Source organism: Spermophilus citellus (assembly GCF_964194105.1).
Source record: "Spermophilus citellus genome assembly, chromosome: 6".
NCBI classification, from domain to species: Eukaryota; Metazoa; Chordata; class Mammalia; order Rodentia; family Sciuridae; genus Spermophilus; species Spermophilus citellus.
This window is the reverse complement of record NC_138187.1, coordinates 87,911,610-88,199,967: the sequence shown is the minus strand read 5'-3', so window position 1 is coordinate 88,199,967 and position 288,358 is coordinate 87,911,610. Positions and strand designations below refer to the sequence as shown.

Below are 288,358 nucleotides of genomic sequence, written 5' to 3'. Positions count from 1 at the left end.
ACACAATTCCTTTATTTTATTTATGTGTTGTTGAAGATCGAACCTAGTTCCCTAGGCATGTGAGGCAAGCACTCCACCGCTGAGCACAACCCCAGCCTTTAATTACCTCTTTACTCCAAATATAACCACACTGGGAGTTATGGCCTCAGCAAAAAAGTTTGGGAAGGGAACAATTCAGTCCACAGCAATGGGAGATCATTCTCATTGCACAAATAAGGCTCTCAGAGATGAAGGAGACCACGTGGATTCTTACAACTAGTAAGCAGAAGGAGCAGGACCATGAACCTCTGATGACCGACTCCTAAACCCAGTGGCCTTAGCCACCACCTTGAAGAAGAAGGCACAAAGTGCCCATGAGCCCACCATCCGGACAGCATCTTCATCACCACGAGTTCTTGGTTATTTATCAATCTGCATATTTTTCTTACAGCTGTAAACGTCTGCCCTCATTAATCTGCACGCTGCTATCATTACTTAGCAACAGTCTGCACCTACACATCTATATATCAAAAGTAAGTACTTGCTTTTTCCACTAACACCTGGTATTTGATGTGAACACCACGTGAACGCATCATCTCAAGCCATCCTCACTCCACGGCCTTCGTCTAGGGCCTTATGCTATCTCAACAGGACTGTCAGTGTCTCTTAAATAGTTCCTTGGCTTCTTCTCCTGCCTCTTCCATCACCTGAGCTGAATCCACTGTGATCTGTATACAATATGAGTGCTTGTCTGTCAGGCTTCTCCCCTTCCAATCCTGAGTCCCCACTGCCTAGAGTGCAGAGTTCAGGTCGCCCTGGACTGCTGTATTCCGTGCTCTGTGGCCCTCTACCCCTCTGCCAGCTCCCTTTGCCCTCCCTCCAACTCCTGCCATACCAACCTACCTCTGTTTCCCTGGGTGTCCCGCCAGCCCTGCACTCTCATCTCACACCCTGAGTGAGAGCCTCTGCCATCAGCCTGGAGAAACCCCACCCATCTTTCCAGACCTGACAGATGACACCCTGTCTGCCCTGTGAACATGCCTACATCTCTCCGAGTGAGTGTAGCCCACTTTCCTTGTGGCAACTGTACACCGGACATGGCTCTCATTATCCCTCATCCTGGTGAACTGTCCATCTTTCTCCACTACTATATGGGGACACTGGCAGGTCACTCCTTGTGAATCACTTTTATGTATTCAGCTCCTAGTGCATGTAATAAGTCTCCATCGATGTTTATGGCACACGAACTGATTCATAAACTAACTCAATTATTTGCTTAGCCATTTGTCAATGTGCTTGTGTCTATCTTTCATGGATATAAACTTTTCCATACATTTTTTTCTTTTTGTATTATTTCCTGGGCATTCGTTTCCCATATTAAAATAATGTGGTGATAATTTTAAAGTTCCTAGTTGATATTTTTACTGTATGACTCACCAGAATGAAGGCACCAACTCCTAGTGCCACCTGGAAAATCATGATCAGGGGCAGGAAGAATGGACACTTAGCTTTATGGAAGACACTTACCCTGAAGAGTGAGTCTTAATATCTGTATCACCTTGCTCAGTTTTTTATATATAATAGGTATTCAGTATCAGAGAGGGGGAAAACATTAACTATGAATTCTCTGCCCAGAAAACCATTGTGTTTCTCCCATAGCCTTTTTTTTTCTTCTTCTCCTGCATTAATCTAAGTGAAAGAATTTTGTTTTCAGAAACTTTTCACTTTTACTTTTCTCTCTGGATCTATCTCTTGGTATAGTTCCTAATTGGGTCCCTTAAATAAGATGGAAATTATCTTTAGGTTTCTCTGACTTTATCAATAGAAGTCAGCAAAAGGAAAAAAAAAAAAGTCTGACCCCGAGCCTGACCCTGACTTGTCCCATGGCCCAGCAACTGCTTCTGGCTTTGCTGTTTGGATAACCTCTGCGTGTCTTTCCACCCCCACAGATCAAGTTGGAGCTCCCAAACAAATATTTGTCCCGATTTTGAGCACAGTTAGAGAGCTTCCTTCTCTTTCTCCTTTTATTTTTGACAGGAACTGTGAGCCTCTGTTGTTCCTTTGAACTTGATTCAGGACGAAGGAGTGGAATTCTCTCCAGGCCATCTGCTCTGGAGAGCTTGGCAAAGCAGTCCGGCAAAATGAAAGGACTCACGTGCTTTCTCATCTGGTTATTTCTTTTGGAAACACAAGCCTTTGAGATCCCCATAAATGGACTTCCTGAAGTAAGTACATCTAGAGGGCTCCTTGCTGCTGTTCTGAACATAAATAGTGGATTGCAATTGCTATTCAATGATCTTGCTCTGTGTAGAAAGGAAATTTATAGAACAATCATCAGAGTACAAACGTTTACCATTATAATTACTGGAATATGTATTTACCTCTTAAAGCATTAGTGGGTTTTGCATGAGAAATAAGTCAAGTTCAGTGGTCAGGCATCATTGTGTAGCAGTTATGGAGCAGAGCCTGTAGTTCCCTATCTAAAAAGGCCAAAAGATTGGTATAAAATTCATTGCCGTGTGTAAGCTACCTGCCACAGTGCATGGACTAGCAAGTGTTAACAATTTTTAGCTATTACTATTAAGAAATGTCATTATCACTGTTTTCCCTAGGAGTCATTATCAAAGCACCATTGCTTTTTGTACTAAGTGAACTATGATTTTTGTGTAAGGACTCTTTAAGCTTTCCTATTAAAAGGGAATATGGAAAGTGAGCTGGCAAAGTGCAGGAATAATTCCCATGGATTCAAGGTCTTTACTCGGGATCCTTGGTCATCTCATGTAAGGAAAGTCTTGAACTGAATCTTTCTGAAATTCATGTAGGAGTTACTGTTATGCCAGAAAAGCAAAATGTGTTATGGGACTATCCTAGCAAATGCAGAGGTCTTGCTTGAAGAATACGATGGCGTATTTGCAGGGGGAGATTGCTCTGCTTAGAAATCATTGCATTTTCTAACACTTTGAAAACCATCAAATGTGTTAGAAATCTTTAACTGAAGTCAAGACACCCAAATGCGTTTGTGATTTTTCAGTCATTTCTAAAACTGGCTTTCCTTTCCTACCTACATTTTTAACTCAGGAAGATGAATTGATCATATCTGTCTAGCCCACCATGCTAAGGCCCCCAGGTCTACCCAAATTCTTCCCCGAGTACCCACCTAATCACTGGGTCACTTTGGCCATTACATGTCTGTCCCATCATCTCCACACAAACTAAAAAATGAAGTCCCACCTCCAACAAATTTATAGATGTTAATTTCCTTTTACTCACCTCTGAGACCAAACAAGAAAACAAAATAGATTGAAAAAAAATCATGGTATAAAATAATGAGATGGTCCAGAGGCAGAGGAAAAGGAATATGAAATAATATTATGACTGCTCCAGCTTCCTCTATTGTTCTAGATATTTTTAATAGATACAAACATCCTAAATTCTTTTTTTAAGTTTGCAGAATATGGTGATCTGGTGGAACTGGCCCCAGGAAAATTTCAATTTGTGCCAGAGAACCGGAGGTATCAGGTACAGTAAGCTTTACTTCCAAAGGGAAAATAGGAGAAAGAGCTCATGGGTGGAGAGGTGAAACAGGTACGATGGTGCCTCTTGCTAGATTTTCTCAAGATCTCACTTCTTAGTCAGTTTAGTGGTTTTGCACCTAGGTGGAAACACTGTCAAGGTTAAATAAAGTGAGACCTCCATATAGCTCTCCAGGGGCCGTCAGTCATAACGATCCCCTTAGTTCCCTAAAGAATACATGGCTGTGAGTTTTCTTCAAAATTAAAGATTCTGGAAAGATCTTATTGCCTTATAAGAAGTGCCTCTTAGGAAGGATTTTCTTAATCCAGTGGTGACACTTCTCATTGTGACCACACATTCTCCTTCCTCTGGTCACTCTGCCATGGGAAACTGCTCAGAGAGTACCATGGAAGGAGAAATATCATGCTGGAGGCCACAGAGGCAGCCTAGATAAAATCCTCTAATTAATGGGGGTGAGCTCGGCAATGCTAGGAAGGATTTGGCTTTTCCCACACAGAGCCCACTGCTAAGAAAGAAGGTCTTTATGGAAGCAACACTAAGCTGACTGATGACTTAGTTTGTGTGGGTATCAATGTTTGACGTTTCTAAAGTCCAGGTTTTTTTGTAGATCAATAATATTAAAACCCAACCAGCGAGACTTCATTTAGCCATGGGGGAGAAAACGTAATCATCAAACTTTCCATTCAAAAAGTCTGAAAGAAAGCAACTGTTGACCTCACCGTGTCATATGGCACCTGCTAAAGCCTGGGTTCAACCCAAATCAGGCAAGCTGAGCTTACATCCAAAACTTGTCTTATTTTACAACCCATCAGGTATTCAATTTCCACCCATCAATCCTAAGCCATTCGCCTTTCAAAGGCAAGGTGATTTCCATGATGTGGGATGGTTACTCATGGGGAGAACCCCATAGCATGATGTTGAGAGCACAGAAGTTTCCAGGTGCCATTCACTGTGTTTGGTTCCAGGGCTAATCATGGAGGAAGTACATCAAAGTCCCTGCTGGCATGTAGCTTAGTTTAAAAGGAGACAGAGTCCAGGAAACTGACCCCTCAAGTGAAATGGATAAGAGGTAGATGTTGTGAGTGTAGGAAAGCGCTCCTTGGAAAATACTTATCTGACTCATTGAGGGGGGGGGGGGCATGGTCAGAGAATTTCAAAGAAAATTCTGCCAAAGCTGAGATGGGAAGGATGGCTAGGACGTCATTATGGTGGGCTGGGGGCATTGCAGATGGAGGGGTACTGGCAGCAAGAGTGTTTTTGACAGTGGGAACAGAGTGTCCAAAGTCCCAAGGCAGAATGGAGCACCCCAATCACCACTCAATTGAAGAAAAAGCAAACCAGACAGAGTGAAGGAAATCTATGCTGCTCAGGATAAGTCTGGCTGGACATTTTCACTTAAAAATATTCATTTTAGCATTATGTCACAGAGGGGTGTGCCCGCAACCAAAAATGGCTGAGAAACTTGTTCAGAGAAACTCACCAGTGGGAAAAGAGTTTCCGAGAATATTTGAGATTCATGTCTCAGCTCTAATGAAGGAACTACAGCTTAGTACTGAAGGGGAAAAAAATGTTTTTGATGGAGAGACCCGTTTTGCCCTTGAGATAATAAATGCCATGCAGTTGAAGGATGATTGTCTAACTTCCTTCCACAGAGAAGCCTTTCTGGAGAATCCGGAGAAGTGATGGTAAGTTTGCTTTGATTTTGTTATGAGTTGATGTGTGAATGATTTTCCCGTTAAACCATTATCTGGAAATCAAGCCAGGTGTCTCCTTGGTCTTTGTCACTGAGAGTATTGACCTGAATTTTGAAATACCCCTTTGCCCAATTCTGTTTGTAAATCTTTCCAAAATTCTGCACTAGAGAGTCCAGTATTTGTAGACAGGACAGTTGCCACCAAGGAATGAAAGTGTTCTTTATTTTCTAAAGTTTCACCAAAAATATAAGTTTCATCTAACCATATGCATTTATTGCTACTTAACAGTTTTGATTTAAACATGACATATGACAGCTTTGGAGAATAAAAGAGTGGCCATGGGAAGGAACTCTTAGACATGAAATGGCCCAGTTCCCTGAGATGGTCAAAGTAGACCTCTGTGTGGCCAGAAAATGCCCAAAGTTTACATTGTGCTTCCTGCTCTGAGCTCACAGAAACTGTGGGAAGATCACGTTGAAGGGGGAAGAAAAGCAAGGAAATCAGTCTGGATTTTTATCTTAGCTTGAGATGAACTGGGTGTTAACTAATTACAGGTTTAATCTTTAATAAAGGTTGGGTGTCGAAACCTAGGTTTGAAATAAATAACTCGTCTTAGAGTTAAAAGCAAAATCTAATGTGTCGCATACTGGCTGTGTCTTTGCCAAGGTTTGCACACTGATATACAGTGATTTTTACATCAGGGCTACCACAGATATATCCATTTATGGGTAGAAGGATGGGTTTTGGACCAATAATTGCATCAAAATTCCCTATCTGTGATATTCTACTCGCCACCCACACCCGACATTGTTCTCAACGATTTATTGTTCTCAAAGTTTTATTTTGAGGGAAAATATGAGAACTGACTAGGAAATCATAATAGATGATACCAAAAAAGACATGTAGCAGCATTGGAGGCTGCTGCATGCCCTTCAGCCCATACCACCCTGATTATATCCCATTCTGAAGGCACAGCCAGGACCCCCTTCCAACCTTGGGATCCTGCCTCCTTTCACTAACTATATTCTTTGAAGTTATTTCCTGGACTTTTTCAATCCAATTTTGCTCCCACAACCATTTTCTACTTGGATTTAAAAAAATTCATAAACTCAGAGAGCTAAACAGCATGGGAAAATATCTCAAAACAAAGGCCAACTTCTTCTTGTGGAATGCTCTGAGAAGTTAGGAGACTGCTTAACAGTTGCGAAGTTATATATTTACGAATGCTTTAGAACTGGTCATAACAAATAAAATATACTGCTGGTCATGGCATATACATAGTTCCATTCAGAATGATTTTACTATGACGCCTTCTTGACCATTTCAGGAGAATGTTGATCAAGTAACTCTTTATAGCTATAAAGTCCAGTCCACCATTACTTCTCGTATGGCCAATACCATCATCCAGAGCAAGCTGGTGAACAACTCCCCACAGCCTCAGAATGTCGTGTTTGATGTTCAGATTCCCAAAGGAGCCTTTATCTCCAACTTTACCATGTGAGTACTTCTGGGAAGAGCCAGATATTGCATGGTTCAAAAGCCCTCCTAGTTAAAATGTAACTCTTCTGGAGGTTTCCGCTTTCTGAGCTGTGGATCTGCTGGATGTTTAGAGTCCTTGTGGGATGGATCTCAACAATTCATTCCTGTCCAAAGTATCGGAATTTGTGAAGGATTTGCTTTTCTTTCTAATGAATTAAAGCAAACTTCAGGTTATCTCTACGGCAACGACATCCACTTACTTGCATTTTAATATGCTTTCTTTGGAGAAGAAACACATATGGAGTTGTCCTTACTTGTAGGAAACCACATATGAGTATGTGAGCCATAAATCAGTGTCATCTGCCATATGTGTCTCTATGAGGAAAAAAAATAGTTGAGAACTGCTGATTAAATCCAATCATTTATTCGGTGCTAGAATTCCTCCATTATATCACTGACAAGTGGGTTATCTGGGCTTGACTTGACTCTTTCCTTAATGATAAACTCACCACTTCCCAAGGCAATCAACTCAATGGTTGACAGCTCTGTTATAATGATTTCTTATACTTAATTTAAATATTTTCCATTTTCTACCCAATGACTCTAGGGCTACACACATAGAATTTTTAAAAAATTCTCTACAAAATATATTTTGAAGTGCTCATGGGTGAAATGATATGCTGTCTGAGATTGGCTTCAAAATAATTGAGGTGGAAAGTGTGGGAGTATAGATGAATTAAGATTGGCAGGGTATTGATATTGGTGTAGCTGGGTGATGGTTTCATGGAGATGGATCATATTTTTTCCTCTCAATTTTTCATATATTTGAAAATTTCCATAATTAAAACAATTTAAACTACACCAATATCTTTTAAAAAGTTAAGGCCAGTTACCCCCTTGGATATGACTTTCTAACCCCTCCCTGCACATTCAGATGACCATCCCCAGAGAATGCTCCCCCTGGTCAGCTCCCCCTGTTCCCTCTGGAACAGACCTGCGTGTGGTCTATTTTCTCATTAAGGCATTAGGTCACTTCTCATTTGCTTTGTCTTTCATAACCCAAGATTTAATCATTGATAATTGTGAATGAACAAAGGGTTCAATTAGCAAGTATTGTGGCTGTCAAAAACTGCAGATTCGTGTTAATTGTATTTTCAAGAAAAAGAAAGTAGGAGGGGAAAAAAAGAATTATGTGAATTGGTGCCCTTTGATGGCTGGCTTAAAAATTTACAACTTTTTTTTTAAGTCAGCCATCCCTAGAAGGCAAAGGGAAGGAGGAAGCTTTTGGTAGTGGTATTATATGACACCATGTCTAGAAATCACATTTAAAACTATTTAAATACATTCCTATGTTTAAACCACATAATTGGAACTCATTCTAGTTATCTCTTCTCTTTCACTTCATTCTTTTTTTTCTTCTTCCTCTTCTCATCCCATAAAATATTTGAAGTGACAAGACAGAATTGTGAAATGTACATTTATTTTAATCCCCTCTGTTCAAAGCTGAATTTATAAGACCTGGGAAGATAGCTGTTTCGCCATCACTGTTTAAAATGAGTTAATACCAGCCAAAACATGTCTTCTACTCTTTTATCAAAGGCCCGAATAGTCTGCTCTGGAAGAGAGGTCTCTTTGTCTTGAAGACCTCTCAGGGTTTTGAGCTTCACTGCAATGTGGTGGGAGAGCATTGGCCTAGACTTGTGGATTCTCATCTCACTTTGGTTCTGACTGGCTGTGGGACCTTGAGTATGCTCCTTGTCACCTTGGATCTGATTTCTCCCATCTAAAGGGGAAGACCTAGAAATGTAGGGCAGAAAGTTCTTTAGCTGTGTCACACATCATGGGCTGTCTGGTGTTCTTGGTCTCCTCCAATAAATGCCAGAGCACATTCCAGTCAGAATGTTTCCAATCAGAAACTTTTCCACACATTTCGAAATGCCTCCTTGGGAAAGAACTGACCATTTAAGTGCTCTAAAGTTCCCATTTGCTCTTAAAATTCTGTAATTCTACTCCTCTAACCAACCATTACTTGGCAAGAATTAGGTACTAGCCAGCTAAAAGATGGGTAGAGACAGGGATGCAAATAGAAGGCAGAGATCCCTAAGGGAGATGTTAGAGAGACAAACACAAACTTTGTGAAGGATTTGCCTGCACCTTCCTCCATCTTTTTGTAATCTTTTCCACCGTTTGCAAGAAAGCAGCTAGCATTGCTTTAACAAAGTACCATAGACTTGGTGGACTTAAACAACAAAAACTTACTTCTCATAGTTTTAGAGACAGCAAAATCTAAGATTCAAGACAATGGCAGATTACATGCCTAGAGAAGATTCACTTCCTGATTCATAGATTGCCGCAGCCCAGCTGGCTGGGCAAACTAACAGGGGTGTGTGTGTGGGGGGGTGACGAGAAACTTGTGAAGGTTGATGCAGCAGGAGTGGGAGCCGTTTATTGTAGGACAGGAGGGGTATATATACATTACACACAGCTTATCTTAATTAACGTAAACTAGATACAGCAGTCAACCAATAAGGAATCTCCACACTTAATGGCTCGATGGCATTACTTCACAAACCACTCCCTCTGCAAAATGCCAGGCGCCATCTTGAATTGTTTACAGACTCTAACAATAGATGGCCATCTCTTTGCTGTTCTCACATGGTAGAAGAGGGCAAGACAACTCTTGAGGTTCTCTTTTATGAGGGCCCTAATCCTATTCATGAGGGCTTCACTCTTAGGATCTAATGATCTCTTAAAGGACCCACTGTTTAGCATCATCTTATTGAGAGGTGGGATCAACCTGTGAGTTTTGGTGGGACATAAATATTCCAGTTCATTGCAAACCCCCAGGATTTCCTAATTCTTAACTCCCAGAAGAATGATCTGATGAACCAAATGTATGTCGGATAATTAGCGATTTATCAGTCATCTCTCCTAGTCACATTTGTCACTCATTTGGAAGACACTTCCAAAGAGAGCAATGCTTCATCTGGAGGATAAAATGTGGCTATGAAAAAGTTCATACCCAAACAACAGTACATGAAGGAAAAGCTTTAGGGTGAGTGTTAGCTAGCCCCTCACAAGATAAAGGGAGTGACTCAAATCTCTCTCTTCTTGTTTCTTATAGATACAAAATGATCATTTCCCACATTCACTAAATCAACATTAATAAATGGGTTGCTTGTTGTTTGTTAGTTTTGCTAAGACTACTACACTGATCAACCCATTGCCTCCTGTCATTTTCTAGGACTGTAGATGGCACGACATTCACCAGTTCCATTAAGGAGAAAACTGTGGGCCGAGCTCTCTACTCACAGGCGAGAGCAAAAGGCAAGACGGCTGGACTGGTGAGGTGAGGACTGTGCCACGGTGCTTCCTCTCCCATCCCATTTCCCCAAGGCCAACCATCCTCCAGAAAGGCACCAAATTAAACAGATGAAACTCTAAAAGTTAGATGGTAAAATTAGACAGCACAATTTCTATTTCCCTGCAGGCCTCTCTTCCACCTATAAGATTTGGGAGATCTCACTTAGGTTGTGCTTATATTGATTGTCTTATATAGATACTCTATAAATCAACACTATTTTTTAAAATAAATTTATTTTTTAATTTTAATTAGGTATATATGACAGCAGAGTGCAGTAATGTCTTTTTTTCTTTGCTAAATAGTGCAGAAAGGAACTATATGTATTGATGATTTCATTAACAAAACTTACTGTATGTACAAAAGGAAAATTTTAGAATTGGTTTTAATGATTTTTCTGCCTTATGTTTACAGCATAGAGCCTTTTAGAGCATCAAGAACTAAGCTTAGATTCTGGGGATATTTTTTTTCCCTCTGTAGTCTTACATAAGACACTGGTTATGCCAAATCACCTCAAAAAAGCAACCTTTCAAGCAAACAGCTCCAAAGGAATCTTCAACGTATCACTCTTTACACTGCATACCTCTCTGCCACATTGTTTTCATCTTCATTTACTCTTCTTCGTTCCTAAATGTACCTCTAGTTGAAATTCTTTCATGTCACTCATGCATTTCTTTATTCAGAAAAAAAAAAAAGCATCCAGTGTCAACTCTGTACCCAGCTCTGTTAGAAGCAGCAGTAACACAAAAACAAACACTGTCAGGCTTGTGGAAGAGACAGACAAGGAGAGTGGCTATCCTGTGGATAATGGGCAATGCTGATGTAGGGGGGATCCTGAGTACCAAGCATGCAATTCTGTTTGGAGGGTCCAGAAAATATTCAAAGACTGATGTTACAGCCGAGCCCAAACAGATACATGCAATTCAGCCAGGAAGAGAAAGGAGAGAAGAAATTTGAAGACAGGGAACATATCCAGCTTCCCTGCGGGTTAATTAGTTCTTTGACTTCATGAATCACTTTGCCAGCTTTGCACATAGACTACATCATCCATTCATTTATTCATCCCACATACTCGAGATTCAGCGGAGAACATAGAGCTCTCCTTCTAATCCATTTCTCAGATAAATATGGCCTCTTCCAACATATTCTGCCTCAAAGCTTTGCACTGGACCATGTTTGCCTTTTTCTTCCACTACCCAGTATCCCAAGCTGACTGCCTTCAGTACTTCCCTGAAACTAAATGTGCTGATTATGCATAAGTTCACCTTGTTTAAAAGCCATTCATTGTTACAGGGAATGGTGGTCCACTCCTGTAATCCTGGTGATTCAGGAGGCTGAGGCAGGAGGATTGTAAGTTTGAGGCTGGCTCAGCAATTTAGCACAAGCCTGACTCAAAATAAAATGGGTTGGCATAGCTCAATGGTAGAGCACTCCCCAGTTACAGAGAGAGAGAGAGAGAAAGAGAGAGAGAGAGAGAGAGAGAGAGAGAGAGAGAGTCATTTGTTGTTAATTCTGATATTGGAATCATCCTCGCTGGATAATTCTGATGTTTATTCCTTAAAACCATAAACACTTCAAGATCAATGATCACATAGAACTCAATATGTTCGGTGACTAAATACACAGCACACCTTATACCAAAAGTGTGTATTCAATTTGATAAAATAATTTTCCTTAAATACCTTCAAAAATATAAAGAATTCCTAGAATAGGTCTTGAAATGCATTGTAGGAAATATTCGCTATCTCTGAGGCAACTAAACTTAGGTTTGAGTCTTGGAGCTACAGTTGACCAGCTGTGGGATCCTGAGTAGATTACCTATCTACATGAGCCTCACTTTTTATCATCTAAAAAATGAGGGTAAGTTGCAGAACTGCTGTGTCAGAGATGAAATTCGTCAAGTTCCTGGCACAGGCGAGGGTTACTTGGCAAACAAATTCACATCAGAAGTTCTAGAAGCCACAGATCAGGGAGGAGAGGAGAGGAAACGGAAATGCTTGGTAGGATTAAATTTATCCAGAAGTTGCACTTTTCTCTTTCATACCTATTTCATAAGCAACTGAGCAGGTCTGATCTCCCAGGACAAGACTAGATGCAGGCTGGCTAGATTCTGGGCCTCACAGTTCAATCATGTGCGTGATGACTTATGTTTGGGGGCTCCTGCATTTAGGAGCAGAGCTGTTGATATGGAGAACTTCAAAACGGAAGTAAACGTCCTCCCTGGAGTCAAGGTGCAGTTTGAACTTCATTACCAAGAAGTGAATTGGAGGAAGCTGGGATCCTATGAGCACAGGCTTTATCTGCAGCCTGGACGACTGGCCAAACACCTGGAGGTGAGCGGGGCTGGTGGCAAGTGCCTTCTCTTATGACTTAAACTTTCGTCACTACTCTTGTATTTGGTGCATTTGGCTCTGCAGTACACTGTGGTGTGCCAAAAAGATTTGAGCTTGGAATCAGCCACACCAATGCCTGATAGATTTTGAAAGCAGTTCAGCTGCTTTGTAGCTGTATTAGTTTTTTAGGGTGCTGTAACAAATCACCACAAATTGTGTGGCCTGAAATAACAGAAGTGTACTCTCTCCACTCCTGGAGGACAGGAGTCTGAGATGAAGGTGTCAGCAGAGTTACACTCCCTCTGGAGGCTCTGGGGAAATTCTACTCCTTGCTTCTTCTGGTGTTTGCAGCTGCTAACATTTCTTGACTTGTGACCTGTGGCCATGACACTCTGAATTTCTTCCCCAAGGTCATATTCACTTTCTCCTCTGGGCATCTCAAGTCTTCCTCTACCTTTTTCTTATAAGAACACTTGTCATTGGATTTAGGGCTCATCAGGTAGAACAAAATCATCTCACCTCAAGATCCTTAATTTAACAGCATCCGTAAAAACCATTTTGCAAATAAGCCACATTCACAGGTTTCGGGGGTTTGAGGTAGCATATCTTTCATGGAGGCTGCCCTGAAACCCATACCATGATCTTCATGGTCAAGTTATCCTGAGTCTCCACTCTTTCATATTTAAAAAGGCTGATAGAACATACTTGCATTCTTAGTTACAAGTGAGATAAACTTACAAAAGTAGGTGGAAATAATTGTAAGTTAGATGAATTCATGGAAATAGTAGCTCCCCCCAACGCCATCATCTCAAGAGAGCTAGGCCTTTGGCATTGAATAATCCACTTGAACTTGACTTTGCTTTAAAAATGGAAATGCTCTTTTCTTTGCTTAATTCTCTGTGACATCATATGAAAATTTTATGTGAGAGGCAGTGACATAAGAGGAGACCTAGAAGAGTGCACAACACGTGTTTCCCCTCGACAGATGGGAAAATGAAGCCAACAGGTTGCAAATTGCCCATACACATAGGAGATAAAAGGTGAAGAATTCATTGTGGTGAAATTTTGATCTTAATTTGGAAATCTGCATATCTGATAAACAATATTCACAGTTTGCTCTCAGCTCCCTATCAGGGCGTGTGACAATGATTTGGGGAAAATTAGAAGAAGATGCCTGTTCCTCCAGGCAAAAGCAGCAGTATGCCAGGGCATGTGACTTGGCAAGTAGGTGCCAGGATGGCCTACTCAACTAATGTGTGATCCTGATTATTTTTCCAGTAGGGACATAGATGTGAGCCCATCACCTACATTCTTTTACTCAATACTAAGAATCTCATAGAAATACTATCAGGCAGCACTTAACGTCTGATAAGCACTAAGCCACTAATGAGGCCATTGTTGAGGTTGTTGGGTTTTTGTTTTTTGTTTTTTGGGTTTTTTTTTTTTTTTTTTTTTTTTGGTACTGGGGATTGAACTCAGGGACCCTCAACCACTGAGTCATATCCCCAACCCTATTTTGTATTCTATTTAGAGACAGAGTCTCACTGAGTTGTTTAGTGCCTTGCCATTGCTGCGGCTGGCTTTAAACTCTCGATCCTCCTGCCTCAGCCTCACGAGCCGCTGGGAATAACAGGCCTGTGCCACCACGCCTGGAGATTGTTAATAATAAAAATTATATTAACAAACAACTATGTAAATGATATGAAAACACATGTCTTCTGTAATATTTGGGGGAAGGTATTTAGACCTCTGCTGTCATTAAATCCTCACCACAATTTATGAGAGAAATGTGGTTACCCTTCATTTACAGATAAGGAAACGAAGTTTCAGATGAATAACTTGCCTAAGGTCACAGAGCTAAGAAAAAGTTAACTGCATTCTATGCTATAAATCCCAAAATTTAAGATTTTAAGTTTTGTTCCATGCAGATAATGATTCTTAAAGCATATATCAAGTAGCACATAAAAATTTCTTACATTTTTGGAATTTTTATTCACTCTTAAATTTTCTATGCTCTGAGGAATTCCTCCCTTTTAAGATGAGACAGAGAGGGTTTGCTATATTAGAAAGAGTTATACAGAGGCAAGTTGACTGATTTCTGGCCCCAAATAGGCAGGCACTAACTAGATGTGGGATCTGGGCTTTAAGTTAATTTAACTTAAAATTCTCTGGCCTTTATTTTGTCATCTGTGACACGAGAGGGTTAGACTAGACAATATTTAAGGTACTTTCCAGCTCTAACATTCTATGACCTTGTCCATTTCCCAAGAGATTTAATCTTATCCAGAGATAAGATAAGGAGAAAACAAAGATGACAGACCTTCTCCTAGTCTTGATTCCAGAAGAGCTGTTCCCATCACCATCAGAAGGGCCACTGAACTGGAAATGCATTTCCCCACAGAAATCAAAGAGGATAAGATTTCTCTTTAAAAAAAAACAAAAAAACAAAAAACAAACAAAAAACAACTCTATTGGTGTATCAAATTTGGGGAATGGTTTTATTCTAACACTTGGTTCCTTAGAGTGAGACTAATAAATATGATGCGTGATTCAGGATCACCATGGGCTGGTCCTGACCTCTCAGCAGAACCAGTCATAGGGCCTCAGACACATACCCCCCAATGCTCAGTGGCCTAGTGGTCCTATTAGATTTTAGAGCTGTGTCTACATCAAGTGGGACACAGGCTTGCTGAGCATTTCTGCAATCCTAGGAAAAAGTCCTCCTTCCATTTCCCCTCCTCTCATGGAGAGAGCTAGCCTTGTCCTGAGGGCCCCAGGTTCTATTATAGATAGGAACTTATAGAAGAATAAAGCAGAGGCCCCAGTTCTCTGCAACTTCCCTGGACTTTTCCCCCTTTTCCCCAAGAGCTTCTCCATTATCTACCAGTGATGGCTACTCAGACTGTCCTGAGCCATCTGGTCCCCCTGAGTCTGCTAGATGGCTCATGCCAACATGGAGAACCAGTTGATTTTTTTGGAGGCAATAAGCTAAGTTCACACCTTATTTGTAATAAGCAAGCAAGAAAATATTGAAATTGCTCACACTGGTTTCCATGACTTTAGGAAAGCAATTTTTCCCATATTTTTATTGGTACATTATAGTTATACATAATGCTATGGTTTGTTGTTACATGCTCTTGCATGCACACAATATAACAAAATAATTTGGTCAATGTCACTCACCAGTATTTCCCCTCTCCCTCCTCTTTGTTCATTTCCTCTACAGATCTCCCCTGGGGTTTCATCACACAACTTTTTCCTTTTTCCTCTCTAATTTCCACACATGAGAGAAATCATATGACTCTTGACCTTCTGAGCTTGACTTATTTTGCTTAATATCATGGTCTTTAGTTCCATCCATTTTCCTGCAATTGACATAATTTCATTTTTTTATGACCAAATAAAACTCCATTGTGTATATATACACCACATTTTCTTTATCCATTCAGCCATTGTTGGAAACCTAGACAGGTTCCATAGTTTGGCTATTGTGAATTGTGCTGTTATTAACATGGGTATGCATGTATCTCTTAGTATGATGACTTTGATTCTTCAGGATAAATACCAAGGGGTGTTATAACTGAGTCATCTGATGGTTTCAATCCTAGTCTTTTTAGCAGAACCTCTATATTGATTTCCATATGGTTGTACTAATTTACAATCCCCCAACAGTGTTCCTTTTTCTTCATATCCTCTCTCACATATATTATTATTTTTTAAATTTTTTAAAATTTACAATTTAAAATAGATACAATACCTTTAATTAGTTAATCAATTTATTTATTTAGTTATTTTTATGCAGTGCTTAGGATTGAACCTAGGGCCTCACATGTGCTAGACAAATGCTCAAACACAGAGCCAAAACCCCAGGCCCCAGCATTTATTATTGTTCATATTCTTGATGGTTGCCACTCTGACGGGAGTGAGAGGAAATCTCAATGTAGTTTTGATTTGCATTTCCCTGAGTAGGAAAGCACATTTTAGAAAACAATTCTTTTTTGAGAGAAAAAAAGCAGACATGGTTCCAAAGTAAGGACTTCCAAAGGGAAGTAGTTCATTGCTTTTGCAAATGATCCCAAATGAGAAAGAGGTAGTAAGTAAAACAATGTGCGTACCAGGCACTGCCTGATGACTTCATATCTCAATGAGTGAATGTATATAAAAGATGGAGGCTACTCATGAAAAAAAAAAAAAAAGAAAAAGAAGAAGAAGAAATAGAATGGTGTAACACAGGGGCCTAAAGAATAATGCAGCAATGTTGATTGAAAGGTGGACTTGGGGCCAGCTGCAGTGAACACAGGTGTAATGCCAGCAACTGGGAGGCTGGGGCAGGAGCATTGCAAGTTCAAGGTCAGCCTCAGAAACTTTGCTAGATCCTGTCACAAAATAAAAAATAAGAACTGAGGACTGAGGATGTAACCTAGGTGGTAAGGCAACTCAGTATGCTTTCAATTACCTCATTCCCCTAGGACTGATTCCTCATTGCTACAGTCAGATGTGGTTTGAGTGTGTCCCCAAGTACTAGGTTTAATCCCCAGTACTAAAAAAAAAAAAAAAAAAAAAATAGATGGAGCTGGGGCTGTTAGAAGTTAAGAAGTTGTATACAATGTGTTAAGAGCTCAGGCCCAGGGTTGGAAGCCTGGTTCTGCACTTATCAGCTGCATCAAATAAAAAATAATAATAACAATAATAATATTGATGAGAGTGCAATAAATCAACACATGTGAAGTGACTTGCACTATGCTTAAAATATAATAATCATTCTGGAAATACAGCTTTGGCTATGGTTTCGTCAAGAATCACCAAAAGTATTTCTCCCTGCTGAGCTCTTTCAAAGAAGAAGACAGAAAAGAAATAAAAAGGCCCAAGATACAGGGAAAATTGTCTTTTTTAGACAAATCTATGGAGTAAGTGCAGACTAATTTAATAATAACTTTCCTTTTTCTCTGACAAAGTGAAGGTGTTATAAATAACAATAGTAGAATAGAATGAATAAAGGTAGATTTCTACATTTTGTGTGAGTAAACCCAATACCTGAGGTTGGATACTTTATAAGCAAAGAGGGTTATTTGGGTGCTGCTGGTGTCTGGAGGCTCCAAACAACCAGAATCCCAGCAAGGGCCCCTGGTTGCATCAGGACATGTCAGGGAAACAGAAAGACAACCAGCTGTGTGCAGACAGACAAAGCACAGGTGTGACCTTGCTTCCTAACAACTCCTCCCAGCAACACCACAGACCAGTCCCTTCTGAGACTCCCATCACCTAATCACCTCGAAGGAGGCCCCACCTCTTAAAGGTCCCACCACTTCAACACTGTCACACTTGGGACCAAGTTTCCAGCGTGTGAATCTTGGGGGACACACTCAAACCACATCTGACTGTAGCAATGGGAAATCAGTCCTAGGGGAGTGAGGCAAGTGAAAGCATACTGAGTTGCTAAAAAGGGGCAAAGCCTCCATGTAAGATGAATCCCATCCCAGGAAACTGGAAGAACTTTCAGAAATGATAATAGAACCAGCTTGGAAAACTTGCAGATTGCAAAAGAATCGTCGCATTCATTGGAAATTTTACTTCTTGCTTAAAAATTTTTTAAGAACTTTTAATGCTGCAATTTCTTTCTCTTCTTTAGGTGGACGTGTGGATTATTGAGCCTCAGGGACTTAAATTTCTTCATGTTCCTGATACATTTGAAGGCCACTTCGATGGTGTTCCAGTCTTATCTAAAGGACCCCAGAAGGTAACATAACCACTGCCTGTCACCAGCCATCTAAGTGGCCACTAGTTCCTGGGTTCTATCCTCTTCCTGTGCTCTGGAGAACGAAAAGTGGTCTGGTGTTGGGCTTCGGGCACTACGTGAAGGAACAATGAGTCTAGGTGTTTCTTTCAAGTACATCAAGCAAAACTTCCAATTGTTTCATTCCATTTTGACCAGTGACGGTCCCTTTCTAGGTCTCATTTCTCACAGTTTTGACATAATATATTTTGGATTTTCATGATCAGAGCCAGAAATCCCCAGCTTAATTCTGTCTCAATGGCCAATGATAAGCAACTACGAAGAGGTCAAACTCTTCTTCTAAGAACCTTCACAAACTTTCCCGAGCTGGTAGCCATCTTCTCCATGGTGGGTGAGGGAAATTCCGTGAAGGTCTTTTTAAAAGGCCAGAAACCTGGCAAACAGAACTCTAGTTGGCAGACACTCCCCCCCAAAGCCCTGGCTCTGTCCCTTCCACCTGTCGCAGGCCTGCCGATGCTGGGTGCACTGTGGCCACTGGGCAACGCCCCTCATCTGTGTGCACAAGCAGGTGCAGCTGTCAAGCCCTCCCCTTGAAGGGGCTGGAGAAGAAACCCGGTTCTGATGTCACTGTTCCTTCCAGGCACATGTTTCCTTCAAGCCCACAGTAGCACAGCAAAGAAAATGCTCCAACTGTTCTGAGACCGCCATGGATGGAGAGCTGGTGGTGATGTATGATGTGAACCGAGAAGAGAAGGCTGGCGAGCTTGAGGTGAGTGCAGACAGACTCCATGGGACTGCCAATCTCCAGTCAAGGAGCTCCTCGGCCTGTGGGTATTTTCTAGCTATGAAGGCGAGTGTTGAGGCTGCAGAGAAGGGACTAAAATCTTATTTCTCCAAAATGCCATAAGCATTATCTTTTACTTAGTTTTTATTTGTTTCTTTAATCATTTAGTTATTTATTATTTGTCTTATTTTGCTTTTATGTCATTAGACTAAAGGTTCACTGGGCCTTTATTAGCCTGCTTTCTACTACTATAACAAAATACCTGAGATAATTAACTTTTAAAGAGCAAAGCGTTGTTTTGGCTCATGATTTTGGAGGGTCTAGTCCATGATCGAGTAGACTCATTGCTTTTAGACCTCTGATGGAGGTGTGTACACAAACAGCAGTGTACACAGTGGAGCAAACTGTTCACCTCATGGCCAGAAAACAAAAGAGTGGGAGAGGAAGGGACCAGGTTCTCACAGTCCTCCTGGAGATTACCCTTTCCGTGACCTAAGGACCTCCCATATGACCCCCACCTCTTAAAGGTCCACAGAACCTCCCAGTAGAGCCACCTTAAGGGACAAACCTTTAACACATGGCTGTTTGGGGACACTTCACATATTCAAATCATAGCAGGTGTCATGCCCTAGTCCAGGAAGACTATGTTCAAGTCTCCTATAAAAAATAATAGAAAATTATAAAGTGGGTATTTTGAATACCTCCCAAGACTTGCAATTAGATGATCAAAGATTATAGGATGAGGAGGAAGGCATAACCAAAGCCCAGAGAAAGATCCAGAGCTAATGGTGAATTCTAGGGACCATATTTATCTTGAGATTCCTTGAAAAATTTCCCTTCCCCTTTTGACACATCTTAGATGTGTGTCTCTATATCGCTTGTGCTAAGGTAAGAACTCCTAGGGAATATAAAAAAGGTCGTGAGTCTCTCTCTAGTTGGAGGGTAGAGAAGTATATTGGCAACCACAGCTAAACACCCTGCAGCTAAGAACTGTGCAACCAGATGTCAGGGGCAAGACAGAACTGGGCAAGACAGTCATCAGAAGACAAAGAAGGTTGGCAAGAATCTCGTTGCCTCCCACTAACTTCAAGAAAAATCCAAATTCTCTGAAGTGGCACATGAAGGTGCTCCGTGACCTGTTCTGCTGACTCTCCACCTAATTTCTTGGATGCTTGCATCTATGGCCCTGTCTTGCTGGACCACTAATGGAGCCCCAAGTGCGTCATGCTCTGTCCATCACTGTCTGGAATTCTTCTCCCCACTTTCCACCCCAATCCAGCCCAACTCCCACAATGCAGGATTAATTCCAGCCTCATCCCAGCTCTCAGGGCACATGCCAGCTCTTTGGAAAAGGCTCCCCCATCTGAGTCTCAGAGCCCTTTAATTTCCTAGTCGTGGCACCTTACACCCTGCCCTGCAAATCCTCTTCACCTGTCTGCACCCTCTGGTATCTGTGAACCCCCGAGGGCAGGTGCTCCATCTGACTCACCGTTGGTTAACAGGGCTCTGGAACAGAGGCCTGAGAGTGAAGTGCTGTACAGTGGAACTCTGCCAAGAAGGTTTGGACCCTCCTGGGAGAAGAACAGCAGCAGGAGCAGGAGATGGATGTGACCTGAGTCACCTCTGCTCTGGTCTTCATGAGTGCCATGCCACCTTCTCCTGTCGCCCACCTTTCTTCTCTAGAACTCAGATCCCCCAGTGCCTACCTTCTCAGTATTGGTCATGATCTGACTCACATTTATGTTCTATTTTGCAGGTGTTTAATGGATATTTTGTCCACTTCTTTGCTCCTGAGAACCTGGACCCAATTCCCAAAAACATCCTTTTTGTTATTGACATTAGTGGCTCAATGTGGGGGATTAAGATGAAACAAGTAAGTGCCCCCTTGTTCACAGTGACAGGCAGAACTGCCTATCTTCTATGATCCCCTCTTAATGCAATAGTTCATTGGCCCCTCCACTCCTTCCTTTGGGCTAAAACTCAGAAACTCTTGTTACTGAGAGTGTGAGCTCTTCCCAAGGGTTTGAGATTATCATCTGTTCCCTGGACATGCTCCAGTCATTCCTTCCTTGTGAATTTCTCTTCCATCTCCCTGTTTTCTGCTTCCTCTTCCCTTTCTTTTTTTTTTTTTTTAATTGTCCAGTATTTCCTTGAAAAATTATCTTGAAACTCAGCTCTTTGAAAAGTTTCCCTCTTCAGGGCCTCTTCTCACTCTGGTCACTTTTCTGCATCATCTTTCAGTTCTTCTGCATATAGTTGAACAGCAGAGCATTCCAGTATCAAAGAATTGGGGAGGAAGAGGAAAAGTCAGTGATGGAGACTAATAAAAAAAATCAGTAAAGAGAGGGGGAGAAAAACCCAATGAGGTAAACAAATGAGGAGATTGTTCTAAGGAGGGAGTGAGTGGTTGGATCAAATACCAATGATAGAATGAGTATGATGAGAAATGAGGATGGTCCATTGGATTTAGCAACATCAAGGTCATTGGTGACCTTGACAAGGGGAGCTTTGGTGGAGTAATGAAGATGAACATCTGGATGGAGTGTGCTCAGGGAAAATGGGAAGATCGGGAGATAGAGTGGTTAGACATTCCTTTTGTTGAAAGGGGAGATAATGAATGGAGAAAGCAGGCGCTGATAAGGTTTTTAAAGGGGTGAGAAATACATGTTTTTATGTTTCTGGAAGTGTATCGATAGAGGGAGATTCAAGAGGCAAAGGGCAATTGCTGGAGCTGTGGTCTTCAGCAGATGAGACAGAAAGAAATCTAGTTTGCAGTAGGGGAATTTGCAGTTGGTAGAAATACTGAGGGTTGCTCCCGGCTCCGAGGCAGGAGGGAGAAGTATGAAGGTACAAATATTGCTGGTTGGGTTCAATACTCGTAGGAGTCTATAGAAATTTTATTCTGATTGCTTCAGTTATCAGTGAAGCAAGAATCAGGCTAAGACAGAGAAAGAGGCAGATGTGGTTGGTTCAAAGAGAAAGAAGATGAGAAATAGATGTTTAAAATGGAATAGATGGACATGAGAAATATATGTGATTTTGTGATCCTTAACTTCAACTAGGACTAGTCAAACTTGTTGTGCATAACAAATAAGACAGTAAAGATGCAAGTATTCACAAACTTTAATACTTAAAATTGAAAATCCATGTTATAAATACACAAGGACTAGGCCTGTGTTGACTGAGGTGGGTTAAAGAGGTTTTCTTGGAGAAGTTGAGATTGAGTGAGGACTTGAAGGTTGACGATGATTGGTCTCCTAGTTTCTTAAGCTTAGGATTTATTTAGTAACCCCCCCCCCTTTATTCTTTTCTGGAATAGACTGTGGAAGCAATGAAGACCATACTGGATGACCTAAGAGCTGAAGACCAATTCTCTGTGGTCGATTTCAATCACAACGTTCGAACCTGGAGAAATGATTTAGTTTCAGCTACTAAAGCACAGGTTGCAGATGCCAAGAGATACATTGAGAAAATCCAGCCCAATGGAGGTGAGTGGGTTTGACCTAAAGCCCTGTGTGAAACCTCCCTTTGTTGTTGTTCTTTTTAATTATACATGATAGTAGAATTTACTTTGATATAATTGTACAAGCATGAAATATATCTTATTCTAACTAGGATCTCATTCTTATGGATGTACATTATGGTGGGATTCACTATGGTGAATTCATATAGCTACATAGGAAAAATATTCTGGATTCATTTGCTTTACTTACGAATCATTATCCTCCACTGCAGTGGTCTTTACCCAATTTTCAATGGTCTGCCCTAAATTAAATTTATTTATTGGTAAATGATGAATACTATTTGTTACTAAAGTATAAGACATAATCCAGCCTGATGAGTTTTTTAAAATTCCAACCTTTCACAAAAAAAGGTTCAATAAGTGATGCTAGCTTTCGTTTGCATATGGTAAAATGTAAGTCTCCAGCGCAGCTGATTCACATGCCTTAAATTGGGTGTTTTACAAAAATAATAGACTGGTGCTTTGAAGGGCTTATTTATCTCTAGGGGGATAGTTTAAGTTTTTTTCTATATTTTTATTGACACATTATAGTTGTACGTAATGGTGGGATTTGTATGTGCACACACAAAAATATAACAATATAATTTGGCCAATATCATTGCCCAATACTTTCCCTTTCTTTCTTCCCCTCCCTCCCCCTCTTCTCTTTTCTCTACTTTTACTGATCTCCCTTCAGGGAACAGTTTATTTTAAAGTAAATAATTTACTGCACTATGGGACCTTGACCAGGCAGAGCTAAATTTGTGTCACTTGGAAAGCAATCAAGTTATTATTTAATTTTGAATAATTAGCAAATAATTATTCAAATATTATATTAATATTATTAATTATTATTAAAGAATTGTTGCTTAGTTAATGGCTATTAATAATTTTTTAAATAATTATTTAATATCAAATACATGATGCATAAGAAATCACTAGACAGATGAACCTGAATCCAAGGTGTGATTTTAGTGTGTGTGAAAAGAAAGTGCTTACAACAGCATAATCCCATTACTTTACCAGGCACAAACATCAATGAAGCACTCCTGCGGGCGATCTTTATTTTGAATGAAGCCAATAATTTGGGATTGTTGGACCCCAACTCGGTCTCTCTGATCATTCTGGTTTCTGATGGAGACCCAACAGTAGGCAAGTATCGCTTCAATTTTCTCATGACAAACATTTTCACTGCTGTTGCTTGAGAATGTGATTTGCCCTGCATGGGAAGTCTAATTACATGGGCCTGAGTTTCTAAAACACTTCTAATCCTTGCTTCCTAAAGGCACCCACCCTGAAGTCTTCCACCCTGAAGCACTCATCCCATCAGCCAGTCCTCAGATATGTTTAGTGGTGCTCTTGAATGCCTCAGTTTCCCTTCCATGCTAGGGAGAGAGTTGATTTTGAATCCTAATAGTATATTGTGAAGATTTGCTGGTGCATTCTAGTGAAATGCATTTATTTCCTCCATTTTTAGACATTGAAAGATGGTGTGTGAGTTGTAACTGGTGAATACTGACCCCGGCTCTTGAAATAGTACCTCCAAAGGCCACAGTAACATATTCTCTATTTTCCACACTCCTCCCAGTTGCAACTGGAGAAAAGACGGCTCTGTTACAATCTTTAAATTAATCATTTTTCTTATCCACAAGATGGCTCCAACATCTCCCAACTTCTATGGCCTATTTTTATTTCATTTTTTTTAACCTGTGTATCTACACTAACAAACATAAAAAATAGTGAATGCCAGATTGTGTTGCTTAGGTGTGTTGCCATGTGAACAAGCACCCTTTCCAACCTGTGCCTGACACAGCTAAGCAGAATGAAAATACATGAAGCAATAATGACAGTGGCAACCAGAGTGTTGGAAAGATGAAGAGAGGCCATTTTATCAGTAGTGAGACTAACGTGACTAGTTGTTATGTCTTTGTTGTAGATTCAATGTTTCCCCTCACCTCAAATTTTAAAATTCAAGTTTTGGATAAACCCATAAGAGAGGAGAGGAAATCCAATTAAAAAAAAAGACTATTTCTTACTCCTATCCCTTAACCATCTAGTCAGTCACTGGCTACCAGTTCCCAGAGATATTTCATGCAAATCATATTACTCTAAGTACATATTTGGAAACATAGATGTATATGTTCGTGTAGGTATACAAGTGCATCCTACATACTGCCTTATTTACCTTAATTTTTTTCCCTATTTAAAAAGTTTGTCTGTTTAATAGCTGCATGGTTTTTCACTGTTTAAATGTACCATAATTTAACCACTCACCCTTATTGGTGTACATTTAATTTGTTTCCAATATGTTTGCTATTCCTCAATAATGTTGCCATGTACCATTACCCATACTTCATTTTGACACATATGGGTGCATCTGTAAGAAAATTTTCTACAAGTTTGAATTACTAGTTCAAAGAGTAAGTGCATTTTTTAGTTTTGATAAATCTCACTAAATTACCTTGCCTGGATTTTCCAAAAACTTTTTAACATTGATTCCTTCTTCTTTTCTTTCTTGTCATCACCAACTTCAGGTGAGGTAAAACTGTCAAAAATCCAGAAAAACGTGAAGCAGAACATTCAAGACAATGTCTCCTTGTTCAGTTTGGGGATAGGATTTGATGTTGACTATGATTTTTTGAAAAGACTATCCAATGAAAATCGTGGAATTGCTCAAAGGATTTATGGAAACCAGGACACATCCTCCCAGCTCAAGGTAACGCTGTTTTCTGTCCCCCATCCCCTGGGAATCATCCAACTACCCATATCTGATGCCTAAACAAAGATAGTTGCACTTAATTTAAAATTGTCATTATTTGGTTGCAAGAATCAGAGAAGAACCCCTTCAGGAACTAAACACTTCGTTCAATTTCCTCCTTACAGTCCCCTCCACCCATGTACTTAATGGTGAGATAGGAGCACACACTTCCCTACCCCCTGAATGGGAAAGATCTCCTGAGGCCAAGAGCTTTTGCTGGCCCTTGAGGCCCATTGAGCAATGGCCCTTCCTATCATGGGGGCCACTGTTTTTCCTTTGAAGTGCTTTGACACCTCGAATATCAGTTCTTTAATATGTAAAACAGGTCCAACTGAGGCCTCAAAGTTTCCTTAAATACAAAAGATAAAAATTACTTGTTTATTTTACTAAATGGCCAAGAAAATATGTCAGTGCCAGGCACTGAAAATAGGAAAGGTTTAGGGTTCTAATTTGGGAGAATTGGCTCAGCTGACATTTGTTATTATGAGAATACATGAGGTTTTTTTTTTTAATGCTGATCATACCAGAAAATGGGAGAAATCTGGGTTCTTAAATATTGATAGTGCTTCTAACAAATCTTATTGTCTCCACATCTCAGTTTTTTTTTTTTTCACCAAATAATCCTGCCAAGCGAGGTGGCACACACCTGTAATCCCTGAGGCTAGGGAGGTTGAGGCAGGAGGATCAAGAGTTCAAAGCCAGCCTCAGCAAAACCAAGGCTTTAAGCAACTCAGTGAGACCCTGTCTCTAAATAAAATACATAATAGGGCTGAGGATGTGGCTCAGTGGTAGAAGTGCCTCTGAATTGAATCCTGGGGTACCAAAAAAAGAAAAAAATCATGAGTATGTTTACTTGTCCCAGAGATACATGAGATAACTTAAGAAGTATCTACTAAGCATGAGAAAAACCTCAGAGAAAAATGCTTTAAATAATTATTTATCTGGTCTTTTTTTTCTCCTTCTTCTTTCTCTTTTTACAAACTGTAGAAATTCTACAATCAGGTCTCAACTCCATTGCTCCGGAATGTTCAGTTCAACTATCCTCACCCGTCAGTAACAGATGTCACTCAGAACAGTTTCCACAACTATTTTGGAGGTTCAGAGATTGTTGTGGCAGGAAAATTTGACCCTGATAAGTTGGAGCAAGTACAGAGCATCATCACTGCGACTTCGGTACATCTGCTTTTCCGCTTATTCGAAGATACTAACTGGTCCCCTGGAGACAATCAATCCTGTGTGTGAAAAAGCTAATATTCTGCATTCCCAGAATCCTGTGTGTAGAACAGCAGTAGTAACTAAAGAGAGGATATGAGAAAAGCTCTGCCACCTTCCCGACTATTCAGTAAATCTTCATGTTTTCATCCAAGTCCACGCCCAGCCCCTGGAAGGGTGCACTTACTACCCAACAGAGGCATCTTCCATTTCTTTTATATACCCTCCAAATGTCTAGTGCCCTGATTCACTCAAGGTGATTTAATTAACTCTAATTCTGCTCCCTTCAATTGAACCCTCTGTCCTCTAGGCTAACACAGAGTTGGTCTTGGAAACCCTGGCCCAGATGGATGACCTGGAGGATTTTCTATCAAAAGACAAGCACGCAGATCCTGATTTCACCAAGAAATTGTGGGCCTATTTAACAATCAATCAACTGCTAGTGGAGCGGTAAGGAGGGAAGAGTCCACACTAGAGTGATTTGTAAAAGTGAAACGTTCACCCACAATGTTTGAGTTCATGCACAAAAGGTTTGCAACCAAGAAAGGCAGCAAATTAATATAGGGTTGTGTTATTAACTTCCATGGGTTCCCAGTACTACAACTAAAGCTGGATTAACTTTCTTTTCTTCTTCTTCTTCTTTTTTTTTTTTTTTTTTTTTTTTTTTTTTTTTTTTTTTTGGTACCAGGGGTTGAACTCAGGGGCATTCAACCACTGAGCCTCATCCCCAGCCTTATTTTGTATTTTATTTAGAGACAGGGTCTCACTGAGTTGCTTAGTGCCTCCCTGTTGCTGGCTGGCTTTGAACTCATGATGCTCCCACCTCAGCCTCCTGAGCCGCTGGGATTACAGACGTGTGCCACCACACCTGTATAACTTTCTTTTTTATTAAGGTATAATATACATAGAGTATGTGAAGTGCATTCATTTTAAGTGTGCAGTTTAATGAATTTTTATATATATCACCCATGTAATCACCACCCAGATCCAGAAATAGAATCAGTGAGGGTTCCTTTATTCTTTCTTCCACCTCCAGTGGAAACCACTTAGTCTGATTTCTGTCACCATCAATTAGTTTTGCCTGTTGTGTCACATAACCATGCAATCTGTTTCTAGCTTCTTTCACTCAGTATGATATCTATGAGATTCATCTGTGTTGCTGTGTATATGAGTAGTTAATTTACATTTGCTCTTGAAAACAGGTTATTGTCTAAAGAGAAATATATGATTATAAGATTACTATGTCCCCCAGGAAGGGCTCCCTGATACTCATCTACGTCACCCCTGGCTTCTCAGTCGAGCTGCATCATAACCCTCCAACATAAAAACTTATCTATCACTAGGGTAGTGTACAGTCCTTTGACCACCTGCATCAGAATTACATGGGATGTTTGATAAAAATTACCGTTCCCAAGCCCACTCCACCTGTTAGATCAGATTCCCAAGAAGATGAAATAGGGTGATCTAAACTAGGCTGAGAAAATGAAATACTATTATATAGCTGGATTTGCAGAGAAAATCCCTGATGTCGATAAGATTATAAAAAAAAAAAAAAAAAACAGGCTGTAAGCTATTTGAGAAACATCCCTGCCCCTTGGGTAGAAGCACACTGAATATGTTTAAAGGTATAGAGCAAATTGCTGCTGAGGTTAAATATCAATTAAAAACAAAAAAACAATCTCAAATCAGCGGTTGCCACTGATCTGGTTCAGGGAAGCAAAGAATATATGGAGCGCAAAACATTTTTAGGACAGTGAAAATTATTCTGTATGATATTACAGTGGAGGATACATATTGTTCATTTGTTCAAACCATAGCATAAAACAACATCCAGAGTAAATCCTAATGTAAACTATTGACCTATGACTTAAGTTACAATTGATGGATGTCTATTCATCAATTGTAACAAATGTACAACTCTGGTGGGGGATGTCCAGAGCAGGACAGGGGGCCCACAGGTAATATCTCAGTACTTTCTGCTTGATTTCACTGTGAACCTAAAGCTTCTCTGAAAAATAGCCTATGTAAACAATCCCTTGGACTACATAGCTAGATAAAATACATAGTAGCTTCATGAAGCCATTTAGTTCTCTTTCCCTCTGCCTTGTGCACCGTGGCCCCCTGCCCAGGCCCTGGCTGGACATCAGTAGCGGAGGTGGGTGGGAATGGGATCTGAGTTCCCCCTTCAATTACCTGTAATGCCTCTATTTCCTGGATGCAGAAGCCTGGCTCCTACAGCTGCAGCCAAACGGAAGATTACAAAAACAATCCTGCAGATGTCTCTAGAACATCATATCGTGACCCCACTGACTGCGATGGTGATTGAGAGTGAAGCTGGGGACGAGCGCATGCTGGCCGACTCCCCTCCACATGATCACTCTTGCTGTTCAGGTCAGTGTTTTTATCTGGTGAAGTAATGTCAGGGCAGCTTTCTTGTCCTATGCCGAGGTCCTAGGGCCTCTGCTCTGTCCTGTCCCTAACCCACCTCTTGCTCCCAGCTCATGTCCCTGCCTGCCTGAGATTGCATATTAAACTTACTTTAATATGGATGGTTTATCACTATGGTCTTTGAACATTTTTACCCATATTCTCCCAAAGGAATTATGAAGACCACTGAACCCCCACACTCATTTTTTTAAATTTTAAATTTATTTATTTATTCTAATTTGTTATACATGACAGCAAAATGCATTTCAATTCATAGTATACATATAGAGCACAATTCCCACACTTATTTTTTAAATCAACATTTAATTTTTTTCATCCTATTTAAATCATGGAGACAAATATATTTCTGGCATATCGTAAACATTGACTCTGTGAAATAAAACGATGTCACTGTTTTGAACGTATCTAATGAGACAGAACACTTATTGTGATACTCACCATCATCCATCTAAAACATGCATGAATAAATTCTATTTTAATTACTAAAATGTTTATATTGTTCTTTTTTTTTCTAGTTGGACTTGTGTTTATTTCCATTCCACTTTCTCCTCACAAAATATGCTAATGTAATCTATTTTTACGCATCAAAGTCTTATTAATCACCTTGCTTCCCTGCAAGAAAAATGTTTGCTTATTTTGCGCGCTCTCTCTCTCTCTCTCTCTTGCTTATATTTGTTTAACTTTCAAATTTAAGAGTTGTACCATTGTTGTAGGGACAGATGAAGCAAGGCACCAAAGATAGCAGGAAATAGTTTTATTTAGTTGCAGCCAGGTTCAGAGGGCACAGCTTTTGCTGTAATCAATCAATCCCCTGAACCCCGAGTTCAGGTAGTTTCAGAGTTTTATACCCAGCATGTAAGGGGAAGGGCTCAGAAGTTCACAGTCTGCAGAAGTTCACATAAAAGCAGCTTTTTCTTTCATTGTTTTGGGCAAGTTAACTCTTCAAGGACAACTCCTGAGAAGGGGAGAGCTTCTTTTCCCCTTTCTTTCCTCCCCCTGCCAGCTGTTACCATGGAGACCAATTGATAACTTATCTTAAAAATGAAAACATCTCTGTGAAGCCCAGCTCAAAGCCTTGTTTGCACATTTCTATAAACTACTATACTGGATATATTTGTGAAAAACTAGTAAGGGGGTGTCCAGCACCTGGAGTGCTGGTATCTTCCTGGCCAGTGACCAAGTAAATCAGGGCAACTCGAAAATAGGAAGTTTATCTACATTGAACTCTTTTGCAGAGACTCTTTTGCTGACAGTCCTAAAATCAGCCATGGTGAAGATTTCTAGAGAAGCCCAGTTAAGACTTTTCTGTGAAGAAAGGGAGTGCCACTTCACCATAAGATTCTAACCATTCAAATTTTTCTTCTGGATTATATTTTATTAAAATTACTACAGTGTTAGTAGACATTGATCAAAATAACATTAATATGATATAAATTTTGAAATACATAAGAAGTAAAATTTGATTGAAGTAAAATCATCTCCTAATGAGAAAAAATGTGGCCGAGTTTTCCTTCAAGTATTCATGGTAAGTACTGTTTATGGATAGACTGAAAGATACAGGATTCAGCTTCAATTCTGTTTAAAAAATAAAAATAAAAAAACAGCTTTACAGGCTTAAGTACTGATAAACATTGTTGACACAGATAAGTTAGATAGGAATGAAAGAGAAAGAGCTTGTTAATAGAAATGTCACTCGCTTGTCTGAATTCCACCACAGTTATATGCCCAAACTCTCAAATTCAAGCATTCAAAACTTCAATGATTTGTCAGCTGACAATGTGAACCCTTCTCAATTTTACTGAAAGTAAAGAATGAGTAACCATCTGACTTGTCACCAGTCATTGGAGTCACTGAATTTTAAGCGCTGTACCTACATTCAAATGGATGCTTTGATTCCTGGGGACTTTAGATGAGGGAGGGCAGGAGAATCAACTGCCTTCCATTTATACTCTAGGAGAAAGGGGTCTTAGGAAAAGTATATGTGGAAGCTCTGAATCTACAAATGGCCTTAAATGGTCTCCTTGCCCTCTGTGTCCTGTAAAAAGTCTCCAGGTAGCCCCTGGGGTACATAACCGAGGCTAGAAGGGCTTCCAGTTTACTAGATCCTTTCCCTCTTTCTGAAAGACCTTGTCTTGAGAATGAGCTGCATCCATTGGAGGGATTGCTTTCTGCATTTTTAATTGTGCTCAAGTGGGACGCCAAGTTTATTGCACTGGTCCAGGGTTTGTGGAACTGACTTCTGACATCCCTGATTACAACAGATTGAGGCCCTCACACCTAAACTGATCTAGGGAAAAACTAAGGCTGGGAAATTGCCTGTGTTTCTCAAAGCAGGGAGAATGACTGAATATCAGAATCTTTCTTGTGTAACATAGTCTCTCTCTTGGATAGGGACCTCTTCAGAAAGTGAAATGGATTGAGCTTGTTGTTTGGCGAGTTCTAGAAAGATCTGTAGTCATCAGTTCCTCCTACTGCAGATCCTTCCTTAGCTTCTGGACCCTGGGAGAACCCTATCACAGCCTCTCCTCCTGGGATGCCAGTGGGAGAGCAGAGATCTATGGAATAAAAAGGGGGAAAGAGGGCCAGGCATGGTGGCACATATCTGTAATCCCAGTGGCTCAGGAGGCTGAGGCAGGAGGATTGTGAGTTCAAAGCCAGCCTCAGCAAAAGTGAGGCACTAAGCAACTCAGGGAGACCCTGTCTCTAATTAAAATACAAAATAGGGCTGGGGATGTGGCTCAGTGGTTAAGTAAGTGCTCCTGAGTTCAAACTCTGATAGTTATCACCTCGCAAAAAAAAAAAAAAAAAAAAAAAATGGGGGAAGGGGCTGAAGGTGTTTTTCAGTGGTACAGCACTAGCCTAGCATGTATTAGGCCCTGGATTCAATCCCTAGAACTGGAAAAAAAAATGGGGAGATAAAACTTCCACCAAGAGCCTCTGGAGGCTGCCAAAAGAGAAAGAAAGAATGAATGAAAAAGGATTCTTGAAATTTCTATGGAAACTAACGGATACAGTTTTTTCCTGCACAGGTGCCTTGCATAATGGCCCCAAAGTTGCTCCAGGTTCCATCCCATCTTGGGCCAAGCCTTCCCCAACACCAGTGACGGCCATGCCTGTGAAAGGGGGACGGCTGCTTGAGTCCACGCCCCCTCCACATGTGATAAGAGGTAACAGAACTTCAATGCACACGCTTCCACCTTCTCAACCTGTGGTGCACTTCTGTGCCTGAATAAAATCACTGTGTGCTGGGGAAGTAGGCGTCTTTGACTTCTGTTGAAAGAAGACAGTCCCAAGCTGCTGGAACAAAATATCAGACTGGGGCATCTAAATCACAGACATTCATTTATCTCAATTCTGGTGGCTGGAAGTCCAAGATCAAAGGGCCAGAAAGGTGGATTGCATTCTGAGGACTCTTCCTTATCTTGTGTGCGGCTGTCATGTAGCTGGGTGCTCCTGGGTTCTGTTCTCTAGACGAAGGTCCCAAGTACCTGCCTAACGTGGTTTTTTTGAATTGTTCATGGAAGGGTCTTTCCTATTGTTCCTAGAAAGAGCAGCTGTCTAGATTCCCTAGAATGTAGACTCTTCTATCAATCAAGAGATCCTCAGAAGGAACTTCTCAAGAAACACATCAGACATTGTTCTGCGACAGAGGAAGCTTAGCCAGGGCTTTGGTGGATATTTCAAGTGACCTCATTTCACTTCTGGGACTTATCTATTTTATGTCTCCTTTATTTTTCTTTACTGTATATGAATACATCTCTATTTTACTTAAAAAATGTCTATAGAGTATGTGTTTCTTACCTGTATGTGTTATATATATGGGTTTCTCATACATGTATGTTTCTTATTCCTTTTATCTTTTGATTTAATTTTATCTCCAGTATTTAGCCTAGTACATATGTAAGAGGTACAAAATAAATATCCACTATATTTATTAAAAAACATAAATACTGATAGATGATCCAAGACAAAGGGTCAAGAGGGTATGGACCACTGGATCCCCATGCCTAAAACAGAACCTGATCAATAATGGAAGCACAGTAGATACTTTTTCTGATTAAATTAAAGGTGTTCAGCAATAAAATACTGTTCAAAATAATTTCTTTTAATGATCTTGTTTTCATTTTCCTTGTATGTTTTCCAGTTGAAAATGACCCCCATTTCATCATTTACCTGCCAAAAAGCCAAAAGAATATTTGCTTTAATATTGACTCAGAACCTGGAAAAATCCTCAATCTGGTTTCTGATCCAGAATCAGGTAAAATAAAAAGTACTTATTTTTGAATTAGAAAATTAGATAATTGCCATGCTTCCCTGTCACTACCTGGGATTTCTCTGTGTCTCTTCTAAATAGAAATTCTATACTTTTAGAAATCTGATAATTAGCGAAAAATTAAAATATAAAAAATATATTCTGAAGAGTCTGGAACAATCATAATTCAAAACCTATATTGTAAGGATAAACTAGCTTATCTTATTATGATATAATTACTTCATAATAAAACATATCAGTTATAAAATGAGATTTTTTTTATAATATTTTATTGAAAATGAGATTTTTTTAAAAAAAACAAATTCTGAAGCAAAATAATATTATTCTCAAATTGTCAAGTTCTATAAAATTTGAATTATGGTGCCCAGACATACATTAAAAAAAAAAGGGCCCACAAGAAAAAAAAATGATTTTTTCTTCTACAGGGATTTTAGTGAATGGTCAGCTTATTGGTGCAAAGAAGCCTCAGAATGGAAAACTAAGAACCTATTTTGGAAAACTGGGATTTTATTTCCAAAATGAAGACCTGAAAATAGAAATCAGCACTGAGACCATCACCCTGAGTCGTGGTTCTCATACATCCATCTTGTCCTGGTCTGACACAGCTCACATCATTAATCAGAGGCAAGTATTACTCCATCTAAATGGATTCCTGTCTTTCAGGCATGGCTGCACAAATAAATCCAAACATCAACATCAACACAGAATTTAAAATAATCATTTTAAGCATAAGGAAGTCAAGGCTCAAGAAAGTTGTTCTTACCTACCATACTCTTCCAGGTAGCTTTTTGGTCACTACTATGTCACAGTGCCTGGCCTAATGTGTGGCATACAGAAAGTACACAATATATGCGTTGGATCAGTGAACAAACTCATCAACCGAAATCCCCAGCTGACTCTGTCAGGGAGCCTGCTCCAAGCCTCATGTGTCTTACCAATTAGTATCTGTTAATTGATGGTTTACCTATAAACATGCAAATTGACAGAATTTTAGAGCTGGGAGTAAAAAGAACAGCATTCTGAGGGCTGGGAATATAGTTCAGTTGGTAGAGTGCTTGACTCACATGCACAAGACCCTGGGTTCAATCCCCAGCACCAAAAAAACAAACAAACAACAACAACAAAACCTCCAGCATTCTGTAGCAAAAACATGGGAAAGCTCTTAAAACACAACGGGAATTGTACTGGGAGGAATGGAGAGTATATATTGGGGGTGAGAATGACTTGCTAATGAAGTCTCTTCTGGAATCCTTTCCTTCCTTGTTGACTTTCACACTAGGGTGCTTGTCTCTATGAAGAAAGAAAAAACTGTGACTGTGACCCTGGATAAGGAGATATCCTTTTCTGTTCTACTGCATCGTGTTTGGAAGAAGCATCCAATCAACGTAGACTTTCTGGGGATCTACATTCCTCCCACAAACAAGTTTTCCCCTAATGTGCATGGACTTTTAGGTAAATTGTCTCTCAACCATCGGGCATATGCAGGGCCACTCTGTCTTTAGTGACTTGGATGAGGGCCGTTAGAAGTTTCGGGAAGACAGCACAATTCACAATAGCTAGACCGTGGAACCAACCTAGATGCCCTTCAATAGATGAATGGATAAAAAAAATGTGGCATTTATACACAATGGAATATTACTCAGCACTAAAAAATAACAAGATCATGGCATTTGCAGGGAAATGGATGGCATTAGAGCAGATTGTGCTAAGTGAAGTTAGCCAATCCCTAAAAAACAAATGCTGAATGTCTTCTCTGATATAAGAGGGGTGACTCAAAATGGGATAGGGAGGAAGAGCATGAGAAGAAGATTACCACTAAATAGGGAAGACAGGTGGGAGGGAATGGGAGGGAGAAGGGGAATTGCATGGAAGATGGAAGGAGACCCTCATCGTTATACAGAATACATGTATGATGTTGTGAGGAGAAAAAAAAAAAAGAAGTGTGTCACATTAGATTGGGTAGAGAAATGTGATGGGAGGGGAGAGGAGGGGAAGGGGGGATAGGAAGGGCAGCAGAATAAAATAGACATTATTATTGCTGTATGTATACAGGTGACTGTATGACCAATGTGATTCTGCAACTTGTACAATCAGAAAAATGAGAAATTATACCCCATTTGACTCAAATGTATGAATTGTCAAGATCATTGTACTGTCATGTGTAACTAATAATAAAAAAAAAGAAGTTGGGAAGAGAGCAGATGTGGACTCAGGGATAGAGGACCCATAGAATGTGGTGACTCAGGAATAAGATGGCCAGGACCATTCATCTTTCCAGACAGGGGCATCTAGGGCCAGGGTTTCAGCATCACAAATGGGGCAAGTTAAGAGAAGACTGTTTTGTAGTGGAAGGGAGGTGAACTGGTTTAGGAAGTCTTTGATAACAAGTAGAACATCCAGGGACTACATTCCCTGGTATTTTAAGAGTTCAAATGTACATCACAGACATGTTCCTATGGTTTGACCCATGCTCTCCAATGCCGACCTCACCCCTGTCCTCGCCATCACTTGGGTGGTTTTACTAATAGTCCAGTGGGTCAGCCTCATGTATAAAAAATGATCATGGGAAATCATTTTCAGGAAGAACCCTTCCCTCCCTTTGCTGCTCCTTTTAGCTCTCAATATGTCTTTCTACCCTAGAAATTCTGGAAGGAGGACCAAAATGTCACTTGGATCCAATGAAACTTTGGATTACATGTAAATAAATGTCTGGACTTTGTTTTGCTAGGCCAGTTCATGCACGAGCCAAAGATACACATCTTCAATGAGAGACCAGGAAAGGACCCTGAGAAACCAGAGGCAAGCATGCAAGTGAAAGGACAGAAGCTGACTGTCACCAGGTAGGCCTTGGATGCTTATGCAGTGATGAAAAGGGTTCCCTGTTGGATTGGACTTATGCAGCAAAAGAAAGAGCAAGAAAAGCTGTCAAACTCAACAATGCATCAGGAATAGACACATACATATCATTTCCATAAGGACACTTCGATGGCCTACCTTAAGTGTCAATAATGACTATAAGTGTGCATTAGGAAATGCCAAGATTAATGAATCTATTGTTCTCATCTTCATACATTGGAAGCCCCCTGCTCACAAGTTGGATAACTGAAAAAGTTAACCAAAGGAAGAAATCATAAAAATACCCATGAGCCACAGTGTAGAGAACGAAAGTATATTTTTATGTGAGCCTTCTTTTTGAGTATGGATTTACTGAATTCATTTTTGTGTAGCTATTCTTACATAAATCATATCCATATGCTTCAATTTGAAGTGAGAACTTATAAAACATTCTGAGTGTTACAAGTTATAAAACTTGTAAAATCTTTATAAATTTTCCCCAGTCTTCTCATTCATGCCTAATTTGATACCATTTTAAAGCAGTTTTTGTCTTTTTAGAGTTATTATAAAGCAGCCAACTTTGCTTTATTAAAAATGACTCTTCCTAGCTGGGTGCTGTGTACATGCCTATAATCCCAGTTACTTGGGAGACTGAGGCAGGAAGATGGCAAGTTCGCTGCCAACCTGGGCAACTTAGCCAGATTCTGTCTCGAAATAAAAAAAATAAATAAAAAGCTGGAGATGCAGATCAGTGGTAGAGCACCATTGGGTCCAATCCTCAGTAGGAGAGAAAAAAAAAAAAAAAGACTATTCCTGCACACAAATGTTATTGGCTTTCACATACTCAATCAAATCATAACATTGCAATAATTAGGCCATAAAATTATAAGTGCCACCACAAAACTAAATTTGTGGACCAAACAGGGATTCTTGGTTTGAACTACTCAACTTGTTTTGGTTCATTAGATAGAGAACAGTGAGTTCCCAGTGGGCAGCAGCAAGCGTGATGGCCAAAGGGTAAGCACCACAGCAATCAATCACATGAAGCTCGGTAAAAGAGCATCTATTCTACAAGAGGCTGGTGCTGGGCCTCAGCTTCCCCTACTGAAAGTATCTCATGATTCAGAATTGAAGTAGAGTTGACCTGTGGGCTGCAGCTCTATACTTTTAAGGCTCATTAATAGCAATGTGCTGTATACCTTTCCAAATCATTGGCTTTTTTTTGTCCTTCAAGTGAAGGACACGAATTTACTCAAACAGCAGGTATCACTCTCAAATAAAACATTTATCCTTAAGTCCGAGGTCCCTCAGATGCATTCTTGAGTTAATGTGAGGTTAGTCTACAACTTTTTGGGATTGTATTCCTGTCTTTCCACTTGCATTAAATGACTGCTCTCTACTTTGCCTGAAGGGTTCACAGGGGTCAACCTGTGTAAGGATTCCTTGAATAGTAAAGACACACTGCTTAATCTCTGTCCTTCTAACAGCCATGTCCAGACTTGACATGTCATACAACTCGGGGAGCAGGGATACTGTAGGGGTGGGCAAGATAATGGTAATAAAAAAGCACAACAAACAGCATGGAAAAGAGGGTGTCTTGTTTCTTGCTATGCCTGACTGGAGTGCCTGGTCTGTTCCCTAATCGTGTGTACCATTTTCCTTACAGAGGATTCCAGAAAGACTACAGAACAGATATAGTGTTTGGAACAGATGTTCCCTGTTGGTTTGTGCACAACAGTGGCAAAGGTTTCATCGATGGACATTACAAGGACTACTTTGTGCCTCATCTCTATAGCATTCTTAAATGGCCTTAAAGGTTTATAGTTTTGAAAATTCTACATATAAATATACATTTTTTCCCTGCCACTTTTGCAGTCATTCCTCAGTTGAATAGTTAAAAAACCCCAGGTGTCATGGAGGTTTATAAAGCCTGTTCAACACATCTGAAGAAAATAAACATTTTGCAATGAAGCCTTATGATTCTGTTGCATTTTTCAGATGCTAAGGTGTATTAATTGAGTGATGCAAAGTACTGTGCTTTGGCAAGTCAGGGTGGCATCTAGACAGAGCCCTAGATGTGGCATTTGCTGTGATAATTTCACTAGTCAGGTGAATGTCAGGTCCTTGACCTTGCAGATGGAGAATATTTTTTACACTGTTAATCACATAGGAAGTTCAATTACGAAGTTATTTGTGAACATGGAAAATGAATATGGGAAGTTGCTTGATCTTAGTTGCTTTGTGGAGATTTATACTAAAAACCTGTCACTCTTGGTAGGGACAATTTTATCAAGGGAGCTGAGATGACCTGATGTACTTTGTTAGGATTCCCTTCATGGTGTTGGCCCTTAAGATCCTTTCCAGTTCATGATGACTGGATATCTCGGCATTTTAGAGAAAAATAAAACCTATAGAAATTTATTTTTAAAAACTGGCTTAACCATCTTTAGGACTTATGTAACCTATAGTCAAAGCTTTTCCTAAATATCAATCACACAGTCACCATAAAAATAATTAAATATATGTCTTACTGTCAGGAAAATGCAAGCCTTATGTTTAAGAAAAAACAGAGTAATGGTTCAGATCATAACCTTGGTCACAGTTTGTTTGCTTGTTGTTTTACACAATATCTTTATTTTATTTATCTATTTTTATGCAGTGCTGAGGATCGAACCTGCACCTCGCATGTGCTAGGCTAGTGCTCTACCGCTAAGCCACAGTCCCAGTCCCAAGTTTGTTTGTTTTTAAATTAGCTTTAAATTACTGTGCTTTTTAATTACTGAAAATTAAACAATTTTTTCTTAGGGTTGGAAACAGTCCATTCAAAGAAATGAATAAATTAACACAATTCAAAAGCATCACAGTCAACATGTAGAAAAATGAACTAAGAATCAGGAGTGATTTTGCCGTCTGCTGGTTTATGTGAGTCACACTACATACTCTTAAGGATCACTTAATACATGAAGTGGCATCTTTTAGCTAGCCTTATCCTATGGAAGGAGATACAAGTAACTCCAAAGATCCAGTAAAAATCAAGGAAAAAATTTCCCGGTTGCCTAGAAACATGCAGATGCTTATGTGCTATTAAGAACTTCATATTTTTCCATATTTTTATTTGTGCATTATAGTTGTAATAATGGTGGGATTTACTGTTATATATTTATACATGCACACAATATGACATTATGATTTGGCCAATATCCATTCTCCATTCCCCAAGTATTTTTTTTTCTTAAAACTTCTTTTTTGCTGGCCAAATTTATTTGGTAACTTTTTCTGAAATATCCACATAAGAGAAAGAAAAAACAAAGATGCTTCTCTTTAATGCCATAATGACTTAATTATACAGCTAATATTTCTGGGGTCACTTTGGTCAACCTAATGACTAATTTAGAGTATGACTGATTCATACTCTAACCCTGTGCTTCCATTTTACTGGTATCAGTGAATAGTCTCTTAGGGCCTAGCAAAGTCATGGCAGATTTTTAACCAAGTACTTCACATTATGGAGTTGCTTACTATGGGCTTATTATTACTTCATTTGAGTACCAATGAACACTCTGAATTTCTATACAACATGCACCTTGGGTTGATACCTGCTTCTCATTCTTACATATCATTCTTACAGACTAGAGGTACTCAGTAAATGTTTACTTAATGAATATGACTCTGTTCTGTCAGCAAAATCTGATAGGTGGTTGGGGCTGGAAGAGGACACCAGAAGACAAAGGGGAAATCAGCAAATAAGATAATGGAATTTAATGGTATTCTAGTAAAGAAAATTCTGGCATGATATCTCCCAGGGTAGCAATGCTAAAACTTTCATATAATCTCAGGAACACTGATGAGAAAGAGAGAAAGAGAGAGAGAGAGAGAGAGAGAGAGAGAGAGAGAGAGAGAGAGAGAGAGAGAGAGAGAGAGAGAGAGAGAAACAAAGCCACTGTTTGGAGAAAATATTTACAAAAGACATATATGATAAAAAACCCTTATTAAAAAAATTCTTAAAACACAACAGGAGAATGAATGGTCCAGTTTACAAATGAGCAAAGGCCTGAAAAAAGATATTTCACCAAAGATAAACAGATGGCAAATAAGGAGATGAAAAGATGCTCAGCATCATGTCATTAAGGGATTGCAAATTAACACAATGAGATACCACTACATATACATTAGGAGAGCCCAAACCCAGAACATGGATGGACATGGCCAAATGTTGGTAAAGATGTGAAGTGGTGGAAATGCAAAATAGTAAAACCGCTTTGGAAGAGAGTTTGGTAGTCTCTTACAAACAAAACATACTCTTATTTCAAACAAAGGAAACAAATTAATGGGAACAGTTGGAAAGAAACAACTACCACACTAGCTGCCTATTGATTAGCTTTCAAAAATATTTGCTTCTCAGAAATATAGAAAAATGAGCTGTATCTGCACAAAAACCTGCACCCAGGATGTTGACAGCAGCTTTATTCATAACTGTCAAAACTTGGAAGCAACCAAGGTATCCTTCAGTAGTTGAATGGGTAAATTATGGAAAATCCAGACAATCAAGATTATTATTCAGCCTTAAAAAGAAATGAGGGGGCTGGGGTTGTGGCTCAGTGGTAAAGCATTTGCCTAGCACATATGAGGCACTGGGTTCAATCCTCAGCACCACATAAAAATAAATAAATAAAGACATTGTGTTCATCTACAACTTTAAAAAATTAAAAAAAAAAAAAAAAGAAATGAGATATCAAGCCATGAAAAGACACAGGGGAATCTTAAATGTGTATTATGTGAAAGAAAAAGGCTACAGCCTATGATTCCAACTATGACATTCTGGAAAAGGCAAAACTGTGGAGACAGTGAAAAGAACAGGAATTTGAGGGATGAAGAGGGATGAATAGGCAGAGCACAGAGGCTTCCTAGGACAGTGAAAGTACTATGTATGACACCGTAACAGTGGACAGACAGTATACATTTGTCAAAACCTATAGAAATGCTTTAAAGTCTTTTTTTTTTTTTAAAGGAAAAGAATAGCTTATGATCTTTTATAAAGAAAAGCCAATGTAAGACCTGATTTGGGGTGTCTGCTGTCCTACTGCTTAATGTAACCACTATTGGCCTAAGACCTTAGAGGATAAAAATATTTCTGTACTTTAGGATCACATTTTTGTGCTTCAGATATTTTTTAATGAATTTAACTTGAAGTACACTACTTTATTTCATTCCAAGATAAGTTCAGGAAGATGTTGAGAGGAAAAAAATGACAGAGGTAAGAAAGAATCATTTCTCTCTGAAGAAAATCACTGAGTTTATTCCAATAAGGATTTCAAGGAGGTAGATCTAATTTGGCACATTTTTCAGTTACACTATTATTAAGAACTCCTTACTGAAATTCTTTGGATCATATTCATGCTGGGGCTGGCTTCAAATGCTTGATTACATTTACTGACACTACTACTCACTGACATTTCCAAACAGCTACTATGTGCCAAGCTTTATGTCTGACACTTTATATGTATTTTCTGTCTCTTTTAAGATATCTGTTTAAGTTGTAGATGGACACAACATGTTTATTTTATTTATTCATTTGTATGTGGTGCTGAGATTTGAACCCAGTGCCCCACACATGCTAGCCAAGGGCTCTACCATTGAGCTACAACCCTGGCCCCTCTTTTTCTTTTAATCTTAATTCTCTGCAGTTCTAACATCAGCTCTGCATGGACACATTATTTTTGAAAACTTACACATTGAAATTATTATGATTCACAAACATTAACTTTCTAAGATTATATAGGCAGAGAATAGATTAGCTAACATTTTCAACCTTACATCTGTCCAGCCCCAAGACCCAGTTGTTTTCCATGATACCACACTGTCAAGTTATTTTGGAAAGATTTTTAACCCATCCCTAAATACTTTCTGTAAAGGTACTAATATCTTCCTGTCACTATTTCTTATCTTGCCTCTTATGTTTCTACTTTTAGCATATATTCTCCCATCATCTGGTAACAGAAATTCTCAGCCCTCCTCTACTTTCATTCCAAGCAAGATGGCCCAGAGGTTGGCATACAACGCTGGTCTGGACAGTCAGCATATTCCATCCTTTTCTTTGGAATGACTTTACCAGGTATGGTCTAATAAGACTATTGCAGGCCTTCCATATGAATCAATATAGAGGATAGTCTTTTTTTTTCTTTCTTTCTTTTTTAACTGGTGCTACTGAAAGTAAGATGTAAACTGGAGACACTGGGAATCATCTTGTTCTTTTAAGAATGCCTGAGAATGGAACCAACGAAGAGAACAAGCCCCAATAAGACCATTCATACTTGGATTTCACTGCATCTGCTCATGCTCAATGATGTGAACCATACATTTCCTGTTTTGGTGGGGAGGTGAGCATAGGCAAGTATGAGGTGGGTTTCCAGTCTTCTGCATTCCCAAATAATATGATGCTCTATTTATTTAAAAATGGGTAGTTCACCATTGCTGGTGTGATGCAGTTGCTTTGTAAAACTGTTCAGTTCCTCAAAAATATTAAACGGGATATAAACTCTAATGTGACTATGCAAGTCTACTCCTAGGAATTGAAAACACTCATCTACACAAGTGTCACAGTAGCGTTATCCATAATAACTGAAAAACAGAGATAGCTAAATGCCTATCAGCTGATGAATGGATGAACAAATGTAGTCTATCCACGCAGTGAATATTATTTGGCAATAAAAAGAAATGAAACACTGCAACATTTATAAATCTTGAAATTATTTAGCAAAGTATTAAGAAGCCAGTCTTAAAAGACCACATATTAGGTTACTCCATTTATTTAAAATGTCTAGACTAGGCAAATCCATAAAGACAGAAAGTAGATTAATGGTTGCCAGAAACTGGGAGTGACTGGGAGGAATAAAGATTGTGTACAGGCTTTCCTTCCAAGGTGATAAAAATATCCTAAAAAAATTAGATATGGAAATGGTTGCACAACTCTATAAAACCATTGAACTGTACATTTTAAATGTGTAAATTATATCACAATAAAGCTACTATTATATTTGTAGCTTTGCTTTTTAAAATTTATACTTAGAGTTCAGTTTTACTATTCTACTATGGAAAATATAAATTTAGAGTACATGAAAGATTTTCTCTGATTATATGATTCTAAATTATCCAATATAAAACACTCTCCAATAACGTTCTTTAATGAAAATAAAAAATCAAGGAAATATTACAAAAAAAAAAGAAAAAACAAGGTAAAATTACATAGTCTTGATACTTCAGTAGACATAATTAGATTTTTCTATAAGTTTCACAACAACTATACAGTAATATTTAAATAAATCCATTTGTTTCATATAAAAGAAATACCCTAACACAGTAGAGTCTCATAATGCCTTGGCAAACACCAATTTGATGCTTTAGAATTTTAATGTATTATTAACAAATTTTCAAACTCAGGCAAGTTTAGAAATGTCTTCATATTGAATTCCTTCAACTCTGCGTCCTTTTAAAGGGCCCTACAAATTAAAATAATTTAGAAAAGGTTAAAAACACATGTATTTAAAAGGGAAAAAAAATGACACCACACTTATGGACAAAATTTACCTTTTCCATATCCCTAGAATATATTGAGGTAGCTAATATTTCTGTACATCTGTGCATTTAAAAAATAATCTATGGCATTCTAATTAATGTAATCAGTAGACATAGTGACAGAGACTTCCCAGCTGTGCAGCGTCTTCTCAGTTTCCCTAATAAGCAGCTGTACTTCCTGATTCCCTTGGTGGGTTGATGTGGCCATAAATGGAGCTCCAGCCCATAGGCATGAAAAGAGGCTATGATCCAGCCACACCAGCTGCCTACCTGCAATCTGTCATGCTCCTCTGTGTTCTGCCTGACATGGCACCTGCAGGTGCCACTTCTTAAAATGGTAGAGCCACTAATAGGAATGACCTGGCTCTACAAATTACAACTCAGAAAAGAACTCTTCCGTGATGAAGAATACCCCTTTTAAACTTCATACATATCTATCTTGTTTGTGCCATTATCCATTGAGGTTTCTTTTTCCTTTTTCAAATATTATTAAAAGCAATATAACAACTCTCATGTATCAAGTGAGTTGTGATAGTTCGGGCTGGTCTTATTACAGAATATGGGTCCATCTTTAAACATATTTTCTTCCTTTCTTCATATCAACAAAAAGGAAAAGGGGAAAACTTCAAAGGTAGATATAATCTGGGAATAAAGGAGCTAAGAATATGGGCTCCTAGGGCTGGGGATGTGGCTAAAGTGGTACCGCACTTGCCTAGCGTGCGTGAAGCACTGGGTTCGATCCTCAGCACCACATAAAAATAAAAATAAAGATATTGTGTCCCCCCGAAACTAAAAAATAAATATTAAAAGAAAAAAAAAAGAATATGGACTCCTATCCTAGACTGCCAAGTTCAACTCCCACCTAGAGCAAGCAATTTAACCTCTGCTCTTCAGTTTCCCACTCTTGTCTCTGTTCTGGTATCCCCAGGTGGTATAACAGCAGTGCCTCTACTTTTGAGTTGTTGGAAAACATATATTATTAAATGCCCAGAATAATACTTAGAACTTTAAATGGATATATGCACAATACTTATCAATACTTATTATTAAAACCCTCTCCTTTACAAAGTATAGCACTAACATGATGATGATAACAATGACAATCACAACTCTAACCATGGACTGAGACTTTTGGGGCAGGGGATGGGGAGGTACTGGGAATTGAACCCAGGGGTGCTTAACCACTGGGCCATATCCCCAGCCCTTCTTAATATTTTATTTAGAGACAAGGTCATGCTAAGTTGCTTAGGGCCTCACTAAGTTGCTGGGGCTGCCTTTGAACTCACGATCCTCCTGCCCCAAGTTGCTGGAATTACAGGTGAGTGCCATCACACTCAGTGAGACTTTAATATTTTTCAACAAAGAACCATAACTTGTGTTAAAAATGCTTTTCAAAATGTCAGTTTTTAAAAATTTAATAATGATTATATTTAAAGGAAATAAGTTTCCAAATGAAGCATGACCCAGATCGAATCTTTCATTACTGCATTTAAGGGTCTATGGTCAATTAAACTTGTCTGATAAGAACTGCACATCTGGAGAGTAAGAAGGGAACCAGATATTTGGGTTCATTAGACAAATAACTAAAAAAGATTAGGCTATATTTAGATATACATTATCAGCTATTAAAAATCTGTTCTCTAAAGTAATAAAAATAGCAGGAGAAACAACTTGAAAAGTGATTCAAAGAAAACATGGGGACATAAGAGACAAACATGCATATATACGTGCAGCCTTTTTTGTTGTTGTTTAAATGTGGGCATGCTGAAAAAAAAATGAGAAACAAAAACTAGAAGTGAATTTCCTCTTTTGGAAGCATGTGTTGCTTTGTAACCGACCTGAAAAGCTATACTGTGGTTTTGCTCCTAGACCCTATCTCAAAAACAACCCTGTGAACAACCAACCCACCAAAAAGAAGAGAGAAGTGTGGGTTTATGGGGAAGGAGGGAAGAAATTAGCTTTTGATGAAAATTATATCAACTGTGATCAAGATATCAGGACACAACCTAAAATATCCTCAATAGGTTGTTCTGTGTTTCCTGAGGATGGAAACATGAAGTAGGCTCTACAGTGGACAGGACTATGAAATTAAAAAGTAAAGGACAATCAATCTGTCAAGGAAATGTGGGATTTCCCATCATTTCATACTGATTGAGTAAGAAAGAAAAACTTGAATTTTAAAAAACCCAAATATGTAAATTTAGTCAGACTGATATTCCTCAATGCCAGGTAAGAGTCCCTTTTTAACTTTTATTCCCTTACATTTATGTTAGTGAATGATAGTTTCTACTTTAGTATTGTCATGACACATTTTTTCCCCCCTTAATTTACTGAAGTAAGTGTGAGTTCTCTTAAATAAGGATCTAAGTGGTTTTACCAGAATGTCTTTCTGAGACAAATATTTTCTCACAGGTTCATGGGTTTAGAAAGCCTATGACTTCCCAAAGAGAAAACATAAAATTTGGCAATTAGGTATAATTTTTTGAAAAATGAAGCCAAACTTTCATCAGATTCTCTAAGGGGTCTATCACCCCATCCCAAACTAAAACCTACTGTACTGGAGATGAAATTTCTTTTGTAGAAAGATATGGCAGTAGTTTAGAGTTCTAAGAAGAATTTTAATTTTAAGAAATCTCAGATCTCACCCAAAGACCTGTCAGTAAACTTATAGTTTAAAGTCGACAAATAATTTTATTTATATATCAGAGTTCTTGAAATAACTGGGTTGATTTCTGCTACTTTAAGTTCCTTAATAAAGGAGGGGGACATTTTGAAAATTTATTGATACCTGTGGCTCCTTTTCCATCAACTATGATTACATTTTCCAATTAATTTTAATATTATATTACATTAGATGTGTGGGAAAAAAGTTAGGATATAAAATTGTCCATCTTGTATATGATTTTACAAAATGCAAAGGCTGAAAAGGAACAGACTAAAATATTAATGGGGGTTATCTTTGGAATTATGAGTATTTTTTTTAGAATTACTTAAATTGTATTTTTCAGATTTTTATATAATGAGTACCCATTTCTTTTGTAATGAGAAAATAAAATGCTTCATAAAGGACAAAGTCACTAGAGAAAAATAAGCTTACAGATTTCTATATAGGAAGGAAGGCAAACAAAAAAAAACGCATACTCTAATTAAAACAAAGTTCAATTCAATTAAAAAGAACTAAGATACATTTTTACAGCATTTTCAAATTTTTATCTATTTGTAAACAAACTTACAGTTTCAATGACTATCGTAGCTGAGAATGTTTTCTCATTGATGGATTCTAGGGTACCTTCATTTCCTCTGTACCCTCCATTTAAAACCAGAATTCTTTTCCCTATAATAGAAATGTGTATAAAACTTAATACAAAGAAACTGTCTACTTTTTTCCTACCTTGTTACAACAAAATGTGTTACAATGAATATAATAAAAACAAAAAACTTCTCTTGGAGGTTCTTAATCATGTTAAGAACTATGTGGTGTTCTAAAGTGTAGTTTATAAATATTTTGATTACTCTAATGTTATAAAACCCCTCATTGTTTCCAATTATTTCTTAAATGGATATGTTTTAATTTTAGATCACAAGGTGTATAGGGTACATAGAGAAAATGTTCAGAGTCCAGAAGTATAAGAAAATTTACTTACATTGTCTTTTTTTTTTTAATTAATAAGATGGTTTGACAGTTTTATAAAAATTTAAAACTTATGTCTACCATGTGACAACCATTTGAAGTATTTACCTGAAAGAAATCATACACCCACACAAAGATTTGTACATGAATGTTCACAGTTTTATCTGTATCTGTAAAAAATTTTAAACAACCCATATGTCCATCCACAGGTGTTTGGATAAATTGTGGTATATCAACATACTGACATATTCCTCAGCAATACAAATAAATGGACTATAGATTCAACATGTATGAATCCAAAATAATTATGTTAACTGAAAGAAGTGAGACTCAACAACAATGTCAAAATAATCTAAATTGAACAACCACAAAACTAAGACACCAGTATGATTTCATTTATATAAAATTCTGTAAAAATATGAACCAATCTTCAATGACAGAAAGCAGGTCTGATGTTGTTTAGGAAGACAGAGGAAGCAAGAGTAGGGGATCAAGTGGAAGGATTAGAAAGGAAAATAAAGGGAAGTGTTCATTGTCTTCATTTTAGTGATGGTTTCACAGCAGTACTCACATTAAAATTGCTTATATTTTTGATAAATGTGCAATTTATTGTTCATCAATTATACATTGATAAAGCCAACCTATAAGAAGAGTTTCATTTGAGGGAGAAAAATAAAGAATATGATATGTGGAAATTCCTAAGATCAACATTATCAATGTACCCTCAGTGATATGTTCAAGAAGATTTTGAGTCAGAGACAATCTAACCCCATTGGTGTTTATAGTTAGATATGAATAAGGACCCAAAAGACAAAGATAGTTAAGGGGAAAAAAAGCAATAAGTAAAACAGACTTTTACTTGACTATTTCAGATAGCTAAACAAATATGTTAACAATAAAAGCCTAATATGATTAATTTTATTGATATATGTCTGTGTTTTGTTTCAGAAGGAAAAAAAAGTTTTCCAGAAAGGGAAAATTCATTCATGCTACAAAACAGCTTTATCAAAGAACTAGTCAAGTATTGTGACACCTGAAGTCAAATGGGGATTAGTTATACTGGCAGTTAATATTTGTGAAAATGAAACACATCTGTAACTATCAAGTAATGCAAAAAAAAAAAAAAAAAAAAAGGTTTTTAAGAATGGAATCACTTATTTTGATGGAATATATATAAGTGGTCTGAAAAAAGTTTACCTGGTGCTGGAATTACTGTCTCTAAATGAGTCTGGTCAAGTTTCAGCTTGTCTCCAGAATCAATCATCTTTACAACAGCTGTATATTTGTCAATTACCTCCTGTCATGTAAAATGAACACCTTTATCATAGAAGAATATGTGAATACTAAGTGAAAAAAACTAATATAAATAAAATAAAAAGAAATGAAATTCAATTGAAAGATACAAGTAACTCTTATAAGTAATATTATTTTCCAGATCCCATACATGATTTTTCTGTTAATGGTTCTCAGTATAGAACTCAATTCAAAGCTTAGCTAAGGTTTTCACCTGGAAAGAATATGAGACTAGTGATCTTCGAATAAGACTGAGAAATCCAGCAGGAAGGGCCATTTGCCTAGCTTAGACTACAGAAAAAAAGGCAATTTACACATGCATAAGGCTGGGTGCTAGAATGAAACTATATTTAGGAAAGGCAGAAAAGGACTGGAATTTCAAAACCCTAGAGAGCTAGTCTCCTAGGCAATACACAAGGAAAGTCCTCGTGAGACCTCTGGGGCATAATTATACTGTCCATCATTAACAAGAAGAAAACGTTTCACTGGTTAATGGGCAAGGCATGCACAACTGAGATTTTTAAGCAATAGTGATGGTATTTCTTTAATACTATTTGTTCCAGTAAGAAAACAGACCAAGGTTAAATATAAACTATGGTTGGGGTTGGAAAAAAAGTATTTCGCCAACTATTATGAATTCAGCTTTCATCTTATGGAATAATTGGAATCTTAGACACAATAATACTTCTGCTACAAGGATTTAATTTTCAAGAAATACCAAAATAGCTTCACTGGGTAACCAGTAGCTTTTTTTCACAATTTCCATGCATAACTTCATATCCTTACCTTAACAATACCCTTTTTCTTGTGATACTTCTCTCCAAGTTTTTTGGTTATAATTTTCACAATGATTTCCTGGAAAATAACAACAAAAAATAAAGATAAAGGAAAAGATAGAAATTATCTTTTCTAAGGGCTGAGGTTGTGGCTCAGCGGTAGAGTGCTCACCTAGCACGTGCAAGGCTCTGGGTTCAATCCTCAACACCACACAAAAATAAATAAATAAAATAAAGGTATTGTGTCCATCAACAACTAAAAAATAAATAAATACATAAAGAAATAAAAATAAAAACAATAACAGAAAGTAATTCTATTTTCTATTTTTCTTAGTTAAAAAAAAAAGAAGAAATTAGTGAGTTATAATCCTTCCCAGCACTGGCTGAATATTTCATTAGTAATCTTTTATTCTTATTTCTCTTTTTTGTCCAACATGGTTACCAAGAGGAAAAAGTATATACAAAATCATTGATCTCCACAGTGAAGGTTTCTTAAGATCTAGGACTTTTATTTGTAAATCTCAAATTCTATTAGTTCTTATCTTTCGTAGATCACTTTTCTTTCCAATAAAAACAGTGAAAGTGAGGATATTATATTGTTGGTATTCCCTGATGATAAAAACAGATTGCAAGAGTATTACCAGGAATTGAAAGGAACTGAGCCATTGAGATTATGCGTGAAACTTTCACAATGTTCTTTTCTCATTAGGTTGCTATGAGAATTTTGTCTTTCTCTGTCAGTCTCTCTTTTTTTTTTCCTTCTTTTTTCAGTACTAGGATAGAACCTAAGGCCTTGCACCTGCTAGGCAAGTATTGAGCTACACTATCAGCTCTTTTTATTTAATTCTGAGTCAGGATCTTGCTAAATTGCCCAGGCTGGCCTTGAACTTGTGATCTTTCTGCCTCAGCTTCTCAAGTTGCTGGATTATAGGCAGGCACCACCACATTGGCCTGCTTTGAACTTTTTGATACACATAGCATTATTCAGTTCAGCTCTAGCTAAGAGTATCTTTCTTTTAAGTATCTCATCTCAAATGGGAAAGAAATCCAAGCTCATTTCATATTAATGAATTCTGAGTTTACTGCTTTATCATTCTTCTTTTGTGCTTTGGATGAGCTGCTCAAAAGCTGATAATGAAAATTAAACTGGGCTAAGGTTGTGGCTCAGCGGTAGAGCACTCGACTAGCATGTTCACGCACGGTCTGGGTTCGATCCTCAGCACCACATAAAAATAAATAAATAAAATAAAGATATTGTGTTTAACTACAACTAAAAAATAAATATTAAAAAAGAAAATTAAACTGTCTGATTGCTATATTCACTGCAGTGATGTTACATTTGCTACTTCAAGTTAATGTAACAAATAGATGGTCATAAACACTTCATAAAGCCATAGTAAGAATTATATTGACAAAATTTTGTTAGGACTTTAGGAGGAGAATATGTAATAGTAGAAAGACATGTTTAAGAGAAAACGTGAATGGTCTTATTCTTAAGCCTCTCTTCTACTAAGGCTTTCTACATGAAGCCAATTAATGCCAAAACATCTTTTCTGATTTAGCTATAATATTTCTAAGTTAAATTTCTTAAAGGCCCTCATGGGTTCATATTCTAGTGATCTGAAGACAATTCATTAAATTATTGTCTTTTTTTACCCTTAGCTTATACCGATCTGTTCAATACATTTCTTTTTTCTTTTTTTTTTTTTTTTTTTAAAGAGAGAGGAGAGGCGGGGAGAGAGAGAGAGAGAAAGAGAGAATTTATTTATTTATTTTTTATTTTAGTTCTCGGCGGACACAACATCTTTGTATGTGGTGCTGAGGATCGAACCCGGGCCGCATGCATGCTAGGCGAGCGCGCTACCACTTGAGCCACGTCCCCAGCCCCAGTTCAATACATTTCTAAATCTAAAAAATATAGTCCTGACGGGTGTGGTGGCACACACCTGTAATCCCATTGATTTGTGAAGCTGACGCAGGAAGATCCCAAGTTCAAAGCCAGCCTCAGCAACTTAGTGAGGTCCTAAACAATTTAATGATACTGTCTCAAAATTTAAAAAGGCAGGGGAGGGTTGGAGATGGAGCTCAGTGGTAAAGTACCCCTAGGTTCAATCCTCAGTACCCAAAACAACAAAAAACAAAAACAAAACATAGAAGTTAAGTAATTTCCATGCCAGTGAGAGAATGACTATGAAGACTTGAATTAGAATTCTGAACTCAACTTTCAAGGATACTTTCTCAAATCAGAAATAATCTAAGTCATACTTTACTTTCACTACCCTATTATTGGTCAAACCAGTTTCTAAAAGAATAAATATGGTACTCTGAAACTTTTAGGAAAATTCTACATCTCAGTAAGTTCAAAATAGAGCATCAATAAATAAGAAGAAACTTTTAAAATATTTAAATTACTTTAAATTATTATTTAAAAATAATAAGCAATAATTAGTAAGCAATTAAATATAAACCTTCCTTGAGTTTGTAAAATTAAAACTTGCTTTTTTTCTACAAAGTACCTAAATGAGTATTTTCATAAGATATAAATTGAAAACCAATACTTCCATATTTACAATTCTACTAAAAGTAAACATGGAAGTTAAGAAGCTAGAGTTGATACTTACAGGCTGTAGCCAGTAATCTGTTCGGGCTGTTCGTTTCTTTTCCTCTTCAATCTACAGAACACACAAGACATCCATAAAACTATCTCTTTAAAATCATCAATTTATTTCAAAATACCATTCTAGTTAGCAAAATATCACCATAAAATCCACAGTGCACCAAAGACCAATGATACAATATGCAAGCTTTGATAAATACAAATAAAAATTATTTCTAACTAGTTTTTAATTTTAAAAAACCTTGGATTTGTGATAAAGCAAGTGAAGTGACTAAGAAACTCAGTAACAACCCCTAGTTAGTCAATACTACAAGGCCATCCTCCAGCAAGCACTACAGTACCCTCTCCAGGTGTCCTCCAATGACTGTCATGAATTGGAACAGGTGGTTTTGTCATGTGTCAAAAACAACACGTAGACCAAACCTGCACAGCATGGTTAGGGAGGCAGTCTAACAGCAAAAAGGAGGCTTCTGGTGTGAGTGATAATAAAACTCATGAATGAAAGAAAAGAAAAGTACCATCAAGAGAGATGTAAATAAAAGAAAAAGCAACCAAAAGGAAAAAGGTGATGTGTGACCTTTATGGCTACAAAGTACATCTTTTTCTTTCTCAGTGGCTTAAAGTTAACCCTATGACCAACTTTCAAAGGGATCCAAAATTGTAATTCTTTGGTTGATTCTAAACCTCATTTTAAATCTTCAATTATCAAATATGAACAAAGAACATTCTAAATTTAGTATGTATTGTATTTAAAATAGGTAGATCTGGCTTTCCATTTTCTTTTAAATTAACTAAATTCAAAAATTCCTTGTCAATGGCATGTGTGACATCTGCAGTGTTGCCCCTACTTCTCTAATCTAAAATGTACCACCCATGTTCTTGCTATGCTCCAGCCATGTGAGCTGAAATCTCTGTTGCCTTAGGAAACTTCCACAAGTGTTCTCCCCACTCCTCACCCTCATTCCTCCTCTGCACTCAGTCACTTAGTATTTATAGGTCTGTTTCTTTACTGAATGGCTCCCTCACTACAATGAAAGTCCCATGACAAATAAGGATATATTTCTGTCCCTATCATTCAGACCCAGAACTTTGTATAATGTCCAGCACATAACAGCAACTCAATATTTACTAAATGGTAGAATAACATTTCATGGTATGTTCATATTATATTTTATGCTTTTTAGATTGCCCTGTACTGTGTGAGAGCTAGTAGCAGAGAAGACTAAACAATTATCTCCTTTTCATTTGCAAATGAAAGATGGGAAGACTACAGGAAATAATATTAAAGGAAAAAAAGTGAAGCTTCTTGTATCTATTTATTATTCTTTCCTCCCATTCTTCCTCTTCTCCTCTTCCATTTGTTTTATAAATTCATTGATAAGGTAAGGTCATGAGTAAAAAAGGAAGAAGGATATTTAGGAATATATTAAGAACCTACTGCAAATTTCTTAAGATCATGATTCATCATATAAATTTATGATTTAAATGATTCATCATATAAATTTAGCCCTCATGTTAAATCAAGCATGTCAAACATATCACAGCTTTCTCCTACTATCAAGGAGGCAAAGCATGGAAGCCAGAGGCAACAGGAGAGTACAAGTTGGAGGAGGCAGAATATCCATAAAGGATCCCAGTTTTGATTATTACTAAAGCACTTGTAACTGAACTCTAGTGTGGTCACTGCATGGAGGGTTTCAAAGACTGCACTTGAGGCAAGAAAATAAACATGGTAGATGGGGTTCCAACTCTGTTCAGATGAATGGCAACTAGGATTCTTTGCCCTAACCTTGAATGGAAAGTTTTTCTAATTTTATATTATTCTAATAAATGGTGACATATTTAACTTTCCTTAGGCTTGAATTACATCTTCCTTCTGATTGCTATAGCATCCATAAGTAATTCATAAACTGTACCTCCATGATTTCATCGAGTGCAGATTTCTTCTTCTTCTTTTCTTTAGATTGAGCTGAGCTCTGGGAAGATTCTTTTCGTTTCACTGAAGCTGTACTCCCTAGTGTCTTGAGTGCACTTGGTCCTAAAGAACTGAAGAGAAGAACCATGCTTGTTCATAAAAACTATATACCAAAAAATGCTTTCTTTGTGCAGGATCAACAATACAGAATAAATGTTACATGGTTAATTTAGAGATCAGTCAAAACAATGAAGAGCCTATGTGCATCTTGTGCACAACTACTGGCATTATGACAACATTTATGCTGTCCTGTCTTAGCTCCCCCTACTATCTTCTTGCCCTTTCAGTTAGTGCTACTACAATCTGTCTAGCAAAGTGGAGCCAGTACAGGCCTCAGTGGTGGGCAGATCAGGGTTTGAGGGTATTTCTCTTAGGACCTTTAAAATTCAATAATTTAAGGCTCAGATCCACATATATACATGGGGATAATAATAGAACCCAAGTCCTTGCTCTACTGCAAAGATTAAATGAGATGTTTTTACACAATTAGCATAAGTCTAGCACATTACTGTTGAAAGCAAGGTTTTTTTTTAAGGCCAAAATTTTAACATATCACTTAAATAGTTTTTACTATTCCTAATTGCCTAAGTGTTTAAGTCTACATTTTAAATTCTTGACTGCCAATATTCACTTATCAAAAGAATACCACTTCAGTAACTATCCTTTGACTTCTTATGTGCACATCAGTCATTCTGATCAATTTGCTAGCAACTGGGCCATGCTCTGTGCTTCATGTCACTGAAAATTTGCACATGCTTCATTTTACACCTAAAATAATCTCTAAAAATTCTTCATGGGGGTTCTTGAATCTTCCAGCTTTCTCACCTGACCTAGCACTTAATGGAGCAAATCACACTCTACCCTGCATTATATATAATCAGTTGTATTCTATGATGCCACTCTTATACTGTATTTTTTCTGCTTTAAAGTAACAGAACTACCTTGTAACTCACATAAAAGATACTTAATTAATATTTGCTAACTAAATGAATCTTACCAATCTCATCATTTAATGTGTCATAATTACACAAAGCTACCATGGAAACAAAAAAGGGAAAAAGTGTGGTTGATAGAGGATACAAAAGAATTATTACTTTCCTTTATTTGGGCTTTTTAAAAAATGCTTTTAAAAACAACATTAAAATTATTAGAAAGCCAGAACACTTTAAGGACTCATATTCAGACTGAAGTCAACTAAAATTCCTACATCTTTTCTAGAAAATTATAGTGTAAGACTCCTCCACAGTCTTTATAGAAATTGTTTTCTCCTTATTTAACTGTAAGGCTTACATTTGCCTCTGTAAAATTTCACTTACTGGGTTTGTCTTGTAATTCATTCCAGTGAACATATTTTAAAATTCTGATTTCCAGGTCTGTGACAGCTGTACGTAATGTGCATTAGTTCTGAAAAGATCATGTCCATATAAAGAGAAATTACTTAACCTGTTACTTCAAACATTCTTTAGATTTAAATGTACCTTGCTTGAGCTATGAATTCAACCAGAATGAATTTAGGCTTCATTCTGATTGTAATCAACTATAATATGTCTATAAAATAGGAACTAAGAAAGCTAGCAAAGAGAAAATTGGGAATAAGTAGCTATTTTTGGCTCTGGTAGTAACAACTTTCTCCTTCAACATTCACCAACCACCTATTTCCTATTGTAACCAGTCAGAAAAGCTTGTTAGTCTATTGTTTTCTAAAGATTTTTCTCTAGTTTTTGAAAATACATTTGCTCAATTTTTCTGCCTTCTTACTCCCAGCTTCCACAATTCCTCAATAATGAGTTCGCCAGATGCATCCAGAAATTACTTCAGTATTTTGATCTCAGCTTGGAAACTTTATTTTATTTAAGGTTGTCACGTATTCTTTTTAAAACTAAACACAATTTTAATAAAAAAAATAAGCAAAAAACTTGAATAGACTTTTTCCCAAATATATACAAGTGGCAAATAAGCACATGAAAAGATGCTTAGTGTCACTAATCATTCAGGAAATAGAAATCAAAATTACAACAAAATACCACTTCACACTCATGAGGATGGCCAAAACAAAATCAGAAAACAACAAGTGTTAGCAAGGATGTGGAGAAACTGCTGGTAGAAATTTAAAATATTGTGGCTGTCGTAGGAAAACAATAGGGCAATGCCTCAAAAACAAAACAAAACAAAAAACCCTAAAACTAAATGACCATATGATCCAGCAATTTCACTTAATGTGCCTATATGTAAAACAACTGAAAGCAGGAGCTCAAAACAGGTCTGTATACACCAGTGTTCGTAGTAGTATTATGTATAATAGCCATAAGTTGGAAATAATTCAAATGTTCATCATTGGATAAACAGATAAACAAAATGTAGAATATCCTTATAACAAGATATAAGCCTTAAAAAGGAATGAAATTCTGACCTTAGCTACAATATGGACAAACTCTGAAGACACAATGCTAAGTGAAATAACCATATGCAAAAGAAAAAATATTGCATAATTCTACTCATATGGATTACCTAGAGCAGTCAAATTCATACAGAAGAAAAATGGAATGGTGGTACCAAGGGCTGCAGAGAGGTAGATTTGGGAATTGTTTAATGGGCTTCATTTGGGATGATGCAAAAGTTCTAGAGATAGATGGTGGTGATTGTTGTATAAAAGTGTGGATTTATTTAATGTGACTGAAGTGCATACTTAAAACGGTTAAAATGAGCTGGGTGTGGTGATGCATACCTATAATCCCAGTAACAAGGGAGGTTGAGGAAAGAGGATCACAGGTTAAAGGCCAGCCTCAGCAGCTAAAGGAGGCAGGCCCTAAGCAACTTAGTGTGAACCTGTACCAAGGTAAAGAGGCCTAGGGACATAGCTCAGTGGAAAGGCACCCTTGGGTTCAATCCTCACTATCTCTCTCTCTCTCTCTCTTTCTCTCTCTCTCTCTCTGTCTCACACACACGCACACACACACACACATACACGAGTAAAGGTTAAAATGACTAATTCTGTGTTATGTGTGTATTTTTTTTCTTTCCAGAGAAACAGGCATGCACCACCATGCCCAGCTCATTCTAGGTTTTACATATAACAGTTTTAAGTCAGCCAAAAAACAAATTTCTGCCCATATAAACACAAAGCATAACTTCAGAGAAAAAAAGTTTAGGTGAGTTCTTTTAATTGTACTTTCTGCAACTCTATATACATATTCATATAGATAATTCAAACAATTTACCGAACTTAATAAAACATTTTTCCTACTAATATTAAGGCTTGACATTAGGGTGCCTATAGACACCCAAAGATATCAGGTCCTTATCTCTGGAATATATAAATGTTATCTTATTTGAAAAAAGGATATTTGCAAATCAGATGAAGTAAAACATCTTATGATGTAGAGATTATCCCACCTGAGTGGGCCTAAAGTGTAATTACCCCTGTTATTTTAAGAGGGATACACAGGGAGGCTTAATCTGTAAAGGAAAAAGTGATGTTAAGAACGAGAAAAGAGATGTGTGAAGATATGGTCTTGAAGACTAGAAGGGTACAACCACAAACCAAGGAAGGCTGGCAGCCACCATAAACTAAAAGAGGCAAGGACTATGTTCTTCTCTAGAGCCTTCTCTACAATCCTCTAAGCACTGATTTCAGCACAGTGATGCAGATGCCAGAATTCTGACCTCCAAAGATGGACACACTTCTGTTGTTTCAAGTCTCCCTGTTTGTTCCAACAGCCACAGGAAACTAACAAGAGTGATGGATTTCATTGCCAGTTGAACAACCATAACATTCATCAACATCTCAGAATAACAAATAATAAAAGGAAACGTGAAGTGGAAAGTCATCAAAATCAAAATGGAGGCAATGTGTCAACCCTCACCAATAAATAAATAAATCTACGAATGAATGAATGAATGAATCTGGGAGGTTATAAAAGGTTCCTGATAATAATTACCACAAAAAAACTCTTCTAGAATCATGATCTTGCACAAAGGGTATTGCAACCTTATACAAAAAAAAAAAAAAAAAAAAAATTCCTACAAGGAACTCTGCCCAATGATTACAAATCCTTGGATTGGTGCCACCTTTGCTATTAATCCATACAATCACAGATTTCAATATATTTTATAATCACAATTTTCAATATATTTTACACAATCTGCCTCATTGTTGCCTTTAACAACTTCCCCCTGCTTCAAGCTCCTTGAATACTCTTACTGTTTACTATGGCACGTGTATGCCCATTACCCTACCACTATTTTATTCTTAAACATCATTATTCTTTAGGAACTTATACTGCACTGGGCAATAAGGAGACAGACTGAGAATTTAGTCTCTATTTTCAGAAAATCACACTATAGCAAGTAAAATAGAAAATGTACATCCCAGTCTACATTTAAACTGTGGGAAATGAGTAGGAAAATATACAGTACAACAGTAAAGCAGAAGGGCTGGGGATGTGGCTCAAGCGGCAGCGTGCTCGCCTGGCATGCGTGTGGCTCGGGTTCGATCCTCAGCACCACATAGAAACAAAGATGTTGTGTCCGCTGAAAACTAAAAAATAAACATTAAAAAAAATTCTCTCTCTCTCTTTAAAAACAAAGAACAAAAAACAAACAAACAAACAAAAACAGTAAAGCAGAAGGAACCATAAAACGGAGAAGGATTCACAGATAACCACAAATCTATCTATTGAAGCTTTTTGTCCAAATGAGCATTTCCTGGTCCAGCACAGTGGCACAGGCCTTTAGTTCCAGACTCTCAGGAAGCTGAGGCAGCAAGACCACTTGAACTGAGTGAATAACACAGCAAGACCCCATCACATTCAAAAATAAAATGAAATGAGCCTTTTCCCAAACAAAAGAATCATCTTATCACAGGGAAATGAGAAAAGAACAACTGCTGAAAAATAATAAACAAACCAAAATGAAAACTGCAATGAGAAAAAAAATGACTCACAATACTTGAAAATGTAGTAACCGACATGATATTTCATGAAACTTGTAAAGTATTCAGATCTGTAACTGTAGCTCACCCTGATTTGGAAGATGTTGCTCCTGCTGAGCTACATGCTCCTTTATTCAGGTTAAATGTGACTAGAAGAAAAAAAAAAAAGGTTATTTCATATACATACGTATGTAGAGTTCAGGAAAATTATAATACAAGTTTTCAGACAAGATTGCACAGGCGTTCACATAAGAAATCATGAACATGCTAATAAATGAAGCTAAAATGCTCCTTTCCAGAAAATGTCCTACATGATGCTTGTAGAGATGGGAAGGACCTTACATGCCACGTTGCTGTGGCAATTGACGCTGGCTGCTGTGACATTCCATCCCCCAAGCCTCCTTTTCCTTGCTCATAGCACTCCAACTTTGAGTGTCATATCTCTTGGCCATGGTTCTAGGGATAGAACACTATCTGCAGCTCTAGGGTAAATTCTGTTGGTCTAAACCAGTTAGTACAATTCCCTCTGGACTACTTTTAATTCTGGACAGCAATATTCAAAAGGAAGTTCACTGGTGGGCTTCTAGGAAGTTTCCTTACTCCTAAGGGAACTCCAGAAGAGATTCTCTGTCATCCTTTGGAAAATGCCAGGTCTGGATGTGATGACTAGAATGCTGGCAGCTACTTTGTGTGTTCGAATGGCATGCAGAATCATCATCACTGAGATTCTTATCATGGAAAGATATCTCCTTATTGTTTAAGCTTATTTTATTCAATTTTGTTACTGTTGACTGAAGGCATCCTATCCAATTCATAGCATATAACCTTTTCAATTTATAGACAAGAACAACGCAACCCTGACAAATCAAATGTCTTGTTCACAGACATGTTACTTTTTAAAAAACATGTTTTTAGCTGTAGATGGATAAAATATCTTTATTTTTATTTGTTTGTTTTTATGTGGTGCTGGGGATTGAACCCAGGGCCTCATCTGTGTGAGGCAAGTGCTCTACCACTGAGCTACAACCCCAGCCCAAGACATGTTACTTTTAGCAAAGTCAGTACAAAAGAATCCATGGTTAACAAAGAGGAAAGAAAAGTTAAAACTACCTTTCTCTTCATCATTTTCTCTGCTTAATTCTGTAAAAACAGGGACCTCCTTGAGAGAGAGAGAGAGAGAGAGAGAGAGAGAGAGAGAGAGAAATAATTTAGAGTGCATTTACTATAAATATTCAATAGCTCACACTATGACTTGCTACCTATGGTACAAACAGCTCAAAGACAAAACTCTAAGATTATAATTCTAAAAAAGTAGACTTCTGTACCAAGCTACCTATATTTTTATTTCCATAATAATCTACACAGAATATAACAGAAATGTGAGGCAATAAACTTTAGGAACATGAGCTAGAGGATTACTTTGAAAAGCAAAACCTTTCTATATTGTGGGGTAGCTTAATGTAACGATTAAGAGCCTTACATTAAACTAACAAAACTGTGTATCGAATTCTCCTCTGTAACCTATCAGCTTTGTAACCTCTTGTCAGTCTCATCACCTTTCCTAAGCCTTAGCTCTTCTATCTTTAAAACAGAGAATGCACATTAAGTGTTATCAGAAGTGTTAAATAGGATAATATGGAGAAAAAAAACAGCACAGTGCTTGCCACTGTAAGTGTGCCATAAATATTAATTATTGATTTTACTAATAAAAAGAAGACATTTTTGAGATCTAGCTAAAATATTCTTTTCTCAGGTAGTGCTCACATAAGCTTTCACATAGTGAGGCAAAAGAACATTTTTAAAATCTTCCCTATAAAATGATGGGCTTTCTTATATAATGAGGATGGGCTGATCAGTAGAATTTCTCCTGCCTTTTAAGATAAAATACTATTTGTATCTGAAAAGAACAAATAACTTGAAGGTTTTAGCAGTATTAAACCAAAATGCTAACAAACAATAATATTATTCTAAAAACTAAACTATTTTTCTTACTTTCCTCTGGACAAGAAGATGTGATTCTTATTAATTTTCACAATATGAAATTTTATTTTTTCTACTGTAAACTGAGGTTTAAATTATAAAAAGATGAAAGAAATTAAAAAATAAAGAAGTTGAGCACAGTGGCACATGCTTGTAATCCCAGAGGCTTGTAAGGCTAAGGCAGGAGTACTGCAAGTTCAAAGCCAGCTTCAGCAATTTAAGAAGGCCCTAAGCAACTTAATGAGACCCTATCTCAAAATAAAAAAGGGCTGGGGACGTAGCTCAGTGGTTAAGTGTCCCTGGGTTCAATTCCCAGTACAAAAAAGAAAAAAAAAATGCTGATCCATAATACTGGTCCTTATCAATGTCTTAAGTTCTATGGCCTACAACTTCCTGCATTACTTTTCAGGTAATGCTCATACTTTAACCACTGAGCTACTCTTCAAAATAGCCTGAAATTTAAAATATGTCAAATGTTCCTCAGCAGAATAACAGTGCTATGATTGTAAAATGGGCTACTATATCTTATTAAATAATAATAATTTAAGGACATGTTTAACCCGATTATACAATGTATCCATGTGTTAAAACATCACATGGCACCCATTAATACAATTTTGTGCTTTTATGTATAATTTTAAAAATTCATTAAAAGAATGAAACACTGATAGAAAGAACATGAAGGAAACCACAACAGTATGTTTGAATTTTAAAAGTCACACAGGAGGCACCCACAAATATTTGTTGAAGTAAGTACCTTGATCTAGTGATCCTAACACCTGGACCCCTTCCCTTTACATTCCTTGCCTGTTCACTGGCTTTCCCCACTAATTCTTTGAAATCCCTCAGCTCAGGGTTTCTATCCACCTTCAAACATTCTTTGCCCTTTTGGGAATGGAATAAGAGTCTATCCTCATGCTGTGTTTATCTCCAGCAGTGCATTAATCACACAGTTATAATTTTTAGCTGAAATGATCTATTTACATGTCTTCCCATTAGGTACTATTTCAATTTTAGACATAAGGAGACTGAGGTTTACAGATTCTATGATTATTCAAGATCATGAAGTTAGGAAGGAATACACTGAGATTTGTCTCAACTCCAAAGCCTGTGCTTTTACACCCCATCATGCTCTTTCTCCCCTAACTAAGAAACACCACCTAAAAATCTTAATTTGCTGTTTGAGAAAACAAGCCATTTTACGTTTTTAGATTTTTTACATCGCCTCTCTGGATGATACTGTTGGTCACCTGTTCTTTTCCTTCTAGACCTCTTCTCACTTGTTCTTCAATAAATTTGGCAGTTTTTTCCTCATCATCGAGGTCTTGCTTCTTCTTTTTCTCTAGTTCCAGTTGGCGGCGGATAGTTTCGGGGTCTCTATCTATATACTGAATATACCAGCCTTTTGGTGTCTCATCCACTTTGCACAAGCCTTAAAAAAAACAACCAACACCATAAATTTGCATGTAATCAAGCAAAATGTAAATATAAATGTGTTTCTTCTCTGCATATTTACTCAATCATTCAAATACAATCATACACATTAAAATACAGAAATTCATGAAGCATATGAATTTTTCATATTTTCACTTAATGAAATTCAGATAAGTGGAATCTTTTATCTCTTTAAATAGAAGAAAACTATTATTTTGATTTTTATATAGCTACAATGAAGCAAAATATGTAAACAAGGGAAACATGAAAAAAGTATTATTTTGCATGAAAATTATTCAGCAATATCTAAGTATCTAATATTCAAAAATATATGATTCTCTGTAAAAATAAAGTAACACACTGAATAAGCAATTTGATGCTATAAAATCTTTTTCTCTTTCCTTCCTAAAAAAAAAAAGCAAATTAGTCGGGTGCAGTAATGCACGCCTATAATCCCAGAGGCTCTCGAGGCTGAGGCAGGAGGATCACAAATTCAAGACCAGCCTTAGCAACTTAGTGAGGCCCTAAGCAACTTAGCTAGACCCTCTCTCAAAATTAAAAAAAAAAAAGGGGGGGTGGTGGAGGGCTGGAGATTGAGCTCAGTGTTTAAGCACCCCTGGGTTCAGGCCCCACTACCCCCATTCGCCAAAAAAAGAAAAGCAAATTTTAAAAAATCACCTTCAGTGACAAATCTTAGCACTGTCAAATGAACTTAGTCTAGATGTTAGTATTCAACTATAATAAACAAAACCTATCCTAGAATAGGATACTCCTCTCCTCCAGTTTTCAAATTGCCTCATACATCCTCTTTTCCATGAATTTGGAGAGAAAATGACAATTCTTTCTCTCTAGTCAGTGATGTCATAATAACAATGTAAATAACCTCTTCTTCTCACCTTCTCTGCCCAGCCACTTGGTAAAATCAGTCAGTGTTTCCCACTGAGTGGCATTCATGTGGATGTGCTCTCGGTGGCTGATGTATTCATTGTAGACAATGTTGTTGTGGACTCTCTTAGTGCCTGAGAACAAAAGATAACACTGTTGATCCTAAGAAGTTTATAAGATTATAAAGCTATTATTTACATAACACTTAAGATGTTTACCAAAGCGTCTTCTGAGAAGTTCTAGAAAGTCATTTCGGAATTCCCTGGTTAAGAAAGAAAGGAAAATATTAAGGTACTTTCTATAAATATACAGCATATCTTCCTGACATTTAAGCAATCATACATACACTTTTAATGTTCAGACTATCTGTTAGAATCTTTTACAAGCTGAACAAGGAAGGAACTCCAAAAGATAGAGCTTTCAAGGATCAAAGTTAAAAGTCAGTTTGGAGTTAAAATGTTGTTTTGGTAAAGCAACCATAGGAAAAGTTACCACATATCTTTGGAGAGGGTCCTTTACAAAGTCTCCTAGTGCTACTAAATGTGGTATTATATCCCCATTTTATTTATCATAACAAAAATGCCTTTATTCCAGATGAAATTGGCACTTAGCAGGTCCCATTTAAGTAGGTACACTGTATTAAGTGCTAGGAAAACACAAGTGAACAAAATACAAATTTTGATCTTTAAGGAGTTTACAATTTAGCATAACAATCATAACCAAAGTTAAACTAAAAAAATAAATGGAATGAAATATCATAAAAAAAGGGCAGGGTGTCACACCTACATATAATCCCAGAGATTTGGGAGGCTGAGGCAGAAGGATGGAGAGTTCAAAGCCAGCCACAGCAATGGCAAAGTGCTAAGCAACTCAGTGAGACTCTGTCTCTATATAAAATGAAAATAGGGCTGGGGATGTGGCTTCATGGTTGAGTGCCCTGAGTTAAATTTTACACTAAATAAAAGAACTGAAGGAGATGCCCAGAGGTGATTTTAATATGAACAGTGAAATATAAATGTATAAATGGACTTTCATAGGTAAAAAGGAGGTCATTTACAGCTAGCAGAGAGCTATAAAAACATCACGTTTGAGAGATGAAACTTATGCTACTTTAGGTAAAGTTTAAGGCAGAGAAAAATGAGGATGAGACTGGAGGTAGAATAGAATAAGGGGAGGTGAATAATAAAAATAATAAGGTTAAAATTAATTTTAAGAAAATTAGTTGTTTGGACTCATTTTTTTAAGTACCTTGAATGTCATGCTAAATAGATCAAGTTTTATGCAGGCATTAGAAAAGTTCTAAATAATTTAGTTTGGGAAGTAAATTGTTAAAATCTACAAAGATAATTGTGGTGAATAGTAGAGAACAAAAATTCTCAAATGGGGCTCCCCAAACCATCAGCATTACCATTACCATCACCTGAGAACTAGATAAAAATGCAAAATCTCTAGCCCATTCCAGATCTACTTAATCAGAAGTTGGGTGTGCCATTCTGTTAAGCCCACCAGCTGACTCTGATACACACAGTGGTCTGAGAACCACTGGTATAAAACATGTACAGGAGAGGCCATAGTTGAAGGTTAGTTAGCTGGGTGAGGTAGTGCATGTCTATAATTCCAGCTACTTGGGAGGCTGAAACAAGAGGATTGTTAAGTTTGAGCTCAGCCTGGGCAATTTAGTGAGACCTAATTTCAAAATAAAATTTGAAAAGATCTGTGGGTATAGCCCAGTGGCATTCAATCCCTAGTACCAACCTGCCCTACACACACATACACACACAAGAGCTAAAGGTTGGGAGATTAGTGAGCAAGTCACTGAAAATATTCAGGTGAGAGATGCTGAGAAATACTACTAAAATTCAAGGATATTATGTAGAAGAATTGACACGTAGGGATTCCAACAGAACTTGAGGTTTACAGTATGGAACTCTAAGCAAATAGCAACTGGTCAAAACAGATCAGAAGGCAGGTTTGATACACAGGATAGTGAGTTCAATTTTAAAAATGCTGCCTCTGAGACTGGGGGTTAGCTCCTTTGGTAGAGTGCTTGCCTTGCATGTACAAGGCCTTGGGTTCAATCTCCAGCACCACAAAAAAACAAAAACAAAAACCTGACTCTGACTGAGACAGCCTTCAGAAATAAAAATTAGAGTTATCAAGGGGGAAAAAAAATCTGTAAATTGAGACAGATGTTAGGAATGAACTTCAAGATTTGGGAGGCATCTAAATATAAAAATAACAGTTAAAAAGAATAAGGTGACTCATGGAGACTATTGACTGAATTGAGTGTGAAAGTCAAAGGGCACCTTGGAGAACTTTCCTGCATTTGCAGAGCTGGGAGGAAAACAGTAGATACTGAAGGAAAAAAGTACTAAAGGCTTTTGGTGGACACAATATCTTTATTTATTTTTATGTGGTGCTGAGGATCAAACTCAGTGCCTTGGGCATACCAGGCCAGCGTGCTACCACTTGAGCCACATCCCCAGCCCCAGAACAAAGGTTTTTAATGAAGAATTATAAGTACTGAAGAAAGATCGAGGAAGATAAAGATGAGAAAAGGCACAAGCAACTCTTCAGGAGACTCAAGAGGCACAAGTGAGCCACAGCAGACAGCAGAACAGCGAATGTAGACCGCTCTTGCCAGGAGGGCATTTCCCAAAGTGTAGCGTGTGTCCTGGCCATGTTCAAGATAGTTTTAGGTAACTCACAGAACAGCAATTTTGCCTTTGTGACTATGTTATTTGCACTGATGGCATACAAACAATGGAGGAAAAACCTGCTAGCAACTTAGCACTCAAGCCAGGCAGGGGGCAGTGATGTCAAACCACACTAGCAGCCAGTGTATGCTTCACATCATGAGCTCACAGTTAAAACCAGGGTGAGTTTCATCTACTATGTCTTGGAGGAAACAGTAAAATTTATTAGATGTATTAAATCTCAACTCTCTCATATAGTTTTAGAGCTATGAGGTGAAACACTTTTTCACAGGACATTATTTTTTCTTGAAAGAACCCTGGCATGTAAAGTATCACTATTCCAAATTGGAACTTTGGAATACATTTTCTTAAATATAAACAAAGTGAACCTGTCATGTGGAGGAAAAGAACTGACAGTATTTGTGGCCAATAATGAAATTTGACCTTTCAAGCAACAAGTAGAATTTTGGTGAATTAGTACCTGCTGCTGTGGGCTTGACATGCTTCCTGACACTTAGGGATGTTCTGGTGACATCAATGTTGATATTAACCCAAGAAGTCCCAAGTTTCCAATTCTGCAAATATTTCAACACAATTGACACAGGTGTATTAAAATAAGTTGGAAATCAGAATCGAGAACATATGTGTATATATATGCATGTGTATATGTTTTTTTCCTCAAATGTTCTAATTATTCATCTATGAATAAAACATAATAAATTATTTGAAAAATAAAAATAATTATTTGAAAGTTATCACAAGTGGTATATTTATTGACTTTAAAGTTATTACAAGTAGTATATTTATTGATCAATTTAAGTTTTGATAGGTATTCAGCATCTGGGACAATGGGACAAATGGGTTAATATGATTTGATGACATTACAGGATATAATATGCCATGATTTGGAAGATCTGTGTCATGTAGTAAACTGATACTTTTCAAATGTCTAACACGTTACAAAATCATGCACAGACATAAGATCCACACAAAAGATAAATCAATTAATTTTAATTTAACAGTACAAAAACTTCACTAATCTAATTTCAGAGTCTACATTATGACTAAGCTTTAAGAAACTGCCACATATTTTAATTGATGTAGTATCTAAGAAGAATATCTAAAATTATCTAAAAAGATTACTAAAATTTCTCCCCTTCTAATTATACATTTATGTAAATACTGGATATTCATGTGCTTCAAACAAAACATTCATGACAGACTAAATGCAGAAGGAGATGTGAGAACCCAACTGCCTTCTATTAAGTCAACATTGTTTGCAAAAACAAAACATTCATGCTTTTTATTTGGAAAATATACTTTTTCATTTTAAAATGTTATTTAATATTTAATAAGTATGTTGCTATTTTTAAATGAACTAAAAATAGTATTTTAAAATTTCTCAGTTTTAAGTTTTCTTTCTTTCCTCCTCCCCCCCCCCCCTTTTTGCAGTGCATGGACTTGAACCTCGGCCCTCACACAAGCTTGGCAAATGCTCTACCACTGAATACAGCCCCAGTCTTCACAGTTTTAATTTCTAACTGTTGATACATAAAACCCACACAAACAAAAGCTCTATGTGGCCTTCAATCATTTTTAAACATGTAAAGGGATCTTCAGGTCAAAAGGAAGTTTGGAAACAAAAATATGGAAACAAGCAAGACTAAGTATTAATAGAATAATAATAATTAACAGCAAATCCTAACTGAGTACCAAGTACTCTTGAGAGCATGTGAAATATGAACTCACTTATTTTCCTATAAGCCTTGTGAAGGGAAAACAATACTTGGAAGAGGGTGCTATTGTTAGCACCCTCTTCTTAACAGATAAGGAAACTGAAGCTAGAAAACCTTGAGAGTCATTCAGAGGCACCGCCCTCCACAGCTCCTAAGTAGAAAAGGTCTTGAGGTCAGGAAGCTGGGAGCATAGCACCATTCTAGTCAGAAATGTGTTAGAATGAAAGTAGTTTCATGTTTAAAATGGAAGGAAGGAAAGTCTAATAATTGTGAGAAAACTGTGGTAAATTTTCAAAAAAGAAAATTAAAAGCTGAGCAGAGAGAGAATACAGCTATCATGTTAACATATAAGGAATAACAGACTTCCAATATATAAAATACTAAGCACCTATTAAGTATTCAACTGAATAAGCTTATGAGGTAAGGATGTCTTTTGAGTTACTTACTCTGAAAAATAATCCATAAACTGCTGAGGATTTTCGGAAGCAAGTAATAGCTGTCTCTGATGAGATTCAGACATACAATGACACTTGAAGCCATTCTACAAAAAATGCAAAAGCAGTAGTGAACTTCTGATTTAGGTCATCGAAATAGACTCTAAATAGACATACTGCATTGAGCTCTAAAAATCTGCTTTTTAGTGGTAATCATAAAAAATAGTCTTATCACCAGTCTAAAGTTTTAAAATTAAATTTGGAGAATTAAAAATCCTAATAAGCGGGCTGGGGTTGAGGCTCAGGGGGAAAGTGCTTGCCTCACATATGTGAGGCACTGGGTTCAATCCTCAGTGCCACATAAAAATAATAAACAAAATAAAGATATTGTGCCCATGGATAACTAAAATTAAATATATTAAAAAATTCTGATAACCCACAGTACAATTTTTAGAAACTAATTTGTAAGATATTTTATTGGTGGATATGTGTCATTATGCACTTGTCAAAATCAGAATGGTGTGACTGTTGGAGGTTAAAAAAAAAACAAGCATAAAATATGCAACATCAAGAATGAACCACAGGGGCTGGGGATGTGGCTCAAGCGGTAGCATGCTCGCCTGGCATGCGTGCGGCCCGGGTTCGATCCTCAGCACCAAATACCAACAAAGATGTTGTGTCCGCCGAGAACTAAAAAATAAATATTAAAAAAAAAAAATTCTCTCTCTCGCTCTCTCTCTCTCCCCTCTCACTCTCTCTTAAAAAAAAAAAAAAAAAAAAAAGAATGAGCCACAATGTAAACTGGACTTTGGGTATTAATATGTTGAAGCAGGTTCATCTCTCATAACAAGTGCACCACTCTGCTGCAGGATGTTGGGGTCAGCTGTGCATGTGGGAGGGAGAGGTACTGGGCAATCTCTGTACTGTCCAGTTGCTTTTTCCTGTGAAGCTAAGACTGCTCTAAAAATCAAGGTCTATTAAAAAGAACAAAAAGTCCCAATAATCAAATCCTATTCATGACTTTTGGCCTTAGTTTGAAAAAATTGCTTTAAAAAACACAGGACAACTGAAAAAATATGAAATGTATTATTAGATGATATATGGGGATTCTTAATAATTTTGTCACATTAGTGACTTATTGACATATATTGTGGTTATACAGAAAATCATCCTGAAATTTTGAGATACATATTTAAGTATTAGAGGTAAAATACCCTGATGTTTATAATTTAAAATATTTCCAAAAAAAGAAAACGTGGCAAAACACTTTTGTTACATCTGTGTGTTACAGAATGTATACTTGTTGTCCCCCAGAATTTATATATTGAAACTCTAATCCCCAATAGGATGGCATTAGGAAGTGGGGCCTTAAATTTAGATTAGATAGTGAGGGTAAAGCCCCATGATGGTATTAGTTCCTTTATAAGAGCCTAGAGCTGGCCCTGTCTGCCCAAAGATACAGAGGGAAGACTGCTGTTTACTAAACAGGAACACAGCTCTTACTAGAACTGCAACCATTCCAGCCTCCTGATCTTGAACTTCCCAGCCTCCAGAACTGTGAGAAAAATATTTCTATTGTTTAAAGCACTCAGTCTATTGCATTCTATTATAATAGCCCAAGGAGACTAAGACACTGGGTATGGATATAAGGATATTCGTTGTACTAGTCCCTAGTTTTCTGTGTGAGAATTTCACCTTCACTTACATAGAAAGAAGGAAATGGAAATGAAATAACTATCAATGTCATTCTATGAGGCCTACTTAAAATATCTTATCCCTCTCAGAAGCCCTGGATCAGATTATTCCTGTTGCCTCCGTGTTCTTTCATTCCCTTCTAATCTGATCTCCAAAGAAAAATGTCACACCATTAGCTGCTCTCAATTCTTCAGTGGAGCCCCACCATCCACCTCAATATGGGGGAAAGTATAAGCTCTGTAGCACAATATACAAGACTTTTCAAGATCTCTGTGATTCTCTTTAGCCACTTTACCTACAATTCACTTATTTAAACTCAACAACAATCTTACAAGTAGGAACAGTTATTATTCCCACTTTACGGAGGAATAAACAGGTATAGAGAATGATAAATGGCTTGTCCAAGAGAATATGCTATTAAGTGGTGCTCTCTGACTTCATAATTTTGATATCTGGTCCTAGTTCATTTAGGTGTTTAATAAATGCTTGTTAGATGAATTGTGCGAAAGAGCTTTGTTTTCCTTGTTTCCTTTGAATCACAAAGAAGTGTAAATCCTAATTGTCCTGTTTGAGAGCCAAGTCAGAGATGGTTATTATTACTGTTATCGCCCGGACGTCCTGCACTGCATTCATTATCCACGCCCCTTCGAGAACCGCAAAATCAGTGGATTTAATTTCTTTTGGGGGAGGGGGAGGGTGCAGAATGAGGAGGAATGAGGTGTCAAAGACCACTGGTGCCCCGCTAGGTCTGGAGACTGCAGGGAAGAGCAGCTCTCCTGGGCTGAGTTGACTAGCCCAGTGCAGACCCCAAAAGCCTCGCAGCCGGGAACCCGAGCCTTGTGCTCTCATCGGCGTCTGAACTTGAACCTGGATATTCAGCGGGGCCCTCTGGGGAATATGGAGCCATCCCAGGCCCACTTACCTCGTCCCGGCACTGCTTCTGGCACATCTGGCAATACCAACGCAGCTTCTGAAGTCCTTTGGATTTGATCCGGTTGGCGATGGCTTTGGGGGTAAGAAAATCTGACTTCCCCATCGTGACCACCGCAGCAACCACTTTTTGGAGCACAGAATCCGTCCAACCGGAAGCGGAACTGGGCTGGATGGAGTAGGCGGGGCAAAGCTGACAGTCGGAAATAGGTGGGGCCTGGGAGGACCGGCCCCCAACGCTCGCGAGACTCCTCTTTCTGGCGCGAGGAAGCGAGACTGAAGGACCAAACGGGGTGGGCAGGGCGCGTGGGGAAGCTTCCGCGCGTGCGCAGTAAGGCCTGTCTGCCCGACCTTCAAGCTAGGCCGGTACCATCACCATGTTCTCTCGGGCGAGCGTTGCTGGGCTGTCTGGCCGCGCCTTGCAGTCGCAATGGTATGGCAGATTGCGGGAGGACTGCGAATATTGGAGGGAGGGAAGAGCTCAGTCAAATGGGATGGAGGTGGGGCGCGGGTGGGGTGCGTAGGACCGACCTGGGGCCGCTGGGCCCAGTTAGGCCCTGGGTTCTGCAGAAGTCTCGCAGCTCGGGCAGCAGGAAGCTGCTCCGAAGCGGGGATGGCGCGCGCGAAGGCTGGAGGTGGGTCAAAGGGAGCAAGGTCACGCCACGTCCCCTGAGGCTGGAAGGGTCATCTGGGACCTCGGGACTGAGACCTTAGTCCGAATTAGTAACGGGGCGACCTGGAATTCATTCAGTTCATAAATATCCAGCTTCTGTTACAAACGAGGCGCAGAGTCTCGGGAAGCTGTTGGCAGGGTCCGCTAGGTGAAGGGAGGACCCTAGGAAAAGCCTCGGGCAAGGTTGCGGTGTGGTTTATGTCCTTGACGCGTGTTCAAAGACTCCAGTGCTGGGCAGAGTGACCCTTTAAGAGCTATCGTCTCAGTGAGCACCCACAGTGTAGCGGGCGCTTTGCTAGGTACTGAAGAAACGAAGGTGAAAAAAAATTTGTGCTATCGTGGCAGATGGGCGTCTTGGTGCATAAGAGACTTTAAAGATCTGACTATTGACGAAGTAGGGAAAGATATATAGCACCACCTTCAGAAGATTATGTCGAAGCATTAACCTGCAAGGTCATGAAATTGTCCAAAGGTCCTGAGAGGAGGCGATTGTGTGTGTGTGTGTGTGTGTGTGTGTGTGTGTGTAATTACAAATATCTTTATTCATTTTTAAAATTCTAATTTGTTATACATGACAGAATGCATTTCAGTTTCATAGTACACATATGGAGCACAATTTTACATTTCTCTGGTTGTACACAAAGTAGAGTCACATCATTCGTGTCTTCATACATGTACCTAGGATAATGATGTTCATCTCATTCCACCATCTTTCCTACCTCCATTCCCCCTACCATCCCCTCTCTCCGCTTTGCCCTATGTAAAGTTCCTCCATTTATCCCATGCTCCCCCTGCCACACCCCCATTATGGATCAGCATCCACTTATCAGAGAAAACATTGGGCCTTTGGTTTTTTGGGGATTAGCTTACTTAGCATGATACTCTCCAACTCCATCCATTTACCTGCAAATGCCATGATTTTATTCTCTTTTAATGCTGAGTAATATTCCATTGTGGATGTATACCGGTTTCTTTATCTGTTCATCTACTGAAGGGCATCTAGATTTTTTCCACAATTTAGCTATTTTGAATTGTGGCTGTAAATATTGATGTGGTTGCATTGCTGTAGTATGCTGTTTTTAAGTCCTTTGGGTATAAACAGAGGAGTGAGATAGCTGGGTCAAATGGTTCCATTCCAAGTTTTCCAAGGAATCTCTATAAAAGGTGCTGTATGTTTGGACAATTTTTAAAATTCTCTAGGGTGAAAAATACATATCAGAAGGCCTAGTAATAGATGATAAAAATTGTTATATGGTTGGCATTGTATAATGGTATGAAATGTTTTGAAGCTAGGCAATTTTATACAAAGTGCTGAGGGGATTATTACTACAGGGTGTGTCCTAGCAATTCCCTTGTTTTATAGTATGGTGAATCTCTAAGGAGCTACAGCACTTAACTAGATTTTTGTATCCTAATTTATGAGAAGAGTCTATTAAGCATTGATTGAGAGAGATTGGTCTTTTCATTAAGCCGAGAGTTTATAGCAATATACAAGAGTTTCAGGATAATGAGTAAGTTCAGTATAGTATGAATTATCTACATAAAATTTTTGGTGGATTAGCCTCAGAAGTCGGATTTTTCTTCTGTTCTGAAAAAGAACATTCAAGGGAATTAAGTCACAGTAATTAAATTCTCAGTTGTATAGATTTTCCCATTTATTAACTGCTAAGCAAATATTTGTGGAGTGCCTACCCTACATCAGTTGGCACCGTGGAAAGTGCTAAAATGTAGTGGCAAACAAAAGGAATATCACCCATTGAGGTTCCTGGCGTGACTGTTTTTGGTGTGCTGTAGTGCTGGGCAAACATCAACTCTTTTTCTTCCTATCTTGCTGTTCATTAATGTAATCTTGTCGGTATTTTTAGAAACTTAAGCAGTGTTCACATTCTTTAAAAAGTGGAGAGGGGCTGGAGATGTAGCTCAGTTGATAGAATGCTTGCCTTGCAGGCACCAGGCCCTGGGTTCAATCTCCAGCACCACATACACAACACACAAAAAGTGGAGAGAGCTCAGTGCAGTGGACTACACCTGTAATCTAGTGACTCTGGAGGCTGAGGCAGGATTCTGTATCAAAAAAATATAAAGGGCTGTGAAGTTAAAACAATATGGTTTTTTTTGTTTGTTTTTTAATATTTTTGTTAGTTATTGATCGATCTTTATTTATTTTCTTATATGTTGTGCTAAGACTTGAACCCATGCTAGGCAAGTGCTGTACTACTGAGCCACAACCCTAGCCCCTGTTTGTTTTTGTGGTTCTGGGGATTTAACTCAGAGCTTTGTACATGCAAGGCAAGCACTCTACCAACTGGGCTACATCCCCAGCCCAGAAACAATATGTTTAGACAAAATTTTAAAAATAACTTTTATTAAAACAACTACAAGATAATTTGAAAATATTTTAATAAAGGTTTGCTTTAAATAAGGGTTCTCAGAGGCAACTACTTTGAGGAACCTAAATTAGAACTTCAATCAGCACATAAAGGTCATAGTCCTGACCTTTGGGAATGTTCAACAGGTAGATTATGACTCTTCATCAAACATCAGTGCTTCAAACTGGTTATGGTGGCACATGACTTTAGTTCCAATGATTCAAGGAGGCTGAGGCAGGAGGATCATAAATACGAGACCAGCACCAGCAACTTAGCAAGGCTTTAAGTAATTTAATGAAACCCTGTCTCAAAAATGAAAGAAAAAGGGCTAGGGATCTAGCTCAGTGATAAAGCACCTCTGGGTTCATCATCCAATACCCTTGTCCCCAAAGGTGTAAGGAGGTTATCATATCTGCCAAGAGGATAAGATTCTGGGTGAGGGTTGAAGTGTGAGGTACTACTTCTTGGTGTAGAGTTGGTGATGGACTTTTACACTGGCATTCTGTTTTAGAATTAGACACACTTCATATTTTCCCTGGAGAATTAGTTAATGCTGCTCTTAATTTTTGTAACATAAATCATTATATGTTTTTTTAAAAAAAGTCTCAAATTGCAATTTCATTGAACAATGAGCCAGTCATGATTCCCTCCTCTGTTGTGTTCAGGTTATCTAACAATGCTATATGATTATAGTAGCCACTGGTGATCCTGACTGATATGATTCTCCATCCAGTGTATTTGATATATTTCAAGTTTCACAAATAATCTCCTGAGGCTTTCTCAGGACATGATGCAGTAACTCAGAACTTGTCCTCTCAGTGCAAAATCTTCTCAGCACAAAATTCTGTAAATCAAGCCATCCCTCAAAATAGTTCATGGCTATTTTGATGGTAAAAAACAAAATAACAAAAAACATAAAAGTCATCTTTATTTATTTATTTTTTATTTTTATTTTTGGTTGTTCAAAACATTACATAGTTCTTGATATATCATATTTCACACTTTGATTCAAGTGGGTTATGAACTCCCATTTTTACCCCGTATACAGATTGCAGAGTCACATCAGTTACACTTCCATTGATTTACATATTGCCATACTAGTGTCTGTTGTATTCTGCTGTCTTTCCTATCCTCTACTATCCCCCCTAAAAGTCATCTTTAGAACTAAATGAAGGCTAAATATGAGATTGTTTCAAGACACATGAAATCATAGCATGTGCACAGTATAACGGATTACAGAAATGTTTCCTCTTCATTCCTTTCACTTGGAATACTTAGGAAAACGAAAATCCAAATGTGGCATGGAGTTCAAATTTGTTCTATACAGTATTCTCTAATGAGAAACTTGTGTCAGTTAAATTGAAATGTCTGCCTAAAACCATAATATCCAAATGTCATTTGCGACAGCCCATAAATTTAAGAGTGTTTGGAGTGAAAAAGTCGTTATACTGAAAAAAGAAAGCCAGCCAAAAATGGTATTACTTTTCAGATGCCATTATGAGCAACATTGTTAATAGAACAATTGTTATGTCTCTAGTCTGTACTCTGTCAGACTTTGTCAGTATTTTTCAGTTTTTAATCTTTTAGTATATCCATTCTCATACTAAATGTGTAAAACCTCCTATTTTACATATAGTCTGCTTCCTCTTTTCTTTATGAATGAGTAATACTAGTATTATGGTGGATAAGTCAAGACTTTTAAAACAAATTGTTTGGTTTTGACCTTCCATATTTATTTTTATGCACATAAACACAATCACAAGAATGAGACCATAGAACACATATCATTTCATACCTGCATTTAAAAATAACTATTGATAAAACATCATTTTTTTTTAGTAGAGTTTTAGATATGTAGGAAAGTTGAACATTTAGTATGGAGATTTTATGTACCCATCTACTCTGAAGAGTTTCCCATACTGCTAATATCTTATAGTGGTATAAGTGCTGCAATTAACGAACCATTATTGATACTATTATTAACTGAGCCTATAGTTTCATTAAGGTTCATTCTTTCTTTTATACAGACCAATGGGTTTTGACAAGTGCACAATGACATATATTTGCTATTACACTATCATGCAGAACAGTTTCACTGCCCTAAAAATTCCTCCTCCCCTGTCCTCAAAACCCTGGTAACCACTGATCTCTTTACTGTTGCTATGGTCATTTCTAGCACAATATATAGCTTTTTGTAGATTGTCTTCTTTCATATAGTAAATATGCACTTAAGGTCTCTCCCTGTCTCTATGGCTTGGTAGCTCATTTATTCTTATTACTAATACTTCACTGTGCAGATGTACCAGAGTTCGGTTTTCAATTCAGTCACATATTAATGTCCTTCAGGTTTTGACAATTATGAATAAATGCTGTAAACATTTGTGTGTGGGTTTTGTGTGAACATGTTTTCAGGTCAGTTGGGTAAATACCTATGAGCATGATTGTGTAATTATAGCTTTATGAGAAACTGCCAAACCACTTCTCCCAAAGCGACTATAGCATTTTGCACTCCCACTGGCCGTCAATGTGAGTTCCTCTTGCTCCACAAACTTGTTATCATTTAAAAATTTTTTTTTAGTTATATAAGAACACAATACCTTTATTTTATTTAATTTCATGTGGTGCTGAAGATTGAACCCAGTGCCTCATATATGTGAGGCAAGCGCTCTACCACTGAGCCACAAACCCTGCCCTTGTTATTTTTTTAATGGATTCTTCTAAGTATATAGTGGGTATCTTATTTTGATTTGCAATTCCCTACTAAGTATATGTGCTTATTTGCCATCTAAATCTTTGGTGAGGTGTGGAAATCTTTTGCCCATTTTTTTATTCGGTTGGTTTGTTATTTTTGTGTTTTTAAGAGTTTTATATTTGGGGTCCAGGTCCTTTATCAGAAATATGTTTTGCAAATATTTTCTCCCAGTTTGTGGCTTGTCTTCGTTCTCTTAATAGTGTTTTTCACAGATCCAAAATTTTAGATTTTGATAGTTAAATGTACTTTTTTTTTTTTTTTTTAATCATGGAGCATGCGTTTGTTGAATCTAAAATCTCATTGTGAAACCCAGGTACCTAGATTTTCTCTGGTATCTTCTGGAAATTTTATACTTTTGCATTTTACAAAAGACCTGTGATTGACTTTGAGCTAATTTTGTGAAAGTGTCTAATTGTTCCAGCATTCTATGTTGTAAATAGTATTATTTTTCTGTTGGATTGGTTTTGCTCCATTGTCAAAGATGTTGTTTGGTCTAGATTTTTGCCTTTCCATATTAAATTTAAAATTAGTGCATTGATGTCCACAAAGTAACTTGCTAAAATTTTTATTTTATTTTATTTTGTATTTTTGGTACTGGGGATTGAACCCAGGGAAACCCAGCCACTTAGCCACATCCCCAGCCCCTTTTTCATAGAAACAGGGTCTCACTGAGTTGCTTAGTGCCTTGCTTTTGCTGAGGCTGACTTTGAACTCTAAATCCTCCTGCCTCAGCCTCCCAAGCTGCTTAGATTATAGGCATGCGCCACTCACTGCTCCTGGCAGTTTTTACTTTTAGCATCAACTAGTTATAGTTTTTAAATCTATATCTCAACTCTCAAAACACTGAGACAGTTCCACCTTGCCCCCTAGTCTTTTTAACTGTTTTTTTTTTCAAAACTCACTATCTCCAGCGTGTTAATCCCAAATCAGTTTTTCTATATTGATTATGACAGCATCATGCACTCAGGTCTTCAATTATAAACTTTTGTCGGTCTTACTGTTTTCCTTGTCACTAAGAATTTGTTCTTAAGTCCAGTCTCATTGTTTTGCCCATTCCTTAGTCCAGATTCTTGCTGTCTCTTGTCTGGAAGCTGCAGCAGCCCATGTCTCCATAGTATGAATATTCATCCATATTTCTGCCTCATTTCATGCTTGTCACTGCTATGTGAAAACTCAACTGATTCATCTTTTCTGTACTATCTCCAAAATAGTATTTACACTGCTTTACTTTCTAATATTTAAAAATATTAAATATTTAAAATAACATTTAAACACAACTCGTGTCTCCTGCTTCCCCTGTTGCATACCTAGCCCATGATATCGTCTTTCAAAACTGCATCCAGTTCTGAGAATGTCCACCTTTGGCCTGGCTTTATGCATAATTTACTGATTCTTCAGTTCTCCCATGTAGCTTTGTTGGCCAACATGACTACTTTGTGTGAATTCAAAGGCTTAAAGATAATAATTTATAACATGTTGTCTTTCTGCTGGGGTAAGGATCCTCTTATTCATCTTTCACTAACTTTCAATCAAGTCTAATCATTTTTATCTTTGTGCATTGGCATTTTAATATTCAAGATAGTGAATATTTGATTAAATTTGATGTAAAACTTGAGTTGATAATACGTTTCTGGTGGTCAGAAACCATATCTTATTTACTGGAACATAGAAGGTTATTTCATTGAATTTAAAAAGGTAAAAATAATTTTAAATAAATGTACTTCCATCCATGTGGTCATGTTAGGCTCTGTGATTGATAACTATTATATATTTTTATATTAATATTATAGTTGTTATTGCTATTGGCGGTTGAATCCATGGGCACATTACCACTGAGCCACATCCCCAGCCCTTTTTAATTTATTTTTAGATAAGGTCTCACTAAGTTGCTGAGACTGGCTTTGAATTTGTAATCCTCCTGCCTTACCCTCCCAGCTCACTGGGATTCAGGTGTGTACCACTGCACTGGATTTGATGCTCAGTATTACTTTAAAACATTGCTTTGCCCTAATTAAGTCAAGGGTTGCTTTTTAGGTGTGTCTGGCCTTGATTTTAAGTAATTAGCCTAATGAGGGAAAAAGACTTTTCTATCCTGGAAGTAATATAAGCAAAGATGGAGATGGGAATGGAGAATTTTTGATTACCATTGAGACTAAAGCAAACAGTTTATGTTATAGTTAGGCCAAATAAAACAAGGTTTTGGTACAGGCCTTGGTTATTACTATTGGGAATTTAAGTCTGTGTCTTTTCATGTACATTCACAGACTACTGTATTTGACAGATTGTTTCTCATGGATATTTAAACATTAACTCTGAATATTTTTTTTAGATAGTGGAGCTATATTTCAGAAAATTAAACTGTTTTTAAAACTTTTATTCTCAGGATCCAAGTTCGAAATATGGCAACTCTGAAAGATAGTAAGTATGTTGTATGTCTCAATATGTGAATTACGGAAAACTAAATTTTGACAAATAAAAATACTTTCAAAATATACCACTTGAGCCCATAATTGGCAAAATGAATCTATATTATGTATGTGAGATGTTGGACGTGTTTTAGAAAAGTATAAGGTGGCATGAAAATTTTTTATTCTATATCTTTAGAGTAATAATGATATAATTAGAAAAATTTATAACGTTTGCATATACATATATACATAATGTTATAAAATATGTGGTTAAGGCTATTTTTAGTGTCATTTAATGTTTTAAATATATAATGTACTATTTTCTCTTAGGTTGCCATTTGCATATTCTGTCCAAATAACAGCTAGTCATGCCCTTTATTAGTACTAATTTTAACTGAAGACTAGTTTAATATCATGGCGATTATTGATGGTCTAAGTGCTAATTATTCTACCTTGCACTTTAGAAAAAATTTCAGTGAATTCACAAATGAAATTATACTGTAACTCCTTTAAATTTTCAGTTACCAGGCGACTAAAGTCAATCAAAAACATCCAGAAAATTACCAAGTCTATGAAAATGGTAGCAGCAGCAAAATATGCCCGAGCTGAGAGGGAACTGAAACCAGCTCGAGTGTATGGAATAGGATCTTTGGGTAAGAGAAGAATTTGATTCACAAATTATGAAGAACTGTTTAAACATAAAAGTTATTTATGACTTTTCTTTAGTGCTCTCTGTAATACTGGGCCTATTCTGAATACTTGACATGTACTCATTTTTCACGTACAGACAGACGTTCTACACAGACTCATAGCAACCCTGCGATAGGAACTGTTAGGGTCCCTGCATATCAAAGTTAAGTAACTTGCCCAAGGTCACATATAAATGGGCAAGAAGTGACTGTGTAACCACTATATATGGAACCTTAAATATTCTGAAGTCTTTCCTGTATTATTAAATATCCCATCAAAAGCACTTGAAAATATAGTACATGAGACAGAGAGATGCTTGATTGCATCGTGTTACCTTTGATATGGTATTTCAGGACTGTAGGGTGAGGGGATTGAGGGTGCAAAGGTGGTGCCCTGCAAAGGAGAGCTGACTTGTAATGGTGTTTTGAGAATCTCTGTGATGTAGAAACAGGGAAAATAGCTGAAAAACCTTCATTTTTATGACACTTAATCACAATTCTTATCCTTTCAAAAGCATTAACACATTTTTCTTTACTAATTTTATGTAGTCCATTCTTGATTATTCTTCCTAATGGAAAAAAAAGTGACATGATAATTTCAAAAAGAATTTATATTTTAGATGCTTTTATACTTATTTGATTATTGATTTGTCTCAGAAATAAGCAAAATTGGATAGAACTAGAAAGTTCCCACCATGATCTGTAACTGTTTTCTTTGAACTCTTGCATTTTTCTGTGTCATTGACTTAAGCCTACCTCAAAGAATTTTTAACTTCTTATCATGAAACCTTTCTTTTTTTTAATTTTTGGTACCAGTGATTGAACCCATGGTGCTTAACCACTGAACCACATCCTTTTTATATATTTTAAAAATTTAGACACAGGGTCTTACTGAGTTGTTTAGGGCCTCACTAAGTTGCTGAGGCTGGTTTTCAACTCGCCATCTTCCTGCCTCAGCCTCCTGAGCCACTGTGTCACCGTTGACTTCTTTTTATGAATGCTTGGGTCCTCACTAAGTTGCTGAGGCTGGCTTTGAACTTGAGATCTTCCTGCCTTAGCCTCCTGAGCCTTTGTGCCACTGTGCCTGACTTTTTATTATGAAACTTACATAAATTTGAAAGTGAAGAAAATCATATAGGAAGCCTCCATTTATCTGCCACTTAGCCTAAAAAAAGTCTCAGCTCAGGATCATCTAAAATTCTTAAATTTGGGGCTCACTTTCCAAAAGAATATTTTTCATTTTAAAGAAGATAGTCCCTACTGCTGTTCTTAAAGCCTTCCAATTGGCATCTTTACTTCTGCTTTTGCCACTTTCCACTTTTTCTGCATCCCACAGCCAGAATGATTAGGTTGTGAAGCAGTTCATGCTGACCCCTGCCCTAAAATCTCTTTATAGTTAGCATAAAATTGTTGTTACCATGGGCTTCAAGTCTTTACATGATTCTGTACCTCCCACATACCTCCCTGTACCCACACTGCTGTTTTTAATTTCCTCTGCTCAAAATGCTCCTCCTCTTCATTTCATGCAGGCCTTCTTAAACCACCTTATCCTGAATCATCTCTGCAGTACTTCATGTATTTGGATTATGCTTCCTTATTTCCTTCTTTCTACATGAAACTACCTGTTCTTGATTACTTGTTTTATTATTTGACTCCCCAACTTGAGTAGAAGCTTCATTCCTGAATTCCCAGCACCTAGAATAATCATTGTTCAGTAAAGGTACAAGTGAATAGGACTAAAGGAAAATGATTCTTCCCAACAGAATGTTTTAACAAGCAAATGTTTAAATATGAACTTAGAAGGCAAAGTTTGCTATTTCCAAATGGAAGATAATATATATTTGCATTATCTGCAAATTGTATATAAAGTATATCTATGCATTAGATGTAGAATTGCCTTCTGCAGTAATTTTTTGTACTCTTCTGTACCTTTTTAAGCATACATTTATCCTGCAAAAGAAAATTTTATGTAAGAAAATAGAACAGGTCTCAGATGAAATGGCCTCTCACTTTAATATTTAGTACAGAGGAGAGTTGGTAGGTTAACTATCCAGTCATTTCAAACCCACTAACTCCCATAAGACTCATTCTCAGGTTGGTTGTGATGCTCATTTCTAGCCTAGAGTAGGTCAGTGATTTCCAGTTTATATAGGATTATGTCTTACTCATATTATTGGATACCTAACTTTTAAGTAGAATTTGTGGCATAGTGGGCATTCAATAATTCTAACTCCACAGTCTGTCTGGCTGTCTGTCTCTCTCTCTCTTTCTCTCTCTCTCTTTTACTTTTTTCTGGTGCCAGGGATCAAAACGGGGTCCTCGTACATGCTACGCAAGGTTCTACCACTGAGTTGTACCCCTGCCCCTGGCCTTTCAGATGTAGTATATTAATTACTGCATTTTCATACCAAGTTTCTCAAGCCAAAACTAAGGCCAGGTTAACTTTGGCAAACAGAAGAGTTCATTAAAAAATTATTCTTTGACTTATTTATATATAAAAAAAGTCACTGAACTATTTACCTTTCTTGTTAATAAATATAATAATGTTCCCCCCAAAAGTTCATAGCCACAAAATACTCATTTAATAAAGGAGAAACCAGGAGCTGTGGATGTGACTTAGTACTGGAGCTCTTAGCTGGTGTGCATAAGGCCCTGGGTTCAATCCCCAGAACCACTAAATAAATAAATAAGGAACTGGTTCAGATGGCTGAATAGAGTTATTTACAGTATAAAAATGAAAATTTAAGTCAAGGCTGCCATTCAGTTTCTGTGCCCTTTAAACTAAAAAGGTATGAACTGCTAGATATGAAATGGTTAAAAGTTTTAAATATTGGGCTGGGGCTGTAGCTCAGTGGCAACGCGCTTACCTCACATGTGTGAGGCACTGGGTTCAATCCTCAGCACTGCATAAAAATAGATAAATAAAATAAAGGCATACTCTCCATCTACGACTACAAAGACAAAAATTAAACCAATTTTTAAAAATATGTTAAAGATTTTAAAATAGACATTTTATACTGTGCAAAACATTTTTTAAAGAACTTAAAAGTAAGTATTCTTCCCACTCTGTAAACTTTGGAGTTGAGTATTTACTTCTTTTTATTCTTTATGGGAGATCCTGTGATTGTTTTATACTGAAGAGGAAAATAGCAGGAATTTTCTTGAAGTGGGTAAATGTGCTCTGTTCTTTTTTTTTCCCCCCTGGGGTGCTAGGGATTAACCCAGGGCCTTGTTATTTGGGAGGCCTAAATGCTAAGTGCTCTGTTCCTTGTTTTTGTTGTTGTTGAAGTGGGTGAATGTAATGATTGCAAAATGTACCTTGCAACTGCAGGGAGTGCCAGCTGTTAAAACCCTGTTTGGTCAAGCCATCCTTCCCAAGGGCTGCTTCTAGCCAGTGACTGAGTATAGGCAGTTGGGAAAGCAGGTCTGGTTTAGGGAGACTTGGGGCACCCAGTAGCCTTAAACTGCCAGTAGTGAGGAACTCTGCTCCTAGCCTTTCTTCCTTTCCTTCCTGCAGGTTAGGCTTGCATCATGGTAGATGGCTCTTCAGTCTCTTTTGACTTCTTCCTGTTTTCTCTCACAAGTATTTTCATAGTAAAATAGTGTATCTTTAATCCCATTTAATCTCATTTGCCTTTGTTTCTTGGAAGACTAGTCCAACACAGTTGATAAATAATACCAAAAATAAATTGTTTTTCATTACTTCAAAATTAGTAGTTTTTTGTAAGAACTTGATATGCAGATTATATAAGCAGCTTAGTAAATATTTGTTTCCTGCTCTTTCAGGAAGAGCAGGAAGTTTGCATTCTGTAGAAGTCTGGTATCTAGACAAGTAGGTGCCTCTATAATTCTGTGCTCTTTACAAGTTTTTAATTGTACTAGAGATTTCTTTTAATCAATATTTAAGAAAATTGGCCATTAATTGACCCTTAGGAAACTTTCTTACATACAGATTTAAACCTTTCTGGTTTTCAGTCTAGTTGTAAATAAAGTACCTACACAGACACTTGTCAAGTGTCACTTAAATTTAATTGCATGAAAACAGCATGCGTTGGTAAACTAGGGATTATTGCTATCTTATTATAAATTGCATTTTTTTTTTCAAGCTCTGTATGAGAAAGCTGATATTAAGGTACCTGAAGACAAGAAGAAACACCTCCTTATTGGTGTATCCTCAGATCGAGGACTTTGTGGTGCTATTCATTCCTCGGTTGCCAAACAGATGAAAAGTGAGGTGGCTACACTCACGGCAGCTGGAAAAGAAGTTATGCTTGTTGGAGTTGGTGATAAAATCAGAGGCATACTTCATAGGTACATTAAATGTCTGTTGTTCATGTTCAGAGTGATGAAATGGAAGTTTCTTTGATAGTTTAATCAAATATCATTTTTAGTTACCTTTTTTGGCATACTCACAAAGAAATTTTATTTTTTATTTTATTTTTTTTTCAGGATATATTGGAATATATATTTCCCCTTCCCCTTTTTTACTTGCTTTCCCGTTTGTCCCTCATCTGTACCATAAGTTGAATACAACGGGAATGTCCAAAGTTTTTGGCAGTAAGCCAAACAAAGAACTTTAGGAGCTGTCACAGCCTGGAAATGTGAGAAAGGAACAATAGTTTATTAGGATTAAAAGAGATATAAAGGCAAAGAGAATATAAAATAAGAAAGCTTGGGTTTTTAGTCCAAACTTTGCAGGTACTTAAGGAAAGGAGTAATAATATGCACAACATATTATATAACAACATATCATGATAATACACACAACAACTTAACTCAGAGCCATCACCACTCATATTTCCCTAAACACTTGTTCCCTGGTGATAATTTTTTTTCTTTTTCCATGTGTTCTTTCAACACAAATATTCTATTAAACTATTTTATGTGATCTGTAGGACGCATTCGGATCAGTTTTTGGTGACATTCAAAGACGTGGGAAGAAAGCCCCCTACTTTTGGAGATGCATCGGTCATTGCTCTTGAATTACTAAATTCTGGATATGAGTTTGATGAAGGCTCTATCATCTTTAATCGATTCAGGCAAGAAACAATTAGAATTCAAAGTTCTTTTCTATTCATGTTTTCAAATAACTAAATGTCTTACATTAAAAATCATTGAGATTTATATTTGCTTTTATGATTTCTAGGTCTGTAATCTCCTATAAGACAGAAGAAAAGCCCATCTTTTCTCTTAATACTATTGCAAGTGCTGGTAAGTAGTTTTTATATGGAAAGTATTTTTAAATATGGAATGGAGAGAGTTGTACACTAAGGAACGTAGTATTTGTCCAGAATGACCTGTTACAAACCTGGCGCAATGATAACACCTCAGTTCAGAAGGCTGAGGCAGAAAGACTGCAAGCTCAAAACCAGCCTCAGCAATTAAAGCAAGGCCCTAAGCAACTTAGGAAGACCCTTTCCCAAAATAAAAAGGGCTGGAGGTGCTGGGGATGTGGCTCAGTTGTACAGCACTTGCCTCACACGAGTGAGGCACTGGGTTCAATCCATAGTACTGCATAAAAATAAATAAAGGTATTGTATCCACTTACAATTGAAAATATATTTAAAAGAAAAAAGTGGAGGTGGGTTGGGGATGTGGCTTAGTGGTTAAACACTCCTGGGTTCAATCCAGGGAAATGGGCTAGTAAGTTTTTACAACATTAAAACTGAAATTCATATCAGCTTTTAGTTCTCCCATTCTTTCTTATGCTTAGAAAGATTCTTTCATTTAATTTTCCAGATTGACATTTATATTTCTTCAATAATTAAATGGCTAACTTGAAATTATTGTATCACACTATAGTGGCTGGTGAGGGAAGTAATTGTTTATTGAAAAAAAAATTGAGTTCTTGCTGGATTTGTGGTACTCTGGTTGGTGCTATCCAGAGAACTTAACAACCATGAAGTTTAGTAATTGTTTTGAATGTTAGCTTCTTTGTATTTAAATTTCTCAAATAGAGTATCAAAGGCTTTGTTTACATATTATATTTTGCTGAAAATGTGCTATGATATGTAGTACAGAAATAAATGAAATTATTAGAACAGATTTATTTAACTTTAAAATGTCTATAAAGGATTTTTATACTATTAAGCTGTTTTGATGAACTTAGTCTTTGGTCTGTATAATTTCAAATAAATGCATCACTTATTTTAACAGAGAGCATGAGCATCTATGATGATATTGATGCTGATGTGCTGCAAAATTACCAAGAATACAATCTGGCCAACATCATCTACTACTCCCTGAAGGAGTCTACCACCAGCGAGCAAAGTGCTAGAATGACAGCTATGGACAATGCCAGCAAAAACGCTTGTAAGCTCACAATAAGGACAGAACTAGCAGTAATGTTTGTGAGCCCAGGGTGTACCTCTGCTGATGTTGCCCAGAGTAGCATCAAAAAACAGTACCCAGGTGTGGTGGTTCATGCCTATAAACTGAGGCTGAAGCAGTAGAATCCCAAGTTTGAAGTCAACTTAGTAAGACTCTGTCTCAAAATAAAAATACAGAAGTACTGGGGATGTAGTTCAGTGTTAAAGTGCCCCTAGATTCAATCTCCAATACCATAAGTGGGCAGGAGGGTCAGGGGGACACCATTAACAATGTATTCTCTGCCTCAGAGGGAAGTGCATCTTACTTGATAGATTTGCAAATACTGTGCAAGGTAGCCTATGGAAGATATAAAAATGCCTTCATAAAATTTTTTTTTTGAGAAGTCAGTTTGGGAATCCAAGAAGAAACAATCTCTTGAGCTGGATCTGTAGTTCAGTGGTAAAGCGCTAGCCTCGCATGTGTGAGGCACTGGGTTTGATCCTCAGCACCACATAAGAATAAATAAAGATACTGTGTGTTCATCCACAACTTAAAAAAAAAAAAAAAAACAATCTTTTATTTTTAAAATGAGCAAGAGGCTAATTAACCAATTATTCTTGTTTGGTTTTATTATCCTTTTTTTTTTTTTTTTTTTTGGTAGCTGAGATGATTGATAAATTGACTTTGACATTCAACCGCACCCGACAAGCTGTCATCACAAAAGAGTTGATTGAAATTATCTCTGGTGCTGCAGCTCTGTAAGTAATTACAGATTGTTCCCTCAGAGGGATTTTTCTGACTCTTCACCTTGCATGTGGTTGTTTAGTCTTGGCTGCTTAAAAGTTTTGTGTTTTGTTTTCTCTATTAAGGTTGAAATGATTCATTGCTTAATCTTTTGTCCTTACTCTTAGGATATAATGATTTGATGGAAATGAGATCTCTAAATTTATTGTTTCAGTTGAAACAGTCAGGCTTAGTTTCTTCTGTTCAGGGATCATGGTATGCTAGCTTTCACTTCCGTTAAGTGTTAGGAAGGAGGATATGAATGATTATCATTTGTAAAATCTGTCTTTGACCGTTAAAGCGTTATAAGCCATGCTTTGTGAGTTATAGGACTGGTTTTGCATAACTCTATAAACCATTGAATAGAGGTAGAGTCCAGGAATTCTTTTTAATTGTTGTTTTCTATTCAAGTGCCATAAGATAGCATACTGCCTTCCTCAAGAAAATTGGTTGAGAAAATTTAGTGATTGTGAAACAAAGGATAAGATAATGGGAATTTTGTTTAAAAATTATTAAGTTGAACATCTACAATGTGCAAAGTACAATGCTAGGCACAGTGTTAAGGATGTGATCCTCTTTCAAGACATTTATATTTTAATAGGATAAGAAAAATATATGTGTGACAAAAGATGAAATGTAGAGCAAATTAACTTTGACTTATTCCATCTTAACCTCCTACTAATTGCTTACCAAATTCTGTAAGTTTTACCTTTTAAATACCTATGTAATATTTTAGGCCCATCTAACATAGATTTCGCTCCTGAATTAAAAAAGGGTTGAGCTGGGACAGTGGTGTACACCTGTAATCCCAATGACTTGAGAGGCTGAGGCAGGAGAATTGCAAGTTAGAGGCCAGCCTCAGCAACTTGACAAGACCCTGTTTCAAAATAAAAAGGGTTGGGGATGTAGCTCAGTGGTAAAGTGCCCAGTACTAACCCTTCTCAAGAAAATGTGGGGAATAAGGTTTTTGTATTTGCTTCTATTTTAAGACAGGGTCTCGCTATGTTGTCTAGTCTGACTTTGAACTCCTGGGTTCAAGCAATTTTCCCATTTCAGCCTCTCAAGTAACTGGGACTACAGGTGTATACCACTACACCTGACCCTTCACAGGCACTTAAAAGAAACAAACAGAAACTGTTTGTAGCATGCGTGGTACAGTCTTAACAGAGAAAACAGATGTTGAATAGAACACAGGGGTTGGCCCATAACTACATTTTTAAAGGATTATAAAAAGTCAGACAATATATGATTCACAGAAAAAATTTGCTGATCTTTAGTACATTACTAAGAAAATAACAGAATCCATTCTTTATAATATAATCATTCTGCATTACTATAAGGGATCCTATGTATTCTGGCCATCAACACTCTGTCCAGTCTAATTATTTCTTGCTTGCTTGAACCTCAGTCACTTTGATCTCTTTTCATGTCTTCAAATGCATCATTCTCTTTCTCACCTCCAAAGAGGTGGTTTGTGCTTTTGCCTAAAATGTCATTCTCATCTTCACCTTGATCTTTGGATTCTTTATCTAATTGCTTCCTGTTTATCCTTACCTATTGGGCTAGGGGAATCCTCTCTTCATACTCTGTGACTCACCTTTGTCATCTATAAAATTGGTCTAATAAAGGGATTAAATGATTTGTCATTATTCTCCTGGTCATATGTCCTGTGTTGATTCTAAGCTGATTTTTTCTTGGAAGTTAACTGTGAGAAGGCCCGGGCAGGGAGAGGAGGGGGAGAGGGGGCTGCATTTTGAAGGCCTGGGTGCTGTGTGAGATCACCCAGAGGACTCAAAAGTACTTTTTTGCTCTTGAAGAGATGATGTTATGAACTGTGATGATAAAACTTGTGCAAAAATGAGAATCAGGCTCTTCTTGATGGAAATGAGGAATGGGGGATTGGGACATAAAACTAAGAATTTAGGGGGGGGACAAAACCTAGATTATTGGAACTTGACTATTACTTTTTTACTCTAGAAGTGTTATCTAAATCTTTATTTTAAAAGTTAGCTGTGCAATCCCAAAGTTGGATTGTTTATATGACTGGACTTGCATGTTCTATAACTCATCAGTTATGATTCAAAATTGTAATACGTAATTACAAACACATTGACTACTTAGAAATAAAATTAAATGCGTGAATAAACCATAATATTTGAGGTGGCAATTTGCAAGCTTAAACTATAGAAAAAATAGTAACTTAAATTTATATATTCAGTCTTGCCTACTTGCATGAACATGTTTTTTTTGCTTATAATCACAGTGAAATCTATAGCTTTTTATATCATTTAGTTGTTTTTAAAGGAATACGTGGGTTAGTGTTTATATAATATACTCAAGGTAGCATGTAAAGAAATGGACTGTGATTAACTAGCATGGATTGCTTTTTAACGTGCTTGTTTTGTGTTTGTCTTTTTCTTCTAATATAATAACCAGGGATTAATGATCAAGTTCCATCCCCAGATGAGAGGTAAAGTGCACTTGCTCTTCCATATTCCTTCAGAAAAGAAACCTAGCCAGATAAAACTAAAGCCAGTTTATCAATAACAAAACTGCTTCTCTAAGAGATTTTAGATGAGCAGGGCAATTTGTAGTATTAGCCAATTTATGGAAGCTAGTGGGCTTTGGGGCTTTTTTTTTTTTTTTACATTTATTAATTTTTTTAATAAATTGGTTGGTCATAGAAAAGTATATGGAAGGAAATAAACTTTAAGGATTGAGAATTAACATTATTTTGAGATATTATGTGTAGGTTAGTGAAGAGTGGTTCTCAAAATTTATGGTCAAAGAACACCTTAATGTCCGATTAACAGAAGACAGCTAGATTTTCATCTGGCTTTGTATTCATTTTGTTGTAATGTCATGCATCATGTAGCCTCTGAAAAATCATGATACACTCTATGAATAAAATGAGAATAAAACAAAAAATAACAGTAGTATGAAAATAGTTTTGCCCTTATAAAAAGTTTTCACAGACCAAAATTTGAGGACCACTGGAATAGTTTATAAATTCAGTTCTTGATGTTCCAATTAAAATATGTTATCTCTTGACATCATTATTTTCCCAAAAAAATACTATATGGTTTTTACTTGTTTTTTACTTTTCTTTTTCAGATAAAGAAGGAAAATTCTGTGAGCTGATTTTATTTTTAGCTTACTGCTGTCTGTCAGAAGAAAAGTGGTTCATTGTTTGAATTACTAAAGACAGCAAGATGTTTGTAAATTATCTTACAATAAACAACTTAAGAAAATCATTGTCCCTTGTCTTTTAAGGAAAAATGACTACACCTTTCAAAATGAGGCGTTAAAACATTTAAAAATATTAGTATGATACTATGAAATTATTTTTTGGAAGAAATTTAAGAAGCTCTTCTAATTTTACCCGCCTTAAAAAGTCTAGTTTCTTTAGGGCCAGCTTTCGAGGGGTTGCACATCACACCTTCAACCCTGGCTGCCATTCTTTTTGAAAAAATTTCCTTTTGCAGTCTTTCAGCAAAATGCTACTGGAGGCATTTGGTTTTCCTCATACATGGGATACAGAATTCTAGGCATATACTCACTTTATTTATTTATTTCCAGTGCTGGGTGGGGATCAACCTAGGCCTTTTATATGCTAAGCAAGTGCTCTACCACTGAGCTACATCCCTGACCCAAAATAAATTTTCTAATAAAATCCTTTTGCAAACATTAGGCAAATATTTAAGTATGATATTCACATTCGTATAACCATCAGATTGGATGCCTGAATTGAGACTATGTGCCATGTTGGCTTTGTAGGGCACTTATTTTGTAATAAAAAAAAATATATGTGAATTCCAAAAGATATAAACTATAAAAACATAAAACCCATTCTCAAATATTTAACAGTTGATGTATATAACTTTTAAAAACCATTAAAAATGTAAGTGTATATATTTAGAAAGGATTCAAGCATTTTATTTTTCTATCAACTATATTCTTAACAATGAATTGAACATTGATTAAAAAAAAATCACTTAGCAAGTGCAAACCTGTAAAGAAATCAGTACTGTACTGCTTCCAACAAAAAGGCTCCCAAGATCTTAAGACCTGTGCCTTAAAATGTCTATTCTATTTGCACATTTAGAAGTGTTTGCTTGGGTAAAGATTCTAGGTTTGAAATTGATTTCCTTCTGAATTTTTAAAGGGATTTGGCTTTTTCATCTTCCTGCCTCCATGTGACACTTCAAAAGTTTTTAAATCATTTGATATCTGAACTTTGGGATGCTTGTTTTTCTTTGTTGTTGGTTTTTGGTGCTGGAGAACAAACCTAGGGCTTAGATCATGTTAATTTAACACGTGGTCTGCCATCAGGCTACACCCTCAATACCCATCCAGTCCCCAAAACTTTTAGATATCTTTGTCCTCGTTATTGTGAAAGTTTAAAATGATCTTGGTAAGGAGTCCTTTTGTACACTGTATTGAATACTTTTGACTCAAATTATGTAAATTTTTAGTTACTAATTGTGCCTTGGATAAACCTCATTGGCTATGATACTGCTAGTACTATGCAAAGTACAAACTGTACATTTTAAAACAAACACTGCCAGACTGCTCTCAAAATAACTGTAAAGTTGAATCAACAGTGCATAGGATAGGTTCCCCCTACTCTAAAACTGTGCTTTCTAATCTTAACAATCCCAGGAGTGAAAAGCTAGTAATAGCCCATTCATTCATTGCTTATTTTTGAAATTGAGTGTTTTTAATTGAAATACAAAATCTTTCCATCTTAGTAACATCAACTTTTTCATTTGTGTTGCAACTTTAAAGTAAGAAAATTTACATAATTGCTGTTCATATGAACACACCATCAATTTTTTTTTTAACTCTACTTTTAAACACCAGCTAATTAACTATGTATAAAGGAAAGCAATACCCATCGGAAATGGCACTTTTATTAGAAATTCTGCATTTCTCTTAACTAGACCCAACATAGGATCATGAGGAAAAAAACTGAACATGGCTTCAATATGCTTTGCCAACTATACACAAGAAGATAGTTTTTTCTGCATATAGTAGTAGTGGTGAGGAACATAACTTGTGCCCTACTAAGCTGTCTACAGTTACTTGGATTCCATTGCCCTTAAAGAAAGCAGCTCTCTATTTCACTGCAATAACTCTTGCAGTAGGTTCCTGTTTCCTGGCCTTCACACTTACTGCTTCTAATTTTTTTATTTGAAAATAACAGTTTCATTGAGATATAATTCATCTTGCATAAACTTTGCCCTTCTAAAGTGTACAGTTCAGTGTTTTATTATCTTTAGAGTTGTGTTCTCCATTTTATACATTACTGCAAGATGAATTATTCTAAAAAGCTTTTATTTATTTGAATACTGACTACCTGCTAGGTACTGTGCTATATACTGGGTACTTAACAGTGAATGAGATGAACACAGCTCCCACTTTCTGAAGAACACAGAGAAAGAACAATGAGTTTACTTTGGGTATTCACCAAACATTAATTACATTAAGGTATATACTGGAAATCCAGGCAGACATTGGTCATTAGATGCAGTCAGCCACACCAGTATGGCATTCAGGAAAAATGTGAGATAAAGTGTTATATTAAGGTGTCAGCTTTATAAAGCCAATGATTAAAACCATTGGGGTGAGTCATGAAAAGAAAACAAAAGACTAACAAGCAGGCAGAGGCATTATAGGATAAAGGAACCTTTTGATATTACTGCAGCCAGAGTTCTCCCTTTGAGAGAAGGAAGATATAAAGCTGACACGGAAGGAGGAAAGGAACTTGCTGTATTAGATTTCAATTAGTTATATCAATACGCACTTAGGACATTAAATACAACATATGTTCCATCCTTCAAGGTCCCCAAAGCAAAAATGTCACTGTGCTAATGGAGGTCTGTTAGCACTCACATCTTTGTTCTAGATACTATTCTTCACTAGAAAGAACCAGGCCCCCTTAAAGAGATGAGGCCCTTCCAAGGAAAGCACAAGGGGAGCCTAGAAATCAAGTAAGGAAATGCCCAGTGAATGATAGTGCCATGATACAAGAATATGGCAGTGGTGCTGGGTATGGTGATGCATACTGTTAATCCCAGGGACTCAGGAGGCTGAGACAAGAGGATTGCAGTTTGAGGCTAGCCTCAGCCACTTAAATTTGAGACCCTGTCTCAAAATAAATAAGTGAAAAGAAGTGGGGATGTAGTTAAGTTTTACAGTGCCCCTGTGTTCAATTTCTGGTATGGAATAAAACACAAAAACCAATACCATGGCTTGTATAGGCTCCCACTGGTCAAATAGGGGATGATTTAATCATCAAAATAAAGAACTCTGATAGATTAGAACATATTCATATTGAATTAAAAAAAAAAGAATTTCTGACCACATAGTGATATTAGAAACTTTTCTTTATAGAAGACTGCCTGGTAATAAATGGAGAAGAAATGATCAACACTTAGAAAAATCAACACTTTGCAAAAGAGATCAGAAAGGTGCCATAAAAAAGGTGTTAAAAGTCATAAAGAAGCAGGTTTTGGGTCTTCTTTTCTGGTACTGGGGACTGAACCCAGGGGTCCTTAACTACTGAGCCAAATCCCAGCCCTTTTTTATTTTTATTTTGAGACAGGGTTTCACTAAATTGCTTAGGGACTTGCTAAGTTGCTAAGGCTGGCTTTGAATTTGTGATCCTCCTGCCTCAGCTTCCCAAGTGGCTGGAATTACAACTGTGAGGCACCATGCCCAGCAGAAGCACGTTTTTCAGTTTCTGAAAGTATCACTTTACAGATTAATTTCGAAGTAAGAAAAGGTGTCTCTACAATGGTGAGATTTGGCAGGCAAAAATTACAAGTGATCGAGTTTTGTTACTAATAACAGGACAATGTGACTTCCCTGATGTGGAACAACCCACTTTCAATGCCTGGTCAATGTAAGTGGCTATCGTCCAGGTCCCTTTACCTGACTCAGGACAACTTCAAAGTGCCATTTTTTTTTTTAAACTTCTCTTTTTTTTTTTTTTTAAAGAGAGAGGGAGAGAGAGAGAGAATTTTTTTAAATATTTATTTATTTTTTTTTAGTTCTCGGCGGACACAACATCTTTGTTGGTATGTGGTGCTGAGGATCGAACCCGGGCCGCATGCATGCCAGGCGAGCGCGCTACCCCTTGAGCCACATCCCCAGCCCCCAAAGTGCCATTTTTAAAGGCACACACAAAGGCTTGAGTGTGGGCTATACGAAGCCCATGGTCTCCCTACCCGCCCAAATCTTGCTTCTTCCTTTCTGTTCTCATTCTTACATTCCAGTCCTCATTCTTCTTTCCTTTCCTCCCATCCTACATCCTGCCCTCCTCCCTCCCTTTCTGTTTCCTAAGTGGCGACTCCAAAGGTGTCTCGGCAGGTTAATCTACATCTCAAAGACTGCCTCCAGGGCTGTCCAACTTGGGACAATTTGTACTTGGGAGGCCTAAGAGAGCAAGTATTAAGATGGGATTTTGAAGCTGGCTCACCCACCTGGCTGGCTCTAAAGATTTCAGCACTGGTGAGGGATGGAGCACAGATACTCCTTGCATAACAGCAGTTCCCAAAGGAACTTTCACCATTGATGAACTGGTATCATTTAACAATGAAACTAGCTGGTAATGATGTTTCAATGCACTAGATATTCTAGAAATGTGGGAATCACAAGATCCTAAAATTCTGCCAGGTGTGGTGGCACACACCTGTAATCCCAGTGGCTCTGGAGGCTGAGACAGGAGGATCTTGAGTTCAAAGCCAGCCTCAGCAATGGCAAGGCACTAAGCAACTCAGAGAGACCCTGTCTCTAAAACAAAATACAAGATAGGCCTGAAAATATGGCTCAGTAATTGCCTCTGAGTTCAATCCCTGGTACCCTCCAAGCCTGCCCTTCAAAAAAAATGATCCTAAAATTCTAAAGATCAGGTCACAGAGCTGAATTGCTTACTGGTTAAGTCAGGTGAATGCAATTATCATGATATTAAAAATAGGAGGTAGGGGGCTGGGGCTGTGGCTCAGTGGTAGAGTGCTGACCTTGTATGTTCGAGGCCCGGGTTTGATCCTCAACACCACATAAAAATTAATAAATAAAACAAAGGTATTGTGTCCAACTACAACTAAAAAATATTAAAAATATTTTAAAAAAACAAAAAACAAGGAGGTAGGGCTGGGCACATGGCTCAGTGGCTAAATGACCCTGGGTTCAATGGTTCAATCTCAGTATGCACCCCCTTCCAAAAAAAACCCCCCAAAAACTATATATATATATATATATATATACACACACACACACACACACACACACACACACACACTATACACACACACACACACATATATATATATATATACATATATACAAATGTATGTAATGAATATGAGAGCTGGGCTTGCCCAAGGAGTTATAGAGATGGTTAATGGACAAAGAATCCCCAGGTGAAATAGACAGCAAATAGTAGGCTACTTGATCTGCATAATCAAAATAATTTAAGAATGGATAATCAGGTAGCTCACAGCAGTCACACCAATAGCCATGATCCCTTATATTGTTTCAAGATCCAAGTCACTTTTCATCCTGAAACTCTATGACCAAAGGAGAGGATCTTCAGGGGGAAGGACACTGCAACACCAAATGGATAAGGTAACAAATGATTCCCCCACACCTTGCCCAAAGAACTGGTAGCCATTTATTCAGGTCACCAACCACTGGAGGGAGTACCCACTTGTTCTCCAGACTGCTGAACAGAGGGGTTAAGGTAAGAATGAAATTAGGCTATGCAGAGTCTTTGTGGACCCCACCTGCCCCTCTTTTGTAATGGGGACATTTGAAGTCAAACAATCCCTGGAATCTTGGCCCAAACCCAGCTCACATTGGATCTCCTGGGTTTAAGGACCCACTCAGTGGCCAATTCCCTGATTTCTGAATGCATCAATGGACAGATGTATGGGATGTTGGCATAACCACCCATGGTGGTTCTTGACTTGTAGGGCAAGACGTATGAGAATTAAAGGGTTGAGCACATGCCTTTTGGTCTTGCATACAGATACATTTTGGTCTTGCCTTGGATCTGTGTTAATTCCCCTACTCTCTGTCGCCATATAGTCAATGGGTTTTCTATTGGTTGGATGAGCATAAAACATCATCTATCTTCACTGACATGATCATGTTAATCATACTAGAAAAATAAGAAGTGGTGGCTAGTACTTTAAAGGCTACAATAAAAAGCATGTGTTTCAGAAGGTGGGAGAGAAACTCTATGATAAAGATTCAGGGGGTGCTGGGGCAATGGCTCAGTGGTAGAGTGTTCACCTAGCATGTTTAAAGCCCTGAGTTCGATCCTCACCACCACATAAAACAATAATTAAAAAACATTATTTTAAAAAATAAAAGATTCAGGGGACCACCACCTTAGTAACATTTTTAGAGGCCTAGTGACTCTCTTTGATAAAGTGCACTATGTCCCCCCAAATGTGTAATCCCAGCTGCACCTCAGAATTTGACTGTATTTAGAGTTAAGGCTTTTAAAGAGGTAAAGTTAAATAAAGTCATAAGGGTGGGGCCCTGACCTAATGGATTAGTTGTCTTATAAGGAGAAGAACAGATATGAGGTGTGAACACAGAGAAAAGGCCTCATGAGCCACTGAAAAGGTAGCCTTCTACCAAAGGAGAAGGCGTCAGAAGAAACCAAAACCACCAGCACCTTGATCTCAAACTGCTAGCCTCTAGAACTGTGAGGTACATGTTGTTTAAGCCACCCTACTTGTGGCATTGTGCTTTAGAATCCCCCCCTCCCCAATTCTTTAATACTTTCCAAGAAGACCAAGTTGACCATACAGGGCCTCTTTGATCCTGGAAAAAACAGCCATTTGTTTCAGTAAGAAACAGACACATATTTGGAGTTTGGATGTGCCTTTCCTGCTTGGAGTATCTGATCTAATGGTGTCTCATCTCATGCTACATCAGCCCAAGGGACCCATTTTATAACAAAGGAGGTGTGGGAGTAGGCACAAGGCAATGAAGTCCACTGGTGATGTCATACTGCACCACAAAAGCTATGGGCCTAGTAGTGCAATGGAGTGTTATTTTGCAGACATAACTAAAGCAGCAGCCCACAGGCAGTACCTCACAAGGTGGGCTATGATCCTCCAGGATGCTGTGTACACTTTAAGTCAGTGACTTTTCTGTGGTATGGGAATCTCAACAGGGAGATGACAGGGGCGGAAGCTGGAGTTTCAAAGTGACCTACTTGGGAAATTGTTCCTGTTCTTGCAACTCTGGGTTCTCCAGGTTTACAGATGCTGTTTCCAAAAGCGACAATGCTTTTACTAGGGAACACAGCAACAGTCCTGTTGAAATGTTAGCTACAGTTGTTTCTTGGGTACCTTTAGCCAAAAGATAGCAGAAAAGGCAAAAGTCATCATCCAGGTAGGAGTGATTGACACTGGTTAATTAGAAGGCTCAGCTGCTTTATACTACAGGAGGCCAAGGAGGAATGTTTGGCATGCAAGGGGTGTGTCTGTGTGCCTTTTGGGACTCTTCAACTTTGAAGGTATATTGACAAGTTTAGCAGCCACAGTCTGAAAAGGACATCGAAACCGCGGACTTAAACACCTACACATGAAGGTCTAGGTTATGCCCAGCTAAGCCACTGAGACCAGAAGTGAGAGAAATCTAGAATGAAGGGTAGAGGGAAAAGCCATGAGTATCAACTAAGGCCTATCTGTAGCAGTACGAGCTGTAACCTTCCACTTTAACAGTTTCCCCAAAAGCTCCACCCCAATCCTGGGAGAGGAGTTCCTCAGATTTATACCAGGAAGTGGACCTGAGGGAAGATTATGGTGAACATCATCATGACTTGCTCAGCATCCTCGGGTCTGAAGGATTTCAACCTCCCTTGGAACGGACTCAGTTCCATCAGCAACTTGGCCTCAGATCACAAACTCTTTTCCCTCACGCAGTAATCTAACCAACATGGGAACATTAAGGTACTTGTCCGGACTCAAGACAACTCTAAAGGGTCACCTGAGCTTCAGCACTCACTCTAGGACTGGCTAAGGTCTTCCTGACAACACAAGGCAGTCCTGCTTCCATCCCTTCCCTCCCACAGGTGGATGCCAGAGCACTCTTAGACACACCCAGGCTTACCTCTCTGAGTTGGCTTCCTGGAGAACCAAATGTGCTGCATAGAGTCATACATATGGTTATACAGGGGACTATACTTGTTTTGGGGGAGATACATGCTGAAATATTTCAGGGTTAAGTGTCCTGAAGTTTGTGACTTACTTTCAACTTTTTCTGGGGAAAAGGTTTTGTACATATAAGTACAAAAATATATACTAAATGTGGCAAAAATGTTAACTGGTGAATCTAGATGAAGTGTATACCTGTGTTTATAGTTAGTTTCAAAATTAAGGAATTGTTCAACATTATCAAATAACTACAAAATGGTCAAGTAAGACTAGGACTGAAAAGCATCCCAAAGATTTGACATTAAAAAGGTCCCTGACAATCTTGGGGACAGAAGTATGAATGGTGGAGTTTAAGGTCAACATTATGCTACCTCATACCTTGCTCCTTCTATGAAGATTTTCATTTGGATAAAGTACCATGTTTTCAGAACTGGTGGGTTTTCAAGACTTCTAAAAAACTGAAATATTGCTGGGTGTGGTGGGGGCATGCCTGTAATCTCAGTGACTCAAGAGGCTGAGGCAGGGGAATCAAAGTTGAGGCCAGTTTCAGCAACTTTGTAAGACCCTTACTCAAAAAAATAAAAAGGACTGGGGATATAGCTCAGTGGTAAAGCACCTCTGGGTTCAATCTCCAGTACCAAATAAATAAATAAAATAATTAACAAATAAAAACTTGACTATCCATTATGTTCAAGGTTCTGGAATAGTTCCTGTAGAAGCTATATGGAACTATTCAGAAACAATTTATTGAGGGAAGCTACAAAAACTCATACTAAATATTGTGTGATACAGAAGGGAATATTTAAGAAACCAAGTAGATCAGCCATTACAAAGTGGCTACTCACAGGCTAAATCCAATTTAGCTCTGGGATTAGTTTTAGGCTGGCAAATTAACACTTTAAACTGCATCCTAAATAGGCTGAGCCTGTTGGTGGGCACCTGCAGTAAGAAGTTCCAGGTACTTAGGCAGCAGAGGCCGAGGATCATTTGTGCCTAAGTGTTTGAGGATATCCTGGACAACATAGAGAAACCCCAATTCAAATAAAACAAATTTTTTGTTTTCAATATTTAAAAATCAAGCTATTTATTTCAACACCCCCGTTTCCAGCATCTTGGAATGATCCAGCAATTACTCAGCTGGGGCTGGAAGAAGGCTCTGGAGGCAACCATTCCCAGCACACTGCCTATATCATGCATTTATGGTACTGCTTTGTCCTTTGTAGGAAATCTATTTAAACCCTAGGTAGGTCACAGAGCCCGGGGATCCTCAAACTGGCAAACCCCCGCCCACTAGCGGCCCACCTGTTTTTGCGTGCTTGTAGCTGCGAAGCTGTCTCGGAAACAGAGTTGGGATCACAATGAGGTGAATGAGGACAGGAGTTTTAGGGATGAGATTCCATTTTTAAAAAGAAGAAATAATAATAAAATATTGCTTATCTTGTCACTGCTTTTGTGGCGTCCCCATTAGATGGGCACAGAGCGTGCTGAACAGTATGTACTTTATTCAAACCGCACAGTGGCAAGCAGCACTTGTATTTATTTTATGTTTTAGCAAAGGCAAGACCAGGTTAGATCTGCGTATGGGTAGCACCTTAAATTCCCACGTCCCTAACTTTTAACACTGAACTCTCTAATATCAACACCATGAGTATCAAATGTCTAACATTCCAACGTCCTATACCAGCTCCCTCGCTTGCCCCTTAGAACACCAACATTCCCTCTTCCTCCTAGCCAGACCCCCAGAAACCCCCCAACACCTGCTGTCCCGGGGCGCATCCTCCACCTTCTCTCAACACGTCTGCTTCCGGCCGACTTTCAGGCCCGAGAGTCGATAACGAGCCCATCGCTCTGCTCCCACGGGGCGGAGCTTTCTCATCGGCGCTACCGGCATTCGTCTCGTGCTGCCTCGCCCCGGCGGCCGTCCAGCGGGAGGCGGAGCGAGTCCAAAATGGCGGCTCTCAGGCTGGCGCGCTCCGTGCTGCTGGGGCTTTGAGGTGGTCGCCGGGGGTCGGGGGGACGATTTCCCCGCCGCGGGGGCCCCAGAGAATGAATCGGGGGCTCTGCTAAGGTCAGGCGGCGGGGCTGGAGAGAAGTGGCAGCAAGGGCTGCGGTGGCGTCCACGCAGCGGGATGTGCGAGAGTTACTCCAGGTCGTTGTTGAGGGTCTCGGTGGCGCAGATCTGCCAGGCGCTGGGCTGGGATTCGGTGCAGCTCAGCGCCTGCCACCTCCTCACGGACGTGCTGCAGCGATATCTGCAGCAGCTGGGCCGGGGCTGCCATCGGTACTCTGAACTCTGTGAGTACCGGGCTGGGTGCGGGAGGGCTGCCCCGGCAAGTCACGAGTGACACCTCAGCCTCCCCGTCCCTCTCTCGGCGTCCCCGGGGTTCGCGTTCTGCACCCGGCCCCGAGATATGCCACCTTCTCGGCCTCCGATGCCCCTGGGCTTCCCCTGCCCCTGCAAACTCAAGTCATCCCTTGGGTGTCTCTTCCTCATCCGCTAACTTCCCGCCACCAGCCGGGGAGCCGGTCTCCGCTCCCAGCTCCACACCCCTTACCTTGCTTGGCTCTGAAGTGTGCCTCGCTCTTTCTCATTGTCTCCTGTTTGATGTGAGTAGAACCACCCCCAGAATGCCCTACACCACCTCTTACCTTGGTCCTTTTCCTCCTTTGCCCGCAAACTACTACAACTAGTTGTCACAGGCGCTCCGTCTACCGGCCGTTTCTTACAAGACTGGCCATTCTTGAGCTCCTAACTACAGACTCGTTGACAGCTCTTCTACGTTAGGGACACTGCCTCTTCTTTCTGTATCTGTCCCTTTCACAGACAACATCTCCACTTATTACTTCCCAAGACCGACTTTGTCGTTTTCTCTAGTTAGATTAACTTTTATAGCTCAGTTATCCATTGGCTTCCTCCTTTCTGTTTCTATGTCAGTGATTATCAAAGTGTGGTAGAGGGATCATAGGTTATTTGAGAGCTTCTCAAGGTAATCTGGAATACAATATTTATGTCTTTTAAGTGAATGTCTGGAAGTATCTGGAGCTGGTGTCATTTATTAATTTGGAATCATTTTGTTGATGTGTGAAGCATGCATTTGAATACATCTGTTGGAGGAGCACTCATTTACATATCAGGTTATGATTATTAACGTGGCAAATTGGAGAACTAGATGAAGTGTTTCAATGAATATTTTGTTACCATTAAACAATTGAGACCTATAGATATGCTGTACTTCTGAGGCCCCAAGTTTGATTCTTATTTCCATGGTGCTGTCTATAACACAAATCTGATACTATCATTCTTCTTATAAATACTAAAGTTGCACTCCACCGATTACAGGTTAAAAATCTAAACTCTTAATATCACATAGTACTTTTTTGAGAGCCAACATTTCTCTTATCTTCTGCCACACCGCCATACTAATCTGCAACCATGCTGAGCTACTTGCCTTTTCTGAAACATTTTAAGCTATCCACTCTTTTATGCATGTTGTTTTGCTAGAGCATCCTTCCCACCCTTGTCCATCAGTAATACTACTGAGATTTTAAGGTTCGCTTATCACTTGTTCTAGGAAACTTATGTTATCTGCTCTCATAATTCTGTGCATATTTCTGTTGAGTTTATTTAAACTCTTGTCTTGTAAATGTCTGAGTATGTCTCCCCTTTTCCAGAAACAAATTGATTGTATTTGTATTCTGTAACCTAGTATAGTGCCAATATATAATAGGCACCCAGAAAATATTTGTGGAATAAATTAACAAATGAACGCTCCACTATCATAATAGCTATTGTGGATTTCACCTTTTGAATTTGTAAAATTTTTATTTTTTTGAATGCTTGATTTCACCAGTACTTCTAAACTGGGATCTGCAAACATTCATTGTTGTCTTGTAAGTATAATACCAGTAGATACCCTACTGACCTTCGCTTCTTTCCTTTCAGGACCCCCTCCATGATCCTTGAGTATACTGTTACCGTTGGGGCAGGTCCAGATTGTATTTTTGCTACCAAGTTTGCTATATAAGGACAGATGTTATACTTTTAGGTACTCAAATATTCTCTGAATACATAGTTACCTTTCGTGATTTATATACAGAACTAGAATATGCACTGGCACTTCATGTTATTAGGTGTTCTAAAGTCATTGAGGATCATTGTAACACTGTAATATGAACCTTATTCCTAATTATCCATTTTTTTCCTAGTCTTTTTTCTTCATTTTAGTGAGAATGTGATTATCAGGCTCATTATTCCCCATTGTGGTTTGGTGACTTTAAAAATGCTTATTCAGATATATGTACTAGACAGACATTTTTAGGTTCTTATTTCATGATTATTCTTATTTAAAATAGAATTTGTAACCTTAAGTTACCACTGGGCAATCTTGTATTCTACCTTACTTTAAATCCTTTTTCTTTTTGACAAATACTGATTGACTACTACTATGAACTAAGCCTTGTACTTTGTGTTGGAAACAGATTATAAGACATAATCTCTAACATGTCAACTGAAACAAACTGATAGTACATCTTCCTTAAAAAAAAAAAAAGTTTTCAAGTTAAAGCAAGAAGTGGAAGTTATTAATTCAACAAATAATTTTTAAATTTTCCTAAGGTGACAGTTTCTCCAAGTATTCAGGAGCAGATTTTTTTATGTATTATGTTATGTGTGAAATATGTGTACAGGCACCGAAAGCAGGTGCTAAATTTTAAAAAATGACTTCAACACTAGTACTCTTAATTATTGCATAGTATAGACAGTAAATGCAAAAGGAGTAGGAGAAAGTAGAGGTGTTTGTGGGCTGTGGATTCACAGAAAAGATGAGATTTGAGTTGAGCTATGTGTGGTTATATAAAGGTACAGAGAATTCTGGGTTGGAGAATAGCATAAAATAAGATGTACAAGTGAGATTAATAACAGTACTCACTAAGGTGACCAGCTTGACATATGCAGCTAGTCATTTGGAGAATGTTCAGGGAAAATAGCCAAAAGAATGAAGTTGGGTTAGAGAGGGACTTAAAAGGTTTATAAGAGAAGTAAAACATGGTAGAAAATGTTGCATACTTTAAATTGGGCAGGGGTGGGGGGTACTGCGTTAAAAGTGATATTTTAACAGAATCATTCTGGAGATGCAGTGCAGAAGATATTCAGGTGGGCAGAATTTGAAGATATAGCAGTGCTTCCCTTATCTGTATTTTTACTTTTTGTGATTTTAGGTACTCAGGGTCTGAAAATATTAAGTGGAATATTCTAGAAATAACAATTTGTAAGTTTTAAATAACTTATCAGACTATCTAGTTATAATTGTTTTAATTAGTTATTGTTTTAACCTCTTTTAGTGCCTAATATACAAATTAAACTTTATCATACGTATGTATGTATAGGAAAAAGTAGTATATATGGTATACAGTATTATATGAGGCTTTAGTATCTACCAAGAATCTGGAATGTATACCCATGGATAAAAATCTGACATCTATGGCAAGAAGAAGGGTGGGCAGAGGGAAACACCAGAAGTTCTTGAACTGAAGCTACATAGCATGTGGAGGAAATTATGATTCTATTTTTTGAGAGTAATAATGACTTTAATAAGGAAGTGAAGTGCATGTCTATGTTCAGTAAGAATAATGATATTTATATCTTACTTTTTACACATGACAAAAGTAACCAATATTGTAGAAAAATTCAGACTGCAGGTGTTTGAATTTAGGAATAACTCTTCTGCTGGGCACAATGGCTCACCCCTGTAATCACAGTGGCCTGGGAGGCTGAGACAGGAAGGTTTCGAGTTCAAAGCCAGCCTCAGCAATGGCGAGATGCTAAGCAACTCAGTGAAATCTGTCTCCAAGTAAAATACAAAATAGGACTGAGGATGTTGTTCAGTGGATGAATTCCCCTGAATTCAATCCCTAGTACCAAAAAAAAAAAAAAAAGAAATAAGTCTTCTACTTCAACCATGCTATTCCTCTTGCTGCAGCTTCTACCTTTTTGAATTGTTAACCCTCGACTGGATGTCTTTTCAGACTTTCCTGTGTCCTGTGAGCACATGTTTGTCTACTTCTTGCCAAATTTTGATTCTTCTTTTCCAGTTTACAATGTGATTTAATCTCAGATATATTGAGTTTGAGATATTCATAAAAGATCTCAGGTAAAAAATATTCTTTGGAGTCTTTGGAAATTGAGAACTGTAATTTTCCTAGAAGTTTTAAAAGAATTAGGAACCTTCATTTCTGCTAAGGTAGGAAAAAAGTTCTGCTATTGGCATAGGAAAAAACTGCTTTTGTAAAGAAACTATTATCTAACTTTTATCTTTTTGTTCCTATCCATTTTATGTAATGTCTTTGATTTATACTTGAAAATTTATATATAAATTACCTTTATGATCTAAGTCCTTTCTTATAAATATTCTTGGACTTAAAAAATTGAACTGGGCACAGCAGTGCATACCTATAATCCCAGCAACTCAGGAGGGTGAGGCAGGAGGATCATAAATTCAAGGCCAGCTTCAGCAGCTTAGCAAGACCCTGTCTCAAAATAAATAATGATAATAATAATAATAATAATAATGGCTGGGGATGTAGCTCAGTAGTATAGCACCTCTGGATTAAATCCCTAGTACCTTTCCCCCAATAAAATAAAAATTTTCAGTGATTTAATTCAACACATATTTATTGACTACCTATCATGTACCAGCCATTGTTTTAGGTTCCAGAGATGCATCAGTGAATAACAGAGAAAATGTTATAGGTATTTGCTTAGTCAACATAGCATATTAGCTATTTCATGATAAAAATAATAATAGCAATATTTATTGTACATTGACTTTGTGTCAGCCACTGTTCTAGACGCTTTCAACCATCTGTAAATTACTTTTCTTTTTTTCTTGTGGTATTAAGAATCAAATTTGGGTCTTGCACATGCCAGGCAAGCACTCTACCATTGAGCTACATCTCTGGCCTTGTAAATTACTTTTTTTTTTTTTTTTTTTATTAATATTGGGGATTGAATCCAGAGGCACTTTATCACTGAGTACATCCCCAGTCCTTTTTATTTTGAGACAGGGTCTTGCTAAGTTGCTGAGGCTCTTGCTAAATTACTGAGGTTGGGAACTTGCCATCTTTCTGCTCAGCCTCCTGAGTTTCTGGGATTTTAGGCATATACCACTACACTCAGTTTGTAAATTACTTTTTATGTTTTTGTCCACTATTTGTGTAATTTTCTGTAATGCTTTGGTTGTTAAATTACATTTAAAATTCACTTTTTAAGAATCAGATTTTTTATTATTTAAATAATGTATTGTTCTGCTTAAAAATCTATTAATTTTTTTTCCAGTAATTAGGTTTTAAATACTTAATATATTTGACTCTGAGCTATATATGTACTTAATAAATTTTTATTAATATTTTTAGAAATGTTTATGTAGTTTAAAAAAACTAATTTGATTTGCTTTTTACTTTGTTTCAGATGGTCGAACAGATCCTATTTTGGATGATGTTGGTGAAGCTTTCCAACTCATGGGAGTTAGTCTACATGAACTAGAAGACTATATTCATAATATTGAACCTGTTACTTTCCCACATCAAATCCCTTCATTTCCTGTTAGCAAGAACAATGTACTTCAGTTTCCTCAACCTGGAAGTAAAGATGCAGAGGAAAGAAAAGAATACATTCCTGATTACATGCCACCCATTGTGTCTTCTCAAGAAGGTTTGTGGTTGTTTGTTCCTTATATATTAGTGACTATATTAATGAAATTTTAATCTTTTTAACTTTATATGCTATGCTACATATAAATTCTAAAAATGCAATCAAAATAGTTTAGCATTATTTATAAATTATTCTAACCCTTAAACTAAGAAACATGGCACTTGGCATCCCAAGTTTTCTCTTTCCTTCCCCCTGGCCCCTGGCGCTTTTACTTAGAGCATTGGTAAAATCAAGGTTATGTCTAATTAGGCATCTTTTGCCTTTGTAAATATTAAGTAGGGGAGAAAAAATTTGACTACAGAGGGACTTTCAATAGACGTTTTAAATTGAGAATGGAATATCAAGTAAATTAGAGAACCTTTAAAACAAAAAGAAAAATTTCCTACCCCCTTATTATTTTTTCCATATTTTTATTGGTGTATTATAATTATACATAATGGCAATATTTATTGTTACGTATTTGTAGATACACACAATGTAACAATATAATTTGGCCAGTATCATTCCCCAATGTTTCCTCTTTCCCTCCCCCTTGTCCCCTGGCCATTTGTACTATTCACTCTACTGATCTGCCTTCAATTTTCATGAGACCCATACCTGCAACTTTCTTTTCCTTTTTCCTTCTAAGCTTCCGCATATGGAAGAAAACATATAATCTTGATTTTAAATTTGGCTTATTTGACTTAACATAATGTTTCCTTTCATTTTTCTGAAAATGACATAACTTCATTCTTCTTTATAGCTGAATAAAACATCATTGTGTATATATACCATATTTTCTTTACCTATGAATCCACTGATGGACCCCTAGGCTGGTACTATAGTTTGACTGTTGTGAATTGAGCTTCTACAAACAGGGGCATGCATGTATCACTATAATGTGTCAATTAATTCTTTAGGATAAATATCAAGGAGTGGTGTAGCTGGATCATATGGTTATTCCATTCCTAGTCTTTTGAGGAACTTCCATACTGATTTCCATAGTAGCTGTACCAATTTATTATCCTATTAGCAGTGTAAAAGTGTTGCTTTTTCTCCACATCCTCTTTAGTATTTGTTATTGTTTGCATTCTTCATAGTTGCCATTCTGGCTGGAGTGAGATGAAGTCAGTGTAGTTTTTATTTGCATTTTCCTAATTTCTAAGAGTAAACATTTTTTCCTATATTTGTTGGCCATTTGTATTTTTTATTTTCAGAAGTGTCCATTTAGTTCATTTGCCCATTTATTAATTGGGTTATTTTTTCTTCAGTGTTAAATTTTTTTAGTTCTTTATGTATCCTGGATATTAATTCTCTGTCAGAAGAATAGCTAGCAAATATTTTCTCCCATTCTGAAGGTTTTCTCTTCACATTCTTTATTGATTCTTTTGCTGTTCAGAAGCTTTTTAACTTGATAGCATTCCATTTATTAATTCTTGATTATTCCTTAGCTCTAGGAGTCCTATTGAGAAAGCCCTTGCCTGCACTTGTATGTTGGAGTGTTGACCCTGTTTTCTTCTAGGAGTTGCATAGTTTCTGGTCTTATTCCTAGGTGAGTTGACTTTTGTGCAGGGTGAGAGATAAGGATCTAGTCTCATTCTTCTACATATAGATAACCAGTTTTCCCATCAGTATTTGTCAAAAGGATTATCTTTTTTTCCATCTTTGTCAAGGATCAGATGACTGTATCTGTGTTTGTCTCTGTGTCTTCTGTTCTGTATTATTGGTCTATGTATGTGTTTTTATGCCAACATTATGCAGTTTTTCTTACTATAGCTCTGTAGTGTAATTTGAAATCAGGTATTGTGATGCTTCCATCATTGTTTTTTTGGCTTAAAATTATTTTGACTCTTCTGGGTCTTTTGTTTTTCCAAATGAATTTTAGGACTGGTTTTTTTTTGTTTTTTTTTTTTGTTTTTTTTTTTTTTGTAGTTTTGTGAAGAAAGTCTTTGGTGTTTTATTAGTAATGTAAGTTCAATGCCATTATTGTTTACTAGGAACAACTAATGAGTTGTGAATATTCACTGATACTATACAGACTAATCTCTTTTTTTGATGGGTATAAATGTTTATTGTTTTTTCAGATAGAATTGTTGAATATAAAATATTGTGTGACACTGTATAATCATCATCGCTGCATTAATGGATGTTCACAAGTATTAAGTGCATCCTAATCTTGCATGAAAGACAGTTTAGTAATAAATGATGTTTAAATAATACCAGCACATTTAAAAAAAAAAAAAAAAAGAATAGCTCCAGATAATGATACACCCACTTTTTTTGAAAAAAAAAAATTGGCATAGAATCTCAACAATTTTCCTAAAATATGGTAATAGGTAATCAGTCTTAGTGGTCAATCCCATTGCATAGTTCAGTTCTTCCTGCATGATTTTTCATCATGTTGATCATTAAGTTCACTTAGCTTCTAAAAGAGTTACCTAAGAAATTTGTCATCTCCAACTTACATTGTATGTGTACATATATCTTTTTGTAAAAAAAAAAAAAATGAAAAAGTTGCAATTTCTTTCCATTTTAAAAATTCTAGAATCACATGTATACTTCATTAATGTAAATGATAACAGAAATAAATCTTACTTATGACTTTTTTATTGTGATAAAATACAAAACTGACCATTTTAACAATTTTCAGTTGTATCATTCTGTGACGTTAAGTACATTCACACATTCACATTCTTGTTGCAATCATTACCTCCATCTATTTTCAATACTTTTTATCTACTCAGACTGTCCTCCTTCAACATAAATCCCCATTCCCAACTTTTCTCAGGCCCTGGAAACTGTCGTTTATTTTCTGTCTCTATAAATCAATCTTTCTTTCTCTCTCTCTCTCTCTCTCTCTCTCTCTCTCTCTTTTATGGTATTGGGGATGAAACTATGGGGTATTCTCCATTGAGCTACATTCCCAGCTCATTCTATTTATTTTATTATTATTTTTTGGTATCAGGAATTGAACTTGGGGCATTAGTGGTTACTGAGCCACATCCCTATCCCTTTTTGTTTTTTATTTTGAGACAGGGTTTCTCTAAGTTGCTTAGGGCTTCACTGAATTGCTGAGGCTGGCCTTGAACTTGTGATCTCTCCTGCCTCAGCTTCCCAAATCCCTGGGATTTCAGGCATGTACCACCACACCTGGTCTTCTTATGTTTTATTTTGTATTTTGAGACAGGGTCTTGTTAAATTGCCTGTGCTGGCCTGGAATTTGCAATCCTCCTGCTTCAACCTTCTGAGTTTCTGGGCTTATAGGCGTGTACCATCATGCCCTGAAGTATTTTTCTTTTTGTGACTGGTTTATTTCACTTAGCAGCATGTCTTTAGGGCTCATTGTGTTGTAGCATGTATCAGAATGATCTACCTTTTTAAGGCAGAATCATACTATGATATAAATGTATTCCACATTTATTTATATGGTCATCTGTTGATGGACATTGGTTGATTCTGCGTTTTGGCTTTTGTGGAATAATGCTGCTATGAGTGTTGATGTACAAATATCTGTTCACATTCCTGCTTCCAATTCTTTTGAGTTGTTAGATCACATAGTAATTCTACATCTAATTTTTTTGTTTGTTTTGGACCTGGGAATTAAACCCAGTACCTTGTGCATACTAAGCACATGCTCTACCATTGAACTGCACCCCTAGCCCCATATCTAATTTTCAGGGAACCACTATAGAGTTCTCCACAGCAGCTGCACCATTTTACCTTTCTACCAGAAATGCCCAAAGGTTGCAGTTTCTTGCAGTTCATTTTTTACAATTTCTTGTTCCACTTAACTAGCAGTTTGAAGTGTTACCTAAATTTGTTTCACTGATTTGATTTAAATTTGCTTAAAGGGCTGGGGATGTGGCTCAAGCGGTAGCGTGCTCGCCTGGCATGCGTGTGGCCCGGGTTCGATCCTCAGCACCACATACCAACAAAGATGTTGTGTCCGCCGAGAACTAAAAAATAAATATTAAAAATTCTCTCTCTCTCTCTCTCTCCTCTCTAACTCTCTCCTCTCTAACTCTCTCCTCTCTCACTCTCTCTTTAAAAAAAAAATAAATAAAAAATAAATTTGCTTACAATTGTTTTACAGTCTATGTATTCATGTTGCCTCATCTGAGAAACTGAGAAAATATTGGACCTAAATTATAGAGCTTTATTGTGGATTGTTGGATCTTAGGCTCAGTGGACTGGACTGAATAGTACTAGTGCTGTAATTCAGTCTACTGAAAGTGAAGCTTACCCATGCTTGTTAATAGCCATGGGAGATACAGAAAGAGCTCATTATACCTTTTGGAATATTACTGTAGTTTTCTGGTTTAAGCTCTTGGGAAATAGATGCTTCTCAATACCTTCGATTTCTCCACTTTAGGTTTTTGACTGAAGCCAGGAATTAGTACCCCTCAACAAATGTTTTTGAGCTGAGTTAGACACTGTGGTTCCTGCTTACAGAAATTCCTTGCTTCTCCTCCTATTCAGTCCTATTGGAAATCTAAGATACTCCTAAGTCATCCTCAACTACCTTTAGTAACTGCTTAAAATTCTGCTTCCTCTCTGAATTTATTTGTATTTATAGCCTCTGTTACTGTTATCTTTGAGAAAATCTTACTGTTTAAATTCTCCTATGTAAAGTTGTTCCCTTAAAACCCCCCACTACTTAATGTTTTGATCTTAGAAACCTCCTTTTGTTACAACTTCTAAAATTGAAATTTATTTACTTTAAAAATGTGAGGAGGGCTGGGAATGTAGCTCAGTGGTAGAGCACTTGCCATATGTGCGTAAGGCCCTGGTTTCAATCCCCAGCACTGCAATAACAACAATAACAATAGCAACAAAATAAAATTAAAATGTAATGAATGCATTTAAAAATCAGTATTATCAAAGGAGGATTTCTTGAGCAGAGGTATGGTAGTAGGTGGATTGAAAATAACTAATTTTTTCTCTTCTAGAAGGCCATGTATATCAAGTGGTCTTGGAATTTCCTTCTTTGTTGCTGCTGTTAAATGTGATTTATTAAGCATTCTGTATCTCTTAATAAAAGGAGTGCTAAGTTATCAGTCTATCGATACATCCTGTTGTACTTTGAGATTTAATCTTGTATGGCTCTGAATATTTTTGCTGGAAGGCCACTTATTAGTACCCAATATTTGTAATTTCGCTAAGAAGAGATGAAATCGAATGCTAAGAAGAAACTTGATGCATAGTAGAAAAAATTTAAGAAAAGATACTTATAAGTAATTGTTACATCAGTGATTTTTAGAATGGCATGAGATCATGGATTTTGTATCAGTGAATTAGGGCAGAGGTTGTGGTTCAGTGGTAGAGCTCTTGCCTAGCACATGCAAGGCACTAGGTTTAATCTCAGCACTATATAAAAATAAATAAATAAATAAATTATGTGTGTGTGTGTGTGTGTGTGTGTGTGTCTAGTTTAACAACTAAGACTTCTGTGTGTCATCAAATGACATGATTCAGAACTTTGCCTTCTTCATGTTAAAAATTTTATTCCACATTCTCTGTGCCTTTTGGAGCCTTCTAAATCTATTTTGTGGTTTGCTTATCTTACTGTCTACTATTTAATAGTTACATTGTTAATATCTGGGGTTCTGGGTGCTTTTTTTTTTCTGGATTCTTAAAAAAACCTGCACTCGTGGGTGGGAGGATAGCCAATAGTAAAGCACTTGCCTAAGAAGCACAAGGCTCTGGGTTCAGTCCCCATTGTGCATGTATGCACACGCACGCGCGCACATACACACACACACACACACACACACACACACACACAAAGAATTGGACTTAGATGGACAACATTGGATTAATTCTTGTTGTTTTTTGGCACTGAGGATTGAACCCCAGAGTGTCATGCATGATAAGCACATATTCTGCCACTGAGGTATAACCCCAGCTCCTAGATTAATCTTAGTCTTTGTTTCATGATACATTCATCATTGGTCCATGCATAACCTGCACTTGTTTACTAACAGAGTTATGTAAGTATTTTTAATACTGTATTAAACCCTATCAAACTGACCATCCAAAACCAAAGAAAACTCTTAGATAATAATTTACTCATAATCACTTGGCTCTTCTTGTTTTACTTTCATAGCATGCAAGTATTACACAATAAAATTCTCATAAGGTTAGGGTTATCACATTTAAATGCTGCCGAGGTAATGTAACTATTATGTTGGATAGTGAGTAAATGTGAGAATCAGTTTAAGATTTTAGATATAGACTTGTGGGCTGAAATTATTATACTACAATAAATTTAGGGGTTTCTTTTTTGTATTATTTGAAGCAAAAGAAGAATCTTATCTAGATTTTTGTTGTCAGACACAGTGGTGCATACCTGTAATCCCACCAGTTTGGGAGGCTGAGGTAAGAGGATTGCAAGTTTAAGGTCAGCCTGGGCAACTTTGTGAGACCCTGTCTCAAAATACAAAATTAAAAAAATAAAAAGGACTGGGTTAATAGTTCTATGGTAGAGCAACTCTGGATTTCAAAAAATAAGTTTTTATGCAATATACACTGTAATTACTTTAAAGGAGGAATAATATAAGCTTGAGAACACTGTTTTCTTTCCTTCCTTTCTCTCTCTTTCTTTTCTCTTTCTCTTTTTTTTCCTCTCCCTTTCCTCCTCTCTTCTCTTTTCATTTTCTATTTGTAAAATGGGGTCTTATGTTGCCCAGACAGGTCTCAAACTCCTGGCTCAAATGATCCTCCCTCCTCAACCTCCTGAGTCCTGGGGCTACAGATGAGTGCCACCCTACTCAGTCTGATTTTGTTATTTCAGCTAACACTTATGGATGATCTAAGGAGCAAAAATATTGCTGATTCATAAGATATGCATGTGGTTCAGAAGGATACAGTAAGTAGAAGGCAGTACAATAAGATGCTTATCAAAACCTTTTTCCTATTCTTGGGGAAAAGATATAAAATGCAACCTTGTGGTTACCATTTTTTAATATAGCCACACAAGTCAATTTAATAAATCATTTACAATCTGAGTTTTTTTTTTTTTTTTTTTTTTTTTTTTTAATGGGTACAGCATGTTAGAAAGTTCCTAGTATTCTGATCAGTGGTGCAAAGGGTGATATGTACAGAGGTGAACAACTTTGACAATGACATGGTTCACCAAGTTCTTTATTTTCCTTTTATTTCCTTACGGGTCACAGGCAGGGCCAAATTTGCTCATAAAATATTATTAGTAGAGTGCTGTCATGGGACTACCCTCTTATCAATCATTCAAGTTGATTCATGTCAAAAAAAAAGTGTGCTCAGCCCTGTGAATGCAGTGGTGACTATGCAGGAACAGAGGCCTGGAGGGACAGCGCGCTGTGGCAGAAAGACCTGGACCTCACAGAGTCTTTCACACATGACTCAACTTGTTGTTGAGTTTCTGGTTTTCCCAAGTAACTCTATTTTTCTGACTTTATATTTATCATCTATATTATGGTAGGCACTGGGGAGAATTAAGAGAGATATTTTGTGAGACATTTATTTAAATACACAAAACACTTAATGGTGAATGTTAATGCTTTTCCCATTTTTCCATCCTTACTCTTAAGGATATTAGCCTCTGAGTTGAAATATAATATATTTTTCTCAAGGCACTCTACAAGAGATATAAATGTAAAACAGTGTTGACGTCACATACTTATGAGTCAGGGGACCACTAAACAACTGGGCTGGTGTAGCTGTTCAAGGAGCTGTTTGATTATCAGCAATGTGAAGAGAATAGAGTAGGAGATGATTAGAAGAAGTTCTTGCCTGCTGTATCCTATTATATGTTCAGAAATAAGACCTTTCACAAATATTTTATACATGTATTTGTTGCTTGCACTGTTAAGAGTTCTCATGGCTGGTACCCAATGTGAAGAACCAGCTTTCCATACATCTTTTCAGAATCATACCAGTACCACCTTTTTGTTTGTTTATTTATTTTTTTTGCTTCCTATTATATTGTGCTGAAGAATGTCTGAAAATAGCATACTATGTCAAAACCATTGTTTGATTCTCAAAGTATGATTGGTAGGCCCTGGTCATTGAGGGTCTTTCTGGTGGTCTGTTGATTGCTTTATAATACTTGTTTGAGAAAGAAAACACAGAAATAGAAATCATGTTTTACTTATTGCAGGAAACTTAACAACCTTAACTTAAACTTGGTAAAAATACAATAATGTTATTACCTTTAAGGCTTTTATTTAAAAAAATGAAAATAAAAGGATTTTTATAACAGTTTTTAGATCACAGAAAGAGTGAGACAATAATATGTTTCTTTATATTCTGTACTCGGAGTATAATATTATTAATATCTTACATGAGTATGATGTATTTGTTATAATTAATGAACCAATATTGATATATTATTTTTAATAAAAGTCCATATATTATCCACCTATCCTTAGTTTTTACATAACGTCCTTTTTAGGTTCCTGGATCCCATTCAATATATAGTTTTTCAGACTTTCTGGTTTTTGTTAACCTTGACCGTTTTGAAGATTACGGGTCACATATACTATAAGATGCCCCTCTATTAGAGTTTTTTTTTTTGGTGTTTTTGTCATGATTAGACTGGAAGTATGAGCCTCATGTCAAGGACATAATATTTCCTGTCAATCAGTGTGATTTGTCTCTGTTGAAGTTGACCTTGTTCACTTGGCCAAGGTAGTATTCTCCTCATTGAAGTGACTCTTTCCCGCTCTTTCCATACTGTACTCTTTGGAAGAAGTCACTATGTATTTATTGCTCACTCTTAAGGAATGGGGATACTCTCCCACTTTGAATGTGAAATATTACATAAATTATTTGGAAATCTTTTGCATGGGTATTTGTCTCATTTCTGCCAGAAGTTTCTGTTTTTATTATGAAGCCCTTTAAAAAGTAAACATTTACAGATTTGAGAAAAATAAACACATACAAGCTTCTTGAAAAAAAAATATATTCCCCAAGTATATTAAGCTTAAAATGAATGGTTTTTTCTCTTTCCTCATGTTCTCATTTTCTCATTTCCCAAGATTAATCCTTTTTAATAGGTGTGAATCCTTCTAGATCTTTTCATGTGAAACTTTCAAACTCTTTAGACTCAAAACTCTGTTCACTTCATTGCCTATTATTTTATTGGATTGCTGCTGTAATCCAACTTTTGCTCCTCTCCTTTTCTTTTCCAAGTATTTTGTTGTAGCAACAGACCATCCTTTTCTCAACAGTGCTCACTGAGATCACAAATTACTATCTAATTAATTGGCTGATCTAATGAATATTTAATACCTTTTAAACTGTATCCCAGTTTAAGAAACAGAACTTTACCATTTATCTCAGAAGTCCCTCCATGTGTTCAGCCCCATTCATAGCCCTCCTCCACCCCTCCAAAAATAACCACTCTCTTGGCTTAATAGGAATTATTTCTTTCTCTGAGAGTTTTATCAGTCAAATGTGTATTCCCTAGACTCATTAAGTTATGTTCTTCACCTTCCCTCCATTTTTGTTTCATATTTTTTAAAGTCTTTTTTAATTTGCAAGTTTCTCCCCACCCCCAGCCCCTGTTTCTTTCTTTGTCTTATGATTTATTTGTTGAAAAACCTGGGCCATTTGACAGAATTTTCCACAGTTGTTTTTCATTGATTGCGTATTCAGTGCAGTTCAATGTATATGTTTCAAAATCGGCAGTGAAATCTGAGATTTGATCAGACTCTGGTTTGATACTTTTGGCATGATATAGGTAGTGTTGTGTTCATCCAGAAGTTAATAATGTGTGGTTTTCACTTTTTTTGATATTAGCAGTATTGGTGCTCAGTAATGTGATCCCTTCATTCATTAGGGGTTGTGAAATAGTGATATCTATCATTTTGTTTTTACTTTATTCTTCACTTGGAGTACTTTCATAAGAAAATCCTTAACCTGTCCACTGTTTAGTAACTTAGTGGTCTAGTTCTTATAGGAAAAGCAAAATAAGTACCTGTTTTCTTCATGTTGTATACCTAGTTTTCAACAAACTGGTCCCTTGTCATCCTTAGAGAGTGACTAGTTTTTTAAACAATATCATTATGAAATCTTTTTGATCGCTAGCCTTAGCCTCCTTCTTAGCTGGGTGTATAGATGTATGCCACCACACCCAGATCATTTTATTTTCTAATTTTAGTTATTAGTTTTGTGGTGCTGGGATTGAACCAGGACCTGCTAAGGATGTATTCCACCATTAAGCTGTACCCCTGGCCCAATTTTTATTTTTAAAATTGTAACTTGACAAATTATAGTTGTATATATTTATGAAGTATAAAGTGATGTTATGGTTTATGAATACAGTATGGAATGACTGAATCAAGTTAAGAAGATATCCATCACCACACAAACCATTTTTGTGGTAAGAATATTTGAAATTTATTAGTATATGTATAGTAATAATATATGTAATATATATAACAATATAATATGATAATGTATAAACATTCTCAGTGCTTTTGAAATGTATAAACATTATTATTTACTATATTAACATTGTGCACTATATCCCAAAGAAAAGAAAACTTTCCCCCTAATTAAGGCTTTATGCCCTGAAGCCTCTTCTTGTTCCCTCTTTCCTTCTCCAACCAGCTTTTAGTGACATTCTACACTGTGTTTCTTTGAGTTTGTTTTAGATTTTACTTAGAATAGTGTTTCCAGTTCTATTCATGTTGTTGCAGGTGACAGGATTTCTTTTTAAGGCTGAATAATATTCCACTGTGTGAAAATGCTGCCTTTACTTTGCCTGTTGGTCTGTGGATAGACAACTTATTTAGGTTGAGTTCATAACTTGGTTGTTGTGCATATGCTTCAGTGAACAAGGGAGAGCAGACAATTCTTTGACTTAGTGATTTCAAATCTTTTGAGTAAATACCTAAAGTGGAATTGCTAGATTCTATGATAGTTCTAGTTTTAATTTTCTGAGAAAATACCATAACAGTTTTCTATAATGGCTATGCTAATTTATATTTCTATCAACAGTGTAAAAACTGCTTTTTCTCTACATCCTTGTTTTTGTTTTTGTTTTTGTTTGGTATCATGGATGGTTGAACCCAGGGATGCTTAACCACTGAGCCACTCCAGCCCTTGTTTGTTTTTGAGACAGAGTCTCACTAAATTGCTCAAGGTCTTGCTAAGTTGCTTAGGCTAGCTTTGAACTTGGGATCTTTCTACCTCAGCCTCCCAAGCTGCTGGGAATATAGGCATACATCACTCTGCCTGACCTACTTATCTTTTTTTTTTTTTTTAATAACAGCCCTTCTAACAGGTGTGAGGTGATAGCTTACCCTAGTGATTAGTGATGCTGAGATTTTCTCCATATATCTGTTGGCCATTTGTTTGTCTTCCTTTGAGAAATATCCATTTAGGTCATATAGATATTTCCAGTTCAAATTCAGGACTACAGAATTTTTACTTTTCAAATTATGTAAGTAATACTTTTGTCTATACCAAGAATTCTGGTTCTCAGGGATAAAGAAGATCGTGATATTAGAATATTCTGTAATTGCTCATTCGCTTTATCCCATATTACATGTACAATATTGAAAATATCACTTATGATTACTAAAACAAGTGGATTTTTTTGTTTTGCTTATGCTCTCCTATTACCCCAATTTTCTAAAATTATTCTATAAATACATTGTTAGATATAGCTGCTTCTTGAGTTCTATCTCCTTATTTCTGAGTTTTTTCTAATTGTGATTTGTATTCTCTTATGTCTTTTAGATCATTTTAAAGTAGAACATATTAGCACATTTTCTATTGCTGTAATAAAATGCCTGAGGCTAAGTACTTTATAAAGTAAGAGGTTTATTTAGTTCATGGTTTTGAAGGCTACAAGTCCAAGATTGAGTTCCATTGATTTGTCCTCTGATGAGGGCCTTATGGTAGATGACATCATAGTGGGAGTACCTATGAAAGGGAGAGAACACATGGCCAGACAGGAATCCAGAAAGTGGGGATGGGTCTACTTTATTTAATTATTTTATAACAACCATCCAGTGTCCCATAAGAAGTACATTAATTTCTTCCCAGAGCGGTGCCTCAAATGACCTCCCCTCCCACTAGTCCCTGTGGCCTAACATTCACAACACTGGGGACCAAGTTTTCAATACATGAACCCTTGGGGGACAAACCACATCTAAACCATGGCACAATATTACAGTGTTCGTTTGTTTTTGGAGAATGAGTTTCTATTTTTTAGTTTCATTGTCTGCAGGGATATTATTTTGGTATTTAATCTGCTTTTCCTTATGAAAATTGTTGTGTGGAAAAAAAAAAAAAGAAATTGCTGTGTGACTTTAGAATTCCTTGATTTGCAGTGGAGCCATGTCCCAATAACCTCCTTGTAAGTTGAAAATGCATTTAGCACAGCTCATTTGCCAAATATCCTAGCTTAGCACACACTACACTGTAAAGCATTGGTTGTGTCCCCTTGTGATCTAGTGGCAGACCACAAGCTATGCCTTGCTGTCCCTGTGCAGCACTCAAGGGATTATTATACCACTTCTCAAAATGGAACAGTTCAAAATTCGAAATACAATTTCTAATGAATTTGTATCACTTTCTCACCATAATAAGTCAAAAAATTATAAGCTGAACCATCATTGAGCTGGGGACTCTGTTTAATTTTTCTTGAAGTTTGGAAGGAAGTTCAAGTAGTCTTTCTAATTTTGCAGTGCTCCCTCTTCTGTTGTTTTTTGTGTAATGTTCAAAAGTGTGGTAGCTCACTTGGTGACTTTTTTTTTTTTTTAGAGAGAGAGAGAGAGAGAATTTATTTATTTAGTTTTCAGGGGACACAACATCTTTGTTTGTATGTGGTGCTGAGGATTGAACCCGGGCCGCACGCATGCCAGGCGAACACGCTACCGCTTGAGCCACATCACCAGTGACATTTTTAATCTCTTGTTTTCCTCTACTACTTTTACATGGATCTTTTCCCTTTATCTCATTTCAGCTTTCCTAATGTCTACAAGCCTCTTGAGAAAAGATCAGACTATTGTTTATATATTATTTTAAATTATAATTTGGGCTATTTAAGGGAAAATAGAGTAGGCAGTCAAATTCTAAGTATCAGAGGTTTCTAATATAGTATGCTATAAAGAGTGATGAAATCAATGTTTTTGGGTTTTTTTTAGTATGGGGGTGGAGATGATTCCCTTAATAAATTCTAGTGGTAGTGACAAGGATGGACTTCAGGGAGGAGATGCCACTGAAAGACTTGATAGAGTTTGTTACAGCTCTTATCCAGGGAAGAGCTCATAGAAAGGAGCATATGGGGGAAGTATTTAATGGACAGGATTTGGTGATGGAAGAGTTGTAGAGGTGATACCAAGAGGAGCCAAGGTTCAAGCTGGGGAGACTGTGTGGGTAACCAAAATCTAAACATCCAGATCTTAAGCAGATTGGTCAGATCTGGAGTCAGAATTTACAGTGGAACTCATATCCCTCAGGGAGTGCTCTAGCAGCATTTTATTTATTTTTTAAAAATAGGAATCAGGGCTGGAGTTGAAGCTCTAGAGCACTTGCCTAGCATGTGTGAGGCACTGGGTTCAATCCTCAGAACTACATAAAAATAAGTAAATAAATTAAAATAGGAATCAGGTAGAATTCAAGACTACCTAATGAGACTAGAACCTAAGACCTAGAGTGCACTTGGTTGCTTGTGAAGGGCAGCAGGTGCACTTGATTTACAGCAGGTAGGCAATGGTCTGGGTAGTGAGTAAGCGCCTCCCTGTACCAGGCACCGTGCCTCACGCTTGAGACAGAGGCTCACTAGCTCATCTTTAGACTCTTTGAACATAAATTGCTAAAAACCTAAAATAAGTTTTATTACAAAAGATTAAACAATCCTTAGTTTTTTGGATTAGGGCTTTAAGTTAAATCACTGACAACATCTGTACAGTGATGCATAATATCTACCGTTGTCACATGTTTGACTACTAAAGATGTATAACTTGACATTTCATTGATGTGTGACAGTTTAAAGTCTTTTAAAAATTTTTAGTTGTAGATGGACACAATAATTTTATTTTATCTATTTTTTTTATGTGGTGCTGATGATCAAAGTCAGTGCCTCAGGCATGTGAGGCAAGCGACCTACCACTGAGCCACAACCCCAGCCTTAAAGTCATTTTTTAACTCTACCCCAAATATGGTATGTCTGTTATTTCCTATATCAAGTGCCATTTTCCTCATTTGTAAAATGGGAATTATTACCTCCCTAGAATTGTTGTTGTAATTGAATGAGATATAAATGTAGCCTATTATTATAGGTGTTAGATATGATCTTCTGAGGACAGCCTTACATTTACAATTTGTTCCTGAAAGTCTCAGTACTAAGTTTAATGGTTGACATACCATATGTCTTGGAAAAACACAGTACAATAAATATCCCAGACCTGTACTATTGTCTACTCTGATTCATTCTGGGCTGGGCATCCTGTGTGCTGTGTAAAGTGCTGTGGCACATAGTAGGACTTGGCTGTGCCTGTTGATGGGATTTTCCCACATTCTGTTTAAGGGGGTTTTCCTCTGTTTCCCACAGAAACTATTTCCCACAATATAATTCAGTCTTAGAAAAGGGATTAGCTGTGAAAAAAATAAAATGAAGATATATGTGGATCTTTACAAATTATCTTTTCAGTTCTATATTTGCCTTCATTGTTTCTTAATGCTGTACTTGAATTTTATTGGTATGCTTTAGTAAGATTTTTTTGAAGTCTTACACATATTTAAGATTTTTAATTTTAAATAATACTTAAATGTAGTTATTTATTTGCATCTCATTTTATCACAGGAAAAAAGTAAAGCTTCTCTCTTCCCCTGTCCTGCTGCCTTTCTCACCTCCTCTTTTCCCTGTGCCATCTCTTTTTTACTGTGAACACTGTGGTAAAGTTATGTTTCAGTGTTAATTAATTGCTGATATTTTGTGCTTATTACAGTGCCATGTGCATAATTAATGCACACGAATTGATAATTTTTCTTATATAGTCAGATTTAGTTTCAATTTACAATTTATTTCTTTTAAATGTTATGTACTCAGAATGTAATATTTAAATGCACTCTTCTGTTAGCAATATTTTATTATCATGTACTTTATTCTTGGTAGAAACTTAAAATTCTGTAGTATGAATAAGAAAATCAATTTCTTTTTTATTTGAAAAGGGATTATAATTCAGTAGGTGGCACTCTTTCCTTTGTTAAGTGTTAGTGAATATCCAATTAAATGCCAAAGAATCTTTTCAATTTTTTGAGAAAAAACATACAACTTAAAAATCAATCATGGCTAGTTTTAGAAAGGGTAATGACAATTTTGTCTATAATTGGCTTTTGTGGAACTTCCTTAGGATGATTACATATGAACATGCTTAATATTTATTTGCCTTAAGGAGACTTTTATATGTAGAACAGAATTCCTTTGAGGAAAGGCCTTATATCATCCTTTCTGAAATTCTAGATGTTCTTTTCAAAATTTGAAATTATTATCCATTATTATCTACTTTGCTTCCATGTTTTGATTTTCAACATCAGAAGATACTTTCGAAATTAACACAGTTCCCTCATTCTAACACAGCAGCTTTCCTTATTTTTAGTGTATCCATCTCTTTTTCTGGTATGAATAGAATATTTGGCTACTCGAACTAATTAATCCGATTTGTAGTTTTGTTCTTTGTATTCACATTATGTTCTTTATCAAAAACATATTTGTTATGGTGTTTCCCAGTTCCTGTGTATTTTATTTCCTATTTTTTTTAAAAAGAATATACCATAATTTACTAAGCTATTCTCGTATTGTTAGCATTTTTTATTATTTTAAAGTAGTATAGCATCATCAAATATCCTTGTGCCTGTTTTTCTTTTATATTATTTCCTTACGATAAATTCCCAGGAGTTTTTAGGTCAGAGGTATAAACACATTTATGTTTTTTGACACATATTACACATTGCTTTCCAAAAGAATTGTATCAGTTTACAATGCCATAATGAATGTGTGATTATACTGGTATCCTAGAAATCCCACTGGAATTAATTTCAAAGTATAATTTTTTTACTAGTTTAGATTAAACATTTGGAGGGTTGTTTTTATTTTAAAGTTTGTACTTGAAATGTGGGAACTACAAAAATATTCCCAGTGGAATATAACCTCTGATACTATTTTGATGTAGTCCTCTAAATCTTTGTGTTTGTATGTGTATATTTCATGTGTGTGCTTAGTACCTATTGTAGCATAGAATAATTACAGTATATAATTTTATGTACTGTTTCATTTGATTAACTCACTCTAGCCATTAACTCATTTCTTTTTGCTAGACAGAATTAAGTTTAGGGGTAAACAGGAAATGTATCAAATGAACGGAAATGATTTGGTTTGGGTAGTTTTCTCAGTTATGATAGGGTGTGCAGAAGCAAGAATACATTTGGGAGATTGGCATTATGAAGTTATGCAAACTTGTTAGATATCAGAATGCTAAGTGAATATCTATGAATGTATACTTATAGGAGTAAGCTGTTAATTTTTTTTTTTTTTTTTGAGACGAGGTCTATATTGTTCAAGCTGGTCTTGAACTCGGGGCTCAAACAGTTGTCCTACCTCAACCTCCCTAGTAGCTGGGGTTACAGGTGTGCACCACTGCACCTGGCTAGACATTTAGATATAAAGACTGAGAGATCTCATCTGAGGTGAAGAATTTATTCCATGTTGCTGTATAATTTTTATAACTATCATTTCAAATGACTTTATGGTAGGCTATCCCTTAGATCTCCTCTAATTTTTAATTTATTCAAGTACCAATACAGTAAGTATTTTTATTCACATAGCATTCTCAATATTGTGAATTCTTATGATTTATTTAAAAAGTTTGAATACTAAGTTTAAAAGTATGATGTTTTCAAAAGTAATTTTTGGTAAATTCCTTTTTTAAAGTACTTTATTATGTTACCATTAGTAATATAGAATATCTATTTTATTCCATCTTTGCTCTTGAAATAATGTGTCTAATTTAATATATGTTCTATTCCCATTTTTTACTTTTAGTTCTTTTGGCACTAACATTTAACATAATTTGAGAAAAAGTGTTTTTAACCCTTGATGCACTATTAGGATCCATTGACTCTAATTTTTTTTTTTTTTTGACTATTTGAAAAGATGAACATTTCATCATTTTTATTCTTCCTTGGAAGCTATCAAAAAAGAGAAGTTTACTATTTAAAATACTGAATAAAACTCATTTTGTCTTGTCATTACCATATGTTCACTAGGCTATGATATTAGGTATTAACCTAATATATAATTGGATTTGGGAGAATGTATTTTCTTGCATCTTAAAATATTTTGCTATTTTCCCATCATAGAATTGTTTTATTGTTCAATGATTAGTCCCAGTTATGCTTAAAAAACTAAAATGGTAAGAAATTGAAGAAATGGTTAAATTGTCCAGAGAAAGATGATCCAATAGTGATATAAATTATAATCTTTCATTTTTATTATTTTGGGGCTAAGAGTATTTTAAAAAGGATCAGAATATCATCTTTTTAGCCTACTTTTAGTTTTCACTTGAATACAATTGAAAGTTTTAGTATTTTAAATTTTAGTTTTATGTTAAATGTTAGTTCTTTTAACACTATTGGAAAAGAGAAAAATTGACATGCTCAGTGTTGTTTAAAAAGTCAAAATAAATGTAAAGATTCTAACATTTAATGATAAGATGACAGAGAAGAAATTGATCATATAAGTGAAACTCTACACTGTGGATCTTCAGATGACAACAACCGGAATGATTTTTTTATTTTAATTTAGACTTGATATATTCTAAAAGCAAAGAAGACGTATCAGTCTCCTGTAGTCAGTCATTTACTAGGAAAGTCTTCATCATGTAGTAATAAGTTTGTGATAAGAACCTAAATCATTTCTCTGTTGGAAGGATATATGATAGTATTTTAAAATACTAAGATTTAAAGGATTTGGTATATTTAAGTTCATATTTAAATTTCTAATAAAATTGTCTTCACTTTTTTGTACATACTTCTATAAATTATGCATAAAACGACTTTAAAATATAAAGATTTCATTGTTATTTGTTAAATGTTAATGGCAATTCTTCCTGGTATACTGAGTGTTAAGGTAAAAAAAATATATATTTGTCAGATCTAATGGCATTATTACATTTTAACACCTTCCTTGAGTGTACAACCCTAATTGTGGCTGACAGATACAATTGGGAATAGTTAGAAGGAAATAGTAGTTGTGGACCAATCAGCAGCGGAATGAAAAACTCAGGAAGTCCCAGTGCCATGGTAAAGAAGAAAAACTCATTTTTCATTTCCTTTCATGTACACTGTGTTCAGATTAACTTTAAAGGAGAGTGAGAGGTAGGTCAGAAGATTTTGTCTACAATTGAGTATTACCTGTGTGTGGAGCCCATCTCAGCAGGCATCCAGTCATCAGCTAACAGCCCTTTCCAGTTCCCTTGACAGCTGCCAGATATCCTATTGCAAATTAAATATGAAACAGGGATGGACTTAGTTTTGCATTTAAAGGATTTCATAAGGTTCAACTTCAAATGAAGTAGTTAGTGCATTAGTTTTTATTAAAGCTGACTTTGTTGGGAAGGAGAGGATAGCTAGAACTGTTTGTGTACTATTAAGAAAAGTGCTTTGGAAAAATGAAGTGAGTGGCATAAAATTGTTCCTTTACGTATCTATATGATGCATATCAGAACTCTATTTGTAAATACTGCAGGTTTGTGAAGCCTTCAAGAGTGGTATTTAACCTGTTGTGGCAGTGCAGCCTGCTAGTAAACATTTGTTTAGAGTTTGACAAACGTTGTTTTATGGCGAGATTGTTTTGACATTTTCCTTTTTCAACTTTGTCTTTCTAAGTTTTGGTAACAAAAGGAAATAAAATGTGGTGAATTTAGATCATACTTTGAGGGATCAGAGGCAAAATTCTGGATTTGATGAAACTTAGTATCTAAAACAGCCCCTTAGTACCTACAACAGCCTAGGTACCAAATCCTGATCTAAAGGCCTTGCACATATTAGCTGATTTAATCTTCATAATAACTACAGAAAGTAACTGCTGTTGTTATCTTTATTTTATAGATTAGCAAAATAAGATGAGGGGGGTTTGATTCATTGATTAATTGATTGAGATGGGGTCTCACTGCATAGCCCAGGCTGGTCTCAAACACTTGGCTGAGACTCTAGGCACAAACCACCTTGCTCCACTGGATGATAACTTTTAAGGTTAAATTTTAGTAACTCAGGGAAAGTGAAATCCTATTAACAAGGCAATATCCTGAAGATTCAGAGATCCAGAAAAGAAATTTGGGCTACATTATGCCATTTGTTTAATCCTATACTAGGCCTTGGATGTTTTAAAAGATTAGGGTTATTTCATAGAATGTCTATAGACCATGTTTTAAAAAAACATATACACATAACTATATTTTAAATATATACAACAGTTGTGGTTCATAAAATACAGTTTCATTCAGTATTGCTTAGTCATGACTTTTTGCTGTTGCTATGTATTTTGCAAATTAGTATATATCAAAATTTAACAATTATTGGGGGGTTATGAAAATTTCTTGTATAAAAATGGAGGAGAGCATGTTATTTATTAAAAATGGTCAAAATCCATTGAATGGCAAACTATAGACTTTTTTTCAAATGTGGATCTCCAATTTCTGATATATTCTCTCTCTCTCTGGGCCATAGTAAATTGCTCAGCCAACATCTGTGAAAGTTAGTGGTAGTTTCTATTTTCAGTGATGTACCTATAGATTAAATCTTTACTACATTTTAATTAAGAAATAAATTGGATGGTTACTACTCTTTTTCATTGATCTCTCATAATTGAGAAAATGCTGCATTCAGTTTATTCTGGGATTGATGAGATAATTCATGCTGTCAATTTGGGGAAATCTTATGTAGTAGGCAAAATCCATACCATATATAAGGTTAAACACTAATACTATGTAAAATATCAGCCTTGCAATACATATCCTAGTATTGAAAACAAATTTATCTCTAGGGTTTTAGATTTATTTTCTAATTTCCCCAGACTTCTAAGTTAGTTTTAGAGTCCTCTCTGTTGTTATGGTAGTTTGCACATTTTTTTTTTATGGTATTCTATGATTAGGGTATGTTTAGAATACATCCCATAAAGGTTCATGTGTTGGAAGTTGGTTCCACTGTGGTGATGTGGGAGAGTTGGTGAGACTTTTGAGATGAGGCCTAGTGGGAGGTCCTTAGGTCATTGGGGTCACTGCCCTCAAAAGGGATCAAGGTACCTCTCATGGGACTCCTGAGCTCTTGTGAGAGTGAGTTGTTATGAGTGAGCCTGGCCACTGAATCTCTCTCTGGCTTCCTGTTTCAAGATGTAATCTCTTCCTCCCACACATGCTCCCACCCTTGTTATACCAGATGCCATTAAGGATCTCACTAGAGGCTGAACCAATGCCCCTACCTCCACTCTCCACCAAATCTTGGACTTTGAACCTCTAGTATTGTGAGCTAAATAAACTGTTTTTCTTTATAAAGTTAGCCTCTGTCAGGTATTTCATTATAATAGCAAAATAAATGGTATCTATACTTGTTTGTTTGGTTAACTTAGCACAGATTTATTGTTTTCTGGTTGTATGGACCAAGTACTGTTGTGAACATAGAAGATGTATGTGTGAGCAAGACAGACAAAAATCTCTGCTATGTTTACACTTTAGGGGGTGGAACAGACAGGAAATAATAAACAACAAATAAATTGCGTGGTGTTTTTTTTTAAACAAAATATTTTATTATACATGTTAATTCTCAAATATTTAAAATTAGAATTTAAGGAACTAGACAACTGCTATTCAGAACATCTATGAAATTGTATTCCTATCTTGTTTTTTTATAGTTGCTGAAAATAAGGGAGAAAAATCTATTTTGGTTTTCAGTAGTAAAGCTCAAAAAGATTCCAGAAATGGGATTAAATTTACTATTAGCCCTGAAAACTAAAAATAATAATTTACCAGGTTCTTTATCTTTCATCATCCCCTGGTAAGATTTTAAGAGGTTCAGAATCTGTTCCAACATAGAAGTAAGGCCACCTGGTTTTGGTAGAAGAATCACTGAAACTCATGGGACAAGAAAGATGGTGGAATGAGATGGACATCATTACCCTAGGTACATGTACGACTACACATATGGTGAAATGCTACATCATGTACAACTAGAGAAATGAAAAGTTGTGCTGCAATTGTGTACAATGAATCAAAATGCATTCTGCTGTCATACATACCTAACTAAAATAAATAAATTTTTAAAAAGAAAAAAAAAAAGAATCACTGAAACTATACAGGAGAGACCTGTCATCCACATTATAAAAGGAAATCTCATCCAATTCAATCCTCCCTTCCCCCCAAAAAAATGCCAAACTTACTGAATTTTGGTACCGACAGAAGCAGGGGTTTTTTTAGGACCAAACACAACATAACCACTCTCAGTAAATCGCCCCAATGTCGAGAAGCCACTTAGGACTGATGGCCGATTCCTCTAGTTCCTAGGAAGTTAGTCTTGACACATACCCAATGTCCACTGAGGTTTGTTCCCTACGTCTATCTCCTAGTAATGTATACCAGAATTAAATATCTTAGAACCCAGGACAGCAGGATAGAGATAAAATCTCCTTGGGTTATAACAAACACTTTGTTTTGTTCTTCCATATTTTACCCTTTTTCTATCCTCAGAGACAATAAGCTGAGGATATGCTGTGTCAAGATCTAAACTTATATCTATTGGAAATTGCTGTATGATTATCTCCAAGTCAGAATATTGTGGAGGAAGACGGAAACCATATTTCTTTAACCCACATGAAGAAAGTTCAGGGAATTTTAGGTTTCGATATCTCTGGCGTATACTCTTAACATACTTCAGTAATGCCAGGTTTGACTGCACACACTTGCTCTCTATTTCCTTCATTAAGTGTTTTTTAATGTGGAAGCATGACCTGAAAAAGTTACAAGGTTTTCATTAAGTTTTGATGAAATGTTCAACTCTTCATCTTGTATCTGCTTAAGCAGAGCCTCTTACTCATTCTGTAAAAACAATCTAATTTGCTCAAATTCAGAATTTATTTCTTTTCTATATTCTACCCTCTTTCTCAGCTCAAGGGATTTCCTGCCTTTCAGAATTAGCACTTTTTCAACTCGTTTCACATTATTCTTCAATGGCTGAATGCTAGATTCTAGAATTCTTCTGTGGTAGGTGGCAGCTTTCTTAATGGGCAAAATGTAGGGCCTATGATTTTCAGCAGAGAAACTGCACTGGATACATAAAATCAGTAGATCCTTCATGCAGAAAAGGGTCCGAAATTAATTGTATTTCTCATATATAGCATTTTCTTCTTGTCTCTTCCTCTTGCTCTTCCTGATCTGGAGTAGTTTAGCAATTTCAGTCCAATTATAGAGCTGGGGCTTCCTCCTGAACTTGCTTTGTGGAAACCAAAATTGGTAGACAGGGTAGGGAAAGGAATCCTTTAGATCCTTCCAGGACAGATTGAGGCAGTCAAAACAGAAATTATGCCCACAGTTAATGGTCACTGGGTCTTTCAAGTAATACAGACAGATGGGACAACTGCACTCTCCCTGGAGGTCTGCCAGGGTGGTCACAAACTCCATTGAGCTGAGAGTAAAGGTGGTGCACAAGGTAACACTCCCTTCATAAACCTGCTTCTCTAGAGCTCAGGTCTAAATGTGAAGTATGAAAGTAGATAGCCCTCCAAGTCCATGCACACAGACTAGATGTAGGTTTCACTGACCTAGCTTGTTGGTGGATGTTACTTAAGGTCTTGTTTAGACCTCTGCACTGTAGCTCAGAGGATAAGAAGAATTCACAGCTTATAGCTCTATAACAGATTAGCCCATCTGCACTTAAGTTTTATGACTTTCTTTAAGAAAGCAGCCACCGACCTAATGGATTAATCATTCCTTTACAATGTAGAGATCTAAGAATGCCACCATAACAAATGATGGGGAAAACTGATGACCTTAAAGGGATACAGTGTAGGGCTGGAGATGTAGCTCAGTGATGCAGCATTGGACTGGCATCTGTGAGGCCAAGGATTCGATTCATAACAATGTACAGCCTTCAGATCCTATTTCAAAATGCTCCACATGTATTCTGTTCACTCCCTTTGGTAAAACTTTCCTTAACTGGATTAGGTAGAACAACAGCTCTCCACCAACACTGTGAGATACTCAAGAGCACCCGCCCACTCTCACCTAGTGTTTTTGAAAGGGCATAAGTGCTATGAAAAAAATGTAGAGCCTTATATAGGGAAATGAAAATGCTGGATGTGGGGAAGAAAAATACAATTAAAAATATAATGGTCAGGGAAATATTGTGAAAAGGACATTTGAACAGACTTAAAGGAGATAAGGGTAGGATGCCTGGGGAAAGAGCACTTAAAGCAGGTAGATGGCCAGTGCAAGGCCCACAGGAGAGCACGTGGCGAGGGAGTTTGCGGGACTGCTTGGGGTCAGTGTGACTGGAGCAGGATGGTGGTGAAGGCAGTGTTAGAGGAGGGGTCAGGAGCTATATCAGAGATCCTTACTGGAGGCCTGCAGTAGGAGTTTGACTTTTACTGTCAGTAAGATGGATAGAATCATTTTAATATTTCAAAGCATTTTCTATTATAGAAAAAGTTCAACACAAAAAAGTAAATGGACTAGAATAATTAACGTTCATGACTGTCACCCAGCTTCAACAATATCTGTTCATGGTCAGTTTTATTTCATCAAGACTCCCATTTACTGCTTCTTCTTTCCTACTATCTTAAGGAACTCTCCAATATCGTATTATTTCATCATAAATGTATCTCTCTCTGAAAAATCAAAAACTATTTTTGACACGATTACAATAGTATTATCATACCTTTAAATTAATAATCCTTTAATATCATGAGATAATGAGACCTTTTTCAAATTTTTACTTTTCTCAGAAATATCAGAAATTGGTTTATTTTTTACTGTTTGTTTGAATTAGAATCCAAATAGTAGTATCCACACGATGGGAGTGGTTGATTTTTCTCTCTTTCCCTCTCATTCAGCAATTTTTAAAATAATGAGTTGGCTTCGTAGCTTTGTCTAATAGTGACCAATTACTTGTGTATTTTTTTAAAGTATTGTTATGAACCATTGGTTTAAACAAATTTGATGACTGCTGGTCCAGTGACACCCATCCACTGATGTTCACATTGTCCCATCTTTATCGTCCAGTGGCTTGCTGGAGTTAGCTCCATTTGTGAGAGCTGACTGCTAAATATTGTTAAATATGCAAGAAGTTTGTGAACTGGTTGTGAAACACAGCCCTTATTAAAAATTAAATCATATGAACTTACAATCAAATAAATTGTATTAAAATCAAATGGCTTGATTTATTGTTTTATTGATTTTCTAGATTTAGAAAGTAATGTTGAAAATGTTTGTTAAACTTCAAAATGTATAGAGTCTTTAGCTACTTCATTGTAAGTAGTATCAAAAATGATAACATATTCTTCCAGTACTTTAAAACTGTTACACAATTAAACAAAGAAACAGTTTACATAATTGACAAGCAAAATTCTGACATATGTCTTCCTTGTTTTGCTGTGGAGTAAACCAGAGGTCAGCAGACTGTGCCTGGCCAGCAGCCTGATTCTGTTAATAAAATTTCATTGGAACCTCACTCTGTACATTTATTTACATGGTGTCTACAGCTGCTTTGATGGTGCATTGGCAGAGATGAGTAGATGTGACATAGACTGTATATGTCACAAGCCTAAGATATTTATCGTCCAGTCCTTATTTAGTTTGCTGTCCTCTGGTCTAAACTGACATTCATGTCAGAACTACATTCGTTTAACAGTTACAAACATAGTTTGGCAACTAACATATAAGTTTGGCAAATATCAATGAAAACATTTTGTAAAAATTAAACGGTTTTATGGAATTTATAATAAGTAATACTATGTATTTATTATTTTAAATTATGTTCTATACATGCTTCATATCTATAAAACTGAAACATACACACATATCCCAGTCTGAAAGCATTATTTTACCGTTTACATTTACCAGCACACTGCTTGATCCAGTTGAACTGCTCTAGCAAAAGGAGCCAGTAACTGATTTCATTACTAAAATCACTCTGCCCTTTGAATGAGGGATATGGAAATTAAGTAAAAGCAAGAGCCATCAGGTTTATAGGGAAAATGTATCTGAGGCTTATCAGGAGTAGTTAGTGTGGCACAGAAATTCACCAATGTATATTTAGAAACATTTGTAGAGTTTATATTTAAGTTTGTTATTGATTTTGTAAGCAGTAGTCTCTAAACTGCCTCCAGAAGATAATTGGAGGGAAACATGTGCCCCCTGCAAACAAATCCTTTGTGCCCACTCTTATGCCAGGTACAAGAAGATACACAAATTTATGCATTCTTAAAGAATGTTTTTGTTAATTTTTATTGAATTCTCATATCTGTAATGAAACCAGTGTTATAACTGAAAAAGTGTAGTTCCAACTTGAATGTTGGTTGATATTTTCCTTTATATCAATGAGGAAGACAAAAAGTGAAACAACAGACATAGGTTGAAACTTCATTTGGGAATGAAGAGTGAGTTTTTTGTTGTTTTTTTTTCCGAGTTGGATAGTAGTCTTTATAGTTCCTCAGGTTTGTTTTTTTGTTTTTTGCTATTCACATGGATTGGCTACATACACGGTACACTTTAATCTGAATTTTCAACATTTTCTCCATGACTTTCTTACATCTTGATAATCAATACAACAGTAGGACATTCTGTGTTTGTAGCATATGTTGATTTCCATGTACATACTGTCACCATGGGCAATTTCAAGTCCTCAATGGGATGCCAGTGAATGTGGTATTGGAAGAGAAGGGTAGCTTACAGTGTGTACAGTGCTTCCATCATACAAGATGGGAGTAGTCGCAGAATAACATGCTTAAGAGTGGTGAGTTTTATTTTGTTTTCAATGTAACTGAATTTTGAGTTTATATGATTTAATTTTAAATGTAATTTTAAACCATTTACCTACTCTAGTACACCATGGGTGGATCTCACTGTTTGCAGTAGATGTGGATCTAGAAAAGTTGATACTACTCAAAATTTTAAAAATAGAACTTAAAAGTGAAGACAGATGCTCTCTACTTAAAGGAAACTTGCCCTGAGTCCTTGTGAAATGATGGGTTCTTCTATAAAACAGTTATCTCCCAATTTCAGATTAGTTTTTGGAGGAACACCTATTCATGACTAAGAGCACAAAAACCAAGGAATTAATGGTGATTTTTTTTTCTCTCTGTGATAATGATGTTTTAGTTTTAACCCCAAAGAGTACCTTGAGGACTATAAATTCCCTAGCTAATGTTCTGAAATTTCTTTTGAATTTACTTCTTAAAGGAGTCAAAACACTTCTTTTTGTTTGAGTAACAATTAGTACAAGTAGGCACTTGTTTCTAAGGTGATATAACTTGATGATCATGCTGATACCTAAAATGAAGGAAGAGGGAGGAATAAAACAATGATAACTGAAGTAAACTGCAGGATCTTAAACAAATTTTCTTTCTGAAAGTTTGTCTTTCCTATCACAGGTACGTGGTTTTTATACCATTAGCAAGTTAGAGCTGTTTCTTACCACTGCTCCCTCAGATGATTTGTCCTAGAAAAAGTTCTCTGGAATTGGAGGAGAAGTTGGCAGGATGCCTGTAGAATAGCAATGGGTATTCCCAGAGAGTGAGAGTTGGTGCCAGCAAGTCTTTGGAACATTAAAGTAGACATGGATAGTGTATTATTTGGTGGACTGTCACAGGACTCTACTCAGATTGGTTCTAAGGTTTTAAAAGGCATTTTGATTTTATGTTGCTTGAATTCTTCATCCTATTTGTGAGTGTTTTCATGAAAGGGTAATTGTATTTTGATTTGAGGGAAATAATGACTTTTTTCTTTCACACGGATATAAATATCTAAGAAGAGCTCTTAGCTTTCTTTTAGCTTTTCTACATGATTATTTACCTCAGTATCTTAAGTGATATTTTTGTCAAGGTCAAAAAAGAAAAAGGTAGAAGAAAATAAGAGAAGTTATGGAACTACTCTTAGCTCTCTATATTCACTGGGGGAAAACTAATTTTCAGTTATATCATACCTCACAGTCGTTTCAGAGTTTCTGAAATATGTATGTGTGTGTGTATGTGTGTACACATACATATATATGTACATATATATCTATATCTATATATGTATATGTGTATATATATAATGTGCGTATATATATATATTTAATTACAAACCTTAGGGATTTCTCAGAAACTTTATCTGTCAATGGAATTATTTGGGGGAGATAGGAGTAGGGAAGAGTGGAATTTGAGGATTTATGGGGTTGACAGATTACAAATAGGTTTGAATTACTTCATAGCATATTAATGCTTAAGCTCTGTTCTGTTACAGATAGGGACATGAAATCATATTATTTTCCTTTATATCTGATAGTGAAAGAACTACTTTTTCAAAGTAATAATTGGCCTGGTTGTTAGAGGTTGCTCGCTGATTTTTCTCAAAGAATTTTGATAGGAGAATAATAAAATTTTAATCTTTATTCTAAAGCTACTTATTTATAAATCAAATAAATGAGCGATATTACAAGTGATTTTTTAGTAATTTTGTATCATATGGATTTGGGTTCTGGCTGTTTTGCCTTATTTTATATTTCATTTTTCTTTTTGGCATTTGATTCTTTGGAACCTCCTAGATGACATAATCCCAGAGGTCAGTGAGGCTATAGTTATCACTGACAGGGGTCATTTGTTCTCAAATATTCTTAGTTTTTCACCAGTTCTGTGTCTGACTGATTAGTTAGAACACTCCAGGCTTTCTTATTCTACTGACCTGGGAGGCAGAGAAATCTAAAATTGATTCCTAAGTTCTTAGCTGTGTCATGGGTGAGCAGTGTCTTAATTCATTAATTGTGGTCTTATTTATTTTGAATCTCAGTGGATCAGTTGTTAATGAGAACTTACCTTAGGGTTGTTGTGGAATTTAATTTATTTTATTTATATTCACACATAAACACAACAATATACTTAGAGTAGTGTCCAGGTATGTCAAGAGCAGCAGCTATTAATTGTTTTAATGTTGCCATCATCATCATCTTCAGATCCACTGGTACATGATAGGGTTTTTGTTGTTGTTGTTTTTCCTTTTTTGGTGTGTTTTCTGATTTTGTGTGTGTGTGTGTGTGTGTGTGTGTGTGTGTGTGTGTGGTGCTGGATTTAAAGAAAGGTCAAGAAAAAAAACGGCAGAAGAAAATAAGAGAAGTTATGGAACTACTTGTGCATGCAAGGCAAGCACTCTACCAACTGGCTATGTCTCTAGTCCTTTTCTGATTTTTGTTCATCCAAGAAACCATTTTTCCTATCAATGAGAAAATGCTCATAGATTATACTCTTGACTCCCTACTTATCTGAACCCAGTTCTCTTCAAAATGGGTACGAGGTAGAAAACTGAGCACCCTCGAATGGGAAAGAAATGAGAAATAAACAATCTATTCCTTCTTCTGCCTTCCACATTCATTAAAATGAGTTGCTCTTATTAATATTATAAAGAAACAATTCAACCTTTTCCCTCCTTTATGTTTTCATTGACAGTGCTATCCAACCATAAATGACAAATCCCTTTTAGCCCTCTTGTTATTAAGAAGTATAGTATGTCAAATACAGTATATTAAAGGCCAGTATAAGCACACAAAAATTTATGCTCTTGGGCTGGGGATGTGGCTCAAGCGGTAGCGCGCTCTCCTGGCATGCGTGTGGCCCGGGTTCGATCCTCAGCACCACATACCAACAAAGATGTTGTGTCCGCCGAGAACTAAAAAATAAATATTAAAAATTCTCTCTCTCTCTCTCTCTCTCTCTCTCTCTCTCTCTCCTCTCTCTCCTCTCACTCTCTCTTTATAAAAAAAAAAAATTTATGCTCTTGTTGTAATAAAACTGTGACCTACAGTGTCTTCAGACATTACTTGATTTCGAAGACCTGATATCAAATTTCAAACAGATACAGCACTTGACACTGTTTTATGGCCATTGATATCAGCTTTGTCAGTGGGCCTGAGACTTGATGAGGATGACATAAGTGTCTTTACTGCTTGCTTCTTCACTTTCTTCAGGTCTCTATTCATATGTCATCTTCTCACTGATGCTTTTCTGGGACACCTTATTGAAAAGGTGTTCTATATATATACATCCTGTTTTCAAATCCTGCTATGTGAGTTCTAAGTTCCAGAGGACGGCACTGATTTCCAAAATAATCTGACTTGGACTTTTTTGCTAGCCCATTTCAGACTGGGCTAGAGATTAGTGAGGACCCATATTCCAATAACCCCAATTCCTGAAATCATGTTGGAGATGGGATTTTCCACTGTTTACTTACCTGATCTCACTTCTTTTATCCCTTCCTCCTCGTCTTTGCCCTTAATAAAGAACACTTTGGATCATCCTCCATTTGAGAATGGGACAAGGAAATAAAAAAGGATTCATTTGCTAATTGTGTTCATTCTTTTCCCCACTATGGTACATTATGTACTTTAATTTACTCATTTAGCTTGTTTTCCCTCTCTACTAGAATGTAACCTGTGAGAAAGTACTCTTATCCATGTTATTGTTTCTTTTTTTTTTTTTTCTTTCTCTCTCATTCCTAGCACTTACATGTAATGTCTAGCAGGTGCTCATTAAATGTGGATTAAACATATGGCTCCTAGAGAATTTATTTCATGACACTTATTATACGTAATGTCTTAGCATCCTTGATTTGTGTATCTCAGTTTATCTCATACTAAAAATGGCTACAGTGGCAGTTAAATAGTTTGAAATTCACTCTTTGAAATTTGTTTTCAAAAAATGAATTCTTATCGGTTGCAGTGGCACATGCCTGTAATCCCAGTTTTTTATTTTTATTTTATTTTTAAGTTTAAAGTTTCTAACTACCTAATTTGAAAATAATCTTTAATCTTTAAAAATGAGAAATAGAAATTATCTATTAGTTTTTTTGCCCCATCACAATTATAGTCTCTTCCTCCCTCTGAAAGTGATCCCTATACTTTTGGTTTACACATTGGGATCATTTTATACAAAGAGACACTTTTCCGGCCTGGGGTTATAGCCCAGTGGCAGAGCACTTGCCTAGCATGTGTGAGGCACTGAGTTCAATTCTCAGCACCACATAAAAATAAACCAATAAAATTAAAGGCATTCTATCCATCTACAACTACAAAAAAAAAATTGAGAGAGAGAGAGAGAGAGAGAGAGAGAGAGAGACTGACTTTCTGTCTTGTTTTATTTGGTTATTTTAACCGTGAGATTTGTTCTTATAATTCCATTTCTTTCCTGAAATTGCCAGTAAGCTATTATCTTTAGTGTTTTGAATGTAGTAATAATAGCTTCTTGTAATATTTTTAGTATTGGTCTTGATTGTTTTTTTCTGGTATACAGATCAGATTTTCCTGTTTCTTTCTATGCCTAATAATTTTTTTTATTATATTCTTGACATTCTTATTGGTATTTTGTAGGGACTATAGATTCTGTTAATTTTTCTCTAATGAATATTATTTGTTTCAGCAGGAAGTTAATTTTGCTCAGCACAAACTCATCATTATCTCTTACATTGGGCAACTGCTGAAATCTGTTTAGGTTTTGATTTGGGGATGTATTTGCATGTGTGTGTGTGTGTGTTTTTTGAACTGTTATCAATTTTTCAGTCTTAATTGATGTCTGATTGATATTCAGTAAACTCTACATACTTAAAGTGTAAAATTTGATAAAGTTTTTCACATATGGACATACTTCTGAAACCATTAAAATAGTCAAAATAATGAATATCCATTATTCCAGAAAGTTTCCTCATGCCTTCTTCCCTCCTTTTCAGCTCTGTACCCAGGCAATCACTGACATGTTTTTTGTCAACATTAATTGGCTTACATTTGTTGAATTTTATATAACTGAAATTGTAGAATGTAATTAGCATATCTATTTCTTCAGGAAAGTCTGAAGGAATTTTTATTGGATTGCATGAAATCTATAGACTAATTTGGAGAGAATGGATGTCTTAACAATATTAAGTTTTCCAATTAATGAACATAGTATATCTCTCCATTTCTTTACATCTTCTATAATTTCTCTCAGCAGAGTTTTGTAGTTTTCAGTGCATCTCTTGTACATAATTTATAAACTTACCCATACATATTTCATATTTTGTTTTTATATGACATCATGTTTTTAAGAGCAGTTTTTTAGAGCAGTTTTTGGTTCACAACAAAATAGAACAAAAAGTAAAGAGAGCTCCCATATGTTTTTCTTCCACTGTCAGCATCCTAAACTAGAGTGTAACTTTGATGAATCTACACTGGCACATTGTTATTACCCAGAGTCTATAGTCTACATTAGGATTCATTCTTGTATATTCTGTGGATTTTGACAAATGTGTAATGTTGAATATTCACTATTATAGTATCATACAGAATAGTTGCGCTGCCCTGAAAACTCTCTTGTGCTCTGCCTATTCATCTCTCCTTCCCTCCCTCCAAATTGCTGACCACAATTGATCTTTTTACTATCTCCATAGTTTTACCTTTTCCAGAATGTCATTTTCAGATTAGCTTTTTATACAGTATATGTTTAGGATATATTTAGTAATTATGTTTAGGATTCCTCTGTCTTTCTATGGCTTAAAAGCTCATTTCTTTTTAGCACAGAATAATATTCTGTTGTGTTAATGTACTACAGTTTATTTATCCATTCACCTCTTGAAGAACTTTTTTAGTTTCTTTCAAGTTTTGGCAAATATGAATAAATCTATTACAAATATCCATGTACAGGTTTTTGTGTAGGCATGTTTTCAACTCATTTGGAAACTGCAGGTTTTTAATCCTTAGCTTAACTCATGGAGTCTGTTCTGCACATAGTTCCAAGGTCAGTCTGAGATTTGGGCAGAATTTATAAGCAAAAACTCTGGGCTCCCTTTTGTGGCTTTGTTGTTCATAGGATTCAGCTATAAATTCCCACACTCTGGCCTCTGATTTCTCAAGACAGTAAAACTATAGGTTTTTATTTGAGCTCTAGTGATTTTGCAAAGCACAGACCAGGGCCTACCCTCAGTCAGAAAGCCACAGAAATGGGAAATTCTCCAGTATTATTCCTTTTCCAAGCTGTGACTCCCTTTCAGTTTTACGTGCATTTCATTGTTTTCTAGTACCTTCAACCAGTTGTTTTTCATATTTTATTCAGAGTTCCTAGTTATCTTGAGAAAGGCTTGCTCTGATGCAAAGTTCTCTGCCATTAGTGGAAACTGAACACTCTAGTCAATAGCTTCTCTTTTGGGAACTGACATTTCAGTACCATCATCTGGGTGCCAGAATACTCATTGCTGTTAGTTGGGTCTGTTTGGAGATTTTTTTCTTTCCCTTGTAAGTCACAGTTCTTTTTACTCTTTCCATGCTCAAATGATTTTCCCCACTTTCTCTGAAAAGTCTACTGATTTTATCAGAATATCTTGGTATTGGTTGTTCCGAGTTGATATTTTTCAGGTACATTGTGTCCTCTTTTAAAAAGTAGTTTAAAAGTTTTTTTCAAGAAAACTTTACAAAAGTATTGTCTTAGAATTTGTTCTTTATGTTGTTATCTTTACTTGGCTTTCTTTTCTTTCTTTCTTTCTTTTCTCTTTCTTTCTTTCTTTCTTTCTTTCTTTCTTTCTTTCTTTCTCTTCTGTTAACCAATATGTTGGGGCTTCTTCACTTTTCATCGTATTTACCATTTCTTTTGACTATTTTCTTGCCTCTTAATTTATTTCTGTTTTTTTAAAGCATCTTTTCAACTTTTGTGTCTCTTAAGACATTATTATATTTATTCACAATTGTGTTCTTTTCTAGTTTAGTCATTGTTTCAAAGATGATTTTTTAAAATTTCTAATTATTTTACTTCTGTAACCTTATTTGTGAGTTTTACTAATTCAATTTTTTTATACTTTATATAATTTTTAAATATTCCTCAACTTGTTTTGGAATAGCAGGTTTCAGTATGGAACTGTGTCTTTCATTTTCAGTGTGATGTTAGTCCGTTGCTTCTTTTTTTTTTTTTTTTTTTTTTTTACAGTAATTTTTTTGGGCGGTGGTGGGTGTTGAGCTTGATGCTTTTCTGATGCTCGTTTTATTGAGATTATTTTTCTTGAACTTTTAGAATGCTTGGCGCAGATAGCTTTTCTAACTTCGTAGAGCTCCCTCTTTTGGTTTTCATGTAGTGTTAAAAATATGGCAGCTGGATTTCTGAAAATTTCTGGCTGTGTCATCATTCTCTACTGTATATGACCTCTCTCTCTTTCTTGCCCTCAGTTTTGAAAGTTCATCAGCCACTTAAATTTCTCTCAGGATCTTGGTGTTCATCTGGTGCCAGAATGGTCAGAACCCCTTCTGGTTTCAGCCACTCTTCTCACTGGCCCCTGCTCTTTCTGGTAAATGCCTGCTGGTTGTTATAGAGTCCTTTTGTTCTCAGGTTAATTCAAATGGTGTGCTTTTCTCTACTTTTTACAGAACAGATGTTGATAATAGGTGTCTCTTGGTCATTTGTCTGTACCCACATGTAGTATTGGTGGGGTTACCTATTTCACTCCTTTAATTGTAAATATTATCACTTATTTTATTATGTTTATTGTTTCATTTCATGGGGAGGTTTATGAAGTCCTAAAAGCAACGCTGCTACCACCATTACTTCATAGATCCAAGATCTCAAAGATGTTCTCGTATGTTTTCTTCTAGAAGTTTCTTAATTTTAGATGTTACATTTAGGTCTGTGATCCATTTTGAGTTGATATTTGTGTAGTTTCAGAATAGGTTGATGTGCTTTTTTTCCCCCTCCTTTCTCCCCCACCCCCTCTCTGATTCCTGTACCAGTTGAACAGCCCCAGTTCCTTTGTGAACAATTAAGAATTTGTCTTTTAAAAAGTGAATTTAACAAGACAGTGCAGACAACACATCTAGAAAACTTGTTCTGAAACTTAGCTGTGCATGAGAATAGTGAGACTAGTGAGTAGCTTAGATAGTGGCTGGATAGGAAGAGCCCCGAGAAGATTTTGGATGGGGAGGGGCAGTACTAGGGATTGCAGAGACGCTTTACCAATAAACTATATCCCTGGCCCTTTTTTGTTGTTGTTTATTTTGAGATAGGGTCTCATTAAGTGGCTGAAATCAGCCTTGAACTTATGAACCTCTTGCCTCAGCCTCCCAAGTCAGTGGGATTACAAGCCAGCAAACCTGGCAACATTTTGTATTTTTTAAAGATTAAAGATTTTTTTAAAAGGTTAATGAAAACAGCCTCTTTGAATGCTAATAATGGAAAGAATCTGGCTGAGGTTTCTAAGATGCTATAGATGATATAGAATATGGAACACATAAATAGAGACTAGACTGTTCTGTGTTTTTTTAAGTTGGGTTCATTGAATTGTAATGTATATATACAGTAATAGTCACACCTCATAGATATAGAGTTCAAGCATATACAGCTTGTAACAAGCATATACAGCTATGCAATAAACACTCCGACCCAGAATATAGAATATTTCTGTCACCTCAGTAAGTTCTCTCATGCCCCTTTATATTCAGTCCTCTTGCCCCCATTTACTTTTTCTAGAATATTGCATAAATAGAATAATTTCGTATTTAACCTTATTGGTCTTTTCTCACTTAGCTCAATGCTTTTGAGATTCATCAATATTGTGTGTATCAGCAGTCATTACCTTTTATTGCTGAGTCATATTCCTTATTTTGAATATGCCACAACTTGCATATCTATTTACCAGTTGATGGACATTTCTTTGAAAGTTTTTTGCCAACTAAGAGTAGGACAGTTATGAATATTTACATACAGGTTTTTGTATAGGTTTGTGTTTTCATTTTTCTTGAGTAAATAAATGCCCAGGAGTAGAATGTTGGGGTTATTTGTCTGATTTGTATTTTATGTTCTAAGAAATCTTTGCCAAATCCAAGATCTTGAAGATTTTCTCTTATGTTTTCTTCTAGAAATTTCTTAGTTTTATATGTTACTTTTAAGTCTATGATCCATTTTGAGTTAATATTTTTGTAGTGTCAGAATAGTGCTTTTTTTCCCTCCTTTCTCCCCTACCCCGTCTCTTTTTGCAGGTAGATAGTAAATGATTCTGTACCAATTGAACAGCCCCGGTTCCTGTGTGGACAATTAATTGACCATGTATGTATGGAGAGATTTTCTTTGATAAGACATTTTTCCATTGTTATGGGAGGATTTCCACAAAGATGCATACACTTAGTGGTGTCTTTAGGAAGTTCCTAGTCTCTGCCTTCTGACTGAAATGATTCAGAGTGATATACCGGGGATGTACATCAGGGTAGAATATTTGCCTTATGTGTGCAAGGCCCTAGGTTTAGTCCTTAGCAACACAACACAGAATAAAACAGTGCTGTACTGGGAGTAAAGTTAGCGGGGGATAGGAGTCAGAATTCAAGAAGAGTGGGGAAGGTGAAATAGTGCTTTGCAAAGTAGGAAAGCAAGAAGCTAAGAATGTGCAGCTTGTTGAGCTGTGTTGAGGCCTAGAGGAAGTCAGTGGTAGTAACAGGCCTGCTTCTGTGACTTCTCTTCACTTCAGTAGCACCTGCCAGTTTGGGTGCGGGCACGTGGAAAGTGGCAGTTGGTAAAAGTATTTGCCTTGAATGGGCAATATTTTAATTTTGATCAAAAATCAAAACAGCATTAAGGTTTCTGCCACACTTCCTTTCCATTTCATTCCCTGTACTTGCTCCTTTGTTTTTCTTATATAGTGTTGGTTTTTATTTATGCAGATAAAAGCAACTATATTTTCTTTGTACCTTCATTTCTTACCTAGACTATCACACAACATATAGTGTTCTTCACTTTGAGTTTTTATTTTACTTAACAGTATATTCTGTCAATCTTTGCCCATAGGTAGGTAATTAAGAATATTTGAGAGGCTGGGGGTATAGCTCAGTTGGTAGAGTCAGTGCTTTTCTTGCAAGCCCAAGGCCCTGGGTTCAATCCCCAGCACCAAATATTTATATATATTTATACATACACTTATATACATATATATATTTGAGAGTCTTTTTTAGTAATGGGTACATGGAAATATTAATAATTTTTCTTGGATTGTGAAATAATTTTTTTTTTGGATTGTGAAATAATTTTAAAATACTCTTGTTTTATGAGTTCCTTCATTGTGCATTATGGTATTTTTATGATTAGTAAACTTAAAAAGTTAAATTTCATTCTTTGAATACATACCTACTCTGTGCCATCACTTGTGAGCACTGGGATGTAGCAATAAAGGGCAGGTGCTTCTTTCAGGTACTTGCATTCTAATGTGGACTAATTGTCACCAAATAAGAAAAGAGCAAATGATGCTAATGTTCCATATGTAGAGAATGTAAATAAGGGCATGCAATGCCAACTGCCCGTGGAATTTCAAGGCAAGCCTCCTCTGAGAAGGGGGCACATAAGCCGATATCTCAGTGACACGACAAAGAGCCAGTCATGAAGATCAACAAAGGAGAGTGTGCTAGACAAAAGAAGAGCTAGTGCAAAAGCTCTGGAGTAAGATTAAACTTGATGTGTTCAAGGAACAGCTGTATGCCTGCGTGTCTAGGATCTGCTTCAAGGGAGAGTGGTATAAGACGAAGCAGGGGTCAGTCCTTATCTGGTAATCAGGGAGAAGAATGAGGATTTTAAGTGCCATGGGACACCACTGAAGAGTTTCAAGTTATTAGAAAGAAGATAGAGCGATCTGAAAAGCTGAAGTTGCCAGATGAAAGAGAAAACCTAGAAAACCCGATTTAAAGTAAGTTTCAAGAACACCCTGAGGTGTTGAGTGTATCCAGTTAATGCTGAGTTTGAGGACCAAAAGGAGGTTTATAAATTTGTTTTTAGAATACACTAAAATGTAATTTACCTGAAATGGTACTCCAAACTTAAAAGGTAAATTAAATTTTAGGGGTAAGGGTGTTGCTCAGTGATAGAGCACTGGTCTAGCACACACAAGGCCCTGGGTTCAATTTTCAGCAGTCAAAACAAAATTTTTTTAAAATTTAGATCAATATGCAGTTAAAATTTCAAAATTAAAAACAGTTTTTAAAGATGTGATTTCAAGTACACAAAACTGTTTTGTATGTAGGGGAAGGAATTATTACTTATTAATTCTCTCATTTCTTTTAGATTCATAGTGCTGATGTTGAAGCTTCCAGAAATCATTTAAATTAGAGCTCAAAACCAAATATTTCTTCAGGGCTGGGGCTGGAGCTCAGAGGTAGTGTACTTGCCTGGCATGTGTGAGGCACTGGGTTTGATTATCAGCACTGCATATAAATAAATAAAATAAAGGTCTATTAACAACTAAAAATTAAAAAAAAAAAACCCTAAAACAAAACACAAATATTTCTTGACTTATTTAAAAATCACACTCTAGCTCTGAATGAGCCAAATTGCCTATATTTTACCATTAGTATATTCCACAGTGTACTATAGTATTTGTAGACTTTGAGGAAGGTATATACTCATTTCATTTGTTATTTGAATATGGAGGAGCAGATGGCTCCTGGAAGTTTAAGAATGAGGAGTATAGTATAGATTTCCATAGGTTTTTTTTTTTTTTTAATTGGTACTGGGGATTGGACCCAGGGATGCTTAACCACTGATCCACATCCCCAGCATCACCACCCACACCCTGTTTTTTGTTTTTTAATTTAGAGACAGGGTCTTGCTGAGTTATGAAGAGTCTTGCTAAGTGGCTGAGGCTGGCTTTGAACTTGGGATCCTCATACCTCAACCTCCCAGCCACTGGGAATAAAGGCGTGTGCCACTGCACCCAGCTTGCATAGGTTTTAATAGGAAGTAAGATTGGCCTATTTGTTAGCCAAAATTAAAAGTTACATTTTTATTGTTTGACAAAGGAAATGTTCTAAAGTAAGGACAGTAGAAAATCATCATCCAATTACACAACAAGAACAACACTGGTACAAATATAGTGACATTTTAGGAGTGAAGGCTGTATATCATGGTGGTTAAAACTTTAAACCTAATAGGTACACAAGGCCTTGTTGGGTTTGAATTCTGAGTAACATTTTAGTAGCCGTGTTTTATTGGAGGGCTTCTTAAACATTCTGTCTCATTTCCTCATACATAAATTATAAATCACAAGTGGTACCTCACATGTAGCTAGAAAGATGCAATAATACTCTATGAAGTTCTTAGTGCAATGTTTTCTTTTTTAAATTTTTTTTGGCTTTAATTTTTAAATACATGACAGCGGTATGCATCACAATTCTTATTACACATATAGAACACAATTTTTTCATATCTCTGTATATAAAGTATGTTCATACCAATTCATATCTTAATACATGTACTTTGGATAATGATATCTATCACATTCCACCATTATTGCTAACCCCCTGCCCCCTCCCTTTCTTTCCCACCCTTCTGCCCTATCTAGAATTTGTTTATTCCTCCAGTGCTCCCTTTCTCTGCTGCACTATGAGTCAGTTACCTTATATCAGAAAAAACATTCGCCATTTGTTTTTTTGGATTGGCTAACTTCATCTAGCATTATCTTCTCCAACTGCATCCATTTACCTGCAAATGCCATGATTTTATTTTCTTTTATTGCTGAGTAATAGTCCATTGCATATATATGCCACATTTTTTAATCCATTCATCTACTGAAGGGCATCTAGGTTGGTTCCACAGTTTAGCTATTGTGAATTGTGCTGCTATAAACATTGATGTAGCTATGGCCCTGTAGTATGCTGTTTTAAGTCCTTTGGGTATAGACCGAGGAGAGGGACAGCTGGGTGAAATGGTGGTTCCATTCCAAGTGTTCCAAGGAATCTCCATACTGCTTTCCATATTGGCTGCACCAATTAGTGCAATGTCTTTTGACACCTAGAAAGAATGAACAAAGATAATAACAACATTTAGTATGATAATTATTATGGTTTTGGTTTTGTTTAAATTCATAACCCCAGAGGCAAGTGTTAATAGCTGGATTTTTCAGATGGAAAACAGAGAACCTTAAGCTTTCCTTAGATTGCACAGCTAGGAAATACATGAAGATCTGACTTGAAAATTCATGCTTTGAATTATGACTCCATATTGCCTTCTAAAAAGTTCCTTCTAGGGGCTGAAGTTGTAGCTTAGTGGTAGAGGACACTGGGTTCTATCCTCAGTACCACATAAAAAGAGAAAAAGAAAGAATAAGGTTTTTTTTTTTTAAAGTTTCTTCTAGGATTGGTACTCAGATCACAGAGTTAAGAGTATTGAGTATAAACCAACACATCATAGAATATGTCCTAATTTTTTTGGTTGTTGTTTTATCTGAAGATTTCAAATACTAATACTTTCATGTACTATTTTTACTTTAAAGATAAAAACTTTATTAAGAAAAATATAATTTTGGAAAAATTTTAAAATTTTACAGATAAAAGAATGACATCTTATAATCCCACTACACATTGGGATATCTATCTATCTATCTATCTATCTATCTATTGGCTCACACACACACACACACACACACACACACGTACATGTTGATTTCACATATAATGTGAGATCATACCATACATCCTATGTTCTGATTCAGGTCTCCTCCCTGCCATATGTCATTGTTAACTTATCCTAGTGGCAGCATAACTTATATAGGTATGTCATGATTCATTTACCTAGTTTGCTGTTGTGTCATTTAGATTTTTCCAAATTTTCCCCTGTTTTAACAGTGCTTTTGTTGACATACTTAATCCAAAAATCTATTTGTATTTTCTAGTAATTTCAGTAAGAGAAATTTCTAGAAGTAGAATTGCTGGATTGATTATAGGGTTTTCACATTTTTAAGGCTTTTGATGCATACTCCAAATGGCCCCCCAGCAAGGTTATACAGTGCACTCCTGTAGCAGCATGGGGACAGCGCCTTTTCCCACATCTCTTTCTCTGATGGGTGTTATTGTTTTGATCTTTGCTGGACTGATTGGTGAAAAATAGTTGTGTCTTACATTGGATTACCAATGAATATGTTTATGAAGTATTAGTATTTTTTCTATTGTAAATTGCGCGCACACACACACACAGACACCCCTTTTGCCCCTTTTATTGTACCCGACTCTTAAATTTTGCCAGAAAATAAATAGTTTTTATGGATTTAAGTTCTTTGTGGACTGCTTTTAATGTCATTTTTTGCTCATTTCAATGTAGGCATGCGTTTAAAAAAAAAAAAGAATTAGAAAATTAGGAGAAAGAAAAAAATGGCCTAGAATATTGTACACATAGTAATGTAGATATCAGCCTTAAAAAATCGTGCTCTAAGAACTTGTCTTTGTCTTTTTCCTTATATGTTGAATAGATGTATACAAGTTTAACTCATTTTATAAATAGGAAATAAAATTGATCCCAAGAATGTTCGCTTGGACCTTTTCCTTTTTGTAATCCATCACTCCTGTACATTTGAAATTCTCATCAGTCATTGTGCTTTAGAATTACTGTATTTCAGAAACCAGTCCTGGCACTTATGGAAAGTATTTCCATTAAAAAAAAAAACAGACAAAAACTTCATATCCATCAGGGTATGATTATATTCTCTCCATTTTTACTTGTGTTGTAATTTTCTGCTCCTTTCAGAACTAGTTTTGTTCTCTGGTTTTCTTCTAGTGGTTATTTGGAATATGATTTCTTTACATGGTTATTGTCTCCTAATAGAAGATACTTTCAGGCAGGTTCACAAAATAAAATTTTCAATGTAAGTTTCATTTTTCTATTGATGTTTTGTATAAAATTGGAAATGTAACTGTTGGTGAGAAATGGGGGTCTTTTGGTAAAGAAGAGTCAGGTTAGTAAGTTACTAAACCTTCAACAAACTTTTCTCACTTAAGTTTTTAGCCCCAGCCAAGCCACAGAACTTGACACACTTCTGGTTAGATTTGAGCTTCCTTCTCTTTTTCTTAAAGGCCTTTCCCAGCCACCCTCTGCCCTAAGACTTTATCCTCTTACCAGAAAACTTCTTGCTATGTTAGCTTTGTTCTTGATCCTATCCTTCTCCTGTCCTCCCCAGCCCATTCCCCTTACTTAAAATACTAAAGGAATATATTCTAGCATTACTTTTTTTTAATATTTATTTTTTAGTTTTTGGCGGACACAACATCTTTGTATGTGGTGCTGAGGATCGAACCCGGACAGCACGCATGCCAGGCGAGCGCGCTACTGCTTGAGCCACATCCCCATCCCCTAGCATTACTTTTCTTGAAGTTTGGTATCATGTTATGTAAAACAAATTGGTTTCCTATACAGTTATGAAGTTCTTGTATTGCTTCTAAAAATAAAATTTCTGTAACTTAGATCATGTGCCTCTCAGAAATAATCTGTTAATATAAGGGATAAGACTACCGTCTGTAGTTTTAAGCATACCAAGTAGTAATTCATTTGAGATGTTTAATATGCTTGTTCATAAAGTTTATAAGTTCAGTGTTTTGGAAGAAGTGGTTACTAGGGATTAAACCCAGGGGGCACTTTACCACTGAGGTTCATCCCCAGCCCTTTTTATTTTTTATTTGGGGGCAGGGTGTCACTAAATTGCCAAGGCTGGCCTCAAACTTGTGATCTCCTGCTTCAGCCTCTCAAGTCCCTGGGATTACCGGTGCCCACTACTAAGCCTGGCAGTTAGTTTAATTTTTTTAAATTTTCTGTCTTACAGTATAAAATTCAAAGATGTCCAAGGTGCATGTCATTTTAATTCTTGTCTTTTGATTACTAATAAATCCAAGCGTGATAGAGTTTTTATTTCAACAAAGGAAGTATATTGGTAATGATGGCTATTTTGCTGTTGGTATTTGTGTGCTAATTGATAATTATTGCTGAAACAAAGGATATTCTTACAAAAATATTTATTGGTTTAAAGAATATAGAATGAAACAGACATTATTATTACTGTGTGTATATATATATATATATATATATCAATGCATGACCAATGTGATTCTGCAACCTGAACACTCAGAAAAATGAAATATTATATCCCATCTGATTCAAATGTATATGTCAAAGTCATTGTACTGTCATGTGTAACTAATTAAAACAAATAAAAAATAAAAATAATAAAAAAAGAAATACATGCTAATTAAGAGAAATAAGTAGAGAAGTAAATTTTCTTTAAATCTAAATTGATTCCACCTTTTAAAAATTAATTATTTTAATTAGGTATATATGACAACAGAATGCATTTTGATTTGTTGTATACAATTGCCGCACAACTTTTCATTTCTTTGTACATGATGTAGCATCGTGCCATATGTGTAGTCATACATTGTATTATAATAGGCTAAGAGGTAAAAATTCATACATTTGTGCTGGACGTGGTGATACACACCTGTAATAACACCTACTTGGGAAGCTGAGGCTGGAGAGATGACAAGTTCACTGCCAACTTGGGCAGCTTAGCTAGACCATGTCTCAAAACAAAACAAAACAAAAACATTTAATGACAAAACAAAAACATTTAATGAATGAGATTTTAGTTTCTCTTATGAAGTATCTGAATCTTAGATTAAGAAATATTGAATTATCCATATATTTCTATTATTTGTTCATCACTTAAACCTGATTTTGTCTCTTAGGTATATGGTTGGAAATCAATTTCTCAACTTCTATTTATTTCAAAACTATAAATTTAATCAGGAAGCTCTTCAGATGTAAAGTTAAATATTGATTTAGGTTTTAAAGTGACACAAGTTTAATTTCATTATTTACATTAAAGAAAGGAAGCAAATTTTCCATAATTAAAGTTTTTTCTTCCTGGCTTTATTTTCTAGAATGTCATTTCTTAACCTACAAAGTGCTATACTTGCCAGTAGATGGCACTGTTGTAACATGATAGAATTGTTCGATTGCTTCTCATAGTTTGTCTTTGCAGTTTAGAAAGTGTTTTTAAAAGCAATGTTCGCTGTGTAATTAAAATCAGTTCCCTGTATAATTAGCAATCGAGCCTTATTCTTTGTGGCAGAGTTTGTGGATGGTGTTATTTTTTAGTCTGTGCTCATCTATAGCCAGTGCCCAAACTTGCCTATTAAAATATAGAAAGTTTTATTGCTGTTTATCAGCACTAAGCAATACTATAGATGGAAATATATAAAATTACAGTATGTTTCATTTAGGTGCTTTGAGCAGATTATTCAATAGGGAACGTTTAAAATTCTTGGTTCTATCTTGAGAAACAGGAGAGTTAATGTGCCATAATAATAATATCTTGTGTTCAGGTGCCCTGAATAATAATAGAAGACAACTAATTCTTGCAGGGTTTTAAAAAATGTATCTGAATTAGTGCATTGCTTAAGGAACCACTCATCTACTTAGCAAATTCTCTATATAATTTCTTTTTCATGTGTCCTTAAAATCTCACAATATTTATATGGATATCAAACTACTAAAATAGTGAATATTAAGGCAAATTAAGGTTATATCTCTCAAAAGACACAAATGTTACATGAAATAATATTAAATGTACATTCATTGCTTGGCTATCTTGGGAAATGTTTGGGGGCAGTGAGGTTAGACAGTATCCAACCCTGAATTTTTTATTGTCAGAGGTATAATTCATGAAGTTATAATTTATCCATAAATCTCAAAGTCTTCATAAGTAGTTTAAAACAAACAGGAATCTTATTTCCAAATCATGTTATAAATTATTTGTTGTATGATTTGGGACTGAAAAAATCATAACAATTCAGTGTGTTCTAAATTAATTTCATTCTGTGTTTTAATATTCACCAAAGAAAATTATTTGACATTACAAAAATTATTTGAGAATCAGAAATCTTAGTGATTTTTTTTTTTACTCTTTATTGATGACCATGTAAAATTAGGGAATGGGCCTTTTTAAATAAATAAATAAAGTAGTTGTTTTTTTAACTTTATGAATTACTTTTAGGTAGAGGTCCAGTTGACTCTGATATTGCTAATTCTGTATCTCAAAATATGCTTTTATTTAATAAAAGGTAGAAAAGGACTCTCATTGGCTAACTTTGTATATTACAGACTTAGGAAAGCAGTCTAGGTAATTTAACTTTACTTAGCTATTGCTTTGATAATAAAAATGTAGGGGTAAAATAAGAGAGTCAGGTATAAGATCATTTAGGGATGCTATCATGTAACATAAAGAAAACATTTAGAAATATCTTTTATGTATTAGTTGCTATGGGAATAATTTTAGAAGATTTTAGTGAAATTGGAATAAAATGTGAGCTGAGAATTTAAGTGCACCTTATGAAAGCTCTATTGTTTTTTTTCTAAGTTTCTCTAATGTTATAGCTGTCCCCAAAGAAAGACATTCTAGTTTTTTCCCCATACTCGTTGTGCTTTAGGGTACATCAGGAGACAGATGAGGCCAGGTGTTTTGGAGAACCAGCCAAATAACAGAGGACTACTACAGAGGCTGTACTGATTTTTTGATTAAAATATGTTTGGGTGAATTAAAGACAATAACTTAATGCTTACTCATTTATAGATTTAAAACTATTGTTTTCTCATTCCTTATTATCAAAGTGAGAATAAAACGAATTTCCATTTTGTTTAAGCATTTGTATTGAGCACAGTTCCCTCTATCATCTTGGTAACGATTATCGCTGTGTTTTCCCCCAGAGAGGCCATCACAGATTTTAGTCTAGGCTATTTGTATTCAGCAAGGTCAAGATAAGTTTTATCTCTACAGATAAGTCAAGTGCATCAGGATCGATAGGTAATATAGTAAAATGTACTGAAAATATTATTGCCAAACTCTTAATGAATTTTTAAGGCTGTGAGCTTATCAAATAAAATATACCTCTTATTGCTTTTATTTATTTGAATGGAGCTTAGGAATACAATTAATTTTATAGACATCTTAAGAGTAAAGAAACAGCAGATTTAAGTGACATTTTTGGAAATTATTAATTACTCTAGATTTAAACCTGTACTGTTAAAGTCTTAGGGGGTAGTTTTTTTTTTTTTCTTTCTTTTTTTTTTTTAAAGAATAAATATTAGGAGGCATTTATAAATTACAAACATAAGTTGAGATTACTTATTAAGATAATCATATTTTGACATTATATAGATATGTATCTTACCCATAGGCCTTGATGCGTAAATCAGATTTCTGCTTCCTTAGTTTGGGAATGGTGGTTATAAAAAAGACATCTCACACATACCAAGAGATGATGATGAGACATTTTCATTATTTTAGAATTTCTGTTCTGAACTGATTATATAAAGACAAAAAAGGCATCCTAAACATTTTCATTGACATTTTTAACTAAAGACATTGGGTATTGAACTCACATTATTTCCCTTTTTTTATTATTATTATTAAAAAGAAAACCTTCTAAACTTTATAGTTTGGAATTTTTCTGTGCCTGTCTGTATTTGTGCTTCTTACTCTCCAGAAATGGATTTGTTCCTCAGTGTTCACTAAGATCAGTTTGTAGGTATTCCTTATTTTATATGAAGTTTTCTTATTATAGTTGATAATTGAATAAAGGAGACTGAAACCAGTCTTCACATTGCTTTTTAGGTGTTATGTATCAGTCATTTGCATGATAGTAAATAATAGACTCTGTTGCTGTCATAATCATCCCTCCTGTTTTTTCCCTCAGTTTCTCACCACTTTATATGTTGTTTATTTTACCATTCAAATTGAAAGTAATATAAACATTTGGCACCATTTCTGGAAAATAGTAAATGTTTCCTATAAGTGATGCTCTTTGAGGCTTACTTTTATTAATCTTTATAATATAAGGCTACATTTCCCCTTACTTAGCCATTTCTTTTTCTGCCTGAGGAATGACAATTTTTCCTCAACATTAGGTCAGTTTATTTTATTGCTGTATTAGATAGACTTTGCTGTAAGAAAGAGAAACCCACAGGTAAGGGAAGCGCTGGAGGCCTCCACGGAGCCCGCCTGTGCTGGAGCGGGCAGGCGTGAAGGGTGCGGGGCGGCCAGTGCAGAAGTGGTGTGACAGAGGCAGACTGTCTCTCTTCAAAAGTTATCTTTGTGTGGTGGGTCTAATGCAATATGAAGAAAATTAGAGCTTTAAAAGTAGAACAATGGTCCTTTTAGATATATTCAGTTTATCGAATTTACCCCCCCCCAGAGTCTCTGGTGTCTAATTACTCAAAAAAGAAAAGAAAAAGGAGAAATCTTTATCTACTTTTAGAAAAATACAGTGCAAAAACAAGCAAGCTTCATGGAGAACATTTTAATTCTACTTTAATTAGGGCAATAAAAGAAGCAAATTTTAAAAATTCTTTATTTCTCATGAGGTTAATTTTACTGACAGAATATACTCAAACTGTGAACAAGTGATAGAAACCTTATATTACTATTCAACTTTCAAATTTATGTTTATAAAAATGAAGTTTGGTTTTCCTTATTTATGATTTGACCTTTCTGCATAATAAAGGGAGATACCTAATGACCTAAAGAAAAAATTTTACGTATGATAAATTAGTTTGTGCAGTCTTTATGTTTTGCTTTTCTTTGTTGTTGAGTAGTCATGATATATAAAATTCTAATAAGAGAAAAATGAGACCATTGTTTTCGGTTAACTTCCTAAAATAATGTAAGGTGCTTCTTAAAAAAATTTTTTTTAAAAGATTGAGTATTGCCTGAAAACAATACTTTAGTTTCGTTCTTAGGGTCCCTGTATTTCAGACCGTGGACCTGGCTTTCTCTCAATTTAATTAGGAACTCATTTGATTTTGAGTGAAATGGGCAGTATGCAAGTATTTTACTGTATGTATTATTTTATAAAAAATTGCCTGTTTATTTTATATGAATTAAACGTAAAAAAACAACTTGTTTATTGCAACATTAGCTACTAAAGTTAGCTGTTATTAGAAATGAACTTATTGTCCACATAGGAGAAAGAAGTCTTACAAACTCACATGTGAGAGCTGTATAGAAAGTCATGGTGTCAATTATTATATCATATTTTGTTTATTTACTCAGCTTGTTTGAAAATAATACTAATAGTTGTGAGAATTCTTTGGGTTAATTATGTTTATCTTTGGAGAATAGCCAAAAATCATTATTTCTACTGAAATCTTCATATATGCTTTAAATTTTCTTCCACGTAGCAAAACTGTTTTCCCCCTCCTCAGATGGATTACCAAAACTTTGGGAAGTGCATGATTCTTCCTCCAGACTTTTTTCTTTTACTGGAAATAGGACAATGCGAAACCTATCACTTTTACTTTGATTTGCTTCCTTTATCTTTGGCAAATCTAAATAAAACTGTCATCCTGATTTTTAAATCTCTCTTTAAACTTCTTTAACCTAAATTGCTCACTTTTCTATCTGCTCACTACTCTTTTTTAAAATAAAGATTCCACATCTGACATTTATTTCTTACTGTTATTGTACTATCTGGATTTTTAAATTATTTTATTTTATAACTCAACTTTTACCTCTCTCTTGTAACCACCCATATAATTGAGAATCTTATAGAATTCCTGAGCAAATAAATTACTAGTCTTTGTGAGCCTTTAGTGTCATTAATACTGATTTCATAATTTTTTGAAAGGTACTTGAATTTGCAACTTTGGGAATCATCATTAGGAATTGAAGTGTTGGAGGTAGGAATGTGGATACCTAGGACCATTTGTTTTCCTTTCATATTTGAATGTGTTTCACATAATTAGTTTCTCAGTATTTTCAAAATTTTGAGTAAAATAAGTAGCCATATTTCTTAGCCCAATCTCAAAGCTGGAATTTCTTGATTACTTCTTTTAAGATACTTAGAAAAACTATTATGAAAATATTTATTTAATTTCTAAACATTTTCAACATGAATGGGAATATAATGAGAGTATGGCATAATACATTATTGAAATTTTCAAATGCTGTTTCAGTAAAATAAAAAACAGTGCTGAGGTAACCTCTGAGATTATAACCCTACTATTTAAAAAATTAAGCAGCTGAAATTCAGTGATGAAATGACTTAACCAAGGTCATAAAAGCTAGTTTGTAACAGAAATAGAGTAAGGTCTCTTAGTATTTACATATTTTAACCCATATAACAAATGCCCCTATCTCTCTTTTGAGTATTACTTTCATTCATATCGTTTGTTATTTTGAGAAGGGAAGGATTGGCTAGAGAGAGAGTTCCTGTACTGTAATGCCAATTCAAATCTAAAATACATTGCAGCTAATGTTTCTGTGTGGTGGGTCTAATGCAATATGAAGAAAATTAGAGCTTTAAAAGTAGAACAATGGTCCTTTTAGATATATTCAGTTTAGCGAATTTACCCCCCAGAATGTACTTTGTAGTTTGGTATGTTTGTGTACACATATATATTTACATACTATTTCCCACTGGTGTGCACAATGATAGATAACAAATAATGTGCATCTGACTTTCTCATGCTATCAATTATTCTAAAACATTATTTCAAAAAGGATGTAAGAGCCCTGCCTGTGAGACCAGCTGCTGGGGAGGCTGAGGCAGGAGGATCCCAAATTCAAGGCCATCATCAGCAACTTAGTGAGGCTCTAAGCAACTTAATGAGACCCTATCTCAAAGTAGAAAAGGACTGAGAATGTGGTTCAATGGTTAAAATGCTTCCAGGTTTAATTCCTGGTACCAAGAAAAAGAGAAAAAAAAGATGTCAGATATTTAATCATATGATTGTACCTAGAAGCAGATCTTGATTTTGTGAGGCCTAAAGCTTTTACAATTTTGGTATCCTCTTTAAAGAAAGTAATAAAAATATTGCAAATACAAAAGTGGATTTAAAGGCCAGTCAACATTAGAATGGATGTGTGTGTGTGTGTGTGTGTGTGTGTAGACAGATAGAAATATACTTAATATATACATTAAACCATTATTGGCAATGAAAAAGGATCTTTGGCTTCACTCAGTGCGAAAAAATCCCTCAAACATCGAATTGACTGAAAGAATCCAGGTGAAAGCAGCACTTCTGCCCCTGAAAGACTGGTGGTTTCTTGGGAAGGGTAGTGGGGATTGGAAAAGAGAGGACTGCTGGTGAAGCTCTCTGTCTTGATCTTGGTGTGATCAGTGTGTGAAAAGTTTTCAAGCTGCATATGTAGAATGGATGTACTTTGTGTGTGTGTGTCTTGTACTTAGTAAAAAGTTTTTAGAATAAAGTATGTAGTCTTGGAAGGGGCTCATCTAAGTAAAGAACCCAGAGGATGCTAGCTTCTCTAAATACACTATAATTAATGCAACTGATTTATGGTCATTAGACATTTAGGTTGTTTCCAGTACTATCTAGAAAGTCTTTTGGATGTGATAAGTTTAAAAATTCATAATTTTATGAAGTGTTTAATATGTCCATGTGTAGAATTTTTTAAGTACTGTTTTCTGATAGCAATGAGGCATCCTTGTTTTTTAATTTCTCTTTTTTGCCCTTTTTATTGTAAAAGGTTATTTTTTGCTGGGCACTGTGGTGCATACCTATAATCCCAGCAACTCTGGAGGCTGAGGCAGGAGGATCACAAATTCAAAGCGAGTCTCGGCAACTTAGTAAGGCCCTAAGCAACTTAATGAAGGCTTGTCTCAAAAATAAAAACAAATAAAATGGGCACTGGAGATGTTGCTGAATGGTTAAGCACCCCTGAGTTTGGTCGCTAGTACAAAAAGAAAAAAATATTATTACTTTATATAAGAAATTATCTTTACCAATTATAATTAAACTATATGGTACGGTATTAGTTATAAACTTACGTATAAGAACGTTTTGGAATTATACATAATTAATGAAATGCAGTTTTGGATTTCAGTTGGTAACATACTCATACATACTATATTTGATTATACATTTATCTCATGATTTTGAATCAGAACTACTGTTTTTATATATGAAATGAAATAATTGTACTTTCATCTTTTCACAAGGTTAAAATGAACAACAAAAAGAAAACTGTTAATTTTGGAAAATGACATGATAATTTAGAAAACATTTAGAAATGTATTATATTAATAAGCCCTAAAACGAACTACTAAAATAAAAGTTGTAATTACAGGCTCTATTTGTGAGGTAATTCAGACAGCATTGAAAATATTGAGAAATGTTTTTAAGATGCTTAGTTTTTCTTCTCTACTTATTGGGTAACTCATTTTGTTTATCTAACAGGTCACAGTTTTTATCTTTATAGATTCATGTGTGACTTTTAAAATATTGTTTAGACTTTGGCATTCTTTTGTTATTGTTTTTTTTTTTTTTGAAGGGGGGGGGGTACCAAGGATTGACCTTAGGGGCACTGAACCACTAAGCCACATCCCCAGCCCTATTTTGTATTTTATTTAGAGACAGGGTCTTACTGAGTTACTTAGCGCTGCTTTTGCTAAGGCTGGCTTTGAACTCACAATCTTCCTTCTATGGGAGAGGGGTGTTAAGGTGATCTAATTAACTTTGGAAAGGGATAAACAAAGAACATTTATCTCTCAAACACAAAATAGTAAGTTTAAGTATAAAATTTAGGAATAAAGCATGAATTTGATAATTTGTTCTTTATATCAAGTAAATATTTATAGATATTTTACAAACAAGGAGAACAAGAGAGCTTTAATTTCTCGAGGCCCCCTCAAGAGAAGATAGAATAACAATTGTGCAGTTAAGGGTATTGAAAACATTGTCCTAGAGGGAACAGTTTAATACTGTTGGCAAAGTGATAGATTAGAAGGAACTCTGACAGAGTTGCTTTAAGGCTTGAGTTCTCTTCCAGCTTTATTATTTCATGTTGCTGGGGCTCAGACTCAGGTCCTGATGAGTGCTAAAGCATGTGCCTTGTGACTGGACTACAATCTCTAGCCCTATTCCAATATGAAATCTACTTCACTGTGTAATTTTGGATAAGTTGCCTACCTTCTGTTTACCCTAGTTGACTTTTTTAAAGAAAAAAACAAGAAGAATGAAATACAACTGTAATTTGTGACTAGAGGATGTTTATTAGATGCTGATCAGCTAGCATAATGGCCCTTTCTGTAAATTCATAGGTGTGTACTGGAATAAATAATGTAAGGAAGTAGAAAGTTCTGTTAAACAGGTATTAATTGGGTACCTCCAGTGGTCAAAACTGTAAACCAAGCAGGTTTGATTTATGTACAAGTTTTCACAAACAGCTGTTTCCTGAAGTGATACACTAAATATTTTATTGGATTATGGGGAAACCATTAGTAATATAAAGGTGTTTCTTATTCAAATTTTGGAAGGTATTTTAATCTGTAGCATAGTGCAGAGATCTGCATATTGGAGATGATGAATATTAATCTTCACAAGTTAGATTTGGAAGTTTGGTCCATCACAACATGCGTATTCTTCATTTTCGGCGTGTTAGTGTGAGTCATGCATATACTCCTCAAGCCTTACATCTTTAGAAACCGTCTCATGACAAGATCTTAGAAGTCACCTGGTTCATCGACCCCATTTTATAGTAGAGGAAGTAACATTGTTATAAGGATGAGTAAAGGAATCTTCAGAAGCAAGAAATGAGAACAGGAAGGCTGGCCTTTTGAAAAAAGAAAGTATTACAATTAAACCTTAAGGGAGGAGCTGGGGATATAGCTCAGTTGGTAGAGTGCTTGCCTTGCATGCACAAGACGGTAAGTTCAATGCCAGCATAAAAAAAAAAAAAAAAACTTTAAGGATGATGGAAACTCAATACTTTAACCATAGGAAAAGGCAGGGAGGTTTGACGAATGCAAAATATACTGAGATAGATTTAGACTCAATATAAATTCTCTAACAATCACAGTGTCTAAAGGTGATGAGTAGTCAGATAGCCACTGGTGGTGTGCAAGCCTTGTTTAGGTGATGGCTCAATCGATTCCTTGCAGAATGTATTAAGCAATGACTGGGTTAATATAATGATTTTATTTTACTTTTGTTTTTTTATAATTGCAGACAAAAAGTTGGAAGAGTAGCACAAAGAATTTCCCAAATGTTAACACTTACCTCTTAACTTTTTGTAAAGTTCACAAAAAGTGAACTTTATCGTTCTATTTCTGCATGTGTACGCTCTTTTAAATTTCTGAGTTTTGTTTGGTAGGTTGCAGATATGATGCTCTTTCCCTTAAGCATTTCAGTGTGCATTTTGTAAAAATATAGAGTTTCTCATATATAACAGTATAGTTATCAAAACAAGGAAATTAATAGTGATGTGATACTATAATCTGCAGACCATATCAGTTGTCCTAATAATATTCTCAGTAACGAAAGTGAAAATTTATCTGGTGCAGTGGTCAGTTAGGAATCCCAGGTTGGGTATTTCTTTAGTTCTTTAATTGTTGCTCAGTCTGTCTTTGCCCTTCATGACCTTGCAAGAGAACAAGATTATTTTGTAGAATGTCCATCAATTTGGGTTGGTCTAATATTTCCTCATAAAATTCAAATTAATTTTTGTCAAAAACACAATAGAAGAGATTGTGTGTTCTACTACCTCATATGAAGATCTCCATGGTGCTCATTTGATGGTAATTTTACTTGGGCAAGGTGGTATCTGCCATGTTTCTCTGCTATCAAGTTATCATTTTCCTTTTTGTCATTGATATCCATCTGGGAGGAAATGCTTTGAGACTATGTAAATATCCTGTTTTTTTTTTTTTTTTAAATCAACTGTTACCCACTAGTTTCAGTATCCCTTCATGATTTTTACTCAAGTTAATAATTACAAATAGTTGCTGAGTGGTAAATTTCTAATGCCATCCTTCCTTCTACATTAATTAGTTGGCATTCTACTATATGGAAGATTTTTCCCTTGGGCTGTGGTTTGGATGTGTGCTCAGTATCTCCCAAAGGGTCATTGTGATTAGAGGTTCCTTGTCTGCATGGTGCTGAAGTGGTAGGACCTTTGGGAGGCGAGCCCTGAGGAGGTTCTTAGGTTGTTGGGGGAGTGAATTGGTTTGCGTGAGGTCCCTTGAGTTCTCACTAAAAGGTTGTCATAAAAGAAGCAAGGTGGACCCTACTTGTTCTTTCCTCGTTTTTTGTTGTTGTTTGTTTTTATCTCCCTCTCTCTATATATATAGATAGATAGATAGATAGATAGATAGATACAGATATATTTTCGTTTTTGGTGGACACAACATCTTTTTTAAACTTTTTTTTTTTTAGAGAGAGAGAATTTTTTTTTTTTTTTTAGAGAGAGAGAGAATTTTTTTAATATTTACTTTTCAGTTATCGGCAGACACAACATCTTTGTTTGTGGTGCTGAGGATCGAACCCGGGCCGCATGCATGCCAGGCGAGCGCGCTACCGCTTGAGCCACATCCCCAGCTCCGAGAATTTTTTAATATTTATTTTTATTTATTTTTTAGTTTTCGGCGGATACAACATCTTTGTTTGTATGTGGTGCTGAGGATCGAACCCGGGCCACACGCATGCCAGGCGAGCGCGCTGCTGCTTGAGCCACATCCCCAGCCCCTTGTTCTTTCCTCTTTAACATGTGTTAGTGTGCTCCTTTCTGGACTCCCATTATGGTATGCCACTGTCCTCTGCCCCAGAGGGGAAACTAATGACCTTGCCAGCCCCTCTCCCTACCCCAACCCAGTCTTAGACTTTGAAGCTCCAAAACTGTGAGCTAACTAAACTTTTCCCTCTTTTTAAGTTAGCTGTCTCTAGTATCTAGTTGTAGTAACTCAAAGCTAACATACCACCTTTATGCTTTTTTATTCATGTATTAATATCAGTGTTCACCTTTAGATTCTTATTTGAGTCCATGTATTATAGCTCATTACTGTCTTTATTTATTTAACCTGGAATTGAACCCCCAGGGTGCTTAACCCCTGAGCCGCATCCGCAGCCCTTTTTTATATTTTATTTAGATACAATGTCTCACTGAGTTGCTTATGGCCTCCATAAGTTGCTGAGGTTGGCTTTGAAATCAGGATCCTCCTGCCTACGCCTCCCAAGCTGCTGGTATTACAGGCATGCTCTACATCTTCTGGCCATTACTGTCATTATTTATTTTGGTGCTTAAATTGTGCCAGATTCTGATCACAGAAACCTGTCAAGCTCCCCCTCCTATGTTCTTTGACATGTTCTCATTTTTCTTTGTGCATTTCCTTATTTCTGGCCCAACAAGGCCATCCAGGCTTTTTTACTTCTCAGTTCTCCTGGAATCAGTCATTTCTCCAAAGAGCTCTGGTTCTTGGGTTGTTTGTTTGTTTGTTTGTTTGTTTGTTTGTTTGTTTGCAGTACTGAGGATTGGACCTGGCCCTTTTCATTTCTGATTTTTGAGACAGAATCTCTCCAGGTTGCCCAGGCTGTCCTCAAACTTGAAATCCTCCTACCTTAGCCTCTCAAGTTGCTGGGATTACAGGTATGTGCCACTGTGCCTACCTGATTCTTCTTTTTGAAGAATAAAAATTCGATTACAAAATCAGAATACTAGGATTAGTTATTACTGCAACAGTGCCATTGCTTTAGTTCCTCTTAGCAGAGGTATGAAATACACACACACAGACACACACAGACACACACACACATATATCTATGTCTATTTCTATAATTATCTCTAATTAAAAGCATACTGGTAATTCCAGTTCTATTTATTTTTTAGTTTTAGATGGACACAATATCTTTATTTTGTTTTTATGTGGTGCTGATAATCGAACCCAGTGCCTCACACATGCTAGGCAAGCGCGCTGCCACTTGAGTCACATCTCCAGCCTCTCCAGTTCTAATTTAGTACTACAGTTTTTTCTTGTGTATTTGTTTAATTTAGAATTTATAGAAATCAGTTTTAGAATTGCTAATCCAAGCTAATGTATATAGGGTTCAAATTTTGTTTGCAACTTTTTTTTGTTTAATCACTAGTTTGAAAGTAGATAGCAGCACTCCCTTATCTGCAGGGAATACATTTCAAGTGAATACCTTAAAAAGCAGATGGTACTGAACCCTATAATTCAATGTCTTTTCCATTTTACCAAAGGATTTTTCATGAATTGTGGCCTTAATATTTGTAGTTTGAGGTACAACAACAAAACAGGCATGAGTTTCCTTTTCTTTCTTCACAATTTCATTGGTAGAAAAAAAATTGTTCATACCATAAGTTTTAGCAGCTTCAGCATATGATTTTGTTTTCTTGACAACTTTCACCTTTTTAATTAAAGGAGGCCCATTATAGCTGCTCTTTGGTATATCTGAATTGCCAGCATCACTATTCTCATGCTTTGGGGCTGTTATTAAGAAAATAAAAGTGACTTGAGCACAAGCAATGTGATACACTGCAGTGTATCTGATAACTGACTAGGCGACTAGATGACTAATGGACATGAGTAGTAGCCACTCAGGAACCAGTGGGTGAGTAGTGTATATAGCATGGCTGTGCTAGACAAAGGAACGATTTATGTCCTGAGCATGATGGGATGGGATGGTACAAGATTTCATCACCATACCCAGAGCAATGCACAATTTAAAACTTGTGCGTTGTTTATTATTTATCCAGTTTATATTTTTGGACTACAATTGACTACAGATAACTGAGACCATGGAAGGCAAGACTATTCTACATCCAGAATTTTGTGTTCTAAATTACTTGAAAGGACTTGAGGGAATAGAGGATTATGGGGAGTTATTGCATAGATTTTGCTACAAGATACAAAAAACTTATTTGAGTTAGTTCCTTTTCCTCTACCCCCAGTGTAGTTACATTATTCATTTGAAATATAGCTAGATTAAATGTAGTTAGATTAATTTCTTTATATTTCTTTTTTAGGCTTTTTTTTTCATTGTTGATTTTTTTCTTATATAAAATTTTAACATGGTATGAAAAAGAACTGTACAAAAAAGGCATACTCAGAGAAGTGTCCCTTTCTTATTTTATCTACATTATTGTGTGTCTACCTACCCATGTAGGTAACCAGTCTCATCAGTTTTGGATTTATTCTTCCTGTCTCTTAGAATTATTTTCTCCTTTGCTTCTATATTTTATTATAATTGTCTTTAATTCAAATATTTCTTTTTGTTTCCTTAATCTTAGCTTTTCCTACACAGTCTTCACTCTCCCCCAGATAATTAGTCTTTCCTCCTACAAGAGTAAACATGCGTATTTTCTCACCTGTTAGTAAACAAGTTAGCATCACCACCATCTTTTCTCTAAATGGAGGTTCATGGTGCTGAACACTTCCTTCATGTTCACAGTTTTGATTACCTATTATGGGGTTTTAGGTTTGTAGAGCCCTGTGTAAGCCACATGTTCCCTGTATTGATGCTTTTAGACTAGCCTGCCATGTTAGACATAATCTCCACTCCCTAATCCGGTACCAACTGTTTCATTCCCTTTTAAAATACTGTGTCCTTCTCCTGTCCCTCTTCTAGATGTTCTTTGTTTTATTTCTACCACATTTCCACCTATTATAATCCTTATTAATCCTTCTATATTAATTTTTTAATCCTGAATATGTACCTACTATCATTTTTCTTACAATATATAATAAACAAGGAAACTATAGGCTTGATGTTCTCTTTTATATATGGAATACAAGCTTGTTAAGAAAGTATTAAGAAAATTGAATCTAAAGCAGTCTATCAGCTGGTACTGCTGTTAAAGGGATTGCCAAGGGAAATTAGGAGACACCAGAACTTGACATTTTATGTAAAATGGTTTAGCTATGACCCCAGCTTAAAATTTTGCTTGTGAAATTTTTGTCAGCACAGAGAGAATTTTTTGTGTTCACAAAGTCAAGAAAGGCTTTATCTTCACAATGAAGAGACTTCATGTGTAGCTCTTCTCTCTTTCTCTATTCCTCTTTTTCTTTCCCCACTTCTGCTGCTTATGGGGAAAGGAAGCAGGAGATCAGAGAGCAGAGTAGATGAAAATGCAACATAAGACTTTCCCAGTGATAACTGCAGACTGTTTAGGCAAGATGAATTGACTGCCTGGGACTGAAACAGATAAGAACCCCAGGAGTGTTTTGATGCTGAATCATCTGAAGTCTGAGGAAAATGCTTTTCAATCCAAGCTAAAATTGGGGGTGATAAAGGAAAAGTTAAGGATTAGAGAGAAAGATACCTGATTGTACCTTTTAGGTGATTACAGTTCTTTATAATTATAATTGGCCACTTAATAAAGAATAGCAACATAAATTATAGAGTTGAAAAGTGAAGCATTGGAAACTTTATCTGAGCTGTAGGCCAGTGGTTCCAGCTTCATTCCACGGACCAGCAATATCAGAATAATTTGAGGAGCTTTTTTTATTTTTTTTTTTATTGGAGCTTCCAGGCCTCTGAGTCTATATTTTAAAATACCCCCTCCACCTCTGCCATCACAGTGAGTGTGACCATCTATCTAGTTTAGGGTCTATTGCTCTCATTCCCAGTTCTTTCTCTCCATTGGCTCTTTGCTGTCACCTGCAAACATGCTCGGTCTCTCTCATCTTAACAAAAATGTTTAAAGCCTTTTTAAAAATCCTGTCTTTCTTTAGCCAAGATCTATACCTCTTCTTTTTTTACAGCCAAGCTTCTGAAACTCTGTTCAAACACATTTTGTTACTTTTTAATTTTTTTAAGAGAGAGAATTTTTTAATATTTATTTTTCAGTTTTTGGTAGACACAACATCTTTATTTTATTTTATGTGGTACTGAGGATGGAACCCAGCGCCCCGTGCATGCCAGGCAAGCGCGTTACCGCTTGAGCCATATCCCCAGCCCCATTTTGTTACTTTTTACCTCTTAACCTCTTTAACTATATCTTCACTCTTCAACATTCTTAATAGTAGTTTCCAAAATGGAGCACATAGATGATTTATTGGGACACAGGAGAAAATGTTTAACTTCTATTTATTTTTATGTACAGGTATTTAAAACCTTATTAATATTCAATACACTTTGATACATTAAACTTATTTACATTGAATACATTTAAATATCAATGAGTCTTATTCCATCAATAATAGGCACAAGTCACATAATATGCATAAGGTCTCTTAAAGAAGACTGGGAAGGCCTCTGTGTCCATCAGTGGATGAGTAGATCAAAAAAAATGTACTATATATATACAGAATGGAGTTTTATTGAGCCATAAAGAAGAATGAAATTATGTCATGTACAGGAAAATGAGTGGAATTTGAGAAGATTATATTAAGTGAAATAAGCCAAACTGAGAAAAGCAAGGGTTATGTTTTCTCTCATATGTGGAAGCTAGAGAAGAAAAAGAAAAAGAAAAAGGCAGGGGCTCTCTTGAAAATTGAAGGGAGATCAGTAGAGAAAAGGGATCAAGTGGAGGAAGGAGGGGAAGGAAAGGGCAGATACTGGGGAATGATATTGTTCAAATTATATCATTATATCATGTACATGTATGAGTCCCACTATTATGTATAATTATAATGCACCAATAAAAATATGGAGAAAAAAAGACCAGAAAGTCTGCAATATGGAAGGGTTGACTATGGTCATTGACTTGCTTTTAGTATATAGCAATGTGTGACAGTTTATGTATACCCAGCAAGGTACACTTATGGATTATATAGATACTCTCAACAAAGGGAAAGCTTTCTTAGAAAGATGCTAGTCTAAAAGCCTTTCATTAAATACACAGTACTAATTATAATATATGCATACTCAAACATGGCAGAACTAGGATGTCTACTCTTGGTCTAAGCCTGTTGCTAGCTAGCCACATTATGCTTTTAAAAATCTAATAAGAGGGGCTGGGGTTGTGGCTCAGCAGTGGAGCGCTTGCCTAGCATGGGAGAGACTCTGGTTTCGGTCCTCAGCACCACATAAAAACAAATAAATAAAATAAAGGTATTGTGTCCAACTACAACTAAAAAATAAATTAAAAAATAAAAATAAAAATCTAATAAGAATTTAGCCCCCAAGATTAAAAGTTCTTAATAGATTATTTCAATTAGATTTTCCTCTTCTCTATTGTCAATGTACAAAAACTCCCAGAAATGTATATTGTTTCTTAAGAAAGAAGCACATGATGACAGAATAGGTATACAAATTTATAAAGTACATGGATAGGGGGCTGGGGATATAGCTCAGTTGGTAGAGTGCCTGCCTAGCATTCACAAGGCCCTAGGTTCAATCCCTAGCACCACCCAAAAATAATTAATTAATTAATTGAATAAAGTACATGGATAGGATAGGTAAGATGCATGTTTATTTTCTTTACTCGTGCATACAATTTTAAGTTTGGGGATCATCCTGTGGAAACTGTTTTTATCAAAATCTCCAGTGATTTCTTCATTCTCTGTCCTAATCCATCTTTCCTGACCTTTATGTACTTTTTATATCTATCTTCATGGCCTCAATATTACTGACTTTTTTCTTTTTCTGAAAATATATTTTCTTGGCTTCTATAATAGTCCTCTCCCCACTTCTGCCTCTGCCCTCTCTCCCTCTTCTAACTCTTAAATTTTACTGTTTCTGCAATTTCATCTTTGGTTCTTTTCTCACTGTCCATATTTGGGGGATGATTCAGTCATAAAAAAAACTTTGGTTACAATAGTAACAAAACTAATATATAGTGGCATACACTACATGCCAGGCCCTTATTTAATCTTCACAGTGACCTTGAGGTAAGTACTATTCTTATTTCTTTGTAACAGATGAGCAAGCATAAGCAGAGAAAGGATAAGTAATTTGCCCACAGACTTAGAGATAGTATGTGACAGAGTAGAGTCACTCTCAGTCTGGCTCCAGGAAACATACTTTTAACCATTCTTGTCCATGGCTTATGTATACCTCCTATCTCTTCCTGAAACCTTTACCTCTTGTGAGGAGCAGACTCATATTCAGTGGCCTACTGGCAAACATTACTTCATAGTCCTTATTTCCAAGACAGAATTAATTCTTTCTTCCATTGGTTTGGTTCTCCCCAGTATCCATATCTTGTTAAATGATTTCATTGTGTATCTTGGTTCTTATGGCAAAAAGCATTAGGGGTCTTTCTTATCGATTCTTTCACATTGTTCCTATCTACTTTCTAATTCCTGTTCAGTTCTGCCTCCTTAATATTAAATTCATATTATTTTCCAAACCCATGGGCCCTGTTCTACTTTGGATTGCTAGTTTTACAGTTAGTCATTCTTCCATTTTTATCTTCTTCTGTCCTCTGTTCTATCTTCCATGCTGTGGCTAGAGCCTGAAACAGAAATCTATTTGGTTACTGCTGCACTTAAAATTGTCCAAATTATTTTGCCTTCCTGATAAAGTAATCAAACTCTTTTCTGTTTCAAGTAAAACCCTTCACAAACTAGCTTTTGCTCTGCTATGATTTCAGTCATGTTCCTTGAACTTCACTCTTGGCATCCTAAACTGCAGCCAACTGAAGTTCACCGTGGTTTCTTACTTGCCTGCCTTTGTTTTCTGTGCCTGGAATGACCCCCTATTTATCTGCCTGCTAACCTTGTATATCCCATTTAAGATTCATTTCATTTCATATTTTTCTTAACCTCTCCATGCTACCAAAGCTTACTGGGATGCTCTTAGCATCCTGTTCATATTTCTTTCATTAGCACTTTATCATGCTGAATTGAGTCACCTACTAGTTAGTGAACAACTGTGTTTGTGTTCTGGGTTCCAACATAAGGGACTAGAAGCCTCTTGTCCTATTATAACTTGTTAGTTAATCACAGAAAAGGAGTTTAAGTAGGAATAAGTTTCACATGTGAAAACATAAGCATTTTAAGATAAGACATATTCATATCCATCCAGTCTATCTTGAAGTGTGCTCCCGTCTCTTTGTTGGTTCTCCAAGTGGAATTTAATGTTGTCTTTTTTGAATAAAACATAATCTTACATATCAAACATGATCTCCAGTTTCAGTTTCTTTAAGGTGAAGCTTGAACTTTAAGAACGAAGTAATTAGTGCAGAATTCTTTAAACTTTAATGCTTAGACCTTCTAGCTTGTGGTTTAATTCTCACTTGCACCTGCATCAGAAAGGCATTGTTTTCCCCGTGATTAGTCTATATTGAGTCTTTCTGAAGCATTTGATTTGGTTTTCATTAGAAACAAGTCTCCTTTACACTCATATTTTCATGGTTAATATTTAATTTAGTAACATAACTACAGTAACAAGTACAACAGGCAAAAACTAGTTTGAGAACAGCACAACTGGTTTTGGGTACGTGTGTAGCTGAGCTAGTGGATGCCAGTGTATTTGGAACTATTGGAGCGTGGCTCCACCCTCTGCTAGCTGCAAACTTGCTGCAGACAGTGAGGGTAAAGAGAGGGAGAGAGAGCGAGCATTGGGTTAAGCTAGGGAGTCAGATAAATGGATGTTGTAAGTTTTTAATGAAGCTATCTTCCATTGTTCATTTACTGGGTGTAATTTGTTTTAGTTGATTGTATCAAAACGGGTAAAAATTGTATAAAGTAATAATTTTGTGAATCAGTTTTAATTTTTCATCTTTTTTGGGGGGAGGGTATTGAGATTGAACTCAGGAGTACTTGACCACTGAGCCACATTCCCAGCCCTATTTTGTATTTTATTTAGAGACAGGGTCTCATTTAGTTGCTTAGCACCTGCCATTGCTGAGACTGACTTTGAACTCGTGATCCTCCTGTCTTAGCCTCCCAAGCCACTGGGATTACAGCCATGAGCCACTTTGCCCAGCTAACTTTTCATCTTTTATTGAAATATTTTTTATTTGTACCTCCAGTTACTTTCAAGAAAAAAAAAAGTTGAAAATGCTTGTAGTAAAAGATACAGATAAAAGTTAAATTTTGTACATGACAACAATTTAAGAAAAACTTATAAATTATTTCAGTTTCTAAAAGCTTGATATAAAAATTTTAATTATATATTAGTGTGCTGACTTTCACCAAGGTTCAAATTAACCAGTACTGTAAGTATATCAAAAGGCATGGCAGTTTCCTTTGGTATACATTGAAGAAGTTTATTTAAAACATTTTTTTTTCTAAAAATAATAGTAAGCTTCTTTATGTTTTATTTATCTTCTCTCTTCACTTCTCTATATTTTTGTTAGGAAATTTTTTCTTAAGATATTTGATTATGGTATAAGACAGCTAATTTAGGCATCTGTTTATCACTGCCTGGCTAGACTGAATGTAAAATTTCAATTGAATTACCTCCCAAGAGAGCTTTGAGCTCTTAGGGTAAAACACATCATTTTCTCTTCTCTCCCCTGGGATTGTCAGCAGAAAGAATTCATCTAAATAGTTTACATGAATTTTGAAAATATTGTATCTACCGGACTTAGCTTTGTTGTGTATGGAGCATTGCCAATACAAATGCAGTATCTACTTTGCTTGTTAATACAAGTACAGTAGTGTTATATGGTATTACATTATGCATATAAGTTGTAACAGTAAATTATTTTTGTTGATAGTTAACTTATAACCAATTTTCATATTAACAACTAGGATATTTTCCTGCATTAAATTTTTAATTCCAAAACTCAGGTGTTTAATCATTCATTCATTCATTAAATATTTATTCCCAATTACTGTGTATGCAACTTTGTATGTTACAAAATCAAGACATACATTGTGAAAACTTATTTTGCCCAACAGTGTCATTAAGAATCCAGATTTCTCTTCTATCTTTCTTCTGTTTCCCTTGGTAGGTGGCACACTCTTTCCCTCTTGTATTGGATTCCTTTACAACATACAAAAGCAGAAAGATAGAGGAGGACTTGCCTTAAGTGGTTTTTCCTTTCTTTTTTTTTTCCCCCCTTTTAATTGGGAAGAAAGTCTTCTCAGAATTCCAGTGGTATAGTTACCCTTACAGAACTAGGTTATATAGCCACTCCTAAGCTGACTACATCAGTCCCTGACTGCTGTTCTCATTCCTTTATACAACTTGGCAGATTTAGCCTGTCTACAAATAGTACGTGTGCTGTTCTTTTGTTATTATCATACACCAATGACAGATATAGTAGGTTGGACTCACTTCCAGAACTTGTATGTTAAATTAAGTGCTACTGCTTGCTTAAAGGAACCTCTTGTGGTTATATAGTGAGTATATTAGATTTGGATGAGTATGTAAGAGACTTGGTAAACTCCCAGCTTGGGTTTTGCATGGAAGACTTCGTTCTAGAAATTCAGAACACCACTTATCCAGGCATGTCTCTGTGGGAACTGGGGAGGCTCAAGAAACTGTGCTTATGAAGACCCTGCTGCTTGATGTTCTCTGAGCTCCTTTATTGACAGTGTCTTGTTGTGAAAATTATAAGCCTCACATGAAATGTTCATTTTTGTCAAATCACCAATCCAGCCTGCCTTCACTTTTGAGTTGTTTCTAGAAGGCAGACTCCTTTTTCCATGGGAGAAGGCAGAAGAAATGCTTTTGGGTAAATAAACAATAAGACTACCACAATATATGTTCATTGTTGTGTCCCTTCCCCTTATTTTGTTCTGAGGATTTCTGTGCATTTTCTTTCTTTCTTTCTTTCTTTTTTTTTGGGGGGGGGCACAGTACTTTTATTTTTATGTGGTGCTGAGGATTGAACTCAGCGCCTTCCTTGCATGTGCTAGGCAAGCGCTGTACCACTAAGCCACAGTTCCAGCTCTTCTGTGCACTTTCTTATTGTGTCATGCAAGGTTTTGTTTTCTCTTTATTCTGAGAAGAGTGGTTATATTTTGCATAAATTTTCTTCTACTCCTTGAATTATCTTTGTTTCCTCTGAGTTAGATTTTCTTTATTTTGGTGGAAATTATCTCAAATCTTTTGTGATTTCTGTTTGTGCTTCAGTATTTGACAGTGACATACTTAAAAATTGAGTGAAGGTTTTATGTATGTAGTAGGGATTATTGTTGATGGACTGAACTTTAGAGTGATTAGGAATTGGCTTTTTCTCTGAGAAAAATTAAATGTAGGTCCCTATGAGGTTTCATTTTCCAAGTAAAATTCTCCCCCATCTATTAAGAGGAGAATTATTATGAATAGGCTGCCAGCATTTTATTTATTTTTTATTTTTTTATTGGTTGTTCAAAACATTACAAAGCTCTTGACATATCATATTTCATACATTAGATTCAAGTGGGTTATGAACTCCCATTTTTACCCCAAATGCAGATTGCAGAATCACATCGGTTACACATCCACATTTTTACATAATGCCATATTAGTAACTGTTGTATTCTGCTGCCTTTCCCATCCTCTACTATCCCCCCTCCCCTCCCCTCCCATCTTCTCTCTCTACCCCATCTACTGTAATTCATTTCTCTCCTTGTTTTTTTTCCCATTCCCCTCACAACCTCTTATATGTAATTTTGTATAACAATGAGGGTCTCCTTCCATTTCCATGCAATTTCCCTTTCAGCATTTTATTTATTTGTTTGTTTGTTTGGTGCTGGTTTAACCTAAGGCCTGTGCATGCTAGACAAGCACTCTCCCAACTAAGCCATATCCCCAGTCCCAGCTGCTAGCATTTTTTAGAGAATGTTTAAGAGAGTAGCATAAGAAGGATGATGTTAATCAGACTGAAACTTTTATTTATAAGCTTGATCATTGTGAATCCAAAAATCCGAAATCCACAATGCTCCCAAATCCAAAATGTTTGAGTGCCAACATGACACCACAAGTGGGAAATTCCACACTTGCCCTCATGTGACAGGTTGCAGGCACACTAAAACTGTGGCTCATCCCTTATCTGAAACACCAGAAGTGTTTCAGATTTTGAATTTGTTCAGATTTGGCAATATTTGCATCGCCATAATGAGATATCTTAATGACGCAACCCAAGTCTAAATACAAAATTCATCTATGTTTCATATACATCTTAAACACGTAGGCCGAAGGTAATTTTACATAATAGTGTTCTATAGCAGTTATTGATATATTACAGTCATCCCTCAATTATCCATAGAGGATTGATTCCAAACCTCCCCCCAAGAGATACAAAAATCTGTAGATGCTCAATTCTATTGCATAAAATGGCGTGTTATTTGCATATAGCTCAAGCAATCCTCCTATATATGTTAAATAATCTGTGGATTACTTATTATACCTGATATCATATAAATGCTGTTAAGCATTTAGGGAATAAAAAAAAGTCTGTATGTGTTCAATACAGATGTGGGTTTTTGTTTTTTCTTATTCTTTTTGGTTTTGTTTTTTCAAATATTACCAATCTATGATTGGTTGAATCCAATGTGGAACCCATGGCTATGGAGGGCTGACTGTATACTTTTTTGTTTGTTTTGGTACCAAGGATTGAACTCAGTGGCATTTAATCCCTGAGTCACATTCATAGACTGTTTTATTGTTGTTGTTGTTTGTTTTGTTTGTTTGTTTTGATTTGTTTTTGAGACAGGGTCTTTATACTAAGTTACTTCGGGCCTCAGCCTCTCAAACTGCTGGGATTACAGGCATGTGCCACCACAGCCAGTTAATGGCAGCATTTGTCAAAATCATTTTAGTGAAGAAATAAATAGGATACTATATCATTTCTTGGGTTTTAGTTGTTTGAGGGTACTTAAAAATTGCAGATAAAATTGGTTCCTGTTTTATATATGACTGTAGTTGATGGGTAGATGGCTAAAGGGAGGCCAGAGAGCTGCTAGTATTTTGTGACCCTGAAAGGAACCAAGAAAACAAGCACAAACATTGTGATGCTAGCATAACTAAGAACTTTTATGTTCCTGTAATGTGAAATTTGAAATCCCAGTTTCAGAAAATAGAAGTAGAAGGTTATGAAATGATTCTAATTTTCTTAGCAACTATAGAAAATTTTTAACTTGTAAGAGCACATTTAAGTAGCAATTTCCCCAATTTAGGGGAGGTTACCTAATGAAGATAGAGGGTAGGGTTTTAATCATTCAATTTTATATAACTTATAACTTTTTGCTCTATAGGATTCATATTAAGAAAACAAAGATTTTAATTGAAATCAGGTTAATTTCATTCCAAGTTAGTAGAGATCATAAAACCTTTTTTAGGGCTGGGGATGTGGCTCAGGCGGTAGCGCGCTCGCCTGGCATGCGTGCGGCCAGGGTTCGACCCTCAGCACCACATACAAACAAGATGTTGTGTCCGCCGAAAACTAAAAAAAATAAATAAATATTAAAATTCTCTCTCTCTCCTCTCTCTATCTTTAAAAAAATAAAAACACCTTTAAAAAAAAAAACAAAAACCTTTTTTAATCATATTTTTGTCACCAAATGTACCATATTGGGACTGGGATATAGCTCAGCTGGTAGAGAGCCTGCCTCACATGTACAAGGTCCTGGGTTCAATCCCCAGCAACACACATACACACACAGAATCATATCATAAACTTGTATTTTATGAGGATTTATCTAATTATGTACTGTCACTGATATTTGTAATTGAGTTTAAATACTATAGCACTATCATGAATATTTTTAGATTTAAAAAAAACTATAAAAAGAAAAATTTTAAAACAGATAAATGTATTTTTGGAGTGTTTCCAAACCTCAGCATAGTTCATGCCACAAAAGTAAGGAGTCTTTCTTGAATGAAGTTAATTACCCACAGGGTGCATGTTGGTCACTCTTTAAAATTCTTATAAAAACAAAGAAATTAATTATCCAGTATAAAAACGAGTCTTACTCTTTTTGGCAAACATTCAATTAACTTTTTAGTGCTTGCTATTTAATGTTGTTTTTGACCAACCAACCATTGAAAACTACTTTCCTTTGAAATTGGGCTTGAATAGAAACAATACTGTGTGTAACTGTTTAGATGGTCAGTTTCATTTGGTCATCAGATTTTTTCCCCCATGATCTTTGAATTCAATTTCTTATTATATTTTAGACTCACTATGAGATGTGTCATGAGCAGAGTTACTTTGTATATGCAGTGTTTAACAGAATTAACACCTTATATCTATTAGGAATAATCAGAAAAATTGAGACACTTAAAAAATATTACATTTAAAATTTTTTATAAGTGATTAAGACCTGTGACAGTCACATGTAAATAATTTCTTTTCAGAAAATAGGTGTTTGTGCATCTTTTCTTTCTAGTATTTTAACTGATAGCTCCTATCTACATTTTGGAAGATATATAACAAATTTGATAATTCTGTCATTTTATCCCATTGGCTTTCTCTTCCTTTGAACACATAGATGCATATGTGTACACATACATACACCCAAACTTTATGTTTTCTAAACTACCGAAGAGTTATCACAGACATTGTGACACTTAGCCATGTGTACTTCAGCTCGCATTTCCTAAGAACAAGGACAGTTCTGTATAATCAAAGATTAGGAAATTTAACATCCATGCAGTATTATTGTCCAATATTCAGTTTCCCCCATTTCCCTGTGTTGTTATTTGTAGCTTTTTTTTTTACCCCTCAGTTCAGGATCCAGTCAAAAATCATTTAAGGTATTGTGTCTTTTTAGTCTTTAATAATCTTTCAACTTCTATTTTTTAAAAATCTTTTATCATAGTATCATTATTGACAAGTACATGCCAATGTGGTGTGTATGATCATTTCCCCATGATTAAACTCCCGTAAAAAAACTTTGGCAGGGACACTTTGTAGGTGTTATTGTTTCCCTTTTGGTGCATTGTATCAGGAAGTATATAATGTTGGTTTATCAGTCTTTTTAGTGATGATTAGTTAGTTAGTTCAAGTAGTGTTTACCAAAGTTTTTCATTGTAAAGTTAACATTTTCCCTTCATAATTAGTGGCTAACATGGTGAACAATATTTTGAAGAGTAATGACAAGAAAACTGCCATGTGTACTTTTTAAAATAAATTTTATATATATATATATATATATATATAATTTTTTTAGTTGTAGTTAGACACAATATTTTATTTATGTATTTTATATGGTTCTGAGGATCGAACCCAGGGCCTCACTCATGCTGGATGAGTACTCTACCACTGAGTCACAACACCATGTCTGTACTTTTTATCTTTGAACATTCTTTTAGCATTCGTTGATGATTTTTGTTTAAATTATGTATTATAATGGTGGTTGTAAAATATTGACATTCTTTTGCTTTTTATTTCTTCTACACTGGAATTCTATTAAAAAAGAAAAGATTGTCTCTGTCCCACTCCATACCCTCTTTTTATTTATTGACATTAGATTTTTTCCCAATTTTATTTCAGATAAATTATTCAATATTTTCTCCCTTTGAGAGAGAATTCATTTATTTTTTTGTGCACTGTGAAAATAAAAGTTGTCCTTGGTATCCAAATGTATTAATTTTTTTTAGTTTGGTTAACCAGAGTTCTGGTACAATTATAGGTCAAGAGGTAAAAATATTGCAAAGCAATAGTATTCCTTTACAAAACTTAAAGTTGTACTTGGGATAGTAGATGACCCTATAAAAAGATTCTTCTTTTGTTGCTTGAGAATGTAAGAATGCATTTGTGATGTTTGACACTTAACCTAATTCTTCCCCCACAACTGTCCTTTGATTTTTTTCCTACTAAAGCTTTAGTTTCATAGTATTTTATCTTTAATTTCAATATTGTATGGTAATATTGCTCTGTTATTGGTACTTCTTCCTAACTAAGAGGTAAAACAAGCAAGATACCTGATCATGCCAACATTTAAATGAAGCTGTTCTGGATTATTCAACATCCATTGCTCAGTGTCAGTGCTATCAGAAGCACATGGCAATTACAGCTACACTCTGGTTCAAAGGAAAAACCCAGTGTTTGTAGGGAGGACAATTTGCTGATTAAGATTATTATTCTGTATCATGCTAAGTGAAATAAGCCAATCCCAAAGAACCAAAGGCTGAATGTTTTCTCTGATACACAGATGCTAATTCCCAATAGCTGGGTGGCTGGGAAGAACAGAGGTGCTTTGGATTAGACAGAGGGGAGTGAAGGGAAGGGAGGAATGATAGTCGAATGAATTGGATGTTATTACCCTATGTGCATATTTGATTACACAGCATGTGCAACCAGAAAAATGAGAAGTTATACTCCATTTATGTATGATGTTTCAAAATACATTCTACTATCATGTCTAACTAATTAGAACAAAAAAAAATTTTTTTAAGATTTTATTCTAAAGCACTCTTCTTTTAGAGAAAAATCCAGAAAAAAATATGGATTTAGAAAGGTGGCTGTTTTTTCATAAAACTTTGGTGGCTTCTGCTTATTTGCTACACTACTTTGTGTTTTGGAGTAAAAAGGCACTGTGCTCTTTTGTTGGTCTCTTGTAGCCTCATGACATCCCTAACCCAGTAGCATGTTTTTACCTGAGACCTTTGCATATAAAGTCTAACCTTTCTGTGATACTTTACTTTCTTCTATGCATTTTAGGCTGACATTAAGTGACTGTCTTTTTTGGTGAAGTTTCTGTTGAGCTAAGAGGCTTAGCTTTCTAGTTGTGAATAATTTGGCTAACTTTTAGCAATTTTTTGTGCAAATCAGACCTTAGTCTGGCACAAAGGGAATGGACACCACTGCATACTGAGTTCTTTAAAGATAAAAACATGGGCATATTCATACCTCCAGTTGATACATTGTGCCTCAGTGGCCTTTTTTGAATCTACAGCCCTTCAGGACAGTTGTCATTGAGAATGGACCTAGGTCTTAAGTTGTAATGCTACATAAAGTCATTGAAATTCAATATTTCCCAAAGTATGATGTGCATTTCTCTGTTGGCAAGTGAGGTCATTTTAAGTGAAAAAATGAACACTTAGATGTATGTGTGTGTGTGTGTATGTGTGTGTATGTATGTAATGAATGTAAGAATGCATTTGTGATGTTTGACACTTAACCTAATTATGTTTTTCTAATATATACATATATATATTAGAAAAATATAATTGCCACATGGATCCTGTGATTTCACAGGTACTGCTTAGAACAAGGGTAAAGTGGGCATATAGTTATTACTAGCTAATTTAAGAGAAAAGAGATAAAAATGATTCAAATGTTATGCTGATATTGCAAAAAATTATGAAGATAATAAACAAATGCCAGAAGTTTGGAAAATACTGATTTAGTCTAACCACAGACAGAAATGGCTTTCCCAGTGTTAGATAGGTGATTTGTACTTTATCTGTCATCCTGTACATTTTAATTTTTATCTCCTAGGTAAACTTTTTCTTCAGAAGAAAGTTTTGTGTATTTGAAAGCTACTATTATAATAGTGTAGAGCTATGAAAGGTTTTCACAAGAGGGCAAAATGGTTAGATTTGTATTTTTAAAAGTTTACTTTGAAGCAATAGAGGTTGGACTGATGTTGGAGGAGACTATAGGACAGAATCAGTAAAACAAACTCCACAGTGATCAGAAGAAAGCGGTGAGGACCCGAACTAAAGCAGTGGTGGCAGGAATAGAAAGAAGGGGATCGTTGTTGTTTTTTTTTTTTTAATACCTTATTTTTTAATTTATATTTATGTGGTGCTGAGGATCGAACCCAGTGCTAGGGGAGTGCTCTACTGCTGAGCCACAATCCCAGCCCCTAGAGGGGATCCTTTTAAGAGGTATTTATAGCCAGGTATGATGGTGCACACTTGTAATCCCAGTGATTGAGAATCTGAGGCAGGAGAATCATGAGTTCAAAGCCAGACTCAGCAACTTAGTAAGGCCCTAAGCAACTTAGTGAGTCTCTAAAAATATAAAAAGGCCTGGGGATATTGCTCAGTGGTTAAGCACCCGTGGGTTCAATACCTGATACAAAAAAAAAAAGAAAAAAGAGGTATTCACAAATAGCTGATTTACAAAGTGACCTATAGAAGTTGCTGATTTACAAAGCGACCCAAAGAAAGTTATAGTGGCAAGTAATTCCCCGTCAAAACCTTTATTCTGCATTTCTAATTTGCTTTAATTGCACTATCCCCTTCCTTCTCCATTCCATCCCTTCTTGAATAAACATAGATATATCCTCTTTTTTCTTTTCTTTTTCTTTCTTTTTTTTTAAATAAAGGAAGCATCACAAAATTCAGTACCATTCAGAACCAGGTATTAATGAAAATGATAAAGGGGGACTAGTGGTGGGGATCTTTGAACTGCAGAATGCTTTTACTGTCTACGGTAGATGTAGCTGCTTTTTGGCTTTAGCTATTTCCATGTTGACAGTTTGTCTTAAAAACAGAAACCAGAAATTCAGATTCTTAATTCAGATATCCTGATTTTTAGATATTTGATAGCTTACTTAAAATTCTAATAATAGCTGTTTCATGGGATGACTATAAAGATTAAATAGGTTAATAAATGCAAAAATCTTAGACCAGTACATAACACCTTTAAAGGTCATCTGTCATTATATGATATTGTCATTTCTATTCTTATCCTTAACATTCTGTTTTTTCCTTCTAAACCTGGGTCACAGAGATCTGGTTGAGAAAAGTAACAAGACTTTTTCTAAGATATAAAGCATCCAGGTTATTCCATGCTGCCAGAGCCACAAAGCACAAAATGAGACAGAAGCTAATATCAAACATTTTTCAAGCCACAGAACCCTTTCTTCAACAAACACTTACAGGGAAACTTGATATGTAAGAAAGATTAATTTGGATCTGCTCTGTTTGAAGTGGTCATGGGTAGTTGAATCTCTACTAGATCAGGGGATTTCAAACTTTGGCTTGCATCAGAATTATTTAGAGGACTTATATTAAAGCACAGATTTTTGGATCTAGCTGAGTTTCTGAGTTAGTGGGTCTGGAATGGGTCCCTCAAGTGTACATTTCTGACAAGTTCCAGGTGCTGCTGCTGCTTTTGCTACTGCTGGGGTGAGGACTGGCCGGGGGGGGGGGGGCAGAAAGAACCACAATTGAGATCTACGTTGCTAGAGGTTAGCAGTTTTTATATCCAAAAAGACTTGATTTCAAAACCAGAGAATTGAAGATGACGTTTTACATGTTCACTATACCTTGTGACTATTTCTTCTTCCTTGGAGGTCCATTGTCTAAATGTGTTTGGCAGTCTGGTCAGGAGTGGTCCACTGACCAGCAGCATCTGCTAGTGCTTGTTTCAAATGCAAGTTCATAGGCCCCATTCTTTATCTATTGGATCAGAACCTCTGGGGACCCAGGATCTGTTGTTTAGAGCTAGCTCTAGTTATCACTCTTATTCATGCTGAAGTTTGGCCTGAACATGTGCTAATCAGAAGTTAAGGGATAACTTAAGAAACTTCCCATGGGTAAAACTATACTCAACCATTTTCAGTGCTTGACCTCTACCACTGTCTACCCTCAGATCAGTATTTTCACCAAATTCTACCAGAAGTTTCCCTGGCCTTCACTGTACTGGTATAATTAGATAAAGTGCTATATCATTTAACAACTTAATTTCAAAAGATGATGCAAGGTAAAGAAAATGAAAGAAGAAATGGGAGGATGAACCCATTTTTTGTTTTTTATTTGGGAAGGAGGACAAATTAAATTTTGTAAGTAATTGTGTTTCATAGCAATAAATACAGAACAAAAAGAAACTAACAATAATAGTCTAACATATGCCAGATACTTTCCTAGGCCCTATTTAATTCTCAATACAATGTAGAGAATTACTACTGCAAAGTAGATAAAAATGTCTTCATTTTCAGAATAGGAATCATTCGGGAATTGGCAGAACTAGGATTTTAATCCAGGTCTATATAATACTGAATCTTTAGTCTGTTCCTCGATGGTAGTGATTCTTATTTCCCTGAACTCACAGATCCTTTAATCTCCTCCTCATTGAGCACTGAAATATTTCTGCTTTCATTTTAAAGACCTACTGTCTAGTCTGATGTATTTCAAATGGACAGCACTAACTAAAATATACAAATTCCTAAATATTTAATATTTGAAAATATTAAAAAATTATTTTTTCAGTGATATTAACCTAACCACTAGATAAATAAAAACTAGCAATAATTTGGTGAACAGACCCAGATCAGAAAAACATTGTTTAATAGTCTAATATATGCCAGATACTTTCCTAGGTCCCATTTAATTCTCATAGCAGTAAGAAATAATGCATACTTTTAAGTTGTTGAAAAGGAACAAAACTAGAACAAATATTATTTGACCCAAAATGATATTTTACCAGATATGTAGAACTTCTAATCTTAACTAGCTTCTTAACCTTAGCTTTTAAGTATTTTTTATTTTTAATTTGCCACATTCTCAGTACTATATGATATATTTGGAGATGCATATGGTATTTTGACTTTGATTTTATGAATTTTGGGGAAAAATTCAAATCTGAAAGTTTAGTCTTACTCTACTAGATTTTTTAAATGAAGGTGCTTTGAGTCGATAAATGTGTGTTAATTATTGACATGCCCAAAACATATTTCTTTAGAAAACTGGAATGATAATAGGCAAGACTGTAGAATCCCTTGAGTATTCAAACCCTAAAGGTATTCTGATTACATACTGTTAGTAAACTTAATCTGGCCTAGTCTGACACAGTAATTATTATCATTTAAGGAAGTAAATTTAGGTTTTTAAGACACAATATTTACTGAAATTTGTGTACAAAAACAAATATATTTCCTCATGAATTTCACAGATTACATGAGACATAAATAAAATATACCAATGTATTTTAACAAGTTGCATTATTGTACTTAGTATGACAGTACAGACCTAGTGTAATATTGTTTTATTAAAAATTTTTACAAAATACTGTGTAGCTTTGTTTAGTAGATTGCAGCAGCTGGCAGCAGGAGGACAGTTACCAGAGTTTGTAACTTGGGTAGAGTATGGGGCCCAATTTTCATCCTTGTAAGTATGTTTAGTTTGTCTCCCATAGTGTATTTTAAAGCTTTGATTTTATTGCCACTATTTTTAAAATGGATAAATTTTACATACCAAATAACCACTTTTTGGATTTTTCTCTAAAATTAGAAGATTTGGGAACGTGGAGCTTTATTTCCATAATGGCCACAATTAACTAAAGCTGGGAATCACCATTGGGTTTGCCATTACGACCCAGTTTCCTTTTCGTAATGTACCCAGCCTGCTTTCTTTACTACATTTTTTTGGGGGGTGGGCGGGTACTGGGGATTGAACTCAAGGGCACTCAACCACTGAGCCACATCCCTAGCCCTATTTTGTATTTTATTTACAGACAAGTTGCTTCCCCATTGCTGAGACTGGCTTTGAACTTACGATTCTCCTATCTCAGTCTCCTGAGTCGCTGTGATTACAGGTGTGGGCCACCATGCCTGGCTTCTTTACATCTTTCTGGTTCTTAAGGGCATGTGGATTTAGGACCCTTACTTTTTACAAGGAGTCATATTTACTTTAAAATGTTTATTATCCAGAATTCTGAAATCGTATGATTATTCATACTATGTAAGAAGGTGGCCATCTGCAAGCCAAGGAAAGAAACCTACGGAGAAACCAAATCTGCTGACACCTTGATTTTAGGCTTCCAGCTTCCAGAATTATGAGAAACAAATTTCTGTTGTTTAAGCACTTGGTGGCATTTTGTTGCAGCAGCCCAAGCAGACAAACACACCATCTAAAAACCAAATTGGTGAAAGTAACTGGTAGAGGCAATTTGGGGATACACATGATAAAAAAGAAAGCACTATAACGTACATACCTCAAATAGTTTTTCTACAGCTACCGTGCCTGGGTCAACAGATTAAGTCACAGGCAACTAAGCATTGAGTTGCTTGTACAGTTATGTATCACCATGCCCAGCTGTTTATTTTCAGTTTTAAGACAGGGTTTGGTTAAATTGCCGAGACTGGCCTCCGTTTGCAATTCTCCTGCCTCATCCTCCCGAGTGACTGGAATTATGGGTATGCTCCACTATGCCCAGCTCCCTGCTCTCTCCAGGCAATATTCTATATCTTTTCTACTTCTTTTTATTTTTTTAATTAATTTTTTTATTTATATGTGACAGTGGAATGCATTACAATTCTTATTACACACATAGAGCACAATTTCTCATATCTCTGGTTTTATACAAAGTAGATTCACACCAATTTGTGTCTTCATATATGTACTTTGGATAATAATGTACATCTTGGGAGCAAATCTTTACCCCTCACACATCAGATAGAGCACTAATCTCTAGGATTTATAAGAACTCAAAAAACTAAACACCAAAAAAACCCCACAAATAACCCAATCAATAAATGGGCCAATGACCTGAACAGACACTTCTCAGAAGATGATATACAATCAGTCACTCAACAAATATATGAAAAAAATGTTCATCATCACTAGCAATTAGAGAAATGCAAATCAAAACTACTCTAAGATTTCATCTCACTCCAGTCAGAATGGCAGCTATTATGAAGACAAACAACAATAAGTGTTGGCGAGGATGGGGGCGGAAAAGGTGCACTCATACACTGCTGGTGGGACTGCAAATTGGTGCAACCAATCTGGAAAGCAGTATGGAGATTTCTTGGAAAATTGGGAATGGAACCACCATTTGACCCAGCTAACCCTCTCCTCGGTCTATACCCAAAGGACATTTTTTTACTTCTTTATCTCATAAAACACAGACACTAGAAACTTAATCCTGCTTCTAAAATATTGTCAACTCAACTATACCATAGTGTTTTAAGATTCATTTTTAAAAATCTTTTTAGGTGGGAAACTCAACATCCAATTTACAAACCTGACCTGTGTCCCAGCTTCATTGGTATCCTTTATCTTCTGAATAATCCCTGTTGCAGGATGCATTGTTGTCTACTGTACTGGGGACACACTTTTGTCTCAGTTGACATATCTTGATCTCACTAAAAGTGGGATAGCCAGACATTTGTGGCACTAGTGTGACACAGTAAGAAGAACGCTGCATCACCTAGGAGTGTTCTTGTCAAAGAACTCTACCCTGAGTCCAATTACCTGTTTATAGGAAATACAGAGGATAGAGTTCAAATGATACTATGAGAAAGAAGCAACTAAACCTGGAATGTGACCCTCAGCCAAACAAATGACCCAATTTCTTGAGCAAATAAATGGCATGAAAAAAGAGAGGAGGGGGAAATAATCTTTGCTTAAACGAGATTTATGTGACATATCAACCAATTGCAATATGTGGTTCTATTTTAGATACTGATTCAAAGAACTAAACTAAAATGTTATTTACTTGTGAAATCATATGATATCAGAGATTTGTGTTAAAATACACTGGAGGGCTGGGGATGTGGCTCAAGTGGTAGCGTGATCGCCTGGCATGCGTGCGGCCCGGGTTCAGTCCTCAGCACCACATACAAACAAAAGATGTTGTGTCCGCCAAAAACTAAAAAATAAATATTAAAAAATTCTCTCTCTCTCTCTCTCTCTCTCTCTCTCTCTCTCTCTCTCTTAAAAAAGATATACTGGAGATAAGAGAATGCTCAGTTCCTTAGTCTTCACACCGTCACTATTTTACCCATTTGGCAGAGTGAGGGAGATCCTTGTCCAGAGCAGATATTTGCCCCATCCCATAAAATTTGGTCATTTCACACTGTTGGTTTATTTCACAGCATTTATCATACATAAGTTGTGGACAAGAGTTTTGTGCAGATTTAATTATTGCATTTTTTTACTCTAGGTTATATAAACTCCAGGAGGACAGGGACCATCACTGGTCAGTCAATTTATACTCAGAGCTTGACCCACTGTATGGCATGTGGCAGGCTTTCAATAAATACATATCAAAAGAGTGAGTGAGAGGGAATTTGATTTCATATAATGTTTGCACGTTAGTGTTTCCAGAGTTGGAGTTTCACTGTAAAAGTCCTCTTAAATCTATTGTAAATGTCAACACTTCTTATCTTGCCGAGTTGTTTTTGAGGGGATGAGACATTAAGTGCTGCTTGGGCTTTTGTGCTTGAGAACTTAAACACGAAACATTTTAAATAGTAATTTCTTTAATAGTTGGTGCTTGTTAGTGTGAAGGTAGAGTAAAAATGTTATTGCTAAATAATTGACCACTGGGCTTTGCTTTATGGGATTAGACATATCCTTAAAACAGGTCCCTGTCTTACCTCTGTGCCTATCACAAGCTAGTTTTCCTGTTCCCAGTACGTTTAGGAAAAGCGGCTGTTCTTTCTTCCCTTTGCTTTCACTAGGAAAGGGTGAATTCTTTTTAGGGCAAGGACTTTCTAGCCTTAAAGAATATGTCAACCTCAGTTTATTAATGTCATATAGCTTTTAAAGCCCCAGTCTTGTTAAGAGTCTGAATAGTCTATTGTATCTATTATGTCAAAATGAGTGAACGAACTGTAAATTGTTTTGGTGTAGCCCCTCCACTTTACCCAAAAGTGTTTGGTTCAGATGCTACACGGTAGTTACTTACTAAGGTACTATACAAAACAGAAACTTTACTTTCTGTAGCTAGACTGTGTTATGATTGTCTTTGTTTTAACCTTCTTTGGGTTATTAATGTATGTATTCCTAATTTTGACCACATTCTTAAGTTGCAAACACACATACAAACTATTATATGCAATAGTAAAATAGTGTAATTAACCTGATATATTCCATCACCCACCTTTAGCTCATCATCATACATATTATCTGAGCTAAGAAATGTGATAAACATGAGAACTCAGTTTCAAGAAATATGAGAACTCAGTTCTGAAATATGTCAATATATCTGTTTATACCTACATGCATAATTTTAGTATACTTTATTATAATAGCTGACACCATGTCTAGCATACAGTTTTCTATTTAATGAAACATGAAAGATGGATACATTTGTCAAAGGCATGTTTCTTATAATAGGTGAGTTTTTTAAATTAAAGTGTATATATATATTTAATTTGTAGATCAAATCCTAGTTTAGTTGCTCCAGTGTGACTTTGATATTTAAAGAAGTCTTAAAAATCAGTCTTATTTTTGTGTTTATATACCTTGTTGCCTTAAACCAACCCAGTTTTTTTCTTTCCAGAATGATGCTTTTCTATTTTATATAATAAATTTTTTATACTTTTGAAGTAAGCTAATTGACTAACAAAAAGAAATTTAACTGACTGAGTTCAGACTCAGTTATCTCTTTTTTTTTTCTCCATAAATATCAATAATGCAATATGTCATGTACTGGAAGGAACACAGGCATTGGAACCAGGGACCTGGCTTCAAGTCTCACCTCTACTTTTGAGGCTCACTCATTCAGCACTCATTTATTGAGTACTTCTCATGTGCTCACAAGTGTAAGCATGTTTTTTGACATAGAAGATGCTTCAGTAAATGAAAGAAGGTTCTTTTCCTCAGTGTCTACATTTTAGTTGGGAAAACAGAATATAAAAACAACTAACTAGACATTTGGTAAAATTTCAGGCAATATTAAGTGCTGAGAGAAAAGAAAAGCAAGGAGGGAAAAAAGGGAGGATGAGGGTGAGGAGAGGACCTGCTTTGAGAGAGTGCAGAATGGCCTTTGAGCAAACCTAGGAAAGCCATGGGGATCTCTGAGGTCACCAGATTTCAAGCAGAGGGTACACAAGTACAGATGCTCTCTCACAGAAGCAAGCTCTGTGTTTTCTGGGAATGACAGGGTGGTCTTTGTGGTGGAACAGAGGCTGGACACAATGCAGTAGATAAATGTGGGGAGGTGGTGGATTTAAGAGAGAGGCAGGGGCCAGTTCCTAGAGAGCCTTGTAGGCCCAAGTGTGGAATGGAGTTTTGGTCAGGGGATTGGCATGATCTAATTTACATTTTAGCAACAGTGTGGAAGATCGAAGGTAGGGGTTGGATTAGGAGGTTGTTATCAGGCTGGTGGCACAGTTGCTTTGCCCTACAGAGGTGGCAATGAAGGGCTAGCAAGTAGACTTGCTACTGGATTGGATATGGAGAAATCCTGGGAGCTAATGAGGAGAAAGGGTATTAAGAAGGAAATACTTTTGAGAAGTTGTGAAAGGTAAAGACTAAGGTAAAGGTAAAGACAAATAGTTGAGCAACACAGAGGCCATCAATGACCTTGAAGAGCAATTTCAAAGGAGAGTTGGGAGTGAAAGTCTGGTTGGAGAAGATTGATTAGAGAAAGAATGGAATGTTAGGAAGTAGAGATGAGTCCCCATAGGCAATGTTCAAGTGTTTAGACATAGACAGATGGGAATGTAGCTGGATTGGGAGGGTTTTTTGTTTTGTTCTTAGGATTGGGTGAGTACAGCATGCATATATGCTGATGGGAAAGATCTGGTTGCGAAGGGTCAATTGGTTAAGATGGGAATAAATAGAAGAGCAAAGGCCTTGGGTAAATTGGTCAATTTGGGAAGCATATGTGGTTCTAGTTGCTTCTGCTGGTAAAATGAGTAAAACAAGACGCAGTAATGGCTGAGAGTGGGAAAGAAAGGGAGTGTGAAGGCTTGAAGAGAGAAAAGGTGCAAAATAGTCTTCATGAAGGTTGGGAGAGAATATTATCTAGAGAAGTGGAGAATTGCTGGGCAGTGTTGTGGCTTTTCCCAAAATGTGTTTCCATGTCATTGTGTGTTTTCTCTGACCAAATTTAACTTGCTGGGTATAGGCATAGAGTAAGTGAAGAGCTGGGTTTAGCTAGGATTGGGATTTGGCCAAGTGAATGTGATGATGAGAAGGAGGAACAAAGGAATTGAGACCATGAAAGGGAGGTTCAAGTTTGACTTGTCCTGGGCTGGACAAGAGAACCAAGAGCACAAGGGGACTCTTGTGTACAGAGTGTGTGGCTGGGTCAGATTCTGTGATTATCCTCCTGGTGCAGATGAGGAAGCAGAGTCACAGGGGAACAAGGTAAAAGGCAAGCCAACAGGGGTAGAATGGGAGCTCAGATGTGGGCACTCAGCCTCTTACGCTGTTATATTCTCTGTATGTAGACTATATTGCATTCTATTGCCTAGGTCCATTGAGTAGCAATGGAGAGAGCAGTAAACCAAGTATTTGAAATCTCTACAAAATAAAAGGAGTAACCCCTTTGGCCCAAAGATGACCGGTACAAGGAAGAATAGTAGGTGGTATTATCTTATTGCATATGCTTCAAAGAATTGCAGGAGGAGGGAGGGAAAACAGTCTAAAAGCAATGAGAGGAGCAGGGAGGGACTTACCTCACCTCCAGACAGTTTGTTGGATATATGGAATAAAGAATCAATTGCCACCAATCGAGGGGGCTACAATGGAAGTAGTATCCTCACTGGTTTAACAGGAAGGTGAAAGAAGCATTTTAAGGAATAAAGGAGAGTTTGCCAATGATAGATTGGAGTTTGGGTGGTCACAGAGTGTGGGAAGGATGAGAGATTGAGCCAGACTCGGCTGTAGTACCACAGTGGATCAGAACTCAATTGATGACGGAAAGGTGTGTCCTAGGAGGCTGAGGTAAAGGAGATGCAGCATCAGTCTCCTGTGGGGAAGTGGTAGTCTGTTCTACATAGGCCCCTCTGGGTCATGGTCTCTTAAGCAGTTTGTGGTAGTGAAGTAGACAGTATTGAGCTCATAGAAGGGGTGATCAGACCAAGAATTTGGCAGTCTTTGCTTAAATCTCTCAATGTGCTGTCTTGGTGTTGCAAAGATTGATCATACATATGAGCAAACCATGTGCCTTCCCAAGCCTCAGTGTTTTCACCTCTAAAATGGAGGTAAATCTAATCTTGCAGGTATTTAAAAGACTTAAGAAATAATATATACACAAAACCCCAATAGGGACTGGGCTATTTTTGCCAAATGACTTTTTTTTCCTTGACATACATAGAAAATCATTTTATACATTTGTAGTTGCTCCTTGTATTCCATAATGGTTTGTTCAGTTGTTAATACTAACTTCAAAAATTGTTCAAATTTATAAACATTTATATGTAAATGGTTCATTTGTTGGTTTAGATTAATGCTATGAGTGAGTTTGTGTGATTCTAATCTTTGTTTATAATGTTGAGCTTTTCATGCTATGCTTTTGTTCTGATACATAAATGATAAAATGTATTTCTAGCCATCTTACTCCAAATAAAGTCATATTGATTTTTGTATAACATAATGAAATAGAAAATAATCTCCTAGTGTCTATTCTATATTATTCACATAAATGGTTTCTAAAGAACAAACCTGAATTTGTACAATATAGATGCCTTATCTTGTTTATTTGATACAAACTGGCATTTTTAAAGTCAGAATGGAGATAAAAATCACAGTTAATTGTTTTCATTTTTTTAAAATAATGCAATGAAACCTGAAAAGAGCTTTTTCATTTGCAGTTAAAACATTTTTGAAATAAAACTTATCTTCTTACCAAATATTTTAAGGAGATTTGGTAGCATTGAAATCAAGTGAGACTGTTTTTGTCAATTTAGAAAGTTAATAATTTTTTACAGTGATTTATGCTGTGGCTAAAAAGCCATTGCTAGTTTCCCAAATCTTAAAGCTAACTGACCTTCCATTTGAACCCAGCTGTAATGTAAACATTTTCTTGAGATGGTAGGGGTTGGGCCAGCCAATCTGGAGGATATTAGTGGTGCTCTCTTTGAAGGAAGTTAGAATCCCTGGATAATTCTCGGGAGCTCTTTTCTAGGCCAAAAACTGTCTTAGATGTTATGTATTTCTTAATTCTTCCTTGGTTTTGTTAATAATACCTACTATGCCTCTTGGAAATCTAATTAGTAAAAGACATAATTAACTTTACTTTGAAGTCAAAGGTAAGGCTAGTTTTATTTGGTAGTTTTTCTATTCTTTCCACTCTAGTTACTAAAATATATTATGTCACATTCAGGCTACAAGAGTTGAGGGTATTGTCCTACTTCCTTTAGAAAGTCCTTTTTTTTTTTTTTTTTTTGCTGTAGCTGTCTATTATTCAAATTATTTTTGTTCAAAACTAAGCTAAGTACTCCATCAACTCCCTTTGACACCTCCCCCTCCAGACTTTCTGAGATGTACTGTGCAGTGTTTTTCAAATTTCAGGTCATGACCCATTAATGGTTGTTAAATCAGTTTAGTGGGTTAAAAATCAGTATTTAAAAAAGATTAAAATAGAATACATCACTCATAGTAAGGGCAAAACATTGTTTCATGATGCTTTTGTTGTACTTCTACAGATATATTTCCATGAGTCTACATATAGGTATGAAAGATGTAACATACTTTTTATGTGGGTCACAATCACATAAATTATTTGAAAACTGTTACTATGGAGAATATTTCACGTAAAGATTTTATAAAATAAACATTTGCATTTTAAAAATCTAGAGCTTTCAGTTTATATGGCTGATACCATTGTTAGTTGAATGTTTTAGAAGAAAATTTATAGATTTAAGTTTTTTTAAAGAAGCTGTATGTTTTTTAAGAAGTGCTTTTCTTTTCCAATTCTGACATTGTCGTATGATCAAACACTGTAATGTCAGAGCTAAGCAAAAATCACACTTCTCTTAATTCATTAAAAATTTAAGAATATTATGCTAGTGGATAGGTGTATTGAAATATGGAAGGTACTACTCCATCTTCACAGTAAAATTCTTGTCAGGCCTGTGTTGAAATATATTGTATTATTTTTGTTTTGCTTTTGTCCCCTTAAAAACAGTGGCCTATTCACTCATTATTCACACTCAAAAAAAATTTTTATTTATTTTTACTTATTTTTTTTCCTTAGTACAGGGATTGAACCCAGGGGCACTTTAACACTGAGTCATACCCCCCACCCCTTTACTTTTTATTTTGAGACAGCGTCTCACTAAGTTACTGACGCTGGTCTTGAACTTTTGATCCTCCTGCCTCGGTCTCCCAATTTGCTGGAAATACAGGCATGCACCACCACGCTCAGATAAAATGTTTGCCCCTTTCCCATGAATATTGTCAGATTTCTCAAGCCTATAATTGAGTACTTCTTCCTATTTGAATTGTTTTTGCTTATTAACTAAACAAATCATCATTGAACCGATTGTTAATTATTGAAAGGTTTTGGACTAGATTTGTATTTGGTTCCTAGTAAGGTAGATATATTTATTGTTCCTGAAATCAAGGAAGATCAGTTAGTGAGTTTTAAACTTTTGGGATTTTTTTTCCATTGTGAAATTTGTACTTTGATAATTCCATCTCTTAATTTCTCCCAATCTCTTTCTGTTCTGTAAAACATAAATAATAACCCAGTCACATTCCAAATATCAAACAGTGCCTCAATATCTTTTTTATATCCTCAAGACATTGCAAGTCATAATGCACCATTGAATAATGCGACCCATGATGTTTTTCTGTTAAGTATCACTGGAATAAAAATACAACATACTGAAACTACTTGCTTGGTGCTTAAAACTTGATTGTTGATTCAAAACAAGGAAGTACTGTGTTCTCACTAAAATGTAAGTTTTTAAAACAGATGGTTAGCAATCCCTTGATGATAGTTTATTACTTAGTTATTGGTGTTTTGACTGCCAAATGCCAGTTTTACATCCTGGTACATATAAAAAGTGTTCTATTTTTAAGTTACAGAGTAATAATGCTACTCCTTGAAACATTTAGAAACTATTTGGAATTCATTTTATCTCAGTTATATCACTTTAGAGATAACAAAAGTAGATTAAGATGTATAATTGAAGTGCTGCTTTGTATCTCCCAACTTACACATTTAAGCCACCTAATGTCATTAGTTTCTCTCCATGTGTATAAATCATTTATGTAGGATGTCTGGTCTGCCTAAAAGTTAATTTTCTCATAGTATCTTTATTATGTTTTGTCTTGCTACATGAGAAATAAGAGTTGTCAAAATATGATCAACTATATTTAAATACTACTACAGAATTACAATTCAAAGTGAAGGCTGACATGATATCCTTGATTTCATAGTGTGTGAGTTAGGAGTCAGATGTAATTAAAAATGCTTTATGTCACCTCTTAAATAATGATATAAATAGAATTTGTGTATCTTAATCATTTGTTACAGATTGTGTGTGTGTGTGTGTGTGAGAGAGAGAGAGAGAGTGTGTGTGTGATGAAAATAGACTCTTGTGTATTTTGGGGTGGGAATGGAACTTTTATCTGCATTCTGTGATATTACTTGCATGAAAACTAATGCCAATATTTGTTCTTCTAATATTTGCCAGTGTGTTTAAAATGTTTCAAAATGAACTAAATCATTTTTTTTCAGGCTTCCATTTTATTTTTGAAGTTAATGTTATCATGTTTACTACATAGCCAAAAAATAATAATAGTAATAATAGCCTTTTCCCCCACCCCTTCAGTTGCTTTGGTGCTCATCCTGAATTAAATAGACTAGTTGATGCATAATGATAAAACTTCATGTTAAATACAAACAAAATATGCTTTAAATACAAACAAAATAAGGACTCCCTTCCTCACTTATTTTTATTTTTTATTCACTATACAAATATTGCTGTAGCTGTTCATCCATTGTACTGGAATAAATGGGGGAAGAATTGAATTTTTGCACACATGATTAACTTTTTATAAAAACCAAGGCTAGATATCTTGAAAGAGAAATTTGTATAGTATTAGCATTTGATATAAAGTAATAACAAAACTGTTTATTTTCATTTTGAAAATAAAAGCATTGTAAGGTATGAAGTTTATAATATTTGATAGAGAAAAACTATGACAGTTGAACTATGCAGTTGACAGTATTTAGGCAATTATTTTTTAATAAACAAAATGCTTTTTGCTTACTCTGACGTCATTAAAAAGAAAGTATTCATTGTCTTTTCTGTCAGCATGGTGTATATATTATTTTAGATTTGCTCTTTTAGTATTTAGTAAATACTATTTTAGTATTGACTCTTTCGCACTTGGTACTGGGACATTTGGAAAAGTTTGAGGGAGAGGTGGAAAATCAAAACTTCTTTTTGGTAGAGTATACCAAATTTTATTTTGTGCTAATCTGATGAGAAAGTCAATTAGTATAAAAACTCTTGACTCCACATAGAACCATCGAAGTCTTCCATAAATGTAGAGGAGCTGGATAGATACTCAGAGATTAGCTCACTGTCCCCTCCCTTCCCTAGATGAGTATTCTCACTTTTGAGTTAGGTGTTCAGGGAATTACAACCATCACTACCAATTCCTTCCTGCCTACCTTCTGTGAGCTCCTGTGACATTTGCCAGCTGAGGGATCCCAGGGAGGACAGGTTCCACCCATAAGCCATTTACTGGATCATGGAGTGAGCTTGAATCTGCCCGTCTGACCCCCTCACTTATCTTATTTCTTCACAGCAGTCAGTACCCCTTTCCTACCTGCCTGCCCTCTGTCCTCAATAAAATATGAATGGTAGGGAAAAAGAAAAAAAAAACTAAAAAAAACGACAAGTTCTCTGCTAGGGAGTTTGAAATTACCTGTGAAATCCAGTGATGTGCCTGTTCAACAATAACAAATAGAGAAGCCAACAGTTAGGTCATTTCCACATCCTTATAGGTATACACCGACCATTTTCTTTACCCTCTCTCAACACTAAATTAATTTCTTTTGATAAAGGTTGGAAGTTTACTATTTTGATTTCGATCCTTTAGGTGAACAAATATTCTTTTTGATTTTTAAATATGCATATTACAGAAAAATTGCAAAATAGAAAAGAATAGTCTGCCTCGGAATCACAGGGATGATATTTTCTCTAAATTTGGGCATTATTTTTTCTTGTTACCTTTTTTTCTGATTTTTTAAAAATATTTCTTTAATTGTTGATAGACCTTTATTTTATTTATTTATACACAGTGCTGAGAATCAAACCCAGTGCTTCACACATGCCAAGCAAGTGCACTACCACTGAGCTCCAGCCCCTCTGATTATTTTTTGAAATGAAGAATTACTTGTTTTACTGCCTCCAACATTTTATTTTAAAAAATGCTGATCAAACCTTGATATTAAAACAAAGGATTAGGAACTCCTTTATTGATGCTTTGTTTTAGATGTTTAGATGGTATAAAAACACTAACCTTCTACAATAAGAAGACACATAGAAATACGTACTACTTTTATGTTTTATCTATTTCCACCGGAATCTATGTGCTATATGGACTGGCATTTTTGTGTTGTATTCTCTTCTGTGTCCCAGGACTTAGTACCTAATGGTATTCAAGTTTTTGTTGAATACCATTCAAGTTTTTGTGGAGTGAGTAATTAAAATAGTTAAACTACAACAAAATTACCTTTATCCTGCATCATCAGGTAACTGGCATAGGGAGTTTCATAAGTGGATTTTCCACAAAAGTTTACCTTTTGTGTCAAAAATGATATTTTAATGTATTTATAGAAATTTTCTCATTAACTATAGTACTCCAAACATCCTTTGTCATGCTTTTTCTATTCCGGTTGCCAGTCTTCTGCCTTTCTACCCCCAGTCACCTAGGTAGTAGCACAAGACTGTCTTTTTTGCCAAGTAATTCAGATGGTGTTTTTGGTAGATAGTTACCTTTTAGTAACTTTTGTTTTCAGGTTCAGAGAACTGGGTTCTAGAATATGGAGATTTCTTGGTGCCTTACCGCTGAAGAAGTAGGCATGTTATAAAATAAGTTGCACTGCATAGTCGAAGGCATGTGTTTATGGCAAAATTTTCATGTCCAAAGCAGATTATTTTTCAGCGTTCTACATTTGCTTGCTCTGTGGGAAATGGCATGTTGAAGAGATTATTACTCTTTAGTTTCTATCAAAGCAAAATTCTCAGAAACTTGAATTATAATGTAATAACTGTATTTGTTCTGAAATGCATAGTTGTGGTCTAGGGAAGTTTTGCCTTCTAGATTCTTCTCTTTCAGCTCTTTATTTCATTCAGGAGAATTTAATTTCTAAACATTAGAAAATGTTTTTAAACAGAGACAAGTCTCATTACCTTTAACTAGAATTATAGGAATCTCTTCATTTGTATTGGGAAATATTTTTTTCTGCTTTTGATAACAGAATTATAATATCTATGCTACTGTTAACCAATTTAGTCCTTTCCACTTAAGGAATGATTGTGAATGAAGATAAGCACAGGAGTCAGTACCTCTGGGTGTTAGGACTACATAGGTTTTCTTAATGTTCACATAGCTTACGTATGTTTTCTATTTTTTAAAATAAGACATTATCGGGGCTGGAGTTGTGGCTCAGTGGTTAGAGCGCTTGCCTAGCACGTGTGAGGCACTGGGTTTGATCCCCAGTACCACATAAAAATAAATGAATTTTTTTTTAAAGGTTAAAAAAAATAAGACAGTATCCTTTATTCAATATGTTAACTAATAAATACAAAGATATAGAATACTGTTTATGTTCATTTAAGGATTAAATTTATATTCTAATTTAACATGGTTCTAAAGTAGTAAGAAGCAAATAAAAAAATTAAACATCCAGACCAGGCTGGGGATGGACCTCAGTGGTAGAATGTTTACTTAACATCCATAAAGCCCTGGAGTTCTATCCCTAGCACTGCAAAACATAAATAAAATAAAAATATAGATGTGACAAAAGTAGAGAACAGTAAGTTAGTGAGCCCAGGTAAGAAATTACATGTCTGTATAAGTATTAAAGATTCAGCCTAAGAGAAATTCTAAAAGGCCAATAGTTACATAGGCAAGATATGTGTGTAGGTAGGAGGAGGGTAGATAGAAAGGGACAGAAAGGCAATATGCATGTTTCGCCCCCAGTATCTGCAGAAGGTTGGTTCTAGGTCCTCCCTTTTCCTGTAGATACCAAAATTTTCAGATGCTCAAGTTCCTTACATAAAATGGTGTAATTTTTGTGTATAACTTACATATATCCTTCCATGTTCTTTAAGTCATCTCTAGATTACTTATTATACCCAACACAGTGTAAATTATGTAAATAATTGTTACATGTATTGTTCAGGGAATGATCACAAGAAAAAAAAAGATGCAATTTTTTCCAGATTTTTTTTTACTTACAATTCATTGAATCTATGGATGTGGAGCTCATGGATACAGAGGATGGACTATACTTACTTGAATTATGTGTAACTGATTCTTCATCATCCATGAGTAGGTTATTAATGGATAATGCTAACTGTCAGGCCACACTTTTCCAGCCTTGTTCCAGATTAGGGAGTACAAATTGATTTTTCTATTCAACTAACATAATTATCTGGAACAAAAGGTAAGTGTGTGTGTGTGTGTGTGTGTGTGTGTGTGTGTGTGTGTGTTCAGTGCATTTCTAAAGCCATAGTAATGTATTAAATTGTCTACATACAAGATCCCTCCTTTGGCTTAGTTGATGGGGACTTAATTCAATATCATTGTTCAGCAGTCAAATTTATTTTTTCTAGGACACTAAGGGAAAAGGGGAAAGTACTTGAGTATAGTCATCACCATTTTTAAGTACAATGTGACAAAAGGTCCAATATTCCATAAGAAACAGAATCTGAGAAATTAATTTTGAGTAACTAATTTTTGTGGTCAGCAGTACTATAGATGTGCTTATGAGCCACTTTTTTCTATTATTATAAAATTAACATGGGAAAATATAAAGATTTATATTTTTATAGCACATATATATGAAAATCTCTAGAGGAGAAATAATCTTTATTCATCCCTCAACTTTTTCTTTCCAGAATTATATCTAGCAATCTGTGGTACCCATTGTAAATTTAATAAGAACTTAATTTGAACCTATTCTACTGATTAAGTCTGTTCATTGCTATCTAATGCCAGTAAGAACATTTAATAGTAATAATAACGTTGCTTAGTGTTTTTCAGACTGATTTTGCTTTTGCTTTATTTGGATATTTTACTTGATTCAACCACCTTACAAACTGCATAATCATAAAAATGTTTTATATGTATCATATTATCTCAATTCACTGCTCACAGTAACTCAGGGTCAGTTTTATTATTATCCTCATTTTACTGATAGTGCATGAGATTAAAAAAGTCAACTAACATCTTCCTCTGCTGCTTCTCATCAGTGGCATATTGTGAACCCCAACGACTCTGTTCTTAACTGCTATACTGCATTCATATTCATGTTCACCTTGAAGTTCATTTAATAAAGAGATTCTTGTCTTTTCATCTGAGGGTAGATTTTGCATGGATCTTCAAAATTCTGGTTAACTATGGGCTTGGGTCCCCAGAAATATAAGCCCACAATTCAAATTTGGTAGACCCTAAGGACAGGCCCTCAGTTATTTTTATTTTTGACACAACAAGATTTTATAAATAAATAAAATACGGATTTTCATGTAGGGTCTAAAAAGTAAGATATAGATAATTGTTTCTTGATTATTTTAAAATTGATATCTTAGATATTAAATCATGTTTCCAAATTTTAGATTATGATAAGTTAGTTCTAGGCAGTCAGTCAACAAGTATAAATACTGAGTGCTTGTTACATTAGTTCCACGAATATTTATGGGCAGTTTATATATACCAGTACTGAATACACAGAAATGATTATGATATTTCTGTCTTCTCAGAGTATTGTTGTGTTCAGCCTAATAGATAAGACAAAAACAAATGAATTGTTTATAATACAATGTGATAGGTGAAATAACACATGTACACAGTGTCTTTGAGAAGTATAAAGTGCCACAAATAAGAAATCAGAATATATTTTCCATGTAAGTTATCGTTGCTCAAGAAAATAATTATGCTACTCTGTGGAGATACAAAAATGAAGATCCTCTACGGGTTTATGTTTTAGTTACATTTTGGGGAAAAATGATTCTTAGAAATTTAAACTAGTGCCATATTCAAAGCCAGAGTTATAGTTGATATTTTTTTAAGAAATAAAATGAAATGAACATCAGTTAACTGCAATGTTAACCTGATTCTCACTTGTTTTTCTTATTAATCTCATTTTCTCTTGACTTTCCTTTCTTTCTCTTCCCTCCATGTCCATGTGTACTCTTAGAAAGGAAAAAGCACCCTTCTCAGTCAGTGTGACAATTGATCCTGTTTAGAATAGTATAAGAAGTAGATCTGTGCCCTAAAGAGTGGTATCAATTTTCACCTGAAAAAAACACAAAAGCCCATTGAATACTGAGTGCACTAGGCACACTTGCATTCAGTTCACCAGAGTGACTGGCATCCCCACTACTTGCTAATCCATCAGATAGCACATATTGTGGCATATTGTGAACCTGCACCAAATATCAAAAAGTTGAGACACAGAAGGAGTGGGGAAAGGAGAGAGATTGATTATGAGTCTGAGTTTATGTGTCTTAAAAGAGCATTCATAATCACTAATAAAACAAAAAAAAAATCTGTATTCTGTAGCTCAAGGTAATCCCAAATGTAAACACCAGTTGTGTCAACCCATTCTTAAAAAGCCCAAAATACACATTTAGCTAACATTGAGTTATATTCGGCTTAATGTTAAATAAGCAAAATTAGAAGTAAACCCAATTTAGACAGCTTTGCTGTGTAAAAGGGGTAGGGGTATTAATAAGGCAAACCAAAATAACCAATTACTTTGAAATAAATGGATATTATGTTTTCTTTAAGGTTATACCTTCATGTTTTTGAAACACTGCTTCTTAAAATGTACACAGAAATTTACTCTGAGAACCTAAACACCATGGCATTTTGCTTTATAAAATATCAACTCACCAAAAATACAAGTGGTTACATGAAATAAATTCCAGATCAGAGACACACATGGTAAGCATTGATCTCATCCTGCTCTTGTTATACATTTTTTCAGTGCAGCACCTACCTAAGGAATGGAGATACCCAACATAGAGACAAACGCTGCCTTGCAGGCTCTGATTCAGTCTTTGATGAGACCTCCCTTGGGCCACTGGAGAGCTGATCTGTGACAGTGACTTTTCCAGCAGTGATAATATCTTCAAGAGACTCTCTGTGCTGGGTTCCCTTCCTCTCCTCTGTCTTGTGCTCTTCCTTCCTCTTAAATTCAATTAGAAAGAAAATAGGACATTATCCATAACGATAAAGTGATAGTAAAAACTTTCCTCAGCATTTACATGTACACATCAGTGCCATTTTTTTATAGGTCTGACAGATGATTCTTCTAGCTATAATTCTTAAGTGGGGGAACACACATGAAATAAATATGTAGTACAAACAATAAAATTGTGGAAGACATCTGAAACCTGTTATATATTGGAGAAAACATGTTTATGGATTCTTAGATGCACATGTTTTTTCCTGTCTTAACATTTCTGAAATCCAGATGCATCTTACAGTCATTGCCTGGCAGCTGTCATGACACAGTTGTCATCACCTGCACACATGCACCAAAACTTACAGAATGAGTGTCAGTGGCTTGTAAGAAAATCCAAGAGATGTTCTTTTTGAGCTTAAAATGCTGTCTTTCTAACATTTTTGCTGACATTGAGATTGATACTGTGTGGTAAAGCATAGATTTTGACAATTGGTGTTGAAAAATAACTCAGAAGAATTAGACACTGAAAATAACGAGATTTTAGGACTACTTCATCCAACTTACTTCACTTCTTAATGTATGGATAAGTGACATACTAAGAAGATCTAAGAAAGTCTAGAATACCTTGTCTAATTAACGTAAAATAAAATTCCTAAGTGGTAAAAATGCATTGTCTTAATTTAATTGACAGGGTTATTTCCTTAATGGTGCATAAAATAAATGTGTCTTATAATTGATGACATCTTATATTCAAGGAAGTGGAGTGAGTAGTCCTTCCCTCCTTACATGTGATATTTCTTGAGAAGTCACTGATGCTGTTAAACACCAAATGCTATCAGTTTGCCACTTGACCTATTTATTCATTTTACAAATATTCCCGAGTGCCAGCCATGGTACAGACACTATTTCTGGGATCTGTAAATCTATCAGTGAACAAAACCAAAGTTTGCTGTCACAAAGCTTATATTCTAGGAAGAAAACATTAAATATTAAGGACAAGTGAAAAATACTAAAAAGAAAAATAAAGGTTGAACTAGGTAGAGAAGCAGAAAATTCTGAGAGTTACTGTTTCAGATAGGTTATTTCTGAAAGATCTCTCTGGCAGATGAGAATTGCATGGGAGATGCCATGCCATTCATTGGTTCAAAGAAGAAGGACACTAGTGAACTTGGATCTGCATGAGTGAGATGAGTGTGAAAAAGCCTAGGGGTGGGGAGCTGGGAAGTTGGTGCCCATAGACAGGATGTCTGCTTGGGAGAGCACTGAGAGATGGAAGCCCTGGAGGCTGTGCGTAGGAGGAGTAACTTGCTCTTGAATCTCAGCCTGGCTGCCACCTTCAAGGGACACAAGGAAGGAAGCAGCAAGACATAGTAAGAGGCTGTGGGAGTAACATAGGAGAGTGATAGTAGTGTTCTGGGTGGATTTGACAGTTGTGTGTTAAAATGAAAAGATGTTGTGATTCTGTGGTATTGAAATTATAAATAAACCCAATAAAAGACATCAAAGTAAGATGGATTCTGTAAACATAATGTTGATTATGTGCTCATTCCTTTAAAGACTTGAGGAATGTAACCTTACAAATTAATGTTTTCCTGAAATAAAACAAGCCTTGCCTGCTTGCCTTCCTACCTTCCTCCTGCCCTTCCTCCCTAATTTACTAGGCATTGTGGGAATCTATCAAAAGCTATGAAATATCATTCTTGGGAGCTTCTAGTTAGGGAGATAAGCAATATATATATTTTTTTCTGTAAGATGTATATACACACACACACACACACACACACACACATATAAGAGAGAGATAAACAATATGTATGTTTTTCAAAGTATATATATTTCTGTAGAAATAGAAGGTATTGTATGATTAAGGATCAAATGTCAGCAAGTTCTTTTAGAGTTGAGAAAAAGTGGAGATTTCTGTGGACTGGCATATCAGAAAAGGCTTCACAGAAGAGGTAGGACTTGAGCTGCATTTTTCTTTTACTTTATTTTTTAGAGAAACTTTAGGATCACAGCAAAACTGAGCAAAAAGTAGTGTCCTCATACAACCACTGCTAACTGCCCCTCCCCCACTATCAGTATCCTACAACCACTGCTAACTGCCCCTCCCCCACTATCAGAATCCTGACCAGAGTGGTATGTTTATTATAACTGATGAACCTACATTGACACATAATCACCTAGTGTCCATAGTTTACATTAGGGCTCATTCTAGTGTATATATTATGAGTTTTGACAAATGCATAATGGCGTATATCTATCCTCATAGGAACATGTACAATTATTTTCACTGCCCTAAAAATCCTCTTTGCTCTTCCTCTTTTCACTACACTCCCCAACCCAACTTTTCAAAAATTGTTTCCTTAGCTGTACCTTTTCTAGAATATCATGTAATCAAAATGTTACAGTATAATGTTTTAGTTTCTTTCACTTAGCAATATGCATTTAAGGTTTCTCCATACCGTATTATGGCTTGAGAGCTCATTTATTTTTAATGCTAAATAATGCTGCAATGTCTGAATATACCACAGTTTATTTATCCATTCACCAGCAGAAGGACATCTTGGTTGATCCCAGATTTGGGCAATTATAAATAAAGCTGTAATAAATATCCTCATGTTAGTTTTTGTGTGAAAATAAGTTTCAACTCATTTGTGTGAACACTAAGAAGTGCAATTGCTGGATCCTATAGTAAGTGTATGTTTAGTTTTGCAAGAAACTGCCAAATTGTCTTTCTTTCAAAGTGGCTGTACCATCTCCCATTCTCAGCAGGGAATGAGAGCTGCTACTGCTCTATATCCCACAGCATTCGCTGTTGCCAGTGTTCCAGACTTGGGCCCTTCTAATAGGTGTTTAATGGTATCTCACTGTTGTTTTAACTTGCACTTCCCTCAGGACATAAGTGGTAGAACATCTTTTCATCTGCTTATTTGCCATTGTAGTATTCTTTGGTGAGATGTGTTCAGGTCATTTCTCCATTGTCTAATTGGATTATCTTCTTGTTGAATTTTTAAAGCTTTTTATGTATTTTGGGTAAGAATCCTTTTATCAGATACATCTTTGGCAAATACTTTTTTCCCCATTCTGTGGCTTGCCTTCTCTTTTTTTGATGAAGCTCCATCCTAAAGGATGATTAAATAGACAAGGAAGTGAATAGCATACACAAGACACCAGGGAAGAGGAATAATAATGACAGATAAAATTTAAAAGGCACTTACAATTGATCAGGCCCTGTGCTTACCACTTTTCCATGCATTAACTTATTTGCTCTTAGCTAAGAGAAAGGTGCTCTTTTCGCCCTGTTTTAAAGCCATGTCAGCTAAGACACAATAAGACTGGGTTGCTGCCCAAGATTGCATAGCTTGGAAAGAATGGAGCCACATTTAACCCTAGTTAGTCTGATTCCAGGACCATAGACCAGTTAGTAGGAGAATTGCTTCCTTAGAAATTAGGGTTTATCCTAAGAACTAGTAAGAGGTGATTTTATGGTAAATGATGGCCCATTTGTTTATTGTTTAGATACGGGTGTTTTTACTACTAAAACATTTTCTCAACAAAATAAGTTTTAGAAATTTAGGATTTAAAACAATAAACACATTTTCTAGGAAAGTTAAATCATTTGTGACATCCCTGACTATTCATTCATGGAGTTTAAATATCACTAACCTCAGGCAGTGAGGAGCACTGGGAACTTCTATGTGGCAAGGAGGAGAAGGGATGTTGTTATGAAGGGGAGTAGTAACAGAATGTGGGGGCAACAATCTCAGGAACAGTGGAGTTAAAGCTTAAAGGAGTTGAGATTTCTGTTAAAACATAGCAGGTTGACTTCATAAGTTCATTTGTGCATCTTTCTACATCCTAAAAATGGGAGTGGTTTTAAAAAATTTAAAAAACTAAAAGTAAATGCATGAAGCTGTAAGGCCTGGAGAGCAAAGGAAGATATGGGAAGTGGTAAATGCCTTAGTAGAGTACAAGAAGCTGAGACCTGCTGGCCTGCAGAGGAGACTACCAAGCTGACTGATCCCCAGAAAAGCCCAAGAGTTACAGACGTCAGGAGGAACGCCAGAAGGCAGGGGTGCAGAAGTGTGTGTGTTTATTGGCAGGACTGAGTGACCGAAACACCACAGAGTCAAGACTTGGTACTGAAAATAGAGTTGAGATTAAAATATAATATACTGAAAGATAGAACTCTACCTCCTCCTTCTCCATCAGATTCCTGCTATGCAGGAAATTGGAGGATCTTCCCTGAAAAAGCTGAGCTGTCTCAAGGAAAATACTTACAGATGATAATATTTTAGAGCTAGATTATCTTACAGTGAAGTCCATGGTCAGCGAAGTCCTAATCATTCCACAAAGAGTGTCTGGTGACTCACTCTTAAATAGCTAATAACTACCCAACATGAAAAGTATCCAACATGAAAAGCAGTATTCAGAACTTTAGATAGAGACAATACAGGAAATAGAAGAAAACTTTACACAGATACCTATGCACATGCCTTTAGAAAGAAAAGAACAGACTGTAAAGAGGAACAAGTAAACAAAGAGCAAGAAAAGTTATTAGACATTAAAAATGTAATAAGAAAAAGAAAATTTCTATGAACTAGGCAGAGTAGGAGTCATTGAGAGATTTCCTTAGGAGAGTTGTTTTTTTAAGAGGATAAATGTTACAAATGGACCATGTTTTGCCTGCAAGACAGAACTCCTTGGCAGATGAATTGTGAATTGAAAATTATAATACACTTATTCAGCCAAAGTATTTTAAAATATATTTACATATTTATATGATATTGCTTTGTGGGTAACAGTACTATAAGACTTTCTTGCTCATGTGCCTACAAAACCATAAGCTTTGCTTTCTAAAAGTAAAGGTAAAACTGCTGGTTTTTCCAGAGAAAACATTTGGGGAATCCAACCAGGTCTTAGATCATTGCTCACTGAGAGAACCCTGGGTAGATCCATTAATGGCTTTCCCATAGGAATTACAAACCCAGATCCCAGGAGAAGCTGGTGACATATGCCCCAGCTCATATGGTCAGCTTTCCTCCACTCTAGTTCACTATAGCTGCAGGGGAATATAGGCATACAGTTCTAGGTCTAATGTTTTACTGAAAGCAAGAAATTTACATTGTAAATTTGTTTTGTAGTTTCTGGATTCTTCTTGGCAGCTAATTCAAAATGTTAAAAAAACGTTGTATAGTCCGAAAAATAAAAGTCCTATTTGCAGGCCAGATTCAACACTCAGGTTGCCTGCTTCAATTTTCCATTTTTAATGGGACTTTGATTACCTCCCTCTGGTTCAAGCAGTCATTTTTCTCCTAAGCCGTTAACATTTGCCTCTCAGCTTCTCTCTTTGTCCACTTTTGTTTGTTCCCAAAAGGCAGTTCTTAACCCAGTAGCTATTGTGATCCTATTCAAATCCAGCTAGTCAACTCCCACCCTTCCCAGTAGCTCTGGGAGACCACAGGGATCTCTGTGCAGCCCTCAATATTATCACAGGGAGCAAAGCAGGCAGCTGCATGTAAGGTGCACCCCACTTGGGTTCTCCCATTCCATCTTCTTCTGGATCTTGGTCCTACAAATCTCACTCCCATGGTCATTCCCTGATACCTTCAAAGAGACGGAGAGAAAGTGGAAATGGAGAGAGATAGTTTTTAGCTCTTCTAGTTGTTCCCCATAGGAGGGCTCATCTGGAGCAGTGGGGCAATGTGGGCTAGAAATAGAACTCCTCGAAGGTCCTATTTATACCACTAGGAAACAGAAATTACATGTCTGAAGCCTAGTGGCTTTCCATAGGGAAGAAAATCCGAGAGAAGAGATGTCTATCATAAACCCAGCAACTATTGTAATTCTGCTCACATCAAATGAGTATCAAATAAAATGTCAATTAGACTAAATCAAACATAAGAGATGTGGTTGGTAATTCAGGAAAGATGAATTCCAACATCCTCTCTTGATAAAAGAAAGAAAATCTTACAGGATAGAGAACCAAGAAGAGTACCATAATGGAACGTATTGCATGAAAATTATTGTATATAAAAACTGCCATTTACCATCCTGTTTAAAGTCCCTAAGATAACCATATTGAAAATATTGCTTACTCAACAAATAAGATCTCAGTGTCTTCTTTCTTTTATCAAATGGTGAGAAATACTTGTGGCATTTTTATAAAGAGGATGCTTCCACTTGCTGTAGAAAATAAGTACTTTGAGAAAGTACAAAATAATATAAAGTAGAAGACAGGAGAGTTAGTTGAAAATAGATAGGTACTTCCCTCCCACCCTCATACTCACTGAATTTTTGCTATGTTGTTTAGCCAAAGCATTGTTTCAAATATAAAATCTATAGTAACATTTTAAAGTACGTATAATTAAAATTAGTGATAAACGACTAGAAAAGAGAGGTTTGAAAACAATGACCTTTTTTCACTATATTAGGTCTTATACAAAGAACGAATTATAGGAGTATTTTATTAGTATAGGATAGGCTCCAGATTCCCTTTCTACTTTATTGTCTAATTATTAAAACACCACACAAGCCAGGCGTGGTGGCACACACCTGTAATCCCAGCAGTTGGGGAGGCTGAGGCAAGAGGATCTCAAATTCAAAACCAACCTCAGCAATGGCGAGGTGCTGAGCAACTCAGTGACACCCTGTCTCTATATAAAATACAAAATATGGCTGGGGATGTGGCTCAGTGGCCAAGTACTCCTGAGTTTAACCTCAGTACCCTGCCCCATCCCCACCCCCGCCAAAAAAAACACCACACAAGTACAAGTATACAACACATAAACATAGCCTCTGCCATACATGGGTAAATCATCCTTATCCTGGTTTTGCCATTCAACACAGCACAGCCTCATTGTTCTCTGGTCCCTTCACTCTGCTTTAGTTCGCAGCTCATATATTTGACAAAGTCTTGATTTTGTTATTCTCTATGCCAAAGAAGGCAGGAACTCTTTCCACTGTGTTCTACTGTACCCCTGGTGCCTGGAGAAGTACCAGGCACACAGTAGGCATTCACAAAATTGTTGATTGATTTTTATAACACCAGAGCTTAACTGAAATACACTATACAATACACCTATTTAAAGTGTACAATTCAATGGTTTTTAGTATATTCACAGTGTTAAGACACCATCATTACAAACCATTTTAGAACATTCTTATCCTGCTAGCAGTCACTCCCCCACCCCCCAGCTCCTTCTAGCCCTAGGTAACTACTAAAGATTCCTGCTTATTCTAGATGTTTCATATAAATTGAATCAGGTGTTTGGTCTTTTGTGACTGGTTTCTTTCACTTAGCACAATGTTTTTTTACATTTTAATTTTAAAAAATTTTGTGGTACTGAGAATGAACCTAGGGGTGCTTTACCACTGAACTCCATCTCCAACCCTCTTTATTTTTTATTTAGAGACAGGGTCTTGGTAAGTTTCCCAGGCTGACTTTGAACTTTCAATATTCTTGCCTCAGCCTCACAAATTGTTAGGATTACAGGGTCATCCATGTTGTAGCATGTGACAGAATATCATTCCATCTTATTGCTAAGTAATATCCCATTCTTTGGCTATACCACATTTAATTGAATGATTTGAAATTTTAATAGCAAATATAATACTGCCAGTTGTTACTCCCTACCCACAAAGCATATTTCTGACCAATATACCCCACCCTCAATCTTCCCTCTAGTAAAGCCTCAACAAATACAGTTTCATTTTTACATTTATGTAAAATAGAAATAATTAGATGTAATAAGTCCTGGAAACATGTGATTTTTTTTTTCAACTCAGCAAAGATTTATTAATACTGTCCAGTGATCAGGGCTTCAGAATGAGTAAGTCAGGTTCCCTGCCCATAAGAGACTCACTAAGAGGAGAACCAACATTGTGAACACTTATCTCTTATTAAATGAGAAAGGAAAAGGAAAGAAGCTAACTGTCAAGTGCCTTCTGTTTGTTAGGAAGTAGCAGGGCTTTTACCATAAACCTATAGTGTATAAGTTAGAAGAAAACTGAAACCCTTGGGGGTTAAGTGTTTTGCCTGAAGTCATTATGTGAGAATTATGTGAGAGTTTTCCTGAATTCTTAAGATGTGTACTAAATTTTTTCTCTTGAAAAGTATTCTGTAATAAGGAGGGCATTAAATGCTATCAATTTTCTTCTGTGCCAAAGACGGTATGAAGAGTTGTATGGTCAAAGGCAGAGAGTTGTGAAAGCCATTGAAGATTTTTAAGTGGAAGTGTAGACACGATCAATGTCAGATTTCAGAAACTAGTTCTGATGGCAGAGTAGATGACCGAATTGAGATAGTAAGAAATTGGAAACCTGAGGACCAACTAGTATTCCATTTTAATAATCCAGGCCAAAGATGATAAAGATCTGGACTATAGCATTAGTTATAACAGCTACCATTTATTGAACACTTTGAGTATAAGAGATGTCACACCAAGTGCTTTGGTAACATTGACAAACTGTATCTTCACATGAATCCAATAACAGACATTACAGACAGCCCCTGACTTAACTGTCATTCAACTTACAGTTTTTCAACTTTATGATAGCTCAAAAGCAATATGCATTCGGATTCAGTAGACATCATACTTCAGATTTTGAATCTTGACCTTTTCCTTGACTAGTGATATGCCATACTATATCTTCTTGAAATACTAGGCGACAGCAGCAAGCAATCAGACACAAAATCACAAGGGCAAACAATCGATTCTGCTCAGCAGGGTGCTGTGTTGCTAAGCTTTGATGTTCAGTTAGGTTTGTTTAATTAAATGCATTTCTGACTTAGGTATTTTCACCTGACAACAGTTTTCTCAGACCTAACAACAGGTTTCTCAGAATTAACCCCATTGTAAATTGAGGAACATCTTTATTCTTATCATCCCATTTTTTTTTCATATGAGGCTAGAGACCTCCCCAAATTCACACAGCTTGCAAGTGGTAAAGTGGTAAAGGCAAGATTTGAAGTCAAGCGGCCTGAGTCCTACTAAGCTACATAGTTAATTAACCACTGCTTTCTGGCAACCAGACAGAAGAATGAAGCAAAGTTAGCTATATTGAGAAGGGAGCACATGAATAGAGGATTTTAAATCTACTCTTGATTGAACCCTGACATTTAGGGAATGACAGATTATGGTTCTGGAGTACCACATTTCTGAATCCTTCTGTCCCCAGCATTTGTTGCTGGTGCTTAGTATACTATAGACCATTAATAAGTGTTAGTTCCTTCTTGCTCTTTTCTCCTTTTCTTTATAAACTTGATTTTTCTGTAACTATTTCTGGTGCTGCTACTCTGGTTTTCTCATCATTGCACATAGTCAGCTACAGATTCAGTGTTTTTTACCCTGCTTCTTAATTACCCCTTGATCCATACCTTGAAATGTTCTCCTGGTCTCCAACCTAAGTTTTCCTAGTTTAGTTCTAGACCTTCTTTTCCAGCATAGTGCCTATGAATTGGTGTCTAGAGCACCTCAAATGTGCTCATCTGAGAAAATGAACATTATTTTATTTTATTTTACTTATTTTAAATTTAAAATGAATAATTTATTCACTATAAATTTGAAATGTACTTTAAGTATAAAATGCACTTCAGATTTCAAAAACTTGGTATGAAAAGAAAATAAAATATCTCATTAATAATTATTTTCACTTTGATTTCATGTTAAAAATACTTTTGATATATTAAGTTAAATATATTAGTAAAATTAATTTTGCCTGTTTTAATATTTCAATGTAGCTACTGGGCAATCTAAGCTTACGTTATATGGCTCATGTTATGTTTTCATTGCCTAATGGAAATATAGTCCTCTTAAAATCAGTCCTCTTAAAATTTATTCCTAATATGCGTATCACTCTGCTTACTCATTATTGCAAACTATCACAGTTTACATAATAACTGAAAATTTCTTGTAGGTGAGCATCTAGCACCCAGCACATCATAGATGTACAGCAAACAGTACCGAATGGAAGTCTTACTCTTACCAGCATTTTCTTCCTGGCTTCCAAACCTTACATTATACTTCATTGTACTTGCCAGTTTCATTCTAACCACCAAAGTCAGACACTTCTAGACATAACGTTAACATGAGCTTGAAGAATAAATGCTTTTCCTTTTTCTCTGAGCTCAAGGACAGCAGATGATAAGTGCAAGGTAAACCTTAAATACATGGTTTGTGCCTCTCGATTTTCACTTCTGTGCTAACTAAATAGAGTTCTAGGAGTAGCAAAAGTAAGCAAAAAATAGTTATGTTTGTTTTTAATTTTTTATTAGCGGTATCCAAAAGCAATTACTAATGAATTTAGAACTGTCATCACTAACATTTCATCTATTAGCAGAGACGGTCAAGAATTGATGTAAATGATTTGCTTATTTGGAGAACAAGTGGGTTTTTAAAATATCATTACCTCTTAGTAAACCAAATTTGAGTCAGCTGATTATCATAGGATTCTTTATACATTGAAAAAGGAGTAAGTTTTCTTGTTCTTTCTGCAGCTGATATGGATAAGAGAAGGAATGCAAAATCATGAATCCATTTATGAAGTGTACTTTTGAAATTATTTATCCATATCTTAAAATATTTGTGCATGTGTATGCCTGCATGTGTTTGTGTGTGTGTTGGGGGAGTTAGAGGTAGAGAGAGTAACTCGTTAAGCATGATTGTTAATTTTCTTTTAGTTTTCTGTCTACTTATTGCTTTGGATAAGCATACTGGAACACAGCCAAAAATTCAGGTGGCTGAATACTAATTTTGCTGAAATTAGATGCAACAGCCATCCCTGCCAATTTTCTATCTAAATTATGCAGAAATTTGACTCTTGTAAAACATAAATCTGGTCAAAAATAGAGTTCTAATTTTCTAGTTAGTCAGTAAGACCTTCAACAGACTAATTATTCTTGTTTTAGTTTTTACTGTTTATTTAGAAAAAGAAAAAAATTTTTAAATACAGTAAAAGTCTTAATTGCTTTTTCTCATGTAACCCAAATGTCGATTTTCCAGGACTAAAGGATATAACATTTATAACTTTTTCTGATATAAAGCAGGCATGAGCCTCAGAAAACAATTAGTGCATCTTTCAAACTACTATAGTTATTGAATAATTACTCAAATAATGGTCAGTAATGGAATACAAAGGGTTATCTCTTAGCTAATCCCCAAGTAATGGAATTGGTATATCTCTGATTTTTCTCTTAGCCTTCCAGGGTTTAGAAGAATGAGACAAAAGTGATTATGGGAACTAGAGGGAGCCACTGGAGGCCACAACGAAAAGGAGACCTTATCTTAAGCAATTAATCAAGAAACTCATATTGTGGGACAATTATTCAGAGTTAATTCTAAAATAGCTTTAGAGCCCCGGGTCTTGAGATATTTTTTTCCAGAATTTTGTCAAGGTCATTTAGAGCACTGGGACAGTCTTAAATTAGAATAAAGGTTTGGTTTAAGTATATGTATTATTCTACACCTATAAGTGTATGCAATATGAAATGCAGTGTTGAAGAGCCTACATGTAGTTGGAACTTTTTATTTTCATTTGTATGTAAATGCACAAAATAGAATAAAATGTAGTTCTAAAGATAAAGAGCCTTTTTTTTTTCTTCTTTTTTTTTTTTTTATTAGAGCTTTATAGTTGTACATAGTAGTTGTGTTCTCTCAGTGCCTGGGCAGAGCAGAGGCCAAGCCTCAAGTCACCCATCCTGCAGGCCCCTCTGCCCCTCCAAGCATGGCCTTCTCCAGCTGCTGCTCTGACAGCCACCAGCTGATGATCATGTCATAGCCTTTGCCCCTGTTCTCTTTTCTCCCTGAAATGCTTATTCAAGGTGTCATCACAAGGCTACATCTTTTCTCAGGGATCAAGTCTTAGCTGAAATGTCACTTCCTCCTTGGTGACTATCTCAAGTAACCCCTCCCCTTCTTCACACATTTTCCTATTTCTTTTGTCTTCTAAGCACTTAATCACTGTGAATTATCTTTTTTTAATTTGTTGCCAATAGTGGAATGCATTATGTAAGAAATAAATTTAAAAAAAGAAATAGACAACTGAAAATCAACAAACAATGTTTGCTAAGTGGTAGCTAAAATGACCAAGAAAAAAAAAGAGAAGACTCAAATTACTAAATCAAATAAAAATAAACAAATAAAATTTAAAAAATTATCGCCTATTTGACTTGCTAGTAAAATCCATGAGAAAGAAACCTTGTCTTTTGCTTACCTACCTCTAAATTGCCTAGAAAGTAGAATATTTTACTATCAATGCTAATCTGGAAAAGATAAGAATTTAAAATTCAAAGTTCAGTTTCTACTGAACACCATAAGATTGAAAAATAAACTATCATAAAGAAGGACCATCTGTATTTATCATCAGCCTTTAATGGTTCCTAGCTTAAATGCAGACTTAGCTCTGTCTCAGGCTTTGTCAGAGAAACAGACCAAAAAGGTATTAAGGATCAAGCTGTTACAAATTGTAATTCTTTATTTTGGGGATATAGAACAAATGACCAGAGAATACTTCTTCAAAAAGACGATGTTTAGCTTAAGCTTTACAGAGTAAGAGATAGAGGGAGAAGCATGGGCATAGCTGAATGAAGAGTGTTTCTACAGGAGAAGAGCAGAATATGTGGGCATAAAGACCTTGAGGAGGGAAAGACCTTGACTTGTCTTAGAAATTCAGGGAATGAGCATGCGGTTTGAACAGAATGTTCTATACATGGATAGTTCTTTGAATTAAATTAAAACATGTCCCAGCTTGGATTTAGAAAAATGTTTGCCTAAGTATAGTCAAAAACAATTTAATCAGTAGTCCATAAAGTATTCAATGCAGATGAGTTTATATCCATACAGTCTATACAGATGATCTTCTTTATGTGCAAATTTTGCTTGTGGGACTTTGCGTGCTTCCTAGCATGTATTTGTAGCCCCAAATGCTCACAAAACTCCCACAGAACTTTCCCACATGTACAAAGTGGCAAAAAACTGAGTCACTCAATGTTCCTGTTCCCAGATAAGGTTGAACAAGGTGACACTGTCTTGGTTTCAGCTCTCATACTGTAAACAAGTGTCATTTTTGTGGTCTGTGTAGTACCATATGTTTTATATTTTTGTGCTTTTTGTTGGTGATTTTGTATTTAAAGCGGCCTCGAGCATAGTGGTGTAGTGCTGTCTGCTGTTCTGAAGCACAAGAGACTAAGATGTAGCATAAGCTTCCTCAGACATGAGTTATACTGCTATTAGTTAGTAGTTCAATATTAATGAGTCCACACTAGATGTTAAACAAGGCATCTTTAAATAGAAACATATGAAACAAGGTTATGAACTAATCATTTGATGAAAATGTTGTGATCAGAGACTCACAGGAACCTACCCCCGCATTTCCCTAAGGAGTAGTGGATCAATGTTCATAGTTAGGTGTTCACAGCAACTTTATATATGATAACTATCATAAATAACAAGAACTAATCATACCTATATTTGTAAATACATAGTTAATATTGACGTGTAGCAATTCATCACAACATTTAGTAATTTAAAACAGCAACTCCCTGCTTTGAACGTGTGAGGTTCTATCCTCAGCACCACATAAAAATAAATAAATAAAGATATTGTATCCATCTCCAACTAAAAAAATTAAATTTAAACAGCAACTGTTTAGTAGCTCACATTTCTGTGGGTTGATATTTTGTGTTGACTCCACTGTGCAGTTTTCTGCTGGACATGGCAGGATTCGGTATATATTTGTGATTGCCTAGTGGGCAGTGCCCTCACTTAATGTGTCTGATGTTTGGCTGGGGGTCTGGGCTACACTCTTCTCTTCAAGCATGCTAACTTGAACTGACTTCCATGTTGATGCTTGTAAGTTTCGCAGGGGCTTCCCAAATTCTGTTAGCACTGCACCAGCCTTTTGAAAGGACACAGATTCAGGGAAGGGAATACTTTCTGCTCTTTCTTAGTGTAATTCATATATTAAACCTTGGCTGAGTTCTTTACATACTTTGTCTTGCTGTTACTCAAAAGCCAGAGAAGTAGAACTTCTTGCTCAGGTTGGCATAAAAGAAAATTGAAGTTCAGAAAGATTAAATGACCACTTAGCCAATAATTGGCAGAGGCACATCATATATGTGTGTGTGATTGCAAGGTTTTTTTTTTTTCTCCACTATTTTGCCTTCTGAGAGATAAATTGCTAACTTATCTTATTCTAGGACAAGGGGAAACAACAATAAGATTATTATTATCAACACAGGAAAGAAACAACTGCCATTGTTTGTCTTGGAAAAGAAACTGTGTCCTGTGCACAGTCTTCCTATTGTAGTAAGTTTAAGAAAATCATGATAGTAGTGATTTGTGAATATGTGGTGCTTGATTATAAATTCGATTTGCACCAAGGGCTTACATCTTGGATATGGAATCTTAGTTGTAATGGAATTTATTTTGAAAGACTTAAAGGAAGATGATTAAAATATTAGAGATATTGACATTGTCTGAAGAGATCTACTTGTATTTATTTCTTGTAAAAAAAAATCCACAATATTACCATAGCTAGGTCCTATTATGCTATTGTAATCATAGTTGAACCAAGAAGAGTGATTAACGATAGCAATTTATTGTATGTGAGGAGGAGAGAAAATAGGAGATGTTGTCGTTATCATAAATCATATCATAAATAACCAAAAAGAAGCACTCAGAATGCTTGTGTGGTGTCAGCAGCCAGCCCTTTCAGGCACGTTGGCCCAGCATGTAGCCATAGAAACCCCAAAGTCATATTGTTATCTTAGTCTTGCTGCAGTTATGTGATACAACAGTATTAACATATAGATTAGGCCATTTATAATACTAGGTGTCACTTCAGGTTGGCTTGCTTATATAGCATTTTAGTTTTTTATTGTACAGAATGTTAGTGAAATAGTGCTTTTTTTTTAAACAGGTCAATGTGTATATCGGTATTTATAACACATCATCTTCTCTCCACTATTAATATATTGTGTTATTGATTGGTTTTACTGTGTGAATTGTCATTGCCTAATTGTCTTGTTTTTGCTAGTAATTTCATTTTTTAAGTAAATTAGTTTATTTAAAAATACATACTCAATTGTATATGTTGAGCTGTGTTTTGAGGTTCTGATTACTGTTACATTATAGACAGGACAATTTAAAAATATTTTATGAGGAGATGTAGATGGAATTAATTTTTTTAGCCTCATTTAGAACTAAAAGATAAAATGTTGAGTGAATTGCAGTTGATTTAGATATTGCTGCTTCTCCTTCCCCCTCCACACATCCAGTCTCTCTTGTTATTTGCCAACTCTCCCAAGCTCCCACTCAACATCATCCCACCTGAGCCTGAGCCTGACCTTCCTGGCAGTACCCTTTGTTCCAAACCCATTTCATCTCCAATAATCCATCAAATCATTTCACTTATGTTCCATTTTTCTCAGTCTTCTCTCCCAAAATTAAGCTAGTTTCATTTTTAGCCTCACTGTCTTAAAAGTGTTTTGAAACAACATTTTAAAGATATTACCTTTATCCAAAGTCATAAATCTAGTGGCCAGACAGCACTGTCACATATTTTTCATTGAGATATTTAGGGTCAGGAATAACTTGGTCTTGCCCTAATTTAGATCATCCCACACACATGGTCAATTACATGTAAAGATGTCCCTAATAATAAAGACCTTTAGCTCTTAGAAATAGGAAGTCAGATATAAATATTTACGTTTTGTAAATGAGAAATCTTAGGTCTTAGTAGACTAATTGAGCTGTGTTAGGTTGAACTGTGGGTCTGGGAACAGATTCCAGCCATATTTCAGTCCAGCTTCGTTTCTAGTAATTTCCATTTCTTTCCTCATATCTGTCCTACTTGTGTACCTTCTGCAGATCCCTGCTCTACCACTTGAATTGATGTCTGGCCACGAAATGTTGTTGATTCTTAAAGATAGGAAATTACCATAGTTGCATTCAGTAAGTGAATGAGTGAATGAATGAGTACTTGGAGCATTGAATCACCTCAAGGAGCTGGTTATGATAAACATACCCAATATCCAGATGAATATAAAGGTATTTTTAAGGAAATAAATTTAAATATTCCTTTCACTGCTTATTAATAAAAAAAGGATCTGATAAAACGATGCATAGATGAATAGAAAAATAATAAAGTTTGTGTCATCTTTGTAGAAATTGTTTCTGCATGTATTTAAAAGTGAGAAATCTAGCTTTAAATACACTTAATTTGGGGAAAAATATATACATACAGCATTTTATTGTGCCTTTATTTAAAGTTTAAATAGGAAGTGTATTTTCTGCTTAGTTTGAGAACATGCCACTGAATTTTAGAAGTTGCATGCATCTGTGTAGTTAATGAGATAAAAAGCTTTCATGCCATGTGCAAACAATTTCCTTTTTTTCCCTAATGTCTATGAGCATTTTAGATTATAGTGTTTCTTTAAAGGCATTTACTATTCTAGTTAAAAAAGATATTTTGTTCTAAGTCAATATTTATAGTGGCTTGGAATTAACCTCCCTGAAATCCTTGTGGTTTGTTCAGATCTTATTGCCTTGTTTTGTTTTTGTTTGAGAAGTTTGGTAAAGAGGCATGTTTTTCTCATTATTCCTCAAGGAAATGTAGGGAGTGTGGATTATTTATTTGTGTCATTAATGAAGGAAAATTGGAATGGAGTTTGTGGTGCCTTGCCCCCATCAACATTTGTGAGATTTTTAAAAGATGGACATTAATATGAATACATTTTATTTATTTTATGTGATTAAAAGAGAATTTGACTATTGTTCTAAGTCACACATTGATGCCTTTAGGATAAAGGACCTTCTACTACTTAAACAGTTATCAAAAATTATAGTAAATTTTATTATACAAAGTTAAGTATAATTATTGCATAATTATAAGTCATTTAAATAATAAGTGAATCTAGGTAAAGACTATTCCTGAGTTCTTTTGTTGTTGTTTTGGTTTTTTGGTGGTATGGTGGTATTTCATTTTGAAACTGGGTTTTGCTGACTTGCCAAAGCTATCCTCCTGCCTCAGCCTCTAAGAACAGTGGGATTACAGGTGTATTCCACTTCACTGAGCTATTCATGGGTTCTTTGTAGTTATTTATATTATGATAAGCTTTCCTGCTGTCGTTAAATACCTGTATTTTTTTTTTTTTTTAAAGAGAGAATTTATTTATTTTTTAGTTCTCGGCGGACACAACATCTTTGTTGGTATGTGGTGCTGAGGATCGAACCCGGGCCGCACGCATGCCAGGCGAGCGCGCTACCGCTTGAGCCACATCCCCAGCCCAAAAATACCTGTATTTTTAACTGTGGTGATGAATACAAATTCTGAGTCATTCATATTATTTCACATTGTTTTCTTTTTTTGACCAATGAAAAAGCATACTCTATGTGTTAGTCTACTTTCTGTCACTATAACAACTACCTGAGACAACCAATTTATGAAGAAAACTTTATTTTGACCCATATTTTCAGAGGTTTCCATCAGTGATCAGTCAACCCTGTTGCTTTGAGACTGTGGCAAAACAGCACATCATAGCAGGAGCCCATGGTGGAGCAAAACCTCTCACATGAACCTTTGGAGGACATTTAAGATCCAAACTCCTACATGCAAAACCACTTGGCAGAATGAAAAGTTCTTCCTTATTGAGGCAATTTTTCTATGATTGAACTGTAACATTCATATTTTAGTGCATCTATATGAAAAGTAGGGTATTGATAGTAGACATGACTTAAATCAGTAAGTTAAAATTTTTTTGAAAATAGAGATTCCCACACTGGTTTAGGTGTGATTCTGCTTATGTCCTTTTGTTGTTGGTGGTGGTGGTGTTTTATTTTTTTCTCCTCAAGAAGTAGAGGGCTTATATCATAATTTATGGTGTTCTCCAGTGAATGATAATGATTATAATCATAACAAATATCATAATTTGAACAAATTCTCACCGGGAGGAAAAACATTAAAAGTCATATCACAGGGCTGGGGTTGTGGCTCAGTGGTAGAGCGCTTGCCTAGCATGTGTGAGGCACTGGGTTCAATCCCCAGCACCACATAAAACTAAATAAACAAAAATAAAGGTATTGTGTCCGTCTACAATTAAAAATATTTTTGAAGGGGCCTGGGGTTGTGGCTCAGTGGTACAGCAGTTACCTAGCATATGTGAGGCACTGGGTTCAATTCTCAGCACCACATATGAATGGCTGAATAAAATAAAGGTCCATCAACAACTATAAATATATATATATATATTTTTTCAGTCATATCATTGTTAACTTTGGCCAACTTTTAACCCAACCAGAAAGAAGGCACTTGTTTTGTAACTCCTTACTCCCCCATAGGAACATGAGTATGAAGACTTATCAAGCAGGTGGCTTCCTTAACTGGAATAGCCACCATCTTAAGTCTCTGCAACAACTCTCTACTGTTTTCATTGCAGAACAGAGTTGTGGGGCAGATGGTTGAGGAGATTGGTACTATTTGACCCACAGGTGCTAACTCTGGTCTTGTGCTCTTTTGTGTTTCGTGGTTTTACAGTGATGATAGAGATTGCTTTTTGGTTTTTAATCTTTTTCAAAAGTGTTGTAAGGTTGACTTTACAATGCGTATCTCTGCTATTGACCAGTATTATTATTTAGAAGCTTGAGTACTTACCTCTAATTATTGCTTACTTTTTACTGTTCTCTCAAGGTACGTGATGCTAATATCCACATCTGCTGAGTCGAGAAAGAAAGCACTAAGAAGTTAAAGAAGTTGCTTAAATTTCACAATGAACAATCAGTTTTTCATGAACTAGGGTTTTATCTAATACTTATTTATCACATATATACAGAAGAATCCTTTCCTCCAGTTTCAAAAATTTGAAACAATAGAAATATCTCATATCATCAGATATAATATTTAATTTCTTTTGGACAAATTGTTCAGTTTTGTAATCAAACTGTTTTCCCAGATGAGCATTAGAAAATATTAAGACACTTGTAGGATGTTTTATAATTATTAATAAATAGTGCTCATTTTTCACATACTTTACCCATAGTAAAAGGTAAACCATTCAGTAGCCATCACGTATTTATCTTATTGAAAAATCTTAGAAAATAGAATTTAAATTATCCATGTAATAAAAAGTCAGAAACTTACTATGCATAACCATCAACTAAGTTTGTGTTGGAGCAGCCATCAGCTAGATGAACTTATTTCAGTTGGTAATATTTCTAGAATAAAATACATTCACTGCAGTAGAAAAACTCCCTACCCAGGAGAATGGATAATTAAGTGTAGAACATTTCGGCAACAGTGCAAATGAATGAACTGTACTATATAGTACCTGCGTCAACCTAGGTAAATGTCAGAAATCATATTGGGTGGAAAAAAGCAAAAGAACATTACATAGTATGAAATTTATGTAAAGTTCAAAAACAAGAAAGCTACATTCAAATGTGGTGAAACTATAATGGAAATGGGGACTGGTGGATTTTTTTAAATCTTGACTTTATTTTTGTCAACAGGAGTTATCCAGAGACTGGAATAGGGTAGCGAAAGCAGGGGTTAGTGGGAAAGGAGCCAAAGTCAGGAAAATGACATTGCTAATATGCTGTTTCTGAAATTAGGTTATGGTTTTACAGTATTTATTCATTATCATGCATTATACCTTATGTATACACTATGGTGTTTGTAGGTATCAGATAATTACTCATTTAAAAGATTATTTAAAATGCCTTCATACTTTTTGCTGTTCTTATTAAAATTATAAGGCTTTCTTTTCCAGCAAAGTTCTTTGCCCATTTTGATTGATTTTGATACTACAATTAAAGTTTTCTTATAAGATTTTAAAAAGTGAATAGGAAATTATAAATTAAACTAATAACCTTGATTCTTTAAAAAAAAATTTTTCAAACCTTTTTATTTTTAGGTATTCTTAAAATCAACATTTGTGATAATGTAGTATTGTAATTAATATCTATCCTTTAAATCACATAAAACCTCTAGATTAATATGTTGGCAACAGGGACTTGAAATTTATAGAAATAAATTAGCAACACCAGAATATAATCCTGGCTAGTTTTTGTGTAGTCCTACTTTGAAACAAGTTTTATGCCAATTTTTTTCTCTCATTTAACAACCAATATTAGTTTTTTATTATTTTTATGAGTTATTTTAACTCTAAATTAAAAACAAACCAGTGAATTTTCTAAGTTATTTATATGAAGCTATTAATTTTCTTCCTAGCCAAACCAGACATATTTTCTTCAGTTCAAATATCTATCTGGCAGCCATCTTGCCAATTCCAATCTGATAAAATTGCACTAATAAAATAATACAATTTCAAGCATACTATGTTCAGAATACAATTTTTCAAGCTGTTCTGATTAAAAACCAGTTGTTGCATCTGGAGGACTCGAAATTATCTTGCTAGTATAATAGTCCTTGGGTAACCCCTTTCTAGAGACTGTTTAAGTTAGAGCATTTCCCAGTATCTTGCTAAGGAGCTCTCTAGAGGACTCATACTCAAAAGTAAGACAGATTGAAATTAGCCTCCAGAATTAGAACAAAGTGCACCTTTCCCCCGTTTTTTCCAATCAATGTGTCTTTCTGTCTCTTTCTCTTCTTTCTTTCCTTCTTTTCTTTTTCTTTTTCTTTTCTTATACTGTGGATCAAACCAGGGTCAGTTAACCACTGATCTACATCCCCATCCCTTTTTATATTTTGAGACAGGGTCTTGCTACATTGCTTAAAGATCTAGCTCAGTTGCTCAGGCTGGCCTTGAACTTGGAACCTTCCTGCCTCTCATCTTCTCATGTTGCTTTGGATTTCAGGCCTGCACCACCTATGTGGTCAGAGTTCGTTTTAATACATTATTGCTGCCAAACCTTTATCTTTCTGCCTTGGCATCTTTGGGATTTATGAATCACTATAGAGTAAAAGGAAATTCTTTGAAATTTAGAAATATAATATTAATAAGTATTCTAAAAAATTTCATTCACTTTGATAATATCCTAAAGTTTCTTCTTTCTGATTTTTCATGTTTACCAGTTGAGCAAATTCATTCTCATAAGAGTGAGGAGGGAATGAAATATTCACATGATCTGAATATTGTAGTTCTAGGACACGGATCAGCAAATCTTCTCTGTAAAGGGCCAAATAATAAATCCCTTAGGCATTCTTTGTTACATACATAACTGTAATACAGTTATACATGCAGCAAAGAGGGTGAGTGGCCATTTCCAGTTTCTAAGGAAAAGCATTACAGAAGGGGGGACATTTGGTGGGAGTCTTAGAAAAAATAGCCACTAGTGTGTCAGGAGGGCAAAGATATTTCAGGCAAAGGGAGTTTCATGAGCAGAGGCACTGAAGTGTAGCAGAGCCCTGTATATCTGGGGAACTGCACAGAAGTGTGTCTGGAATGGGTGGAGCACTTCCGCCCACTGTGAATGAAGCTACTTACCATACTGGATCATGGAGCACCTTTCTTAGACATGCCAAAGAAATTGGATTTTTATATTTTAGAGTGATAATTTTTCTAACATGTTTTAGTCTAACAACAAAGCTTTTGTGGAAGCTCAGCATGTAAACCATACCTTTGGAGGTAACTCCCCCATTTAGTAGAGAATAGGAGAACTCATCTCTACTGAGTAGTAGTCTCAGAACGAATTCCAGAAAATCCTCAGACTCCAAGGGATGCCTTTTGCAAACTACTTCTGATGGGACCAGTGAAAAGATAAGATGGGGAGCCACACCTCAGATGTGCACACACAGAAAGTCATGTGTAAAAGATGGTTCTGAGGAAGGTGCCACTGAGGCCGAGACCAGATAGAGACTTGTCACAGTTGCAGAGAAGAGGCTTTAGGGCTTGGGACTAAGCAGACAGTAATGGCGGCAAAACATATTAAAGGAAATAGAATAGAAAACTTGTATTCACGGTACAGATTGGAAGGGGACATAGGGAAGGAAGTAATCTGCTATGACTCCTGTGTTTCTGTTCCAGGTACTGGATGGATGATGGTGTCATTATCAAGTAACAGCAGCAAGTATATGCTAAAGTCGCCTTGTTCTTTACAGTTTGCAGAATGCTTCCCATCCGTCGCCTCATCCATGTCCTGTGATCTCCCCTTAATGCTTTTATAGCCTGACTTTTGGTGCTGTTATTCTTCATCCTTTTCTCTGTTCTGTTTCTCTAATCTATCTATCTACCTACCTATATCTATCTATCTGTCTAACTTTGGGAGATGAGATCTCACTGTGTTGCTCAGGCCAGTCTTGAATTCACAATCCTCCTTCCTCTGCCTCTTGGGTAGCTGGAATTATGAGAGCACACCCCTACCCCCACCTCTCCTTCATTCTCATTGGCCTCATGAGTCCTGACTTGATTCTCTAGGCTTCCTTTTTAATATTCTTGCTCCACTGGTCTCCTTGACATCTGATCCTCTGTATTTCTTTAATTCTTCTTCCCCTTATCTTTATATGTAGTTATTCTTAAAAATATTTGAACCTGCTGCCTCTTATTTCACCCTTGCTCATACATCTATTATTATGATTTCAATCATCTCAAGAAAGAGCCTTCTCTCACACACCTGACCTATTTTCTGAACTTTGGGATTATGTTTTTAGCTGCCTACAAGACATTGCTGACTAAATGTTTATCAAACTCTGTGTCTAGGCATCGAAGTAATAATCACTGTCCTCTTTTTCCGTATTTCCTGTTTCTATTAATGACTACATTTATCACTCTCTAGGCCTCAAAGTGTTGAAATTGTATTTGAACCCTTTCTCAACTTTTGTACTTCATTGCTGTCAGGTTCTATCCATTCTGTTTTCAGAACATCATTTACCTCTGTGCTTCCTATTTGTTACCACTATTCTAGTTTAGACTTTTGTTGCCTTTTACCTATATCATTTCAGTAACCCTATAACTTGTCCCCTTTCCTTTAGTATCTATTTAATCTCCCATCCCATTCACCCATATTTCTGCCAGTGTAAGTTTTCTAATACATATCCCAGTCATCTTCTCTGTTTGTCTCCATTTTTGTCCATTGTTGGTTCCAGTTGGCCTCCCTGTCCAGATTACCAGTAGAATAAAGGTCATATTCCTTTTTCTGGAATTCAAAAGTTCTGTGATCTGGATACAATTTTACTAAATTTTATTTCCATTGCTTCTCATTTTGCACCCTACTTTCCAAACAAATGAAATTATTCCCTAGTTCTTATATGCTTACTTTTTTCTACTTCTATCTCTGTCATCTGATCCTTCATCCTGGACTTTGCCACTCCCAATTCCAGATATTCCAAAGATTGTATAATTACTAAGTTTTCCCCACACTTAACATTGCTGTGATCTGTTTTCCTCTGAATTTTATAGCACTTTGTCTATGGTACTTATCACTTTCTGTGTGCTATACACATTAGCATTATTTTCCCACTAAATTATGAGCTCTTTTAAGTTATGAATTCTCCCTGAGCTCTTTCAGTCTATTTTATGCTAAGTTAATATTTAAAGAAAGAAATAATCTGATGTTGCAACCCTGTCAAGTAGGTAGAGCAAGTAGCATTGGCCCCTTTTGAAAGGTCAGGAAGCAGCCTCCTTGAGGTTGACAGATTGCCCAAGGCTGGTTGCTCTGTAGTGCCAGAACTCTAGCTGAAACATCATCTTTCCAAAGTCTGAACAAAATATATTGTATTATACATACTGCCTCTCAAACAGCTGACATCAAAAAAAATAAGTTATAAGTAGGAAAATAATTATATTCAGAAAATTGAAATTTATTCCAGAAGTTTTTTAAAAAGCATGCCTTTCTGTTGCTTCTGAGGATGGTAGTCATATAATAACCCATCTCTTGATTTCTAGAGGGGTGTGTGTATATGTGTGGGGTGGGGCATGGGAAGAACATGGAAATTGATAGACAGTATTTACTCAGGTTAGGAAAAGAGCTCCTTAAGGAAGCAGCAGAAGAAAAACTGGAAATACTTAGCAAAGTCTAGATCCTGAAATTAGAGCCAGGTAACCTGAGAGCACAACAATTAGTTTATACATCTGCCATCACTGACTATTGCTCTTAAAAAGGATGGCACACAGGTAGGGAAGAGCCTTGGGAACTTTCAGCCTTACTCTCCAAACAGTTTCATTTCTTTCCTAGAAATTGTCTTTGAAGCATTGTTTTTATTAGCTTTTGTTACATTCCAATAATACTTCTTTTTTCTTTTTTTATCAGAGGAAGAAGAAGAGCAGGTACCCACTGATGGGGGCACATCAGCAGAAGCCATGCAAGTTCCCTTGGAAGAAGATGATGAATTGGAGGAGGAGGAAATTATTAATGATGAAAATTTCTTGGGTAAAAGACCATTGGACAGTCCTGAAGCTGAAGAAATACCTGCCATGAAACGACCGCGGCTGTTAAACACTAAAGGGGACACACTAGATGTAGTATTATTGGAAGCTCGAGAACCACTCAGCTCAATAAATACACAAAAGATCCCTCCAATGCTCTCTCCAGTCCATGTACAGGACAATACAGACCTCGCACCTCCATCACCAGAGCCACCCATGTTGGCTCCAGTGGCAAAATCACAAATGCCGACTGCAAAGCCATTAGAAACCAAGTCATTTCCACCCAAGACAAAGACCAAAACCAGTTCTCCAGGACAGAAAACTAAGTCACCTAAAACTACCCAGTCACCAGCAATGGTTGGAAGTCCTATTCGGTCCCCAAAAACTGTCTCCAAAGAAAAGAAATCACCTGGACGTTCTAAAAGCCCCAAAAGCCCCAAAAGCCCCAAGATTATGTCTCATATTCCCCAACCACCTATCAGACCTGAAACACCAAATAGGACTCCTTCAGCCACAGTAAGTGAAAAAATTAGTAAAGACACCATCCAGATAAAACAAACACAAACTCCCCCCGATGCTGGGAAACTGAACAATGAGACTCAGCCGAGAAAGGCTGTGGTGACGGACAAAACGATCGATGACTCTATTGATGCTGTGATTGCTCGAGCCTGTGCTGAACGGGAGCCAGATCCTTTTGAATTTTCTTCTGGATCAGAATCTGAAGGAGATATTTTTACCAGCCCTAAGAGAATTTCAGGTTCGGAGTGTATCACTCCAAAAGCTTCCACTTCTTCGAACAATTTCACCAAGTCAGGATCCACTCCTCTTCCTCTTTCAGGGGGAACTTCAAGTTCTGATAACTCATGGACGATGGATGCCTCCATCGACGAGGTGGTGCGGAAGGCGAAACTAGGAACCCCTGCCAGTATACCTCCCAGCTTCCCTTATATCTCTTCTCCCTCCATTTCTCCTCCCACTCCTGAACCTCTCCACACTGTGTATGAGGAGAAAACCAAGCTGCCTTCATCAGTGGAGGTAAAGAAGAAGTTGAAAAAAGAACTGAAGACTAAATTAAAAAAGAAAGAAAAGCAGAGGGATAAGGAGAGGGAAAAAGACAGAAGCAAAGAAAAAAGTAAAGAGAAAGATAAAATTAAAGAGAAGGAGAAAGAAAGGGAAGTTGGCAAGGAAACGAAGTACCCATGGAAGGAGTTTCTGAAAGATGAAGAATCAGATCCCTATAAGTTTAAAATAAAAGAATTCGAAGACATTGATCCGAAAGTGAGATTGAAAGATGGAATTGTGAGGAAGGAGAAAGAGAAGCATAAAGATAAGAAGAAAGATAGAGAAAAAGGCAAGAAAGATAAAGATAAGAGAGAAAAGGAAAAACTTAAAGATAAAGGTAGAGAAGAGAAGATGAAGGCCCCACCCGCACCACTGGTATTGCCCCCCAAAGAAATGGCTCTGCCCTTGTTCAGCCCTAGTGCAGCAGTGCGGGTTCCCTCCATGCTGCCTGCCTTGTCACCAATGCTCCCCGAAAAACTGTTTGAGGAGAAAGAGAAACCTAAAGAGAAAGAAAGGAAAAAAGACAAAAAGGAGAAGAAGAAAAAGAAAGAGAAGGAGAAGGAGAAGAAAGAGAAGGAAAGGGAGAAAGAGAAAAGAGAGAGAGAGAAGAGAGAGAAAGACAAGGAGAAACACAAGCATGAAAAAGTAAGCAGTTTATCATTTTCGGCACTATCTGAACAAAGTCCTAGTGAAAAACACAGGTAAACAAAGCCAGCAATTCTATCTGTGTTCTGGATGTAAATCACCCATAACTTAACTGGAAATCCATTTGTAATAAGGTTGAAAGTTTAATTTTAATTCTGGAAGCCATAAGCTTGTAATCAAGCCCAACCCATGTACACTTGAAGATGTTAAAAGTTCTTAGCTTAAACTCTGTATTAACTGTGCTAATCTCTGGCAGGTTTTTTTGGGGTTTTTTTTGTTTTTTTTTTTTAGAAATCTGTAATTTTAAAGAGTGAATGATATTTGTGTTAATTATCAAGTATACTGCATAATATTTTGCACTATTAGATACTTGGGAAAAACAGAACCCATTTTTCTAAGCACATACAAAATCATATCCCTGCTTTAAGAGGATAGCAAGGCCCAGGGAAGGACTTCTGACTTGGGTTTCTTTCTGGAGAGCCATTCTGGCATTTATTCAGGGTTCTGACTGTCTACAGTATTTTGAGTAGCATCTCTTATTCCTTCCATTTTCTACATTAACAAGATTAGAACTCGTTCTGAGGCTCTTAGCCTGAGCCTCTAGGCTGGTCTGGCAGTCTGACTTGTGAGCAGAAAGTAATTCCACATAGCAGAGATGTTTACCTTGTCAGTAAACAGAGTTCATCCAGAGAAACTGAAAGATCCTGCTATTTTGTAGGAGCCAGGACCTCCATCCTGTTGGCACAGGACATGGCCTCTGCCCATATGACTTTGTTCTTTCTCCATGGCTCTTGGGATTATTATACTTGTTGACTGGTTGATTTCAAAATTTTGTTTAAAGTTTCTAAAATAGCAACTTTCTATTCAGAGTGCCATCCATACAACCCCTCAGAGATCCTTTCCCTAACCTATAAAAGTGATCTTCTCTGTTTGAACTTGACTTCAAAATAATAGTGAGTAATTTTTTTCAACATAATAAATATAAATTTGACCTATAGCAGATCTATTACCAATAACTTTGCAGTATTTTTAACTTCAGACTTATCTAGAAAACTTAATTTGAGTGAAAATGGTAATGGCAGCTCTCACATCTTTCTGCCTAACTTTATTCTTTCTTTGTCCCCCTTGGCCATTCTAAAATAGAAAGACATAGAATGGAAATGCTGATATCAATAACCAAATATTGGGGCTGGGGTTGTGGCTCAGTGGTAGAGCTCTTGCCTAGCACATGTGAGGCACTGGGTTCAGTCCTTAGCACCACATAAAAATAAATAAATAAAGACATTGTGTCCATCTATAACTAAAAAAATTTTTTTAAATAACTGAATATTGGCAATTTAAGTATATACAAAAATTCAATTCTTTATTTACATTTTTAAAATTATTTATCATTATATTATTTATTCTTATGTACAACTTGACAGGTTTGAAAGCACTTCCACATACTTTATTTTCTCCCTCTAACACACCAGTGAAATAGATCCAGCAGGTATTATTATCAGCCTTGAATGAGAAACTGACCCTCAGAGAGTAATATTGTCCAAGCTTGAGATCATGAGAGTAGCAAACAAGCCAAGTCACTTATGCCATAGATATATTTCATATTTTGAAATGTTTATTCTTAGAGATATTGTCGGACAGCAATTAGTCATTTTTCCATCATGTACTAGTAACTTGGCAGCTGAGCCCTCAATCATTCATGGTACTCTTTGCTTTCATCACCATCTTGACTTTGGAAATTCAGTGTCATTGTGTCAGTAATCATTATGAATTTGAGAGAAGCTCATCAGGTTAGGTTTGTAACAGCAGTCCATACCTTTCCACAGCATCTACCTGACTTGAAGAAAGAACAGCCCCCAGACCACCTCTGGCAGGCTCAGTTACTTGTCACAGATTTCATCTGACAGAAAGACACACGTTCTTATGCCAGTTTTGATGGATTATGGATCAGAGATATGACAAAAGAAACACTTGTCAAAGTCAGCTATTTTATAAGAAATTTAAAAATAACAAAAATTGCTTTTAGAGTCAGACCTGAATTCAAATCCCAACCCTTGTGAAATTAGGCATGTTCCTTATATTAGATTTAAATGAGATGTAGGATATGCAGAGTACTATAGCTGCACCTAAGTAAATGCCATCTCAATAAACAGAGGTGATGGTGGTGGTGTTATTCCATTTTTAATCTATTTATAAGACTGTAGAGAAAAAAGGGGAGGGGCTGGGTATGTAGCTCAGTCAGTGGAGTGTTTTCCTCGCATGCACAAGGTCCTTGGTTCAATCCCCAGCACCGCAAAAAAAAAAAAAAAAAAGACTGTAGAAGCCTCTAGGTTTGCTACCTCATTGGACCATACTAGCCAACCTGATAGTACAAGTGGTCAACTATTGTTATGCTTTGAACAAATCATTTCTGCTTTGTTAGCATTCATTTAAATTTTAGTTCTTTAAATAGATATGAAAGGATAAAGGCCACTGCAACTCATGGAAATGCCTTGACAATAAGTAGAAATTGAGATATTAATATAAACTTTAAAACTTTTCTTTCTTCAACCCCACTTAAGTAAAATGAGTAATTGAAAGTAAACCTGAAATGGAGTTACATATGATCTATGAATTTTCTTACATGTCCACAGAATTAAGGCAACAAGGATAAATTTTAAAATCTCCCATTTTTGTTGCCTACTTACACAGATTTTACCAGCCTTGTCCACATTTATCAATACCAGTGGCCAACTAAGACATCATTAATTAAACAAGAATTGCTTAGTGAGTGGAAGTAGCTTTGGTCTTTGGAATTCAGCATACCCAGGATAAGATCCCGAATAAAGTGTTTTAGCTTCTTTAATCCTTACATATTTCATATTTAGTATAGAAATAATGATAACACTAAAAATAGCAAAATAGTAATAGTTAATGTTTAATTACATATTCCGAACACCATAGTGAGAACTTTGTGTAATCGTAAGTCCTTACCAAACCCTCTGAGGTAGGCACTGTAGTGATTATCACTTAAAGATGAAAAACTGAGTTTTAGAAAGATGAATAAGCTTGTCCAAGATAACACACTTAGTGAGTGACAGGAGCCTGAATTAGCAAGGTGAATTGATGTTCCTAACCACTGTGTTTTCCTACATTAAGTTAAAAATGGGGTGAGTGAAATAATATATGCAAACTTTTAGTTCCCCTTTATGAACAATAATAGGCATTAGTTAGTCAAGGTTAGGAGTCTGGTGTGTCACTTATTTAAAATGGAACCATACTAACTTTGTAAGAAAAACCCATTAAGAGCAATTATGTTGACCAGCCATATAGCATAATAGCATTAGCAGAAAGAAGTGGTCAACCTAACAGTATATTTCAGAGCCGTTTAAAATGTTTATTGAAATTTTGGTTTCTGTATCTGTCAGTATATGTAATGCTTGATTATTTAAATGTATAGGATTATAAGATTACTTTAATTAAAATTTACTCTTGGTATTTTAAGTGTTTTTCGGAGGAAGGATCATTGTAAGAAAACTCCTTGCTATTTATGTTAGTAGAATTGGAAAGTTGTATCTACGTGTACGTATGTGTGTGTGCGCGCTCGCGCGCGCATGCAGGCAGGTGCGAGCACACTGCTGGGGATCGAACCCAGTGCCTGTCACGTGCTAGCCAGGGGCTTTACCACTGAGCTCCACCCCCAGCTCCACCTATAATCTTAAATACAAGATAAGCCAAAATCCATCTGTCAAACTGAGGAATGTGTTTTTACACTTGAATATATTCTTCTTTAAATATGATCCTGATGGCCCAGTAGAGTGTTGCCCTAAAAGATGACATCACCATCTGTAAATAAATATGCCCAGTGCTGGCCCACAACTAGCACCGAACATGAGCTTTGGCAGTCACACTAACCTTGATTGAGATTCCAGCCCTGCAAGGTGTTTCCTAGCTTCTCATGAGCCTCTCTTAACCTCTTGGACCTCTGCTTCCTTCACTCTGTCTCTGCCCCTCATTCAATACCAAGAAGAGACAGCATCATTATGTAGTTTACCTCTGTTTAAATAGAATAGTGTCATGCCTTCTCTAAGACTATGTTGGCATAAAATGCCTCTCCTTCTTTCTCATAGAAAGCACTAAGTGAAGACTAGTTTGTGTCATTTAAGATGAATAGATGACTAACAATTCAGAATTTTCTTAGTGTTGATAACAAATCCATGGATAAGTAAGTGAAAGTTGTATGTAATGGAAAGTCCATAGACTTTATAAAGGATTCCCTAAACTTTATCCTACTGACTGATGAATTGTTTCATTTGAGTTAACATTAGCTATTGAATGAACTAACCTGGATAGCAGATAATTTTAACAACTGTCACTTATTGAGTACATTTGAGTGCCGGACCTGGGCAGAACTCCATTATTTAATCCTCTAAACACCTCTGGGAGTTTGGCATTGCTCTTCCTGTCTTACAATTGGAAAAACTGCGTAGAAAGGTTGGATGATTGCTGCAGCACTGGGTGGAATAGCTGTGGTTGGCCAGGTCTGTCTGCCCGAAGCCTGGGTACCTGTCTTCTCAGGCCCCTCCCTCTGTCTGCTCTGGTATGTCTGAGTAAGGGGAAGCTAGTGGGACAGGGATGGGTAAGAAGGGTCAGCACTCTGGAGCAGAGTGACATCATAACTATAAAATTCTAGTCCTCGAGGAAACCTTAGCGAGTTCCTGTTCAACTGCCACATTATAAAGACAGGACTTTAGTAATCAGAACAATTTAAAGTTTTAATGTTTCTTTAATCTATCCACAAATCCTTTAGGGTTTGCCCCTAAATAAGTTTTTATTAAACAGTTTATTCTTTAGAGAATGATAAATAGTCTTAATTTTTTTTCCCTTTAACAAAAGATTTTCATCTTGTATTTAAAGTAAAATAGTTTCATTTCCGGTGTTTTTTTCATAAGCTGTTATAACTTGTGAAATAAAGGGGTTTTCAGTAAATAAAATAGTACAGTAAATGGGGGAAATTCTCCCTTTTTATTTCTTATAACTACCTATTCCAAGACAAAACCAGTAACTTAATGTTTAAATAAGCATGTTTAATTATAGAAGTTACCAAAAGTCGCCCTCGGAGCCCTTGCTGAAGCAGGCACAGGTTGTTTGAGTGTCAGCATTGGGTGCCACTCATTATGCTGAGCCACAATCATGCATCTTCTTCTGTCTTCTTAATATTTTAGATAGCTTATCAGTGTTTAGTTAGACTCTGTTTCAGAAGTATGTAAAGACTCTAATTGCTAAGAAAGACAACAAAAAGGTTACCAGTTAGTAGTGTCCAAATGTTAGGTGATTAAACTTGGCTTTTTGTGAGAAGTATCTATGGATTTTTCCTAACTTATTAGCATAGATGGGAATCTGAACTCGTGCTTGCTGAACTTACTGCTACCACAGCTAGTACACATATATGGTGTTTTTTTTTTTTTTAATGAAAGGAGTTTAACATTAAAAAAATAAACTTGGACAGATTATATTGACAAAGCTGCCCATTACCTTTGTAGAAAGTCCCTGTCAAAAGATAAACTTTAAAGCTGGAATGCATGAAAGAGTTCCAAGATAGAATTTAAATTTAAACTGATTCTTTATAGATAAGCTTTTTAAAAATCCACCTCTTTGCTTCAAGTCAGGATTTTAAAAATAAATTTCCCCTTTAAATCTCTTGAGCGATTTTCATTTTTTGCAAGGCCGCACTGCTGGTGTCCTGGAAAAATGGAGAGTTAGAGCTTTATCAGTTGGTGCCCTGAGGTATGTGGCAAAGAAGCTAAATCCTTGAAGATTAGCAAAAAAAATGCAGCACATGGCAATAAGGGGCTTATATGACTACTAGTATTAGTTCAGGTGAAAGAAGTATTGCTTATACATAAAACTGGACAAATCCACTGACAATGTATTTTTAGTTAGCTACAAAGGAGTCTTATATTGCTGGACTTTACCTCTTTGGTGAATTGGGAAGCTTAGTAATCCACTGTAAATGCTCTTCTGCTTGCCCCAATTCTCAGCATTATTCCAAAGTGCTGTTCTTTTATTTTAACCCTTAAAAGCTCATGTTGTCCCCAGATTTTGGCTCCATGCCATTAAAAGATGGCATTCATCATTTTGTTTAAGTAATCAAAGTTGTTTTTATTGAGTTTGTTGTTTCTTAGGAAGTAAGCATGAGAAATTATTTTATAATTATAAGAAGTATCTCTTTTCTTTCAATAAACATTCAGTTAAAGTTGATAAAAGCAAAAATATGGGAAGAAAATTTTGTTTAGAAATTATATTGTCTATATCTATATTAGCATCCTCATTAGTCTTTTTCTCTTTTAAAAGTTTATTGATCTTGGGCTGGGGTTGTGGCTCAGTGGTAGAGCACTTGCCTAGCACGTGTGAGGCCCTGGGTTCAATCCTCAGCACCGCATAAAAATAAATAAATAAAGTAAAGGTATTGTGTATAACTACAACTAAAAAAATAAATATTTAAAAAAGTTTATTGACCTTTTTCTATATCTTGAATTTTTTCAAGATAAATCTGATTTAACTTCTTTGAGAAAAAATGTGTGTAAGTAGTTTGTAGTTGTCCTATTTGGGACAATCCCAGTTTGCATCTGTTTTATGATATAATTAAATCTCCCTTTCACTATCAGAGATGTCTCTGGATAACATGGGCACAATAATTACAGATAAAACTGAGCTGACGAAGCAAAATCATTCATTAATTCAACTAGTTGACTGAATACCTGTTGCCTTTAGGACCCATTCGTACCATTTTTAATCTGACTTATAAAATGGGTCATCATTTTTGTTTGCTTATTCTTCCATGTTATTTTTTATTTTTTATAAGAGGTCATAAATAGATGATATCTTGATTTGTTTGCCCTATAAGCCATTTAAGACAGTGTCAAAAACCCAAGCTACTTTAGTCAAATGGAGGTGAAGCCAAAGTTAATCTCAATTTCCATATAAATTAGTTATCCTTTCATAGAGAAAAATACATTTTATAACTAACCCTAGACATCTCACAAGTATGTCATTTATCATAGGAAACCTTGGCTAAGAAAGTGAACCGTTCCATGCAGGACGTCAGCATTATCAGAAAAAGAGCTCAAAATGTGTCAGAGAGCCTAGGAGATGTATGGTAGAACAGGAGATGAATTTGGTGTCAGGAGGATTTAGGCCATTTATATTTACTGACTTTTATTTTTACCGGCAAACCAGTTACTCTTTCTGAGCCCTTCATTACATGGGCATAATAATAGCTCCTAGAGCACTTGCTGAATTTGAGATCAAGTTCATAATGTATATAGGGATTTTGTGTAATAGTGTACAAGGATATTATTATACGATTATTGTTTAGTAAAGAGTAAAAAACTGGGCTGAACACACAATGCAAAGCATAATAACAAGCCAGAATTTTTTTTAAGGTAGGGAAAACCACTTTCTTTTTTTAATAAAACTTTAGAAAAAGTTATTTGTTTAAATAATAGTGTTGTGGGTTGAAGGAATGAGGAATAAGAAATATTACTCACTGAACAAGAAGTTCTACTGTGCTGTTTCACAGATAGCAATAAGGTACTGCACATTTCAGAAAGCTAGAAGAAAGGATTTCGAGAGTTTTTACTATAAGGAAATGGTAATTATTTGAGGAAATAGATGTGTTTAACCTGATGTAAAAATTACACAACACATTCATGGCAACAAATGCAAAAGAAAGAAAAAATGGTTGTCCCATATAGGATCTATTTATCCATAAAACAGAACCCAGGGCTGGAGTTGTAGCTCAGTGGTAGAGCATTGCCTTGCCCGTGTGAGGCACCAGGTTCGACCCTCAGCACCACATAAAAATAAATAAATAAAATAAAGGTATTGTGTCTACTGACAACTAAAATATTTTTTGAAAACTTATTAAAAATAAGTTAATTTTTTAAAAACAGAACCCGTAATATCTACTCCATGTATTTGTTAAAAATTCTTAAGGAGAACATCTGGAAAATAACCAGGCACAATGCCTTGTCAAGTTGTAAGTAACTTGTAAATGTTTATATATTTTGGTTATATTTATTTATTTACATAAAGTGAGAAGGTGCAAAAAGTATGGAAGTCTTAACAGTTCACACAATAAAGACTGAATCTATGGTTTTCAGATTTGTTTAGATATGAGCTTTTCATTAAAAAAAAAAATGTTTTTGAAGAAAGAGAACACAAACCCTAGGTAGTTATATATGGGTCTTGCTCTACCCCATCATAGTGACCCTTGATCCTCTGGGACCTTCAGGAAAACCACTGTTCTGTTCTGTCTGCAGAGCTGGACAGATGAAGGACAGCAGCCAAAAGTGAGAGCGAGTGTGTTTGGGGGGTGACATTGGTAAATTAAGATTTGGATGTTATGAGATGAAATGCATGATATTTAGTTGGAATTTTTCAATACGCAAGCTTCTGTCTTGGTCTTAGGTTCAAGCAATCAGTGTTAGTATAGAAGGGGAAAGTTTGAAGACATGACAGTGGAAACTGAGGACATGGATGAGATCACTAATGAAGAAACTGTAGAATGACAAGAGGAGAGGAACAAGCAATGTTAGGCAAAAGCAGGGGCTGTATAAAGAGGGTAGAAGCTTACTAAGGCCTGTAATGGAGAAAAATATTGGAACATTTGCCAGTAGTTAATGTCTGCAAAGAGTGGTTTTAGGGCAGGGTTTGTGGCTCAGTGGTAGAGTGCTCACCTAGCATGCACTGGGTTCAATCCTCAGCACCACAAAAATAGAATAAAGGTATTGTGTCCATCTATAACTAAAAAGCAAAAAAAAAAAAAAAAAAGTGGTTTTAGTGGTGAGGTTGGGGCAGAAACCAGAGTGGGTCAAGGAAAGAATAAGAGATGAACAGACAGCAAAGCCAATAAAAGAGACAACAAATTGAAGACTGAAAAATGTGAGAAGTTGTTAGCCAGATGTTGAGGAGAAGGTAAAAAAAAAAATTTAAAGGTAGAATTGAGTATATTTAAAAGATAGACAGGGGCTATGGTTGTAGCTCAGTGGTAGAACACTTGCATAGCTTGTGTGAGGTACTGGGTTTGATCCTCCGCACCACATAAAAATAAATAATATAAAGTTCTAAAAAAATACAGTAACATAAAAAACAATTTAAAATAAATAAAACCTAGATTAAAATAATTAGTGGAATGGAGAGGCTGAGGAAGAAGACTCAAAGCTAACGTAGGTGGACTGTAGTTATGGTTAGGGTGCAGAGACGTTTATACATTTATGGGGAGTTGAAGGAGTTTTCCTGTCATTGGTCGCAATGCTTTTTCCTATGGAGTTTGCTAATGGGGGGAGGGGAGGTAGGAAGGGACTTGAAAGAGATAAAGGTTTGAAATCATTGCTTTATATTCATGCTTGAAATGTGTCTTAAGCATGTGTCACTGTGATAGACACCAGGAAATAGCAACAAACAATATAGATGTGGTGTCTGCCCGGCTGGAAATCCAAATAAACAGATAGTATTGAAGGCATAGATGAAGGTAGAGTTCTTTTAAGATTTTCTTTGATATCACTCAGTGCCTGGAGGATAATTTTAGGTTGGTCCTAGTTGAACAGCAGAATACCCAAGAGGCAAGAGACTTGGGGATATGTTCAAGATAAGTTGTTAATTTAACAAATGTTTGTTGACCTGCCAGGCATTGTCAAAGAGAATGGTCAGAGCAGATCTTGATGTGATGATAGATTTTTTAAAAAATGATGATAGTAAACTTCCTAGAAACAAATAAATACATAGGAAAAAAAAACACTAGATTTGGTCCATGTGCAAGTCACTGTATGATATGATATATTGAGCAGTATTTAAAATATACATTTCTCCTTAGAACCACTCCACTCTTCTGTCATTAAACATCTGGCATGGCTGGGGAGAGTCTCTTATAACAAAGAATTATACCACCAAAAGTGCAAACTTCCACTGAAAAATTCTGATATAGATAACTATTTGAAACTACAGAGTTTTGTTTTAGTTTGTTTATTAAAAATACTTACCAAATCATGATCTTCAAATCAAAAATTGTGAAGAGACCCTTTAATGTGATACTCAATTTGTGTATATTTTTAAATATAGTTCTTAGCTTTTTCAGCAGTCGTTGCCTTCACAGTAAATCCTTTCTAAAAAGAAAATAGATCAGCTTTTTTTTCTTTTAAGCATTTCAGATCTTTTTACTATTAACCAAAAATAGAATAGTTTAATGCTGTAATGAACACTTGACAATTCAGCTTTTTCATATAATAAAACAATGAGTTTAATGTTTATCAAATTCTACAAATAGAGGCATTTTATCTTATAAAGAAAATTCCATTGCAAGTTTTTCCTTGTATGTTAAATCTGACAATCATATAAATGCTCTACCAAATGCACTAGATAACAGTTTTGTTTAAAAATTCTAATATAATAAAACCCAAGAAATTAATCTAAACATTAAAAAAATCCAGAAATAAGAGCCATATTTACATAATGTGATTAAAGTTCATAAAATTTCTTATGATATCAGGTAGCCTTTAGTTGTCGCAACCAGATTATCTTTTAGTCTAGCATCTTAGCCACATTTGTGACTTAAACATGTTTATTAAGTTTGTAGAGGTGGGAAAGTAGAAGAGGTAGAAGCTACTTTTGTAGAAAAAAGTAAAACTGAACTGTAATGTACTAACTTCCACAGATAAAAGTGGAACCAGTCGTTCCAGCCCCGAGTCCAGTTATCCCCAGATTGACTCTTCGAGTTGGAGCTGGCCAAGACAAGATGTAAGTATAAACCTTTGAATTAGAGTGAAGCAATTGAAACATGACCTCTTCTACCCTGACCTGATAGATTTAGGACTCTGCGAACCTTTTGCAGGTATGAACATGTAGGGTCAAACTTTGTTTTGAGAACTCTCCATTTTCAAGTTTTTATTGGTTTCTTCTATAAGTAAATGCTTTTTGCTTTGTTTAATATGCAGGATCCTTTTTTTTTTCTTGTTCTTTTTCTCTTTTTTTATTAAAAAGATTAGCACATGACATTGTTTCTGCATAGTGTTTAAGGTCTTAGTTATCTGGAAAATAAGAAATGGTATTGGGTGGGCTTACTGCTATATTTCACTCAGGAAGATGTAATGTTAAACTGTCTCATGTATGGCACATGGTTTTATTCTGTGCTTGTGAAACAAAGATACTGTTAGAGACTAGATGAAACAGTATACAGTGGTAATAACCAATTTTTTAGTTGTCCAGCATTTTTCATTTGTATGTTTTAAAAACTTACAAATGCAGAACTGGGGGTATAGTTCAGTGATAGAATGTTTGCCTGGCATGCACAAGGTTCTGGGTTAAAAAAGGAAAAAAAAAAAGTTAAAACTAGAAATGTAGGGGCTGGGGATATAGCTCAGTTGATAGAGGGCTTGCCTCACATGCATAAGGCCCTGGGTTCAATCCTCAGCACCACAAAACAAAAAAAACAAAAACAAAAACAAAACCTAGAAATGTAAACCCTGTGCTGCTGTCTGTTTTAATCTTCCCTGAACCATTATATTAATCCATTTTTAAAGTAAATTAGTTGAACATTTTTCTTTTAGTCGTCTTTAATTTGAGCCATGAAAGTAAGAGTAGGACCTATGAATTTAGTAGTAGATAGAGTAGAAACAGAAAATTTGCTTTGGGTTCTCAGTGGTTCATTTAATTGTTGTATATGTTTATTCTGCTGCTTCTGTCAACTAAGAATATAGTGTAGTGAAGAAGCCTCGTATGATTTTGAGGCAGACATGATCTTCCAGCAGAGTGTACCCTCCTCTGAAGATTTTAAGCACAGGATCCAAATGATTCATATTTTCTTACCTAAATTCTCCAGGAAATTTTCACATTATTCTTCCTAATTGTACCGGTAAAGACCTGGACAGTGGGTGGTAGTAGTGTCAACAGGCTTAGAAAATGTTAACAAAAATATCATGTATTCAGCCCTTTTTAAACCAGTTACTGATATATCTAGTACCCTCAGTCCACCTGCAGAGATTTGAATGATGTCCTCATCTCTCAACCAGCAAAGGACAGAGGAGACCCGCCCAATAACTCTCCACACCATCTCCTTGGAAATTCTGAATATTGTCTAATTTTTCTATTCTTATTCTTATTCATCACTCAAAAAAATACTTCTCTCCTGCCAATTCATATTTAATTCTGTTTTCTGAGTTGCTCACCAGTACTTAGTCTCAACTCCCACATGAAAGTTTTGCCAGCTTACTCCCTTTGGAGAATTAAGGTTTGTAAAAAGGCTTTGATAGTTATATTTATCTCCTTGCCCTTGTGCATCTTTCAGTCATTCTGTTAACTGTTTTATTCTATTTCCTCCTTTCAGTAAATAACTCATACACCTAAGATATTGGAAGATGTGAGAAACAGATATTATTATTCTGGAACAAAATGTGCAGTTTGACAGAAATTATAATAAGCAGAGATTCTAGACAAATACCCTGGAAAAAGTTCAATGTTATATAAGATATAAACTTTCAGATATTTGGTAAATAACCGCAGTGTTTATGACAGATTAATCATTTGACCAAGGCAGATGCAAAAAAAATCCTTACACTGAGCAAAAAGATTAAGTAAAATACATTACATTTTAAATTAAAAATAAGAGAGAGAAGCTTCAGTCAAATAGAAAAATAGAATTTTATGTGAAATAGAGCTTAGACAAGTGGAGTTTTTTGGGTGGAGGGGGGTGGTCTAAATCAGGAGTCTGTAAACTACAGTCCACTGCCTGGTTTTGATTAACCTACAATCTTAAATGTCTTTTGCATTTCTAAATAGCCAAAAATTTTTTTAATATTTTATGATATATGAAAACTATATGACATTTAAATCGCAATAATCCTTAATAGTTGTAACATAAGGATGTATGGTTTATTCCATGACTGTAATAATGGAAAAGTGGTGAAAGATTCCTACAAGTTGTGCCTTTAATGACTTAGTTTGTACACACTTAGGGGGTGAACTCATATTCTTTAAAAGTGAAATAAATGAACAGATGGGGTTCAAAAGCAAAGGGGATTGAATAGTCCAGGGATAGGGAGAAGTGTTTATTGCTAAAGGACAGGCAAAAAGTAGACTCTTGATATTATGGGAAAAAGAAAAAGCTTTACAAGGTTCAAATTATACCCTCTCTTTGGAAATCTTTAAACCAATGTTTAATTTCTAAGTCTTAAAGAAGTTATGTCTTTTGCCCTTGATCCAGAAAAGTACTTTGAGGTTAGATTGTTTCCTCTGTTCTCTATTATTGTTCTTTGAAACAAAACAGAGGTAACTTATTTTTCCCTTGCTTTTACATTCCTGAAAACTGTTCTAAAATGATGTATGCTGAGGTCAGTACCTCTTTCTGACAGTGTTAAAATTCAAGATGACTTTCCAAAGACCTCAAATTCCTTTAACATGTCTTCCAGTGATGGATATCCCAAGTTCCCTATAGTCTATATTGAAGAAAAAACTAAAATCAGCCTTAAAACTGTAGTTTCTACACACATAAAGTAGGAATAGGGAACATTCAAGGTAATTGTCTGAGTCCAGCCTCATAATCAAGTTGTACTTTGATACCAAAACAGCAAGTAGGCTTTCGCTTGCCCAGGCACAGCTGCCTGGAACTCTGTTGATCAGGATCCTGGGGTCCCACCTGGACTCAGTGGCAGAGTACGGTGAGTGGAATGTCTGTGCCAGGATGGGTCAGTGGTCACTGACACAGTTGTGATTTGTCATTCTGATCTTTTTTTTTTTTTTTAATCTAGCTCTTTTTGAGCTAGTGTAGAAGAAGTTGGCAATTTAACAGCATTCTTTTTTTTTATTATTATTCATTTCTATGAAGAAAACAGAGCAGAGTAATGTGATAAAATTTGTTGCAGACAGGGACTATTGAGAGAGAATTATCAAGGAAAACATGGCAGAACAGGACCTACAGCTTTTCTAAGTTTAAATGGCACTCAAAATTCTATTAAAGGAGCCTCATATAAAATGTTAATTTTACATATTTGTAAAGCATTAAGAGAAAATGTGATATAAATTTGCATAAAATTTTGAGAAATAATGATTGGAGTAGGGAATAAGCATTCTTCTTCACATTTCTCAAGTGTCCACTAATGCTGTCCTCTCACATGTCCCTTAGAGGAAGCTGCTGCTCTTTTCTATCCATTTACCCATGCTTCTCCTTGGGCCAGGGGTTCTTCTGCCCAGCCATGCTGCTCATGCTGGTATCCCAGGATATAATAAAAGGAAATTATGACTCCTCTGCTCTGAGGATATTCCTGTCTGTATTCCGGGAGCTCACCAGAGAAGGTGATAACTAATAAAGCCCCTCTAGATGTTCTAAAATGCGTGGTCAATTTTTTCTTATTAATAGTTAATAATGTATTTGATCTGGTAATCATTTATGATGACTTTCAGGGAACAGCATTCTTGGTGATGATTCTAAATACTTTTGAGAGTTCATGATAGGTGTTCTGTTTAACAATTTAACCCAGTTTTCAAAATACTCAAGTTATGTTGAGATATTTTTCAGGCACTATTTTACTGGTGACAATTATTTTCTTTTTGCTAATGTTTTAATTTCCAGTGGCAACTAGATTGATTTCCTAAATTCATGAAATTTTTCTTTTCATGTCATTCTTTTTTTTTTTTTTTTTTGGCCACAGTTCATCAAATGTAGCTTATGCCTAATGAAAGGTTTTTTTGATAGTGGTAGTTTCTAAATTATTTCTATATACTGTGAAAATGGGAGCAAAAGCTTTGCTTATTAATTTTGAAGAACATAATACAACAGACAGTAGTATGGCTGTATGTATAAACGTGACTGTATAACAAATGTGATCCTGCAATCTGTACCCGTGGAAAAATAAGAATTCATACCCCATTTGAACCAATTATATGATATGTCAAGATCATTGTATTGTCTTGAGCAACTAATAAAAAAAAAAGAAATAAAATAAATCATTTAGAAACTAAAAGAAAAAAAAAACATAAGGGGTTTAATCTTTTAAGACATAAAATAAGTACAGATATTTATTGTCTTTATATATTCTAAGCTTTTTGACAATGGAAACAGAATAATCATGGGCATTCTTAAAGATAATAATTTAGAGCATTTTTAAGGAAAATAAGCATTTTTATATTTTAAAATGCAGTTTAGCCAAAACATATTTAATAGAGTGAAAAATGTATAGTAGCATTTTAGTGATAAATTCTTTGGAGAAATAATAGTAAATGGTTTTTATTCTACTTTCTGCATTTTCCTTTCAATACTTGAAGTGTTTTTTCCAGTCAAAATTCAGGGTAACAATAAAGTAGGAAATAGAAATAGCAAACTGAGATGAAGAAAAAGAAACAAATGATTGTGCATCAAATATTATTATAGCTTTCTAGCAATAAGGTCAAAAATGGAAATAATATTTTTGCATGAGGGATGCTTGGGATTGAACTCAGGGCCATAAGCATGCTAAGCATGTACTCTACCACTGAGACAGATGCCCAGCCTCACAAAATACTTTTTTAAGACGAAAAGAGTGGGTGTAAGATGCCTCAGTTTCTCAGAACGGGTCAAAGATTTTCAAGGCACTAGATTTAAAAATTAATTTCCATATGGAACCAGATGACAAGGACAATGTCCTCCTTAGCAGTTTTTACTGCTGGCACAAAGGCATTTTTTATTGACTGTTTCTCTAACCCACCATAATCTAAGGGAAAGCCTAAAAGCACAGCTCAATGAAAACGTCTCTTTAAAGGGCTGTCAAACCTCTAGTTGAGACATGCTTATTTACTTTTGGGTATTTTGTATTTACTCAGAATTCTAGTTGTAAGTAGCAGAAATCCTAATCAAACTACCTTAGAGCAGGAAAATAAAAAGAGGTGTATTTGACTTTAGGTGGGCAGTATTGAGGGTTTGTAAGGCATTATTAGAGTATGACTCTGCTCATTTTCCTTTTCTCCATCTTGCCTTTGTGTGGAGAGAGATATGGCCCAAGTCATTCCAGATTAATGTGGTTCTTCATGCTCAAAGTCCCTACCAATTCCCCTCAAAAACTCTAATTCACCAGCCCCTGTGGTAGGGAGACACCCTGTCAGAAAGGGAAATAGTAGGTTCCATTAGGAAAAGAGTATCTGTCACCAGAACAAGATGGAGTAGGCAAGCAGAAATAGCTAATATATTTTATTTTAGCTAGGGAAAGGCAGCCAGATTTTGTGTAAAAGCAAGCCAAGGAACAGGGCAAGACAGCCATGGCAGAATGGTACCTAGCACTGGTTTAAAAATGATACTAAAGAAATCAAATTTAGGAGCATTTCAGAGGACCATCCTCTGAAATGGAAGGCCTTTTGCTTTTCTAATTTTGTTTCCTATCCAATAAAACTATCTGCTTTCAATTTTATTTTTTTTATTATTATTATTATTATTATTATTATTATTGAAAAGAATTGATAGTTTTCTTTGTTTTTCCCTGGTTAACTTGTTACTGAAACAAACATTTCATAGGAATTTGCCTATGTTAGAAGAGAAATATCAAGAGCAATAACAAGGAAAGAATCTTAAGAGTCACTATATTTAAACTTTATAATTGGTGTTTACATTTTAAATGACTACATATATATTTGAAATTTAAAATAACCTATTTTTAATGCTAGTGAAAGGCACAAATATTACTAATGAAGTTTCCTGGTTGCTGAACAACTGGAACACAGAAGTCGAGATTGTGTACCTTAGCTTTACTACCTTACTGTGCTTATAAATTCAGTGGTACCAAAGCCATTTATCTCAGCCATAATTCTGATCCACCTCCAAAAGGAAGCAGGTAGTTAAAATTTTTCTTCAGCCAGAATGTGTCTTCAGCCAGAATTCGGGTTTTTCCAAACAAGGAGTTCCTGATTTCCTTAATAATCCCTTTATTTTTACTGAACTAGAATTATAAAGTCTGAATTTAATTTTTCCCATCACACATTGTAATTTGTTCATTATCACTAAATATGCAGTATGTTCAAAAGGAAAACCTAGTATACTGTCAGAAAAACTAGCTTTAGGTTTTGGGAAATGCTTTTACAACACAGTAAAACAAGTGGAAAGATTATATCAAAGCATTTCCATCTTACTTGTAAACAATTACAGCAGTTCTTACATGGATGCCACATTAGAAGACTTGGGAAAATTTACTGGATTCCATTCTAATGCAATTAGAGCTAATTTTGTTCTTTAAATGAATAAAAGGTCAGCTTATAAATCTAGCTTATCTTGAGTCCAGACTTCAATAAATTGTTTTATTTAATTTGTTGTAAAAGATCTTATCCTTAATGGGTCTAGGTCTTATTAGTTCACTTAGGTTTTAAAATATTTATGACCACCTTTTTAGATATGATTTGAATGATAGTTGGAAAGTTTCTCTCTGCAGAGTTATCAAGGCCCAAGATCACTAATTGAGTGAATATAGGAAGGTACTTAAGATTTGTTATCTGGAAAAAGCTGATGTGAACTTACAGAATTTAAATGTTCTTTAACCTGTGACAGGCAGAGATAATTTAACTGTATCATAGTAACCTTTGGATACTATCTGATTATAATTTCCCCTAAAGATCAAACTACTCACACTTCTGGTGTTTATAAAGAACATGTGCCTACTGAGGAAACACTTAAACACAATCACAAAGAAAATTTAAATTTTCCATATTCTCTTCTTTGCTGTTGCTTTATGGGCCTCTGGTGGATTCAGATACTCATGGAAAGACTAGATGAGTGGTAATGTTTCTTCTTCTCCTGTGCCCACCTCTGTAGCTTAGAGAGTGGATCTCGTGTCACTGCAGGACATCTCCGATTTACAGTTTCCGAAACCTTTTTCTTATAATCACAGCCAAGGAAGGTCTCAGCACCTGGAACCGCGTAGCCACATTCTCCTGGGCTATTTGGATATGTACTTTGGGGTTCTGGAGCTGAATGTACCCTCAAAGCTTATCCCACAGGCTCTGCAACGTCCCTCCTTGATTCCAAATCCAATCTCCTTTTAGCCTCTTTCATTCCACCTTTTGTGCCTGTTGTGGAGCTTCCCTCCCTCTCTTTTCTGCTTTCCTCAGTATTTTCCTCTCTTCCTTTCCCTCAAATCTTTCCTTCAGCCTTATATTCTTCCACCTTAATCCTTCTCACCTTCACCAAGCCTTCCCTGTACATGAGAAAGAAGCTGTATAACTTCTTATTTCTGGCTTCTCAAAACTAAATCTTTAGATGCACCTTCTTCCAGTTTTGGAAGCATGTTGCATTCTGTTCTTTGCCCCAGAAACTTTTCTGTTAACTTCTTATTAAGATCATCAAATATATCCCAATTCTGAAATGCAGAGAACATGCCACAGTCTTTAGTATAGTATTGATCCTTTATGCTATATTAGATCCTGCTTCCCCTGAGCCCTTTCTGAGACATTTTGTTGTTTTTAAGTCTACACTTGTCTGAATCTCTCCTTCTCTCACCATCTCTTTTTATTTTTCTTTCATAGGCTGTTTTTCTTTACCTTTTTTCCTTTCTTGCCTCTAGCCTACTTATTCTTTTTTTTTTTTTTTCACTTCCCAAATCTTCATTTCCAGCTCAGATTCCCCCCCGCCATAATTCATACTATTCTGCCCAGTTACCTTCTAGAAAGTTTTGCTCAGGTGAACAGTGGCACTTTAAACATATCATATCCAAAACTGTGCACCCTATTAAGTCTTCCAAGCTGGTTCTTCTAATGCTTCTTACATGTTGATGAAAGACCAGTGCTATATTTTCAAGCCCTTGGTAGGCTTTTGGGGATCTTGAAGAAAGCAAAGGCTATATAACTAATAGGACTAGAGGTTTTATGTTGTAATACCAGACTGGACATCCTGAAAAATAAGATATGAATATCTTTCTAGCTCCAAAATTTCCCAAACTGAACAAAACAGAGAAACGAGAAAAGACCCTGTCCTTGGGTCTTCATTTGAAACCTTAGCATCTTGTAATTTCCACTCAGTGTCTTCAGATTGGAGTCACTCCTTTTCTAGACACAAGTGGTCCAGCAGTACCAGATATCCGTAGCCTTATGCATGGGAATCTGTACCTCATCCCAAGCAAAGGTGGTTTTAGCTGGGGGCAGGGTGGGGGAGGATCAGGGAGGCTATATGTAGCTAGGATTTTTTTTCCCCAAAAAATAAGAGACAGGGTCTCACTCTGTTACCTCAGCTGGCCAGAACTCAGACCCTCCTGCCTCAGCCTCCTAAATATCTGGGACTACAGGCATGCATTACTACACCCAGCAGTAGCTAGAATTTTAATAAATGAGGATTATACAAATGGGAAACAAAACCTGAAAAACCTGATTAGGATATAATAGACCTTCAATAAATGTTAGCTATTTATTTTTCTTCTTTTAATACTGCCTGTGAGTGTTTACTTTTGTAAAAATTCCTTTGTGTTTGTTTGATAAAATCTGGTATAGAAAACAAAGGGGCTTTTAAAAAAAAAACATTTTAAATAAGTGCTACTAAATATGGAACTACTTGGCTTTGTTTTTAAGTTTGCTTGTTTTCCTGTTTACAAAAATAATGCCATAGTCATTTTCAGGGGGAAAAAATTAACTATTTGGAAATGTGTTACTTAAAAAGCAAAGGTTTCCCCCACAAAGTACACCCTTTCCTCAAGATAATCACTGCTAACTGTTCAGTGTGCATTTCGATAATTTTTGGGACAGCAAATTGGGATTCCCTTTCATATAGTGTTCTATAGCTTGTCTCCTTTCTGACTAACAATCAGATCTTGGACATTTTCCATGTCTGTATGACATGGTATTTCATTTTACTATTGAATCATAATTTATTTATCCTTTTAGTCCCCAATTTGGAGATATGTGAGTTCTTCCAGATTTTGCTATAACAAATAAAGAACATTCTCATATGGATTTTGCTTTTTTCAAATGTTGTAGGTCAAAGAAATTTTAAAATTTTTAAGAGATTATTGTATCAAATTATCATTCAAAAGACTATGCCCATTAAAATTCCCACCAACAGACTGCAGATTAGTATAGCCACTCTGGAAATCAATGGAGATTCCTCAAAAAAGTAGGGATTAGAACCACCATACCCTCATCTATCCCACTCCTGGTATTTTTCCAAAAAGGTCTAAAATTGGCATATTATAGTGATACAGCCACTTCAATGATTATAGCAGTATAATTCACAATAGCTAAATTATAAAATCAACCCAGGTGCCTATCGATAGATGAATAGACTAAGAAATCGTGGTATATATGTACAATGATGTTCTACTCTGCCATAAAAAAGAATGAAATTACGGCATTTGCCAGTAAGTTGATGGAAATGGAGAGTATCATGCTAAGAGAAGTAAGCCAGACTCAGAAAATCAAAGATCGAATGTTTTCTCTCATATGTGGAAGCTAGAGTTAAATAAAGGAAAGGAGGAGAGAAGGATAGGATAACATAAAGAACAATAAAATATAAACTAATAGGTGAATGAAAGGAAGTCTAGTAGAGGAAGGAGAAGGGGAGTAGGGAGGGAGAACACGAGGGAAAGGGGAGGATCATAAATTGATCCTTGCATGTATGAGTTTGTTGGGATGAACCCTACAACAAAGAACTATAAAGCTCTAACAAAAAAATCCCATCAACAGAAAATGAGAATTAAATGACCCTATGATTTAGTCAACTTTTTCACTGCTGTGACTAAAGGACCCAACCAAAATAAATTGTAGGGGAGGAGGAGTTTTATTTGAGGGCTCACAGTTTTAGAGGTCTCAATCCATAGACAGCAGACTCCATTGCTCAGGACTCACGGTGGGTAGAACATCATAGCCGAAGGGTATAGTGGAGGAAAGCAGCTCATCTGTTGATCAGGAAACAGAGTGTCTCCACTCTCCAGATATAAAATATATACCCCATAGTCACACCCCCAATGAGCCACTTCCTCCAGCCACCTGCCTCCAGTCAGCACTCAGTTAATCCCATCAGGGATTAATTCGCTAATGACTTTAAGGTTATAACTTAATAATTTCTCTTTCGAACCTTCTTGCTTTGTCTCACATGTGAGCTTTGGGGGGACACTTCACATCCAAACAATAACATTCTACCCTCGCCCCCAAAAGCTCACACTCATCTGACAATGCAAAATATATTTAGTCTATTCCTAAGAGTCCCCCACAGTCTCAACAGTTGCAAGATTTCTGACAGTTCAAGTCCAAAGTCTTCTCTGAGGCTCAAGGCAGTCTCTCATTGTGAGCTCCTTTAAAATTAAAAGCAATTTACAAATATCCAATATGTAATGATACAGAGCAAACATTTCCATTCACAAAATTAGGCATATAGAAAAAAAGGATGGGACCAAAGCAAGACCAAAATCCAGCTGGGCAAACAAGTCCTGTAGCTCTTGTTCAGAATGTGGAGCACATGGCATGATGTCCTCTCAAGAGCTTGTGTAGGTCTGCCTCTGTGGCCTTGTTGGTTGCAGCCCAAGAGGCCTTTCTGTTGGCTTATCTCTGTTCAATTCCTGTAGCTTTCCTAGGACAATATCCCACATTACTGGCATTTCTTAATCTCGGGGTTCTCCATTGCAGCTTCCGCTTCCTCCTCAAATCTTTACAGCTTACCTTCTCAGGGAGAGCCCACAGGGAGTTTGACCCTGCTGAACTTTGCCTGGCTTCCAAGGCCTTTCTTTGAAATCTTGATGGAAGCTTCCATGACCCTCAAACTCCAGCATCCTGGATTCCTGCAGAACCAGCACCGAGGTCTGCCATCATCTTGAGCAGTAGCCAAGCGTCCAGGGACCCTTCCTGCAGCAGCCTCTGAGTGCCTGGGTGGCTGAGCATGTTAAGAAAATTTCCTAGGCTCCCTGTGCAAGAAGGACCCCCCACTGTCTCTTCTGAACAGAATTTTCACTTTTATTCCCTTGAGCCTGAGATGGATGTGGCCTTGCCAGCTCTTGAGATGCCCTCAAGCCATCTTTCTTATTGTCTCTGGGCAAAATCTAGCATTTCTTTAGAGGCATAATTTCTTTAACAATGGCAACTTCCTTAGCCCCAATTTTACTCCTACCTTTTGAGTCCAAGTTTTTCAAATCTTTCTGCTCCTAATTATCATAATAAATTTGGTTAAAAACCATCAAAAATATCCATGCTACCACCTCAGTGTTATGCTGCCTAGACATTTCTTCTATTGGGTTAAGAAGTTCATCGCTTTTAAAATCAACTTCAGAGAAACTCTCAGGACATGGGCAAAATATAGACAACTTCTCAGCCAGAACATAACATGAATAGCCTCTACTCCAAATTCCAATAGAGTCCTCCTTCTCTGAACCTTCTTGAGCCTGGTCTTCACTGTCCACAGTCCTATTGGCATTCCAATCTTTGGGCTCCCACCAGAATTAGCCACTAAGTTCTACTTATAACAATCTAAAGTATTTCCAGCTTGTTCTGCTAAGCATCTCAAAATTTCTCCCACCAATTCCAAAAAAGCACAAAAAGCTTCTGAACCACATGATCAGGTTGGTCATGGCAACAAGCTTGCTTCTCCAGCCCAATTTCTACTTTACCCGATATATTGAAAGAATTGATTAAATCTGATCATTCTAAACTTTTGGGAAACTAATAATAATTTTAAATGAAAATCAAGATCCATAGAAAATCTTTTCTTCTCTGCTGTGAGCTTTTGTTTAAGAATAGTTGATATGGTTAAGTAATCATATTCCCAAATAGGCTGTTCCCAAATATCTTCTGAAATACATAGGTCCTTGGCTGTGTCACCATCTTAGCTGGATTTTTCTTCACTGAGTGCCTTATGTAAAATATAATGCTACAGATAATTTCTTTCTTTGTAATAATGTCTGTACTTTAGAATTCATGTATCAAATTAATCTGGGAAACAGACATGATAAATATAGTGAATTTATTCATGTTTCTAAGGCCAATATATATTTGTTGTCACTATTAAATCAATGTTACCAAGTAAGCATTTTTATCTGGTACTTTAGATAGTACTCTTATTAAAAACTTTTTATCGGGGCTGGGGATGTGGCTCAAGCGGTAGCGCGCTCGCCTGGCATGCGTGCGGCCCGGGTTCGATCCTCAGCACCACATACCAACAAGGATGTTGTGTCCGCCGAGAACTAAAAAATAAATATTAAAAATTCTCTCTCTCTCTCCTCTCTCACTCTCTCTTTTAAAAAAAAAACAAAACTTTTTATCTATATAAGTTCATGTGTGTGTAAGAGAGAGAGACAGAGAGAGAGATTGAGAGATTGAACCCAGAGTCTCATGCACGCTCCTGTGAATTTCAGGAATGGTATGCTGTTTTGTGCTCTACACTTTAAAGTTTATTTATTGGTTTTGTTTGGAGGTTGTGTTATTGTTTTTGCAATTTGCAGTGCTGGGAATCAAACTCAGAGCCTCATGGATGCTAGGCAAGCACTTTACCACTAAGCCATATCCTCAGCACAAATAGTATTTTTAGATGAATAGCACAATAAAAAATTTATCTAGAAAAAAAAATTTTAAAGGTCAGAATTCTATTTATTGCTTACATATTAGTTACTGTACAGTTTTTCTAGACACTTTGAAGAATATGTGATATTGAGCATTGAGCTTCACTTTGCTCCACTTGGTACCTATTGCAATTTCAAGCACATATTCCACCAGTATTTCAACCCAGTGGAAATAGGCTCAGAAGTCCCAGAGCAGCCTCTCAGTGACCCAGCTAATATCATGTGTCCAGCCCCGAACAATCAGTGTAGTCATGGAGTCTGATGCTCTAATTGGCCTGGTTCATGTGTCTGGCTTGGAACTAAGGGCAGAGTAAAGCCTATCCCAACCAAATGGACTAAAAGGAGAAGGGGGAGGGCTGGAGGAAGAAGGGCCAATGGGTGCTGCATAGAAATAGGCCAGCACAGCAGGTGCCTGTTCTACAGTGTAGAGATTTAATTTGTAAGTTCTTTATTCTATTTTGTTTAGATTTTCTGCTATGCTAAATATTAAAAGGCATTAAATTAAATATATATATATTTTTTTTTTCATGGTGCAATGAACCATCTGTTAGTATCATTTATTTGTCAAGTGTGAAATATGGTTATTAGGCACTATGAAGTTACTTAGTCAAATTTAATATTCTTGAGTTTGAATTTTCAATTTATATAAATTTTGTTGGTAATATTAACAAGCTTTTTGAAGGAATTTTTTAAGAGTTTTCCCGTATGTTATAAATACTAAATTAAAACTTACTTGGTAGAAACTATAAAATATGTGTTGTATTACTATATACTATAGAGTGTCTTTAAAAATATGACATCCTAGTTTCCAATCTTGGTAGGATACCAGTAATACTTACCATGTGAGGAGTTGTAATCTCCAGCATTTCTTTTTATAATAGTTCATCATTTGAAACAAAACCCTTCAGTTCCAGATGCAGGTAATATTAACTGAGAAAAATAGGATAATAATTGGTACTGGTCCATGACCCAAAGTTTGAAAATATTCCTGGCATATATGCATAAACCAAGTCTGTAGTTTTGTTTTTGTTTTGTTCTTAAAATTGTGCTACAGCTTAAGTATAATATTTTTATAAACTTTATTATAATTAAAAAGAACTTCAAAATTCCCACTGGAATTTTATTTTTTCTAGACTCACTTACAATTAACCATATGTCTATTGAAGGAATTGTTGTAGTTTTTATTTTAATCAGAAGAAAAGTTCCGGATAATGTTGGATGTTAACCTGTTTGTGAAGATAACTCTAATGTATATTATGACCCAATTGAGAAATACTGATTCATCTTTATAGGAACACATGAATTCTGGTAAAACACAAAGGAACACGGAGAGTAATTGATGCTAATAGGCTAATTTGTTTGGAACTAAGATGAACAGAGTGGGCAAATCACAACTGTAAGCAGTAAATGGCTGTGTTCTGTTTTTCTGTTCATCAAACGATTCAAAGCCAAATGACTGAGGCAGAATGTTTTGCTACTTTTTATCATTTTCATTGTTTTATTTATTTGGCTCACAATAAATGCAAGGAAATTCACATTTGTCTTGTAAATTTAGGCCACTTTAAAAGAATGCTGATAACATAGACTTTGAATTCCCCTGCTGCTTCACTGCTTTTTTTCTGGGTTTTCTAGCATGAACTATTTTTCTGTATGCATGCTTATATCTGTCAGTCAATACTTACGCTTAAAATATTGTCAGTATTTAATTTTAAAAAATTAGAAGAAGAGCAAGCTCATTAATAGGGAATACATTTTCAGGCTCTCTGGCATTTGGCTATTCTGCTTATTTGTGCTCCTTATAATAAACACACAAATTAAAACATTTCAAAGATTACCAGTCAGTTCAAATTCTTTGCCACTGCAGGGCCCACGTGGCTGGTGCAGGCAGGAGTGGGAGGCTAAAGAAGGAAGAGCCTCAGAAGGGTTTTAGAGTCACGCCTGAGCTCCTTTGCTGGGCATCACTTGCGCCAGGGTCCCCCAAAAGGAAACAGTGCAGCTGACTTCCGTCCTCTCCTGTTTCTCTGGCTAAGTTTGAAGCTTTTCTTTCCCTTCAAGATCATCGTTAGAGGATACTAGGAAAAATTGAGAACCAAAATCTAAAGCAGCTCTCTAAAACTCAACTGAATCCTTGAATCAGACCTTTAGGTGTTTAAGAGCTGTGGTGACCTTTTCTTTTCTTTACTTTTTTTTTTCTTTTCTATCTTTCTTTTAGGATGATCTTAACTTGAATGTGAATCTGAGATCAGTAGAATAATTTCAAGTCTTTTCTTGCCTTATAGAAAATTTTAGAAATTTTGTTTTATATATATATATTTATAAATGTGTATATGTGTGTAGGTATATATAGAGATTTTTTTTTTTTTGCTTCAAATTGCCTTGGACATTTTTTAAATAAATATTCTTTGTGTTTGTAAAATTTCTTTAAATCCCAAAACAATCCAAGTGATTGTTCATTGAATATTTTGTTAATGTTTATTCTTTTTCTTTCCCTAAATACTTTTCAGTTGTAGATGGATACAATATCTTTATTTTTATTTACTTATTTTTTTATGTGGTGCTGAGGATCAAACCCAGGGCCTCACATGTGTGAGGCAAGCACTCTGCCACTGAGCTACAACCCCAGCCCCTGTTAATGTTTATTCTAACAAATTTATTTCTTTGGAGTGTGGAAAAATATATCCTTATTCTAATATTTACAGCTTAACCATTGCATACATTCTTTTCCAAATCAGTCATTAAAATTCTCTTCATTCTCATTTTATAACATCACTTGTTATTATCAAAAATATAATATTTTTAATAGCTTTATTTTGTTTATTTAGTTTTTTCTTTTTTATGTGGTGCTGGGGATCGAACCCAGTGCCTCACGCATGAGAGGCAAGCACTCTACCACTGAGCCACAACCCCAACCCCTCAAAAATATAATATTAAAGAGACAGTCTAAGAAAAGAATGACACTGCAAGGGTCAAGAGTATGCAAACACACACACACACACACACACACACACACACATCATATCTAGTCCGTAAGCAGACATATATGTGTACATATCATACATTGCCCACACTCACGTATGTATATATATCATACATAGTCATTTATGACTTGTGTTAGCCACACAGATAAGAGTGTGTTTGTGTGTGTGTGTGCTATCTGTCTGTCTGTCTGTCTTACATGGCATAAATATTTATATATGTTTTTTCCTTGCTGTAACAAAGGAAGATAAGAATTCATGTAAAACATGGTGATTTTTTATGAAAACCAGCTATTTTAAAATTTTAATATATTTTGAAGTGGTAATGTTGGATTTTTCCAAGCATGACTTTTTGATGACTGAATTTTATAACTCTCCAGCAAGATACAAATCTTAATCACAATCTTGTTCATTTTTCAAGTTCACTGGATATAATCTTATTGCTTTTAATGTCTTCAAATAACTTGAAATGTTATTTGATTCTTTAAAAAAACAGACAAGGTTTGTGTTTTATGGTTAACTTACAACTTTAAAATGTTTTTACATAAAATCATCTTTTACTAAGTTATTACTCATCCTCCTCTGTTGACAGTAGGCTCAGGGACTATTGAAAGTAAAGTTTCATCCATGTTGAATGTTCAGTTTTATTTGACTTTGCTTTTCCTTACCAATAGCCTTTTTTTGATTGCAGAGAAGCAAAAGCTTTCTGAAATCACAACATCTTTTAGAAGTTTTGACCCCTGAGAATTGGGGTTTTTGAAAACACTCTTTGAAGTGCCCTCACACAATACTGTTTATATTTTTTAAAATATGTATTTATATTTTTCTTAAGTTTATATTTTTAAAACTTGATCTGCATTTAACAAATATTAATTTTATTATATACATAGTACAGACTATATTAGAGGAGAGAGACATGAATATGAAAGATTTGAATCAGATGTCCATTCTCAGGTACATAAAGTAAATATCAAAATAGAAGGTAAAAAGTATAAAATGCTAGAAGAGGTAATTCAAACTCACATAGAAGTTCAGGTAATTATTCCAGGTAGAAAGTGTTGGAAAGATGTGGAGAAAGTTGAATTTGAGTAGAGCCCTACAGGGCAAATAAAATGTTGAAAAGGAGAAAATCACAGAGGAAAAATAAAAGCAAGGATGTATTAACTCAAGTAATTAATCACATTAATAACATTTTACCCCAAGAAGTTTCCATAGTATCCTATTGATATAGTAATACATACGCACTGTAGCTTTATTATATTTTATGATCCTAAATAATTCTGGATAGTATACATATTACCAACTTCTTTTTAAACTTTTAACATTTTTAAATGAACATTTTTAAACATGAGAAACTAAAATGATATATTTTAACATAATCATCACCTTGAATAGATTTGATTTAAATTCTTGTCACACTTGCTTGATCTTGTTCTTCTTTTTTGTCATAAAGCATTTCCAAGCAAATCCAGACCTATTTCATTCCACCTCTGTACACTTCAGTCTGAAGCTCTAAAAACATGCCTATTGCTGGGCACAGTGGCAATATAATCCCTGATACTCTGTAGGTAAAGGCAGGAGAATGGCAAGTTCAAGGCCAGGCTTGGCAATTTAGCAAGACCCAGTTTCAAAATAAAAGGATTGGGGATGTGGTTCTGTGGTAGAGCATACCTGAGTTCAATCTGAAGTACCACAAGATAATAATAAATAAATAAAAATATGACTATTTTCTCTGGGTTCAGTAGCAATCATCTGTAGTCCCAATGACCCAGGAGGCAGGAGGATCACAAGTTTGAGGGCAACTTAGTGAGATCCTGTTTCAAAATAAAATTAGAAAAAGGGTGGGGATGTAGTTCAGTGGTTAAAGCATCTCAGGATTCAATCCCCATCACCACAAAGAATAAAAAAAGCTGTTTTCTTATGTAATCATAATGTTATTGTCCTATGATATATAGATATCTTCCTTTTATTATCTAATACAGAGTCCATATTCAGATTTCTCCATTTGTCTCAAAAATTCTTTTTTTTTCAAAAATTATTTTGACTTAATGCCTTTTTAGTCCTTTTGATCTAGAGTTATTATTTCTACTGAACATTCCTCCCTCTTCCTCCTTTTTGCTGTCCAGTTGACTTGATAAAGAAACCAGATTGAGGCTGGGGTGGTGGCTCAGTGGTAGAGCACTTGCCTAGCATATGTGAGGCACTGGGTTCAAATCTCAGCACTGCATATAAATAAATAAAATAAGGGTCAATTGACAATTGAAAGATATTTAAAAAAAACAGATCATTTATACAGTACAGTGTTTAACTTTCTGATTTTTTCAAAGGCAATTTCTAAAAATTTTCTGAATATATAAATCATTTACCTGACTCCAAAGTTGAAACCTGTGACAAGATACTTCTAGAAAAGTCTGGCTTTCATCTCTCCCTATACTTATTACATTCCTTACCTTATAAATTACCATTTCAATTTCTTTTATTTTAATTATTATTACTGTTCATATATGTATCTTTGCAAATATGAGGAAATGGGCCTTATACATTGCTTGTATGAGTATTCATGTGCTTTAAAGATATTTTACACATTTTGAATATTTGACAATAATAAAATAATTTGGGCCTCTCCCTTGGAAATGAAGATTCTGTAATGTCTGTTTTTCTCTAATTACTTCATGCAATTTGTTTCATTTTTCAAATAGGTCATGCCTGCATTAAAAGATAACATGTTTGCTACTTGATGTGTACTTGGGCTATGACAAGATAAAATATCCATTTTATGAGATGATGTAAATATTCAAGAGGCAAACCATGAGCTTGAGGAATTAAATCCATTTATAGTTGTGTTATAATTATATGAATGTTAAAATTTGAGCTGTGAGGATCAAGAAGAATGAGGAATAATGATTGATTTGAAGAATCAACATAAAACTGATTCTCATAATTGTCTTTGTATATTTGATCAATATGAAATATGGAAATGACTGTGTTACAGTTTGGCATCTTAACTACTGATACTCGAAATTATAATTTCTCCCAAATTTTGAATATTTATTTATATACCTAAGAGAGAGTGAATAATTGGTACATTAGTTTTCAAGTTTTATATAACAAATGATCCCAAAACTTAGCAATTTAAAGCAATGTGTGTTACTTCCTAATTTCTTCAGGGGGTTGAGTGATTCTGGCTCAGATTTCTAGTCCAGTTGCTTGCTGGGACTGCAGTCACCTGAAGGCCTCAGTGAGGCTGTACAATGTGCTCCAGCTCACATACAGGGCTGTGAGCACAAGGCCTTGTGGGCTTCTCCATGAGGGAGCTTTCAGCATCCTCACAACCTGGAATCTGGCTCCCCCAGAGCAAGTGATGCAAAAGGGAGCAAGGTTAAAAATTCAGTGCACTCTGTGGCCTAGTCCTGGATGTCACATAGAGTCATCTTCACAGTATCCTGTCCATCTATTCAGTCTGTGAGGGGGTGAAGGTCAGAGGCTGACTTCCTAACTTGGATGCTTGGTATTTCTGGGCTTAGAAGAAGACTGACCAATAGTAATATGACTTGTGAAATCTCAAGTGATTTTTTTTCTTTCTTCCATTTGTTGTGAGAAGGGGTTAGTTTAAAATACATCATAGGAATCTGTTCTAAATGCAGATGGTATTTCAGAGAGTGATTAAAAAATGTGATCTTAGAAAAGTAAGTTATGATATAAGGAACTTTTTTTTTAATCAGTGTAGTTTTTCTCTATTGAAGGATTTCCCTATTCAGAGGATTATGTAAAATTCATGGACGTGATTACCATAGTTTTTACCTATAGTATCATTTTATTACCATTTCAAAATGGCTGCTCAGTTTTAGGGGTAATAAGTAAGCCATTGTGAGGGAACTTTTGAACTTCATGTGCAGTTTAGTAGCCAGTTATTCGGACTTTGATAATTTAGATTACTGGTTTCATAGTGTTTGCCCACAATAGCTGAATAATGAGGATCATTAAACTCCCTGTGCAGAACATATCCAAATTGTGTTTGCCTCTAACCTTGGAGGCTCTATGGGGCTGGGGAGGCCAGGATTGGCTCTTTATTGACTTGTCAAGCTGTGAGTTTGCATTACAGGCCAAGCAGCTCATGACCCATTCTATTTGTTTCACTGTTTTGTGGTGGGGAAACAGGTAAAGAAATCCTGCCTGAAGTCTCTCCTTGTGCACATCGGTATGAATAACCCCAGTGTTTACAGCAGTTAGGGTACTGTGACCAAATCCTCCAAAAGATGTAATGTTAGCAGCACGGCGCCATTGTGGGACACAGCTGTGGGCGGCATTGCTTTCTCTGTGAGGCACTGTACATTCAACAGAAAGCTCTGGAGGAGATTTGCTGTGCAATAAATAGCAGGGAAAAAGTGATACTTCAGGGAGAAACTTTATAGAAGCAAAACACTCTCTACAAGTATGAAACAATAAAAAGTGGCACTGGAGACATCCAGCTGGAAGCCAAAATTATATTTACAATAGTCAGATTAAGTGTTGATAGCTTTTCTCACCAGGGGTGAGAAACTGTATTATGTTATAGTGCTACATATTTTTATATAATACTAATAAAGAAATAATTAAAAGATTGCCTTTAAAATTATGTTCAATTACTACAAGTCACTGAGAAACTAAAATCAAAATAGTTCAATCTCTAGTGAACTTTCTCTTAAACATCCAGAGTTAAGAAATATGACTCACTTTAGTGCCTGTATTGTACAATGAATCCCTTGAAAAGGGATAGTATGGCTTATCAACACTGATCACCCACTTCAGTTTTTTCCTTTTATTACTCACACTTGAGTGAGAACTATATATGAATGTATAACCCCCCACCCCCTTAAAGACTGCACCACCTCCCATATCACACCCAGGACCCAGCACAGAACACATGAACCTTCTAGGACAGACCACACCCAACCCTTAGCAATATCTAAGGCCTGTTCAAGTGGATTTTTTTAAATTTTTTTATTTTTTTTTATTGTTGGTCGTTCAAAACATTACATAGTTCTTAATATATCATATTTCACAGTTTGATTCAAGTGGGTTATGAACTCCCATTTTTACCCCGTATACAGATTGCTGTATCACATCAGTTACACTTCCATTGATTTACATATTGCCATTCTAGTGTCTGATGTATTCTGCTGTCTATCCTATTCTCTACTATCCCCCTTCCCCTCCCCTCCCCTCCCCTCCCCATTTCTCTCTCTACCCCCTCTACTGTAAATCATTTCTTCCACTTGTATTATTCTTCTCTTACCCCTCCTTTCCTCTTATATGTAATTTTGTATAACCCTGAGGAACACCTTCCATTTCCATGCGATTTCCCTTCTCCCTTTCCCTCCCACCTCTCATTCCTGTTTAATGTTAATCTTCTTCTCAAGCTCTTCGTCCCTACCCTGTCCTTGGTTACTCCCCTTATATCAAAGAAGTCATTTGGCATTTGTTTTTTAAGGATTGGCCAGCTTCACTTAGCATAATCTGCTCTAATGCCATCGTTTTCCCTCCAAATTCTATGATTTTGTCATTTTTTAATGCAGAGTAATACTCCACTGTGTATAAATGCCACATTTTTTTTATCCATTCATCTATTGAAGGGCTTCTAGGTTGGTTCCACAATCTTGCTATCGTGAATTGTGCTGCTATGAACATCGATGTAGCAGTGTCCCTGTAGCATGCTCTTATTAGGTCTTTAGGGAATAGACCGAGAAGGGGAATAGCTGGGTCAAATGGTGGTTCCATTCCCAGCTTTCCAAGAAATCTCCATACTGCTTTCCAAATTGGCTGCACCAATTTGCAGTCCCATCAACAATGAACAAGTGTACCCTTTTCCCCGCATCCTCTCCAGCACTTGTTGTTGTTGGACTTCATAATGGCTGCCAATCTTACTGGAATGAGATGGAATCTTAGGGTGGTTTTGATTTGCATTTCTCTGACTGCTAGCGATGGTGAGCATTTTTTCATGTACTTGTTGATTGATTGTATGTCCTCCTCTGAGAAGTGTCTGTTCAGGTCCTTGGCCCATTTGTTGATTGGGTTATTTGTTATCTTATTGTCTAATTTTTTGAGTTCTTTGTATACTCTGGATATTAGGGCTCTATCTGAAGTGTGTGGAGTAAAGATTTGTTCCCAGGATGTAGGCTCCCTGTTTATCTCTCTTATTGTTTCTTTTGCTGAGAAAAAACTTTTTAGTTTGAGTAAGTCCCATTTCTTGATTCTAGTTATTAACTCTTGCGCTATGGGTGTCCTATTGAGGAATTTGGAGCCCGACCCCACAGTATGTAGATCATAGCCAACTTTTTCTTCTATCAGACGCCGTGTCTCTGATTTAATATCAAGCTCCTTGATCCATTTTGAGTTAACTTTTGTGCATGGCGAGAGAAAGGGATTCAGTTTCATTTTGATGTAAATGGATTTCCAGTTTTCCCAGCACCATTTGTTGAAGATGCTATCCTTCCTCCATTGCATGCTTTTAGCCCCTTTATCAAATATAAGATAGTTGTAGTTTTGTGGATTGGTTACTGTGTCCTCTATTCTGTACCATTGGTCCACCCGCCTATTTTGGTACCAGTACCATGCTGTTTTTGTTACTATTGCTCTGTAGTATAGTTTGAAGTCTGGTATCGCCATACTGCCTGATTCACACTTCCTGCTTAGCATTGTTTTTGCTATTCTGGGTCTTTTATTATTCCATATGAATTTCATGATTGTTTTATCTATTTCTACAAGAAATGCTGTTGGGATTTTGATTGGCATTGCATTGAACTTATAGAGAACTTTTGGTAATATCGCCATTTTGATGATGTTAGTTCTGCTTATCCATGAACAGGGTATATTTTTCCATCTTCTGAGGTCTTCTTCTATATCTCTCTTTAGGGTTCTGTAGTTTTCATTGTATAAGTCTTTCACCTCTTTTGTTAGGTTGATTCCCAAGTATTTTATTTTTTGGGGGGATATTGTGAATGGAGTAGTTGTCCTCATTTCCGTTTCAGAGGATTTGTTGCTGATATACAGGAATGCATTTGATTTATGTGTGTTGATTTTATATCCTGCCACTTTGCTGAATTCATTTATTAGCTCTAATAGTTTCTTTGTAGACCCTTTTGGGTCTGCTAGGTATAGAATCATGTCATCTGCAAAGAGTGATAATTTAAGTTCTTCTTTTCCTATTTTTATGCCTTTAATTTCTTTCATCTAATTGCTCTGGCCAGTGTTTCGAGGACTATGTTGAACAGAAGTGGTGAGAGAGGGCATCCCTGTCTTGTACCAGATCTTAGAGGGAATGCCTTCAATTTTTCTCCATTCAGAATGATGCTGGCCTGTGGCTTATCATAGATTGCTTTTAAAATGTTGAGGTATGATCCTGTTATCCCTAATTTTTCTAGAGTTTTGAACATAAAGGGATGCTGTACTTTGTCGAATGCTTTTTCTGCATCTATCGAGATGATCATATGGTTCTTATTTTTAAGTCTATTGATGTGGTGAATAACATTTATTGATTTCCGTATATTGAACCAGCCTTGCATCCCAGGGATGAATCCTACTTGATCATGGTGTATAATTTTTTTGATATGTTTTTGAATCCGATTTGCCAGAATTTTATTGAGGATTTTTGCATCTAGGTTCATTAGAGATATTGGTCTGTAGTTTTCTTTCTTTGAAGTGTCTTTGTCTGGTTTAGAAATCAGGGTGATGTTGGCCTCGTAGAATGTATTTGGAAGTTCTCCCTCTTTTTCTATTTCCTGAAATAGCTTGAAAAGTATTGGTGTTAGTTCCTCTTTAAAGGTTTTGTAAAACTCTGCTGTATACCCATCCGGTCCTGGGCTTTTCTTAGTTGGTAGTCTTTTGATGGTTTCTTCTATTTCCTCTATTGTTATTGGTCTGTTTAGGTTGTCTATATCCTCCTGACTCAATCTGGGCAGATCATATGACTTAAGAAATTTATCTATGCCTTCACTATCTTCTATTTTATTGGAGTATAAGGATTCAAAATAATTTCTGATTATCTTCTGTATTTCTGAAGTGTCTGTTGTGATATTGCCTTTTTCATCCCGTATGCTAGTAATTTGGGTTCTCTCTCTTCTTCTCTTCATTAGCATGGCTAAGGGTCTGTCGATTTTATTTATTTTTTCAAAGAACCAACTTTTTTTTTTTTTTAATTTTTTATTGATTATTTAAAGCATTACATAGCTCATGATATATCATCTTTCATACATTAGACTCAAATTGTGTTTTGAACTCCCATTTTCACCCCAAATATAGATTGCAGAATCACATCTGTTACATATTCACATTTTTACATAATGCCATATTAGTGTCTGTTGTATTCTGCTACCTTTCCTAACCCCTACTATCACCCCTCCCCTCCCCTCCCCTCCCATCTTCCCTCTCTATCTCCCCTGCTGTTGTTCAGTTCTCTCCCTTTTTTTTCCCTCCCCCTTGCCCCTCATAGCCTCTTGTAATTTTATGTATCCTTGAAGGTCTCCTACCATTTCCATATGCTTTCCCTTCTCTCTCCGTTTCTCTCCCCCCATTCGTCTTTGTTATCTGTAGTCTTTTCCACATGCTCTTCCTTCCTGTTCTGTTCTTAGTTGTTCTCTTTATATCAAAGCAGACATTTGGCATTTGTTTTTTAGGGCTTGGCTAGCTTCACTTAGCATAATCTGCTCTAATGCCATCCATTTCCCTGCAAATTCTATGATTTTGTCATTTCTTAGTGCTGCATAATATTCCATTGTGTATAGATGCCACATTTTCTTTATCCATTCATCTATTGAAGGGCATCTAGGTTGGTTCCACAGTCTAGCTATTGTGAATTGTGCCGCTATAATCATTGATGCAGCCGTATCCCTATAGTGCGCTCTTTTAAGATCCTCAGGGAATAGTCCGAGAAGTGCAATAGCTGGGTCAAATGGTGGTTCCATTCCCAGCTTTCCCAGGAATCTCCATACTGCTTTCCAAATTGGCCTCACCATTTTGCAGCCCCACCAGCAGTGTACAAGTGTACCTTTTTCCCCACATCCCCGCCAACACTTGTTGTTGTTTGACTTCATAATGGCTGCCAATCTTACTGGAGTGAGATGGTATCTTAGGGTGGTTTTGATTTGCATTTCTCTGATTGCTAGAGATGGTGAGCATTTTTTCATGAACTTGTTGATTGATTGTATGTCCTCCTCTGAGAAGTGTCTGTTGAGGTCCTTGGCCCATTTGTTAATTGGGTTATTTGTTATCTTATTATTTAATTTTTTGAGTTCTTTGTACATTCTGGATATTAGGGCTCTATCAGAGGTGTGGGGGGTAAAGATTTGTTCCCAGGATGTAGGCTCTCTATTTACCTCTTTTATTGTTTCTCTTGCTGAGAAAAAACTTTTTAGTTTAAGTAAGTCCCATTTGTTTATTCTGGCTGTTAACTCTTGGGCTATGGGTGTCCTATTAAGGAATTTGGAGCCCGACCCCACAATTTGTAGATCGTAGCCAACTTTTTCTTCTATCAGACGCAGTGTCTCTGATTTGATATCTAGCTCCCTGATCCATTTTGAGTTAATTTTTGTGGATGGCGAGAGAAAGGGATTCAATTTCATTTTGTTGCATATGGATTTCCAATTTTCCCAGCACCATTTGTTGAAGATGCTATCCTTCCTCCATTGCATGCTTTTAGCCCCTTTATCAAATATAAGATAGTTGTAACTTTGTGGATTAGTCTCTGTGTCTTCTATTCTGTACCATTGGTCCACCCGCCTGTTTTGGTACCAGTACCATGCTGTTTTTGTTACTATTGCTTTGTAGTACAGTTTGACCTCTGGTATCGCTATACCTCCAGATTCACACTTCCTGCTTAGAATTGCTTTTGCTATTCTGGGTCTTTTGTTTTTCCATATGAATTTCATGATTGCTTTGTCTATTTCTACAAGAAATGCCGTTGGTATTTTGATTGGCATCGCATTAAACCTATAGAGAACTTTGGGTAATATCGCCATTTTGATGATGTTAGTTCTGCCTATCCATGAACAGGGTACATTTTTCCATCTTCTGAGATCTTCTTCTATCTCTCTCTTTAGGGTTCTGTAGTTTTCATTGTATAAATCTTTCACCTCTTTTGTTAGGTTGATACCCAAGTATCTTATTTTCTTTGAGGATATTGTGAATGGAGTGGTTTTCCTTATTTCCATTTCAGAAGTTTTGTTGCTGATATATAGGAATGCCTTTGATTTATGCGTGTTGATTTTATAACCTGCCACTTTGCTGAATTCATTTATTAACTCTAGCAGCTTCTTTGTAGACTCTTTTGGGTCTGTTAAGTATATTATCATGTCATCCGCAAATAGCGATAGTTTAATTTCTTCTTTTCCTATTTTTATGCCTTTAATTTCTTTTGTCTGTCTAAGAACCAACTTTTAGTTTTGTCAATTTTTTCAATTGTTTCTTTTGTTTCGATTTCATTAATTTCAGCTCTTATTTTAATTATTTCTTGCCTTCTACTTCTTTTGCTGTTGTTTTGCTCTTCTTTTTCTAGGATTTTGAGATGAAGTATGAGATCATTTATTTGTTGGTTTTTTTCTTTTTTTAAGGAATGAACTCCAAGCAATGAATTTTCCTCTTAGAACTGCTTTCAATGTGTCCCATAGATTCCGATATGTTGTGTCTGTGTTTTCATTTAACTCTAAGAAGTTTTTAATTTCCTCCTTGATGTCTTCTAAAACCCATTGATCATTCAGTAACCTATTGTTCATTCTCCAAGTGATGCATGATTTTTCCTTCCTTCTTTTATCGTTGATTTTCAGTTTCCTTCCATTATGATCAGATAAGATGCATGGTATTATCTTTACTCCTTTATATTGTCTAAGAGTTGCCCTGTGACATAATATATGATCTATTTTTGAGAAGGATCCATGTGCTACTGAGAAAAAAGTGTAACTACTTGATGTTGGGTGGTATATTCTATATATGTCAATTAAGTCTAGGTTGTTAATTGTGTTATTGAGTTCTATTGTTTCCTTATTCAACTTTTGTTTGGAAGATCTGTCCAGTGGTGAGAGAGGTGTGTTGAAGTCTCCCATGATTATTGTATGGTGGTCTATTAGACTCTTGAACTTGAGAAGAGTTTGCTTGATGAACATAGCTGCACCATTGTTTGGGGCATATATATTTATGATTGTTATGTCTTGTTGGTGTATGGTTCCCTTGAGCAGTATGCAGTGTCCCTCTTTATCCCTTTTGATTAACTTTGGCTTGAAATCTATTTTATTAGATATGAGTATGGACACTCCTGCTTGTTTCCACAGTCCATGAGAGTGGTATGATTTTTCCCAACCTTTCACCTTCAGTCTATGTATATCTTTTCCTATCAAATGCGTCTCCTGTAGGCAGCATATTGTTGGGTCTTGTTTTGTGATCCATTCAACTAGCCTGTGTCTCTTAATTGGTGAGTTTAAGCCATTAACATTTAGGGTTATTATTGAGATATGGTTTGTTCTTCCAGCCATATTTGTTTATTAATGTTACTAAACCTGATTTGTTTTCCTCTTTGATTACTTTCCCCCCTTTACTGTCCTACCTCCCACTGTTGGTTTTCAATGTTATTTTCCATTTCCTCTTCCTGTAATGTTTTGCCAAGGATTTTTTGAAGAGATGGTTTTCTAGCTGCAAATTCTTTTAACTTTTGTTTATCGTGGAAGGTTTTAATTTCATCTTCCATCCTGAAGCTTAATTTCGCCGGATACACGATTCTTGGTTGGAACCCATTTTCTTTCAGTGTTTGAAATATGTTATTCCAGGATCTTCTAGCTTTCAGAGTCTGTGTTGAGAGATCAGCTGTTATCCTGATTGGTTTACCCCTAAATGTAATCTGCTTCCTTTCTCTTGTAGCTTTTAAAATTCTCTCCTTATTCTGTATGTTGGGCATCTTCATTATAATGTGTCTAGGTGTGGATCTCTTATGATTTTGCACATTCGGCGTCCTGTAGGCTTCTAGGATTTGGGATTCTGTTTCATTCTTCAAGTCTGGGAAGTTTTCTCGTATTATTTCATTGAATAGATTGTTTATTCCTTTGGTTTGGAGCTCTGTGCCTTCCTGTATCCCAACGACTCTTAAGTTTGGTCTTTTAATGTTATCCCATATTTCTTGGATGTTCTGCTCATGGTTTCTTAGCAGACTTGCTGAGCTGTCTATGTTCTTTTCAAGTTGAAATACTTTGTCTTCATTGTCTGATGTTCTATCTTCTAAGTGATCTACTCTGCTGGTAGTATTGTCAATTGAGTTTTTAAGTTGGTTTATTGCTTCCTGCATTTCTAGGATTTCTATTTGTTTTTTATTACCTGTATCTCCCTGTGAAATTGATCTTTTACTTCCTGGATTTGTTTATGTAGTTCCTTGTCAAAGTGATCTTTCATTCTCTGATTTTGCTGTCTCATGTCTTCCTTGAGACTCCAGATCATCTGAAGCATGTATATCCTGAACTCTTTATCTGACATTCCATCTTTTGCAGCTATTACCTCTTCTAAAGTTGAGTTGACCTGCATTGCTTATGGTCCTTTCTTTCCTTGTCTTTTCATACTGCTCGCGTTTCTTTCTGCCTGGTGAAACTGTTGTGTTTTTGAAATTTTCCCACTATTTATTTATATTGCTCTTGTATAGTTGGGAAATCTCCCTTGCAGGGCGGGTAGTAGCTGTGCTTCTCCTCTAATTAGGGTGATCTGTCTACCACGATGGTCAGTCTCAGGTCGGTCGCACGTCGGTCGCAGGTCTGCCCACCCTGCGGGCGCGGGTGGCGGCTCTGCTCTGCCCCCACTCCAATTGTGGTGACGTAACTACCACGCCCTCGGGTCGTTGGTCCTGATCCGGATGTGGGCGGTGGCTCTGCTCGGCCCCTACTCCAATTGGTGTGACGTGTCTACCACGCTGGTAGGCCTCTAGGCCTGTTCCGCCGGTGGGTCGCAGGTCTGCCTACCTTGCAGGCTCGGGCGGCAGTTCTGCTCAGCCCCCACTCCCAGTGGGGGTACCTGACTGCCTCTCCAATGGGTCGCTGAGCCTTTTCCGGACACGGGCGTTGGCTCTGCTCCACCCCCACTCCAACCAGTGTGACGTGACTGCCTAGGTGCTACTTGTCCACCACGCTGGCAGGCTACCAGGCCTGTCCTGCCAGTGGGTCGCAGGTCTGCCTACCTTGCAGGCTCAGACGGCGGCTCTGCACAGCCCCTACTCCAAATGGGGTGACTTGGCTACCGCGCCGTTGGGTCGCTGGTCCTGTTCTAGGCGTGGGCGGCTACTCTCTTCGGCCCCAGCTGCAGTTGGGGTGACGTGATACCACGCCGGCGTGTCACTTGGCCTGCTCTGGGCGCAGGCGGCAGCTCCACTCTGCCCCCCTGACCCCCACAGCACCCAGCAGGACCCAAACCGAGGAGCAGTCACCGCAGTTTCCCCACTCCTGGGCCAAAGCAGCTTCGGGAGCCAGAACCCGGCCTCTCCGATCCCAGCCACGCTCCGCTAGGAGCAGGCTCCAAGGAGCGACCCCCGCGGGTTCCCCAGCCCCGGGCCAAAACTGTTTCGAGAGTCAGGGCCCAGCCGCCCCGAGCTCAGCGCACGCTCCGCTTGGAGCTGGCCTCAACACGCAGTCTCCGCAGGTTCCCCAGCCCTGGGCCAAAGCAGCCCGGGGAACCAGAATCCGGCCGCTCAGAGCCCGGCGCACGCCTTGCCAGGAGCGAGCCCCAAGGAGTATTCTCCACAGGTTCTCCAGCCCCGAGCCTGAGCGATCTGTCTGCGAGACGCAGGCAAATACCAGCCTGAAATCACCTGTTCCATAGCTGAATGAGCTGAGATCAGTAGAAAACAGGGATGATTACATCAGCTCTCTAAGATGGCGGCTGCTGTCCTCCTCCGTGGTCCGACCGGTGTCGAGAATCGAACTGGACCGCTTCTCTCCTCTGTCTCAAAGCCGGAACTCAGCACTAAGCACGGCCATTGCACCACTGGCAGGAGCCCCCAGAATCCGCATCGCTGCACTCCCGCTCTGGCACCTCGCCGCTTCCCAGCGCGCGCCGCAGACTCCAGCTGCGGGGCGGTCCGCAGATCAGGCAATGCGACCCTCCGTGCGGAGAAATCGCCCGCGACCGAGCCCCCGCAGCCAAACTGGCGCGATGGAAATCCGTCCACTAGATTCTGGAGCACCTCAATTTCACTAGAAATTCCCAACAAGATAGCCTTCAGCTGTTTCACCTCGTCTTTCTCCCGCACAGTGACGCGGCGCACTGGGGTGATGCACTCCCTTCGCCGCCATCTTCCTTCATCTGAAATGGATTTTAATTATGTAAAAACAATGGCATTGTTACATGTATTCTCTTTCTCTGTCCCTCCCTTGACCCTTTTGTTTTTGATTGCTATTAATGAGGATGCCATCAATTTAGGTATACTGAATTGTACAGCCATTTTATTTAGCTTAGGGATTTTATGCTCATTCTTGTTTCCTTTTTTTTTTCTTATAAAACTTATATTCTATTATACCTATTATCCACAACTCTTTTTTGGGATTAACATATCACACATACATATGCATATGTATGTATGTGCATGCATGTGTGTATGTTTTCTTTGTGTGTCTTTGTGTGTGTGCGTGTGTCACCACTTCAAATAACAAGATGCCATTTTGGACATAGTATTTACCCAATACTCTGTTTAAGGGTTTTTTAGATTACAGTCATTTTAATTTATTATTATTATTTTGCAGTAATACGAGTTACAAATGTTACTGTTTATCCTGTATCTTTTCATAATTATCTAAGTATTTCCTCAGGATAAATTTCTATAAGTAGAATTTTTGGTCAAGCGCTTATACATTTTTGCCAGGTATGGTAGCACACACCTGTAATCTCAGTGGCTTAGGAGGCTAAGCCAGGAGGATCATGAGTTCAAAGCCAGCCTCAGCAAAAGCAAGGCACTAAGCAACTCGGTGAGACCCTGTCTCTAAATAAAATACAAAATAAGGTTGGGGATGTGGCTCAGTGATCGAGTGCCCCTGAGTTCAGGATTTTTGTCTTTTGAGAATGTAATTTGAGGGTTTTCCCCCTAATTATATATATATATATATATATATGAGAGATCACCTTATCCAGCGTAATAGCTAACAAATAGTAAAGTCGAAACAAAATGGGAAATGAGCATGGATATGATGAAAGTATATTATTTGCATGTACAAATATGCCTTTATTCTGTATCATTAAAATGCAGTAATTGAGTGTGTGTGTGTGTGTGTGTGTGTATGTATATATCAATCCTGTTGTCTCCCTTGTATCTCTTTTTGTTGTTATATAATTATTAGTAGGCAAATGATATATCCAAAGTGGTGGGCTGGAGTCGCAGCTCAGTGGTAGAGCACTTGCCTGTCATGTGTGAGGCACTGGGTTCAATTCTCAGCACTGCATATAAATAAATAAAAAAGGTTCATCAACAAATTTTTTTAAATGATATATCCATAGTAGTAGGCAAAACTGGGTATGGTGGATCATGCTTGTAGTCTTGTGAGAGGGGAGGATCACTTCAGCTCAGGAGTTCAAGTCCAACCTGGACATCTGGGGAGACCCCATCTCAAATTGCTAGACAGATGAATGAATTTTAGTGTAACTGAATAGGAGAAGCTTGTTATGTGATTTCAAATTGCAATTAATTTTAAAAATACTACCACTTGTTGCTTTTTAGTGAGGTATCAGAGATGAATTTACGCTATTATCTAAAAAGGATTTTAAAATACTCCTCCTTTTTCCATTTATATATGCATGCACTAAAGAATATTTGCAAAAATATACAATATTGCCAGTCTTCACAAAATTTTTTCTCCTTGAAAATATAATCATTTTCATACATAACAAAAATAAGATGTTATCTGATAATGTGTAATGGTTCATTTTTGTTACTTTTATCTGTCTCATTTGTTGTTGTTGCAATCCTGGGGATCAAAACCAGGGCCTCACACACATGAGGCAAGCACTTTCAGTGAATTACATCCCAACACTGTTATTTTTAGATGAATTATTAAAGAAATATTTTTAAATTTCTTTATAATGTTTAATATGGCAAATATTGAAAAGTACAGTGCACATTTTAAAAGCTTCTTAATTTTGAAGAATGTAAAGAGACTTTAGGGCCAAAATACTTAGGATTTCTCCTTTGTGTTCTTTTAGTAAGGGACTTCAGGTGGCAAGTCCTTAGCTTCCACCCCCTTGTTTCTGAAATATGTTTTCAAAGACAACTTATTTTTCTTTAGCACATTGAAGATTTTATTCCACTGTCTAATAGATTTCATTATGGCTGGTTGAGAAGTTACCTATCATGTGTTTGTTCTTTCACAGTAATTTTTATCCCGCTTTGACCACTATTCAGATTTTTCTGGTCAGTAAAGTTTTATAGCTTTGTTTTGTTATGCCTTTATATAGGTTTTATTTTATTTATCTTGTCTGGGGTTTGTTGAGCTTCTTAAATCTGCAGATTAGTATCTTTCATCAGTTCTGTAAAAGTTTTAGATATTCTTTGTTAACATTTGTCTCTGCCCCATTTTTCCTGCAGAGGTGTGATCAAACATGTATTAATTAGATCTTTCTGTTGTATTATCTTTGCTTCTCCAGGTTATACTCTAGAAAGTTTCTTGTGTTCTACTACTCAGTTTATAATTCTGTTTTTATTTCTAATCTACTTTTAAATCTACCAAATGAGTTTTAAATCTGTTACTGTAGTTTTTCATTCCTAAGCCTGTGTGGGCCTTTTCAAATTTGCTGGGTCACTCATCATAACTTTCTGCCACCTGCAGATGTTTTCAAGCTTTGACTTTTTTTTCTTAACATTTAAGCAGAGTTATTTTAAAATTGTTAATTCTATTAACTGTGGTCTGTATATAAGTCTCTGTTTACTGGCTGTTATGTCTCCTTGTTCTCCCTGATGTTTCCTCACATCCATATGTGTCTGATTTTCTTTATTTATGTATTGCTTTTTTTCTTAAATATTTACCTGTATTAATAATATGAGGCCTATATTTTAACCAAATTCCTTTCAGGATGATTGGTGCTGGGTACTTTTATGCATTATAAATCCAGATTACTTTAAATATAATATCCTAGAACATGAGAGGTGTACATTACATTCTGATTCATTCTTACCTTGTTTCATAGCCCTTTGGACACCCTTAATACGAATAAAGATTTCTGGTAGACTTTCTACTTTTTACAGGTCCTGGGCTTTGATATATCTTCTTTATCAAAACAAAAATTATATTTGCCTAATGTGTAAATTCCCTCAGGACAGAAACATCTCTTCTGATCTCTCTGGGTTCTTGCTTTTCCCTTTAGTTTTGATTCCAGAATCCATGTATTAAACTATTATGGATAACAGCATTCAGAAATAGTATGTTTTAGAATTTTAGAGAATTCCTCCCCTCTAGACATAAATGCATAGCAATAACTTTGCATTCCTATTTTGTATGTAAGGCAAACCTTATTAGCAAGCACTGAGAGGCAGTGTAGGATACCTGTTAAGGTCAGACAACCTAGTTTAAATCCTGCCTTTTCACATAGTAATCTATATAAATTTATTTACTCTCTCTGCCTTTGTTTCTCATATGCACAAAAAGAATAATAGCTTACCTTATTTATCATGAGTATCAAATGAGGTAAAGCAAGTAAACATTTAGCACAGTGCCTAGCCCAGAATTGGCTTTCTGGTGGTTAGAGAATCTGGGCACATAGTAAATGCTCAGTAAATATTCACTATTAATTATATTATGCATTTATCAAGTGTCTCCTGCAAAACAGACCTGTTAAGTTATCTTAGCCTTAGCCCCATCCAAATTAGGAAGGTAATCATACCTGTAGGAAATAAGCAGGAAGCAATTAGACAGCAATAATTGAGGGTTTTGTTGGTGGTGGTATTATTTGGATGTTAAGGATTAAACACAGAGCCTCAAGCATGCCAGTCACATGCTCTACCACTGAGCTGCACCTCCAGCTCTAGTAATTGGTTATTTACTTAAATAATGGTGGACTTACTGGAATGATTTAATATTTGAAGTCTTTACCTATATTGAAATTCTCTCTACATCCCTCTGAGGCAACTGTTTATTTTCACTTTGAAAAAAAAAAAAAAAAAGCAGGGAGGGCCTTGGAAGTTGTTTTAGTTAGCAGAGAGGAAAAGTTTATTTTGACTCACAGTTTCAGAGGTTCGGTCCATGGTTGGCTGACTTCATAGCTCTGGGCCCAAGATAAGGCCCATATCATGGCAGAAGGATGTGGCAGAAGAAAGCCAGGACATGACAGGAAGCAGAGAGAAAGCTCCACTCACCAGGAACAAAATAAAGGCACACCCCCAGTGGCCTGCTTCCTCCAACCACACCCTGTCTGCCTACAGTTACCACCCAGTTAATCCATTATCAGTGGCTTAATCCAACTCAAGTTACAGCTCTTATAACCTAATTATTTCACCTCTGAACATACCTGGATCATCTCACACCTGAACTTTTGGGGAACACTATATCTTAAGTGTGGAAAAACAGTGAGAGATTAGTGCAGTGGCTTTGTTTGTTTGACTATTTGACTATTTTTGTGGTGCTGAGGGATGAAACCCAGGGCCTTACACATGCTAAGCAGGTGCTTTGCCACTGAGCTACATATAGTTATTCCTGTTTTGTGTTGTTTTGTGTGGTGGTACTAGGGATTGAACCCGGGAGCACTTTACTACTGAGCCATATTCCCAGCCCATTTTATTTTTTATTTTAAGACAAGGTCTCAGTAAGTTGCTTAGGGCCTTGCTGAGTCACTGAGACTAGCCTCAAATTTGTGATCCTCCTGCCTCAGCCTCCAGAGTTACTTGAATTACAGGCATGCGCCACTGCACCCAGTGTTACAGTCATTTTAGAAAGCAGCTTGGTGATGGTAAGGAGTGGCAGTTTGTGGCCCAGCAACTTTATTTCTTGAGGTAAAGCTTAGGAAAATTCTTAAGCATAATTACAAGCTAACATGTAACATTTACAAGTGAATATGTTCTACCTTTAGTAGGATGGTAGACCAAAAAAAAAAGTCAGCTTTTTCATACCATGGAATATTATATAGTAATTTAAATAAATAAATCATATAGATCTATGTATATCAACATGGATTAATTAAGAGACATGAGTAAGTGGGAGCTAGGTGTGAAGGTGCATGCCTACAATCCCAGCTGCTCAGGAGGCTGAGGCAAGAAGATCACAAGTTGAAGACCAGCCTGAGCAACTTAACAAGGCCCTGTCTCAAAATTTAAAAAGGGCTTGATAGAGCATCCCTGGGTTTGATTCCCCAGAATTGCAAAAAATTAAAATTAAAAAACTTAAGTGGGAGGGCTGGGGCTGTAGCTCAGTGGTAGAGCACCTACCTCGCACATGTGAGGCACTGGGTTCAATCCTCAGCACCACATAAAAATAAATATATTGTGTCCATCTACAACTAAAAAATATTAAAAACTAAGTGGGAAAAACTGGTTACCAAAGGATAAATATAGTGAAGTGCTGTTTCCATATACCTTAAAACACATCAAATATAACACTGTGAATTATTTCTGGATATCTACAAAGGCAGAATTACAAAAAACAAAAATTTAAAAACACACCTGAGGAGGAGTGACTACAGGAGGACAGAGGGAGACTCATCTGAAACAAACTTAAGGTCAGGAAGGTTCTCAAAGAGTCATGTCACTCACAGTTGCCTTCACTGACCACAAGGGTTACATTGCCAAACCTGAAGCCAACAGAGAGTGTATGGTTCAGCCACAGGAAACAACAATCCACCCATTATATTTCGATGAAAAAGCCATGTGTATTGTGTACAAAAAAAAAAAAAAACCTAAATAATGAACCATTGGGGGGCAATTTAGGAAGATAAAAATCAGTCCGAACAAGTTGAGGTAAACTGATAAAGGCCTTGAAATCTGAGTTTTTTAACTGTCTCTGGACTCCTAAAAAACATATTTTGCTACTAAAGGAAGAAAGTTACTTTATGATAATTTTTTTTAAATATGTGGTTTGATTTAATTATCCCATTTTGATTTTTTATTTTCTCTTTTGTCAACAGTGTCATCAGCAAAGTGGTTCCAGCCCCCGAGGCTAAGCCAGCCCCTTCTCTGAATAGACCTAAAACCCCACCACCAACCCCAGCCCCTGTACCTGTGCATGTGAGCCCTACGCCCCTACCATTGCCACTCCTCGCCCAAGCCACAGTGTGCCCAGCTCTGATGCCATCTCCATCCCCTGCCATCTCTGGAGCAGGAAGCTCCAAAGCCCCTGTGCGAAGTGTGGTGACTGAGACGGTCAGCACCTATGTGGTATGTATGTGTACTTCATTTTTATAGTAGTGAAGAGAGCATTACTTGAGAACCTGTCATGAGTGATGTGTATGTGTCATCATTGAATCTTGGAGGCAACTCTTCAGGACCAGAAAAGTATTTTCATTGCATTTTTGAGCTTTTGGTTAAAAAGCATTATGTTTGGATATTCAGTCTCCATGAATAATTTCAAAGTATTGTTTTTCATTCCTTTGTATTATTTTGGAATATGACCATATTCCTATATACAGTAATCTCAATGTGGAAATTATATAGATGAATAATGAAATTTAAATTCCATGTTGAATTTCTTGATCAAACAATGAAATTATTCACTTAAGAATATAATTTATCTAATATACATAGATTTCATGAGCCAGCTGGTATTTCTGAGTTACAGCACTAATTATATTTTATTGGCAAGATCCAGAATATTAAATGGAAATGAACTTTTTAAGTCACAGAGCTTCCTGAGTATCCAGGAAGCTTTAGATGTAAAACCCACCATGTTGAATGAATCCACATTGTCCCAGGATTCTTTTTAGGTGTTTTCCCCATACTTAACAGTATCAGATTTTATTCAAACCCTTAATCCAATCTAGTAATAAAGTATTTATGGAGTTAAATTCTTAGAACTAGAGATGTAGCTCAGAGGTCAATTGCCTGCCTCACTTGTCCCTAGGTTCAATCCAGTACCACCAAAAAAAAAAAAAAAGAGAGAGAAGTTAAAAAATGGAAATAAGATAAGTTTTGTGGGCACTGTAGAGTACACACACACACACAATAAATGTTTTTGATGCATTGAAGCATTGACATTGTATGGCTCCAGCTATGGAGGCTGGGATGCATAGCCTAATGATGGATGGCATTGTGGGAAGTGGTCGGGGGACTCATAGCATCTCTTGCTATGAACCATGAAACATTACATGCTTCAAGGAGTTAAGGTAATTTCAGCAAATCATTAAATATTTGAAACTCTACAATGAAACAAAGAAATATAAAAAAGAAAATATTAACTATATTCAGAGAGAATACAGTATGAAAAATTTATGTAAGTATTGCCAATTCAAGACGTGATATAAAAAATTTGTGATCATCAGATTAAGTAATTCAAGGACCAATTGCTATAGGTATTTAATCAAGGCAACATCACTCCACGTGTATTGATTGGGAAAGATTTTATACTTGATATCCTCAACCTCCATTTGTTTATAGTGGATGTTTGAGCTACTCTGTGGAGATGGGTCTGATTGGAATAGATAGTGTGGTTCAAAAGCCTTCTAACTCCTATAGAGACACTTTGTAGACAGAGGACAGAATGTGTGATTAGGGCAAAAAGGCTGATTTTGTTACTGCCTAATAGTATGATGTTAGAGATGTTACCTAAATTCCGATAGTTTTGGTTTTTTCATTCTTAACTTATCCAAAGCTTGTTTTACAACGATTAAACAAAGTAGTAGTATACATTTGAAAGAACTTAGTAAACTGTGAAGTAGTAGATGTAATTATGGATGCTATGCTAAATTTCTCATGTAGCACAGTCTCAGCTTGATGATTGCAAGAAAGGCCAATCAACAGCAGGACTGGCCATGCACGAGAGCTTGAGGGCCTAGGATGCTAGAGCAGTGTCAGCCACTGGAGAGCTGGTGTAAGGTGTCTGTGGATTCTCTCCCTGATAGTTTCCCCTGAAATAAAAGAGGGCTAGGTCAGAGCTACTTACAAGTTTCTTTAGGAAGTTTTTATATCAGTGTAATTGGCTTTATAGAGATTTAAAAAAAAAATAGTTGAATTTAGCTGGGTGCAATGTCACAGTCCTGTAATTCTGGTGACTCAGCAGGTTGAGGCAGGAGGATCCCAAATTCAAGGCAAGTCTCAGCAATTTAGCGAGGCCCTAAGCAACTTAAAGAGACCCTGTCTCAAAATTAAAAATTAAAAAATGGGATGAAGATATGGCTTGGTGATTAGGTGCCCCTGGGTTCAATCCCCAGCACAATAAATAAATAAATACAGGATTTTAAGATTTAGATTTTACTTATTGCCTTTATGCCCATATTGTAGAAGTATTTTCCCCAGATTCATTTTGATAATGTGAAATTTGAGGAAGTAGTAAAATTAGGGACGCTTCCTATTTAGAATGCTAAATTAATAAAGTAAATTAGGACCTTCAGTATGTATAGCAAAATCATGTTTAAATGTGTAGCTTTTTGGCCTCCTGAGCCCCTTATTTCATTTGCCCTTTAGTTGATTGTACTTTTCTAAAAATGCCATAAAGGGAATGGAAAGTTACTTAGTAACCACTCTTTTATATCCTTGATCTTATCATCTAGTTCAGGGGAAGGGTTTGGCTAATGAGTAATAAGGGGACACCTGCACATGGGCCGTATATATTAATCCCATGCCTAGGAATGTGATTGGGGAAACTACACACAGTTGAGCTCTATAGGTTCAAAAATATTGTTACTGCCATAAAGACCCTAATTGTTAAAAATTTGTGGTAAAGGGTTTTTTTTCAGATGAAGATTACAGGTCATATGCTCATAGATACTATATAAATACTTTTGTTTCTTTATGACTCATAAAACAGAGTTTAGGATATTCATTAGAAATGTCTTATCATTGATCACTTAGCTATTTTCTTTTTCACACAATTCCAGAACACTGATGATCATGATCATGGCTTTGGAAAGTGCTAATCTGTGATATTTTTTAGCTTAATTTGTCAGCTTATTAGGCTTACAAGGATAATGTCATAATTCTTATCTGGTCTCTTTTCGGTTCTTCTTCCCCACTCCCTGTCTTTGTTCCTTTCCCTTGTGATAACGTCAGATCCGAGACGAGTGGGGCAATCAGATCTGGATCTGTCCTGGGTGTAACAAACCTGACGATGGGAGTCCGATGATCGGCTGTGATGACTGTGACGACTGGTACCACTGGTGAGTGTCTCAGAGCACCTCCAGCCACACTTGGTGGCTGCTGTTTAGTCAGGACAGCACAGGACACTCCTGAGAAGAAGTGTTTTGCAGAGTAGCTTAGTGCCTTCAGGCCACCCTCAGAGCAGTACTTAAAGTAAAATCATGGAGCACAGAAAATGAGATGAAGTTCAAAAACCAAGAGTACTATTGTTATTCAGCCTCAATTCTGGGTATTTTGTTTATCTGTCCTTTTTGTGAAAGTAAATTCGAGGAGAAACACCATGCGTTTCTCCATCAGCCAGGAAGGATAGTGGTGTGGAGGACAGTAACTGCTATGACTTCTGCCATGACTTTTATGAAACCTCAGATGCAGGGTCTTCTGGCCAAGCATCTGTGGTTTTCTATTATTGGAGCTTTCATGGTCACCCTAGGGTTGCAGCTCTCTGTAGTTTGTGACTGAACTAAGAAAGAAGGTATGTACAGATTTCTTAAGAAATTATGATTCCATAGAAGATCTTGAAGAGATGAAGAGGGCTGGTGTTTTTCAGAGTGTAAAGTGATTTTTGGAATATAAAGAATTTTTTTAGAGTGAATTCCTTAGAAGTTTGTAACTGACTTGTGCTCCTGAACTATAAAACATGAATATGTGGGCTTAGGAGTAGTTTTTCTTAGTGAATAAACAATTAACAAATGCTGTGAGGGAAAAAAAAATGAGAGGAAGCCAAGTGTGGGTGGGTGCACACCTATACTCCCAGTGAGGCTACTATAGTAGCATCACAAGGTTCAGGCCAGCCTCAGAAATTTAGTAAAATCCTTTCTCAAAATAAAAAGGGCTGGGCATATGGTTCAGTGTACAAGATTCTGTGTTCAATCCTCAGTACCACAAAAAAAATGAAAAATAAAAAATAAAATGTAAGGAGACATGGTGTTTCCCTTTCCTTCCTCTCCACTAATGTTCTGTAAGAGCTACGGTACCTGAAAAATCCCATTAAAAGGTGACCCCTTAGTAAACTTGGTACAAACTGGAGAAATAAAGACAGCTTGTGTGTTTTTTAAACCTCTTCAGTAGTTCCTCAAAACTGAAGAAATGTGACCAAAATATTTACAATCTTCTTAATTAATCTTTAAGGTATCAGATTTTAAAAGATGTCTGTTCAGTTATGATATATGATATCTATAAAATAAAAACAAAGCCACTGCTCAGAAGAATTACACTAGTCCTGGCTGAAAGAATGAACAAACTAATTAAGCCCTCCATTGGGGCCTATAAAAGAGGCACTATAAAGTATAATCAAGTGCCCAACAATAGTGCTGCATAAATTCAAGCCATTTGACTTTGATTTCTGGTAAATATTTCATAGATTTAAAGAATTATTATAAAACGTTGAAAGAAAAAGAATAAGCATATATAAAACTTGTTTCTTTGGATGTGTCTTTAACATCAGGCCCTGTGTGGGAATAATGGCTGCACCACCAGAAGAAATGCAGTGGTTCTGCCCCAAGTGTGCCAACAAGAAGAAGGACAAAAAGCACAAGAAGAGGAAGCACCGAGCACACTGACCTCTCCACGTGGACTGGACCAAGCAGTGTCAGCTCAGGCTTTGTCCCTGGCATCTCTGGAGGGGAGCTGGCGCAGTTCCGCATCACGTGCCCCAGTCTCCGTAGACAGTGAATCTGGGAAGACTAAGGACAGCAACGCGCCATCCACTCTTGATCTTCCCTTCTGAACACACTGGCCTGTGGTTCGGTGGTGGTGTGGCAGGAAGAACTCTACAGTAGAAGCGTGGCCTCAGGGCTGCCACCTCCATTTTTCTATTACCAGTGACAAGTATTATTAATAAAAAGACCATACATCTTCCCTTTTGATTTCCTTTATTCTCTCCAGGGCCTTTTCATTAAGGTATTAGATGAGAAGATAATGTGTAAATTGCCTTGACTGTAATTTAAGGATGATATCATTAGTCTGTATACAGTTTTCAACTTCTCTCCCTCTATAGTAAGATAATCATAATAACATAAAAGAAAACTCCAGTTGGAGTACTGGTAAATATTTTTGTGATGAGAATATATGAAGCTTCCCCCAACCCCATTTTTAGTACTAACATGTAAAATGTTCAGGCTTTTGTGAAATACCTTATATTTTTTAAGAAAAAGGTTTCTATCATGTCCTGTTTGCTTCTGCGCAAATTATTTTTGTTTAACGTATTTTATATCTCTGTTGCATTCTAATTTTGCCCTTTAAACTGCCGGAGTCACTTCTCACTGCTTGTACATTTCACCAACTTGTATAAAAACTCTTCATACTAAAAAATTTCCCTTAATGTAAATAATAAATATTTATGAAGTAGTTATTTTTTAAATTTTTATCGTGTTTAATTCTGGCTTTCTCTGAAATCCACTGTGATTTCAGCCATGTCTGTAATTACTGCTGTATATAAATAAGCAAAGAGACTAGAGAAAAAGAGCCATAGTTCAGAGTAATTTACCTTGAGCTGAATGGACCCGTGCAGTGCCCAAAACATTGTGGGGGGAAAAGGACCCTAGCAGTTGGAAGGAAAACAAAGCAATTTAAATCTAGAGTTTATGATTATGATTTGAAATTGTTTTGTTTGTTACCTGTTTTGTTTTTGTAAATTTCTTTGATATTAAAAGGACATGTAGGTTCCATGAAAGTAAAAAAAAAAAAAAAAAAAAACATACTGTAGCATTTTGTGTTTATATTGTTTTATTTCTACAAATTTGTTCATTGATATTGTGTTTTAAGGCTGAAATGAAGTATATTATGAATTTTTTTTTAAAAGAAATCATCAAATTTCAGGGTATCACAAAACTTTATTATATTACTATACTGCCCACTATTTATTATATGTTATAGATATCTGAAAGGTAAACCAAATATTTTATTTTTAATGTAAAAACATCAAATTTAACTTTATTAGCATATTTTAGCAACTTTGAAATAAATATGGACTTGATTTTGAAATAATCCCAATTTGGGCCCGTGTAATGGATATCTTGAATATTAGATATGGGCTTTGAACCTAATACAAATATATTAATAGAAAATGTGATTTTTTATTGCCAAATCAATTGATATTAATGTGTGAATTAGTCATATTTTAAAACATTATGTGATTACAGAAATGTGGTTTTTCTGCCATGAATGTTAAACTGCAAATCAGTGGAAATGGAGTAGACCTTTTAAGAGTGCAGGATATCATTACCCTCCTTGTTCTAGAGGCCAGAATTTTTCTATCCCTTAAAAACAACAAAGCATCTATGTTGAGATATGTGTTTTTTGTTTTATTAATTTGAGATCATTCTAAATACTTTATACAGTATTTTCACATGCACAAATATACCCATTAGTGCTTTTTGGAGAAGGATGAGGGGTAGGGGAAGTGCAAAATAAAGATTATTGGCTATTTCATAGTTTGCTTTTCCATTTTCTTTATTTAGGATTTAGTTCCTTGAGGCATGGTCAGTGGGTCTAAAGTTGCCACGTTTAAGTGAGCAGGTCATGCTACTGAAATAATAACGGAGGTGCCTAGATAGAACTTTTCCCCCAATCCTACTGTCTGAGAGACTTCAGCCCGCACTACATTTAAGGAATTTCAATCAGTTTGTTGTCCCTTGCTATTTCATGGTTGCTTTCCTAAATCCAGTTCATGATTTTATAAATGGTCTTTGCAATAATAAAACCAAAGAATCATTTTCAGGGGGCTGGATGGCTCAAGGGATTAGTAATGGAATACAGAGCCTTTCACCTCTAGGTCAGTGAGTCGAATCCAGTCCAGGTCACTAGAGACCAAAAGTTGTCACCATCTTATGACTGTTCAGTGGCCTGTGTGAAATGAACTGGTGGTCTCAGTCTCTACTGGATGGCTGTTTGTGACACCAACCAAAGGAAGTTCAAGAAACTGACAAAAAGAAATGTGGATTAGAAAATAAAACATCTGTGTTACAAAGAAAAGTTAGAAAGTCGGTCATAGTTGATCTCCAGAAAGGAATAAAGAAGAAAAAGAGAGCAACTTATACATCACAAACATTACAGTGAGAACGGAGATTGCTTTACTTTCCTTAAATAAAGTCCAACAAAACAGGAAAAGAAAAGGCCTGTATTGGCTGAGAGAGGACAGGAATAAACTAGGGTGCATGACTTGATCATGGGAAAAACTGTAGGAAGCCGGAACAATTAGTAAAAACGGGTTTGACTTTTGAGGGAGAAAGGCTCAAGCGGCAGGAATGGGAGGAGCCTCTGTGACATGACAGAACTAGATGCGGAGGAATGAGAAGTATTTCCCTTTGGAGGGTTAGAGGTTTCCCCGTTGTGAGTAAAATGTGACCTGTTTTCATTTATCAGAGCACTGTCATTTGAGTGGCATCCATACTTCATAAAGAGAGGCACACAGGAAAAGAGCTTACCTGACTAGTGATTTTATTGGAGGTGATGTTATTTAAGAAATAGACACAGGAAACTGAGCTGCTCCTCTGGTGCGATAATCTGCCTTTGGGGCCAGGTGTAACTGGCAAAGCAGAATTTCTGTAGCCAACAAGGTGTTTCTCTTCCAAAGGTGTCTGGCGTTAAGTACAGTGTGGATCTTTATCCTCCGTCTGATGTGTGGTTCCAAATGTCCTGAAGAAAATCAGAGGCTATCAGAGTATTCTGACTTTGTCGGGCTTTTTTCAAGAGATAAAATATAGTGCATTACTGTGTCACCTAAACCACTTTTGTTCTCCTTTCAATAGGATGATTAAACAAAGACCTACTAACCAAATTAAAGTATAAAATGAACACTGAGATATGGAAACCTTGCCACTGAGAATGCTAATGAATGAAGTTCACTGGAGGCATGTTGGCTAAGTTTTCAATACAAATAGTTTTATGGCCAATCTCTTTAGATCATAGCAGCGTTCTTTAGAAGTGTAAGTCTAAAAGTAGATGAGTTACCTTGACTGAAGAATGAAATAGATAATGTCCTGAATAACATCTCTTTCCACAATGGTATCAGGCATTTCTGCTAGGAAACAATTTCTTTTGAGAATTTTGCATTAGTTATAGCCTAAAAAGTATAAAGTAGCTATTAATCCATGTGTGCAGGCCAGTGGAGGACATTGAAATTAGATATTTAGATGGATTGCTGGACAGTTTATTCTTCATTTCATGCGAATACAGGCAAACAATTTGGCCGGCAGTGTAGTTCAGTGGTAGAACATGTACTTAGCATACACAAGGCCTGGGGTTTGAACCCAGAGCCTAAATAAATAAATAAAACATTTAGCATACATAAGAGTTATTAAAATGGCTAGTTGCTTTTTTATCCTGGACAACTAAGTTTTTTATTTAGTTTGTAGAAGAACGTTGATAAACATTTTCATTCGCTTTCAACGTTTACTAGGAATGCTTCCTGGAAAAGATGTGTCAACCACGTCTGGCTCCAGGGGTGTGGTTTTCTGAGCCGCTGCTGTCTTCCCTACAACATCTGCAGTTGTTCCTGCAGTTTTCCATATTAGAAGGAAGGCTGGGGTTGTGGCTCAGTGGTAGAGCTCTGACCTAGTATGTTGTAAGGCCCTGAGTTCAATCCCAGTACTGGAAATAAATAAACAAAATACATTACACACATACATACATACATATATTACATCAAGTCCTAAGCATATTGCATACTTGTTCTTTTCCCATTTTTCTATATACAATCTTTCTAAAACTACAACTAGTTTTTATTTTTATTTTTTGGGGTACTAGGGATTGAAGTCAGGAGCACTCAGCCACTGAGCCACATCCCCAGCCCTATTTTGTATTTTATTTATAGACACGGTCTTACTGAGTTGCTTAGAGCCTCGCTTATGCTGAGGCTGGCTTTGAACTCGAGATCTTCCTGTCTCAGACTCCTGAGCTGCTGGGATTACAGGTGTGCACCACTGCACCTAGCTTTGTTTTTTATTATTAATGTAGCTTTTTGCTTATAAATGTTTATATTTACACAAAATAATTAAAAACTTAGCAAATGTTTGATTAAACTATCCTAAGAATTAGCAAAGTAGATGTTACATGAAAAATATATAGGTATAAAAATAGATATCCTTTACAAGATGCAAACATGTTGGACTTTCATGACAGAAGCATATTTTAGGTGCTTATGCTAGGCAATGATTTCCTACTACATCCTTGGAATCTAGCATTTGTTAGCCCTTTGAAGTCTTGTGGATTTTTTTGTTGTTGTTGTTTGGTCCTGGGTTTTTGTTTTGTTTTGTTTTGTTTCATTGTTGCTGTTTGTTTTGGTACCATGGATTGAACCCAGGGGTGTTCAACCACTGAATCACTTTCCCAGCCCCTTTTATTTGTTATTTTGAGACAGGGTCTCAGTAAGTTTCTTAGGGCCTCACTAAATGGCTGAAGCTGACTTTGAATTTGCCATCCTCCTACCTCAGTCTCCCAAGCCTCTGGAAATACAGGCATGTGCCACCGCACCCAGCTGGTCTTGTTTCTGATTAATGAAACATTTAGAATAAAACTATCAAGCAAAACAACAAAGACCTGAGGAATGTCACTGATATTGTCCTTAATGAGTTAACTATTGCCAAGTTCAATGGTTTGAAGAAAAGGTTTTCGTTAGTTTTAGTTAACTCATTGAGAGCTATTCAAGTACTTACCAAAGGATGTTCATGTCATCCAACAATATTATCCAGTTATATTCTGATTATTTATTATACTTTGTGGGATGGTGATAAAACTTTTTTTTCTGCTAGCTTTTAAGAAAGTAGCGTCTGTGTAATTGAATTTCTATGTACCTAATAATTTCTCATCTTTACTTCATTCTATTAATTTTTTACATGGCTATTTATAACATTCACAAAAACAAATATGAGGAGCTGGGCATGTAGCTCAGTGGTAGAGTGCTTAACTACCATGTACAAGGCCCTCGGCTCCATCTCCAGCAGTGGGGAAAGAAAAAAAAATGACTGGAATGTTCTGCACTCAAACCTATCCAGACATTTCTCAAAAAAATGTCCATTAGTCATCTGCCTGGGCAAGGCACATTGTGTACTGTGACGATACAAAGATGAAAGAGATAGCATGTCCCCAGTGTCCCAGAGAGCTCTTAACAGGTAATATGTCAAAAAGGGAATATAACTCTCAAAACCAGGTACAAAGCCGGGCTTGGTGGTACGCACCTATAGTCCAAGTCAGCACTCAGGAGGCGGAGACGGGGGATCCCAAGCTTGAAGTCAGCTTCAGCAATTTAGCGAGACCAAGGGAGACAATGCTATGCTGTATCAATACATGGTGTTACTTAGATATAACAGTGGTGGCAAAGCAAGGACTTGGTCCTGAGCAGAAGTTAGAGTTACTTCTTTAAGAACAGGGAGTTTTGATGAAGAAAGAATAGGAAAGCTCAGGGCTGCTTCTAGGAAAACCGGCAATGTCATATTGCTTGATGTGGGCAACCATTAAGAGGAATCTCTATTGCATGTTAAAGCTGTGTATGTAAGTGTTAGTCATTTTCCCTGCTTATTATTTTCCACATTGAAAGAAGCAAGAGGTATAGTTCAATGGTAGAGGAGGATGTGTTTAACAATTGCTAGTCCCTGGTCAAGGAAGTTTATAAAACTATAGCTGCTCTGCCCAGTAATACTTAATGGACCTGATGCTGAATTGGGGCGGTGGAAGGCCTCTCTGGGAAGATATATCTATTTATTTATTTCAGTAGAAGCATTCCTAATGTAATAATAAACTTTTTTTTTTTTTTTGTATGAGGGATTGAACCCAGGAGCATTCAACCACTGAACCACATCTCCAGGACTCCTGTGTTTTTGTTGTTTGGGGGTTTTGTTTGTTTGTTTTAGACAGGGTTTCACTAAGTTGCTTAGGACCTTGCTACCTTGCTGAGGATGCTTTCGAATTTGTGAGCCTCCTACCTCAGCCTCCCAAGCTGCTGGGATTACAGGCATGTGCCACCATGTCTGGCATAAACCAAATTTTTGTAAATGCACCCATGTAAATGCCTGGGGAGAGTTTCTATTTGTTCAGGGTTTTGTTTGTTTGTTTTGGTACTGGGGATTGAACCCAGGGTCGCTCTACCACTGTACCACTGAGCCAGACCTTTTTTTTTTTTTTTTTTTTTTTTTTTTGAGTCTCTGTCTTGCTAAACTGCCCAGTCTGGGCTCAAACTTGCAATCCTCCTGCCTCAGCTTGCAGAGCTGCTGGGGTGCTGGGATTACAAGCATGTGCCCCCAAGTCTGGCTGAGGAAAGAATTTTGTAAAACTAAATGAAATTATACATAAAACATTTAACAAATGATAAAAGCTCAATAAATGGTAGCTATTGTGGCTTTTTGAAAGCCTAATCCATTAATAAGTATTATTTTACTCTTTCAGTAAAATGATTTTTCAGTGCTTTTATAAATTCTGGGTTTTCTGTGAGACTTGGATTCTAAGCTTCAATACCCCCTCCTGAGGAGTGATCTTGTATTACAATCTAGGTTTGAAAAATTGGACATGACATTAACTAGGCAGTTTTTATTATTAATTTAATTATGTCGATTTCATTATTTGGCCAGGAGAGAGACTGAGAGGCACCTTCCCAGTACACTTTTGCTCCTGAGCGGGTGGTCCAGCTCAGTTTTATACCTGTGTGTGTGTCACGATCAGAAGTGGAAAGTAGGGGGATAATTACCACTCAGTGCCAGACCCAAGAAGCACATGCATTATTAGCTGCACAGCACTGCCAATGTTGATATGCAGCAAGCTCATGTGCAATTGACTTGGCATTGGCATTTTTTAATTATTATCCTAAGCCATCTCAGAGAGCAAAATGCAAGGGCCAATCTCAGAGGAAAAGACAGTGAGGTTTCTTCTACATTCAACAGGTCCATGGCTACACATCTATTCTTGATGAACCCCAGGCCTCAGTGTAAAATAGATATCAGATAAATCGAGAACCCAGCTTACACTTGAAATGAACAGTGATTTCTCAAAGCATTCTAAATGCAGTCCAGGTATAGGGAAGCCTTGATTTATAGAGAGTCCATGAGTGGAAAAGTGATCAATACACTCCTCTATAAATTTAGGAATCTGTTTGGTATACAAATATTTGTGTTCTTCAATCATCATACCCAATCTAGGGGCTCAGGCTATTCAATGAATAGAACTTTCTGGATGATGAAAGTGTTCTTTTATCTCTATGCTCTCCAATACAGTAGCCACTGTCAGACATGACTATTGAGCACTTGAAGTGTAGCTGCTGCAACCAAGAAGCTGAATTTTAATTCATTTGATTTTAAATGTTTTTAATTTGAAGATCTGCCAGGGACTGGGAGCTTCCTACTGCACAGTGCAGATCTGCAGTATCCACAAGTGCAGGCCTTCTCTGCTACTTCATTGTGTCATCCCAGCCCTCCATAAGGCCAGGAAGGAGACGGAGGGAGGCAGCACAACACGCAGGCCACACCTCCTAACCAGCGGCTCCACCCTTCCAATATGGTCAGTTCTTGCTTCCAGAAGCCAAAAGGTTGCATGGGATCTCTGTGCTCTTGTAGTTCTAGCATTCTGTGTATGAGATTTGAACAATTAAATAACTTCTGTTTAAGAGACACAGACACCTACCCAAGAGTGGTAGCCCACACCTGTAATCCCTGTGACTTGGGAGGCTGAGGGAGGAGGATCACAAGTTTGAGGTCAACCTGGGGAACATAGGGAAACCCTGTCTTGAAATTAGAAAATTAAAAGGGGTTGGGGATGCAGCTCAGTGATAAAGCACCCTTGGGTACACACACAGACACACACACACACACACACACACACACACACACACACACACACGACTCAGCCCTGTTGCATTGCTAATCAATCAATGTATGAAGGGAACTCATACTAGTTCCTGGATTCCATTCCCAGTGCTGGGGAAAAAACAAAAATGTGGAATGGAACTCACACCTACTACTAACACTTCACATTTTTTGAAATGTGGATTTGGTTAAATTAGCATAAAAGGGTTAAATCAAAAAAGTAAGAAAATGAGAGTACAAAAAATAGACAGCTGAGCCCGGTGGTGCATGCCTATAATTCCAGTGATGCAGGAGGCTGAGGCAGGAGGAGCACAAGTTCAAGGCCAGCCTTGGCAACATAATGAGGCTCTGTCTCAAAATAAAAAATAAAAAGAGCTGGGCATGTGGCTCAGATGTGTCATCATTTTCAGGCACCTCTTTCTTGCAAGAGCAAAAGGGGAAAGGAATAGGAGAAATTTTCTCCGGACATTTCTTCAGCTGTAGAAATGGCTCCTAGGGGCAATGGCCGGGGTGGGAGCATGAATGCCTTTACCAACATTTCTCTGCCAGTGTCTCTTTAATTACAAGAGGTTGAGCAGCACAGCACAGAAGTATGTATATTGCTTTATTGCCGATAAAATGGAAGAAGGCAAGTGGACAGAGTTTGGTATTTTCATCTTATTAATTTTCATTAAGTACATATCTTATGTATCCATGAATCTGTATAGAGCATCAATTGTCAGTAGTTTTCAAAAATTTTTTTGAATGACAATTTCCCACTGTGTTAATGTAGCCGTTAATAAAAACATGGGATATACTACTTGTTCACATATATACATGGAAACCATGGATGTTTTACCTGCTTACATTCGGTTTCTAGCATCCACCAGGTAACCTAAAACCCTTTCAATTTCTACTCCATTTCTGGGATGGCTAGTTACTTTTTAAAATGTTTTTATTTACAAACCATTATCACTAAACTTTGTTTCAAATTACTGAAAACAATAGAGAAAGTCCTCTTGTGGATACAAAATACTAAAACCTGCTTGGGAGTTTCAAATGACCAGGCTACCAAAACAAAGCTAGCCCCAGGTTTCAGTTTGTAGTCACAGACAATACAGCAATTTAATGCAGCATTAGATCCTGGCTGAATTGAAACGATGGTATTTAGGCATAAGAGGTTATTTACTTACTTTCTCGTTGGTTTATGTTGATGTTTCACAGTTGTGCACTCTGTCTTTGAGAAGCATCTCTAAGTTTGTGTGTATCGGTTGGCATAAAAGATGGTTATATAAAAATATGGGGTATTCCATTCAGCTCGTAATACTTCATATCCATATACATTCAGGTATTTTTTTACAGTTGTATAGTTTAGATACAAAATAACATTAAGTGGCTATAATTTTGAATTATGCATGATGCATTTGGAAACAGGAATATGAATGATAAGAGTTTGCAAGCTCCAATTTTTCATGCAGTTGGCAATCATGTTTCATTAGTTGCTCAAACATCAGGAGAAAAAGAAAAGATTTGGAGCACAAGTAAGGAAAAGCTCAGATGAGCTTTTTCCCCCATCTGCCCTTCAGTTACTGCCCAGGTGTGAGGACATCCATGTCACTGAAACAAACCAACCTTAGCCTCTTTTTGCTTGTCTTCCCTGGCATTATCTGATTCTTTCCTTTGCTTCCCTCCTTCCTTCTTTCATTCTTCATTCCTTCCTTTTTTTTTTTAACAAGAAAAGCTCATCTTTAATATTAAATGGGATACTCTCCCAATTAGACAAACAGTGTGTACAAAGGTGAATGGAAATGGTACACTTTATATAAAGAATTGGCATAAGCTGATTTTTTTTAATGTTCTAGAATCTCAGTAATTGACTGTTGATAGACTTGGGGAAGGGCACTAGCTCTTAAAGCCAAAAAAGGAAAAAGAAGAAGAAGGAGGAGGAGGAGGAGGAGGAGGAGGAGAAGGAGGAGGAGAGGAAGAAGAAGAAGGAGGAGGAGGAGGAGGAGGAGGAGGAGAAAGAAAGAAAGAAAGAAAGAAAGAAAGAAAGAAAGAAAGAAAGAAAGAAAGAAAAGAAAAGAAACATCCCCAAAATGAAACCTTAATCATCTTGTACCTAAGCCAATCCACTAATCAGTAATACAAAATATAGAGTGCTAAGATATTAAGACACTATAGCTGCTGAATACTGAACATGAAAGTAAACATCCCCAGTTCCCTAGCCCTCTCGCACCTAATCTGATGGAGCCACCCAATGGCTTTGCATAAGGTAAATGGAGCTGGCTGCCCTCCGCAGTCTATCGCAGGCTCCTAAATGGATTTCTATGAAAAACCTGAGTTGATGTATCTCCTGGGATCAGTGTGGCATTTAGTTGCTGGCTGGCCCCACTAAGTTTCAGCCACCCCTGCAGTAAACCCCCACTGTTATAGAAAGCACCACGTGATGGTCAGGGTCCACCCCTGGCTCTGTTTTCAAGGTCTTTCCTGAAAGTTGGCCACAGAGATAACCTGGTTTCCATGCTATTTATTGCCTAGGAAGGAGAAAGGGTTGAGCCCAACCCCTTTGGGATGTGAACTTGTGGTTCCAGGGAGTCTAGGAAGTCAAATCTGATGCTTTCAGAACTAAGCTTCCTGGTGTAGTGAATCAAACTGAAGTTTTTCTCTGAGAAGCAAAAGGGAACTGAATTACGATAGCTCTTTCTTATTTACAACACATTTAAAACAAAGAAGAAGGAGAAAAAAACCCAGCTCTTTTCTACCTCCCCTAGTTCTTTCGAACATATTTAACCTGTGGCTTTTGCAAATAGTAATTTTTCTCCATTAAGAATGCATTCCGGGCTGGGGATGTGGCTCAAGTGGTAGCGCGCTCGCCTGGCATGCGTGCGGCCCGGGTTCGATCCTCAGCACCACATACCAACAAAGATGTTGTGTCCGCCGAGAACTAAAAAATAAATAAATATTTAAAAAATTCTCTCCCTCTCTCTCTCTCTCTCTCTCTCTCTCTCTCTCTCTCTCTCTCTCTCCTCTCTCACTCTCTCTTTAAAAAAAAAAAAAGAATGCATTCCTTTTAACATTCTTTTTATTAACTCAAAAATCATTTCACCCAGGGCTTCCATTTACTGGTGGTGAATCTGGTTAACTTCGGAGGCCTAATATCACTTCTTCCATCAAAATTGATTAGTCTGCAGGTTAGGGAAGATTATAAGGTCGGGTCAACCCCCCTTCCTTCCTCCCAAGCGTTTTAGCAAAGATAAAATTCAAATGATGTTTTTACTAAAAATGATTGCCTTCTTTTAAAAGATGGCACTAAAGATAGCACTGTAATAATACTTTTTTCAACAGCAGAAAAGTTTGCTCTCTTTGTAACTGGATTTATGAAACAGCTGGCTGGAAAGGGTCCAAGGTTTTCATCTGGGGTGGGTTCTGAGCATAGCATTACTCTGAAACTCCATTTCTTTAAATGAATGAGATGCCTTATAGACAAGACAGCACTTAAAGATTTTTTTTAAAAAAAGTCCTCAACTTTTAAAAATGAATGCTTATTCAGCAACCACTTTTGGATAAGACTTTACAACTTTCAACATGTTGTGAGAACAAGCATCTCTGGCTACCATATAACTTATAAATATTAGAAAGGAGATATTGGCCCATTGGCTCGGTGGTAGGGTGCTTGCCTAGCATGTGCAAAGCCCTGGGTTTGATTCCCAGTAACTCTCTCTCTCTCTCTCTCTCTCTCTCACACACACACACACACACACGCATACATTTCCTGTTTCTAGCTGTTAGCAAAATGCATGCATTAATTTCTCAAGATTCTGCTAGTTCTTTGAAGACTTGTTTGTGAAATCCAGTGCCTCAGACTTGTTCAGATTCCATATGATCAGAACATAACACACCCTGAAAAAGTACAGGGGGTTAATCCAGTTCAGAGATTCAGGTGGTTTAAAATTGTTTCAATGGTACTATGTATATTGTATGAATGAATACACATGTACAGTCATATTCAGAAAATCCTTCCTTCTCATTTAGAAGAGTGAAAAATGTAGGCCCCATTTCTAGCCCTCTAAATAAAATCCCTGTTCCAGGATTATTTATCATGGGTATGGATGCCATCAGTCATGAAAAGTTAACAAAGACCTATTGGGTTTATCTATAGGCTGGAAACAAACATATCTTGCTCCTCCGTTATCTTCTTGTTAACAAAGCCCTATCAGGATGTTCTAAACATCAGCATTTACTGCCCAGTGGCCCTTTATCTGTGATGATATAGAGAGTCCAGTCAATTAGTGGGAGGGTTTGTAGATACCTGCCATATATTCCTGACTGTGGGATCTCTCTGCTCTCTTTCTCTCTCCCAACACAAACACTTCACAGTCTAGTTCTCTAAGTGGTGTCCCTGCTTGCATACTGGGCTTTGGTCCATCTCTGTTGGAGTAGTGAAACTCCCAGCGAATAAAGGCTACTGCCACGAAGCCAACGACCAGCTGTTCTCAACAGTGGCATAACCCTTAGGACCAAGTCCCACACAGCTGTCTTGAAAAAACAGGAACAAACACCAGCTTTAGTATAATGTTGCTTTTCACCTAAGCATTTTGCAAAAACAATGTTACTAACGCCTATTCCTTAAAAATGGGAAACCTTTTTGATCCTGGGTGTGTGAGTGTGGGCCGGTGAAGCTAGTAGCCACTATGGCATCTAGAATCTATAACCTCTTCACCCATTGTGATCACTTTGCAACTGCAAGCAAAGCTGTCCCTGGCTCCCTAGAGTCCACAGGATACAGCCACTTAACTTGGTATGTAAGATGCTTCACTGGGCCACACACCTGCTTCTCTCCCCATCCTCCTGCTTGGGCACATCACATTTCTCATGGTTTGTTGAAACTTTCACGCCCTTTCCCAGCCCTGTGCCACAGAGCCTGTCTTTCTCTTCTGGAGTCCTTTTGTACCTCCTCTGCTCCTGAAGCACCTAAGTGTCCTTGTGAGAGAGTCAGATCAAGCTGGCCTCTTTGATAGATCATGGGTAGGCTCTGTCTGGCATTGCTGCCTCTAGATTCCCCCACCATATGGTCATGCTTTTCTTATAGTTATTTATTCCATCTGGAATGATCTATCAGTGTGCCTTTCTCCCCACTCACCTCATGGGCATCTTTAAAAAAAAATTTGTAGTTGTAGATGGACAGAATGCCTTTACCTTGTTTATTTTTATGTGGTGCTGAGGATCGAGCCCAGTGCCTCACACGTGCTAGGCAAGTGCTCTGCCTCTAAGCCATGGCCCAAGCCCAATCTGTGGGCATCTTGAGGACTAAAAATGTTTCTTACTTGGCAGTCTTGGAGGTTAGCAGGATGCCCATTAGGAAAGAATGAATGATGAATGGATAGATATAAATGTTTTCAATTGTATTGACACACCTTAGTAAATACTGAGATCTGCTGGAAGGGAAGAAGGAAATCCAAGGAGCAGCAGAAAGCATGAGAACTGGAGTTGTGGTTAGATGAACAGTCACTTGTCCCAAAGGGATCAACTCATCTTAGAGGAATGTTCCATACATTTAATGAGGCAATGCTTGAAATCTGTTTAGTTTACAATGGATTCAATTTCTGTTATTCTACAATAATATGTTTATACTCTTTGGTACAAAGATCTATCTTTCCATTAATTTGGGCAGCATTTGTTCTTGCACAGAATCTCCATCTGTTTGGTTGACCCCAAGACAGCTCACTGTGGTGAAGGGATAAGTAGCATGTGGTGCCTTAAAACACAAAGGCCGACTACACCTTAGGCAGACAGGGAAGATTCTGGGTGGTATAAGTACTACAGTTATTTCCATAAGTCCGAAGTTGCCACCAGTTGGACATTGCAGTGAGAACACCTACTTGGGCTGTGGCCTTTCTCCAGTGGTTACTCACCCAGAACCCAGTCTTCCTCCTCTCCTGGCTAAAGTCTGGTCAACAGTCAGGATCTTGACATTTTTTTGACCCTCTGAACCTTAGAACCTTCACTGGGAGAGTCTGGGATAAGAACTATCTGCTTCTTCAGGTCCCCACTTCCAGCTCCCAATCTGCACTCCAGGAGCTTGGAGTTTCTTTTTCAAAAAGCTGGTTAGCCCTCCACCCCCACCCACACCCACACCCACACACACCACTAGTCCCTGCTGGCAGTGCAGCCAGCCCAGCCCCATCTCCCCTCTCGGTCCCCATCCTGCCCCAGCCATAAGCCTTTCATGTTATTTTGCTGAAAAGTGTCCTAGATATAAGAAGGAGAGAGACCACAAAATCAACCCGCTGACTCCCATCCTTCCTGGGACTCCCCCTGCCTAGGGGTCCATTGTCCCTGGGGTGGAAGTCTGCTAGGGGTCTACTAAGGCTCTTCTGAACCAGGTTAGTTCCCCCGCAGGCAGGCAATGTCATCTGGTGGTTAAATAAGTCCCAGTGCTCTGGGAGTAGGATGATGGTGGGATCGCCCCCTGCACGGAGCATCCTGCTCCGCTGGGTGCCATCTGAGCGGTCAGGACAGCTCAGAGGACCCGCAAACCTGAGCTTGGGGAAAGAAGTTAACCAATGAAATCTTTGGGAGCGCCTTCCACTTGCCACCGAGGAGTCTGGCCATTCCCAACTCGGATCCCCACCAGTATTCGTGGAGCTGCTCCACGACCTGGTCCTGACTGGCGCGTGCCCCCGACACACACGATCCAGGTGGCCTGGAGAGGGCTCCTTTGGAGCGTGCCGCTGGCTCTCGGATGGATGGCCCAGAAGAGGGCGCTACCAGGGCTGCAATGTCCTTTACTGGTCAGGTTCACAGAGACCACAGGGCCCCAGTAGGTCTGCGGCT

The 288,358-nt window shown here is 36.5% G+C and overlaps 4 protein-coding genes and 1 pseudogene across 10 annotated transcripts; 3 read left to right on the top strand and 2 right to left on the bottom strand.

Annotated features, from left to right (window-relative positions):
- The first annotated feature begins 2,011 nt into the window (after positions 1–2,011).
- Positions 2,012–39,439, top strand: ITIH2 (inter-alpha-trypsin inhibitor heavy chain 2). Its single transcript, XM_081299316.1, has 21 exons — positions 2,012–2,204; positions 3,424–3,498; positions 5,166–5,198; positions 6,535–6,704; positions 9,931–10,035; positions 12,218–12,380; positions 18,010–18,117; positions 18,755–18,883; positions 20,655–20,771; positions 22,218–22,386; positions 23,427–23,552; positions 24,935–25,116; positions 26,146–26,331; positions 26,681–26,820; positions 28,592–28,761; positions 31,848–31,985; positions 32,963–33,076; positions 33,517–33,715; positions 34,371–34,543; positions 35,820–35,931; positions 37,593–39,439. The coding sequence occupies exons 1-21, from the start codon at positions 2,121–2,123 to the stop codon at positions 37,738–37,740; spliced, it is 2,841 nt and encodes a 946-aa protein (XP_081155442.1). The 5' UTR covers positions 2,012–2,120; the 3' UTR covers positions 37,741–39,439.
- KIN (Kin17 DNA and RNA binding protein) lies at positions 33,803–70,665 on the bottom strand. 4 transcript variants are annotated; one of them, XR_014022668.1, is made up of 14 exons: positions 70,503–70,665; positions 67,898–67,992; positions 63,238–63,281; positions 63,031–63,153; positions 61,951–62,132; positions 59,831–59,879; positions 58,809–58,869; positions 53,732–53,861; positions 51,820–51,870; positions 49,209–49,277; positions 48,327–48,426; positions 46,732–46,832; positions 36,086–36,193; positions 33,803–34,381 (listed from the first exon to the last, which is right to left on the bottom strand). XR_014022668.1 is itself a non-coding variant. In XM_081299315.1 (13 exons), exons 1-13 carry the CDS (start codon positions 70,614–70,616, stop codon positions 34,367–34,369), a joined length of 1,134 nt encoding a protein of 377 aa, XP_081155441.1. In that variant the 5' UTR covers positions 70,617–70,665; the 3' UTR covers positions 33,805–34,366. The 4 variants fall into 4 exon arrangements, 3 of the variants coding, with proteins under 3 accessions (XP_081155441.1, XP_081155440.1, XP_081155439.1); XM_081299315.1 differs by lacking the exon at positions 36,086–36,193 and having other exon boundaries at positions 33,805–34,381; XM_081299314.1 differs by lacking the exon at positions 33,803–34,381 and having other exon boundaries at positions 34,417–36,193.
- Positions 70,666–70,796: 131 nt separating this feature from the next.
- On the top strand, positions 70,797–89,744 carry ATP5F1C (ATP synthase F1 subunit gamma; the record flags this gene model as incomplete). Of its 2 annotated transcripts, XM_081297421.1 has the most annotated exons (9): positions 70,797–70,943; positions 78,688–78,722; positions 79,234–79,365; positions 83,508–83,712; positions 84,297–84,440; positions 84,548–84,612; positions 85,558–85,713; positions 86,372–86,468; positions 89,608–89,744. In XM_081297421.1, the coding sequence occupies exons 1-9, from the start codon at positions 70,888–70,890 to the stop codon at positions 89,609–89,611; spliced, it is 894 nt and encodes a 297-aa protein (XP_081153547.1). In that variant the 5' UTR covers positions 70,797–70,887. The 2 variants fall into 2 exon arrangements, with proteins under 2 accessions (XP_081153547.1, XP_081153548.1); XM_081297422.1 differs by lacking the exon at positions 89,608–89,744 and having other exon boundaries at positions 86,372–86,472.
- Positions 89,745–99,586: 9,842 nt separating this feature from the next.
- Positions 99,587–274,451, top strand: TAF3 (TATA-box binding protein associated factor 3). 2 transcript variants are annotated; one of them, XM_081300485.1, is made up of 8 exons: positions 99,839–99,968; positions 101,617–101,719; positions 105,139–105,381; positions 220,190–222,012; positions 232,706–232,788; positions 268,595–268,844; positions 271,671–271,777; positions 273,202–274,451. In XM_081300485.1, the coding sequence occupies exons 3-8, from the start codon at positions 105,189–105,191 to the stop codon at positions 273,314–273,316; spliced, it is 2,571 nt and encodes an 856-aa protein (XP_081156611.1). In that variant the 5' UTR covers positions 99,839–99,968; positions 101,617–101,719; positions 105,139–105,188; the 3' UTR covers positions 273,317–274,451. The 2 variants fall into 2 exon arrangements, with proteins under 2 accessions (XP_081156610.1, XP_081156611.1); XM_081300484.1 differs by lacking the exon at positions 101,617–101,719 and having other exon boundaries at positions 99,587–99,968.
- LOC308651451 (tripartite motif-containing protein 60-like) lies at positions 126,386–128,024 on the bottom strand (annotated as a pseudogene). Its single transcript has 2 exons — positions 126,687–128,024; positions 126,386–126,476 (listed from the first exon to the last, which is right to left on the bottom strand). The product of its transcript is annotated as a tripartite motif-containing protein 60-like (transcript).
- Positions 274,452–288,358: the final 13,907 nt, after the last annotated feature.

What these genes read in the sequence shown, in the direction of transcription:
- ITIH2 (XM_081299316.1), top strand. Translation starts at nt 2,121, where the DNA reads ATGAAAGGACTCACGTGCTTTCTCATCTGGTTATTTCTTTTGGAAACA. An exon ending in GACTGGCCAAACACCTGGAG is followed by an intron (nt 12,381 to 18,009) that starts GTGAGCGGGGCT and finishes TCTCTTCTTTAG; the next exon opens with GTGGACGTGTGGATTATTGA. An exon ending in AATCAACTGCTAGTGGAGCG is followed by an intron (nt 26,821 to 28,591) that starts GTAAGGAGGGAA and finishes TCCTGGATGCAG; the next exon opens with AAGCCTGGCTCCTACAGCTG.
- KIN (XM_081299313.1), bottom strand. Translation starts at nt 70,616, where the DNA reads ATGGGGAAGTCAGATTTTCTTACCCCCAAAGCCATCGCCAACCGGATC. An exon ending in CAAGTGGCTGGGCAGAGAAG is followed by an intron (nt 62,133 to 63,030) that starts GTGAGAAGAAGA and finishes GTTTTTTTTAAG; the next exon opens with GCTTGTGCAAAGTGGATGAG. An exon ending in AGAAAATGATGAAGAGAAAG is followed by an intron (nt 58,870 to 59,830) that starts GTAGTTTTAACT and finishes TTTTTCTTCTAG; the next exon opens with TCACATTTAACCTGAATAAA.
- TAF3 (XM_081300484.1), top strand. Translation starts at nt 99,803, where the DNA reads ATGTGCGAGAGTTACTCCAGGTCGTTGTTGAGGGTCTCGGTGGCGCAG. An exon ending in CATTGTGTCTTCTCAAGAAG is followed by an intron (nt 105,382 to 220,189) that starts GTTTGTGGTTGT and finishes TTTTTTTATCAG; the next exon opens with AGGAAGAAGAAGAGCAGGTA. An exon ending in AGAAACACAAGCATGAAAAA is followed by an intron (nt 222,013 to 232,705) that starts GTAAGCAGTTTA and finishes TAACTTCCACAG; the next exon opens with ATAAAAGTGGAACCAGTCGT.